The sequence below is a fragment of the Halichoeres trimaculatus genome, unplaced genomic scaffold (genome assembly GCF_033239565.1).
Source record: "Halichoeres trimaculatus isolate MK-OKI-2021-1 unplaced genomic scaffold, fHalTri1.1 fHalTri1_scaffold_17, whole genome shotgun sequence".
In the NCBI taxonomy this organism is placed as follows: Eukaryota; Metazoa; Chordata; class Actinopteri; order Labriformes; family Labridae; genus Halichoeres; species Halichoeres trimaculatus.
In genome coordinates this window covers 18,697,010-18,924,331 of record NW_027437195.1, presented here as the reverse complement: position 1 = coordinate 18,924,331, position 227,322 = coordinate 18,697,010, and the positions used below count along the sequence as shown (strand labels likewise).

Below are 227,322 nucleotides of genomic sequence, written 5' to 3'. Positions count from 1 at the left end.
ATATAAAAGAAATGAAAAGTGTTTGAATCAAAAGAGCTCTGTAAATAAACCCAAATTATATCCAAAACTTCTGATTTAAATTTTAAGTTTCCTCCTGAACTATAACTATTAGTCTATTGGTGAATGACGTGCTCAACTGAAACATTTGCTCTTTTTACAACCACTGTAGACAGCTACGATTTCATCCTCACCTCTCATGTACTGTGGAGTTGGGAAGGTTGTGATTTTCTCTCTTCATGACGTCTCTCTTTGGACAAAAGACAGTAAAGATTGATTCAAGTATCAAATTTTAATGTAAACATATAATAATCATCATATATTTCCCAAACTGCCAGCCGTACCTAACAAGGCCTTGAATATGTCAGAAGAAATTGTTTTAAAGAATTTGTGTTTTCTAGGAAAAATAGGCGTTTAATTCAATCATACCTGGTGAATGAATCTTATAAAACCAAGGAGAGGGTCCAGCTTCTTTTTGGAACCTCAAAGGCACCTCCATCCAGAGTTGTCAAAGTATTCACATTCATTACTCAAGTAGAAGTATAGATACTAGGGTTTAAAAAGGTATAAAGGGGCTTAGGCCGTGCCGTAGAGGTCTATAGTTCATTTAGTTCATTTCCCCTCCTGAGTCTCTGCCACAGCTTCATACTAAGCTGCACGTCTGTTATGGCTTTACTTAAGTGCGGCGTGATTTGTGTCATGTGCAGGTGTGATGGATCACATCCAAACTAATAGGGTGTTGGAAAAGTATTATGTTAATACATCTCGTCCATTCATAACCATATTCACTGTTTCTGGATGATGCGATTTCAGCTATTTTTGGAGAGTTTTTTAGTGTTTTTTTTTGGAGTGTGTCTTTTTGTATGATGACAAGCTGGAATAGAGTAGCAAGGCTGTTTTTAAAATGTGCGGAGTAGAAAGTACAGATATTTACCTGAAAATGTAAAGAGTAGAAGTAAAAAGTTGCCTTAAAATAATTACTCAAGTACAGTATAGATACCATTTTTTTTACTTAATTAAGGTAACAAAGTATTTTTCTTAGTTACTTGACACCTCTGCCTGCATCCCAATTCAAAGTGGTCGCTACCGCCAAAAGCAACCTTTTTTCTTAATATATCGTATGTCAGAAAACTTTCATCAAAAAGGTTTGTGACAGTTATTGTAACCCCTACATAACCTGCAGCATTATAGGTAGTTTTTATCACAGTCTTCTGGGATCCAAAGCTTTTTTGAAGGCCATGAATTGTAATGAATTTCCTCCATTATAAGCTGATTACCACTCATTAGAAACATGGATAACAGAAGTCTGTTCTCTTTGACAGTTAGAGACTGCTGATTGCAAGATATGTCTAAATAAGATGTTTTTAGCTTATACAATATCTTGTTAATGAACTGACTGTTTGTTCAGCCCAGTCAAAGAGTGAAAATCAAGCCTTGTGAATGGAAGTTTAGTAGAATGAACATCACTAGTTAAGCTGTGACATAGTTTGAGGGGTGCTGCGTACATCACATCACCCAGCCACCCAGAGCGCCTTTGTTAATGTTTACATCTGCAAAATTCAACATAATTGTTTTTGTTTTATGTCCAACATACCCTACCCACCCACTCTCCTCACGTTTTCTCCTCTCCCAGAATCCCGTCTTGACATCCCATCTCCCCCCATCGTGTGCATTTGAAGAGATGATTTCTAGTGCTTTGTGATTTACTCCACATCAGTCTGACTGATTGCATCAATCACATTGCATTGACAACAAACATTATTTAGATATGTAAAGACTCCATGATGCCATAACATGATGATTGGATACAAAAGATCTTATTCTCTATTCACTGCCAAGGGCTGGAGGAGGATCATTCACATGTAGATGTGTCCTTGTGGAAGTGCCTTAGCTATACAATTTCCATTTAGATAAGGTGTATACACAAATAAAGGAAGGACATTGGGTTCTTCATTTGATTAACTAATCATAGTCTTTGTAATTCCACTTGGAGACCTTGAAGGGCAGTGCCGGGCTGTGCACCCTGATTAGCCTATGCATGATTGCTGCTGCTGTGGCACAAATCAGTTCAAGTAACTCAACTCCATACACCACACAGTGGCTGTGATTAAACAGACAATTAAAGACATAGAGTTTCTATCCATTTAATCCTTCTAGCCATTGTGGAAGCGAGATAGCCACAGTTTAGTCCCTGATCAACACGGCTGGACTCTGCAGAAACTGAAGAGAGAGGTGATTAGGGTCCTTAGAGCTCCCCTGAGAGTGGATGCAGGTTGTTTGTGATTAGCTAGAATTTAAAGGGATAGTCTACTCTTGTTGCCTCTTGCTGGAGGAGGGAATTCATTATCTAATGCTTGCACTGAGGGAGAAAATAGACACGCATAGCCCCAGGACAGATGTAATATATTAAGGTTAGAATGGCACGAACACGACCGAGCAAGAAAGCTGCCGACTCACAGCATGTTGACAAACAAAACACTCCTCAGCCTCACGACTCTATCCTCCAAGTGCTTTAACCCGCTTCCCACTTCTGTGGTAGCCCTCTTCATGCCTTGTAGTGGTGTCTGTGTATCATCTGAAGGCTGTATAGAAACTCTACAGCCCCTCTCCATGACTGATCTCTTTTGATAGAGCTCATTATGCAAACTGCTCCCAACTCCCACCGCATAATTAGTGCTTAATTAATTTGAGTGAAATCTTTCATCTGTCTGTGTCCGGCCAGCTCCTTCCTTCCATTTACAACATGATATTAATTTCAGAGGGGGGAATGGTAGCCCAGCTGATGAAAAGGCTGATATAATTAATCAAGTACTGTATCTTTTCCTTCATTTTTTTGCAGGAATAATAATACGTGTGATGAGCAGAGTCTGATTAACCCTATTATTCTCCCTAATTAGGGTGATCATTTAATAATCAAGGAAGCAGCACAATTACAAGAGAATGCAAATTATTCTGTCTAATGAGGAATGAGTCGGCTCTGGGAATTCTTAATTTGGAAAATGTAGCATTCCAAGGCCAAAGGTCAACAAAAGGTTCTTCTTTTAATGTACACATGTCAACGATCTACTTAAATACTTGAGCGCTGAATTTTTTTACATTCTCTCCACACCCCTGCAAAGCTCCATAGACTGTAGTCAAGAACATACAAAAAAGGACGCATAGTGAAATGTGCATTACATACATACTGTATGTCTGTATGTATATCTTATTGCCTTTTTTTCCCTTTTTTTTCTATTCTTTTTTTTTTTTAGACCAACTTTAGTACCAACTGTTTGCAGGTAATACATAATATGTTTGTATTTTATATATATATATATATATATATATATATATATATATATATATATATATATATATATATATATATATATATATATATATATATATATATATATATATATATATATATATATATATATATATATATATATATATATATATTACTCAGAGGGATCTATGTGTAAAAATTCATATTGGCCAGGTTATTCTCAAGAGATGTGAAAACATATTGTAATATTCTTTAACCTTTGAATTTTGTTAGGAACATTTTTGGAGTCATAGAAAAATAAACTTATAATTGATTTCTTTAAAAGGCACTGGTGGGGATTGATTTTTAAAGGAAACTAAAAATTTATATAGAAATATATAACATTTCCTTTCATTTAAGAAATAAAACCAGCTCTATCTTTAACATTTCAATTGGAGAGAAAGAGTTACACAAAAATGAGAAATGTTCATTATTTCAGCTCTGGCCCTGTGTGTTTTACAGAATATGCTCTGGGAAGAGGATGCTTCATCTTGAGACTTTAAAGGCATAATTTCAGCACCATGGATAGCAACCACAGAGACAACAGCCAGTGACAAACTCACTCTGATCTTCCACATTTTAAACTATTATTTGTTTTATAACTGTGTTTATATATAATCTAACAAATAACTTGATAGCGTCAACAGAGATTTCCACTTTTGCTCAACCAACGAATAAATGAGATGAGCAGACAACTAGTTGAAGCCAATGAGAGGGATGAAAAATGTGTGTCTCCGTATGTCAATAGATTAAGGATATGGCCCATTAGGTCTGCCAGGGTCCATCCTTCATGCTCCACAATGATACAGCAGCTGTCTACGCGTTCATCAAGATAATGGTGACCTCATATATGGAGTCTATGAGCAATGAGCCTGATTTCTTTTTTTTCTGACATGGAGTTATTGTCAGTATCATTACAATCTTCAGGGAGTCAGTGGGTAACAGAGGATGGACCCTTTTTGTTATCCTCTTGGGTCAGAAATGTATTGACTACTAACCAAAATGCCTGTCAGTAAAATCCTTTATACGCCGCCTTCTCTTGCTACAGCATGTGAGCCTCCTCCACTTCTTTGTGTCTGTGAGATGTGTGCTTGTGTGTGTGTGTGTCTACATGAATGTACCTCAATTTGCTCCTCTTCACCCCCATAGTGCAGCTGTGCCTCAGAGGACTCTTGTGAAGTAATTGAATGAGCTGGGGCAGGGGGAAACCTGTGGCAGCGAATGTGGTGCCCGCTGGCCTTATTATCTGTAATACGGCAGCCGCTCTGCCTGGGTTTTCTCATCCGCTCATGAATACAGAAATGAATGTGGTGGACGTCAGAGGTGAACACAGAGGGGAGAAACAGGCCAGAGCTGTTTTAATCAGCTCCCAGATAGAACAATCACTTTATCCACCTCCACAGCTCAGAGGTGAATTAGTGTTTAACATTCCAGGGCATGCTTTCTGGCAGGGGACTCTACCCCAAACAACCAATGGACTGTGGAGATTATCGAGAGACACTCTGATGTTTTTGATGAGTAAATTAGAGCTAAACATGCCCCTGGGACTTTAGCAACTGATATGCCTGATATGCAGGAAGACCTCTTTTTGATAAGAGGCTCTTTAAAACGAAGAGAAAATCTGCTGTTGCCTCTTTCAAGCCTTTGTTTGTACTTCTCTGCATCCACAGTGGTACATATTATCTTTAAAGGGATCTATAAAGTTACCACCAACCTCTTTAGAAAAAAATCTTTTTATCAGCGACTACCTTTTCCCAAACAAACATCTGCCCTGATTTTCCTGGGCTTATCAGCATCGTTGTCAAAAGAACAGATGTCATCAGGAACATTCCCAGTCAACACCGTGGTCCATTAGGCTTAAGCTCCGAGCCATACCACTTTACAGGCCATTTCAACGTTACCTGCTCTCATGGGCATCCTTCTAAAGTACACTTTAGAGTCTAGACAGTGACCTCTATGTTACTCTCATGGCCAAACAAGCAATTTCCCGGTGGTCTTTTGGAAGATACAGTCTGACTTCTTTTCAGCAATCTCAAACAAACCTGCTCTCTGTACAAGCGCAGCCTCACCAAAGCTTTACTGTCAACTGCTGACTTCACCAAGATTGCCAGGTGTGCTTAAAAAAAAAAAGCATAATCATGGAAATTAGAGGTAAAGGTAGGTTTGCTCTGCGGCAGAGGAGTTGATGGACTCTTAATTAGAGCAACAAAATATGAACTTACAATAAATATCTTGAAATGAAGACAAGTATTTGTTGATATTTCACACACACTTATCAACAGAGGTTCAAGCAGAAGAGTGAGCTCCTCTCCCTCTGAAGAAAAAGGTATTGGACATATTGAACTATACTTAAAAGCCAATCACTTCATTAAACTCTGGCACTTTTGTTCTTTTGCGTCATTGTTCTCTTTTTCGGTGCCTGCCTTCTCTCAGTTCTAGGGACAAAGGCTAAAGCTGAGGCTGTGCTGTGTCTACAGCCAGCCTGATTAAATCTTGGTCCCTCGCTGGCTCTCTCCATGGTGCTGAAAGAGCCCTCTATCAGATTACACCCAGCTAGAATAGGACCTCAGCTAATCCATTACAGTAATTGATTGACAATGCATTGAAGGTGGCCATGTAGTGAGCACCAATTACAGTCATGTCCTATTGCTCTTTCAAATTAGCTTGAGATGGCAAAACACATGGAGACAATCATTCACTGTGGAAGTACAGGAGGTTTCTCTGCATGCACGGTGAGAATAAAGGTAATCTAATCAATGTGAAACAGCCAAACTGCTGCAAAGCTCCAGAGACAGAGACATGAAATGTTTGGAAGAAACAGCCTGATGAAATGCATGAAAAGAAATGTGAAGCATTGCTGTGGACACAAGGTAAACTTGTTCAGCCTGTTCTCAGAATGAATTCATCCTGTAGGTGGTGCAATGACACGTGTAAGAGCTGGACTGTTAGGCCAGAAGCTCAGAAGCCTTTAGTCTTCTACTGAAACCTGTTTAGTTTTGGTAAAACCAGAAACTACTGGACACAAAGTAGCTAACGCCTAACTTTTGAGGGACTGTATGTAAAAAGATAAACATATTTCGGTCTGCAGAAGGTAACCATTATTACAAACAGACAAGAACATTCCTCTAACATTACTCATTTTTATTTTCTCAACTTTAGTATATGTCTCTAATATTCGCAGTTATGCTGTAGTAGAGAAAATGAGCAGTATTTAAAATCCCATGGCATGCATACGGTTTAGGAGGATGTAGCTGAGACTGCCTTAAAGCGGCTGCAGCTGTATGCTAATCAGGCGCCTATGCTTCCCGTCCGCCAGAGCAGCACGCGCCACTGATCAAACATGCGCATGCGTTCTCGGGCCAACACCAGCCACCCGGCCCACGCGCCTCACAGAAATTATCGCTGGGGAAAGAGGAACTCGTTAAAATGCCATCAAAGCTTGTAGTCCCAACAAACCACGACTAATAGATGCAGCCTGAAAGGACAACGAGTTAGGGCGCTGAGGAAGTAAACAAGACATTACTTTAAACAGAAGTTTAATTATTTCTATAGAAACTGCAGCGAGTAAGAGATTTAAGCCGAAGAACAACGAATATGTTGACAAAAAGAAAAAAAATACTCGGGGACCTTGGAGTGATTATTCACGAAACGAATCCTTCAGAATCAAAATTATTCCCCTTAATGGGCCTGATGTAAAATAAACGTTCAAAGTTTGTTACTTAACTTAATGTTGTGTAGTTTGAATATAGCCTTATTCAAACTATATGAGCATTCATAAACATTGATTTTTCCTTAAACAAATCTGTCACCGAGCCCTATCTTACCAAAATAACGGTGTGCATTCAGGCAGGTGAGAAGGCACGGGGACAGAGAGGCCTATTGAAAGGAAGGCGCAGGCCTGCGGCTCAGCTCCGATTGTGTAATTATTTGACTTGGTCATACTGCAGCTTTATGCAAATGAGGGGAACAATGTACGACGATGGAGATTAATTCCTCCCTGGTCTGCCGACTGAAAGGAGAAAGAATGCACTCTCTGCCAAGTGGCGCACTGCAGCCTACATTTCGCCATTAGAACGAAAAAAAAGGACAAAAACACAATAAATGAGGAATGCACAGAAACCGTAGGGGGTGGTAAGGAAAATGGGCCACATTTTGTTGCAAAAACAATCTTTGCTGTGCAGGCAGGATGCTCTAGTGAAACTTAGTTTTTCATTCAAGCAACTGCTTAACTTTTCTCTTAAATAATTCCAACTATATCTTTAATTTAAAGCGTTTTTAAGCACTACGACCCTACCAAACAATAACTTCTTCCTGAAAGTCTACATACTTATTTAACACAAATATGTGCTCGTTGCTGTTGCCGGAATGAGTAGCAGCTTCCTCTGAGCTTTGGTTATGTCTGCAGCAATTTAACAATCTAAGTCTCGACCGCGGCCTTCTTTGTCTGGAGCACTGATTCCGCCCAGCACGCGTCTAACTGTGGGCCAGATTGGCCGTGAGTCCCGTTTCACAGTTAAGAGGTCAATTTGCCTTTCAAACGAAAAAAAAAAGAAAAAAAGACAGGGATATCCAAGCACGGGCAGACGTGGCTATTGTGCACAAAGACCAGAGGGCCTTCTTATTACTTATGTATGCAGCGAGATGTCTGATTTATATGTCGAGTTAAACTACCGAGACAGACACGTGCCCTAAAATAAAGAAAACACACCCTCTGTGGTGTTCATTTAAAACATTATAAAATAAAGGTCTATAAAAACGACTGTATTTGGTTGTGGATAAACCCATCGCTTGTGCGTAAAGGTCGCGCGTAAAAGTGGCTTCAGAAGGAATAGACAGGAGAAAAAAAAAAACTCAAGTGTGAAGGTGAATTTTGAAACCAAGGAACCTGGACCCAACCTTACAGCTTTCTTTTATTATAAGTTATCTCTTTCAACAACATCGCAGCTGAGCTTGAATCTAACAGATATTTCGATTCATATTTAACATACTTGTTTCGTCCCGTCTTAATTCTAAATTGTGACGATTGTGGCAGTGACGGACATTTCCTTTTGGCAGTGTCGGGGCCCCCAGAGGAGAACCACAAAGCCGTGGCACGTGTGCAGTTGTATAGGGGCCCATCAGACCGTAAAAAGAGGAGGGTCCCGGCGTGTGCCTCTGTTGGGGAGGGGCTGAGCGCACACATTAATGTAATAAACCGCCAGTACATCTGCTAAGCTATCTGCACATCCTCCAACGAAATCCACCAAACACAGACCCTAAGCCCTCCCACAATCAAATCCACTGGGATCTTGGTTTCATCCGATTGGTCGGGGATGCTGCAACAGGGGGGGCGAGAACAATAGCATCATTCCGGCATAAAAAGAGTGGAGCTATGCCTTGGAGACGAAAACATTTCAGCAACAGAAGGATCGATATACTGGGGAGATAAAGTCCCATATGCTTCTAGAGTTGCCATATTTTTAACAAACCTGGATACTCGAGACTTCACCCACCCCGAAGTGCCTTTTTGCTGTAACTCGCCAAGATGCCCAAAGGATTCCTGGTAAAAAGAAACAAGAAATCTGCGCATGTTTCCTACAGGACTCGGTTAGACGAAGATGACCTCCAGGAGCATCCCACCCCAGCTGCCTTGCCGTGCCGAACAGACCCCTCCCCACCAATGTCCGTGGCGTCCAGCCCAGACCGCGCTGCAGCATCACCAGGTTTCATAGCAGCCGAGGCGTCGGTGCCACGACTGGAGAAACCGGCGCAGTTCGGCAACCCCGAGGCGGCGTGCCAAGCTCTGTACAGCCCCACCCGGCCCATCAGCAAGGAGCACGAGAGGGGATATTTTGAGCGAAGTTTCAATCTAGGCTCGCCTATTTCTGCCGAGTCATTCCCCACGCCTGCCTCCCTCTCCGGCCTGGATCACCTCCTTTACGCACCGGTCGACCTGAAAATCGGTACCAGCAACAGCAGCCGCAGCGGGACCACCAGCAGCCTCCCTGCACCGAGCAACCGGGTCGTTACCAAAAGACCCGCAGCTGACGGCACAGAGCGTAAGGCTAAACCTGCACCCAAGAAGCCCAAAGCCATCAGAAAACTCAACTTTGAAGACGAGGTAACTACTTCTCCTGTGCTGGGTCTCAAAATCAAAGAGGGACCAGTGGAGATGAAGCCGAGGGCGCAGTCCTCCGCGGGGAACAAGCCCTTAGGGGAGTTTGTGTGTCAGCTGTGCAAGGAGGCGTACGCTGATCCGTTCTCTCTGGCTCAGCACAAGTGCTCCCGCATCGTCAGGGTCGAGTACCGGTGTCCCGAGTGTGACAAGATGTTCAGCTGCCCGGCAAACCTCGCCTCACACCGTCGCTGGCACAAACCCCGGACCACCGGCGCACCGGCGATATCCCCTGCACAAGGCATCAAACCTGAGATGGCCAAAATGCCAGCCCTAAGTGTCAAGTCAGTCTCTGACGAAGCCAAAGACATGAGTGACAGAGACACCCCGAGTCCAGGTCTGTCCGAGTCGGGCTCTGAAGATGGCTCCTATGATTGCCAGTTCTGCGGGAAGAGGTTTAAGCGACAGGCATACCTAAGAAAACACATCATGGGACACCAGGTCCTGCAAAAGAAAGTGCTGGAGGAGCACGGGTTTCAAACCAGCGACAGGGCGGCGGAGCAGCCCCCAGCCCCATCCTCCTTCTCCTCCTCAGCATCATCATCATCCTCAGAGGAAGTCTCGAACCAAAGCCCTCTCAATCTGAGCCCAGTGGACTGCCTGCTGTGCCCGGTGTGCGGGGAGAGTTTCACCAGCAGGGCCGGCCAGGAGAGACACCTGCGCCTCGTGCACTCCTCCCAGATCTACCCGTGCAAGTACTGCCCTGCCACCCTCTACAGCTCGCCGGGGCTCACCAGGCACATAAACAAGTGCCACCCCTCAGAGAACCGACAGGTGATCCTGCTCCAAATGCCGGTGCGCCCCGCCTGCTGAAAACAACACCAAACTTGTGCCTTTAACGGGGAAAGAAAAAAAAAGTGAAACAAAAGAAAAAAATCGCCTTTGGGTTATAAAAATATCCAGAGTTTGCGATGCGCACTGCCATAACTTTAGGCCAATGAAGGCAGGCGGTTTGATGTTTAAGTGGTGTTAATGGGGTGTCTTTTCCATGCCAATCAGTGATTGTTGAATGCTTCTCTCTATATTTGAATTACATATAGGCCTATTTTGAGATTTCCTTTCTCAAATTAGTTTATGAAGAAAAAAAAAGAGTACAAAGCGTTAGTTTGACTGTTAAAGGGTATTTTTCTAGGACAGCACACGTGTTCGATGATAGCTTCTAGACCTAAGAAATGTCTTTAAATTCTCAGAAACCCCCTTCCCTATAAAAGCCTTTTCAATTCACCGACCGTGATTGCTCGATCACTGTAGCTTTACGCTAGTTTGTGAATGACAAAACTGATAGACTTTGTACTGGTGGGGAAAAAAGAGTGAGTGAAGCATTCCCTGTTTAGTAGTACCACAAATGCCTTTAGTATACAATAAGCTTAGTCTGACATAGCCTACATACACATCCAAATCCTGCTGTATAACTGCCTTAAAAAAGTCATCATGGACTGTTTTAATTTGAATGCTGGCACATATTTTATTATTGTTATTGAAGATTGTTGCAATATTTTTCATCATGAGTTTATTTATTTATTTATTCTAATTATTTTATGTAACTTATTGTTGTGTTTGTTGTGATTTTTTTCTGTGAATCGTTCTGGCAGTTTACATGTCGTATAGCCAAAATGTCTGTTTTTTTTTTGGGTGGGGAGGGAGAAGAGGGGGGGTCAAATTTACAATATGAGTTGTGATAAGTGTCGTGGGTCGGGTTTTTGATTTTCAATCTCCACAGCTCTTGTAAAAGAAAGAAAAAAACGTAAAGCTCTTACCTTAGATGCAATCTTTTTTAAGGATAAGTTATTTTCTTAAATGTTGGCTTTTATAGCGCTTTGATTGTATGTGTATATCGTTGTTGTCTATCGAAATAAAATATTTTCAAAACGACACACGGCTCATGCTGGATTTTTTTTTTCTAACTGAAGCAAAGGGAAAGTTTCTATCAGGAGTTTACGTTTAAAAAGTTGAGGTTACTCAGCTTGTTGATTCTTAATTTCTGCTTTTCACACTTTTACATACTAAATTTTCCATTTCAGGTGATTAATTTAGTGATGGTTTTTAACCTAAGTAAATAACATCTTCCCTCGATGACTTAAAGAAACACACAAAATATTTTTTTTTCGATGAAATAAACTTAAGATAGTTGAAAAAGGCCTCAATTAAACCTTACTTCATAACTGAGTTTTCTTTGTGTTTTTAACAGTTTTGTATCCGTTTTTAAATTCACATGACAGCATTTTCCTCTCCACACAGACATATTGAGTTGTAACCTAATCCTGGTTTTTCGGCTGGTCAGGTGGTTCATGGTGAACGCAGGAGCCGTGGGCTTACCGAGGTCACACATAATAAAAATACACATTAATGCTCATTAAAAGTTAGGAAAAGGTCTACAAACAAAAGCCTGGTCACTTCTTTTCTGTACACACTCTCACAACACAATAGCTCGATGATTCGTGGGGCCGACACACAGAAACAGACCGGAGAAGACCCCCACCCCACACACCCCCATCCGAACTTTCTCCTTCGACTCGTCGTTTGTCAGACTGGCTGGCTACAAATCATCTCTACAGTGGCTCAACAGACGCCGTTTGGCTACCATAGACAGCCACTTAAGGCCGTATCATAAATCGCCTCCTTAATACCGAGTCGGGACAGGGCAGGACAAAGAGGTGCTGGATCAGAGCTAACCTCTGGAGCAGTAAAACATCTGTGTGCTTTAAAAGACTCACGCAGTTCGATTTTTGTTAGTTTTCTACTGATTTAGGATACACCAGGGCTGAGTTGCCTTCCCATCTGACCCCAATCACCTGTAAAGCATGAAGTCAGCTGTAATTTAGCGGGGCATCAACACTCACTGTTAGACAGAGCTAACCCCAGCACCACCAGTGTGGTCAAACTGGCTTTATGTCCTACAGGTGAATAACTCACACTCCTACAAGATCCTGAGGGGCCTTTTTGATACTCTGCAACCACACATCTTGAAAAGTAAGTCATCTGAACTTTTTACATGTGACAGACTGACACTGTGTGAAGAGTGACATATGAGAAATAATAAAGTAATAACAGAAAATGTTAGCCTCAGAGGAGCCCGCACACCCAGCTCCAGCCTGTTCTGATGTTCACCATCTGACAATGAGGCTGCATCAGGCTCCTTTCTCACACACAGTTCTTAAAGACTCCAATTACAGTCAAGTGCTTTTCTCGTGCCTTTATGTGACCCAGGCTAGACAGGTCACCTGTAGGTGCTGCAACCATTGCACCTGTGCCTCCTGCCGAGGTTCCATTATGCAGGCCTCCCCCTTTAGCTGGGCTGAGCAGCAGGGGAGACAGATGGGAGGAGGGTCAGGTTACCCCTGCTGGTGCTCACACAGCCAGGCCAGGGTCAGGAAGCCCATGGTAACAGCACCATCAAAAGTGTGCTAACGCAGATAAAACCCACACTCACCACTCCACAAAATCAGAGGTTACACAACACACTCGTGTTCTTAAAGAGAGGGGGAAAAAAAAGACAACGATTCTTAGAATTTCAAATTGATTTAATGAAATGTTTCAATTTTCACATTTCTAATCATAATAGGACTTCGGTCATTAAAAACAGTTTGATATGTTGACAGGTAATGATGAAATCTTCAAGCTTTTTTTCCTCTTCCACTTATACAAAGATTATATTACAGGCATTATTTAATATATTTATATTCAGAGGGCGCTGAAGCCCTCAAATTTGACACAATGTACAAGGATTTCTAAAATGAGAAGAGAAGAAGAAGAAACATACTAAAACTAACACCAGCTAGATTTCCTCACAAATATAAGACACAATCCTTATCTTGGTCCAAACTAACATCTCCAGCAACTAAGCCACCAAATGAGGAGCACGGACCCCTCAACAGACATCATCTATAACCTACAATCTTAAGATCAGCCTCCCGGGAGGTTCCTTCAAGTGGCTTTGGGGAAAATCAAAAACAGCCTGTGATCCAGGCTTGTACTATGTCTATACATTCTTCAAATAAACAACAAAAAAAAGTGTAAGAAAAAAGATTGGTCAATCCTCCCACTGTTTGGATCCCCTGTTTTTTTGCTTAGAGAATGAACAAACAAAAGAAGGCGAGTTGAGCGCTGACGTGTCAGTAGAGCGTGGGGAAAGTAAGGCATAGTAGTGCAACAGATGGGGATAGTGTTGCAGCTTGGGTGGAGCCCTCAGAGGGTGTGTCAGTGTGTGTGTGTGTGTTCGGGGAGAACACCTGGCTACCATGACAACTCAGCAGACAGGTTGGAGAAGGTGGTTGCTTGGACGGTTGTTAAGAGTTCACCTCAGCCTAGCCCCCCCTCCACTATCGCTCCTGGAGGCCTCAGGAGGCAACAGGGAAAAGACAAGGAGTCAGTGCCATTGATTCACAGATAAATGCCGAGCAACACACAGCGCTCACAGTTAGGAATAAACGCTCGTGATTCCAAATCTGTTTGTTTTTGATGCTTCTGTTGTGCGGAGCATGACACAGACCTTCAGAGTGGCAGAGGAGTAACAGCTCTGTTTCAGACTTCTAACAAGGAGATGTGATGCAGAGCGGTCATGGTTATTCTCAGACGATGAAGATAAGCCAAAATTGGATTATGAGGAGTAAAGGTGGTGTGGGACAGCATTTCAAAAAGACAGACGTTACACAGGCACTGAGAGAATGACGCTCCCTTGGGAACTCACACATACATACATAAATGCACACACTCACATTTACACCCACACACACACACACACACACACACACACACACACACACACACACACAAACACCAGTGCATGGAGTTGTGATTCACCTGAGGCTCTGGCGGTATTTTTCCTCTAAATCGCATATGAACACATAAAACGACAGAACACCAGAAATAATTAATCAAATAGTCATTTCTATATACATCAAAATGAGAGAATGAAACTTAAAGCAACTTACATCCAAGAAAAAAAAGAGAAACATTCAATGCAAGTTAAAATAAATGAATGCGAGTGCAAAAATGTCAGTCGGAAACGTTGGAATGTCGATTTCTTAGCTCTAAGGACAGGGAGACTGATCGCAGAGGAAAGAGACAGGAACAACGTATTCAATTACCGGACATGAGCCCATGTTAATGACATCAGAAAACAATTACAAACGCAGTTTTTTCTCATCCCAGCAAGGTTGCATAAATCAAACCATGACACAATCCATCGGAATTCATTTAAAAGGAAAACTAGAGATAATTTAAAAAAAAAACAAGGAAGATAGACATCACCGATTGTCCACTCAGGGTTCAAAGCATTTAAAACAAACCGGCTGCATGTACTACAGGGATTCAACACACAGCAAGTCTGTGTGGTAGTGCAGTGAGTAAAAACTGTTCTGGGGAGGCATTCCCCATGCATGAGTTTCTTCTCTGAAGGCAGATGGTCCATTAACATGGTCCCAACTGGTGCTACTGAGCAGGACATCATCATCATCATCCTGTCACTGAGCGAGCGGGAGCTTTGACACAGAAAAGTTGTGGCAGGTGCAGAAAGAGGTAAAAAGGCAGACAGGATTCTAATGGATACCGATCTCATGTGCAGTTTTTGCATGAAGCCGTTCACAGCTGTGTCATTCAGTGCTTCCTCACATTAAACGTTGAGACAGACGCAGTGTAGAAACAGGGTAAAGCAGACCCCCTTCCCTTATTATTGTCACAACTTCCCTCTCTAGTGCATCAAGCCTGCACTAGAAAATATGAACCAAACTGACGTTTCTTTAAAGACTTCTCAGTCAAGTCTTCCTATGCTGCTGATTCTCAAGCTGTAACCACCAGTAAGAACAAAATAGCTTAGTCACATGTCCATCTTGATTAAGTAGTCAAGCACAACAAATGGAAATGTATCAACAAAATCAAGGATTGCCACTTAAATTAAAAATTGCAATATGCTCCAGTTACAAGTTAATATGACACAAAATCAGACAAAGAAAAACAAGACACTCCAAACAAACAAAACAATTTTTGCAGTCACAGCTGGGTGTGTGAGGTTCTTCAAGAAAGGATTAAAGGCTGCATTAAGGGGAAAGAGGGACGGGTTCAAAAGCTCAGTTGGAGGATTTGCTTATAGCGCTGGCTGAGCGGCGGAGTTTTCCCGAAACTCTGTTCTTTGTGGCCCGAGGCATTGTGGGAGACACCTGGTCAACAGAGTCGTTGGTTCCGGCGGTATTTCCAGCTTCTGTGCTCGCGCTGCCAGAGAAGGAGCCTGGGAGAGAAACAGACGGAGAGCTTGTAGATAAAAGTCAAAGAAAAGCTTTTGTGTGATTGCCGTTTTTATCCCATCATGCTTTGTCATGCACATGAATCTCCCAAAAATCAAGATTCCAAAATCCAAGAGATTTTCCACCAACATTCACAAATCTTGCGACACAAACTGTGAAGTAAGTGTTAGTGTTTGATTTTGAATACTTCTTGAGTTTTCTCATGAGGACATGAGACAGAATATGGTGTGTTTCTGAAACTAAGCGCCGTATTCACATGCTGTAGAAAGGCAAGAGCGTGTTAAAGAGAAACTAACTCTCCCCCAACAGTTTCCCAAATACATACAGGAGAAAAAAAAGAGAGGTAACCTTTGTGACTAAGGACAAAGGAAAAAAGATTCAGTCATCTGTGTGATGGCAGAATGCTCTGAATGAAAATAAAATGACGCATTATGCTCTTGTTGTGAACATGTGGAGCATCTCCATTGTCAAACATTGTGCTTGTTCAGAAAATCTTCACATCCATGATTGCGTGGTGGCAAATAGTAATAAGCTGGAAGGTGGGCATCAAATTCTGGTGGGGGACAATAAAGTATTGGGTAAGACTTCCTCAGTGTCCCCCTCCTCCTTTTTAGCCTGATGCCTCGAGTTTAAACAACTTTTCTGCTTTGTCAGAAAGGTGGCATCTGGTTGCCTATTTTCTTTCCTATCCTTTTATTTCCTGCCATTTTTTCCCGAAGCATCTCAAGTTGCAGTGGCTAAAAGGAATAGCAGATGGCTGGAGTAACAGACACTCAGCAGCAGCAGCAGCACGGTGGACGCAGGCAGCATCCAGGGCTGAAGCTTGCTGGGAGAGGAGGGCTGGGCTATAGATGACACATTTTGTGTGCATTGTGAAGGGCATGGAGGGAGGCGAGAGGGTCTGAACACACATTCTCAATCTGCATATGAATATAGGAGAGGGAAGGCCTAAAACGTGGGCTGGTCTTACGGACAAAGAAGAAGAAATAAACATTCCCTTAATCCTTTACTCATTCCTACAGTAGAGTTTTGCTGTTTTTAGTACCAGAACTGAGTTTGATGAACTCTATGAGATTCAAAGATGGCGGCATCTATTAGAGCGACAATACAAAGACAATGGATGGGTACATTTCACCACCTGCTCAACAGAATCAGCCATTAAAACATGATGTACGCAACAGTTATGACTCCCACTTGATGACCACACATCAGCTTTTTGCTGCATGTCATTTTGCTAGAATCATTTTCACAGGAAGTTACTGGAAAATTAGAGGCTAATGTGTCATTCTTATTACCACTGTGTTCATGCATTTCCTCGCACATTTCAAACCACCTTGTGTCAAGGTTCGTTTAAGTAGGAGGAAGAACGTAAAGCTGGGGAAAGAAAACAAAGAGTCTTTAATGGCCCTGCCATCCCATTGGCCCTCTCTGCAGCAGTTCAAACAAGGCTTAGGATGACAAAGACGTCTTCCAGTGCGGCAGGTGTTAGTCTCAGAGTCTGCCCCAGGCAAACAGGCACACTCCAACAGGAGGAAATGAGAGGGGTGGAGGGATTGGGGAAAAAAAAGCAAAGAAAGAAAAGAGAAAAGTGCTTGCTGGGGGAAAAGATAAAGGCGCGCCACATGCAGAAGCGAGGGCCAGAAGTGTAGCCGTATTGTTCATGCTGCTACTTAGTCAGGTGCTAATTGTCCCCACAGTGCATCACTTTCAATTACCAGCCTGGCCTCAACAGTAGGACACCCCCAAATAAACAGCCTGGTTTCTCTGTCCCCTTCTCTTTGTCAGAGCACTCAGTAAATAAAGCAAGGTTAGTGCTGTATGAAAAAGGAGAGGAGGGGGGGATAGCCAGGATGAGTGAACGAGCGAAGGGTAGGTAGTCCGCTGAACGGAAACAAGCTTCCGGTCTGACTCGGGGCTTACCTTCACCAGAAACAGTATTTGGACCATTATGATATTTTTAATCTAAAAGGGAAAAACACAGTAGAGCATCATTTCAGACAGCAGTAGACACAAACCATACCACACAACAAAAACAACAACACAAAGCTGTTGAAAAATCCAGTCTTTGAGGTTGGAGTGGAAGGATTTTCAAACAGTTTGTGTGGTGTCTTGGTTAGTTGTAACTGAAAGGTTTAAAAAACACACATGGTTAACTGATTTGGTTGGTGAGTTGGATCAACTAGTTGTAGTATCTCTGAAGATGAAAATCTGCCCAGTTCACACACTCCAAAAGTGAAAATCTTTTGACACCAAAGTGTGAATGGTGGGCAGTTTACAACAACAGGCTAAGAAACATTTACCACCAGTGTTACTGTGAAAGAAGGTTAGGCTGAGAGTAAAAGATGCTAGAGCACTCCGGATTCTGGCGGATGGGTTGTTTCATCCATGTGGGAGAAGTATTGGCTTCCTCTAGTCCAGTTACTCGTTTGAAAAAAAAGTTTAAGGGATGAAAACATGAAAAAAAGTAAAACAGAAAAGCAGAGCAGGTGAAACAGACAGGGCATGACACTGTGGAAGGAATCTGTATGACAGATGGAGTAGCTCATGCAGGAAACCACGACTGGCTGACTTGGATAAGAGTGCATTCAGGATCACAGAGGACAAGGCTGAGGATGATACGGAAAAGCTAGAGAGACCTGAGGTGGGATGCTTTACTGCATAAACGTGAAACACTCTGGGAGCTCTACATTCACAAATGTCCATGCAGAATGTGTTTCTGAATTACATATCTCCTTTGCTTTTACTAAATGGAGTGCAAACCCAGAGCTACTTCTATGAAAAAGTGTAAATGTTGGTGGGCAGTGGCTGGGCATCATGCCTAGAGTGGAGAAAGCAGGCAGAGTCTTACAGTCCAGTTTGGCCCAGGGGTACTCCATGTCCCAAACCATCCCTGGCCAACGCCTGCACGCTGTCATGGAGCATGGATGACATGTTAGTGGTAGCAATGGGGGCCAGAGTGGAGTGAATCGGGCACGACATGTGGACTGAAAGACCTGTATATGACTTCCCACCCTCTACCAGCCCAAGCTACCTCACACTCACAGTCATGGAGGTGCAGTGGAGCAATGCAGAAAGGTGAGAAGAGGCAGGACATGTGGTGTTTCCCCTGCCCATCAACCTATTCAAACCCTTTTTATAAGTCTTCTAGTCACACCACATCCTTAATTTAACTTATTTACTTCATTGGACAGATCAGCTGACTGAAGAAAGACAGGGTTATGGCCAGGAGTTTAACCACGAACAGCTGCAATTTAGACTATAGCAACTCTACACTGAGCAAAGGCTTCAACTTCAAGACACACATCATTCACACGCTGATGGCAGATGATGCTATGGTAGTATTCATTCTCACAACACTGATTGTGTCACTCACATATCACTAAGTTGGGTTTTAAGTATCAAGCCTCAAATACTTTGTGTGACGACTGGAGCTGAGTGAGAACCTCTGTACTCAGCCATAGTTGACCTGATGTTAAAACCAATTTCACTATATCAAATATATGAAGGCAACACTTTTGTTTTTCGTCCCATTTTCATGAGCTGAACTCAAAGATTTGAGATTTTTTCTATGTACACAAAAGGCCTTTCTCTCAAATTTTGTTAACAAATTTGTCTAAGTTTTTGTTAGTGAGCACCTCTTCTTTGCTGAGATGATCCATCCCCCTCACAGATTAGACAGCATAATCATGGCACAGGTGTGTCTCAGGCTGGCCACAATAAAAGGTCACCCTAAAATGTGCAGTTTTACTGTATTTGGGGGTTCTGATGGGGTACACACCAATCCAGAGCAACCCAAACATACTCAAAGGGTGACATGTCTGGTGACTATGCTGGCCATGCAAGAACCGGGATGTTTCAGCTTCCAGGATTATCAACGGAACGTACTGTAACGTAATGTGATGGTGGTAGATGAACTTCACAGTAATGGATCTCATCATGGTATCTCTGTGCATCCAAAACACTGTCTACTAGAAAAGCACTCAGAGAGTAGAGACCTCCACCAAGCATATTGTGATTGTCACCAACACTTAAGTCTTACTTTAATGTTATACTCCCTTTCAGCAGACTGTCTGCTACAATTTGGTGTTAGTTGCAGGTTTGTATCATAATTTGTTACCTGACAGTGTTGAAAATTACGATGACCCAGTACATCTTTCATATTCTGGATTTTAGTATCTAGAATATTTCCAGGATCTGGATCATACTTTTACATCTGTCAGAAATTATGGTGAACTTGTCTTGTATTGTTTTACAAAGCAATCCGACCATTTATGGTGGAGTAATATACACATATGGTGAAAACAGCCCTACCTCACAATGATAAAGAATCCTTTACACATGGTCTACGATTGTGAGGCAGGTTGGATGTTCTGCCAAAGTCTCTGAAACGCCCTTGGAAACAGCTTATGAAGAGAAATTAAAATTCAATTCATGGGCAACAGCCCTGGTGGACATTCCTGCAGTCATCATGCCAACTGCACGCTCCCTCAAAACTTTCATTGTGGCCAGCCTGAGGCACACCTGTGCAATAATCATGCTGCCTAACCAGCATCTTGAGACGCCACACCTGTGAGGGGGATAGATTATCTCAGCAAAGAAGAAGTGCTCACTAACACAGATTTAGACAAATTCGTAAACAATATTCATAAACAACAATAGAGAAATTGGCCTTTTGTGAACACAGAAAAAGTCTTCAATCTTTGAGTTCAGCTCAGGAAACATGGGAGCAAAAACAAAAGTGTTGTGTTACTATTTTTGTTTAATGTAATAAATGTGAAAGAGTCTTTGGTATTATTTTCAGGTTGAGGAAAACATTTTCTTTGGAATGTTATGACAGATTCAAAGACAAGCGTAGTTTATGTGTAAACTCCTCGCCCGTTGGTTCTGTGATACAGTAAAGCTCATGAAGATTTGCCAGAACAGGGAAACCAGAGCTTCCTTGCCTTACAGGCTTCATATGTTATGGCTTCTCACATTAGCAACACCCCGTCTCTTAAGCCCTGTTTCCACCAAGCAGTCTGGTTTAGATCAGTACGGTTTGGTACGGGTAGGCTCGGTTAAGCTTGGTCCTGTTTGCGTTTCCACAGCCAACCCTACCCCCTCAGGGTAGGCAGCGTGTAGGGATGGGTACCGAATTAGGATCTTTTATAGGAATTCTGTCAAAAGTACCGGGTACTATTCACGTAAAATCAAAAGGTACCATGTTTAGGTTCCTAAATGTATCCTTATGACTGTGAGGGAGAGGAAGAACAGGTGATTTTTCCATGCTGGACATGAACACAACATTGCAAGGTTATATATTGAAAAATAAAAAAGTTAAATTGTAAAAAATATGTATTTTATTATTAAACAAATTGATATTTTTACCACATAGACACAAAAAAGTAAAAAATTGGTACCATTGAGTACCAGTACCAATTGCCAGGTACCGGGCATCAGTGCCGAATCATTTCAAATATGAAAGATACCCATCTCTAGCGGCGTGTAAGCTGGATGCTGACAGCCGCATCAGCAACATATTAGTGCGACGCCACACCAGCACGACATAGTGTACCCCGCTAATAAATCCAACGAAGAAGAAAAACGCGACACAGTAAACAAAGAGCAACGATGGAAGGCGTCCAGCATTTCGTCCTCTCTGTGATTGGCATGTAGCTCTTTAATACAAAGAGCAATCAAGCTTTGTTTCAGAGAAGACTGTGTGCCACCAAGAGAATACAGCCGCTGTCGCACAGTAAGTGACGATTCTTTTGACCAATCAACGGTCTGCAGTGTTTCAAGATTGGATTGGTTTAGTCTGGCACCCCTACAGAAGTGTGCCAAAAAGTGGGACGGCTATTCTCGGTTATTTGGGGTTCTGTCCCCTGGATTAGTCTGTGGAAAAGCGGTGCCGTGCCGAACTGAATCGCTTGGTGGAAACGGGGCTATAATGTGAAAGCATAGCTTAACAGCGTGGCTAACCTCTCTGTGCTACAGAAAAACTCATGGTTGAAAGAGCAAACAGTTTCAACCCATTTTTTCCCTCACTCCTTTGCTCCCAGCAGCTCCTAAGCCTCCATCTTTCCTCACTCCCTGTCTTTAGGCAGGTTTGGTGCTGAGGAGGAGAGGAGGTGACTAGAGGTCAGACTGGGGAGATTTTACACCTGTGCAAAAGAGATGGGCAAACAGTATGGTAATATGTCTGACCATGTTCTGTCTCCTTTCAACAGCTTGAATATCACACCTGCTGTCTCACAATCCAAAGTCCCATACACACACACGCACACACACATAAGAAAATGCTGACATTTAATTTGCACATGCCATCATACAGAATAAAAATTGTACATACGCTGTACAGCACCTTACAATAAATTAGCACCGACAGATTTGAAAATAACAGGATGGTGTGGTTTTGTGGAGTGCTTTCCTTGTCAAAACAGAATGTGTGTCGAGATCCAATAGAGTGGAAAAGTGCAATCCTGTATTGATTTCAGTGCTGCTGCGGATCGATCAGAGCTGCTACAAGTAGGAAGAACAAGATAAGACACGTTTTCCATTCTGTTCATCATGGGCTGATAAGAGTGCTGTGCTGACATCCGTGAGCTGCTGTTTGTTGGTCAGGTCTCTTAAGTGTTTGTGAATGAGCTCATGGAGACCAGCATGCACGCACGCACGCACACACACACACAGGGACACAAATGCACTTCACAACCACCATTTAACAAGGCTGCTTATATTCATGGCAAAATGATTGTATTGAAAGATGCAGCTTGAAACAAGAAAAGATGAACATAGAAGCCTGAGTGGGGCTCGAGGAAGAGGAGAAAGCAGCATGTTTGAAGTCAGTTGGATAGCGTGAAGAGCCGGGCTCATCGTTTGATATTCATCCGTGAGCGTGGGCGTGGAAGAAGAGGGCCGGGAATGAGGGGGAGAGGAGGCAGAGGGGGCAAACAGGTGTGTAGTTGATGAGGAGGAGCAAGAAAAGAGATGGCCAAGAAGGTTAAAAGAGGTTTTATATTATAAAGCAACAGAGGGATAGGAGAAAGAAATGGGGCAGAGAAGTTGTAATAGGAGGAATATCAAGGGGCTGCAGTGTGGTTCATATCTCACCTGCTCCACTCACTGGGTAGCCAGGGGAAGGGGAAAAGACCTGTGAGGCGAAGTCTTCAAAGGTCATGACCTCCCTGTGGTTCTGGACAATTGCCTCCAAGTAGAGAGCTCGCTCTTCATAGCTGGGGAGTGCTTATTAAGGAACAAAACATAATGTGATGTTGATAAAAAAAGAAACAGTGCAGCACAATTTGTAGGCTTTTTGAGTGATTAGACCCAGTAATGGAGCAATTTGCAACTTAAGTCTGAATAAAACAACAGTTAAAAATCACATGTTTCTAGAGCTGTACTACGTATGGTGAGAGTGAGCTCAGAGAGAGAAGCAGCTCTGGCAGACAGGGCAGCTCAACCATCAGCAAACCAGCCAGAAGCAGAGATGGAACAATCAGCCATGCCACACATCCCCAAATGAGAAAGCAGTCTCCAAAATAATCATAAAAAAAAGAAAGAAAGAATACATGACTACTGGCGTGATGCTCCAAACCTCTCCTGTCCCCCCTCTCAGCCCTCTCTTCTCTCTAATAGAACCCCTGCTGCAGGCGGCATGTCTAGGACCACCCTCCCCGATGTGCTGCCTGCCACTTCTCCGTGCCATCAGGGGGAAAATTGGAGCCATTTGAAATTCAGAGTGACAAGCAGCGACTGGAGCCTGGGCAGCCAGCATGCAGGATGGATGGCCGGATTGGAAATTGGAAAGCTCATGTTAATAAATAAATAAATAAACCTGCAAAATGGCTGTTGGGTGATGGGAGAAAACATTTTGATGGCTATTATCATATTATCTGAAGTATATTGTACAAAGTATGTTGCAGAATGGAGACAAGTGCTGAATGACATGATCGAGGAAACAATCGGAGAAAAAAGGTCTTTGTGATGGCATAATGATACGAAGCTCCTTTGATATTTAACTAAACGTGTTTGTGTTTGACAATGAGCCTCATTTTCCAACAACTATTCTTTGTGGCCATTACTCTTGATAAACCAACAAATTGCTCGACAAATAAGCATTGTCACTCTCGTACTGACAACTCTAGTCTCTGAGCAAAGAGGACCCCTCCCCTTCAGCTCATTATGGCTGCCAGGGTGGAGTGGCACTGGTCTGTTGCTGACGCCAAGGCTGAACCAGGATGAGCTGAGATAGGCTGGACTCTGCCGGGAGGCTCTGGTCTGGGTTAGATAGATAGGACGAGACAGTGACTGGGCAGGGGTCCTGCTGTGGGCACATGCCGCCACAGTGGGGGCCAAGGCAACCATGACCAATGGCTTTGAGGGAACCGTGGCAAAGCTTGGGTGACGGGCACCTGAGCCGGGAAGCTCCAGGGGGTAACATGGCCAAGCTGCTCACAGGGACAGTCAGAGATGGACAGAGCGCATAATGAGACAAAGGAAAAGGTAACAAGAGGAATAAAAGGAGCAGGGTTGTTGCTTCTGGTAGTTTTTGTTCACTACAGGCATGACGAAGCAAGACAATTTCTTAAAATGCAACATGGCAACATAAAGTCACTGACAGCTAAACATAGAAGTATGAGTAGAGATTTTTTAATAGAATATTATATTGGCTGTCCTGGGTTGGAAAAACAAACATAAGCCTGAATATGTGAGCATTAAATACCTGTGAACTACACCAGTTGCTACAGGGCCAGCCTCTCCATGTACAAGACAAGAAAGCTGCATGACCTGAGGCACATATCACCACATCCCTTTCTGATCACGTTATCAGGCGTCCATCATGAGCAGACATGCAACGTCACTGCTTCCTGTCACTTGCTGGAAACAGTTTTGGACAAAGAGAGTGGGCATCCTTGTCTCTGCTGCCATGGTTACTTGGGTCACAGCTCTGTGTGGTGGGTCATATCCAGGCTTTTATGGAGGACAGACAATGAGGAGGCATGTTTGTAAAAGAACAAAATGTGCCCAAATAGGTAATAGGTAAGGGAAAAATTATAGTAGAAGGAAAGACTTAACAAAAAATAAATGGAAGAAGTTAGAAGGATGCTGACAAATGAAAGACAAAGAAGGATAAGGGGCGAGAAGGAGAACCTCGGCACAGCGTGGGTCAACAGAGCCATATGGCTGTCCATTATCAGAGATGCAGATGACTGGAGGCCTGTTATTGAGATTCCTAAAGCAAATATTGACTCCAGCTGGAGCAGACGCTCCCTCTGACTCTGACACACGCCTCTCCTCCACTACTTCCTTCCGCTGCTCTCTATCCAAGTAAGACAAATGGATTAAAGTGGGTGAGAAAAAAAACTCAAAAATAAAATGAAGAGAGATAGTGTAGAATTACTGAGAGCAAGGAAAAATGTACGACAGCCTGCCAGGGAGAAAGCTAGGCAGTGAAGTAGGCAGACTAATAAAAGGTATTTTTGAGATGAGTGAAAGCGAGAGCCATAATCAGCTCACTTAAGTAAATGTACGATGTTATCTGTGGGTAAAAAAAATTGCTGCAGAGATCAGACCTGATGCACAGTGAGGGGTAATCTTGTATTCTCTCCATCTCACACACTCCCTCATCTTTCTGCTTGTCTCTAATTACCAAGCCATGGGCACAGCTTGTTCCCCCTGCATATGCACAGATGCTGCTGCCTCCATGCAGTAACTTAATCAAGGAACACGTCCACACCAGTGACGCAAAGACCATGTCTGTGTCATGGACACCAAACCTGCTGACTCTGACCTACTTTTAGGGAAAAATAAGCAGCTGCTTGTGCTGTTGACGACTGTCTGGCCAAGCTATGCTTTTGGTGTCAAACTTTTCTTCAGAAACAGACTAAATACAAAAAGTCACCTTGCTTAAAAATGAGATATTTGCAGGACATCATTTGGATAAACTTTCTTATGGTATTTCATAAAACATCACTTTACTTGAACTCTAAAAATATTCTCACAAAGCAAGTAATGGAATACATGAAAAGGAAAATGCCAGCAGGTCTGCATTTCCACAGATGGATAGCAACTTAAGTCACCCGTGACATGACTGTCATTTACAACCAACCAGGATGGACAAAAAAAGAGAGGCCAGCATGTCAGAAGAGAGTGCGATGCACCTCTCTGGGAATTTCAGAGGAACCCCCACGTTCCAAGCTGCTGGATTCTTATTAAAGAGAAAGGAGTCAAAGCAATATAATGTCTACGGAGCGTGGCAACCACTGGGAAAGTAGTTAGAAAGGAAATCCAGGTCTGAGTTAATGTAAAACAACTTGAGGTAGCTTGCATTGATTTGTAGAAAAACGGAGGTCATGGATAAAAAGGAGGACAAAAGAGGAGTGTGGGCTAGGAAGAGTAAAGTTCAGATTTACTCTTTCAATTATTAACTTAAAACATTTAGGAATTGTGTTCTGTTTTTGGGAGAGTTTGTTTGTTTGCCTGTGAACAACATAACTCAAAGAGTAACAAACAGATCTTGATGGAATTTTCAAGAAATGTTTAAAATGGGATAAGGGAGAAGTGATGAAATTTTGGAGGTGATCTGGATCCAGGATTTTTTTTAAAGGATTTTTTATCATTGTGAGATAGGGCTGTTTTCACCATATGTGTATATAACTCCACCATAAATGGTTGGATTGCTTTGGAAAACAATACAAGACAAGGTCAACTTAATTTCTGACAGATGTAAAAGTATGATCCAGATCCTTGAGTTATTCTGGATACTAAGATCAGGAATATGAACTATAAACTGGGTCATCATAAATTTCAACACTGTCAGGTAAGAAATTATGGCACAAACCTGCAACTAACACCAAATTGTAGCAGACAGTCTGCTGAAAGGGAGTATAACATTAAAGTAGGACTAAAGTGTTGGTGACAGTCACATTATGCTTGGTGGAGGTTGTGCTTGCTGACTGCTTTTCTAGTTTATTTAAGTAACATCTTTTACAAATAATCCTGAAGAAGTCAAAAACTCATTGTGACAGTGTGTCATCTAAAGGCCGCTGCGTAACCAAAACACTAACATACACATTTAGAGGTCAGACCTACAACTATATGCTGTTTGTGGCAGAACAACATCATATGCACATGAAACTGAATTAAACAGCACTTGAGCATGTGCATATGGGTCAGCCTGTGTGTACATGCATATGTATCTGTGCATGTGTTCACGTATGTATACATATGCATGCCTGCTGACCAGATGGCAGGAGGGGTAACTCTGGGGGAATGGTGGGGGTCAAGCATCTTTATGGATCAAAGCCAAGGTCAGGGCAGCTGCAGTGGCCCATGTTCAAGGTGAATGGAGGCCTCAGATGGCTCTTCATTAACAGGCTGCTCCATCCCTGCTGGACCCAATCGGCCAACCGCCACCAATCCTCCTCATCATCTCTCTCGCTTCTACTTCTCTGTCCACAGGGACCTTTTCTGAAAATGCCTGTCCACTGGGATTCTCTTTAGGCCTGGTGCAACCCCACCCACAATCTAGACACGTACACATGCTCACACACAGGCATTGTGCATAAATAGACACAGCACACAGATCTATAACATTCTACCGACACATAGAAAGCTTCACAAAAGATTCTGTAATGACCTCTGCACTGGTGTCTCTCTGGAGAGCAGCATCCATACCATCCGGCCTCCATCTTTGTGCTCCTCAGTCCCCCTGCTGACAAAAGGCCTAATGCCACCACTGGCCTCTGACAGACACTAGACGTCTTTCAAACACACACAGCTGACAGGGAAAATCATGGCCTCAGTCAATCTTCCTTTACCAAAAAGCCCTTGGGGTCCTATTTTCACTTCTTCTTAACTTCCAACACAAACAGGTGAAAGATACTTTTTCCCATTGTATTAAAGTGTTTGACTTTCAAAATAAGTCAGCAGTGACGACAATACAAATTTTCCTCCTTGAAGCTTTGGAAAACTTTTTCAAATGTAGCAATAACCAATAGTTAATCAAAAGTAAAGCATGAACAATCACCAAGAATACTTCAAAATGATGTTCACACATTAGCTTTGTGCTTGTGATATACTGAAATGAGAAATAAACAAAACTGCATACATCTATAGATGTAGTCTCGAAATATTCATATCCATCTTTTCAGCAGACTTGCTGTCTTTAGCAACAGTGATAAAACGATACTACAATAATTCCCTTTAATCTGTCAAACCCATTTCTCACAGTTTAATTCAAACCCTAAAATTCAAAGAGCTAAATATAAGCTAGATTAGAGTTCAGATGTGGATTCTTATAGAAGACCTCACTAAAACTGTGTCAAAGACTCCATGACCCCTGTGTGACAGGCCATCTGAAGCTTAGCTCATAGAAATTCAAAGATTCTGGGGGCATGATTTCCATCATGCTTCTCTGATAAGGTAAACCAGAAACCTAAAACTGTGAATTGCACGAGTGTGCGTATCCTGTAATATAAATACAAGCAACAGGGACTAGGTGATCATACTCTACACTACAACTTGACTAAACAAAAGTGGAATGTTTAGACAAGACTTGAACTCTGCTTAGTGCATTATTTTATTTTTCAGAGTATATGAAAAGACTGTGATAAATAAATTTTATAGGTAACATTTACATTTGATTTTGTATTTACTGAATGAAGAAAGGAAACAAAAATAAATCTGTTGATAAAGGCCAGAGGGTGACCGTCTACAATAGGCAAAAGTGTTAACAGGGGACATAGCACAAAGTACTATACAGACAATTCACTATGTGAATTCATCCTATGACTAATCTGAAGATGGCTGCACTGAAGGTGCTCGCTGCTTTTCCACAAGCCAAAGATGCTATTACTAACTTCAAAAGCTACAATCTCTCCCCTCAATGACAATGCCAGAAAGCAGGCATGGGAAATAAAATTAATTCATTTAGTGTTTCTCAGTGGGCTTTGATATTTATTATATTTGTCACCCTTAATTTCTTGATGGCAAAAAACTATCAAGATAATTATCCTAGGGAAACCTATAAAACATCTAAAGAGCAAGGATCCTCTTGTACATTATGGGAAACTGTGGGATATACTGGCTTATTTTATGTCATGTGTTTTAGGGACAAAGGGGACATAATAATTGGAAATGACATGATCAGTGTTGAGAATAACGGTGTTGGTGGGTACAAGTTCATGGTAAGCCAATCAGTGCCAGAGTTCAGGTAGTTGGATGTTGTCATAAACCTTAATGTGCAGCCAACAGCCACACAAGAAAACTAGATGCAACAATGTTTAGTCCATAGCAGCGTGTTTAGGATGGAATTACAGGCATTTCTTCAACATCATTGATGTAAAAGCTGTGAACTTATGTATGAAGTGTCCCGGAGAAAAAATTTGATTTCTTTTACATATCTGAAGGTTATTCAAAAAAGTAACACCACAATTACTTTCCCTGGTAACAAATTACATTTCTAAGGGAGTAATTAGGAAAGTAAGTAACTATAACTTATAACTTTTTTGAAGTAATTTTCCCACTGGACATGACTGACCATCATATCACATTATTTTGAAGTTTTTGCTGAGTCATCATTGATGTAAAATATCCAAAGCTACATATCAACTCATTCATGCAAACACACAGATTTTTCTCCACTTGCTGCTCTCTACCTCTCACAGCATGTGCATCATTAGGAAGAAGGTGCTGGTTTCAACTTCCAGGAAAAAGAAAAGTAAACAATTCCCCTCTGAAAAAAAACTACATGCTGATTTTTCCAAACATGAAAATTCATTTTTCACCCAAGGGAAGGAACCAATCCTGTGCTCCTCAGGCCTCTCGGCATCAGCCAAGGTTAATCCTGTTTGTAGAAGCACTGCTGGTAAAGGGGCTCTTGTTGTGAAGAGGGACAGTTAAGAGATGAGGTGGAGGGTACCTCTAGGTGCTTGACCCCCTCCTCTCTTAGCCCCACGTCTGCCCATTAACCTGGGCCAATCAGCTTGACCTTGATGAAGAGAAGAGCTGGGGAGTAGCTCACAGGGCCATTGACTCTGAGCAGTCACATAATTGGCCTGTTCAGAGGAAAAGGATGGCGGGGTGCTTGGTTGTGTTGGGTTGCTGGAGTAAAAGCAAATGCCTTAATTTTCTCATTATTCAGGGGGCATTCCATTTACACACAGACACGCACACACACCGGTGTTGCTGTACACCACAAAAATAGTGTCCATGCATTCAAATATGAGTAATGTGGTTAGGTTTAAGTGTCCTGCATCAGGGGTGTATTAAAGGGAGGGTTTCATTTAAAAAATAAGTGGTTAACATTTGCCTTATAAACTTTTATGTAACTTGCACACAGCCTGTTGGTACCAGTCATTTCATTGGCTAGAAAGGGAGGATATGGGAACACATTGGTGTGCATAATATGGTTAATAAAAATAGGGGATAACAGTGTCATCTGAGGAAGACATCAGTGTAAAAATGACTCAAACTACATCAGGAAAGGCTGTTACTCATCATGGTAAAGGTAGTTGTAGAAAATCTGCATCCGAGCAGCTGGGAAATGAACAGAGCAAAATGAACAACAAAATTTAAGGGATAGAATGATGGAGAACGAGGGTGGGGATGGAAAAGAGGGAGGGGTAAGATGGAATAGAGGATGGGGGGAAAAAAAGAGGAATAAAGCCGAGCAGGTGTTGATTGGAGGGAAGCCAGGCGGTGAGTGCCAGCGGTACCTGTTGTCACAGCGAGGACTGAGGTGTGAAGCTCGTCTCAGCAGAGGCCCTTAGAGGTGTGAGGTGATTATGAGAAAACGGACAGGAAGACTGAGACATTTAGATGGAGAGACAGAGGGAGAGAAAGATATGGACAGAGAGAGTGAATGTGGCAATAAACCTGGCTGCTGGAATAATGACAGTGTGGGAAGGAACAACAGATAGACATGGATAAAGTGAGAGTGTGTGTGACAGGAGCCTGTCAGTGGGGTGATTGCATCATGTTAGTGTGAGCTTATGTCCCATTCCCATTTTATACAGCAGCTACTCAAACCTTGGTGTCTTATTTAACAGCTTTTTTTCTGCGGACACAGTAGCAGAACAGAAAATGCCTGAAAGTGTCACAGATGCATTATGATGAGTGGAGGTGTTTGTGTCCACTTCCTGGAGTGCATACACCTACACAAAATCATATGCTCTAGAGAAATAGCTGCTTTCAGAGAGTCTTAACAAGTAGTCTAATTAGGAGAAGGTCCAAGAAACTGGAGCTCAGGAGCCCCACAGGAGCTGGGTCAAACAGTAAGCCCAGGTTAATGACATCTCCTGGGGGGTGAGTTCCCACTGCAAGAGCTTTCTAAGCTCCAACCTCCACACCTCTCTACCCTCCATCTGGCATTCAGACAGTAGCATGGAAAATTATGGCTCTGACATCACTCCTAACTTGTGACATCATCACTGCCCATCAGTAATTTTGCACAGGTTTGCCGCTGCTGCAGACATCTGATGTCTACAGGTTGGTATGAGCAGGTTATTTATGAGCTGACTGGAGGAAGTAGATACCCATTTGCCTAAGCCTCTGGCAGCCCACCATCCCACTGGGGGCCACTTAAAATCGATCCTCGCTCTACAACAAATCATAAGACATGCACCTACAACAAAGTCAATGTTGACCTCTAAACTTTGTTCGGACCTGCTGATTGTTGGGTCTATAAATGATCTTGCAACAAGTCATCCACACTTAACTGAGAAAGAGGAAAGCCACAAGCTGCCTGGTGACATCATAATTTGTTGTAGCATGTGTCGTTCAACACAACACAACAAAACACAACCATCAAAGCCTGCTGGGTTGTGTATTCAGATGCACTGAGTCTGTAACCAATCTCTTTTTCAAAGGACTCTGGTCTCCATTGATGAGTCCTAACGCAGAAGCCTTAGATGTGAAACACAATGGATCGACATGATTAATCAAACACAGGCCCATTATAGCCAGACAGTCACACAGACCTTCACCGTGCATTAACAGAAAGTCATAATAAGATGAGCAAAAAGCCTCATGGGGAAGAAGATTAACAGATACAGTTCTGTCACTGGGCGAGAGATCTCTGAAGCTTCTCTTTGTCAGTGATGATGGCCAGGAGGGCATGAATGTCTCAGCCTTCTGGAAACATTATTAGGTCAGGACAAAGGTGTGCATCTTATGAGCTATCTGAGGTGAATACATGTCATATTGTTCCTTGAGTTCCTGATATTTGAATCGCTCTGAACCGAGACAGGGAGCAAGAGCATCTATCTGATCTAAATTTGAACTTTTAATAAAAAGTCAAAGATGAAACAGGAAAGAGTACACTGGACCAAGACTTTGATTGAAATCCATCTGATTTCTTGGGAGGTATTTCACCTTTCTTTCTTCAAACTTTCAAGAGGAAATGTGGACTATAATAATTATTAAATCAAGGTTACAGACTCTAACTTTACTTATGCCTACCTGTTCCCATCCTAAAGCAGTAGGGAAGTCCCTCTGCTCTGAGATTCTGTAATCTATCGAAAAAAAAAACTGTGCAATACTCAAAACATGGCAACTCTGGGTTATTCCAAATGGCTTTGATTTTAACCATATGTTAACACTGTTCAACAAGCACTGATGAAATATTAAAACGAAATGAACAGAGGCTTCTGAAATTTTAATGATGTTTGTGGCATGTGCAAAAGAATAACTGTGATGCCTTAACCCCAAGCATCTAAGCCTGCTTCTCCACTGAAACATGCTGCAAATGTAATCTCTTGTTCCTTTATTGCCCCTACTATGAAAGGTTTATTTGGCCAATTAGGCTGCCTGGTCTTCTTCAAAATGCCAGGCATTTAGTGGGAATGATAATGATTAGCACACGGTTACATATGATCACAGAAAGTGATAAATGTGCAGGGCAAAAAGGGTTACTTACTAAGGGCAAGTATGTAATTTGTTTCATACACGCACACAAATACACACACCTATACATATGCACACATGCACTCGTGCATTTACAGATACATACATAAGCATGCCACAAAGACAGACCTACATTCAAAATCTTTGCACAATGAAGAAAATGGACTTCTGTGTCTGCAACAGCTTTTTCCTAATCCTCGCCCCTGGGCTATATTGTGCAGTCAAGCAGGCTATTACATGGCAACAATTAGGGGGGCTGCAGCCCAACACCTGGTCGTCTCCTATTCTGGCCCTTCAGTGGCAGCTGACTGTACAGTCTCACAGCCAGGTGGCCCCCCTTCATTGACATTAGCTAGTTACTCTAGGGTTAATCAGGAGCCTGCCATCATCCATTGGGCATGCACAGAGCTCTATTCAGCCTGGAAGCTTTTATAGTGGAAAAGGAATGATAGAAACAATGTTGTTATAAAAACTTGTCCAACACAAGATCTCAGACAGAGAGCCCAGATAATAAAAATGGCTTGGGGGAGGGATTGGGGCCTCTTAGAATTGTAGTCTAAGTTCGGTGTGCAGCCCTGATTGGCTCAAGCACAGCTAGTGGCACGTCAACTGTGCGTCCTGCAGATTATAATGGACCTTTTCATGGGTGGACAAAAACAGATGGAGGAGCGGGAAGTGTTATACATCAATGCAGGCTGTTGATGATGGGGGGAGGCAAACTGGATTTTGTCAAAGTCGGCTGATACAAAAACAAGTGGGTGTAGCTCGAGCGGCCTGGCAATATCAGGCCGCACAAAGCCTCATCCCAAAGCCCCCTGGCTTGAAGATCTGAGGATAAATAACGCTCAATAGAATAACAAAAGCTATAGATTTGTACCCAAATCAGCCTGAGTCTCATCAATTGTAATTAGAAGCTATACATAACTAATGAAGATGTGTACACTACATTGAACAAAGGTACTGAGGGCTATTGATTATCTAACAGATAGTGTGGGATAAGTGGACGTCTGCAGCACAAAACGTTTCTACGTTGTCAGCACAACAATGGGAAAGAGCAGAATGAATGCAAAAAGCTAATTGTAGTCACATGTTGCATCAGCTCTTATTTTAATGTGCACTTTTCAGTAATTCTGTTTTTAAGGAAAAATAAAAAATCTGTGTTCAGAAAACATCCTGAATACCCTCTCTTTCTCTGACATTAACTTAAATCACGCCATCAGTCTGCTACAGAAAAGAGACATGGGAAGATTTGGCTAATATACTTCAGTACATCTCTTCTCATCACAACACTGAATCCTAGTATTAACACATCAGAGGCTGCTAACTGTGAGAAGAGGAAGACAATAGACAGCGGTGCATACTTCACTGTTTTTTTTTTAGCTCTTTGTTTGAATCACCTTGTTCTCAATGCAGAAAAATTCCATTTAGTGCAAAAATGCAAATGCTGCAGGCAAAAGGACAAGCTTTAAAGCAGAACAATGGACACGGGCTGCAGAAGAGCTGACACTGCCTTTGAACTGTTTAAAGAGGCATTAATGTGCAACTTATAAATAATCAATTCACATCTTCTTTAAAGAGCAGATTAAGTGTGTGTGACATTATAGGAAAGGTAGCTGTATATAAAAAGTAAAAGGGCTATTCTTTTCTCCTGACAAAATGAGAAGAAAAAAAGAGAATTGAAAATAAAATAGCTGTTTAAGGACAAAGAGACCAGTAATGTCAGAAGATGTTCTTACAGGACTTCGAAAAAAACCCAGGCCACATCAGAGACCAAGAGATTCCAGAGGAGAATGATGAGTGACATTTCACTGACATTTCCCAGCAGCATTCAATGCCCGGCTGTCTCAAGACGGCGGCGGAAATATCTGTGGATATGCCTGTATGTGACACTTGCGTTAAGGGATGCAGGTTCTTTCAGGGGACAGCCTCAGCTCTGGGGCTGGTGATGAGGAGCATGGACCCTAGGAGATTGAATGGTAATCACTGGAGCACAGATAATGGATGATTGAAGGCTCTCTCTACGCCGCTGTTGGATTTCAATATCAGAGGGGCCCTAGAATTGGGATTCTTATCAGGGGCAGTGTGTCAAACAAAGGAGAGCTGAGCATGAAATATGGGGCCTAACTCAGGCACACGACCATGGCGATTAGCACAAGGATAAAAAAGGCCGCAGAAACAAAAGAGGGCAGCCCCAGCTGGACAAAGGCCTGTCCACTGCCTTGTAACAAGAGACGCAGAAGGAAGAGGGGACTTAAAAGCAACGGAAGAGTGCTTGATGGTTAAAGGAGCACTGGACACAAGTTTTGCTGAGATGGCTAGAAGATGAAAAGCGAAAGCTGACCGTAAAAGAGTGTATCTCTTTTTCTAAAGAAGGATGATGGAAAAGTAGGGATAAAATGCAGAATACACAGCCTCAAAGCTGTTAATACAAATCCAAACAAACACATATTATCAATGATGTACACACCCATACACACTAACCCACATGATGGTGCAAAGCTTCACATCCCTGCCAAGTCAGTCACAAGAATAAAACATATGAAATAAAAAACAAACAAAAACAATCCCCATTTATTGTTGGATTCCCAGTGGTTTAGCCTGCCAGGAAAGCTCATTAACCCTACCTTTAAAAACCCTGAGACAAAAGATAGGACAACAAAACATAACTAATCAATTGGGTGGGGCTGGGGGGTGGGGTTAGGGGCAAAAAAGTGCATCCATTTGGAAAACCTGAGAGGGCCAACAGCTTTTACTTGGTGTGTGCTAGCTGGCTATGGGGTGGAGAAAGAAAGTTAATTAATTAAACAGGACTGGGGGGAACAGATGGAATGGCTAGCTGGATGGTTATCACTTCAAGCAGACAGACCGGTTTTTACTTGCATGCTAGAAGGAGCAAAACCACACAACAAACACAATGAACAAGTTTCCTCAATAGAAGTGCAGTCAGTACTAGTCCAGTGGCTAATGGACAGAGAATTCCATTAGCAAAAAGCAACTATAGTTGGTACGCTTCCACTTTAAATTTAACAAGGACACTTAGTTTTCAGCTGTCTGTTTTCCAAACCAACAACTGCAGTCACTACTGTACTTAAAAGCATATGTCCAATAATCTGGAAAACCTCTTATTTCTTAAAGTGTATGGGAGATCAAATGACTGTGATTGAAATTGTGCCTTTTAAGTTAATAAACACCAACCGCAGCATGGTGTCAAAAACAGCTCATCTTTGATTTCAAAAGATGTTGTTGAAAAAAGATATGAAGGAAACCTATCACTTAGATGTTAGATTTATTAACCTTATAATGAATACCCATCGCATCTTAAAATGCAGGAAGAGTTGTTTTTTTGTCTCAACACTTACATGCAACTTTTTGTCATGAGAAAAAAAATATAAATTACATGACTTTTTCAAGAAAGAAGATACAGATTTATCATAACAATGATGTTGACCAATCATGTCTTTTTACATGATAATCTGATTCACAGTATCTAGTTGTAAAATAGGAATTAGGGAGATGAAGGGTTGCACCATAAATTAATAAACTGTCTGTCTTGCTTGCTTTCACTTTGCTGCTAATGCTAACAAATACACAGATGTCTGACAAAAATGCACAACAGAAGGAGGGAAGAGGGGAGGGGCTGTGGAGGTGGGGTTCAAGTTGAGAAATTCACTGAGCACAATAGCCGGTGGCTTAGCTATGCAGTTTCTACTTCAGCTACATGAAAATTACATTTTTCATTATCATATGATAAATTGTATTACATATTAAAACCAGATTATTCAGGAAACTAAAATACCAACATAAAAAAATTAGTCAATTAAAGTTATAAACTAGAAACAAAGAGAAGTTAACCAAACAATCCTGAAGTTACACTTTAAAGGAGTAACTAACATATGGTAAACTTATTGAACGAAAAGGGAGGGTTTGTCAAAAAGGTAAAAGAAAAATAGACAGGACTATGATGATGCATTAACACATCCAAAAGGACAAAGCCTGGTGGTTTTGTACAGGAGAAGCACAAAAGAATTGTGCTAGCTTCCATGTACATACAAACAAACACAAATGCACCAACAGGCACAACAGTTTAACACCAGCAGTGCGTTGACGCTTCCCCAGGCAGGGCTCTGAGTCCCTGCTGTTGACCGTCTGGTTCCACGCCTGCTCTACCTGTATTTAAAAAGGGCGGCCCCATGGAGGGTAGACTTCAGAGTGCGGGCTGGGATGGGCTGAGCCCCCGGGGCTTAAAGGGTGTGGGTGCCATGCAGTGGACGTCTTTTGTTGCAGGCTGGGTGGCAAGGAGGAGGAGGAATTGATGTTGGGGAGTGTGGGGGACAGAGGAAAAAAATGAGTAATGCTATGAGTCATTCTGCATGAGCAGCAGGGGAGGGAGACAGGGAGGGTGGGGAAAGGATGGTGGGGGGGGGAATACTTTTGCATGTTGTATGAAGCTAGACGCCATATGCCATCCGAGCTGGGCTGCCTCCTGAGTCAGGGCTCTTGGTTTGACAGGCCTGTGCTTGCCCCCTCCTCACCCCCATAACTAACGCCCTCCTCCCTCTAGGCCTTCCTCAGCTCCAGCAGTGGGAGAGGCAATTGCTTTGGTTGTGCATGGACTGCACTCAGTGTATTCGTATGTGTGTTTTGGGGGTGGGGGATACTCAGTGATCTGAACACATCGGACATTGTAGTGAATCCCGGCAGGAACAGCTGGTCAGCTGAAGAGAGGGGTGGGAGGGGGTAGGGATAAGGAAAGGAAAAAGACGAGAGGCTGTGCGCTACACTGATAATGGGATTAGGTTAAAACATTCAGTGGGGGAGAGACCCCTCCTCTATGTGTAGCCCCTCAACTACTGTGTAAACTCACATTTCTGATGCAAACCTCCACCCAAACTACTCCTGCAACTCCACGAGTGAACACTTGAACTTAGAACTGCCCCCACACTCACCCTCAACCACTTTCCCAACAGCTAACAGATTTAATAAGTAATACAAATACACTTTGAGTCAAATCAAAAGGAGTCTTTAGCCCCCTTTTGTAAACTTTCACTTCATATTAAAGGGGACAGACTTTTAACTCAGCCTTTTTGTTGGTCTGCCATACTTTCCATAAACAGGAAGTTGGCCAGTTACACTCATAGCAGCTCAGACCATTACATGAATCCAACACATAATGACAAGCTTGGCGTCTCACTGTGCCCAGTCAAGCACTGTGCTCCACAGCGGTATAGACTGCTGAGTGTTATCCATGAGACTGCCGACAGTTATGGCACAACAGCTGGCAAATTAGACCTATCAGCAATGCTAAATAATTCATGTGAGACAACACTAACATGGCAGATCGTATTCATGGCATCCCATCATGCATACAGGCGCACTTTCATCTATGCTAGGTGAGAAATCTTACAGTGGACAAAAGAAGTCACTGCTGTTGGACAAAGGCACAGTGAGAGTGGGACAATAAGTTTCTCAGAAGGGGTGTGAGAACGTGTCATTGTCAATGTAGGGGCTGTAATAATTTCAAAGGCATCTGTGTGTGTGTGTGTGTGTGTGTGTGTGTGTGTGTGGGGGGGGGGGGGGGGGGGCACAAAGGAGTACACACAACTTATCAGATGCAGAATATCGTGATTAGATTTTTAGTAGACATCCACCAAAATGATGTTGAATTTTGTTTTGGCGAACGTGGGAGCAAGGGATTGCAGAGATGCTCACATAAGCCTGTGAGGGAACATGACAGACCCCAGCAGCTTCCTGGGTTCCCCAAAAGGATCAAGGCTCCCTCCTTTCTGCTACTCTCTCTCCGACTCATACACACACACAAACACACACACACACACACACACACACACACACACAACCTAAAAGCCTGGCTCGCATGACTGGCGATGGGCAGAAACAGATTATGGTTATTGATCGTTGCTTGGAGATGAATCTGTGTGTGTGTGTCCGTCTGTTTATGTGTGTCAGTACAGCGGATGGGGACTAAGGGCAGTGTGCAAAAACTATTGATTCCATCCAGTAGGGAGGCTGTGTCTCTGAATCAAGGTCAGTTCTGCACTATCTCACCTATTAGAAACTTGCCATCTTTCGGAAAACACTCACACACGCGCACAAACACACACACACGCACAAACACAGACACACACACACAGAGTTTTGCTCCTTAACAAAATTCCCCATCACAAAGAGTGACGGATGCTGCATCAAACTCAAGTGTCTGTGAACACAGATCACTTCGAGGGCCTGGATGAAGACATTGTGCCTCAGTGACATTTTAAAGGACTGTATTCTTACAAAGGTTTCAAGCAGCAAAGACATCCGATGACAGGCAGGGTTTTTTTTTCTACTACATGTGTTTCACACATTAGTGTACATATAAATCCGTAAGTGCATGTAGTGTTTAGTTGCATCAATAGAGAAACAACTGTTCAATTCCCACTTTGTTGTTGCCTTATCAATAATAAGACGGTGGTGGGATAAAATCCTAATTTGTTCTACGCTGAACTGTGTGGTCAAAATTTAAAACGCAGCAGTGAAAAGTGGATGAGTTGCAGACAATGACAATACACTTAGAAGACAAAAAGGCCAGACCAGCTGTGTTTTCCATCAGGCATATAAATAATAGATGATACATTATGAGTTGTCTGTGAAAGGCTTGTGATATGAAGTCCATGAGGCTACGGTTAACTCCTGACAGGAGGAGCTGACGTGAATTCACCCTGACAATGAGGAATGGAGGTTGTATGAAAAAGAACTCAAATTCACAAATTGTAGGAGGAGGAAACAAGAAGGGGTTCGGATTATGTGGCAAGGGAAACCGCAATGCTGGGGGAACACTTGTATAGCCTATTTGTGAGTGTATTTTCTGAAAATGCTCTTGGTGGTCATTTTTTAATATCAAATCCTATTAGCCTGAGAGATCCTGTGAGCGTTGAAGCAGACTGCTGGGGTCCTCTGAAGCATGTGACAGAATGGAAGAGGGAGCCACAGCGCCATACTGTCCTTTTATTAGGACACACAGGGGTCATATAGCTTCTCTTTGAAGAAATATTCAACTAATTACCTTGGAGAGTGGCCTCACAGGCAGAGAGGAGAGCATGGATTGCAAAGGCATTATGGAGAGGCAAACTACAGCTGACTAGTTCCATCAAGCTAAAGAAATATCCCAAAAAAGGGTCATTATTACAATTCATGAGTGAAAAGTAGCTGCATAGCATGAGAAGATAGAAGAGTAGAGCTGGAAAGTAAATAACGACTGAAACAAAAGCAAATCCAATGATAAAATGGAACAGCAGCTCCACTTTCCATGGAAAAACATATTTTGGGTTCTTGCCCTTGGCTGGACTTTATGTCAGGCAAGAAATCCCGCCTTTTACAAATTCTCCTAAATTTTATGCCTGCATCAAACACAGTATTAGCCATGTCAAGGTTTACGCATTACCCCTATCCTCGCAGCTTTTTTACTCTAAGAAGACAAACAGCTGATAAAACAGCCATGCAAATACTAATGTTGGCAGAATGCACTGCCTGGCATATTCATTCACCTCCTCTCTTGGAGTGTGTGAGGCCTGGCAGTCTGTCTGTGCCAGAGCTCCAGAGGCAGCGCTTATCTCCTCTCATAGATCATGCCTTTGTGCTGTCTGCTACTCTGCTAAGGAATGCCAGGTAAGGCTTCTGTGGCCCACCACCGGCCCAGTCTAACCTACCCCCTACCCCCTGAGGGTTTAAAGAGGTGGGTCGGCCTGCGGCTGCACCCCCTCTGGCACTAAGAGTCACGCTGGGCTAATTTACTTGGCATCGGGTAACAGACATCTGTCACTCAGGATGCCCTCTGGGACACACTCACAAGGCCTGATCAAGGTGGGGAGCCAGGGGATGTGATGTACTGTGAAATGCAAACAGGCACATACTTACACACACACAACTGTAAACATCATACACAGCCCCTTTAGCAATAAAATGCTAAAAGCCTCAGTAACAAAACATTTCCATTATGATTGGAAAAAAGTCCCCCAAAAATATCAAATTCAGATACATTTTTTTTAGAAATATATTTTCATCATTACCATAGATACTAGGCTTCCAACCAAATGAAACCTCCTTGGGGGAGGTTTCTATAGTAACCGTCAGTGGGGTAGCGTGGTTCTGGTGAGGCGGTGCTGTACATGCTGTCCGAGGAGGAGTAGGGCGTTGAGAGAGATCAGATTTCTCCCTCCAGGGACCATCCTGACCCCCCCTCCTCTCTGTGCTGCTGGCATTCACATGCTAATTCATCTCCATTGGTGATTACACTCCCTTTAAACCAACTGACAACTACAGCTGGAGTCAGGCCCTTAACGGCCCACTGTTGGATGGATGGGTGGAGGGATCTGTGAGCGTGCTTGTGTTTGTATGCACTTCTATTTGTTGATGGTGCTCTTATTTTGGCTCTCCTTGTGCTCCATAAAACAGCAGTGATAGATGATGACACATTATCAGTGCTCCTGCTCAAACAGCCCCGCATAACCTCCCATGATGCTTCAGGCTGTGAAACAGCCCAGGCCTAATAGCTGTATGTAAATCAGCAAGCCCATAAAGATCAGTGTCAGCACTCAGCTGTGTACGTTGGCTGACATGACAACCACACCACATGTCTCAATGAATTTACGCCACTGAGCCACTGGTGGTGTTGAAAATTCAAGATCAGATGTGTTGAACATTTAATGGCACCAAGCTAAATCAGAGCTCCACATATGCCCACAGCCCAGCGATCTCAGCAGGATGTATTAAAAATGGTTGATATTCAATAAAATCCAGCATTTTTTAAGAGCCAGCTGTGATAGAAAACACAGGATCAAATACAATGCAATGTAAGGATACAAGCTCTGGTAGAGCGTCAGCCGGGACTTGACAGCTCTGCTGGCATTGATACAAGTCGCCCGCACCAAGCTTGGCAGCAGCGTCCCAGTAATGATGGCGCCATCAAACAGAGGCCCGAAGAAAGGAACCTGAGAAAAGTCAGGAAACAGTTAAAAAAAAAACAAAAAAGCAGAAAAAAGGGACACATCAAAACTTCCACTTCGGTCCACAGATATTTTGGGTGAGGTCTATTAGCTATATGCAAGTGGCTGATAAAATACTTTCTGCACTTCATTTTTTCAACTGTCTATCCATCTGTTTGGGGGAAGGGTTCAAGTTGAAATTGGATTTTAACCTAAGTTTGCATGACAACCACACAGATCTAATGCGAATCAATGCTAGGTAAATGAAATTAAAATGACAATCAATACTAAACAATGGAGGAAATACAAAGGGCCAATATGGAATTTAGCAGCAGCCTGTGAGTGTGGTGGGTACATGCGTCTGTTCATGCATATTGGGAGGGGGCCCTTAATCACTAAACCTCAATGGTCGTTGACCTGGAAATTGACGTGAATGTCAAAGTCTTCCCAAAAGCTGCCTTCAACTTGACAGTTTAGCTTGAATGATAACCAGTCAAACCAGGATTTTAATACATACAATAATACAGACCAGAAAATGCCACACACTACAATATGATGTAAAAAAAAACACAAGGTGATAGCTGTACAAGCAGCAACAAGTTTAAAGTGCTGCTTTTTAAAATTTCACGTCCTCTCTAACAGGGTGGGGAGAAAAGAGGTCAGACAGGGTTTCATTATATTCAGTGCCTAAACTTGCACGCAGCAATTCGAGTAAGGTCATACATAGGTTGCAAAGTCACAGCAGGGGATCTAGTGTTGTTGGCGTATACATGCAGAAAAAAGAATCAGACTTCTGGCAGCTTGAGTACGGCACACTTCTGATGGCTAGTGGGAACGTGCCCTTACATCCTATGCGTGTCAATTACATTACATGGTGTTTGTTTGTTGTGTTTAAGTGCAGCAAGCCTATTTATCATTGTCATCTAATTCCTCTTTTGAGTGAAATTTGCTCACACTGATCACAGGTGTAACAAGACTTGCTGAATCCAACCGCAGTCCGTTTGCGAGCTATTCTCTGTCCAATTCTTTACATGCATCTCAATAGTCTTATTTGTGTTGCCTAAGCTCATAGTAGGGATGCACCGATACATTTTTTTTCCAATACCAATATCCAATATCAATATTGCTTTTATTGCTATTACTACCAATATTATCAAATTCAATAATGGTTAAAAATCTGAGATGATGTTGTTCAGAGAGAAAGAGCAGCGCGATCGCAAGAAAAGACGACCATGGAGAGGGTTAAAGGAAAGTGCCTGAGATGACCGCGATGAAAAAAGCACATTTTGTCTGTTTTTTGGATCAAAAACAGGAAAAGACACATAAAATAAGAGGGTCCACACCTCTGAGGTAGTTTTAATGTTTACATAGTCATAGAAAACAATATTATTTAGATCTTGAAAGATCATTCAAGATGCTCTGAAAATGGCCGGCAGCTAATGAGTAAATAGTGGCCCACTTCTACACATCGGCTGATAACATTGGCTGATACTGATATTGATACCGGTATATTGTTTATATTGTGCATCCCTAGCTTATAGTCTGATTTCTAAAGCTTCATGTTAACATACTGGGTGGCAGCCTTTTTAAAATTTGCTGCAGCTGAAGCAAACGTACCTTTTGCAACCACTAGATCTAACATAGAGCACACTTATAATGTATAATTTGCTTAGTTGTATCAATCAGGTGAATAAAATGCTGAAATTAGGATTTAACCTTGCCTTTGCCTTGTGAGCCTCGTTTTACTGACACATCGGCCACAGTGAAGGTGTAGAACCATATAAACACAATTCACAGTGACATGTTTGAAAAATATCTCATGCTGCTTCTCTGGGAGCACATACCCACAGTGTGGGTAAAAATGCTTTGCAATAAGAAAACTGAAAAAATTCACAGAAAGAAGTGCATATTGTTATAGTTTACCTGTGGTTTTTTCATGACCTGGATGAAAAACATGTGATTCTTCATTGGATAAATGACAATCAGCACGTCCCCAAAGTCAGTTGGGATGATTCCACGTCGGTAGTCTCTGGTGTGCTCTGACCACACTATATGCACCTCATCATTTCCCAGGTGACGTAGCTGCCAAACAAACAAAATAAGCTTAATCAAGTGCATAGCAAGTGCACATAATAATCATCCCTGGTAACAATGACTGGAACACAAATTTAGCGAGACTCAGGCATGTCTCTCATCTATAACCTGTCCCCACACCATCTGCAGACGAAACTAAGAATGAAGTAGTTTAAAGAAGGGATAAATAAGACAGTATTTACTGGTAACAGGTAAGTTGCTGTTAAATAAAAAGAGTGCCATAACTGTTTCAGCAGTACATGCAAAGCAGTAGGTGCAAGGGAAGGATAGGTTTGTAATTCAAAACAAAATGACAAGCCCTGTTGAGAAGAGTAGTGTAACTGTGGCTCTAGGACCCAGTTTTGACCATTTTTATAGTCTTTTATTACAAATTCAAATTGCAAACACAAAATGCACAAAATTGAGCTTTCAAAAGCAAATAATTCAAATCCAATTAACTTGACCCATCAGAGATTAAATTGCTTCCAATTTCCACCCTATTCACAAGCACAAATGAACTGGGTAGTACAAGACGGTAAGCATAAATGACAGGAAATTGGCTTATGCTAGTTTAAAATAGGTAAACAGCTCTCCTCTTTCCAAAGTAAAATGAAAGAAAACAGCTTCATTATATTCCCTGTGAAGGTTACTTATTAGCTTGTAGTCCAGTGATGTTTTCTTGGGTATCATGGACACTGAAAAGTGAGCCTCTACTCAGTAGAAAACATCTGCCGATGTACTGCAGGCTTAATGAGCCATTAAGAAGCATGCCCTCGCCACCAAAAATGCAATTAGCACATTCTATTATAAACCCTTAATTATGGTAATATGTTAATCTTAAACAAATCCACGGCATGCTGATTACCGAAGCCTGCCAGTTCAGTCTGTCTTTCCAGGGATCAGCAGGTACCAAACAGGTCAGTCACTGGGACAATTTCAAAGAAAATGTTGAATATGCATTTGCACTAGACAATCTGCACAGGGTGTTAATTTGGGTTAAGATATTTGCATTTGGATGATCTTAATCAAAGTCTAATGAGAATGCTTATGCTCAAGTCAATCACTGTCTACAACTATCTATTTACTCCCTTGTTAATCACATCCAAATGTTTGAGACTTCTTTGATACAATGTGATTCAAGTTGAAGGCTCTTGTCCAATTAGTCCTCTTTGACCCTCCACCCAGCAAATTGGCTTCACATACATGTAGGCAGCAGACCAGAAGACCCCAAAACACAAGAGGGTGCTTATGAAAACAACCTGCAGCAACCCAGTTAAGCGCAGATATCGGCTCAGTATTTGTTAGCCAAGGCAATTGCCTATCTCCTTCCCTCCTCTACAGACACACATACACATTTACGCAGTCAACACAGCCTGACCCCAACCCTGCAGGTCACTTCTGTAACTGAATTACTGAAGCCAGCTGCTACTGCTGCAGCCTGCACTGCCCTAAAACCCACAATTGGATTGAGGAATTCATGGTTTTGTGTCTTTTCTTTTTGGTTTAGCTGTCCCCCCTCCAATGTCGGCTAACAGGCAATCTGCCCAGCGAGAATTGACCCATCCATCGCTCCCCCACAGTATGTCTCTGTGGTTACAGGCTGCAAAGTGGGTGACTGCTGGACTTAAAGTGTTATTTTTAAATTGACAGGGAAACATCCCACTGACAAAGCCAGTTTCACATTCCAATTCTTCATATGACTTTGTCTTCTTTCTGGCCCTCAAATCTTTTCTGAAGCATCCATGCATGCAGTCAGCCTGCCAATTTCTGTGCAGCCAATGGCTGGTGTGTGGATGTGTGCAAGGTGAGCATCAGATATTACAGAAATTCCCTGTGAAAATGAGTGGAAGCAGAGGTACGGCACACTCCTCGCTAGGCTGACAGCCCCTACAACACCTCACTCTGGACAGAAAAAGTCAAAACCTTTAGTCAGCCTCACTAATTTTTTACAGTCTCTACATAGAGGTTGAAGATGGGTTTGGAGGGAGTTAGGGCTTATTTGTGAGATGGAGAGGGGGAGGTCTGTGGAGTATTGGAGGGGGCTGGATGTGATGAGAGCCTGATGAATTTCCCTTCTCAGCAGGGTACTGTATGAGAAGATTGGCAGCACGGGCAGGGGCCTTGCGGCTCATTTCTTTGTGCTAACTACGACTGGTGCACTACAGCTCAGAATCCCACTGCAGAACCCAATCGATTGCTCCTGTGGCGGCAGCAGGAATTGGATAAAAGGATCCTGCCGGCATCCGGCCGGCGCCTGCCCTAGCAGGGAGAGCTAATGGTTGAATCCAGGCCTTGGTCACAGCACACAGGGAGGGGTGCATGGGCTAGCAGAATCACAGTCATTACCCGCACGGCACATGCCCTCTCTTCACTCACGCGCCTGCAACTCTCTACTCCTCAGGCCTGCCTGGCTGGGGTCACTAATCAATGCCCGCACTCTGGAGTCACACCTCCTGATCACAGCTTAACACAAAACTGAAGGCTACAACAACATACTGCTATGGTCAGGCAGGGCTGTGTAGCCATTTCACTGCATCAAACAGGCAATGATTAACGAACAACTATTAACACATAAAAAAGAGTTCACTACAATCAGGAAACAGTGAGCAAATTTATCCTAGCAGAGGTTGTAAAATCATAAATTAAAAAAAAGACTTCTTACCTTTTTGGTGAGGCAATCATCAGAATCAGATGGCATACGAGTGGAGACATGGAAGATGGCTTCCATGGTGGAGGTAGCATAATAAGGAGCTGTTAGGCCTGTGCTGCCATTTCGCTGTAGACCACCCATAAAGCCACAGTGTGTAGCAAGGTCCACCTGAGGAATGCTCGTACATTTTAGCGTGGTCTGAAAGTGTCCCCACATCACTGTGTGCAGCTTCTGCTTTTTATGACTGAATACAGAAAGATTTTTTGAGTAAATGCATGCACATGTTTGTCTTTACCTCCCATCCCAGTCCAGACACAAAGTCTTCATAAGCCTGGCTCCCTGCACTGTTAGACAAGATAGAGCACTTGTCTTCTTGGCCCTCTCCAATGTAGAACACCGCAATCTTGTGTGTCTCTCGACTACAGAACAAAATACAAAGATGCAAGTATTAAAATGGAAGGAGGTCAATTTCCTCAGCACAACAAAATATTGAAAAGCTCCTTATAACTACAGCTAATTAGAAAGAGTGTTTTGAAATAAGAATGCAAAAACTCAACCGCCATAAAAGTAAGTGTGTGTAAAATAGAGCTGATAAATAAAATGAGGAGAGCTGAGTGTGACAAATACAACTTAGTTAATTTTTTTTATAATCTTGTAGCAGCTTTAATGTAATTTAAAAAAAGGTAGCAAAGTCACACCCCCAGCTTTCCTTGTTGCCATGGCAGTTCCAACAGGTTGCTATTGCTCAACCAAGTCAAATTATTTAGGAGAGTGAAGTCCTGGAGAGATCTTAAACACACTTCTGTAATAAGTGATATGTGGAGAACTTGTTGACTGGACTTGTAGGAATATCGAAAGAGGGGGGCGGCAGAAAAAGCATTTTTTGGGGCTTTGATCATAGGAGTAACATAAAAACAGCCTTCCAGAAGAAATGAGGGTAAGAAATGTGAAGTTGTATCGGCCCCTGTGTAGATTTGACTTGTTCAGAGGCACAGGCAGAACACATGATAAACACAAAGGGGATTACCATTGTCTGGAATCCAAGTTCTTCAGTTCCCTTAAGAGTTTAGAGTTTTTCTTCAGCAGATGGAAACTTTTCCTGTCAAAGAAAGTTTTTTTTTTAGATATTACCAATTCTGTCTATAAACCACCATTCAGCAAACTGTCATGATGGCAACAATGAACAGCCATTTGTAAAAGTGGTATAATCTACAAGTAAATTGTCCAGCAAATTTTTGTTTCGGAGTCAAGATTAACAAAGGCAAAATGGGCACAGGTGCAAAAAGCAATCTCCTACTAGCTGTGTGCATGTCGCACTATCACCATTAAGAGGTGTAAGCTTTTAATTTACGGGGAAGCACTGCGAAGATGTGGCTCTGCAAGGAAGACCTTAGTGAAAACAGCTGGGCACTTTTACCCTGTGGAGCGGGGATTAAGAAACTGCAGACTCCAGTGTGCTTTTAACTTCACTCTTTCCCCTTCTGAGGAACAAGCAAACAGCTGCGATACTTTGGAAAGAAGAGTAAGCTGAGTTCAAAAATAAACTTTTGAAGTAGCATCTATGGTTTCACACAGATTTTCAGGCATGACATGAAGAAGTAGTTTCTAAATGACAAAGACAGAATATAAGAGACACAAGCAACATGACGGAGGCGTACCTTCGGTCCCAAGAGTTCATGCCAAGGTCATTGAGCAGCAGCCTGCAGAAGTAAAAAGGGGCTTTGGGTTCCTGGGGAGAGGGTTCCCTCTGACATGCAGCCCGAAAGCTCACATCAGCATCCCACCTCTTCACCTGCTCCTCCTCCTGCTGAGTCTGGCGCAAAATGGCCTCCAGGATTGCACTCTCTTGCTCCAGGTTCATTCCATGGGGTGATGGTGCAGGCTGGTTGAGCCTGAGCTGCGGCTGGGGCAGGCACTCTGGGCTGCTGTGGCCGAGGTCCTCCAAAAGCTTATCCAAAGTATCGACTTCTTCTTCCTCATAGCAGTCTGAGAGGGAGTCTGAAACTGAGCATTTACTCTTGTATGGCCCCTTTGTTGGAGAGTTTGGCTGGTTTCTGCAATGAGTTACTGTCATGTTAGTAGACGGTGAATGATCAACTGAATTGAAAACTCCCATGTCTAAAGAGTCGTCCTGGGTGGTGCAATAAAGTATTGAGCCATCCCATGAGTATTTGCCAGAGATGTCCCGGACTATAACACGCACTTGAGAGGAAGGTTGGGGGGGCTGTCCAACAGTGGGGGTCTCAGAAGGAATCTGCAGGTAGGACACCAGTGTGCTGTCATTGAAGACAAACAGCTGCAGGTTGGGGCTTTTGAAGACCTCTGAGGACAGCTCTGATGACTCCACGTATGGGTTGTCGTGGTTTTCACTCACTAGGCTATGGAGAAGTGCAGGGCCACCGCTGAGTGGATGGTGGCCCAGGTGGTTCACCAGGTGTGTCATGACCATCCGTGCTGTCAGAGGTATTAGTTCCATATTCCGCCGACGTTTTTCTGTTGGAATAATAAGTAAATGAATATAGAAACACGACCAAACGGATGTGGGGAAATGTAACATGATTAATGGTAACAGTAACTAATGGGTTTGTTATGGAAAAAAAAGAACCTGGGCTATTTGTTTAATAAAACGTGTCCATGACAGACTCTACTAACCATGTTTCTAAAGCCTCGCATTTGTTTGTCGACATGCTATCATCTCTGTTAGCTCTTTACACAAAGCTAAATCTCATTTATCATCACTAATAGGGGAACTTTATTCATTTCTCACAATAGCTTGGCAAGCACACTTCCTCATGGCTAGCATATAATCATGAGGGACAACTTTGAAAAGCTTATTGAGTCTTCTTTCAATGGACAAGCATCAGGACTGGCTGAGTGCTAATGAGAACCACCATCTTTACAGGCTGCTTAATAGAGCTCTACCTCGTGAATTGCATTTATGTAAATGCACAGGTTTTTACAACCAAGTGAAAGGCATGCAGTGCTTTATTCTGCGGTGATGTGGGAAAAACAAGAAGATGCACTCTTGCATTGTGACAGTGCTATCAATACCATCATCCCCCATCAAAGTGGAGAAAGCTCTTTAGAAAGCAGGCCAAGCTGCATTAGAGATGTGCTAGCCCTTTGATGTGACTTGATCAATATGAGGTGGGGGCATGAATATAACTAGGCCGGCACTCTTTGGTTTGCCCTTTTGATAGTGTTTTGTTATTTCTACTAAGACTCTGTGCAGCTGGGTATAGAAAAAAACATAAGAGTGGTGAAATTTCCATGCAAACGCAGCTGTTTGAATTTCTAACATTGTTTCAGTAGACATATGCTCTGTATATTTGAATTAAAAAGACATTTCAGAAGTTAAGGACAGGAGAGAGGAATACATTGCCTAATGGAATCACAAGGTCACAAAAAAGAAAAAAAAAATGCATTTTATGAAAACCCTATAATGGGTCTTTGCTCTAGGGCTGAGTACTCATGCGAACATCCCATACCCTGTGATGGCTAATTTCCTTTTTATACTTTTAATAAGATATTGACATTTAATAGGGTTGCCAAATGGATGGGACACTTTGGGTTCGCTTTTTCATTTGATCTTTTTTCCATAGTAAATTTCTGTGGTCCCTCAGAGGTGTAGTATGGAGCCAAAATAATGCTGTGTGTCACAATGTAATCAGATTCAGTTATCTTGATGTGGGCTTTGATTTAATGACTAATAGTAAAGCATGAACTGTGTATAGTAAAATGTGGAGACATGAATGAAAACAACACAGTGAGTGAATCCAGCACCATTTCACCCATCAGCCTGCTGAAACCCTTCACATGAATGAATGGCTGTGAGAATGGGTTCATGTTTTTACCCTCAGCTACAGTAAGCAGGTTGCCGAAGTCCGTGCTGGTTGCCTGGGAAGGTGGTGGCTCGAAGCTCTTTATCTGACCCAACATAAGGTCATAGTCAGTTGACAAGTCTGACAAGCTGAGGAGGTAGTGGCTCTGTTGAGTGTGCAGGTTGGAGCCGGCTACACAGCAGTGTAGCACCTGGGAAAAATGATAAAAAAGGGTACAACTTACTTACGCTGCACATAAAAAGATTCTTGGATAAACTAATTTTTAAAACATGACATTAACATAGTATTGATGACAGATCTTGAGCTATTATGTACAACTCCATCCTGTTAGATATGGTGGTGGTGTCTGTTGAGACGATGAACAGTGACACCCCAGCAGGCCTGTCGCAGATTGACATGATCCAGGAGCAGGGAAGTATACAGTCTATTTAAATCATAAGGCAGTGGAAGAAGGGGGAGAGAAGGGGGGAAAGGGGTCTTTATTGCCACTAATCCATTTCTCCTGTGATGTGTGAGTATATCGATCCACATAACAGATGGCAGAGCATCCGTTGGCAGGGCTAGATAAGACGCAGTGGGGCAGTTGATTACAGCCATTGGACAGGTTTACACTGTTTGATTTAATTAAGACTTTATCCTTGTGCACAGCTTCTACTACAAACATGCAAACAGACAACACACCAACACACCTGTATACTATATAATCTGACTGAAGGTTATATGCAGTGTGTTACTGGGTAAAACATACGCCTAATGTATGCAAATGAGGGGGCCTCTCATTCAGAGTAGAGCAACTTGGGTAAAGCCATGCAAAGGCTAATCCCATTCAGTATTCACATACGCGCACACTTGGCTTAGAGATGCTCTGAGAGGCATGCTGGCCCTGCCATCTGAAACAGTATTGTGTGAGGCAATGTAGACAGTATGTGGATGATTCCACAGAGTAGACCTCTGGGTGCCCGGGGGGAGGGATTGAAAGCTTGATACTGAAAAGACCTGAACCAAACAGCTGCTAGCCAAAGCACCAAAGAGGTTCCTCTGTAGAGAGACCAAAAGGGAGGGGGGAACCCACAGCTGTGCTTGACAACTAAGTGACTACACTTTGCATGGCAACAGTTCCAGGAAGGTAACATACAGTGAAACAAGCATACTGTCCTAAAACCAGCACAGGTTGTATAGATATACGAGAATGCCTTTGTGCACACTTAGATGAAATAATAACAAATGCAAACTGTTTAATGCATGTGGTGGACGCATGCACTAATGTACCTACACTTTCCTCTTGTTATGCACAGTAACACACACGCACACACTCATGCACATAAATGCACAACAGTGGTGCAGCTGGCTGCTAAGGCAGGCGGAGAGAGCAGATGGAGAGGCTTGAACAGAACTCCACTGAACCAATGAGGTCTAGGGTTGTGTTGCTGTGTGTACAATCTGGATGCAGTTGGAAATCAAAACTGCTTTTTACATCACCTCGGGATAGATTGCATTAATATTATACTTTCAGTAGATAGGGAAATGTTTTGTGTTAGTGTTTGATGGCTTAGGAGCAGATGAAAGAGATGAGTAAATATAACATTGTCTTTAAAGAAAAGTTAGGCACAGAATAAAAATAGATGCTCACTGGCCAGTGACCAGAAGAAAAAAAAGATGGCTCTGTCAGTGCAGCTTTTATCTGCATTGTTTAGAAAGTAATCAACAGCCAATGCATCAGTGGAAATGTATAGATTTTCAACTTGATACAGCATTAATTTTGTTACACCTTGTGCTGCCTGGCTCAATACATTGTTCTCAATGAAACCCGGAGGGGCTATGCCTTTTGTGTGCTGATAGACAACCAATCATGACTAATTGTCTTTGCTTTCATAGCAGCTGGAGATGCTCTCATATTAAGACATATTCCATTCAAACCTTCAGGACAAGCATTTATAGCCAGGGCTTATCAAGTGGACAAAGGGTTCAGTTTGAATAATTGGACCATTTCTTATCAGGGGTGACAACCTTACAAAGATCTGCCGTTGACCGCATCTGCCCAGACAGGAGGGAATGAATAATACCTCATTCATTTGTGCCTGCAGCTTGGCCCTCATCCTCAGGGTCAGACCATAAAATAAAGGCTTTTGGAAACACAAATACAGAGAAATGCCTTGAATTCTGAATATTTGGCTTGAACTGAAAAGATGAAGTGGATGCTAGTACAAATCCAACTGTAAGACTTCAGACTTCAAGAATAAGTCAGTTAAGGGTGGCTGCTGCTAAACTGTCATGCCACTATAGTGCTGTATGAGCCATATTCAAGAGGTCACGATGGAGGTGAGTCCAATTAAAGTAGCAAGTCCATTTGAGGGTATTGGATGCAGAGACAAAGGTGGCTGGTAAGAAGTCATTCACCAGGACTTCCAGTGGGGGTACCCACCCTGTAGATGTAATCCAGCAGTGGGGCTCTGTGGGATGTGCAGTTCTCCAGCAAAGGCATGGTGATGGGTTCGAGCAGCAAACTCAGAGGAACTGCCATACACCAGTCCAACAGGCAGAGCAGCAGGGATACCATCATCTATAATGAGCAAGAAGTGGAGACTTCCTTATTCAGTATGAATACTTTCAGTATAAATAAAAATGAAACAAGACATTTAAAATACACAACAATCATACATGAGAGCTGCAAAGATGAATCTAGGCAAAAAAGGATTGAGAAAAAAACACATCAGTAGAAACATTCCTCTGCAAATGCACCATTCCAGCATGATAGATCAAGGGCCTTTAGATGTCAGCTATTTTTATGTCCCCTCCTTTCGAAAATGTACCTTTTTGTCTGCTTCCACTGTTGAGTGCTCTGCGCTCGGCAACAAAAAAGCTATTGTGGCCACAAAGATCTGTGTTGGGACAAAACAAGAGGAAAGATAATTGGATGACACACGCCTATTCACCAGTTGAGTCAGGGCTGTGTGCTAAATGGATGTGATACCACAGGATGTTGGGTATGTATGTATGAGTAACAGGTCATGCAAGACTGGCACTTTAAAGTCAAAGTGACATGATGGAAATTCACTTTCTGCACATGTAGTTTGTTCGCACAGTTTCCCAAATGGGTACTAAAATATTTGGTGTGTGTGTGTGAGTGTGTGAGTGTGTGTGTGTGTGTGTGTGTGTGTGTGTGTGTGTGTGTGTGTGTGTGTGTGTGTGTGTGTGTGTGTGTGTGTGTGTGTGTGTGTGTGTGTGTGTGTGTGCGCGTGTGAGTATGTGCGTATTACCTCGATGATTTTCTTAGGAAGAGAGGACTCCAACCTCTGGAGGTGTTCCCAGTGAGAGATGAGCAGCTGAAACACATCGCAGGCTACCTGAGCCACTGCTTTGTTTCCAAACTGCACAGAAAAAAAACAGGAGCTTCCTTTTACGTTAGGCAACATGGAATTTTCGATGCTGTGTTGATTGTATTATTATCATAATCATTAGCATGGATGAACATTTTGAGGGCTCCAGTAAGCTTTTTTATTCAACTGCCTGCAGTTAGTGAAAACATATTTGTGATAAATTCTGTAGTCACTCTTTGGATATTCTTGTTTGTGAGAGGATGTGTGAGGTATTCTCTATAATAAACATACATCACAGACCTTTAAAGAAATAAATGTTCTGTCAGAAATGTGTACATCATAGAAAAAAAAATTCCTCCAAGTTCCAGGTTGAACTGTTTAGATGCATCTTTTAGAGTTTCTTGTTGGAGATTCTGGGGGATATTTTTCTGTACTTTTCCTTGTTGATTTTGTGTCTTGTGTCATTCAAATACACAAATTCTGGAGAAGGCAAAAGGACAATGCTTGTTGAATGTGTGTAAAGAGAAGTGTAGGCACAGACTGGCTATGAGAGAATTCTGGGTAATTTTACTTAATGTGCATATAATCAGCATAATTTCATTTCCACTTCAAGCCACAGCTCATTTTCTTCACACTCATTGGAAGAAAGATTTGAGCTGTTGACAATTTTCTGTCAAATGTGGATTTCTTCAGTGATTTGAAATTCTTTTTTGAGAAATAGAATTTCCCATTTCTTCCAACTTGAATGCCTCTCAACATGTAACAAGGGCAGACAATGTGGGGAGTGCAGAAATGGCCAAACACAAAAAGGGGCCCTGAGAGTTCAGCACCTGCTTTTAGAAAAGAGACTCTCAGTGCCACTCTTCCCCCTAGATCCCCCTCCCAGCCTATACCCTCTATTTTTGGGCTGGCTGAGTCTGTGTGTCAAGTTGTACAGGGGAGTGATTACTGCTCCATTAGAGAGAAAGGGGTGGGGGGGATTCTCGAGCAGGAAGCTGCTAGATGTAGCTGCTTAAATTGGCCCACATCTACTGCGAGCGAGTAGCCTGGAAATTACGCCATCGCCCAAAACCCCTTTCCATGAAAAAAAAAACGCAGCCTCCTCTGACTCGCTGCATCTCTTCACTCATGGAGAAAAAGTGGGCTCTTTCGAAATTTACCAGTGAGTCACATCACTGGATGGGTTTTACTCTCACGCTGTTCTCTGCTAACATGTTGGAACTGTTTGGCAGTACTTATATGTGATCATCCATCTTTTTGCAAGAGCTAAACACAAAGGGCCTTTAAGGTAAGACAACAGAGAAGGCTGATCAAATTCAGCTCTTTCTGCAAAAAAAACATTTCAAGATGTTGTCAGCAGCAGTGATTGGTGACAGCGTTCAACACAGGATTCAATATAAATGTATGCTTGATAGAAATATAACTTTTATCCATCACGAGATCACAGACCTTTAGTGTTACTCCAAGAACGTTGATGGCATCTTTAACCTGATGGTGGATGTCTTTTTGCATAAGCTCCTCACACACCCACAGACCCAGACTGCATACAGCAATGCACCTGAACAACACGAGTACAATTTATTAACTGTACATTATGTATGTACAAATAAAAATGCAGGTATGTTAAAGAACATTAAGGTCGAACAGAAATACTTGTACTACATTGTGCAGAGCTTCTTTTTGTTGAAATTATGTGGTTATAAAATGCATTGACAAAACTTCAAAAGAAAATATAGAAATCTCAGCTTGATCTCAGCTGAGAAAAATCTGCTATTGCCAACATCAGAATCATACCTGGCCCCTTCACAATGTTCCTTTGTGGCAGTCTCCAGCAGGACCTTGATCAGATAATCCTTGACAGAAAAAAAACTCTTACTCAGAAAATATTGGCAAATAGAAATATGAGCTAGTGACTACACTACTAAAAGTATTTTTTTTTAATATTTTTATTATAGGAAAAAAGACTTTGTTATGGCTCTCTGCTGGATGCTGGATGTGACTGATGACTGGCTTTCATCAAAATAATAGGAGACAAACTTGCATACATATGTCTGGTATGACACATGATGACTATTTACCTTAATATCCTCATTGCCCACAATGATTTCATCAGAGCCAGGCACTCGCTGCAGTATAGGGATCTCAAGGTAAAGGTTGGGAAAACACACTAGGGAGCCGAGGATTGTTTGGGCCTCTATCCTTGGTGCCTAGGGGGAAAATATGCACAAATGCTATCATTATTGAGTTCCCCATGCTAGGTTTACAAAATCAACAACCTTTTGGTACAGTTAAATGTCCCATGTAAAGATACAATTTTCTCTTTACAGGAATCAAACTTGTCTTTTAAGCCAGGAGATGAATTCAGTTGCAAAAAACATTAGAAGTTCAGGCTGCGTGGGAGACTTCCTGCCTCTTAGTTTCCAACCTCCTTATCGGTGCACAGATCTGAGTGGATAAGGAAGGGGTGATTGGCTGCCTGAAAATCGACTAAAAATTGTCCGACACTAGAACTTTTCAGATGTTGCATTTAAAATATTGTAAAACTGTGTGTACTTCTTGTTTTTTATCAACATTTTAACCAACATTTCTCTGCTTGTTAAAAGTTGCAGTGACGTTAATAACAGTCTGTCTCTGGGTGGTACTTTCAAATTCAAACATTATACCTCCCCTCCTCTTGAGTAAATAATTAGCGCTGTGTGATAAACAGAAAGCAACCACTGTTTTCTTTGGTCCTCCAGTCGTGGGTCAGAATATTGACAATTGTGTCATTATCTGTAACCAGCAGCAGAGTAGTAAGTGTATCAGGCTCTAACCTTAGATATTCTGACTGTGAAATACCAAAGCAAAAACAAAAGAGCATCAGATGGAGCAGAGTCACTCAGGGATTTGAAGAGGCTATGATAGGATACCTGTGAAAAAACACTCCTTTTATTAAGTCACCAAAGGAGAAAATTCAGATCTGCTCCTTGAGGCTATGTCTCTGAGTGAGAAGTAAGCATTTTTGTTTTCACATTCCCATAGATACTTGGTTGTAGGATAACAAATGTTTAAATGTAAATGTGGAGAAATGTGTTTTTCAGTCATATGACTTAAAACTTTGTTTAATTTAATTGGGGTGGTAATTTAGCATCAACAGAATTATTTGGAACTTAAAGAGATAAAAGTTAATTGTGCAGTTAGTTCATTTGGATGCTAACAAATGCCTGCACAAAAATAGTTGGAAGTTCCCATTTTGAACATCCTTACACAGTTTTAAATTGGTTACGTAAAGGGAAGGGCTGGGATATATATTTAGGTTTCATTGCAAGCTACACAAGGAAGAGAAGTTTTATTTTTTACTTTGGTTTTTGTCTCAGACTATCCTGAACTGATACTAGAATTCACAGTTACAGTCTGAATCCCAATTTCAAATGCTGCTGAACAAGATGTTACAAGGATGTAGGACTAATTATGAACTCATCAGTCTGGATGATTAAATGAGACCGAGGCAAAAAACTGAGAGATTTACTGAGCAAGAAAGATACAGACAGAGGAATTCTGTGTATTGCTTCCCATTAATCTTTTTTTCTTACTTTGTTCAAGCACACGATGCAGCTACACCCCTGAAATCAAACATAAATCTGTTTGTTAACAGTGTGAGTATACCTCTGAGGAGCCTGAGCTGAGAATACAGGACGCAGCCGTTATGAAATCTCCAACAAGCATGGTGAATCCAGGCAGGCCGAGGAAGAAGAAACGTGGGGAGCAGGAACGGATCATAGTGTTCAAAACATCCTGAAGACAGAAATGTATGCGTAAACACACACACATACACATAAACACATCAGTTGAAGGCACACTATCAATGACGAACGTTTTAATGTCACAGTTATTAGCCATTAGTTGCAGGTTTGACTTGATACATAAATGAATCTAATCTGCTATCACAGCACTGAGCAACAAATGAATATAAGGTGTATAGGAGCATCTCCATTAGGTGGGCGAAGCACTTACAGTAAGTTACAGAGAAAAAGCATTCAATCTACATTTTTACCAAAGGACAAGCAAGAGAGTGGAAAAAGAAAGACAGAAGAGTCGGGAAATGAAAGAGAGACACAGAAAAAGAAAGAGAGGAAGGCAGCAGATGGATTGTTCACAGAGGATAAGAGGCAGAACAAAAGACCCCAACGTTTGAGAGTCACATGTTTATACACACAAGCAAACCTGTAATTAAAGCCAGGGACAAGGTATTGTTTTGCCGAGGTACAGGCGGCTCAGTGGCAGATGGGTGCTCTTTCAACATTGACATATGCTGTACTGCAGAGAGCTCTGCACAAACTGCTCAAGTATGTACAGTGTAATACCATACTAGTGCACAAAAAGCTGTTAAAAGGTTTTCCATGCTACTCTGAGCTGCAGCAGGAGGCGAATTTCTTCACTGTTCAGTGAAAAAAGACGACTTTAAATCTGCCAAAAAAAAAAAAAAAGAGTAGAACAAATATTTACTTTTTTCAACCATTGATGTTTTTAATATCTATACTGGTCAAATATTGCAAATATTGGGATATTGAGAATGCAGCAACCCAATAAAGCAGATGAATTGGCCTGGCTCTTATCTGAGACGTGCGAGTACATTTGTGTACAAAGGCAAGGTCCAAGATGGAAACACCTGCCTTCTTGGTCATAAACTTGTGTAAATCGGACAGTTCAAACATTAGGAAACTCTTTAGCTGAACTAAAAAGAGCCCCACAGAAAAAAAGCACAAAATGTTACCCTCAATCTCTCTTACACTCACACACACACACACACACACACACACACACACACACACACACACACGCAAACACACAGTACATTCATCTATCTGTGACATTAATTGCCTAAAGCTAAGGCGAGCAGGGGATGCAGATGAACAACCGAGGAATAAAATAAACAGGCAGAAGGCAATAAGTAAGAAGTCAACATGATGCACCACATGTGGAAAATTGCAGGGAAGAGCTTTAGGATTGAGGGCCCATTTTACCCTCATTTTGTTGGTAATTGACCTCTGAAACATAATGTGCAGTGCAGTCAGAGGTAATTAGCATGCAACAAACTGTTGCTTGATTGCCTCAAGTGAGCATTTTAGAGAAAACCACAAATGTAGAACACAAAGTGTTTTCCATTGTATGTTTAAGTAGAGGGAACCTGGTTTGAGGTGTGTGTATAGAGATGGGAATTGAGCCCGGCGTGTGGCTCTGTATTGGCAGTAGGAATGGCCCCTGCATCAACAAAAGGTGCATTAACGTAACTCTGAATAGAGGCCTTTTCATTTGGCCTCATCTCCAGGAAAGCACACGCTGTCCACCTGCTTGTCCCTGGGGTGACAGGGTTCAGTTCAGTGTGACAGCACTCGACACAACATGGCTAAATTTTGTCTTGTTTACACATGTTTCCAGTTTAGTATGGGGAAGATTTTCAGTGGCAATTCAACACCACTGTTATCACTGTGAGTATCTGGGGTTTTCCCTTACCCAGCGTGTGTTACGAAGGAACCCACCTGCATAACTATGAAGGAGGAGGTCTAATTAACAACCACATTTGTGACTTAAGGGTCAACTGCCACAACTTCATCTGGCAGTGAATTAATTATACAAGGCGTCTCTTCTACAGTGACAGACGTACAAGACCGTTGTACCAAGCATGTGTTACGTTAACACGTTTAATCGACATAAAAATGCTATGGCACAAGAATGGAAATGAACACGCAGCAGATAAGGTATATGCCCTCTCAAGCCTCTCACGAACAAGTAAGTGCAAAAATGCTTTGTTGGTGTACACTTCCCAATACCTGACAAGACATGTTGTTAACTACTGCAACTCAGACAGTAGACCTATTAGATAGATTACTGCTTTTGTGCAATGACCATGCTTTTGTCAGACCAGTGACCAGGGAACAATCAGCACAATAGCCATGACCTTGGCACCCTGTCAGTTGGAAGGAGAATCCCTTCAAGGGAACTGTCATTTTCTCAAAGCTAAGTTGAATTTAGTGGATAGGTTTACCCTGGGACTTCCCTTGTCGTCTATAAAACCCAATTGGTGAAGGCAGATTTTATGACCCCAGAGACAGGTAAGAAGAAATTGCTTGACAAGAAAGCTGGAATGCTGTGTGTTTGAGTTTAAACTGCACAACAACCTTAAAGTGTAACAATTATTTACATTACTACAATCATAAACAACAACATATAGACGGGCCAGGACACAGTTACTATCTCTTGGGAATAAAAAATAATAATAAGTGAATTTAAAAAAAACATAAACAAAGATATTTATATGACTATGTTTCATGTTATGATAGATTCAGAAAGTGTATGATTTTTTTTTTTTTTTGTTTTGCTAGGTTGGGGGTTTCAAGTAAATGCAGAGAGGAAAGAGGAGGGGGGATGTAAGAGCCACTTTCTTATGTTAAGCAGGCGTGCGGCTGTCCTCTATTGTGTGGCGTGAGGACTCTTTTCTCCGGCCAATTTGAGCATGCTTCAGTGGCCAGCCTGGCTCTGGCCCCCTGACGCATTATACAGAGCCACAACAAAAGCTGGAGAATGTTGCCTCGTCTCTCAATGTGCCCCCCTCATTGCTCTACTCTCCACTACGTTCCCCAGTCCCCCCTCCCGCTCCTTCACACACTTGCATCCACACAGACAGGCAGTCCAGCCTACTCTGGGCCCCTGGCCGACGTGTCAGTCTAACGGAGCGCGACAGACGTCAATCCTTAATTAATCACGTATACGCGGCAGGGGCTCAAAACATTATTTAACGACATGGAAAACATTCTAATAAGCTTGTCGCACTGCCAAAGCGCAATAGAGACCAAGCCAGGAGGGCATTCATACACACACACCCGCACGCACACACAACACCTCCCTACCACACACTTTTATCCCCTTCCTTTGTTTTTGGGGAATCCATTCATCTTTACTCAGCTTCGTCTGGGAGATATGGAGCCCAGCCAGAATTAAACACAAGTAAGGGTGTGGCTGAAGGAGGTGGAAAATGCCAAAACACAGAAGCGTTCTTCATCACCACTAGTTGGAACACAGTTTTTAAAGCCATTTCCTGAGTCAAGTACTCAACACAATAACATTGTAAAGCACCTATTTAAACCTCATTCTACCACCTGTCTGTTACAGCCCTCATGCTGCCTTTAATTATCTGTAGACACAAAAATGGCACTGACGACATTTAGGATTAAATAATATGCCAAGATTATAACCTAACTACATTAAGGGGTGATAGCTGATTAGAAACTGCTCAAGCAAGCCACACGGGGAAAGTAATGGATAAATTTTAAACTTAAGGCCACAGTTGTTCAGTTTTCCACAGTGCTAGTACATGTACATCATAAGAGCATGTCTGGTGCACCATCTAGTGGGGGAAAAAAGATAAACTGACAGCCTTCCTGAAGATGCCCTCAAATGGCCGTACCTGGTCATCACTGGTTATGCCTTTGTGCATGATGTGGTAGAGATGCACCAAGAAATCGGTGTTAGGGAGGACATCCTGGTGCCTGGTCATCATCTCACAGATCAGCTTGTAGGCCTGCAGCTTACCAGCCTTGTATTCAGCGGGCAACATGGTGGCCTGTAGAGGAGAGAAAGAAGCTGGGTCTTAAATGTACCAATTTTTTTAAAGTTTGTATTTGTGTGATCTGTTTTTTGGTCTTTAAATAACACAGAAAGACACTGCTCATTTAGTTGAATGTATAGCTACAGCTTCCATCTATGCTAAAGCCTAGCAGTCACTCCAATTTAATTTATTCTAATTAAATTTCCCCCTGAGCATAGAGGCTTTTCCCAGAGAAACACCTTCCAGATGTCATCTACTCTTGCTAATACAAAATAAAATAGTAACACATAAACTATGATGGGTTAGTATCCAAAGGACACACAGTATAACTGATTCCTGCTTATACTTTCTGAATTTGGGGGGAAAAAGTATTATGTCTTCATGGTGAGCACCAGTTACCACTTTTCAATCTGTTGTACATTTTAAAGTTTGTGCGCTAAATGTTTAACTATTCTGAATGTTGTGTTTTTTGTCTCTTTTTTCAGTACCCTAAAAAGCCAGGAGGCCAGCATTCGAAGAGGAGGGATGAAGGCTGGCTGAGGAGGAGAGGATTGGTTGTCCACACTGATACCAAGATTGTCCCGGATCTGTAAGCACATGTTCACAGATTTCATTAAAATACCCACAATGCATAATGGCAGCATCTATGTAAGAAAGGGCTGAAGATAGGTGTATGAAAGCCTTTGGTTTGACATAACATTTCCATTAACAGACACTGTTGGCTCAAACTAACAGGCACTTGAGTCATTGAAACATAACCCTTTTTATCTTAGAAGTTAGGGTTAATCTATACCTAGATTTTCCTGCAGGTCATAGATAACAGGTTCTGGAAGAATGCATTTTTCTCCATTTAAAATCCTTGATTTAAGACAGTTTCTCCTTTTGTCTTACCTTTGCCAGCTTATGCCAGAGCTCATAAAGACAGGAAAAGACCTTTGCATGGATTTTGGGACATTGGATGTTGTTCACATCTCCGAGGATACCCAAAATCCTCCTCCACAGGACAAAGGCAGAGTCGGCATGCCAACCAGTCAGGGTCCCACCCGCAATGATGCTGACATCATCAGCAAGACACTCACTGCTGTCTGTAAGGTCAGAAACAGGGGTTTATGATTATGAGTCTCGGGGGTCAGAAAAAATACATGTTAACAGCTAAAAAATGGTTGCATCAATTCAACTGCAGTAAACATGATTTCATAGAGGTTTTAGGAATTGGTCAAAGAATGCAGAACTGACACAAAACCATACAATTATGAGATTATCATCTACTATATAAGAGTGTTAACCCATCCTTTTAGTGTATGAGCACTTTTTGACCAATTTCTTTGCTCCCCTGTGCTTTTTGTTTTCCAAAAGTGTCCAAATAAGTTCTCCGCCCAATGAAACTCATCATCATCATCATCACTTTTGGAAATCAGGCACAAGTCACATGCATCAGATCACTCAGGTTGAATTGTGGGAGGACACTGCCATCTAGTGGACAATTGAGGACAAAGCAGGAGTAAAAGAAGCTAAAGCCAAAGAAATAAATTGCACGTGTAGCATATCAGAGGTGAATAAAAAAAGTTTGAAGCCCTTAAGCTTATTTTTTTTACCATGTTAAAAAAACGCAATATATGGCAATGCATGTTTCATTCCAAGTAGACCTAGAAAGACAAATTATCATACTCAAAGCAGTAACTGAACAAGTTTGTCTGGGAAAATGAATGGAAAATGACAGACATGAAATCAAAAGCCATGTAAGCAAAGAAAGCCAAGGTGAGGCTGAAATACAAAAGGCATGTAGAGTCAATGGCAAATGAGTACAATGACACAGATGATGAGTAGCAGCTGGGAAGCAGTACCCAAGTGATGTGGCATGTGTAAGACAGACGGATGCATGTTGTCATCCAGGGGGCAGTCCCGCGGGCACTCTGTGTGCACCAGAAGGGCTGGTGAGGCAGGTGGGTTCTGAGGGTAGTGGTAGTGGTTGTGGTGGTGGTAGGACGGGGGTGCAGAGTGGGGAGGAAGGGGACACTCAGGACCTAAAAAACAACAAGTGGAAAGGGATAAAACCGGCTTTGAGGAAGGGAGCATGGGGAGGAGCGACAACTTCATGATCTTCACAATGTGGTTACATAGATAGCTCACGTAGACGGCTGGGAAGACTACTGTGATGACAGACAGGGAGGGGAGGGAGAACTAAAAAGCTTTATGGTTTCGAGCAGAAATAATTTCCTTTTAGAAACATATTTACTATTAAAGGAATTAAAATTCAACTATAATTTACAAATATTCAGTCACATTAAATAGGAACATGGGCTACTTGCTCTTCCTTACATTGAAAGTGAGAACAAGAACAAGCTCACTTAAACCTCTACAACCCAGCTAAATGACACACTGCTGATTCAAATCTGAAGAGCAGCTGAATTTCTTCAACTCTTTTTTTTGTTCATGCTGATTGTTTAAGAAGATTTACACTTTAACAGGAGTCAAAAAAGAAAAAACATTCCATGCATTCAACTTGTTTTTATCCAATGGAGCTTGATTTTTAACTGTTTGTAAACCTGCAACTACCCAATACCATATCACAACACAACAGACCTGTTTAAAATGATGGACCCTTTATGTATCCTCTAAAGCGCTGGTGCCATTTTTAAAACAGATTTTTGTTGACGGCAACTTTTTCTGTAATGTATTTGGCTGAGAATAAAAATCAGCTCTAAACATCTGAAGTGCATGATTGTGTTCAGATACCTGCAAGAGCCTCGTTGTGGCTGAGAAGTAAACTCCCTTGGCTCTGGGGGTCAGTTGTCACGTCCATGTGAGCCGACTGAGTGGACTGAGTATCAGCCTCCTCATCGAAAGCCTGCCAGGTAACTTCAGCTTCATTGAGATAGCCATTGGATGTCTCACTGCTCAAACTCTCACCTTAAGAGAGTCAGTGGATGACATCAAAGTGTAAGATGTTAGAAAAATACAGTAAAGAGGGTTCTGGAAGTGTGTGGGGAAATATAAATTCATTCAGAAAAACAGCTTTGGATATGACTAACACATTTTCACAGTAAAGACTGGTTTCTCATATAAAAACATATTTAAACCCAGCACACACAGTGATCATGCAGGAAAAAAAAGTAATGACTTACTTTTCTCTCTGAGTTTGGGTCGAGTGTAGTTTATGTGTCCCTCAGAATTACACTCTGTCTCAGCTGGACTGCTGCTCTGCCGGATGAGGATCTGAGAATACGGACACAAACATTAACAAAGAGAAAGGAAATACAAGTGAACAGGACATGCTATAGTATTATTTTAAACTTTAATTAAAGCACAAGATTGTCCTCACCACTGGTGGCTCATTACTCTCCTTCCTCCCATCAGATGTCCTGCTTTCAGACCCACACGAGGAAGGGGAGTACTCTCTTTTCTGGGCTGAGGTGCAACAGGGGATATCATTAAAAAAAGAATTGCATCTGTTTTCAAGCTATCCCATGGCAACTAATAATTAAAGCAACTTTTCCCTCTTGTTTTCTTGTAATCAAAACACATTTATAATATCAAGACATTTTTTTTTGTCTTTGGGGTCATTGGACAAGCAAGCTTCAATTACTGCTCATCATCTGTCTGACATCTGGGCAACAGATTAAATCTGTTGGATTTTTTTTAAACTTCTGTTCAGGAAGCATATTCTTTATTAAATGAACTAATACAACTGATATAACAGTGACTAAAAACATACAACCCAATTCTAATACAAAAACACCCCTAGTACCTGGTTTCCCTTCTGTCTTTAATGGGCACAAAGATATACACCAAGCTGATACTGTCAGAAAAAAAAGATGTGGAGATCTGAAGATGCATTCAATGATTAAAGAACTCTTTCCAAAGTTAAATGAAAACCCAAGAATTTCATTTTTTTCAATAATACTTTGCAGCTGGTTGCTATGATTTGACTAACTTTTGATTTTTGTTGGTAGGAATTAAATTATTAATTATTAAAAAAAACTATCCAATAGTTTTGATCTGGCTGTGATTTGTCAGGGTGCTGCAGCTTTCTTTTCATTCCATTGCAACAAGTTTGCTGTCAGTATGGTAAACAGTATTGTGATTTGGGACACACATCTTCATCATGTATATGTTGCAGGTGCGTTGTATGAGTTTTAAAGTAAAAAAAACTTTCACACAGTAACATAGCATTTGTATAATAGCTTAACACTGATAGTAAAATTAAAAAAAAAGATTGCTAGAGGCAAAAGTATAAATAAATGCTCTTTATTTCTTTGCATCCATACACACTCGCACATGCATACTGACTTATTGAGGATGTCACTAGGAATGCCCAAAGTTCTACCTGGTAAAGTGTCGGACACTTGATGGGTGAGGTCAGATGTGCTGCTACTACGAGGCAGTGGGCTTTCTGCGCTGAGCTCCTCCTCTCCCCCACATTCAGACAGCTGACACTCTTCCACATCTGACAGACAGAAGAATACAAGAAACACTGTTAGGCAGGTCAACAAGACTAATACAAAAAAACGAACAAAAAAAGTTATAAAGAACAAAAAAGATGACATTTTTGTTTAGTGACTTGAAGACACTGTATAAAGAAAATTTGGTATTGTTTTGACATTTTATTTTACATACAGGGGGGAATTATGACATACACGCATGCAGTAATGATGCAGGGAAACTACTGTTACAATCATATTCTCAAATCCAACACAGGGATGCCTAAAAGTTTGTTACACTTTGCAATAAATGAGCACAAGAAGTTGTAATTTCCAGATAAACACCAACCCCTTTCTAAATCCATTAGAGCAGAGAGCTGTGAGTGGTTGAATATAACAGGCAATGACGGATGGATGGAGAAGAGGGGCAGAGATCACAAACACACAAACACACATGCAGCTCTCAGAAAACACTTTACCTGAGAGTCTTTGAGAGCAAGCAGAATTACCAGAAGAGATACCAGGCAAGAAAGAGCTCACAGTGTGGAGCAGCATAGGAACGCTTTTAGTAGTGGGCAAAGCCTCGTATAGATGAACACAGTTGCTGATTGACTGGCTTCGCTTAGCTTCCATCAGGGAAAAAGACAAAAGAGAACAAAAAGAGTGGAAACAGAAAAGAGGTAAAAGGAAGAAGACAGTTACAATAAAGGCAAGGCACAGAGCACAGCAGAGCAGAAAGACTTTGACCATAACAAGGTCAATTCTGCTTTCATTAATTTATGAAAGAGAATAAAAAACTGAAAAAACCCCGCAGAAAATACAATATATGTTTTATCTAATTTGTACCATCCAACCACCCTGACAAGTACATGAGATGCAAGAGTTACCTGACACTGTTGCTTATATTAATGTGTTAGTAGGCCAACAGTAATATGAGGAACTGAAGTTCCTCAACCATCAGGTCCAGAATGTTTTTCTGGTTCAAATTCAGATTAAAAGCTGCAGGGCTGAAGGATTTTTATAGTTTATTGGACACCCATAGTGATCCCACTGTAGCAGAGATAGTAATTTTGCACCCCTTTAAAGAAGAATCCAATGCTTTTTATGTATGACACAGCTCTATGAATAAAACAAATGTTAAAAATTTTAATTTAAACCTCCAGACATGCAGCCAGGATTTTGTAGAATCTAATTTTGATCAAAGAAATGTGTTTTCTTCATCACAAAGATCCCACACAGTTGGTGTAGGTTTTGGCACTGGACACTCTGGAGAGAACAGTCACTGTTCTTGTTAGAAATAGTACAAACCCTTTAATGCCTGACACATAAAAAAAATAGCCATAAAATTCTAATATTTTGGAACCAGTATTTTTATCATCCCTTTTAACAAGATACATAAAAACATCTAGGTATATCATTTTGTTCATGATTTTTTTTTTTACTTTTTTTTTTAGCAAAGCTTTTAGTAAATATGCATTATTTAGATGCAGATAACAATTTTGATGTTTTTTTTTTTTACAGCAACTTCTAAAAAATTTGGAAACATTTTTTTTTTAAATAAAAGTGTGTGGATGATTTCATTAGAGCAGCAATTTTGAAAAGGGCTGAAACACAACTTAAGCTGCCTGTAGTGGAATAATAAGTCTTAAAGGGGTGAAGTAAATGTCAAACAAATTTTGAACAGGTTTTTAAGGAAATTATTTATCATGTTGACAAAATGGTAGGTCTTTGAAACTCGTTTCAGATAGGATACGTTCAGCATGGGGACTTGACTCGAACTCAACTTGGTGAGTTGGACTCAAATTAGACCTGGATACTGTGGACTTTGATCTGGACTTATTGTTTGGTGACTTTAGGACTAAACTGCCACTTGGGGGTTAAAAAAACGTTTAGTTTCAGAGTGTATCAAAATAAAGGGTTTGTCACACAAAATAACAGAAAAAGGACCTCCCTACCCAAAATGCCACTCTGACTCAATTGCCCCCCAAAATATAAGGTATCCCCTGCGTCATAAGCCAGAAAAAAAAACACTCTGCTCACATTTAACTGGTGAAAAGAAACTTTTGCTGAAAATAATATGCACATTATCTAGCTTGACTGATTTAATGATCCAAAAACTGGGGACATAGTTGACTTTATGGGGATTATTTTATCCGGTCTTGAAACTGGGCCAGCACTGACTACTGAGTCCACTTCCATTAACACAAAATACAATGATTAATGTTGAATACATTTTCAAAGGATGTCATGAGAAACAAACTGAATGCTAATCTGATGCATGTGAAAAGAAATAACTGAATACACTTACAAAATTGAGTCTTATTTCCATATAAATAATTTATTATTAATAATAATAATTTATAAGCCAATTACCTTTTAAGCTAGACCTGATAAGCACATGTCTATGGCAAAGTAAGAGCATGTATAAATGGCCCTTTGTAGTTGGAAAACAGTAATGAGTACCATAATGAAATACTTAGCTGCTTTCCTCAGACAAGAGTTTACAACAACATTAGTTTGTATTTGCATGCACAAGTGTGGCCAAGTTTTGACAGTTCTCAATGCAAAGGCATTGCTATTGTACTAAGCTGGCACTTCAGACTTAATCTCAAAGAGTGCAATGAAAGAGGACAGTCCTATTCTGTTTTCAGCACACTTTAATTATGCCTTTCAGAAAGAGAGAGATACATGGTCTCGGCTGCAGCTTGCCACTGCTTCCCATTTATGCATATTAATGAGCATTAATTACACTCTTAATGAAACTATCAAAAACTGCATAGCAATTGATGTGTGGGCTTTTCTTAAGGAGTAGGGAGGAGGGCTGTCGGGCCTTTGAAGATCAATGGAGAAGGAATCCAATTAGGCCAAAGAAAGGGAAGGGAATTTGAAGCGGTAGTGTTTTATGTCCATCTTTGCTTGCATATTACAGATACAAATAAACAGAGTAACAGAGGGTGCATTAACAGGCACATGAGACACATAATGGATGTGTCAGCAAACCCTCACACACAAACACACACCAACCCCTTCTAAGAATTCATCCTCCAGGGACAAACACATCTGCTCCCAGCTCAACAACCTCGTCACTTTAGTATGTTGGTGGTAATTGGAGGGACAGGAGGGCAGGAAATGCTACAGGTTCCTCTGCGTCTTTTATCCTCCACATTAAGATTCTGTCTAGACAAAATTAAGACCAGAAAGACAGGCACTGAAGAAGGCCTTTCAGCTAAACTTATAATTAGCCTGCCACATTCTTATCAGATAAGGAGGGTTTGCAGTGTTTGAATTGAGCCAATGACAATAAGTATCCGAAGCTGGCCTCTGACATGTCATCATGGGGGATTGTGCTGTATGCCTGCAATCGAGCTGACATGGAAACATGTTGACATTGGCTAGTGACATGTTAGGGGAACAATGGAGACCATCTGCTGGCCTCTTTGTCTTTAGCGTTGGGCCTTTCAGAGACACCTGGGCTTGCGTACACACAGACCTGTCTAAAGGCTTACACACACAGTCAATACATCTGATAAACCCTGTGCTTCAGAGGCTTATCAGCAATGTTAAGTTGGCTTTGCACAAAAGCCAACTCAACATTGCATGAGCACAGATAGGACATACGTGCTGACTGTTTCATTAAAGCAATCCATTTGCGTTTTCTTTTCGGCCATATGGGGACATATAGCAACGATGCTTTTATGAAGAATATTCCACAGACTTACCAGAGGCCTTCTGTCGGACATTGTTACGGGCTTTTTCTACACCAGGAGCTCCTGATGTAGTGGCAGAACGAATTCTCATGGGCTCCTGAACTCCTGGCCCAACCTGATCCCCTTGGTTCCTCCAGCTCAATGAGAAAGAACGTGCCACAGCTGCTGCCTTCTGAGAGTCATGGATCACTCCTGCAAACAGAAAACACTCTTTAATCACCAAGGATTTTGCATAGCTTTAAGCATGACAGAGGATACCCAGGATAAAAATGGACAATCAGTCACTATTGTGATGGTATTGTTTGACCCACTCTATGAAATTAACACTCAACACACAGTTTTAAAATCTGTAAGAAATACTGCTGTGCATCAAAAGTGGATATTTTCATGAACTCGCCATCATGTTCCCATTTAAAGATTTTTTTGTGTAGCACTGTGAAGGATCTTTGAGGATTTTTTTTTATTTTTGTGACCACAAGTGGTGGTATCTTTAAGAGTTTGGGCAGACTGAGGAAAACTCAAAGGAATGGTACAGGGGAATTTGGTAAGTTACAGGTTTTTTGATCAGCAGGGAGCCAAAGCTCATCAGATATTCATTCTCAAAGTATCTTCAAAAGCACTCTGAGAAGCAACATCCATACAGAGAAGAGGTAAAAAAGCTTTAATTAATACTTCATAGGGCATACTATGTTATTCCCTGAGAGTTAATTCAACATTTTCATTGTGTTATTGAGCATGCTCTACAAACTAAAATGAAACATCCAAACAGAATCCTACTTCTTTTCCTTTGCCCTGTCCAAAGTTGGCAACAGCGGATCAGCCGATCTTGTTTCTGATTGGATTTCTGAATGTTGATGTGGCACAGTTTTACACCTGATGCCTTTCCCCATTTTTCTGGGCTTGGGACCAGCACCAACGGGAACACTGGCTTGTGTTCATGGGTAGGACCACAGAAAATCGACAGTGGGAGCTATTTTGGGTTGAGTTTGTTGCGCTAGGCAACTTTGGCATGTGACTGGAGGAGCTAGGATCAAACCCTTGACCTTTCAGTACAGAGACGCTGACTACCCCTGAACCACAGCCGCGCTGCCCACACAGAACCCAACTGATGTGAATCAATGGAGGGATGTCAGAGTGAAAATGGCTTGATGGGGATGAGTGCCAACAGCACAGGAGGTTCAGTGAATTGGTCATAAGCTAGCTCAGTTCCCAAATTCAGTCCATACCAGGACTTTAGCCTTAAATTGTCAGCTTTTCCAACCTCTCTGCCAGGAACCGTCAGATTTACAGATTCTCAATCCTGTAATCCATACAATTACTTACTGTTGCTATAACAGGTAATGACAATTGCCATCTTCTAAAAAAGGATTAAACATTAAATTTTTTAAAGGGGCTGCATGGTGGCGCAAAGGTTAGCGCTGCAGCTTCACAGCAAGGAGGTCACCAGTTTGATTCCCAACTTGTCTGTGTGGAGTTTGCATGTTCTCCCCACGCATGCATGGGTTCTCTCTGGGTCCTCTAACTCCCCCCCACAGTCCAAAAACATGCTCATCAGGTTAATTGGTCACTCTAAGTTGTGAGTGTGTGAATGAATGAATGGTTGTCTGTCTGCATCAGCCCTGTGATTGACTGGCGACTAGTCCAGGGTATACCCCGTCTCTCGCCCAATGACAGCTGGGATCCAGCCACCCGCGACCCTGAACAGGATAAGCGGTTCAGAAAATGAACGAATTTCTCTAAAAAAGAGCATATGGTATTACAGTGTAGTTAATGAGTTCATAGTAGGGGGTGCTTCTTGACACTTGTCGTTATGGCGCTGACTGATGGAGCATTTTTGAGATTCGATAAAAAAGACGAGGTGCTTGACGATACTCCAGTCAGCAAAAATGTGGAACAAAACTGACTGGAAAAGGGTAAAAATTGCACAACTAAGGACATGATTGTGAACAATAAGCCAAATTATTGGAGTAGTTGAGTTGTGTTTGGTTTCACATGAGCTCTCTTTCCCTGCAGCAGCTGGTGATTTTGTTTGATTTATGATAATGTGGTCAGATTTTGGGCCTTGTGGATGTTTTGTTCCTGGTTAATCTGGATGCCTTTTCACTATTTGTTATTCTAATAAACATTCATTATTGGTGTACCTATTTTTCTAGAACTTCTCTCATACAATTATGTCTCTCTCTTCACCTGTGCTTATGTTTAGAGTATTTTGCCAAAGGGATGAACAGCAAAGTAAAGACCTGTCTGGCAAATAAAGTGTCTTGATCTTAAACTTCTTTATATCTTGTGGTGAAATTCTGATATTGTGGCAGACCATATTTTAATCATTTTATGTGAAATAAATGGAAAATTAGTCATTTGAAGGCTTGTGTTGTTTCTATTGCTTGACTTCTTTAGATAGAAGCTCTGCCTTAGCCAATATTCCAATACAGTTCCCTTTAAAAGGTATCATATCCCTTAAGCGCTATTCACGTCATTTTAAAACATATCATAGAAAATTTAGCCATTGATCTGTTGTGTTTCGGCTAATTTTAAGCCTTTTTTTTTTTTACTCCAAATCCAAACATCTCAGTTTCTTTTCTTATTTCTCACCACGTCCCCTCTGCTTCTTCTCCTTCTGTTCACTTAGTTTGTCCAGTGGCAGGTTGGCCATGTCCAGGCCATAAACAGAGCGTGCCAGCACAGCCGTCAGCGAGTCCATGATGCTGGACCACTCTGTCACCAGCTCCTCCCAGCAGGTAAGAGAGGACAACACTGCCAGCAGCTCGTCCCATAGCTCCCGGGAGATAAATACGCACAGGTTGGCCCGCACCCATGCCACGATGATGGTCTGCATGCAGGATGAGACAAGGACCAAAGAATTAGCTCTGACAGACAGCATTGCAGGACTAAAAAGCAGACCCTGATAAGATATGAAAGCGCAATTCTCTAGTGACACATCTCAATTTTTGTAACGTCTCTTTGCCTTTGTGTCACAGCCCAGTACACTTTAGACTTTACATACACACACCACTCAGTACATTCCAAACACACAGATACACGTACACACAGGTTCCTGGTTAAGAGAGAGTGGTTACCCATGAAGAATACTGTGCAGTCTATGAACATTTGACTTGGTTTCACCAATGATAAATCCAAAACACCCAGTTACTTGTTGGAAAAAAGGGACATACCCTGAAGAGAATAGAGGCCAAACTTTCAGCAAAGCTGTCTTTTCTTTGGTTTTCCTGTGGCCTTTTCATCACTGCCTCTGTTATTCTGAGCAATACCTGCAGCATCTGCTCCCTGGATGTGACATACAGAAAATGACAGGGTTTCAACCAAGGAAAACAGGTAGTGACTGGGGATGTTTTTTTTTAAAGACGAATCAAATCATGTGGAAAATCAGCACATCGCACTGACCATGTCTGTGTATTCATAGTGTGCTCCATGATCATATGCCTGTAGATGCTGAGAACACCCTTGCACACTTCAACCTGGTTATCAAGTAGTTTTGGAACATCCTGGCATGGCTCCAACAGAAACACATTGGATGAATTGGTCAAGAACACCTGAAACCACAGGTGCATGAATGCACAACACAAATGTAGAAAACAGACGGAAAGACAAAATAAGTAATAAGTAAGTAATAAGTTCACAGAAAACCTCAGGTCACTAGGTGCTATTTTCACAAAAATGCAACTCTTGGAAACAGACCTGTAGTGTGGGCTGGATACCAGTCTTGACGTCTCTGTTTTCCTCCTCAGTGAGAAAGCCTCGGCTGATGGCGCTGCTGAACGAGTAAGTCCTCCCCCAGCTTGAGGAACGCTTGTGGCCGTGACTTTCAATCGTCTGGTAGCAGAAGAGGCTGGTCAGTCAACTGACTTAACACATCACTTAAACGTAGGCAAATAGCTAAGAGAACACACATTACAGTTATAACATGATTATTCTATATTGAGACTATCAAGTAAAACCTGACTTTTAGGCCAGTCTTGTAATCAATTACAACATAATACAGCACTGAGATTGAAATCTAGAGCACATGTTTTGACAAACATTAGCGGTGGGAGAAAAAAAATCAATGAATCCGCATATGGGAAATTTTTTGTTAAACAATTTCAAATTGTGTTTTTTTTTTGTTCAAAAGTCAATTTCTTTTTTCAAATTTAAGTCCTTCATTATAGTCTTTTTTCATAAGCTAGGCTGGAAAAAAGTTGAAATGTCAGATCCCCTGAATAAACCCTAAAAACGGACTCTCATGTTTTGTGCATTTTTGGGGAAAATATTGCCCCTGATATCGTCTGCAGACATAGTTCAACTTTTTCACTTTGTCTGGTAAAAACGGTGAATTTAAAATTGCAAATATTGGAACTATCAAAGGATCGCAATCTAAACCAATTTGGCACTCCAAAAATAATCAAATCAGGAGAAAGGCACATCGTCCCAGCCCTAAAAAATATATAATGACTTTTATTTATAAGTGAGAAAAAAAACAATCGCATTACTATTTCTGATTAAATTCATCTTAAACATGTTTCTTTGCAAACTTGTAAAGGTGTACTGCTGATGTATGTTAATCCTCTTACTAATCATCTGGCTAACAGAACATTTCTATTTGGGAATTATAGGCTTACTTCTTTAACAATCAAATAAGACCCTTATTTTACATAACAACCTCAGAGCTAGACTTTTGAATTTTTTGATCCATTTTGCTAAATGAAAATCCAAAATATGATTAGCCAATACAGAATGTATGACAGAAAAAAAACATTAAATTTGACCGTCTGTCAAGTTGCACCTGAACATGCATGCTGTTGGTTTCTGTGCAAAGTATTTGTCCACGGTTGTCATCCACTTCATCCATCCTGGTATCCCTGTCAGGCTCTGACATGAAGCTGGGCTTCTCCTGCAGAATCCACTTCCTGTACACTTTGATGACCTTCCTGGTTGCTGATGCTTCACAAGAGGGTAGCAGGAAGGCCTAAGGAGCGAGAACATGAACTTACAATCGAACTGATTGCACTATTTTTGATAGTAAAAAGGGGTTATAGTAGTTGGAGGGATTTTTGAGTTATGCTAACAACTTGCCAACAGAGGGCAGCAGAGTATATGCTTTCATTACGACAGCATCCAGTCAATATTTTGATCCTGAGTACATGTACAAAATGCAATTTCCCTGGTTTTTTAAACAAGTAATAAAGATATTGCTTTGTGAGTATACCTGGTGGAAGACCTCATTGACAAAATTCACGTTGTCCCTGGTGGAAAGCAGGATGGCATGCACCATGTCATAAACATAGCGATGCTCTTCTTCAATGCTACACAAACTGGAGTCACTTGGCCGTCTGTCTGACAGTGTGCTGCTGTTGGAGTGGCTCTTCTCAGGCTCCCCTGCTGGCCCACTAGGATCCCCATCGGATGTTTTATCCTTCTCCTGGCTGCTACCGCCTGCAGTGACAGTCTGGGCAACAAGCAGACACAGTCAGAGTCGATAGTGATATGGTATGCGATGAGACTGCCTTCATACTGCAAGATCCAAAGTCTCAAGTCAAAAAGACACAAAATTCCTTTTTCTTTTTTCCAGAAGTGTTTGTGCCAACTCTACAGGAGTGAGGGAATGCATTGGTCTTTAGAGTAAAATACTTGTTTGATCCATTTTGAAATAAGCAGATGGGAAAGATGAAATTTTGTTTTCTCAGAGGTTACAGTGCCTTCTCATGTCAACCCTGCTCTAACACCCTCAACAACAAGAAGAGAAGACCCCACAGTATTATGTTCACCTGGATGAGTTTGGGGATCACCTCAGTGCCATTCTTTGCGCTGTGTGCCACAGCAGCACTGCTGACATACTTCTTCTCCAGGAAGAAAGTGACCAGCCAGGTGATGAAGGCCACTCGGGGTGCAAGGTACTGGTCCCTGGTACAGAAGGTGCTTTCATTGTTCCGCGTCACTGGCACATACAAAGGTTTTGGTCTGTGATGGGGGAGGTCTAGGTGCATGAAAAATTAGACGAAATAGTGAAGGAGAGGAAGGGGAAGAGGATTGAAAAAGAAGAGCAAAGAGGACAAGTTGTGAATGAACACTCAATATTTTGATGCTGAAGTGTTATCGAAAAAGGTTTTATTTACAACAGAACAATAACTGAACATCCATCCATCCATCCATCCATCCATCCATCCATCCATCCATCCATCCATCCATCCATCCATCCATCCATCCATCCATCGACTCAAATCAGAATTGTAATTCTATGCATTTTTTCAATTAATCAGTTGTTTATCTAACCGCTAACTCTTACAAGTTGGTGCAGACAAGAGAATTAACACTACAAAGTGAGGAAATTGTAGAATAAAAGAAATTTATTTAAAAATTCCTGTTAGAGAAATACTACGCACCAAGTGGAAGGTATGATACTCCGAGCTGCTATTCACACAGCAAAAGTTATTTTAGTGTCAGATCTCAGCTTACAAATATGTTTTTGATATACTGTGTTTTCTAAATGATATACACATATAGAGCTTTCACTACAGAAGTAGCTGCTCTTGAGGTCTGAGTATATTGTGCAAAGCTTGATAGAAAGAACCAATAATAAGAAACTCAGTTTGAAAAGCTTTCAACTCAAAGGCAAATATGTACTTATAAAGTGAATGTCAGCCTACCTAGTAAAGGCTTGTAGAGATTTGTATGCTTGGTGAAGGAGGGAAACAGATGTGGAAGGTAGTACTTCTTGAAAAGGCTGAAGAGAAACCTGAAGCCTGTGTCCTGGTTTTCTTTGTTCTTCCACTCTAAACTGGACGCCTGGCAGACAGAGCACAAAGGCAGAGAAGGTCATGCTTCAGAGAGGAGATGGTTAGCATCACTTCCACAGTGGCAGTGCATTGTTGGCCACATAATAGTTCCTCAAGGTTGTGCAAACAAAGAGTACATATAATGCTACATAAGAATTTGACTGAGTAAAATACTTAGAAAAAAATATTGTACAAGAAAATGATGACAAACCACCTGAGCATCCAGTGAAAAACACACAATGTGAACAAAACATATATTGAACAAAGGGAGTATCACTATGTAGCTAATGCACTCCTTACATGACTGCAAGTTTCTGTTACAGTGATATTCCGGGATGGAACAAGTTGGGTCCTATCACAAGGTTTAGGGCAGAAATTACCCCTACAGCAGTGATTTTGTGCAGCAGAAGCCCAGAGCGCTTGCACCAAACACCCCCTCCCTGCTCCTCTGCCGGTTTCCTCTGCACTCAGACGCGGCCATTTTTTACTTGACCAAAACCACTAATAAACGAACTCCCACCGAAAAAATCTGATATCGGTCTGCATTCACGTTTTATTCAGAGAATTTTCAGCGCGTTGCTTTCACACAAAAACACCGCTAAATAAGGCTCTAATTCTCATCGCGTCTCTTTGTCCTGGCAGACTACCTGCCTTTGTTTATATCTGGCACGCTGCGCGCGGACTGATACACTGAGCGGCCAGCGCCTCGTAGCCAGCTGTGGCTCTGCAGCGGAGGTAGCACCGTTGTACGACACGATGAGAACGAGAGCCTTATTTAGTGGTGTTTTTGTGTGAAAGTAACGCGCTGAAAATTCTCTAAGTAAAGCGTGAATGCAGACCGATATCAGATTTTTTCGGTGGGAGTTCGTTTATTAGTGTTTTTGGTCAGGTAAAAAATGGCCCCGTCTGAGTGCAGAGGAAACCAGCAGACGAGCAGGGAGGGGGTCTTTGGTGCGAGCGCTCTGGGCTTCTGCTGCACAAAAACACTGCTGTAGGGGTAATTTCTGCCCTAAACCTTGTGATAGGACACAACTTGTTCCATCCCGGAGTATCACTTTAAGGTTGTACAGTAACCTGGCAACAATAGTTGCCACATGTTGATTTGGGTTGCTAATTTGAGTTTTAAAATGAGATAATAATAATAATAATAAATAGTAACATAAATATAAATATTTAAAAAATCATACATATTTACATATTTTATACCAGGGAGGTCTGAGGAATGAAATGCATGCATTTATTATGCAGAGAAAAAATTGGGACAAAGCAGGTTAAAAATGAAGCTCTTTGAAGCTACTCCAACATAAAAACATAGCAAGAAGAAATGAAGACCATTACGATCCACCTCTACATTTGTCAACTTAACTACTGACCAAAATTGTATCATCATTTTGTGCCTGCACTACTGTGTAACCAGTGCAAATGCAGTCTCAAACTCAGATGGCCTTAGAGTTGGGGAAAACTTAATAAAGCTTTTTTGTGGTAACAGTGTGTGTGTACTCTCTAGCATAATCACTTTTTTTACCTGGATGACCATGTACTTCAGAAGAGTCTCAAGGATGTAACACGTCTGGTCATCTGCAACTTTCTCACCGACGACAGCTGGAACCAGCGGAGTAATCTCTTCAGGCACAACCTTTGCTGTTTTAATGAGAAACAAAAGACGCCCATCACCATCATGTAAAAGAAACAAACATTTTTCCAAGCAAAACATAAACAATCAAATTTCAGTTAAATTAGCCAAAGATGTCAATTTTTTCCTTCTGTACAACTCAGTTCTCTGAAAAAATGTAATTTTAAAGAAGAGCATTAGTATTTACCATCAGGGGGGTTAGAGAAGGGGTTGTAAATGATGGTGTCAAGAGTGCATGGCCCCCTTGAGGAGGGCACGGCAGGGAATCCTGGCACCAGGCAGGCAAAGATAAGGAACTGCTCCTCAGCACAGTTGTCTCTCAGGGCCTGCAGCCACAGCAGGAAGAGACGGATCCCCTCACAGCGGATCTAGACAAGAAGAAATACGAAAAAAACCCAAGCAAAATTTGATTAGTAAAAATCATGTCTTTAAAGGGTAAATATTACTTGGAGTTTTCAAGCGTAATAGAGCATTATGTTGCCTAAAGATGGTGATTTATCCTATCCTGTTTTACGAAAAAAGTACTTACTTTAAAGGAGTTTCCAGTGTGTAAAAGCTTTTTCAGAAGAGAACCTTAGAGAGACAGAACAAGACTTTTTCAACCACATATACATCAGAAGTCTCTTGCACAATAATGCAAGAATCATAAAGCTGACCAGAACAGACTTGCTTGTCATTTCTTTCACAGATAATCAACCTTGACAAAACAGGGGGGTTGAGTGACACGGCGTCACATTCCTAATCAAAATTTGAAAAAGAAAAAAACAAACTTGGCAGTGATGTGCTCCCATGTAGACAACATGTTACACTGTAATCAAATAAGATATTGCTCTAAAAGCTGAACACCTAGACAGGAAGTGATCTACTCATGTGTGGAGTGGGACATTATTGTGACAGCCTGTGGACAGACAGACTCCTTTAATGAAGTCCTTGTTGGCTGGCAGGTTAATATTTATGGGGAATTTATGTTTAGGGATTAAGAATGCTAACACACTGAGAATGCAAGTGTGAGCTCTCCTCTCAGAAAATTAAATCAAATCTGTTATTTCTTGAAAACATAAAGAGTCAGGCTGGACAAAGAGAAGTAGTAGAAGAGCACACACAAAGATGAAACAAGCTCAGCAGTATTTTCTTCAGCATTAAACGGTCGCTGTCAAAAGCCTGCCACTTAACAATAAGTACTTTGATGGACCGACACTGCAGACCATTAATGTCATTCCTGACAAACCCTTGCAACTCAAAGAATTTTGAACAAATCACTTAAATCCTAAAGGAACGCATCTTTGTGGCAAAATTATGGGAATGTGGAAAAAAAACAGTCCACACAAGAATTCAATCAGAGCTCAGGTATGGCAAGAAGCTATCAAGCTCTGTCTCTACAGAGCAGACATACACCATTATGGCACAGTTGTTGTTTTCTTTTCTATACTGAAGCATGTGCTGATTACAGAGAAAAAGTTTATTGGAATTCAGAGTGAGGCCATGTTGGAGCATTGTGCAGTCCAGAGGAGAATTTTTTCCTAGACTAGAAAGAGTCTTGACTAGGGTGTGATGATACACTTGGTTCACAAGGCAAGTCAACATGTGAACAGGTGATTCAGGATTTCTTATTATTACCTCCACCAAGGAGGTTATGTTTTTGGGAGTTTGTCTGTGAACATCACAATTCAAAAAGTTATACTGGCTATTCATGAAATTTTCAGGAAATGTTCAAAATGGGTTAAGGAAGAAGAGAGTAAATTTTGGAGGTGATCTGGATCACTGTCTGGATTCAGGAATTTTTTAAAGGATTCTTTATCATTGTGAGATAGGGCCGTTTTCACCATATGTGTATTTAACTCCACCATAAATGGTCGGATTGATCTAAAAACAATACAAGACAAGGTCACCATAATTTCTGACAGACGTAAAAGTATGATCCAGATCGTGGCAATATTCTGGATACTAAGATCTGGAATATGAAATATGTACTGGGTCATCATAATTTTCAACACTATCAGGTAACAAATTATCGAACAAACCTGCAACTAACACCAAATTCTGATCTGCTGCAGTGACTATTTGAGGAAAGAACACATTTTTTGTTTTCATCCTGTTATGATCAAAACCTGTTTAAACATTTTTGCATGTTAGAGCTTTTTAACCATGCACTGACACACAGTAACCAAGATGTGAGGGTGATACATATTCATTAGATGAATAACTAAATGAACCATATTACACTCCAACAGTGCCAGAGAGAGGGGGAAAGAAGCAGACAGATGGACAAAGTGAATTTGAATATGGACATAAGTTTGGTTGCTGCTATAGCCAATGTGGCCTATCAGTGTATGAGATAAAGATTATAATTAAGAATAAAGCTCTTAAAAAACAGTTTCAGGCTCTGATGAGGCCAGGAGGAGTACTGGAGTTAAGCTTAGACAGATGCCTTGTTTTTCAAAATACAGGAAAATCTTGTTTCTGTTGCTCAAGCAAGACAGCTAATCACCTTGACAAAAATACCAGCACCTTTCATCAGACCCCTGACATACTGCTCAAAATAGAAAATGACACAATATGTTTTGTGACAAAAGATCATTTGCAAGATAACCCTCTAATAATGCGTTCCAACGTCTGATTTACAGAATAATACAAAATGCCCCTCACAGGTCAAGAGCAGGATCAATGTCATTAGAGCCACAAGTGGAATGATAAAGTAGTTATGATAGTAGTGGGGCTTAAATGAGAAGGTAAAACTGTTCAGAAAAACTGATGATGTTTAAATTAATCTGGTTATTTGATTCTTGGGATGCAACAGCTGTACTGCATGATCAAAGAAGTTAATGTATAGCTATAGATAATGTGTCCCACCCCTTGTTTTTACATTCAAAAATATAAGTCTGCAGAGATGGCCAATCAAAAACAACGATCTAGGCCTGAATGGCTGCATCCAACAGCTGACGAAAAACAGTCATAATTGGGGTTATCGCTTCCTGCAAGGGTTTTCCTTTTTGTAAGGGACTAAGATCATGCCGGCATAATTCAATTACTTATTTGCATTTCAAATGAAGTGCTCATTTGCATTTTCCATTTACATCCCCTTCCAGGACTAATTATTTTCTCTTCATTATGGTAGGCTCAGGAATAGTTGTGGTGCCATTTTTTGTCCTAAAGTGTATCTTGGAGGTTACAGAAGCATGAGGAGGAGAGGAACCTTCCCAGTACATGGCTAGGTGTCTGGTGTAACAGTGAGACAAAGCTTAGATACCAAGGAGATGCAAAATGTTATCAGTACGTACCTATACTGTGAAACTGCCAACGGTTGTAGATCTTCTCCGGCAGATGTTGTAAAATTTTCTGGGGGAAAGAAAAAAGCAAAGGTGATTACAATTTTGTTTTTATGACTGATTATGAAGAACATTTTGGTACAGATGAAAACATAGTTGTTGCACAGGAAGGTCTTATTCTTTTTTTTTTTAAACCATTTTTAACCATTTGTAACCATTTTTTCTCTGGATTTCTTTGCTTCACCTCAGCTTTGTCAACTTGAGACTGACCTTAAGAACTTTTTGTTGCACCCTCACCCTCCTTCTCGGTGCCTAAGATCAGCTGATTTGCTGCTTTGAGGTACGTAGATCGAAACTAAAGCTCAGAGGTGACAGAGCTTTTTCTGTAGTCGCTTCGAAAATTGTTGAACCCTCACTGTCCGTTTTTAAAACATGTCTTAAAACCCATTTTTATTCCTTGGCTTTTAACCCAGTTGAGACTCTGCTTTTGTTTTAGTATTGATAGTTTGTTTTTAGTATTTAGTAATTGTTTCATTGTTCTTAAATTGTTTTTAAGACCAATGAACCAGTTATTTTAGTGCCTGCACCTTTGTTTTATTGATTTGTTTTATTTACCTTTACTTCCTGCACCCTCTTTTATGTACTAGAGGTAGACCGATATATCGGGCCGATATTTGGACATTTGTCTCTATCGGCCATCAGCCGTATTTTCTTTTAAAAAGCCGATTTTTGTTCCATTGCATAAAATGACGCAATTTTTGATCAGGCACAAAAAAGATGAGCACCTCAAACTTGTGGAACCACTTGGATACATTACATACTTTTGTTCAAATTATATTAACAAGTTTAAATTTCTTTTTTGACATTTTAAGAAGAGTGTGAATGTTTACTACTGCTTGTTACATTGTGTGTTTACGCAGACAAAATATGTCATTGTTTTGAAAGCTGAATAAATGTTCAGAGGACTGGACACGACTTGTTGTAATAGATTTCTTTTAGTTGCTCAGACATTGCTGCGTTTCACAAAAATGTGATAAATATATATTTATTTAACAATTGGCCTGAATATCAAATTGGAAAAATCGGCTATGCATATAGGCATCAGCTGCCCAAATTTGGAAAGCATCGGCATCGGCCCCCAAAAAACCCATATCGGTCGACCTCTATTATGTACAGCACTTGGTTTCAGCTGTGGTTGTTTTTAAAGTGCTCTAAATAAAGTTGCGTTGAGTTGAGTTGATCTTGTGTTTTAGACAACAAACTAGCTGATTTTTTAAGGAAGTACTAGAGAAACTAAACAATGCTAGATTCAATTGCTGAATATCCTTTGTCTTTATATGACACAGGACTAAAAAAGGAAGGAAACAACAACTGACTTTCTTCTGATGAGCAACACTTATAAAAAAGCAATATAAATTTCCTCCCATTTGGCCTTGCATGTCAGCAGATCCCTTTAATGGGCAAGCACAGGGAAATGTCATCACCTCCCCATAAATTACTTCACAACTCAATTAGAGTGCCCTAACCTTTCAGCAGCCTATCATTATTCCTAAACTCAGGGACAGGCTAACTTGGTCCCTCCAGAGAGATGGAGGAAAAAATGGCTGAGGGCTGGTGGATGTGTGAGTGTGTGTCCATATGGTTGGTTAATAGACAATGCACTGTGAGCAACAGAAGGCCCAATGGCTCTCTTCCCATCAAATCCTAATCATTAACCCAACAAGGCTCCATGATAGAGGCCAAGTTCAACTATTACTACACTACTACACATGTATCTTCATTCTCCAACCAACTAAACAAGACAGCCCAACTCTGGGCAGCGTTATAAAAATATCACCTGACTTGCAGAGTGAGAGAACAGACAGGAGAGAGATAAAGAGCATTACAAAAATGTGCTTGATAGAAGCACAAAGATTTAGTCCTTTAGACATAATACGGCAGAAAATTTAAGACACTGGAGAATAATAGTCTGGTATGAAAGGGAGAAAAACTGCTTCATACCGTCAAGGATTTTCAGATATTGAAGAAGAAAAAAATGTGAGTTTATAAGTATGTGTAAAGTGGAATTGAATGTGATAACTTGTTAATACAAAAACACAATTCAAATGTCAGGGTGCTTATTTCTTAAAATGTATTTCTTCTGCTTTTCTGAGAAAGAAGTTTTCACATGCCTTTTTTTACTTTTATAGATAAGCAATGATGTGTTCATATTAACCTAGAAGAAGAAGTCAGAAAGATTGCTTAAATGACAAATTTTATCATAAAGCATAAGAGAGCTGTTATGTCTAGAAGGCATCTCATGTTTTAAGGGTCTCTCAGTTTGTCAACAACTTCCTTCTTTTCCCGTCATCCTCCATCTTTAACTTTCCATTCTTGTCCTCTGAGAGCAAATCCTTGTTATCCCCAGTGACAGCAGAGATATTGAAAGACATGCATCACTTTAAGGGGGCACTGGATGACTATCACCGTTGTTCAATTCCTCTCTGATCCATAGACGTGATGATTTGCCTGTACAAGCGTTGGCTGCACCTTGCTATTGATCCACATGGGGATTATACCATCTCTGTGCAGGGCTCTGTACTGGCCTCCTACACTCAGTCTCCTTGGGGCAGCAGACACATTTTGTGAGGCGGTAACACAGCAGGGTGGCCTGCTTAAGCCTTTCCCCTTTGTGTGTGTGCGTGCGCGATTTTGTGCGTAAGCAGACACAATAACTGTCTTTCTCTCTCCTTACAGAGCTCCAGGATGGAAGAGTGGGAATGAGATGGAGAAGCTAGCTCAGAAAGACTCCCCGTGGTGCTGGAATGGTGGTTGCAACAATGAGGAATTTACTGGCTGATATGAAGCGAATACATGGACTGAGGGCTAGTGGAGTTACTCTAATCTGCAGCCATACACCAGCATAAAGATGGGGGTATTACTGTGGTACAACTACAGCCTTAACACATTTACATGATCCGCACTTAGGTTTCTAGACGCAAGGCCTGATCATGCCACAGAATACACTTCCCCAAGGGGGTGGTCTGCAAGGGCTTTTTGACGGCAGCAACAGATACGCACTACACCCTGAAAAAAAGGTCATTTAAATATTGTTTATGCTTTGCTAAAACTTGGTGGTGATTATGCCTTTTGTGACGAAACTTTTTGACAGACATGACAACACAAGAGACAAAGCACATATCCACTAAATTACACCATAGTAAACTCCAATACACCAGACGGACAGATGGTAACCAAAAGGTGTGTAAATTACGAAACAAAATTAAATCAGAAAACTTGTACAAGCAGAACTAAGTTAAATAATTTGAACAGTATTAATCACAACAGCCAAAAATAAACCTGAGCAATTTTGGCCAAACATCATGACAACTAATTTTTGCCATTTGTAGCGTCATACACTCACTAGGAAAAGACCACCACCTTTTTTATTATGCATTCGATTTAAACCAAATCTGTTGGTTTGCCTTCATTTTTTTTTTTTATCAAAGATCTCTTCCTACTAGGCTGACAATATTTATCCCACAAACTTGAACACCATTCAAAAAATACCACAAGGTTTTTTCATTCCCTTCCACAGCCAGAAGGTGGCAGTAGCAGAACACATTAAAACTCCTTCATTGCATCCAACTGCAGCTGGGCTCAGCCACCAAGTTTTATCTCACTCCTTTACTGTTTTGGAACCATTTTTATTGTTAGGCATGAAAACTCTAGAATAATTTAAGCTGAATCATTTCCACAAATGTTAAGAAATAAACAGAAATGAAAATGAGTTGTTTTTTTGTCTTTTTTGCAATTTCTTATTCAATCCAAAGGCCAATCATAGCCCTTGATATCAAAACTTGTTTACCCTGCCTGGGCTGGTGGATCTAAGCAAAACTTACTCATTTGCATTTATAGATTCACCAATAGCTCTCTGTTGGAACCTGTCAGTCCTAACAAGCGCCGCATGAAGAGGAGAAAGGCAGGGGAAGAAACCACTTAGCTAAATGGACCAAGGTTGATTTTTTTCTGCATAATGTTAGAAAACAAGCAGAAAACAGTTTCTGGAATGTAGCCTTGGATGTACATTAAGATAAGTAATACCTTTAGTGCATGCAGAACAAGACTGATATTTATCACCCTCCATGTCCCAGCTTTGATGATGCATTTCAGAGTGGCGTTCAAATGAGTGAGTAATGAATCATGTATTTGACATGAACCTGGGCAAACAGATAACATGACACAGTCATCCTTTATTGGTCTTCATTAGTAAGCTATACGTCTACTGGACATAAGTAACAATAAGAATCTATTTCAAAGATTGTGTGTGTGTCCTGTTGTCATTGGCCTTGCATTTTCAACCGATGTGTAAAAGACCCCAACATCAGCCTGACCCCCCCAAAAAATTAAAAATAAAGTCTCCTGTATTAGTCAGATTAAGCTGATTTCAAATAAGTTGAACTACCCGCATGAAGAAACTCATCGGGTAAAGTCTCAGCTATAAGTGGGTTTTATTTACAAAGAGGATGCGAGGGGAAACTCAAAATGCTGACTCAGGTCCAGATGACGGATGGCAGGTCAGCGTGAGGTCACATCCTGGGGAGAAAGTAGCTTTGCACAGACTTCCCTGTGAGCTTTATTAGTCTCAAAGCTCCCTGTAACCTGTCCCACAACCTCAATGGCACCAGGATCAAACTGCTTACAGACACCAAGGGGAAATTTACAGTCAAACAGAAGCATAAACAACCTGGGGTCACCTGAGGTCTGAGAAGCTCGATCTGGTCTTATGACAAACACAAACAAACACACACACCCGCACACAAAACCATTACAGAGAGTGCTCTTATATGGTTTCATTTCTAGAAGCACTCCCTGACATTTATAATGTCTCTCTTTGGAGAAGTTCTATTTTTTATTTTCAACAATGTACTCAGTATTACCTTGCAATTTGTCTGTTTTTCCGCCAGATATGACAACACAAGTCAGTTTCAGCATGTCTTGACTAACACTGTAAACAAGAAAATCTAATACTTTAAATAACAAAAAGGGGCTCATGAGTAATTTGCTAACCCTTGGTTGTAGCTTGAATTAAAGTGCGGCTTTAACTTTTAGACACAAGTTTTCGTTTTTGAGTTTGAACATACAGATGACAACAAAATCAAAAGTTCATGTGCATACAAGCTGGAGTTCACTTACATATATTTGCCTACTAAGAGGTCTCTGTGACTCTCTGCTTTTCACACGCCTGCCATGTTTTGTTGAAGTGTAGCAATCTGATGGCCTAATGCTGTGATCTGTGTATGTCTTTGTGCCACAAATGCTGTTACTACTCATTACTGCCAGTACTCCACAGCTTACTTTACCCCAAGATTGATGATGATTATTATTTTTTAATATTGTTTATTTTTTAATTTTATTTCATTTTCTATTTACTTTTTGTATAAATGTATATCTTAAATCTTAACTTCCACTTTTGTATTTTACAGAGTTTACAACTAGTAGTTCTGTATTATATTTTGTTCACGATATTTTCTTGTTAATTGTTGCACCAACACACCAAGTCAAATCCCTTGTATTTGCAAATGTACTTGGCAATAAAACTTGATTCTAATAAGTTACAAAAAGCATTAAGTTCGGTCTTTTCCACTGAACAGTTATTTCACCTTCAGGAAAACAAAAGGAAGCAGTATCACATGTGACTTGCTCTGTCGGCTCTGCCCTTTCCCCTGTTGTATGCACAGTTTAAATTCCACTAGCTCTCTCAGAGTCGCCTCTTCTTTGCCATTTCCAACATATGGCATCACAGCTTGGTGCTGTTTAAGAGGGTGACCTGTTTATGCATATGTACACCTGTTAAATATACTGTCAACTTCATCTGACTGACCTTCATTCTGTCTTGGGAAAATACAGCATATTCTACACAGTTTCACACCTTTCATATTCTAAGCTTTTGAATTTGTCACCTTGCTATAATAAACTGTTTTTCCCAGGGACTTGACTTTTAATTTGTTTCATAACCATGTATTTAATTTCACCGTCACTTGTCACAACCTGATTACCCACAGGTCCCCATCAAACCTGTTCCCCAACTTCTAAAAACAATTAATGGTGCCACTGAGGATTTAGGTGTGTCATAATAAGGGTGGATAATTTGTTAGGCTGTTTGGTAATTTCACATGTCAAATTTCAAAACAGGAGACAACACCTTGATTTAGTAAAAAAAGAACACAAGACTTTTTCTTTGAGGACACTAGAGGGTAAAAGTGAATAAAAGTAGCAATAAATGTGACTGTTTTAAAAAGATAAGGTCTCTGTTTCGACCAGTTCTGATACACAATCACGTGCTGCCACGGTGAATGCTTTTGTGGCAGCAGACACAAAGAGATCTTAGAAAGGGATGATGATGGCTGCTGGTGGTGGTGGGGGTGGGGTGTTCCAGCTGAGTTTAGGGGGAAGGACAAAAGCTTACCCCCTCTAGATATCCATTACTCAAGCAGGCTAAGCATCAGGGCTCATAGGCCCCCCCAGCTTCCGAGAGAAAAAGGGGTCACATTCCTTATCAAGACAGATGAGTAATCCACGTACAGAATATGCAGAGCAAACAAAAACTGTAGACATGGTCAGCTAGATTTGACTGCTCAGCAACAAGAGTCAGGTGATGGGGACTCAAGGAATAACAGAAGCAATGTTAAGCATTGAGGGTCTTTTAGGCATATCATTATGGATCTAGTGTGCTGTAAGGCCCAAATGTCTTTTGTTCTGGTCACAATCCATCCATATTTTACTGCTACTAGGGCGTCCACTGAGGTTGGCTGCCTTCTTTTACTATACCAGTATGTATACAACAGCATTAAGCATTAACATGGTGAGGAATGAGGTTTATTGGAGAAAAAAAAGTTCAATTTCAGCATGACTGTGTTTGTTTCAGAGAAGGTAATGAGATGGACACACCATCTATATGCCTTCTGTAAGTTTGTCCTTTCCTTTTGTAGTATGATATAACCTCAGGGACACAGTGGTTAATTCTGGCAATACATGTCTGTGGGTATAATGTATTCAGTGATATCATATTCACTACTACATGTGATCCAACATGACTAATCTAATATTGCATAAAGAAATGTCTGCACAGTGTAGCTGTTCACAGGATCAAAGCAACCCTGTATCTGTCCTGTATACAGCACTCAAAGTAAGCTTATCTTCTCAGTGCACTGGAAAGAGCACACAACGTCACCGGCAGGGGCTAAAAGGGGACAAATGAGGGTTAAGCTGCTTTCAATGTTAGTTCTTTTTGAAAAGATGACTCCATAAATATGTAGGAGGCATGAATCCAGGCTTTAGTCACAGGTTAGATGACTGGGTGTGTGCAGATGGACAGGGAAAGTGTCCTGGTGAGGCGTGACGGGAAATCTAGGATTTTTTCAACACTGTAAAAACACGGGGAGAATCAATCTTGGTGAAACTGCATCTAAATGAGTTATTGAAATAAGAAGCAAGCTAGCTTAGGTATAAATTTTCACCTGATTAAATCCAGTTTCAATTCAACAAGAGCTGACCTCACTTTAGGGATGGGTACTGTAGTACTTTAATAGATGCGCACCGAATTCCGCCTGTTGTCCCAAGCACCGAGTCACATAAAATCAAGAGGTGTCATGTTTAGGTACCTAAACGCACCTATGTGACTGTGAGACAGCGGAAGAGTAGGTGATTTTCCATGCTGGATGTAAATGGAGCATGGCAAGGTTATATGTGGAAGAATCAATGTGTTTAATTGTAACACTTTTAGATTTTAGTGGGAAAGGATCAGTCCAAACTTGACACTAAGGCTAAACCATGATGTTGTCTACAAGGTAAAAAAAACTTTACAATCAAACTGTCATTTCTGTAAATTCTGAAGCATTTTTTAACAAAACTGCTGTTAAACATTTAAACACCTATAGTTTAAATATTAACTTTAGTAATTCCATATGTTCTCATTTTGTCTTTTACTCAAAACATTACCAGTCTTATCCCACAGTAAAGCATGCAGGTTATTATTTAACACTAATATTGGATCAGGATCTGGATTGGTCGATACCCAAAGCCCAGGTATTGGTTTCGGTATCAGGACCAGAAAAGCTGGATCGGCGCATCCCTAAAACAAACTAATATTTACTACCACATAAACACACAAAAGTACCATAAACGAGTCCTGTTCAGTTCCGATATTGATTGCGAGGTACTGGGCATTGGTATTGTTTCAAATGTGAATGGTATCCATCCCTACCTGACTTCCATTAGCAGACAAACATAACTTATGCACTGAAATGCATCAATAAAACATTAAGAACAAACAGATGTAATCAGATAATAGAAGAATGAATTCTACATTAAGCTAAAATTTTCTGACAAACAGGAATTTGTTTCAGAGTCTGGCAGAAAGTCTGGTCCATGACAAACACACTTGTCACTTTTTCAGCTCGAGTCAAAAACTCAAACAACAATGACTCATTTAATATTCAAGGGACACTTTCATGCAGTACCATTAGGTGCTCAGAAAATAGGACAAAACATATTGTACAAGGAGACACAGAGACTGCCCCCCCTCTTCTTTTTTGATCTGCTGCCATCCTTGTAGCCCTGCCCTGAGCAAATGTAACTGGAGAGCAGACTGTTTGTATTGGAAACTGGAGCTGTCTATGCAGTCAGGTGGGAAAACAAGGTTAGGGACTTTAACCTGCACATGCAACATTAGAGAGCAGGAAAACAGAGGGAGGGGCAACAAACGCAACGCAACCTTGCACATGCAAAAACAAAACATACTTTGCCTGATTTGCATATACCCCAAGGTTCTAAACACAAGAAATGACCCTGTGCTCTCCCACAACCTGCCACACTTTTACAATATGATGGTGAACAATAATCGTTCACTTAATCTATGAATGATTTTATCAAATAGCAAGAGATGAAAGTAACAAAGAGTTGAAACATGGTAAAATGAAACCAATGATCCAACCCAAGAGCTCAAAAGGAAACAGGTTGAAGCTGAATGTGTTGTTGGGATCAAATATGAAGACAGTAACACAGAGACACACACAGATGACTTACTTCAAAAATAAAGAGGATAGAGTCCAGCTCCTCCCTTTGAGATTTGTTCCCTGAAAGATAACAGGAGTAGTAAGGATTTTAAACATACAACTAAGAGCTGTGCTGCATTAGGCTCATTAATAATGTACATTAATATTGGCCATTTGGAAACTTATGTTACTGTGAGAGCATAGTCCCAGTGGAATTAGTCCCCTGCCCATCAGGTCAGTTTGAGTGCACATTATACTAGACATATCTGAAATTACTTTCCTGTGGGCTAATGCTACCTACACTACAGGGCAGAGGGTAATTAGAGCCCTAAAAGTGACACTTTCCACATAGAGCAGGGAGAAGGTTAATTATTGATCCAGCATTGATTACAGTGGTCAACTAGTGAGCTCTAAAAAAAGAGAGAAAAACTGTTTGTACCCACCTTTCTGTTTTAAGTTGCTCTCCAGTGTAATGAAACTTTCATAGAAGATAAAATAAATCTGGGAACAGTTGCTTTCGAAGAATGCTTTCAGTTCACTCTTGTCAATGAAATCTGTGGGAGAAAAAAAGGAAGTGTTCATTAAAGACATTAACTTAGACTATAAAAAAAAACAGAAATCATCTTAGATTTTTGTCTGGAATTCTTGTTGGAACCCTGGCCTGGCTGGTCTAAAAGCATTTTCCCTTAGATGACATTGCAAAATTACTGATTTTCTACATTCAATAATTTCTGACTTCTTTTACAAATTGGGTCAGTATATCTTAGAGTCAATGACATTTGCGTAGGTCCACATTGATTGGTTTGTCAGTGTTCACAAAGTTGATCAAAACTGCAAAAACAAATCTTTGCCAAAGAGACACAAAGAAAAAAAAGAATGTTGTGTGGCGTGTTTAAGGTTGCTAAATACTGCCTGAGTGCCCATCTTTATTCACACTCAGGTCATACTTACCAAAAAGTAATGAAATGGTGAAAACGAGAGTTTTGTTTGGTTTTTTTTTAATTGAAATGAAACAAAAATAAGGCATTGAAAAAAGGCTATCCTCATGGGGCACGCAATCTTACCAATAGGGATGGTGAAAAAAATTGGTTATTGATCAGTCATGATTATGTTATGGAGTAGTGTGGATTGATTATTACATTTTTAATAGTGCTGTCAGGCAATTAAAAAAAACTAATCTAATTAATAACAGGATTTTTAATTAACTAATCTTATTAGTAGAATTTTAATCTCATATCTTCTTAAATTGATACTCCAGGATGGAACAAGTTGGGTCCTATCACAAGGTTTAGGGCAGAAATTACCCCTACAGCAGTGTTTTTGTGCAGCAGAAGCCCAGAGCGCTCGCATCAAACACCCCCTCCCTGCTCCTCTGCTGGTTTCTTATGCACTCAGACAGGGCCAATTTTTACTTGACCAAAAACACAAATAAACGGACTCCCATCAAAAAAATCTGATATCGGTCTGCATTCACGCTTTATTCAGAGAATTTTCAGCGCGTTGCTTTCACACAAAAACACCGCTAAATAAGGCTCTAGTTCTCATCGTGTCTCTTCGTCCTGGCAGACTACCTGTGTTTGTTTATGTCTGGCACGCCGCGCGCGGACTGATACACTAAGCGGCGAGCGCCTCGTAGCCAGCTGTGGCTCTGCAGTGGAGGTAGCGTTGTTTTACACCACGATGAGAACTAGAGCCTTATTTAGCGGTGTTTTTGTGTGAAAGTAACGCGCTGAAAATTCTCTGAATAAAGCGTGAATGCAGACCGATATCAGATTTTTTCGGTGGGAGTCTGTTTATTTGTGTTTTTGGTCAAGTAAAAACTGGCCCTGTCTGAATGCAGAGGAAACCGGCAGAGGAGTCAAATGATAATTAATAACTACAGGTAATCGAACTGGGACCTCAATAATCTTTGTCGGATCGACATTACATCAGACATTCCTTCCAAAATTGTGAACGTTAAATGCTAAATGGATAACTGTTCATTTGAGGAGGTTGTCAAAGGAAAAGAAGCCATGATGTGACATACTTTCTTAAAAAGATGAATGGTAATCTGGATTGGGGCCATGCTGAAAGATGCTGATGGCCACATGAGAAGCTGCAGCAGTAATAAGGGAATCAGCAGTTCATGTACAAGTGAAACAGACTGGCACTAAGGAAATCCCAAACTCCTTGTGTAATGAGCTCCTATTATTTGACATACTTCTACAACTGTGGTAATGAGATAGGCCTGGCCTGAATAATCAAATATAGGCCAGGAGGAGTCCTGGCTCAATATCAGCAATTAAGGTTCACCTTCTGCTGCCATTTTATTCCTCCACCACATGGCAAATTGGAAAACTCCCAGTAACAGTGGGGCGGATGGAGAGTGTTGGAATGATGTAACTCCTTACTGTTGATGTCCTTATAGAAAGAATTTCTTGTATCATAGAGAATTCTGAAGTTTTTCACCTCCAAGATTTACTGTTCCTCATCAAAAACATTAGATTTCCTCTGTATCTGGCCTGCTGATGACTTCTGGCCATGTACCAGTGAGGTGGTTTTGATAAACAGTGATGAAATTTATCATCGAAGACCAGAACATGGGGCTTCATTTTTAAACTACTGGATCATCCGATTGTTTTCGTGTCTGATTTCCTGTTTGGTACGATCAGCTCTGCAGAAATTGACACATTTCTGCAGCGTACTCAGGCAAAAATAGACTCACAGAGTAACAGCCGCTCACTGCGGTTAGTGTTTGCGGCACCGGCGGACCACAGCATGTGCTGTGTGAATGCACCAATTGACCAGAGTGGTTTCTAAGTACGGCGTACGGTGTCGTGCACAGTGTTGCTTATGCTTAATGTGTGAATTAGGGGTAAGCTTGAAAGATCCTGTGCGGAGAAATGGGACAAAGTTCCAGAAGGACAACTACCCTTCTCTAACTAGACAAAAGCCTCTTCTCAGTGAAAAACACATGAGTTTAGAATTTGCAAAAAGCACCTGAAGGATCTCAGGCTGTAAGAAACTAGATTCTGTGCTCTGATAAAACAAAGATTGAAGAGTTTGGCCTTGCTTGCAATAGTCATTATGTTTTCACTTTGTAAACATTAGGTATTGAGTGTAGATAAACGTAGGAAAAAAGAATTTCGACAGTTGTGGCAACAGACAATAACATAACAAAAGTGGGGAAAGGTGAAGGGGTCTGAAAACTTTCTGAATGTGGTGTGTATGCACAAACACTGAAACACGACTGCTCAGCACATACTGTGGAACTTGAGTGACCAGGGATCGCAGCTTATATATCGCATTTCAATGCATAAGCTGTCTCAGTAAATACAAGGGCTGTGCATATCGTCTGTGTGTGTGGAGGGTCAACAATACTCAATGCTACAGCTAAAGCTAATACAATCCCTGGTTTAAAATGGGGCGTAAAACATGACCCTGTTCCAACTGTTTTGAAAATGATTGGTGGCATGAAATTTAAAGTGAGTTTATCATTTTTATAAAATAATATTTGCAGTTTCAACATGTGACATGTTGTCTTTGCAAAATTTTGGATTAAATCTAAACTTGAATTTTTTTTCAAACCATTAAAATCTAAATTAGGCTTGTCTGAGTCATTTAAGGATCAGTTATAATTATTATGGTGGGAAGATATCAGAATATGTTTGTTAGGCACCATGTACTTTTATTAGCCCTGTTAAATCGGCTGCCACAATTGAGTATTTTTTGCTTGTATTCTTTAATCAAAACTTGAACATGTCTTTCTTACCATAAGAAATTTTGAATTTACACTGATAATTGTGCAAGAGGTGTACCTGTGACAACTAAAAGATGGAGAGAGTAAAGAGAGGATGTATGTATAATGATCATGCAACTCTAAATTGAATACTTTTGGGTGCACAAAGACTTGAAGGAGGTGGCTCAATTTTATTTTTTTTTAATACTGCTCATTCTTCTCACAGGATTATCATTTTTATGCACTCCACTCCTCAGACTCACTGCTCTCCATCTGCTTATTCCTCCCAAACTGACCTGCAGAGCGTGTAGGATAGCGGAGCTCTGGTGGGAATAAAGGAGGAGTTCTGACAGGAAGCAAGAGTCTCAGATCAGCTCCATCGACCTTCTTGAAAAACTTGACAAGACAGTGATAAGGCTTCAAGTAGTACAACTCAGACAAAAGTAGGCGAAATGTAAAGACAAAGATTGATCTGCTTTGAGTGGTTTCTCCTCTGGTTGGATAAACTATGTCCCATACCCATGAAGGCAAAGTGGTGTCTATGATCGTCAGTTCGCCTGTTTCAGATCTCGCTACATTTTCTTTTTGCTTTTTCACAGATTTTGATGATACATGTTGCTGTAAATCATATTATTGAAATTACGATGAGTAAGGATAGAAACAGGACATCAGATGAGATTAAATTTGGCAATGCTCAGCAGACCAACCACAGGGCTTCTGCTCATTTTCTTCTGTATAGAAAAGAAATGTCTTTTAGTTAAGGTTTAGTCAAGAGGATGCAGATGCACAATGCTTGACAGCAAAACTAACCCTGATATCCAGCTAGACCCTCCAGTGGCCTACTTAAGCTCCTCAGGTGACAGCACAAAAGAGACTGAACCTGATCTTCTGGTCGAAAACATCCAAGGGATGACACTAAACTCTCTGAGCATGACAAGATAACTGTGTCCTTTAACTGACACCATGTCTTCTACAAGACCTTCACGCTATAGATAGGAAAACTGAGGCAGGTGAACAGCAGCTGCAGAGAGCAGTGATCACATAAGGCTGTTGAGAAAACCTTGCGCCAAACACTGGTGACTGGGGATGAATGGGCTGATAGCTTTACCTCTCCTGGACTAAAAAATAGAGCCAGCAAAGGGCTGACTTATGTTTGCAAATGACATTGTGTGTGATTTTCCTGTGGTGTGAGGTGTGTTTAGACAGATTTTGTCAGGTCGGAGCCGCTGGGCAGGCCTCCGATTGAGATATCGAAGATAATAATGAACACGTTTAATGTTTGCGACTAGAAATCCTGTAGTGTGTGGGGTTCTCCGAGAGGAGTCAAGTGCACACAGTGTGTTATGTCACGAGTATATTAACCTGAACAAACCACTGTAAACAATCAGCCTCGTTTTCCCTGACAAAAAAAATGCTGACAGCAACAACTTAAAAACTTAGACCAACGACATTCACTTGCAGAAATAAAAAGTCGAGGCCAAACAGACAGACCCTGACAGGTTTGGGTTTGATGATACAATTCTCTATTGTTATATGTTTCCTGGTAACTGTTGGTAAGGGGCAGAAGTTCAAACCTCATGTGACTGGAAAATAATAATGTGCAGCCAGAGCTATGTGCTAAAAGGGCAAAAAACTCTTTGACATGATGGCAGATTTTATAAACTCACCATCAGATCCTCAAGAACTCAACAGAAAATATCCAACACATGTTGGTTAAAGATTGGCTCTTATTTCCTAATCTCTGGGTGAACAGACAACACTCTGACAATTCATATTCCCTGACATTGTTGAGAGCTGATTTGTAGTTTCTAGTGCCAGGGGTGAACAGGTCAAAGAAACTATTGAGCTCCACACACTATTATATAATGCTACCACATGCCCTTGATACATAACACTTTTACATAAGGTAATGACAGAGAGAACAAAACCACCCATCTGAAGGGAGAAGCAGAAGTATTGTAAGCTCCACCTAGGCCTGTCTCGATAACAAATTTTGCTAGACGATAATTTTCCAAAATATTATTGCCGATAAAGAATATTATTGTCGATATTATTTTGATTACTTTTTTTCCATTTTTTCATTGATGTAATTATGATAAAAGGGATAATAAAGTGAGTACACCATATCAAAAGCAAGAAACGAGTATTTAACTGTAATTAAAAGGTCAGGATCTTTTAAATAAAATAAATTAAACAAAAAATATAATAAATTTAACAAACAAGAGAAAAAAAATACAATGAAAATGAAATGGACTCTCTTTTAGAAAAAAATACATGTCAATGAAATTAATTGGTACTAATCAGAAAACAATAAAAGATAGACCCTGTCTCTAAAGAAAAAATGAAACTCCCCAAAAAAAACCAACAATAAAAACTATAGCCTAAATAAAAGGGAGTTTATACAGTTCCTGAATTGTTTGTAACATGTACTTTTTCCCAGTCAATCCGTACTGTCTGTCAAACATTTTTAACAATTCTGGCTTTCAACCATATTGAAGGGCTGCATTTCTTTGGCAATGTAGCTGTCTTTGAGCGCCCACCATTGGGCGCTTTTATTTCTATTTACTTTGCAGACCAAAAGCCTCAATAAGAGCGGACTGTCAAAGAACAAGGCTCCGCTGCACCTCCCCCTCTTCTTCGTCGCCACTATTTTCAAACAAATGCGACATATCAGCTCGTTGGTGTTCATGAGCTCACACTTTGTTCATTCTGATAAAAAACAAAATATTCCCACACTGGGACTGTGGCAGGCGGCTTAAGAACCGTATCTTTCGTGCCATCACTCTTATTAGCGCGTGTTTCCTCCTTACCCCTCAGGACGCTCGCTTCAGCTCTCTCCGTGTGTAAGCGCGAGCAGCCCCGTCTTCACCCCAAAGATCGCATTTTTGACAGATGCTCACTCAGCTATAAATCTGCTGAATCCGCTATAGAACCTATGCACCCCGATGTTAGGAAAGATAGACGTAGTGAGCCATCTTCTCATTCAGCCTCTTTGGTCAAAAGAGAGAAGGAAAACAAACATGCATGCATGAATCAGTTTATCGAGGCTGGCAAACTTACCGAGGACATTTTTTTTATCGTTCGGTTAATAGATTTATTGATTATTGTGACAGGCCTAGCTCCACCTAATTCATGTTGAAGCTTTTCTGTTGCTTGCCATTCTAATGAACTGGTGTTTAAGTTCGTTTGCCCTGCAAAAGAGAGCACACAGCCGTGTGCACATAGGGGTTGTTAGCCAATGGGTGAAGGTCAACAAGTTCAAGCATATGGTGTATTTACACATTCAAACCAAACTTCAGGTTATTCTGCACACAGCTCCCTGTTTGAACTCAATCAGCACACAACACGTCCTGTGAGACCTCACGATCAATGTTTAAAGCTTGTGCTGAACCATGTTTAACTTTAAGGGAACATACAAAGTATGCATTTATATCCCCTGAGGCTGGGTCTTTAATATGCCATCTCATACGAAAAACAGTCAAATCAGGCCTTTGATCAGACCCACACTCATTTGCATTAGACTAAGCTGGCTAATGTTGCAGGTGCACTTGCTCCTTGCCAGTAAGAAGAAGAAGAGAGAAGAGACTGATACGTTTTCTGGCAGTACATTCAAATCAGACACAGAGGACTCTTTAAGGGCCCCAGCAAAGGGATGCCTAGAGGGCACTGTTACATAGTGGAAGAGACACAGGGGTGTTAGCTAATGTGGCAGCTGCTGGATGCACCATATATGTGACGGTACTCTTATGAGATGATGGTGAACAGAATCCAAACGAGAATTTTTGAAAAGAGTACACAAATATAATCATTTTAAAAATCAGAAAGCTGTTCTCAATTTGCATTTTTATCATACTGGAATAAGAATGACAGATTCATTCTTTTAACATTTCAAATAACACAGAAATTACAAGAGACTTTAATATAAGACAATGTTCTGTTAATGATTAAAATCATATCAATCCCTGTTGATTTCAGAGAAAGGAAACAGCACAAACTTACTCCACCTTTTTTCTTCGTGTCTCTGTTCCTAATTTACTAAGAAGCTAAGAAATGACATGACATGAAAAAAACTCAGATAGATGATGCTGTTAATATTTGACCACAGTGCCAGAAAAAAAATCAATCATGAATTTATGGAAATGGTCTGGGGAGGGCAGGTCTGTCACATGATGCCATCAGCACTCAGCAGTATTACTGTGTAACACGTAGCAGGTAGAACAAGCTCTGAGGACATAAAGCTCCTGTGATCTGGGGAAGTCATTTATGACCGAGAACTCTCGAAGCCAAATTGATGTTCTGTATCAGGAGGTCAAATGGGGCCATTTCATTCTTTATCAGTCTTTTTTTTCTGTATTAGTGTGGCTTTATCTTCTCAGGGCTAGTTTAGTTAAGAGCTTATGATGTTCAGATAAACTGTGGAATAACATCAGTCTAAGTTGGCAGTATGTGGATCTGAAGAAAGCATGAAAAACTGACCAGGCCCTGCCATGCATCATCCTCCATGAGCAATGCATTAAGAGGATGATTAACATACTTCCACACTCTAGCAGAGGAGCAAAGCATGCAGCTCTGAGTTGACAGAACAGGCAGTACTGGCAACAGGCTTCTGATGTCTTTGAATGATCACTGTGAAGCTGATGATTTTTAACACAGCTATCAGCAGCACTAAACAAATCAAAGATATGTAAGCATGGTGAGACTTTTCCTGCATCATAACATCATCATGCACATAATTTCATTAGGATGCCACTGTGCCAAATGTTGCATGAATGCCTCTCAACTGGCAGTCAGTGTCTCGCTGTGTAACAGATTGGGGCCTATGGGTCTGTGAAGAGCACAGTGTGAAAGAGTCATGGCAGAACTGGCAGACCTGACCTTAACCCAGGCTGAGCTCACACATGAGAGAGTGGCTTATCTCAGCAGCTTAACACACTGTCGAGCTGTTAAACCGGCAACTTTCACTCTTCCTCTCTCCACTGTGGGGTCCCTAAAGTCTATCATTGCCATTGTGACATGTCTCCCATCCTAAAAAATACAAAACTGCCTTCCTTTATATGGAGTTCAGGTCGTATCCAAAGAAAAAGGCAAATAAAACTGTTTTAACATGCTTTGAACTGATGTCACTGCACTGAAGTCTCTCTCTACACACAACAACTGAGTACAGGCAAACTTTAGCAGTTGTAATTGTATGTGTCTGATGTATTTCCTCTCCATTTTCAAGTATATATCTTTCTGATTAATGCATAATAATTAGGCCTGTCACGATAATCAATAAATCGATCAACCAAACGATAAACAAAAACGTCCTCGGTAAGTTTGCCAGCCTCGATAAACTGGCACGTGCATGCATGTTTGTTTTCCTCCTCTCTTTCCACCAAAGACGCTGAATGAGAAGATGGCTCACTACGTCTATCTTTCCTAACATAGGGGTGCATAGGTTCTATAGCAGATTTAGCAGATTAATAGCGGAGTGAGCATCTGTCAAAAATGCAATCTTTGGCATCTTTTGCGACGGGGCTGCTCGCGCGTGCACACGGAGAGAGCTGAAGCGAGCGTCCTGAGGGGTAAGGAGGAAACACACGCTAATATGAGTTTTGGCACGAAAGATACGGTTCTTAAGCCGCCTGCCACAGTCCCAGTGTGGGAACATTTTGTTTTTTTATCAGAATGAACAAAGTGTGAGCTCATGAACACCAACAAGCTGATATGTCGCATTTGTTTGAAAATAGTGGCGACGAAGAAGAAGAGGGAGGTGCAGCGGGGCCTTGTTCTTTGACAATCCGCTCTTACTGAGGCTTTTGGTCTGCAAAGTAAATAGAAATAAAAGCACCAAATGGTGGGTGCTCAAAACAGCTACATTGCCAAAGAAATGCAGCCCTTCAATACGGTTGAAAGGCAGAAATGTTAAAAATGTTTGATAGACAGTACGGATTGACTGGGAAAAAGTACATGTTACAAACAATTCAGGAACTGTATAAACTCCCTTCTATTTAGGCTATAGTTTTTATTATTTTTGGGGTTTTTTTGAGTTTTGTTTTTTCTTTAAAGACAGGGTCTATGTTTTATTGTTTTTGATTAGTATTTATTATTTTCATTGACATGTATTTTTTTCTAAAAGAGAGTCCATTTCATTTTCATTGTAATTTTTTTCTCTTTCTTGTTTGTTAAATTTATTATATTTTTTGTTTGTTAAATTTATTTTATTTAAAAGATCCTGACCTTTTAATTACAGTTAAATACTCTTAAGAAATTAAAGTTTCTTGCTTTTGATATGGTGTACTAACTTTTTTATCCCACTTATCATAATTACATCAATGAAAAAATGGAAAAAAAAATCAAAATAATATTGACAATAATATTGTTTATCGGCAATAATATTTTGGAAAATTATCTTCTAGCGAAATTTGTTATCGTGACAGGGCTAATAATATAAATCAAAATATGAAGGCAAAGTATGATGTGATTTTTTTTTCTCATGCAGCAGTTCAGAAGATATTAGCATCGTCTAATTGTCCAATCGGAGACTCAGCTCAGCTCATGTGACTGACAGCCACCTACAGCTGTTAGAAGGGAAGCTCAAAGCATGCATCATATCCATTGTGATTGCATCCAATGAACAGGCTTTATTTTACTGTATCAGGAACAGATGGGTGACATCCCAAAGAAAAAAAAACAGCTCCCTTGCACTGAAAAAAACAACAACACAACTTCTGTTTTGACATTTGAATTACAATCTGAAAAATCTGACTACTTTTCCAAGTCAATTTGATTAGGAGTGGGTATCGATTATCAGTTCCTGATAAGATGAGAAGTGGTTTGATCTGCCAACATCATTAGCCTTTATGCTCAACGATTCCCTTCAATTCTTTGTATTACACTGGAGCAGCAAGACCTTATGACGACACCATGTGACTGCCACATGTCAATCACACTCGTCAGTCAGCAGCAGAATTCACAAGACAACTGAGAGTTGAAACTATTGAAAGCTTGAATTGACTTTTCCAAAAAAGACGCCAACAACACAAATTGTAATTTGTGCAACACTATAATATCATGCAAGGGTGGTGACACCTCCAAAATGTTAAAACATTTATCGTCACACAGCATTAAATACTGAGGTGTCATGTCATGTTTATTTACTTATAAACTCAATAATGTGTTGTGGACACAGAAAACCTGTACAGCCTTCTTTTTTCATAGAAAATTAACAGGAGGATTTGATACAGGAATCGATTAAGAATCAGATAAGCAGAATTGATTAAAGCACTGGTATTAATGAGATCTTATTAATGGCCATCTGTAAATTTGATAATTAAGTGGTTCAAAGAGGAGAGCATATTCAGGCAAAAAGTGCTGTCAAAAACAAAGTTTTTTTCAATTATAACTAAACACAGAAATGTTGCCAGCCAGCGCTTAACAAGTGTGCTTCAACTGCAGGCTAAAGCTAAGTATTTATTTCCCAGGGCTTAAAACCTGGAAATCCACAGCAGATTAGCCGAGGATTGGGTATACAAAAAGGAAACATGAAATATCCACTTTGAGATCAGCTTTTGATTAAATAAAGTGGAGAAAAGTGGTGGTGTGACTGTTAACTGTATTACCTGGGCCTGTGCTGGCTATTACACAAGCAGGACAGGTAAACAGTTGAACTGGACAAACTGGTTTTTCACTTGCTGTGTTAAATTACACAGATATCATCCCCAGCAGAACACAGAGCACCAGTGTTTCCTATCTCTGGCTCTGTATCAGGTGAGGAGCTGAAAGAAAAAAGCCTTTCATTCCACATCATGTGATTTATATCAGACAGTATTTAAAATGTGGAAGCTCTCAAACCCTCGGACAGCCAAGCAACAAACTCAAAACAGAAAACACAAGATGCAGTCTTCATTTTTTGCCTATCAAGTGTGAATATTTATAAACATTTTATTTATGTCATATTTTTAAATATTTTATTTAGTAGTATGCAATCAGTTTGTTTATGAAAGTTTCTGATTGATCAAGAACAAAGCTCTAATAAAGTTGATGAAGATTTTGTTTTTTTGACAAAGTTTGCATTTCTATTGGGAAAGGCAAAATGGGGTATTTTTTTCTGCCATTATGCTGCCACCAGTGAAAGGAAAGGCACAAACAATGCATCTCAAAAGTAGAAATAAGATATTTTGTGTCCCATAATAGGTTGGACATAGTTCCTGTATTCTCTGCCTAACTTGTTTGAACTCTTCAACTCAGAATTCCCTGTTAAAGTTCTAGAAGTCACAGCATGTACCTGGGTAAATGCTAAAACAGTAGATTTCAGGCAGATAATGGCAGCCCGATCATAATAAGCAACTGTAAAGACCTTCCTATTCCTATGATTATGCTCAGCTAGGCCTGTCACAATAGCAAATTTTGCTCGACGATAATTTTACAAAATATTATTGCCGATAAACAATATTATTGTCAATATTACTTTTTTTTTCATTTTTTCATTGATGTAATTATCATAAATGGGATAATAAAGTAGACCATATCAAAAGCAAGAAACTTTAATTTCTTAAGAGTATTTAACTGTAATTAAAAGGTCAGGATCTTTTAAATAAAATAAATTAAACAAAAAATATAATAAATTGAACAAACAAGAAAGAGAAAAAAATACAATGAAAATGAAAAGAACTCTCTTTGAGAAAAAATACATGTCAATGAAAATAATTAATACTAATCAAAAACAATAAAACAGACCCTGTCTCTCAAGAAAAAACAAAACTCAAATAAAAAGATAACAACAATCAAAACTAAGGCCTAAATAAAAGGGAGTATATACAGTTCCTGAATTGTTTGTAACATGTACTTTTTCCCAGTCAATCCGTACTGTCTGTCAAACATTTTCAACATTTTCAACATTTCTGGCTTTTCTGGCAACCGTATTGAAGGGCTGCATTTCTTTGGCAATGTAGCTGTCTTTGAGCGCCCACCATTTGGTGCTTTTATTTCTATTTACTTTGCCGACCAAAAGCCTCAGTAAGAGCGGATTGTCAAACAACAAGGCTCCGCTGCACCTCGCCTTCTTCTTCTTTGTCGCCACTATTTTCAAACAAATGCGACATTTCAGCTCGTTGGTGTTCATGAGCTCACACTTTGTTCATTCTGATAAAAAACCAAAATATTCCCACACTGGGACTGTGGCAGTCGGCTTAAGAACCCTATCTTTCGTGCCATCACTCTTATTAGCGTGTGTTTCCTCCTTACCCCTCAGTACGCTCGCTTCAGCTCTCTCCGTGTGTACGCGCGAGCAGCCCCGTCACAAAAGATGCCAAAGGTCACACTTTTGTCAGATGCTTACTCCGCTATAAATCCGCTAAATCTGCTATAGAACTTATGCACCCCGATGTTAGGAAAGATAGACGTAGTGAGCCATCTTCTCATTCAGCCTCTTTGGTCGAAAGAGAGGAGGAAAACAAACATGCATGCACTGTCAGTTTATCGAGGCTGGCAAACTTACTGAGGACATTTTTATTTATCGCTCAGTTAATAGATTTATTGATTATCTTGACAGGCCAAGCTCAGCCTTCAGAAAAAGTATTAACAGTGTCCCTGACATATGTTTAAAAATTATAGTACTTTTAAAGTTTTCTATTTTAATCAGATTATTCCTTTTTTTCTGGTAGATTTAAAAATTATTATAATAATCAAATTATTATTCAATAACTTTCAAAAGGCATCATTAGTCTTTAATTTATATACAGACTAGTATTTTTCTCTGTGGTACAGAAAACTGCACGTAAATGTAAAATGATAACGATGCCTAACTCAGGGATTCAATAAACTCATGGTCTTTAATCTTCACCACAACAATCACAGACTCAGCATCAATCACCTTCAGTGTGTGATAGCCAGTAAAGGAAACTAGAAAACAGAAAGCCCAAAGACCATGAGAAGCTAATAAACCCATTTATGATTGCTTAGTATGGAAGTTAATCTGCACTTCACTTTAGCGCAGATACCATGCCTGCATAGTGTGGGATAAAAGACGATAAGAGCCACAAGTTATTCATAAGTCTAAGCTGAGTGTTTCACAAAGGAGGAGAATCAGAAGTCGAGTGATCTCAGCCTTTACTTTAGCCACACAGAAGACCCTCTCAAGAGCCCTTCCACTTTGGAGCTCATTGTTTCCTTTGGTGCTTCACCTTGTGCTTTCCTCTTGTAACAGCAGCGCTTTCAGTTGACCCTGACTCCAGCAGCACTTGGAGCACTTGGAGTAAAGTTACTGTAATGACACTATATTTCATTTCTTCTGAAGATGAAAATGTTGAGCTTCCTTAAGAAAAGTATCCTATTTAGCTGCTGTGAAAACTCAAATACTACTGCCACATGCACATCTCACTGTGATCATAATCAACAGCTGCACATGTTAGCTGTTTGTCCTTCAGGTCACCATCAGATTTAGAGATAGCTTGGTGATACAAGTCAAGGAGAACAGAAAGGAGGCTAACAACACCTGCTTCAGGTGTAGCTTGTTCTGTTCAGATGATTTTGATATTATTTTCCCTCCAGACAGTAGGCTTAAGCTCTTATTACGGCAAGACAAACTTGAGCTCGACACCAAATCTCTTTTTGTCCAAGCAGGACTAACTCATCTAAAGTAGCCTAACACTTTCTCAACGGAGTGAATAAACCACCCAACAGGTATGCCCCCAGAGAAACCTCCTGCCACTTTATTCTGAGATATTTTCTGCCTATCTAGCATTTTGCTTTTAACTTTAGACTTATTTTTGTATAAGTATCCTCGGTTATACACAACAGTGAACAATGCTGCCTGAAACAGAGGGATCGCTGTGTGTGCCTCCACCGAGAGAAGTGATCAGGTGGTTTGCTGGGCTCCTGTAATTAACAACCTAGCCAAATCCAGCCAGGCATGACCAGCAAATTAACATGCAGCAGCTTTCACACTCTATCCCACAGATCTGCTCAGTGAGCAGAAAACCAATACTGGGCCAGTCTGAAAATAGCCCAGACCACAGTCCTTTCAACTCCAATATCAGCAGTACTACGACTACTACATCAAGGTATATGCTAAAATCCTGGTGTTGATTTCAATACCTTTTTAAGACTTTTTCAAAAACCTTTAAAAAAGTTTTAAGACTTTATTGCAACTTACAGTTGTTGTTGGCATCCACTTTTAACAATTAGTTTACATTTTTACAGAAATGATGGAAGCTAAGGAGGATTAAAGCTTGAAAGAACAAATGAAACTAAAGGCAGGTTTATCGACACTCCCACAACAAGAAACAGCAGTTATTCGAGGCCAACTTGCTGAAGAAAAAGAGAAATTATTTAATCATTTTTAAAATTTAGGACATGTGCCAAAGATAGTGTGATTTGCTTTAATGTTGTATTTTATTTCTCTTTATGAAACTAGAAATGACGTTAATTTATAGCCGTGGTGTTTATACCGCTCACAGTCCTTATTGTTGTATTTTATTGTAACTAGAGTCTTTATGGTTTGTTCGTTATTTTATTCTTTTATATTTTTGTATTTTTATACTGACTCCATCGATTTCTGCTGTTAACACAACATTTTTCCAGTTTGGGATCAATAAAGTAACTCTATTCTTTTCTATTCTATTCAATTCTAGAACTTTATCGGCTGAATGTTTAACATCTCAATCAGGGGACAGTTGCAAGGAGGAAAATAAATGTTTATGGATATTTTTTGGGTCAAAGCTTGAACACCAATAAAACTTAATACTTCATAAAACCACAATTAAGACTTTTTAATACTTTTTAAGGCCCTTAATTTTCCCAAAATTGATTGATCAACTTTTAATACTTTTTAAGACCCCTCAGACACCCTGTACATTCAACAAGCTGGTTTTATACTTTGCCGGTTCTCATGTAGCAAACATACAGAGACAGTGAGATTAAGGTTGCAAACTTTTTGGCAGCAACTTTTAAAAAAGCTAATGACAAGTGAGTTTACACAGGTTTTTGACAAAAGTTCCAGTTTTCAAGAATATTTTGAAAATTCTTAACATTTTCTTTTTAGGGTTAAATGAATTCAGAGTAGCTTTTCAGAGTTAAAGAGAACGTAAATCACTACACGAGAAGACAGCAAACAACACAGCCCTAATGAGCACTTGTTAATTTTTACTGTGACAAATAACCTATTACTCCTTATATTTGAGGAGTGTGTATTGGGTTATTTTGTGGGATCAGCGATAACTGCTTCCTGTAAGTCCGATGAAATGGACTGGTTTACAAACATTCAAGATGCTGACAAAAGTAAAAAGAGGGTCCACAATATTCCCTGCAGTCCCTGTCCTGATCACCACAGCACCTGTCTCTCATCACTTTTTCCTGTCCACACAGGAACTAGCATCACCAGGAGGAAATCCTTCCTTGGCTGAAAGCATGCTGAAATCAGGCTGGTTGGGGGACGTCAACATGTAGGTCCTACTATCAGCTGCTGGAAAAACAGAACGCTCTTATCTCTAGCTGCACATGAGGGAAAGAAAAACAGATAGGACACGTAGAGCTGTGTATTGACCTCCACTTTGGCTGAACTACTCTTGACATTGAAGTTGTGCTGTTTAAGATAAAAAAAGGTCTGACCAAATTCAACAGTTTCCTGGAGCTTTGGAAAGTTTAAACCTGATACTCAATGTTGCAGCAGTACCACTTAGTGAGAAATCAATAAAACAGCAAACACTCTAATATTAAAGTGGTACAAGCAAAAACATGCTTCCGTTTTAGTTATGTATTTATTTTTTATTTGTTTTTTTTATGTGGGGTTGTGTGAGATGCAAGTCAATAGTAATTAGTCACAGGGGCTGCTGGTCAACGCTGCTGCTTTGTTGGGAAATAGACCAGAGGAGCTAGACAATCCACAGATGCAGAAAGGGTCAGCTCAAATATGACAACTTTTAAGAAAATCCAACCTAAATTCTGATGTTGAAGTACATTCATGCTCAATCTGGAGCATTTGGGAACATCTCTACGTTGCTTTTTTGTTTCTGCACCATTTGCCGTTTTCTTTTTGCACCATTTTTGGACACGACTTATACTTGTCCCCTCACTTACAACACACTGTTCAGCTGTTGGGGGCAGTGGGCTTCATAATAGACCAAAATACAACCAAACAAACCCCAAACCAGTTTTAAAAGCAGGTACAGTACCTTGTATTTATCTGTAATCTCCTCCCCTGACACAATTTGTGCTGCAGTTATAGAGTGTACAAAACAAGGACTTCGTCTCTGTGACATCACCTCTTTGTTTCCAAGGCTGAGTTTTGAAGTTTGAAATTGGCAGCTGCCATATTGGACATGCTAACTCAACCTAACTTCAGTTGACCAAAAGATAGGCCTTTTGGGACCTGTAACCAAAATAATTAGATAAGAAGAACAAAAAAAGCACACCTTACACTGTCTATGGATAGAAAATTGAGCTGTTGAGCTGAGAGTTTCTTAAAAACTAGCTAAATTAAATGGTGGAGGTGACTCTGCTTGCAGTGGTTGATAGCTTGCCTTCTACGCTTCCATGTTTACAAGCCAGTATGTCAAAAAGCAAGTGAAGTGACTGGTGTCCACAGCCATGTTAGCCACAGCCATACTAGCCACAGCCATACTTATTGACAAAAATGTTTACAACCCTACTTCAAAAATAAATAAATAATAACCATCCCAGTAACTAATGGTTCAACCTTAAACATACTGCAGGAACTTTGTCCCAAGGGACTGCTTTCACAGACTCCAAGTCCTATTAAGTTAAATGTTAACCAGTGAACCAGTGCAAGACCTCTGTGAGACCTTGGAATCATTCTAATTTGTGATAAACGCCCTTTTTTTAACATAGAATAAATATATATTTCAAAATATTTTAACTTTAATAAAATTTAATGAACCGTAGAGAAAACAACCTCGGTGTTTATCATTAACAGAAACGAACCCACAGGGCAACACAAGAAAAGCAGTCAGTTTAGCTATAACACTAGAACTGCACATCACATAATGCCCTACTGATAAATTTATTTCACTGCAGTAGGTTAATTTCATTCATTATCACTAAATGAAGAAAGAGTTGAAACAACAGCAACACAACACATTTATAACTGTCATAAAAAACTGCCCTTCCCTTTCAAACTTAATGTATCTTACATAACACAAGGCTCCGTTACCGTAATACGCTTACATTTTCGGTGTTTTTTAATGATGTATTTCGGAGTAAGTTTCAGAAGCTTGCTTGCTGCTGAGCCAGGCTACAAGCTAGATGAAAGGGTCACTTTAACTTAAAGTAAATAAACAGTTACTCATGTTTTCCCACGCGTTGATGGTTTAGTGAACTGGCAAAACTATTTACTTCAGAAGAGCCTGGTTGACACAGGACTGGATGACAAATGAATGATAAAGCATCCATCTGCTTCTCGGTGGCTCATGTACTCACCAGGCAGCATCAGTTAGCATCGGCTAACGAGTTAGCCTCGAATGGAGCTAGCTCATATTTGCTAGCATTCATGCCTTTAACAGTCTAACTTGTCTTTTAAAGGGGTATTGGGATGCGGCGGGGAAACGAATGGAAAGGATCCAACACTTTAAATTGCAAGGGGAATTTTATTTACCATTGTGAAAATCATTGTTACCTGTCCGCAAGCTTTTATTAGTCACCGTAGTGACAGCCAGCCAGCTAACCTGACGCGTTGTTTGACGTTAGCCGTTGGCTGTTGCCAGCTAGGCTAGCTCATCTAGCTAATTCTCAGCGATGCAGCATCAAAAGCCCGGTGACATTTCACTCACCTAACAGTGACCGGAGATGTTTTAGTCGGGTCAGTACATCCTTCTTTGGGTCCAAAACTTTCTGTGTAGATTTCTTGACGTCCCCATGCCCCCTTCGAGTGAACATTCCGCTGTAAAATGCAACCGTGGAAGCTGAAATCACCTGCGTTTCACCATACACCGAGCCTCCAGTGTGACTGTCACTTCCCTCACCACTACTCTATGCCTGCTCGGTAAACATTCATCCAACGGCCGCTGGTGTCCTGTTTTCTTTTTTTCAGTGGGTGTGTAAACACGGAAGCACAGACCGACAGAGGGGAACGGCTGAATGACACGAATACGCCTCTTTACTTGTTATATTGCATGTTGCACCTCCTAAGTTTTGTTGATGTATCTGTTTAATCATATCATTTTAGTCAAATTATGCTGCCTCTGTTTCTTTTTCCTTTGTAAAGCAGTTGCATTGTGCAAATGTGAGTTTACGTTTTGTGTGGTATTCTTTTTTCATAAAAGAAAAACAAACTTGAGTGCAATGTCAAACACTTAACCTTTGGCTGAACCGACTCTTGCAAACAATCAAAAACATAATATCCCATGCATCCCATGCTAATTTCCATGCAGTAGGGTTTGGGAAACAGGAGGACTGGACAATACAATAGCTCTCAAGCGCCCTCTGGTGTTTAAAGTTGTTCATAACGTCATCGATCAGCGATGTCTCTAAGGTAATTGTTAATTGACAGTATGTTAAGAAATAATTGAGCAGAAAAACACTTTCAAAGGTGGCTTGAATGGTCGATGAATGGGTAGTTTTTAGTTTTTATTTTTGCAGTTTATGTCATCATTTTTATAAAAATAAAAGAGATCTATTATTATGATATAATATTTAGCATATTTCATATTTAGCTCCCCTTCCACTCCCTGTGCCTCTCAACCAGCCTGGTGAGGACATAACTGAGTAGCAAGTCAAGGAAGGTCCTGATGGAATCGGCTCAAGGCTTCTCAAATCCTGTGCAACAAACTTTGTAGGAGAATTAGGTACATCTTTAACTCTAAAGCTTTTTATTGACACCTTTTGGCTTTTGTGGTGGCCATTAGTGACCATTTTGCAGAATAGGTTTCTACTGGGTTGCTGGTATAGGTGAAACCTTGGTGTATTAAATCTGCCAATGGTGTTGTTTGTATGTTGCATCAGGCTGGATGACGCTTTTGTCTGCCTGCTTCAGAGAGCCTCTCTCACCTGGTAACATCTGGGGCCACTGTGAGAGTCATGTTCTTTGATCTCTCCAGCATCTTAAACACCATCCAGCTTTTGTTTCTCTTCACTCTCAAGAAGTAGATCACCTCCTTACGCCCTAGATTCTGATCTACCTCACCAACTGTCCACAGTGCGCAAGAACTCAGAGGTGCTAGTCCGACACAGTTTTCCACAGCACTGAGTCCCCCAGGGGATGGTTCTGAGTCTATTCCTGCCGTTCACTGTCTACACTGCAGACCTCACCACACAGAAAGCTGCCACCTGCAAGAGTTCTCTGAGAACGCTGCCATTGTTAGCCCCATCACCCATGGGGAGTACAGGGAGTACAGAGAAATGACCCAGGATTTTGTGATTTGGTGCTAAATGAATCACCTCCAGCTCAACACAGGGAAGACCAATGAGATAGTGATGGGCTTCTGAGAATGCAAACTCACTACTCCCATACCAGTGAATATCCAGGGAGCGACACTGAGAATGTAAAATTTTACAAGTATTTGAGTGTTCACATTAACAACAAACTGGACTGGTCTAACAATTCAAATGCTCTTTATAAGAAGGGACAAAGCTATGGGAGGGGCTCTTCTGAAGTCCTTCCTTGACTCTGTAGTAGCATCAGCCATCTTCTTTGGAATAACCTGCTGGGGCAGTGGCATCTCTGCTGCTGACAGTAAGATACTCAACAGACTCGTGAAGAAGGCCATCTCAGTCCTGGGCTGCCCTCTGGACCCGGTGGAGGTGGTGCCTTACCTGCTGGTCTCCCCAAGAGATACCCAAGTCTTTTCTTCTAGTCCTAGTCAGACTGTGTAATCACTAGTAACACTTTTCACTCCTGTGAATGCTTAAGCCCTCTATCTTCTAAATGATCAATAACTTCTTTGTGTTACTGGTGCAATTTAAAAACTGGTGCAGTATTAACATGTGCAATACCTTTCCACTGTGTTATTGTTCTCTTCATAGTTTTTACTTTGCTGTGTTATCTATCTGTGCACATTTCATTCTTGTATTTTGATTTTACATATTTCTTGTATTTGAATTGTTCTATAAGTTATTTGTTTGTTTGTATTTCTGTGAAACTCATTATATTATTTTTATCTTTATATATTCTCATTGTAATTTTGTTAGTGCTATACACTGTCTTTTGCTACTGTAATTCTGTATGTGTTTTCACTGTTGTGGGACAAGTTAAAGGATTATGTTATGTTATGTTATATTGTGTTGTGTTGTGTTGTGTTGTGTTGTGTTGTGTTGTGTTGTGTTGTGTTGTGTTGTGTTGTCTTATCTTATCTTATCTTATCTTATCTTATCTTATCTTATCTTATCTTATCTTATCTTATCTTATCTTATCTTATCTTATCTTATGGGGCTCTTCAAAATTAAGAAAAAGTAACGAACACTCCAATACAGAAATTATACTTCACAGCTAATGAGGCCACCCAAACTTTCTGGCTCCATACTTGCTCTAAAGACTTTAAGTATTATTCACTTTTAGGTCGTGTTCATGGCAGACATTTGGGCATGCCTCGTTGATGACAGCTACATTCCTTAAAAGTCTTGTTTTTTTTTATTTGGTTTAGGGCTCTGGTATGTGTAATTGGTTTACTTCTGCATCATGGGAATAGGATTGTTGTCACTATGTTGTAGATCACACCTGTGCCTTTCCTGATACAAAAAATTTAAACAGATCTACTACTATGTATATGTGTGAAATGATATTTTTGTGAATGTTGTATTATCCTGAAGTACAGCCTCTTTTAATTCACCATACAGTAAAACCTGCTAACTCCTAAAACCTGGTTACATTATAGTCAAAGCCCTCAGTTAAACACTGCCTCCTTTTATATTCTCATAAATTCACTTAATTGTTACAACAGTTATGATGAACCAGGGAACCTAACTTAGATGAAAGAATCTTCTCTTTTTTAATATCCACACTTTGCTACAGTGACACAAAGAGAAAAAAAGTAGAAGACTCTCACTACTCATTCAAGCTGCTGCCACTTGACTCTTTAAACTTCACTCTGTGATGAGTGAACATAAGAATACCAGAGGATTTTGAAAAAGAAGAGCTCCTTTGCTGCTAGAGTAAACTTCAGGTTATGTTAAATTGAACAGAGTTTGGCATCCACATGACTTTAATGGATTTTTAAAATATTTTACAAATATTTTTGCATGGTTGTTCAGACAGCAAATTCCAATACGTACATGAAAAAAACATTATGAAGTGACTCACGATTCAAGAAACTGTTTGCATCAGTTTATCAGGCCCAAAGCACCAACATTCTGTGCAGTCTCGTTCTGTTGTTGTTTTGCTTGAAGATATCTGATTGGAATAATTTAACTGTGAGGTTTAGCTGTGAAAAACATTTTATGTACACATTTAGAGAAATCTGATTGAAGGCAGGGCCTAGACTGTTAAAACAGAGTTCAAGTTCAGCACAGAGCTATCTTTTTATTTTCAGTGGTAGAATAAGCCCACTTGTATAAAATATCTGTAGAATTTTACACAACCATCGGTCCATCTTTGTATCCTTATCAAATAAGTTGTGATTAAGTAGAGCTGATTAAAGATATAACATCATATCTAGACAGCATCACAACAATAGTCTGTGCTGCAACCCAAGGAATCCCATAACAACCCTATCCTATTATTTAAAAACTTTGGATTGGCTGCATAACCTAATACACAGTAATGAATAACACCATAAAACCTGCACCATTGGCAGATTCAATACACCAAGGTTTCATCTATACCAGCAACCCAGTAGATACCTATTTTGCAACATCCTCACTAATGACCACCACAAAAGTCAAAAGGTGACAAACAATAGCTTAAGAGATGTGATGTTTTATTTTTAGCACTCTTCTGGAGTGACCAAATTTACCAGAAGATGGCGCCTGAACCATTCATGGCAGTCAATGACATGCCAATGCAAGCCGCACATCAAGTTTCTGTACATTTTACCAATAAAACCATATGTTATCGAAACATAGTCTGCAAATATAACAACGTAAAAGCATTATTGTATAAAAAGGGAAAAAAAACAATTCATATGGCAAATCTGAAAATAATTAAATAAGATAGTCACACAAACAAAAAGACATTACAAAACAGAAACTCTTGTAGTTTTGTTTTAACAATTTGATTCTAAAAGTAAAGTTTGGGCATTCAGTTTCGTTTACAAGTGCCATCTTTGAAGAATCCTGCAACAGTCAATAAAGAAGACAAGACTGTGTTTTATTTCATCTTCCACCCCCACAAACTGAGCGCTGACAATGTTGTGAGAGTCTGTCTCTCTTTTTCAAGGTTTTGCACAATGGATGTCTTGAATGATAGGAGAGAGAACAGAGGCTAGTGAGAGCTGAGGCCATAGAGGAAGATTAAAAAGAGGAGTAAAATCAGCCTTTGCCCTGCAGTTTGGTATGACACTCATTATCTGAAGTGGGCCATTCTAAGAAAGGAGGAGGTTGCCTGTCACAACAGATGTTGATTACACAAAACAGGGTAGTTTGGGAGGATGCATGAATAAAACACAAGCTCACACACACATACTCCGGGTTACTGTTAGTGCTTTGTCACCAGTCTTAATTGATTGTAATCACCATTCCTTCTTGGCAACCCCCCCATTCTTGAAGTGCAGGTTATAGCTCATTATCTAAGATGGCATGGACCTACAATAATCCATCAACAGTAACAATGAGGCTGGATGTTGTCTTCTCTCTTTAATCCTGCACCTGGAGGTATTTTGGGTCCAGCTTTTTCTCTGAAGTAATATACCATAGGCGAAGGCAATTCAACTTTATAGTCTGCTGTAGTGGGCCACGCTGCTTATTTAGATAGTTCAGTTTCGAATTAGACAATTACGGTACCAACTGTGACATTATTTTTGAATGAGATCATTTATTTCAAAATGGGATTTCCTGAGTCTGAACCATCATAATTGATTCTTTTTCATACAGGCTTCGAATTGCCAATTGCAAGTGTCTGGCAGTGAAATGAGGACCTCATCTTGACCAGATGGTGGCACTGTAGCCCCAGAAATGAGAACATGATTTCTCATGGCCAGGCTGTCGGACTGATTCCAATCCAAGGTTTGAAAAGCACTTGTCTGCTCTAAATTGTTCTTATAAAGAGCTTGGAAATACTTGACTTTTCTCCTTATGTGGTTATGGATTTCCTTTTTGCACAATTAAGTGCCATTAAAAGCTAATGTATCCTGTTAAACCACATTAAGGTGTTGGGGTGGACAGTGGCCCAGTTATCCTCCCTCATATTGTGAATATTTCAGAGCAGTTTTTGAAATCCATCTTTGACCATTCAGAAACTACGGGATGAAAATGATCAAAAGAGTGCGGCCACAGTGGTTGTTGAATTTCCAGGCAGTGAGACCACCCACAGGTGCTCTACATGGATGAGCAATGGGAAAATGAAAACGGGGGACTATGAACCAAATTTTATTTGATTGAACCTGTCTCACACATAAAGCACAATTTAATAAAATCCTCAATCCATTATTTTAAAACATTATTTTTATTTTTATTGTTTGTTTGTTTTTTCTAAATTTGTCAGGGTGAAATTAGGGAATTAAAAAAAATACTGTTTTAATCTATTTAACTCAATTTTATATATAAAATACATTTCTATACAGAACACATCTTAGTTTTTTCTTGTGTAGTATAGAGATAATACATGCATAAAACCAGTGTCATTTGTTAATAGCAGGCTTTTTAGAATCAGACGCAAACATGAGCTTGAATTTTGAGAGCACAGCTCCCACCAGGGGTCGTCATGGTGCCCTGAACTGTCAAGGTTATCTCACAATTGACAAGTTCAGAGCATGATTTTTATGATTCCTACCCTTTTTTAATTTATTTTGAAATGTGAAACCAAAATGAGGAAAATACAGCTCATGGTCTTGGCATAAAATTCTTGTCATGTTTTTTTTTAACACTGCAAATAAGAAGCTTGGTATATGGATATAAGCAATTTCTGAATCTTGTGTTTGTAATGCACACTGTAGTTTGGAGCACATCTTCACAGAGGTTAATGAGGGGGCACTCTGAAGTAATTAAAACAAGAGCATTATAAGGCAGCAGTTTCACATAAAGTACTCATAGCAATATACCCCACACTTAATTAAAACTCTTTGCTGACAGCATTTTGTATCTTCTCAGGTAATCTGCTGTGAAATTAATAAGGAGGGAGAATTAAATGACTAATGTTGGCAAAGAAAGGGTATTTTTTCTCCCCTCAGTATGCATGACAGGGGTCTCTATCTGGAATGTATGATCCTTATTGCACTGAAAATACTTCTTCAGGTTCTCACCGTAATCTGATTTCAATTTCACTTGTGGTGTGACACTGTAGCGACCAGCCAGGGGGACATTTAATTGAAACGTCCATGCTTTTAATTGGATTCTGTTAAGATGTGAAATTACCTCCTGAATTACAGTCTTGTACCTTTAAATGCTGATACAGGATGGTTTCCAGCAGTGATCAGTTAAGGAGCTGAAATAATGCCTTCATTCAGCGGTGCATCACTGTGCAGCCGCAAAAGAACATTCTTAAATTTAAAGAGGGACTGTTAAACCTGGGGCCTTGCACTTCAAAGACAAACAACTATCTCACAAAATGAATTGTTGTTTTTAACAGGATAGTGCTTCAGAGACAATACAATTCTCAAGACTGAACCTGAAGCACAAGAGGAGGGATTCAAGGCATCTCCTAACAATTCTTCTGAAATATCATTAACAAACTCCAACATTGCTTTTACAAAGGAGCTGTATTTAGAACTAACGAGACTCAAATGCTAATAATACAGTGTCTGCTATATCCATTGCAAGGCAAGTGAACCAGGCATTCATGATATCATAGTTAAGCTGAAGGTGTTAGCATTAGAGTCTGACACATTGAGGTAATGTGTGGGTGGTAGACAGCAAAGCTTCCTTCACCTCCTCAAGGGTTGTGCTCTACCAACCTCCTACACCTCGTTTTTGAATTTTCCCATTCTAGGGCCCATGTCACCCTGCTGTGGCTGTGCAAAAACCTCCCTGCCTCCTCCACCTACATCCATGACCCCCTCTGATAAGCTTGGAGTTCATCCCTTTCACTGATTAGTTTGCTGGCAGATTGAATGCCCATGTCTGCAGCCCTGTGTCAGCTCGGCTGGCTCTACCTGTGTGTGGTTAGATCAGCAGGTGGCTGGCACACTGTCCAGCCTGATACTGAAACCATTATTTATACAAAACAGTCCTCTGTGTGCTCAGGAAAGTCCAACATCACAAAGATGTATGGAGGAGAGACTGCATTTTTAGGCATTTGATTTTTCCAGAAAACAGAATATAGCTTCTATTTACGCTAGATGTATAATGTTTTGGAATCGTGTGGAAAAATGTATTGTATGATTCTAGGATTCATATTCTGTGTCAGTGAGGATTCTGAAAACATGAGGTCATTAGTGACTTCTCTGCCAAAACCCCCTCTTTTTAGTACACTGTGTGGTATGTGTGTGGTTTGTGTAGATTCATATGTGTTTGTTTGTTTACTGTGCCACTGCTGGCCCAAGTTGGAGCCACGGGAGTGTGAAATAACAAGCACAAGAGGGATTTCATGCCTTTACAAAGCTGAAAAGGTATATTTTTTTGTCAGACAACTCAGTCCATTTCCATCCCAGACAAACTTTGTTTACTTCCCACTAGTCACTGCCTCTATTTTCTAAAACCCCATGCAATTAAAAGCAGCATTATATATGGGTTCCCACGGGTATAGTATGTCCAGGTTTGCTTATGCGACATCCCGGCTCTCTTTTATCTCCGTTATCAAGCGGACATGGTGCATCATTAGGAAAAGACAAACAACCCAGTTTCTTATTGGGGGGCAGGCATGCTGACAGAAAATCAATGCCTGGTTTCCCATGAGCACCTAATTAGCTGGACACTTGTGCACTGTTGAAACAGGCCAGATCTCTTTGTCTGCTTAGTCGATCAGGTGAAATGCATGAAAGACACCTTTAGAGCTGATCAAGAATCAGAAAGGTGGGGAGTAAACACACAAGTGACACTTATGGTGTAGCATGTCTCCCTCCTACTATATGCTGCAGCAGGCATGATTTGAACTCCATTACCCATGTCAGTGACACATTTCCTTCTTAGGGCAGTGTATCTGTATTAATGAAGCCCTTTGATCTTATGGGTACTGAAAGTACATGTAACCTGTTTTTTTAGAGAGCATATAAGTAATACAGCTGACATTTCATTCAGCAGGCTGTAACAGGGTCAGGAGTGCTGAATATAGAATTTTTAGTGGAGTACCATGCAGAAGTCAGAACTCAATTGGTCTCTCACTGGAAATTCAAAACATTCAATAAAAAAGGGAAGAGGTGGATTTAAAAAAAAACAAAATGTCCAATCTCTTTCTACAACCTGCTAGAGTGACACTTGCGTATTTTTACTGTGGACAAGGTGGCAGTACAAACGCAGATAGACGAAGGGGAATAAAAGGGTCTTCTCATGACAAACTTTCTGGAAATGTCAGCCTTTCATGCTTTTGAGAAGACCTATTTCATATCTATTACAGCAGGCATTCTGTGTCCGATATTTCAGATTTCAGTCCTCCCCGCACTGCAAATCCTCTGCCAATCTTCCGCCCTTAAGAATCTCTGCCAGCCCCGATGCATTATTCCCCCTACCTCCTCTCTCCCCCTTTTGATGTGACAGAACAAACCGCGACCTATTAGGATTAAGGCTTTGAAAAGATCTTTGAAGCCGCTCAAGGTTCCTTTAAACTGGGGAATGACAATATGAGCTGTGTGGCAGCAGATGCTGAATGGAGTGATTGCTAGTCCTCCTCAGCGAGGTCTGCTGTCACACAGACTTACAAACACTCACACATGCTTGTGCTTCTGCGAATGCACCCACAAACACGCACAAAAACAACTTTCAGCAACCACCCTTTACCCGGAGCACTGCAGTTGTCTTTTACACAGCATGTATTGTGCTCACAAATGCAAATTTAGTTCAACACTTTGTCCTTTTTTTTTTTTTTGCTCAGTGTTTTGTCATGAATTGTCGGAGCTGAGCTTGGCTCCAAACCTTTTTCTGTACCTGAACTGCTGCCCAGGATAAAATCAAACAAACATGTCAACACCTTTCCTTCCTGTCTTTAATGATGTGTTTCTCTTTGGGGCACAACCAAGTCAAAGGCTGATGAAATGTGAAGGATGGAGCATCACAGAATGATGTGGAAACTGACATGAGAGGGAAAAACTTGTGAACCACTTGTGTGAGCTAGCTATGACTGTATGAGTGTTGTTTTTTTTGTCTACTTAAACCATAATGACAAGCTGTGGGAGCAGTTTATCTGGCTGAAAATTAAAGGAGTTCAGGGTGTCTCATTTTTAAGTGCGAGGATCCTCCAAAGCACAGAGGAATTTTTATTTTATCTGGTGTAGGATGCCTCAACACTGACAGGGCATCTGATGATGATGCTGCGATGATGGAATGCCGCACTGATGCAGAGGAGAGCAAATTAAGTAGAAATGGCAACCTGAAATGCTACCTTTACACTTAACTTCAGTCACACAGACATGGCAGAGTGCAAATACCATTACTATGCATCTCTTACAATCAAAAAAGAAAGAATTTAGCTTTCCTTTATCTAATCACCGCTCTGAATATCCCTTATCACGACTGCCTTGCCCCCTGAGGTAGCCAAAGACTGATATCATATCCAATATTCATACTGGGTGATCCCTGGAGAGATTTATCATGGCAAATTTCACAGGCGATCCTATTTAGATATTCATCCTGTTTTGCGTCGCGTCTGGGTTTTAACATGCCCCGGCGTGAGATGTCACTGAGAGACAGTCACTGCAGATAGCCGGTTGCTGGAGAAATGAAGCCATGGGACACACAAGGTAAAGGCTTCTCAGTACACAGCCAGAGAGACAAGTTCTCAGGAACCTGCCACTGTAGAGCACATATTGATCTACCATTGCATCTTATCTGTGTGACTCTAGATTAAAATGCTCAACATTGGCTCTCCCGCTCTCCCTCTCTCTGCCAGGCTGAAGGCCTTTCTATATCCCTGAGTGGAGGAGCTCTAATCTCCCAGAGAAGTAGTGGGAGCCTATCACTGGCAGAAAACTCACAGTTCTCACTGCAGAAAAGAAAATCTCAAAATTAACTGGCTTAGCATGCACCCCTCCCTCTAAAGAGAAACTTAAATGGTAATCAGGTTTGATCTGCTCTCTGGTCTTTGATGCTAGAGGTTGTTTTCTTTACAAAGTGTTTTGCCCCCACCTTTTCTACAAGCGCTGTTATCATAATCCAAACAATTGGCTGTTGTAACTGTGTGTATTCCACTTGTGGGAAATGGCTGAGAATCAGATCCTCTCGGGTCTCGTTTCATGTCCTGTCCAAATGAGCAGGGCACAGTAAAAGCTCTGACAAAACCGGGCAGGAATAAAGGGGGGAAAGCCTGGGCAGACAGACGGATGAGCCCCAGGCTCCAGGGCTTTGACTTTGGCCCAACAAACGTTTGTTTTTCAAAGTGTTTTTATAGTAGAATGGATTAAGGCGGATGTGGACCAAAGCCCCCCACCACCCCTGCCCATCCATGGTCTTGTCAAACGATGCATTGAGAGGAGCGGTCGCACCTGTTAGTGCAGCCCAGAGGAGCAGGACCAGGATGATATTGAGCAGGGCTTTGTGGGTATCAGAGTCAAAACAAAGCTGTCAGCCAGGGCTCATTCATCTTTGATGTTCATTGATGAGGAAACTGGTGGGCCTCAACAGGGCATTGTTTCCTCTAAGTGGTGCCCATTGATAGCCAGAAAGCCACGTTTGTTTTTAGTCTCTGACGGGTGGAGCTCATTTTAAAAGGCTTAATGGTGCATTTAACCAGTCCAAAACACTGAGCTTTGGAGCCCTCCTTGCACCATTGGCTCGGGCTTGTCTTCCTGCTTCCTAAATGGCCTATAAACAATAATAAAATGCTAATTATTTGTGAATGGACACCACCGGTGGGCATGCATGTATAGTAAAACCCCAGGCTCTTCTGAATGCCTGCTGTGACAAGTCAAGATCCAGAAAGGAGGGCATTTGACTGCCATCATGTCTGTTTCCTGGCCCACTGTCCACCTCCCCGATCTCTCTCTCATAAAATCCTAGATAGCCTTCACAAAGTGCATTTCTCATGCTATTGTTCAGCTAATCATATCCTCTCCAACAATTTTCAGGATGTGACAAGATAAGATAGGGAATATTAATGCCATATCGTCTCATCTCAAATTATGGAAATGTGCAGCTGGGGGGGAGGGCATCCAGGGAGGAAATAGGACTCAATTTTCTGGAGCTTCCATTTTGTGTATTGCCTTGAAAAGAAAACAGTAATTTTCTGTGTTATCTACCTCCAATCCTATTAGAATCAGGTTAATTTAGTGGCAACAGTTTCAAAACGTTATCACATCGTCCAATCACTCAGTGTCTTTGAGTGGTCTCTGTTTGCAAGGTGTAAATGTTCAAATTTAATATCATGTCAGATAGCGTATCTTACTGATACATGATCTTGAATATCACTCACAGGGTGGTGATTCGGCTCGCCGCATTAATTAGATTCTTAAATGTAGGAAACAAAGTAGTCCTCTTGTAAACAAAGTGATTCTTATTGCACAATCGATGAAGTCCTTCTGTAGACCGTGTCAAAACTCATACTACAGGTGAATACCAACTGTCGAATCTTTAAAACCACCTTGCTTTTTCATCATGCCAACATTTCCTTTATCTGTATCTTTACAACCTGATAAAAAAATCCAATAAATAAAAATTCTTTACCTGTGTGCACTCCAGAAATGAACAAAAACTTGTTCTTTCACTTAGTACATCAATTCCTACTTTTTTATTGAAGGGTTTTTTGCAAGTTTCAGACGTTCCAGCTCTCATCAGGAACAGCAGAGCGTCTTGCTCATAATTCACCTCTATAGATCTTGAATTCATGAATATGAATGTGTATTCCTCAAGAGCTGAACCCCTATTGTTGGGAAAAAAATCAAGGACTCTTGCCTTGTTTCAGTGCAGAGATGTATCAAGAATGCACAGCCACATCTTACCTTAAATAAGGGTCTCTGTTTACACCTTCAAAGCACCAAAAGAAGCAGCTCTCACAGATTCTTTTTCTCTCCCTCCTGATTGTTTGCAAGCTTGATTCGCTTGGATTCTTAAATGATAGGCTCATATAGAGTCCCAGACTTTGTTTACAGGGATGCTTATTTGTTGGCTGCCTCCTTAAGCGTGAGGAGATATGCAAGAGCAATCAAATATTTCTATGGCTTGTATAAATGATGGTGGATGGGAGAAGAAGTTTGAATTTTTCACTCCTCATTTGTGGTTCAATTGCCAGAGTGTGTATTGCCTGTTTTTCCGGAAAGAAAATAGATGGCTTTGTCACTCAGTATGCATAAACTGTTAGTCTGTTTGTTGTATGCTGTCAACAGAAATGATAGCAATTCTATTTGTCTTATGAGAAAGACATTGTTACAAAGTCTGAATAGCAGTTTTCATGAAAGGGATTGTTTGTCCATTCTGAAGTTATTTTCGTCAGACATTATATGACATATCCCCATGAACCCTTTCAAATGCTGAAACCCTGTCACAATGTGATGTGTTAAGAGGAAAGCGGATGAGAAACTTGACATTTTTTGCACACAGATACACTTCTGTTATTGACAGAACATAGTTTGACTTGGGTTCCACTTTTTCCAGACGTGCTGTGCTGAATTTAAAGATTGTATCAGATCACCTTTGAAAAGCGGCACTAATTACGAGCTTCTCATCAAACACTTATCGATCACAAAGACGTTATATGTTTTCTGTCTGTCATGCATGCAGCCTGTCCACGTCTTGCTTGCAGTCTCATATCATTCAGCACTTGAGCCAAACATATATTCTATCAAGGCGCTGGAAAATAGCATCTTCCGTTTGGCGCAGAGGAGGTGTGTCCCCTTCTATCTTCACGAGAGAGAGCAAGCAAGAAGGAGGAGGGGGGGGTACCTCTCTTTTGTTCACTCCCCTCTCTAACTGGTAGTGTTTGACTTCCCCCAGCCAGGAGTGGGTAATTCTGGAGCCCTGTGTGAGGTTGTTAGATCACTGAGGCCCAAGACAGCACCATTCTTTGCAGACCCTTGACAGCAAATATGTGGTAATGATATTGTCTCCTGCTGGGTAATAACACACAATTCAGACTGCCACATACTGCAGTCGCCGGGGAAAAATGGAGGGGAGAGGAAAAAAGAATTACACTGAAGTACTGGAGGAAAATGACCGGAGAAATGTCTTCAACCTGAAGTGCTATATTGAAAAAATTCACTCCTGCAGGACACTGCAGTGTGAACAACTGTTTTATTCGCCACTTCTATGACTGATATAGTACAGAATATGACACCGGCCTTCTGTATTGGGAGCAAGGTGGTCTCATTATTCAGATGTCCATATGAGACAGTTTTCTTTTCAACTTTGTGATGATGGTTTTCTCTCTAAACAGTCTAATAACTAAAAGCTTTCGTTTTCAGGCTTGTCAAACAAAAACCAAGGCTAGGATGAAAGCCCTCTGTGCCCTTCTAACACACTGCCTGGTAAGTTTTCAGTGTAAACAGCTTTTATACTATGGACACCTTTCATTGTTAACTAGACCACACTGGCAGCCTTAACCTTGACCTTTGTGTTGCTCCACTTGGTGCTCGGCTTGTAACTGTCAACACCATCCATCACTGGCCAATCAGAGGGCTGGGGTGGGGGCCAGTCCCCCTGCTGTACTGTGAAATTGTGGCATGTGATCCTTAATGTGCGTGAAGTAGACAAGGCCCTGACACAATGCATCTAGCTTCAGGGGGGCTCCTCTGTGCAAGTCTATTAGCCACCTGCTGTGTGCCTGGATGCCCGGACTTATTCCCAGGGATAAGTTGGAATAATAGCGTTATGTCTGCATGCCTTCAGGACACAAGCAGTAGACTTCCACAGACTCAGGGCTGGCTGCCAATCAAAAACCTTGACCAGTGATACAGGAAGGTAAAAACTGTTGAATAAGACATTTTCCTTACAAATGGATACAGACATGGAGTATGTTTGGGCATTTCAGCTGCAAATAAACCTGATGTCCCTGTTGTGAAAATTGTTTTCCCTAGCTTCCTCTGCTAGTGTCCATGATCTTAGATAGAGTTTCTTTCTCTGTTTGGGATGAGAGTGAAAGAAGGAGTGACACACAGAGAGATTGTCTCCCTCTCCTCATTCATACATTTGACTGCCAGGGCAGCATTGTGCAATGGGCTAAAATAAATGAGAGCACCGTGTAAAAAGGTAGCCTTGATACTGCACGACTGGGTGCAAAAGGGAGGAACATGGAAATGGAAGGATTCATCTTTTCTATCAGCCCCGCCGCTCAGGAGTTGAACCAGGTATTCAAATGGGTTCAATCTCAGCCGCTCAGATTTGCATAACACAGACAGATGAACTCAAGTGATTGAAATGGGCTTGGTGGAGTGAAAAAAAAGAAAGAAAATGAATTTCCAAGCGAATTAGGAAATGATGGAAGCGGCAAAGGGTACATTATTTATTTTTCACACTGAAATAATTACAGAATTAACCTTTTCTTCCAATGTGACAGCCCCCTAAACCCTCTTTATCACAGTGAATTTGATGTACTGGACTCTCTTGGAAAAACTTGACTCTTTCATGAATAAAACGGCATTACCTGTCAACTCCACAGCTGTGTTTTCCTTTCCATGCCACACCTGCATTTATTTTCCATTGGTCTCTGCTGGTCAGGTGATGTAGACCTGTCAGCTAAGCTCCATCCAGATCTCGTTTGTGTTCTATCTGTAACCCTTTCAAGACTGCATCTGAGGTATGAACAGAGGCAAAGAGGAGATCACTGTAAATGAAGGAATATCCACAACACTATAGGGCCGTTTTTCAGACAACAGTTATCGTATGAAACGTAAAAGTATTGTTGCGTTTTGTCCTCTTGTTTACACGGAAACCACTGCAACCACAGTTGCCGTAACCAGCAAGCTGGGTTTTTTTAGTGGAAACACTGATGTTACGCTCTGCTTTGCCTAAGTGCAAACAACAGTACAACAGTACCGTTGTTACGATAATCTCGGACTACCATGTTGTGCTTGTGCTGCTCAATGTATTGAATCTGCTGACTGTCTTTCAACAAAATTTGCATCTGTTGCTCCACTTCTGCATATAGCTTTCACCAATACACCAAATGACTACTTCAACTGCACTTCAGTGGATACCAACCAAAAGCCGCTTTTGGACAAGACAGTTATAGCGCTATTACTGGCCTGGCATGCTTACTTCCATAGACTGTATATAGAGTGGATAGCGTGGCTCCGCCATTTGTCATTGTACGGTTTTAAAGCCAAAATTCCCCCGTCACAGGCACAGCCATTGGCAGCAATTGCAGCCAGAGTCTGCGTAGTAGAGACTGTGAGGGATTCTGGGAGAATATGGGTGTAGCTGGGTGACAAAAATAATACTTTTTTTTTCATTTGAGAGTCTAATCTCTTCTTGACACCTCTCAACATACTTTACAATCCCCCCCAAAAATACACAAGAACGGCAGCTGTCAATCATCGGTAAACATTACTTAAAGCCTCGTTTTTAATCTCATATAACTAATGAAAAGGAAACTTTTAAGAAAAAAGAGGACTTGAATACAAGACAGCCAAACGATATCTTCAAATCACCACGACAAACGGACGCGAGAAACATTTCTACAAGGAGTATTCATTTTTTTAAGTTTGACCACAGCCCATCTGGAATGACTGGGAGGCCAGATTTTTTAACCTATACTGCAGCCAGCCACCAGGGGGAGCAGTTTTTGTGGAGACCTCACTTCGAGCCAAGCATCCATTTTTATTATAGTCTATGCTTACTACTAAGGCTGGGACGATGCGCTATTCATGAGATTCAATTCTATTATTTTGGGGGGCCGACTTAATTTAAACTGCAATTCTTGGATATTTACAGTTTTTGCGATTTTTAGTTTGCTTTTTTAATACCAGACCATGGAAAAAGTGTTAAATGATGATGATAATGTCTACAGGCTATAACAGGAGACATATTTTCCCATAAAATGCACATCATATGGTCAAGGTTATAATAGTTCACTAAAACGAAACTAGAAATGAAAACTAAAATTTAGAATACATTGCAGTTAACTCAAACTAATAAAAACTAGAAAAGAAAACAAAAACGATAAGTAAACTAAAACTGTATCTTGTGTTCACAAAACTAACTGAAACTAACCAAAATGATAGCCAAAATTCCCTTAGTTATAGTTTTTGACAATATTAATAGCCTTTAGGATTTAAATTAATCCAACACATTTTCCAAACCAATTTTACAACAGTTTTAGGCAGTTGTCAGTGCCGCACAGCACCATCATAGCGGCGTATACGGACGAGCTTGTTTACTGCACTGACTGGCTGTGCGCTGTGCTGCAATGAAACGTAGTGGAGCAATGAATTAGAGCATCTGTAATAGTTTAATTGTTACAGAGTCCAAGTTTTTATTGTATTTGAGTCTGCTTTTATTGTTACAGAGTCCAAGTTTTTATTTATTGAAGCTCATATTATATTGTTTTTTTATAATTCATTTTAATATTAGCTTTGTGTAACTTATGTCAACATTATTTGATATAATTTATGCTTATATTTTTTATATTAAGTTTATATTATTTTTTGTGATGAAGGCAGCAGCCAACATTTCAGTATCAGCATTGACTGAGCAGTGAGCACTATGTTGGACTTGAAAATAAACTGTATGACAAAATATTTATTCTGACCTTTCTGAATCCTGCACCTGGTTAATAAGGTATGAAAAAAATAAAACTAAACTAAAACTAAACTAAAACTAAGCCTTGTTGCAAAAATCAAAACTAAATAAAAACTAGAATGCCCGCTCTAAAACTAATTAAAACTAAACTGTAATGGAAATTAAAATGTCAAAACTAACTAAAACTAAACTATAATGACAAATCCAAAACTATTATAACCTTGCACATGGTTCAGTGACAAACATTTCACCCTCTGCTGAAGAAAAGTGGTAACTTTTTTGAATCCAGTTTATAAAGAAAGACTGAAATGAAAGATTTGACTCTGAAAAAAAAACATTTTTTGACATAGAATCCTGCTTTTGACAGAGATTTTCCGTTTTTTCCTTCCACCCCTACTTACTGCGACATTTTCGTGTTAAGGCAATCTTTTTTTCACTGCATTTTTTGCATTATAGTGTGAAACCTTGTTGTGCAAATGGGGCCTATAATGTGACCTGAACATTCTCCCTGGAACACCAATACTATGCAGAGCAGGATCAATGGAATGGTAAAAGTCATGATGACAGTGGAACTTTGTTATATCACTGTTTAGATACAAAATATAAAAAAGGGCTTGTGATGTAACGCCAATGCTTGTGCAACTTCCCCTTGACTGGCAATCACCACTATAGAGTCACAGCACTGCAGGAGGGGAAAAACAATTTCATGGTTCACTCTGTGGCTAATGTGCTGTTGTAATCTTTAGAAAGGCTTTTCTTTTTGTTTAAGTTTGACAGAATAAAGGGTTTAACTATCATTAAATTCAGGCCAATTAATCTCAACACTAGAAAGTGGTAGGAAGCCGTATCTGGGAACAAGCTATGGTGTAAGTGAGAATCTTCTTGTGTGTGCGCTCATGTATTTGTAAAGTGCATTTACTTGAGAACATATGTTCAATTTAAAGGAACTCTTTGTGTTAGTGTTCTCTACCTGGTTGTGCAGCATGTGTTTTTCAGCATTGGAGGGGTGTGTGGGAGGTGTGGGGGGGTTACTTTACAGAGTGTACCTTTGGATGTGTGTTTGCTTGCTGTGCTCACACAGTCAGGTAAGCCCCTCTAATTGCTGCGAGGTGCATTAGCACTCAGCCAGCTCTCTCTGCCTCACTGTGTCTTTGTTTTTCCTCTCAGTGCCAGTCTGCGGGCCAGAAGACAATCAGACCAGAAGGGTCATTTTCTGCAAGAGCACACCTCCCTCCTCCAAGCCTCAACCGCTGACAGGCTCACGCTCGGTAGGAACCCTAAATTAACACTTGACGTCTGCGAGTCTCAGCCCTGATGAGGCCGCAGAGAGACAAAATGTCAGAAAACAAACACTCCATCATTTTTGCTTCATTTCCTCCACCACTGGAGAAACACACTCACCTGGAGGACTTAAGAGGGCACTGACATTCACTCCCCTATCTGTTGCCATGGAACAGCCCTGTTGCCTCTGGCCCTAGGTGAAAGGTTGCAACCATTTAAAAATAGAGGGATGCTGAGTAGCATCTTTATTGAGTAACTGAGTATAAGATGATTATTGATTTTATGGTGTTATTGTTTTTGTTACAGCTCATAAAGACTGCAATTACATTATGACCTGGATGGGAGCGACTGAATTGTTTAAGATAAGTGAAAATGTTAAAACTCAAAAATCAAAGGGGGGAGGGTGTCCAACTGTAATTCTCTGCCATTACGAAGTAAATGATTTGTTCTACCGAGCACACCCCATCATCAACAGCCCTTGTAATTATTCCTCACTGGGGATGTGCACAACACTAGGACTTCACACTGTAGAGTAGTATGATACTATTTGAAGCCTACTTCAAACACTGTGCCCCCAGCGAGTTACGATAGCGCCAGTGTCTATTTTATTATTTGCTTTATCTCTTTGTTGCGTGAGAGTTTATTTGTTTACATGAGAGGGATTGGAGGTTTGGTGATCTGAGCAAATTGCAGCAGAAAGTACTTCAGTTAGGAATGACTGTAATTAGCGTGCTCTTAAATGTGGAATGCTCTCCGAATGTTTTTGTTTACGTGGGGCAGCTGATCTGTGACTCGGTGCGGGGGCGGCCAACAGGCAGGTTAAAATCACTTGTTGTGCCAGAGATCATCATTATGAGCTTACAATTGGTCAGTGTTGAGGGACAATCAATGCAGCGTTGGGTAGACACTCCATAACCAGCCTATGGTGTGAGGTTTGGTCTGTAATTTTGTATTTATGTATTTATAGTTGTGTTTTCCAGAGTGGATAATTTGAAAATTTGAGAGCCTGTATGTGCGTATGTTTGCATGCGGTCAGGCTCATGTTTTGGTTTTTGTATTTCTTTTTTTCTTTCTTAATCTATTTATTCATTTCAGCTTACTAAACTGCCGTCTTTTAATCTCTGCATCTGCAATGAAGCATATGTTCTACGGCACTCCTTGAGAGTCGATTAGAAATTTGCTGATGTGCCCAGCTATTCAGTGAGTGATTATATTTCACTGGAGGATAATATCCAGGTAAATTAAGATTTCGATTTAATTCAGACCCTGGCTGTCACTGCATCTTCATTTCACATCATGGAACAATTGAGATCTTATCATGGATTAAAGTGGGGGATATTACACCTAATTTAAAATATGCACATCTACAACTACACGCACAGCTTAAGGATCCGCCATGATATTGTGGATAAAAAAAATGGAAGAGCGAAACAATTAAGTGCCTTGCACAAAATTCTCAAAAGGCAGCGAGATACAATTCATCACACTCGCAGAGGAATTCAGGGCGGAAACACTGCCTTAAAGAGTTCTTGAGAGAGATGAAGGGAGGCAGCAGAAGAAGGGAGGCGCAAAAGGAGCAAAGAGGAGACAGGAAGCTGGGGAACATTGCAAAGAGGCTGCCATGGTAGTCAGGTGACAGTGTGACAAAGTTGTGCTTGTTTAAAATGGAAATCTTCCCAGACTTCCTCCCTCTTGCCCTTACTCCCAAACCTCTCCCTCCCCCCCTGAAGACCCATTGCAAGAGCTAAGCTCTGGCATCTGAAGTGGAAACACTTGAGATGGTGAAAGTGACAACATCTTAACATAAGCTGAGGGGCCAAAGTGAAAGTCAGTGTGAACCCACAACCAACCTCTCTTTCCACCCACATGCTTCACCCCTGCTCCGTCACCTCCTATACCACCCCTCAGTGAAGCCCAACCCCATGCATCAGGTATACAGTTACCATGTATGAATGCTTTCACATTCAACCTGCACTTTCAGAGGAGAAGCTGTGGATAGAGAGACAGGGAGTAGGAATGGATTTATCCATGATACAAAGAGGAAAAGTAAAAGCCAAAAGTTGAGGAGAAACTCTCTCAACCTCTTCTCCTTCTATGTTTCACTGTCATTGTTGGTCCTTCCTTCCACTCCCAGTCACAGGTGCCTCCAAACAGAACTGGAAGCATGTAATCCGCCCAAATCCAGCCTCTTCCAAGGAGTGTAAAACCAGGAATGTTCTGTGGGGGTCACTGGATTAGACAGAATTCATGGTGGTAGCTTGGCTTGAGAGGCGGAATTAGCCGAGTCGGGGAAAAAGGGAGAGGAGACTGAACTGGTTTTGTATTAAAATGAGCTTACCAGGTGGTCTCCCTCCCAAAAGTGGACACAGTGTGTCAAGTAATCTGAAAAGCCCCCGGGTGTTTGTTGCTCATTGGCCAGAGGCCTGGTAAAAAGAGAGAGCGACGGACTGAGAGAAAGCGGGAGAAAAAGTGGGGGCTAGCTAGGGAGGTGGCACTGATGTGGCCATTGAGGCCTCAGTGAAATGTCTGTCAGGCTTGGTTTACCACAACCACAGCAGTGATTAGGCCTCTTTTGATGACAGGTTTAGTTTTCTGTCCATTGGCAAGAAAGTGAGAATGGACAAGAGGGAGGGGTGGGGGAGCAGGGTCGGGTTGCATTAGACTTTGGGGGTGGGCGTTTACGCACTGTTGCAGGAAAACGGGAGGGGTGGAGATGGAGGGGGTGTATATTAATGTCTTGCACCAGGGAGCTCCTACGTAATTTCCCAGCGGGTCATGGGGTCAGGTTTGTATTTAGTTAGTGGTAATGATCTCGTTAGGGATCTGAATGGACCACCGTCTAAGCCCATTGAGGGCAGCGAGTGTGCCTCCCCATCCCCCACCTCTGCCTGTCTTGTGTGGGCTTACACAGCCCGTGAACTGTGATTAATGGACTTCCAGGGCTTAATAACTTGCAAAACAGTATTAAACAAGGGAGGCCCCAGGACAATTGGAGAGGCTACCCAGGCGGAGTAGGAGGTGGCTGTAAACAGTGCCTGGCAACAATTGCAATGCATGGAATTAATTGAGATGGGCCACTCACAATGCTACAGCTGGCTAGTGGCAGGGAGCCAGGCCTGGGAGAAAGCTTCACTGGTGCTTCCAGGTGGCCCAGACCAGGCCAAGCCTTTTCTGTTTTGTAAGTGTTAAAAAATAGAAGGGGAGAAAGGCTACATTTGTGATGTGGAGACAGTGAGAGGAAGCCATTGAGCAGAGACAAGAAAGAGATTAAAGAGCCAGAGAGTGATAAGCAGATAATAGGGGAACACATTCAATGGAACAAGTAATCCTTGACATGCAAGCACAAATATGAAGCCTTTTGTCTCTTGTGTCTGATTCAACCCAGAATGTGTAAAGTGGCAAAGCAAGAATAGTGATCCACATTAACACAGTATACAGAGACAGATAAAACACACTCATCTGTCCAAGTGTGCACACAAACACAAACACCTCACCGGCTCCCACCCCTCATCGCCCTTCCCACATCTCCCTGGCCACCTTCAATTCTCTTTTTCCCACCCTTGTGCCCTCTTGTGTGGAAACAAATGATCGCAGCATGGAGTCATGAGTACTGACGTGTTAAGACCACCCTCCACTCTGTCATAGCGTCTGTCTTCTCTCCCAAGCATTGGTGTGCATTTTATGCTGGTATTATGGATCTCAAATTTGTAAACAAAAGCAATGGGGATCATTTGTGTGGGGGGAAAGCACTTTTTAATGGACATGGAAACAGCATTGTCCGGCTTTATAGGGCTCCTTTGAATAGATGTCATTTAAATTGACTGGTTTGCCTCCAGATACTGTCCGATATTTGTAAGAAGTTATAGCTGTATATATTTTATATCTAAGGTTTTATTTGGGGGATGTTTTTTGGAAGTATGCTTGAAGGTGAATACCAGAGATAACAGTAATTGCTGTTGTTGAGACAAACATAACGCCAGCACAGTTTTAGTAACCGCAGAAAATAGATACTAGCATGAAGCAGCAAAATTGCTCAGTGTGTGTTCAATTATAGGTAATTATAAAACAATTTGGAAAGGATTTGATTAAAACATGAACAGGTAGTTTCTCACATCATGAGGCAGTATAAATGTTTTCTTATCACAATTTAACCACATTTTATCCCTTAATCCCTTTAAAATACAGTAGATATTATATAATCTAACAGAAAAATAGACTTGTGTTTACAAAGAACTCAACTCAACAAAGGTGGGAAATAATTTATTAAGTTTTTTCCTGCTTTCATGAAAACAAATGTTATTCACATTAACTTATTTACTCACAAATGCTTTTATTTGGTTATGTAAGACGTAAAAAAAAATGAACGGTTTCTTGGGAAGAGCTGCAAACAAAGCGGGTTGTTTCTGCTGTTTGACTTTCTCCTCATGCGATTGGCTTATCCCAACACTGACTCATCTCCAAATGAGTGACACAAGGGTCATCTTAATCTGCTTTCCTAGCAGATCAGAGAAGTGCTGGACAAAAGCTCACTTTTCCCATTCACTCTGTTCTAGAAGTAGATATCCCTTAAGTATTTGCCCAAACCCTTTACTTAATCAGTTGCTGAGAGGTTGTTTAGTCAGATGCTGCCTCCAGATATTTTGTGTGTCTGTGTGAATGTGTGTGCATATTTATGGGTCAGAGAAAGAAGGTTTAGCCGTTACAACAGCAACACAAAATTTTCAGTTATAACAAAAACACTAGTTTGAAGAGTTATTGTGTCTTCAAATGTATTTGAAACCTACCATACGCAGTTACTATGATTGTTACTATGATTGTGGTCATGACATTCAGTTGTTTTACTTGTGTGTTGGAATACATACTTTATCGCTCTATCTCCCTCTGTCATTTCACAGCTGTCGCCAATACTCCCCCGCCCCACTCACCCTCTCTTGCATCAGGGTGTGGGTGCAGCGGGTGCGGAGGGGGCCTTGGCCCTGACAAGGCCGAGGAGGGGATCCACTGCTGTGCTAAGCCTCTGGCTCCCTGCTCCCTCCCCACCTTCTCACATCATGAATAATGGAAGAGAGAAATACATTTATCTTTTAATAGCCTCAGCCCCCTGGCTGAGACCGTTGAGTCTGGCCCACACTGCCGCAGCACAGGGCTGAAGTTTCTGAGCGCTGCCCCGACCCCGCCAACCCCTTCCACCCTTGATTGTCTCTGCTGCTTTTGAAGTTGTGCGCTTCTTAGTGTCCTAGAGATGGGTAATCAGGCTTGATTTCGGTAGGGTCAAGGCATCTTTCAAGGGGCGGTCATCTTCAAGTTCGACTGAGCAAGGAGGTCTGAGTGAGAATTACTGTAATATCATCAGATGTGTTCACTTCTTAGTTTGAATCCAGTGGGGTGAGAAATGCTGATGAAGAGAGCATTTTGATTTTAAAAGTAAAATAAAGCATTGGGTTTGTAATGTGTGAGAAGTTATAGAGCAAATACTTGCTGAAGCTGACAGGGTTCGGAGACTGTCGACCATAAAATGAATGTATCTCGAAAAAAAGTGGGATGAGCAAATTGACATCTATTTAAAGTGTTTTAATTCCTGCCATCAGCATCATTGTTTTATCAACAATTTTCACTAACATAGGCTTTTGTACATTTTAAGAACTCCTACATTTTTTTTTTGAAAAAGGTGTTCTTAAAATGGGAACACTCATTCAAAATAATGACAAACATAAAAAAGCGTTCCTCAAAGTATACATATATACATATGAACAAAAGGCCTTCTCTGCCTCTGTTGTGACATTATTACTGATCAGATCGAACGATTTCAGATCAGCCAGGCCCTTAATGTGCTTTGTATGTGTGCACCATAATGTGGGACTAACACCGTCTGCCTCTGTTTAACTAGGATCAAGAGGATTTCTGTTCAGCCTCCTCGGCTTCACTGCTTACACATCTGTATGTGTGGGCTCCGGGGAAGGCAAGTGTAGCTGGAAACCTTAACCCTCTGTTTGTCTACGCTGATTTAAGGCTCGAACAGCCTTCACGCTGACACCTGCTGTATAACAAACAGGAGGGGGACTGGATCTGCCTGCAGTGGCTTTGGCAGTCATTTGATGCAGGATTTGTTCTACTGAGAAGTTAGAATATCAAGCAATTATTCACACAACAATCTGTTTTTTCCTTTTGTGCAAATTAAGTGATGAACACGAGAATGTACCACGTTATTTTCTCCCATGTTAGGAAAGAAATAAAAAAAATAACGCTTTTTACATTTTCGACTACATTTTAATGAACAGTTTTTTTCAGGACATGTTAAAGTTTTTCACGTTAATGTAAAGGATGATACCCTTCACTAATACTAATGTCACGGTGTTCTGTGGCTTATAAACAAAGCGCTTGATATTTTACAGTAGTTGTACAAACGTGAAATCAAAGCAAATGTATGTGTATATAAGTCTGGAAATATTACACTTTTATTTTATACTTTTATTATATTTTTCTGTTATATTACAAACTTTTTACACACTTTAAATGTAAAAATTCTACTTTTATTTCCCTCAGATTATCACATTAGCTTGTAAGCAAAAAGTACATGGTACAAAACCCACTTGAGGGACAGAGAAGCTGACATTACTTTTTTAGCCAACAATAACAAGTTCAAGCACACACTTCTTCCCACATGCCCCCTCCCCCCTCTTCCAACAGGCACACACACACACACACACACACACACACACACACACACACACACACACACACACACACACACACACACACACACACACACACACACACACACAGAGTGAAACTTAAATCTCCTTCCACCATATCCACACACAAACACACCACCCACTGGGCACCAAACCCTTCTTACCCACCACTCCCCTGAGCCTGAAGCCTCGGAGCAGCCCCAGGCTTGTGTAGTCATGCGTCAGTTGCCCGGGCGTTGATGACAAGGCCTTGCTAGCTGCGGCTGTAGCTGGGTCCTAGCCAGCGACTCCTCAGCTCCCTGCTCCGCTCTATGGAAGGCAGAGAAGCTGAAAGCACCATTTATCATCACTTGTGTGGGCAGCATCACCACGGCAACGCTCGGGCTGGCAAATGCCACTGCTGTGAATACTAATGAGTCTCTTGGCAGGCCTGTGTTGGCGTCAATGGGGCCAGGGTTGTACTCTATGTTTGTGTGTGTGTTTGTGTGTGCATGTGAGTGCGAGTGCTGGGCTCTAGGAGGGCCACAGTAGAGGTAAACAGTCCAAAGGAAATCAATTAAGTGTTTCCACAGTGTTTGGCAAGCGCTCTAATCTTCAGCACCACATTTTAAAATAAGGGCAGAATCTGCCTTTAATACCTCCTCTGCCTTCTGCATGACAATAAACAAGCAAGCAACAATAAACAGGCGAGCACAGCAGAGCTTGACTAAGACCTCCAGTCTGTACTTTGAGAAAACACAAGTGAAGTCATTATTCCAGAGTTCTTTCTTCCCCGTGCAGTTTGCTTGTTCTCACAATTGAACGTTGTCTCTTAAAACCAAATAACAGTAATTATTTACTCAAGGTTCAGTGCGATTCAAAATTAAAAAGAAATACTTACTAATTCAAAAATCTTGTTTTGATGTTTTTAGGCTGTTACCTCCCTGAATTAAAGCTGTCAGGTCGTGTTGTAAATATCTGCCGTGCACTGACATGAATCAGGATACAGCTGACATTCTGTTACAGCACTAACTTTAAGTCTAAGCTGGGCCTTCACATCATCACCTGCCCTAATCATTTTTCTCTTTCTTCCCCTCTTTGTTTCTCTCTGACACTTATGTTGGAGTGATGCTGAGAATAAATTGGGCTGGAGCATGCCTGCTCTGCTCTTTATTGATTCAGGCACTTTGATTGAGCAGGGATCTAATCAATTCTCCAGCAGTAGTGAGACGCAAGAGTAAAATTATTCTTAGGCAAACCCTTCAAACGACTTGCCATTAATTTGCCTCTTTACTGGCACTTGTTTGTGAGGAACAAGATCCCTTTTAGGCTTTCTCTGTCTATTAGTGGGGTTGGGCTCCTGGGATTTTCGTGGGCTCCAAAGCTTAGGGTGAAGAGAGAATATGTGTGTGTTTGTGTTTTGTGTACAAATCTGTTTATGTGTATGTAAATCAGGGGGATGATTGGGCACACTATGCTTGCTCATCCCTTCAGAGTGACTTATTAGTGCTAATTGGGAAGGACAGTTCAAACAAGCACAGAGGAGTGGTTGTCACACAAGCGTGACATGAGTGAAGAGAGGCAGGCAGTGCTGGGTGCTCTCTCCAGCTTATCCTCCCCTTTTCCCAAACCCAGCTCTCCCTGTGTGCTGCCCCCCCTCCCTTCAGCCTGGCCCCACAGAGTGGCCACAGAGTGGGCTCTTTGTCTGGACAGAGCCATTAGCAGTCAGTGGACTTCAGAAATGTGAGCAGGACAAGGCAGTGGACAGAGGTGCAGACAGAAACATGGCTGTCTGAGACACTTAGGAAGTCAACAGCTGACGGAAGGGCCAACACAAAGGAGGAGCTGCTGAAGCATGGGCAGCGTGATCTGCATAGAATATAGACCTCCCATCCTTCCTCTAGCTTCTGCACTCATGGTGAGCACGCATAAACACCTACATACACTTCTGCACACACATTACGGACACATAAACATGCACAGTATGCCAGTGAGGCAGTCAAATACACACACAAGACTGCCAACAGATGTGGATGTGCTGTATCAGTGCCTCCATTAGCTGGTGCAGAAGATGCACTGACACCACAGTATGATTGGAAAGGCATTCACCCTGCCCTGAACCCTCTGGTTAATAATGAATCAACCGGTGGTGCATCGACACTGGGACCCCTTTCTGGAAAATGCTCCGTACTTCTATTTAGCATTTTTTTTTGCTAAAAGATGCTAATTCCAGTGATTATTTGGTGCCATAATAGCTGCAATTATATTGTGCACAAACTGATATAAGGTATAAGCACCAATTAGTAACTGGTCATTATCTTAAGCATTTGGTGCAGGGAGAGTGAAGTAATAGGCAACCAATCAGTGACCCCTGCTCAGAAAAATGACTGCATAGTGCCTCAATAATTATTGAAGCTTATTTGCCTTTAATCTTGAAAGTGGTTTCTATAATCACTAACCTGCAGTACTGCCTATTGCTTTTACTGTGCTGTTTTTAATAGATAGTATGAGGACAATGCAATTGCATTTAATTTTTCTCTTTGGTTATGAGACGAGGGTGCTTGCATTGAAGTAGTCTTTTCATCAGAAATACTAGGCATCGTCACATACCTATGTTTGTAGTTGCTGTGTAATGTGCTTTGAGTTATTTTGGAAATGGAAAAACTAAAAATGGAAGATAACAACAAAGAGCACCAAATAACCCAAATTGTTAAAAAAAAAAAACATGTTTAATGCCTGGAAAAGAGAGGGTAGTTTCATGACAATAATAAAAGGGGGAAAAAACTGGAATATATAAAACGTACTGTGTTCAAATGGTATGTAATGCTGGTGGCCTAGGCTCTGTGCTGTGTGTGTGTGTGTGTGTGTGCTTTCTCAAAGCCTCACTAGCGAGGATCACAAGAGCTATATCAAAGCACTCGGCCACCATGCGAAATGTCTTCTCGCAGCAGGAGGTAGTGGGATTGTTGTCGGCATCCCAACTCTCTTTGAATGTCAGCCTCACTAACAGGGCAGTTGGCCTACACGGCACTGCTGACAACACAGCTACACTTTCAACTTTTATTCTTTAATTTTTCCCCCTTCTTTTTTTTTTTTTTGCCCGGCACAGCGCCTCTCTATGGCAAAGAAGATGACTGTGACATCTTTTTTTAACATATTCACTCCTTCCACATCGTATAAGTGGGTGGACATGTGTTAAGGTGAACATTGGGTCAGTGTGTATTATTTAGAGCAACGTATGCCGTGGGATTTTTTTGTTCACTGTGACACATACAGGACTTGTGGAACATGCAGCCCAATACGCTGCTGAGTATCCCGACAGCTGAACACAACAGCTTTGCACATAAATCAAGCGCACCCCAACACACTGGGTCTGCCTAATAGATGTTTAACTAAACCCCCTCATTTCAAACAGTTTGACCCCAGTCCGCTAAAACACAATGTGAGAACTCCCCGAGGATTAGGCCCTGACCTCATAGGGAATGGAGGGAATGGCCCACACCAGCTATAAAGGAGCCTGCCATTGTGCCGTCCAGGCATGGGGGAGGACAGTGTGAGGGAGATACATGCCAGTGGGTGGAGATAGCCTTGTTGTAACGACATCTTGATGGAGCATCTTTCCCACCCACTGGAGCAGCACCGGCTCTGTATGTATTTTAATGAGGCTTTGTGTCTGCCCACATATAGCCCCTCTACTGACAGGGAACGTGTTAGCAACATGCTCAGCCTTTGTCAAACACCCAATCACATAATCAACTGGTCGGCTAGATTTATTCTCGTGGCTCTACGAGTCTGTGTGTCCATATGCGGAGGGATGTAAATAGTGAGGCTGACCTTTTACAGACGGTGCACTGTGTTGTTGGCATGGTTTGTAAAACCACTGGGCCGATCTAAAAAACCCATGGACCTTTCACGAGTGCCTTTGCAGTCCCCCTGTGCGTAAACTTGAGTGCTCGAGCCTAAATAGAAAACTTCAAACTTTTACAAATCCATAAATTACAAGGGTTACAGTAATGACAGGAGTACTTTACAAATGCTTGTCCTGAAGATGAATTTGCCTTTTATATTGTAAGATTAAAATAATAATTTTTACTTTTGAAGCACAGTCTTTTCATTCCAAAGTGCCCCTATTGAGAACTTAGTGAATGTGTTCATCAGGTTGGGGGGGTTAGGGGTAATTTTATTTTCTTTAGCTGGGATATGGCAGGGCTGGAGGATCCAATTGTGAGCCAGGAAGCAATTCAAATTTTATTTTCTTAGTTACTGACCTTGATCGAGGAACTGCAGGGTCAGAGCCTCTCCAGTCTCTATTGTAGACTCGAATAGAATGTTAATGAATTGGCGCACTGAATATTAAAATGCAGACGTGCTTTCAGCACCCAGTCAGACTGCTGTGGCATGTTGAGTGTTTTGGCGGCTGGACATGCAGTGTCTGTCTCAGAGAGTCTGCTGCTTGCTGGAGAGAGGCTATGTAGGGATACTAACGCCATTTGTAGCAGGGATAGCAGGGATAGCAGGGATAGTCTTTTTTTTTTTTTTAATCCCTGAAGAATAAAGCCAAGTCTCATCCACCAGGTGAGAAAGGGATCAGTGAATGAAAACAAAGTTTGGGTGTGCAGGGAGGCTAAATGTGTGATTTATAGGTATGGAGTGGGTGGGTGTGGAGGAGTTCCAGCTGGCCCACAAATGGGTGCTGTTTGATCCTTAAGGTTTTTCAGCAAGAGCACAATGGTCCATTTAGGGTGTACCCAGATCCCCGGTCCTCCTCACTGGCCCCGGAAGTGCTTCATTTTGTTCTGAGGACAGCTGCACAGCTCTGTTTGTCTCCCCCTGCCTTTTGATTGGCCTGGCATGCTCGAGAGGGGCATGAGTACTGATTGTTTCAAACAGAACCTGGCACACTATCAGCTGGGAGGATTGTTTATTGGGGGGGAGGCAGGACAAAGTCAACAAAGGGAGCCAGGAGCCAACGGTGGCTCTGGAAACGTCCAGGGAGAGTCTTCAAAGGAAACGAGCATCTATACAGCACGTCCAAGCCACCATGAAATATGACAAATAGCAACAGAATACTCATCTCTCTAGTGGCACCTCAATCAATGGCTTTTGTAGTCAAGTATTAACCCCACTGAGCCAGATTGGATTCAGGATGGATCACATGCAGAGAAGTATGAATATTAATTGTTACGTAAGCAGAGGCAGTCAATCAGTGGTCAAGGGCGGCTGCATGACTGTGGTAAGGATTGGGTTCACCATGTTGTCAGTACAGTCTTGAAGCATTTATACACGCTGCCTGTTTTTATTACTAACAGGAATGCCAAAGAGAACACGGCTGAATGATAGTATGTTGCAATAAAAATGAATGTTTTCTGATGCATTATTTATCAAGGACATTTATCAGTATATTTACCTAGAGAAGATAGAAAATCTACATCAGCGAACAAAAGCAAGACAGGTTGAAAAAAAAAGACTGACAAAAAAAAAGCAAGTATGCAAAGAATGGTGAGCTGGAAAACCTTAAAACTCAAAATGTACACACACAAACATGGCTAATTCAACTTAAGCCATGATTTGAATAAATCTAATTACTTGGTGGCCACAACAGTCACTGCAGTATCTTTTTACCTATCAAAGAAAGCGGCATATTTAATACCACCTAACTGACAAGTTGAGCTGAGTTTCACCTTGCATTTGGTATCTAAATGGAAAAAGAGGGGTTACCCTTTTTGAGTCTGGCTGAAAAGAACAGATCCCAGAATTAATTTAGCCATGCCTATTTCTCTTTCACGGCCCTGCAGTGAGTCCCTCTATACAAGGATGAGTGAGTTGTGGCCTTGTGCTAGCCTCCATCTCCCTGAAAGAGGGGAGGGAGAAAAGGCAGCAAATAAACAAAAAAGCGTCTTAGAGTTGCTTTTCCTTGCCTCTCCATCCTCCTCATTTTGAAGCAGCTGTGCAAAGAATGTCAAAAATTCAGAGTGTCTTCTTTTTATATACCTTTCTGTCAAGTATTTCTTTTTTCCCTCAGGTTCAGATGGAAACCAATGTCTGATGACACATCTGAGGTACTCTAAAACGACCCGGAGAGAAAGGGAGAGCTGGAGAAGTAAAAACATTAAAAAAAAGAGAAAGCTAATGGGTGTGTATGTGAGTGAGTGAGTCTGTGAGTTCCCCTCTGTGCGTGTGCCTTACTGTGCATCTGTGCATGTGTTTGAATGCCTGTTTTTGTGTGTGTTTGCTCACACACACACACACACACACACACCGTCTGAGGATGGTGCAGATGTCCACACTGTGGCTGGTCTCACACACTGTTCAACATGCCTCAAAAAGAAGGGATTTTTCCTCTTTGTTTCAAATTTCACAGGCCGTCCAAATGGGCACAGACATGCTTCCAAAATAAATAAATAAACGGATGTATCAGTGGCCAACATCTGCAGATTATGATTAGCATTTGGAAATTGCGTCCTTGAATGAGATTTGGATGTCAGTCTTCTTTTATGCTGGGGACTCCTATTCTGGGGAACTAGAGGGTAGCGCTTTGTCCTTAAATTGGCTACAATTTGGTGGGAGAAAGAAATCCTCTTCTCTCTCTTCCCCTCTGCCCGTTATGATGTGCCGTCTGAACAAGAAAGAGACACTATTAATTGTGTTGAATATGAATAGCCGTATTTGGTTAACCAGTTTCAAAGGAAATTGGCCCAAAGGAACTTCTTTTCCTCTTCTTCCCCCTACTGTCTGTCCCTGCTTTTTCTTCTCTCTTTATCAAGATTTTTTCTTCCCTCTCTAATTTTACAGTGAGCGCGCTGGCTGCTTTAGTGCGGCTGCATTATCTTATGTATTCAGCTTTCAGCTCCTCTCCCTCTCCCGATGAGGCGAGGCTTAATTGGGCTTCGGCTTTAAAGTCTGTAGAGCTCTCAACTCGCTCATAGAAACACATTCAGGGGCTGCTCATTCACTTCGAGTATGTGTTAGATGTACAAATATTATTTACTTTTATACTCCAAATCAAAAGGCACACACTTCCTGCCTCTCTACACACGGTCCGTGCAGGAGAATTCACAGTTCAATTCACTTCAGGATATTTTTTTCCCCCTTCTTCGTCAACTGCATTATAAGGATGTGCTGCTGCTTCACAACAAAAGTATTATTTAAAAGGACTGTTTCATTACAATGTAGTGGTATTGTTGATAAGAAAATATTAACAACCCTTTTAAAGAACAGAAATTATTACACTGCCTTGCAGTGGCAAAAAATGAGAGCAGCTACTGCATTTTAAATGAATAATAAGAAAGTGAAACTAATTTTGCCTCCGCCCAGCTGTTACTATTAAGAGCAATGTATTTGGATGAGACAAAAGGTAAATTTACATTCCTGGAAGCCTTAAATCAAAGCTGGGTAATGTTACCAATTTTTTTGTATTAAAGGAAAGAGTTGTTAAAAAATAATGTGCATCCAAACATTTTTTTTATAAACATATGAACTCATAGGTGTAGATAATTAACAGCTGAGCAGACTCTCAAATCCTTTTAAAATTCTTCATTAAAAAAAAAAAAATTATTCACACACGAGTACAAACAAGGAAAAAAATAAATCAGATGGCAGGAGTGAAAAATTATATTTTCTTCTTGGAGATCAGGCAAAGAGAACAGCTTTGTACACACACTCCTCCACTCCTCACAAACAACCTGAGCAATTAGCTGCACCATTAGAGCCTGGAGAAGGGAAAAGGAGCTGTTAAGAGAAAGATTCTGGAGAGAGGAGGAGACAGAGGAGGTTAGAAAAAGAGGAATAGTGGCTCTTGTTCTTGCGCGAGCCACTGTGCTGTTATGTGGAGAGTCTCGGCGCTGCGCTCTGACGGTTCCGAGGCCATATCAGGCGGGCGCTGATGAACTGCAGATGAACAATTTCTCACTTCCTTTAGACCTGAGCTTACATACAAACTCCTCCTCATTAGTTTTTGTCACTTGCTTGGGTGCCAGCCACAGGAATAAATGAGACCACTATCAGCTGCTGCCTTGATAAGCTGCCTTATCTCATTAGGTTCCACATCAAAGTTAATCAGAGATGGGAATAGTAATTGGCCGACTAGACAATGCCACAGATCATGGGGCTTTTGTAGTGTATGTCATCTCCAAAACATCAGCAGGCTGGGGCTGGAAGATAGGGTGCATCTGTTGGAGAGAGAAGGAAAGAGGAGTGTGTGTGAGGGGGGAGTGGGAGTGAGAGCTGGGAGTGAGTGTGCATGATGAGGAGCAGGGGTGAGACAGAGGGAGAGGGGATGAGAGGGGAAAGGAGTAATGGCAGAGGCATAACAAGCAAGCTGCTCAGAATTAATGAGCTTACTCAATAAGAAAAGAATAACCAATCAGTGTGTGTTGGGCAAATATAATTTGGGAATAATTGCTTGATTGCTTTTCTATAGTAGGCTGATTTGACCACACACAAGAACTGAGAATTAAGATGTCAAGACAAGAATTAATTTGGCAAGCGAGGGCACACAAATGTTCCTCTCGCTCCCCACTCAGGCGGCTTGGGAGGCAGCAGAGCCGTGAGCTGGAGCGCGCTAATGATGAAAACACAGTGGTAGATTGCGTATTCATTTCCCTGTCTCTATTTTACATAAAGAGAGCCATGGCTAATGCCACAGATGTTGGGATATCATACAAAAAAACCCTGTGCGTATGCTAACACATTTAATTGGCATTTTTGCATATTCCACTCCATTGTTGATAGCTAGTTGCAGCTGATTGTTCAGTTTGTGTCTTCATTGATTTCAGCGTGTGCATTTTTTTTGGAGGGGGGAACTGTCTGGGGATAGTAATTGGTGTGTTTTGACGCTTCCCACCCCAAACAGTGCTTATTTCTGAAGTCTTCTCTCCTCTCTCGATTGCCAATTCGTGGAAGCTTAGAGTGTTGTCTTTCATTATTCGCTACCTGCTTTGAGAAATCAGTCTCGACCTCACTCACACACACTTGTGTGAGAGGCAATGAGGAAATGTTTTGTCCTTTAACAAAGTGCCGGTGGTCAGAGTGACACATTAGAGAATAACAAACACAGTTGGGGAAAGAGCAAGAAAACACCCACCTTAGGACCCTAATGGCCAGCTGCACCCTGCTTAATGATACACACACATCCATGCACATGTGTACACACATAAACACACAACCCTAGTGTTCCATTTCTATAACAGGGCAGTGTATAGGGTGGATGCACATGTCTGGAGGTTATTAATAGTAATCATGGGGCAGGATGCAGGATAGAGTCCAACATTAGTGCTACATTTGGAATGGATTCAGCCAACCCCCATTCAATTTAGATTTGAATAAGAAATATATCCCAACCTGACCACATGCATATGAATCACCACATATATTTGCTCCCACATGTGTCTGGTACTTAGTTCCAATTAGACTGAAAACACTGCTGCTGTGACGGAGGCTGCTCACACCGTCTCAGTTATCACTTCTCTGCAGGTTCCACGGCTAAGGCTATTCATTTTCAAATGTGTGCGTGTATGTGTGTGCGTGTATGTGTGTGTGTGTGTGTGTGTTTGAGAGTGTGTGTGTTTGAGAGTGTGTATGTTCTTGTGCACGTGTGCATTGACATTATTTGAGCAGTGAGGTAAGTAAAGGGAATAAATAAGCAGGCAGAGGTCCTGTCATGATGATGTTATTGCCGCCCTGGGTTTGCCTGCGGCATTATGAGGACAGGCACGCTGCCATATCCCTCACTGTCACATGTGCAAACACACAAACACAATCGACACACACACACTCACAGACACACACACACACACACACACGTTACGTGTTGGGGATCTGGGGCACATGCTCTAGGTAAATTTGCTTTGATCTGCATTGCACCTAATTGAGTCACAGGCAATGTCTCTATTCTCACATCAAGGAATTTGAAAATGTTAGATTATTTCGCTTGGGGATTAAACCTAATTTTCGTGTGTTACGCATTAACCTATTAGGTTTCTTCATCTGCATTGCTAATGCCCCGGCACAGACAGCTGTCACTGCCCTGGAAAAAAAAAAAAACATGATCATGCAATCCTTGAATGAGTGATCCCTGCACCGATTAGTGGCAGTGAACTTCGCTGAGCCCAAGTGATAAGGCTGCAAAATTCCCAAGTTGCCAATAGCTCCGAAAATTATCAGACTGTAGGCAAAGGAGAAATTGTGCCTTCCGGCTCAGGGGCTTCAATCCAGGGTTTGCCCAGATTGACATTATTTAAAGCTATGGAAATGGGCTCTGGCTATCTGGAGGATTGCTAGAATAAGAAATTTTCCAGCAACATTTATGAATACGCTGACAGGAGGGGATAGGGGCAAGATATATATAAATATATATTCTGTGTGCAGTCTCAAAAAAGCAATTTTAGGGTAATTTCATGATTTTAAGATCTAATCTAGGTAAATAAATAAACAGATATGTGTGGAGGGAAAACCCATATGGCTGTAATATTCTTAAAGGACCTCAGCTATCTTTACTGAGAAGCTACTTTAACAGGAATCTGGGTGTACTCTATGTGTGGACAGAGTGCATTGTTTTCTAACCTGATGCAGCAGAAACGGAAACAAAATCCCTTCATTCCCACCCTGCCATTAAGTTAGGACATATTGGCAGGGCAACATCTGAGAAATATCTTGAACATAGCCAATACTGTATTGTATGATATTTACTTGTCAGTAAAATGAAATCATGACTATACTAGCTTTAGCTCTGTGTGTATATTATGCGACATTACTACAATGATGCACCTTAGGGGTAAAAAAAATCAGCCCGTTTTAACATGCAAAACCTCTGGTGAATTGTCAATGTAGCAGTTTTGCATAGCTTAACACAAGTGCTTACGCTGAAAAGACAAACACATTTGCCCCTGTGCATAAACACAAAACTTGTATTTATCAGTCTTTGTGCATGCATAAGTGTGTTAGCGTCACATATGAAAATGCGTCCTAAACATAGGGGTGGAACACACTGGCCCTGACCTATTCAACGCAAACACCCATCTCAGGCCTGCCCCTCATGTGTGCAGCCTTGGAGGGTGACACTGTGATAGTCACGCACAAGCAACACCCATGATGCATTTGTAGTGTTTTAATGAGAAGCAGAATATTAATCCTGTCCGGCTGTTGATTGTGCTTTATTTTTTTAATTATTTGTTTTCACTTGCGTTTAAGCGCTATGCAAATGAGGTATATGCATGTGTGTGTATGTGTGAGTCTCAGGGCTGTGTGAATGCGGTGCTGGACACTTCAGCATGCCTAATGGATACAACTTCATTGGATATGGTCATTATCATGGATGTTCAAGAGCGATGTGACCCCACATTATCACAATAGATCCCCTACTATTCTCATTCCCTGTCTAATTATGTATGGGTGCTGGGCACAGTGTGCCATACCCACAATATCTACCTTGCCAAAGCTGAATTAATTTTTTATCATGGCTGGCTGTTTTTGTCTGCTTGTTAATAAATCAGTGTCTTTGGATGAAACATCAGACTAAATAACGTTTTACCAAAGTGAACTTAATTCAGTAATTCTATGAAACAAAATAAGACTTAACCCGAAAATAAGGATTCAGTTTGAAAATTAAAAAAAGGGAACTAACGTTAGTCACTGCCAATCGGCGGCTGCAGCCTGAATCTGGGGAGTCGCAGAGCACAAAGGCTAATCAATGTCAGGGTGGAAGCTGAGAATCCCCTGGCCCACCCTATTTGACTTAACTGCTCCGTTTGTGCTCCTACTGATCCCGTGGTCTTTGTGTACATTGTAATGAGTGCTGACATAATCCTGCGGATTTTCCTAGAGGCCAAACCTTTGCCACCCCCATCAGGCCTGGGGTTTCTCCTCCGATCAGGAGGGCTGCCAGAGGGGGGAAAGACAGAACCACAATGCCCTCAGACCCCCATGAGACACTTACATTTAGGGATGGTTTGAAGCTCTCTGTGATTGAGCTAGTAACCCATTTTAATCCTATTAACACTAGCCAACAAAAGCTAAATCTGCTGCAGGACAGGCAGGGCTGGGCAGGGAGGCTGGGCTGAGGAAAGAAACTGGGGGCTGAGACTAGAGGGAGATATCATGGATGTATAAACACTGTGGTGCAAAGGAAATATAAAGATGCTGAATAGGAAAGCCTTCCCCCTTAGGGTATGTCTTTTTAGAAAAGCAGATGGGGGAATCAGGAAACAAAGAACAACAAGAAAAACACAAGACAGACACAGAGAAATCATGAACAAAAAGCCTCTTTGTGCTGAGTCAGCCTCAAAGACATGAACCACCAGTCGCCTCCGTCAAATATACACAAGGTTAACTCATTCAGCAAACATCCATCTTAGAGATTGAAGGACATGTTTTTGCCGGAACAGGGTAATAAATGTACAGCACAGTTCAGCACAGGAAGTAGGTCCTGTGCCTTGTGGGTGTTGGTACCTCGAGGTCGAGGAACAAAAAGCGGGGAGACTCTCAATGCACTTTTGTTTTGGGTGCATCATGGGGCAAAGGGGCCAAGTATGCTGGTGGTCCTTGCCCTCGCCCCATCAGAAATGGGAAGGGTTTTACACATCTAGTGTGGCAGCTTAAAACCCCCCATTGTGGACAACAAGAGGGGAGTGACAGGGCCCATACAGACAGAAAGTGTTCTTAAGCCAAACAGGGCAGGATATGACTCTTTAAGGAGCGAGGGGTGAATGAACAATAACATGCATGAAGAATGGATCCCTGTGTAAGGAACACTGATACTGCAATTCCTTTCTAGGTGTCTTCAGCCATCCCTCATCGCCGTGCTTGGACATATCCCCCTGCTCATGTCCTCTTTTTTTTCTGTTCCACACCCCAGCTCCTTCTCAAACCGCCACATCTCTCATCACCATATCAATTTGTCATAACAGTGGCCTGATCCGGCAGCAAAAAGCTGTATATATGATTATAATTGTCAGTGTGGGGTCTAAGTGATGAGATATGATATGTCATTTCAGCAATGCAGGGTATTCTTTGACATGGGTCATTAGAGACAGGAGCCCTAACCAAAGAGGCGACAGGCCATGAACCAAAAGTCCAAGGGGAATTGCAGGCACCCCTGTTCATGACTCCAACATCATTATTTAGACACGATGGAGGAGAAAACTCTGCTTCTTCGCCCCTTTCCCTGTGGAGTATCTCCACTGTGGTCGGGAAAGTGTGCATAATCAGTGAAGTGAGGCACGGGATTGGTTGCCGGGTTGAGACAGACAGTGGACTCCTGTGAACCTCCTGTGAGGTCTGCCCTTCTCTCTTCCCAGGGAGAGGTCCTTTAAGTATCCTGAGATCTTTCTCCAAGATGGGCCACACTTGCGCTGGCCTAGTATACATTTATGTATGGGCCTGACCTTTGCTATAATGAGTTCACATCATAACCATTGACCTAAAACCAATTCACAAATGTTCACTGCCGCTGAGACGTGGTTAAAAAAGGGAAGTGTGGGAAAGGGAGCAGGGGAGAAGGAGGAATATAAGCGCTGGGTGTTGTGCTTGTGTACAGTCCTTTTTCAAGTGTGTTAGCTGGGGACTAATGACATGATAGCTCATCTCTTCTCAGCATAATAAAATGGATGTCTGCTGAGATGCTGCCTTTTACTTATGTTTACAGTGTAGAGGTCATAGTCACCTATACTGTATATAATAATATACTGTTTTACATTGTTTATTTTGATACATATCAGAGGAAAAAAATCTTAGTTTTCACCGAAGTTTCAGCTTTTTTATCCCACTGCTTCAAATTCTCAAATGCAAAAGCATGGGTTAAGATATTCACACTCTATGGGAAAAATGACCCTGGTAACTTTACCATTATCAGCCATATCTCTAGATTCTAGCTACTCTTGTAAAATAATGGTTTTACAGTTTTAATGGTTTGATCTTGAGTCAAAAAGAAATCTATTTATCTTAATCTTGCAACTTATCGTGAACCATTTAGCTCTCAAATAACTACAAAAAAAGTTAAAGCACTTAAAAAAGAAAAGGTGGAAAGCAACTCCTGATATACAGATACTTCTCAGCTGTATGATTAGCTGAATTTACAACAAAGCACATTTTAAAAGATCTTTGTATAAGAAGAAAATTCCAAAAGCTTGTTATATAACTGGTGGAATTAACCGTCAGATATAAGTTGGAAAGTAAAATCAGACATTTTTGCTTCATGTTTTTATGGCAAAAAGTTTCAGGTATAGTACAAGTACTCAGACTGGAGCCTCTGAGTAATTGAACTGGGTCAGACGCCACCACTGGAGTATGACACTGTGTGTATCTGTGTGCGCACGCACTTGTTTATTTGAGTTTTATAGCTTTAGGGACATATGGCAAAAAAAAATCTTGTAAGAAAGCAAAAAAAAATTATAACCTAAAATATAAGAACTTTAAATAGATAAATTCATTTGGTAAATTTGGCATCCAGAGTGTGCCGTTAAACCTTTTTTTTTTTTTTTTTTACAATTTATTCTTCTTGAGAAATACAGTTTCTCTATATGACGACGATGTACATACGTACATTTAATAACAATAATGCACATTTATGGTGCAACTACAGTAAAGCAAAAATGAAAAAGTTACAGGTAGCTTATAAGGATGCTTTTAGAATATTTCTTAAAAGACCTCAATGGTCGAGTGCAAGTCACAGTCTTGTTTCTAACAATGTGCCCATATTCTACGCTGCTCTTAGAAGGTACATGTACAAATTCATAGGTTGTTTGGTTGATTTAGACAATGAAATAATAATGTCACTTAATCAGCTCACAATTAGAAACACAAGGTTTACATCCTGTGACTGGAAACATTGGTATAGATGTCTATTTGTGTTTTAATTGCTGGCAATGTATAAACTGTGTTTTTCCCTATTAAATTTCTTTTTTATCCATTATCTGTTGTTTTGCTATCAATACAATTTATATGGACCCAAGGGTCTGGAATAAAGTATAAAGTTAAGTAAGACATTATCTTCATTATGTCTTCATTATGACTTCTAGTCTTTCTTTTACCACTTGTCATGCATGTTTAAGATTATCACCAACAGTTGATAAAATACTGATGATAAGTAAGGGGGACAGACAAGCTGCTCTGGACCAAATCTGAAATCTGACAATGACTCCACAAACTAACATAAAAATGAAATGTTCTCATGATGTGCAGCTGCGTAAGAGTGTGAGTGTGTAAGAGGAAGAGACAGAGAAGGACAGGCAGCTATAAACAGGGAGAGAGCTTCTGTGTGACAGAGTGAATGAGAGCCTCTGAGAGAATACCTCCACAACCCAGTGTGCCCTGTTCACAAAAGAAGGACCACCCCACTGGTTAAGATTGCAAATTCAACCAGGGGAAGTGAGTTGGGAGGAATTGCTCTGCTATATTGGATGTGACCTCCTGGCTACAGGTATATGATAAGCACTTATCTGTTTGCACTAACGGTGAACATGCATTCAGACACTCCCCTCCTTCTTTTTAGAGCATTTCTCCCGTGTACAGTATGCACCCTCCAGTGTTACACATGTGTTTGCCTGTGCGCACACAGGCGAACACACACAAATTCAGCACAAATGTTTACATCCGAGAAATAATATCTTCATACAATGGAGAGAAAGGCAGCAAAATAAGTAGCTGCGCACCCTGCTCGTCACCCCGGCACATCCTTCTCATAATTAGCTCTCTTGTGCCGTTGTGTGCCGCAAACAGCCGCTACAAAACAAGTGCTTCATGGGAGGAGGTATTTATCAACATTTCCATTTTCTGTGTACAAAAAGGACATAAGCAGCACATTCTCCTCAGTTCATGGACAAACTCTTTAATTCAGCGAGGAAGCGAGCAGGTTTTCAGCACAGGCTGCTAGACAAGCGTATCACAAATAGTGCCAGGCAGGCAGATAGGGGCTCATAACAAGAGATCATCAGTAATTTTCAAAAGTACTGAGTTCCGGCACGAACGGCGTTCAGCGGGTCAGAAAGTGTACTTGACAGGAAATATGCATACTGAGTGGATCCTACTCCCCTGCTTTTCATTTGCATTGTGTATTGATTTTTTTGGTCCCATTTAATACAATATTATGTGTGGGTCTACGACGGCTTTTAGGTGTCTCTGGAGTGGACCCGTTCCATTGGAGGCTTAATGATAATTGCAGCTGGTAGAGGCAAGCTCAGGCAGATTTCATTGCAGGGCCATCAGGGCCCTCTCGCCCACCTCTACTTCCATTCCCATACCCCCTCCTTATGTTGCACACACAAACACACAGACACACAATCACACTTCAAATGGTGGAGTGAGAAAGAATGTGGAAAGAGAGGAAAAACAATGTTGCTGATTTAAAAGCAATCACCAGCTCCTTTCAACCATTTGTCATCAATAATCACTTCAATAACATTTAATGGTTGGAGGGAGGTTCTTTTATCCCTCTGGGTTGCCTCTATTTTTCTTACCCTTTCTGACACTGAGTCTATGCATATGAAGATATTAACAGAGAACTGTCAGCTGCTGCAATGCAAATCACCTCTCTGCTGCTCCCGGGAGAACCTGATTAATGCCATTATTGTAATGTGAATTGGTCACTATGTGGCCTCCTTTGAGGAAAATAAAGTCAAATATGTAACTCCCTAATAACATGATACTTATCGCCAGGCTGGCTTATAAAACCGTTTAACCATGACACCAAAACACACAAATCATATTAAGGTCCCGGTCACGCTCTCTTTTACACACGCCCACACTGAGGTCGGAGATTATTAAGCTGTCACAGACAGTGCGAGTGATAAGCGGCTATTTGGTCTACAAATTAGGCATAATTAAGGAGACATGTTGCCAAACAGAGCCGCAGATATCTTCATCTGGCCCAAATATGACAGCACCCAAATCCTATGTCTGGATTTACAGAGAAAAAATGGAGCTGTGGATGAACTCAGGTGTTAGGGAGCAGATAGTAATGCCTGTATGCTTTAAGTCTTTCGGTCGCTATGCATCTCTCTGGCATAAAGGGAGCCGACAAAAGTTGTATAATCAGGAAGGCGGCCGGTGGCATCGATGAAGACTGTCTTTTTTCAGAGGGCTTAATGCTCATCCCTTGTTTATATCTACAGCCACCAACAGACATGCACAAACATTAATGAGATTAAGAGGAAGCGCTGTGCAATATTTATTAGGCTAGACAAACACTTCTGGGCTTTAGTGTGCTGGGAACAGGGCTCTCTCCAGGGGCCGGCACTGGCACAGGCTGCCCAGGCAGAAGAGGCAGATGTCTCAAATTGCTAAGAGGATCTGCCTGCCTGCCACCCTCAAGATTGCTGCTCCACTTCTCCACACAACTTTAAAATACACTTGATGCGCCTGTGTGTACGTGTGTGCTTGCATCTCTATGCGCACCCAATAAAATCCCTCCCGCCTTACAGCTCCTCTTCATTTCCACCAGCCATGGCCTCCCTAATTTTGATTTTCTCTGCGACCGCTCTTATAACTTAAAAATGCAAATGTGTTGCTTGTTGTGATCATTGATGAGGACCTCTTTGTATTGTGTGTTAACCTCCATTAGGCAGGATTACAGGGACAGAGGCACACTGGCATTTGGTCAGTGTCACAGTGACAGCACTTGCTGCTGGAATGCCCGGCTGTCACAGTCAGCTTTATCACTGGGCTTTCTCTCCTCCGAGTGTGAACTAATAAGCCTAGAAATTACAATTGCCTCCCTGCTAAATCCCTGATAGGCGGAAATAATAATATCAGTGCCCTGCTAATCTTCTTGGCTTGCCGCTTGGCATCAGCCTATTGAGGCACCAGTCATACTTACGTCTGATGAGATGAATTTAATCTCTCTGTCCGTAATGACAATAGGGGCCATTTTAATGTTATGGATGATATTTGTCAAGGTTCTGTCTTAGTCTATTTTTCCAGCCCTCCTCCTTTTCTTGCGCGTAGTCTTTTTGAGACATGCTGTCAAGGTGTCAGGACATTAGTTAAAGCAGACAAAGATAATAAGTCTGTTATTTCATAAAAAAGCAAAACAAGATACAACAGCTGTGCAGTTTTTGAACTTCAACAGAAACTACATTGAATATTCTTTAAAGTAATGAAATATTAAAAATACTGACATGGCACAGCAGACTAGACTCCTGCCAAGAAAATATTCAAGTTTCTCTGCTGCCAGCTCTCACCTGGTTGTTCTGGGTCATTTGGTGCTCTACAATGTCCTTCAACTCATTATAATCCCAATTCCATAATGGTCAGCATCCTCACAGCATTAATGCATTTCATTATAAGGGATGTATAGCATCACAAAGAAGTTGGTTTCTTTAGCTGTTTTTAATTTTCTCTGGGGACAAACAGAAGCTCCAAGGAGGGTACTTGAGGGAAAAACAAATTTATATGTACATTTCATATTTGTTAAGGAATTCTCCTACAACAGAGCATCCAAGGTCATCTTTACAAATTATATCAGTCCTTTTTCCCCAGCTGGTATTCCACTACCTGAAGCGACGTACTCACTGTTAGGATATATCAAGGTCAAATGACAGCCAAAGCAGTGACCTGTTAGGCTCAGCAAGAATGTGCCAGTGGGACTCAAAGGATAGTCCATTTTTGAAGGGGGTTGAATGAGGTACTTGTCAGTAGTGCGTGTATTAGACACAAAGGATGACAGCCAGCTTGACCCTTCTGATGAGGAAGCTGCAAGAGAACAGACACAGAAGCTAACCAATCAACTACAGCAGATGGGGTCAACTCTACCATCAAATTTCGCTAATTTCGATGAAACTCCGACCCAAACAGTGATGCTATGTGCACTACGTTTTGAAAAAATGTAGCAGTCTAATTTGTGGGGATGTTTTTCTCCTGCTTTGATTCTTTTATGATTTCTGGGGTGCCAATTTGATTTAAATTGTGATTCTCCAATATATCAGATTTTTTTGCTATTTTTAGTTTGCTTTTGCAACACCAGAGAAAGTGGAAATGTTGAATGATGATGATAATGTCTTCAAACTTCATCAGGGACTTTATTTTCCCTAAAAATTGCACATCACATGTAAGTCAGTTTTTAATATTTATTTAGGGGATCTGACATCTCAACTTTTTTCCAATCCAGCTTATAAAAAAGACTAAAATTAGGGATTTGTATTTAAATAAATAAATGAATAATAAATAAAAATAAATTAAAAAATAAATAAAAATTGAACACCATACAAAATCATTAAACAAAAAATCCCAATACTATGATACATCATTTTTTTTCTCCCACACCAATAATTTGCCTGTTCTTATTAGTGATACAACGTGTCGAATGTTAATCCTACAAAATAAGTTAGACCAAAGAATGCACACAGAAAACTTAGTGGTGGCTGCGTGAACCATGTCTTTAAATAAAACTGTAATGGACAAAGCTTCATGTCACCACAGAGCATCTCTGCCTCTTCTTCCTCAGAGTATTTTACTGTTTTCAACTAACACAGCCAATTTCAAGTGTTTTGTACCCTATCACACACACATACACAAACACACACCCTAGTCTGCAGGAGGATCGATTGTCGTCATAGAAACTCTGTCATTAGATAAATGACTGCTTCCCCGAGCTGTCAGATTAACTTTGACAGAACAATCAACACTATGTTATTTATGCCTGGCTGACAAAGAATCGTTTTGGCTTGGCGAGAACTGAACAATCCCACTGTGTCCCTAGTTGTCCTATTCAGGAAAGTACGCCATTACAAGGGTTGAGTTATGGAACATTGGACTTCCTTTACTGTCTGTTTATAGGCCAACATTTGAATCGTTCTCCTATGTTATGGTAATGAGGCTCTGGGTATTCATTGGCAACTTGTTGAAATGGACTTCCTGTCAAGCTGTGAGCACTGAACTTACAGCTTCAAATTAGCTAAAAGAAGAAAAATCATTTTTATGCCAACCCGTGTTCAAAAGGGAAGCTACTCTCTGTTTCTTTTACCATGTGGTGCCAATTATTTCAGAAGAGAAATCATAACAGATGTACATTAATATACATTGTGTAAACAGTTTGAATTGAAACACAACAGTGGTGGAGAACAATCCTTATGATTTAGTGCATATACAGCATTAATGGTATTTAAGTCCCAAAGATTTCAGACAGTCAAAAAGCTCCCTCTCAGGATTATATTTTTAAAGCTTACCTTTCATCAGTTAGCTATGATCACAAAAATCCTAAAGTTACACCAATAACCATTCAGTCACTTTAAACCACTGCTAGTGTAAACAAATCCTTGTGTGTGGGAAAATAATATCACCACACCCTTTGCTTTGTTTCTATCCTCAGTGTTTTGTCCCCCCCACCCCACCCCACCCCCCCAGACTGATTGCCTCTCTGCTTTATGTTCTAATTTGAAATCTGTTTGTCTTTCCTGGAGAAGAGTATTGTTCTTTCCTGCACTGTGCTGTTAATGAGTATGGTTAAGAACATCATTATTTTTTAAGTATCATTCGGGTTTTCACAGTGGGTGATCTCAACAATAATCTGTTTTCTTGTTTCATATCCAGAGTGACAGCAGTGGGTGCCTCTTTAATACCCAGAAAATCATTAGTGCTGAGAATCTCTGGTATGCTGGCGAGAGAGGGAGAGACAGACATAGAGAAAGAGAGACAGAGAGGGAGAGAAATTGTAATGAAGACGTATTAACTACGGGTAATTTGGTTGTTCTTCAGCTTGAGTTTCCCTCCGCTCTGCTAGTTGGTTTTATTTGCATTGATGTTGCCTCAGAAGTAGTTTGCTTCTTGAACAAAGGGGCTGGCGTATGTTAAGTGCTTTTGAAATCACAAGCGTTCCAGCCACAAGGGCCAGGCTTGATGAAAGGGTGTGAAATACAATGTGGAAATCGATTTTACTATCTTCTCATTTGGCCTTGCCAAAGCACAGTTTTATGTCAAAGCGTCACACACAGGGCTGCATGTGCGTACATTTAACACACTTCACGCGATGAAGAAGTATGAACAGGCAGCCAGGCTTTAAGCCTGATAAACTCATGCAAATTCTTGCTATGCTATGGACAGAATACATTAATATGTTTAGTCTTGATATGAGGCTTAACAATAATAGAAAATGAAAGAGGCAATGGCAGCATGTAAGAGTGCTACTGCACCAACATCCTGAAGGCCACCACAGCACAAGAGAAAGCCACTTGTAAGTTCCAAGGTCAAATACTTGATTTTCATTTCCTCAACAGCGCACACAATCATATAACAGTCACACTAATGTGAATGCTGTCATTCATGAAGAGCAATGTGTGGAAAAAAAGGGCATGCCACAGGAAGTCCGGAGGTCTGCAGATTGTGTATGCATAGCATTATGCTCATCGCAATCTGTCAGTGCTGCACCAAGCTAGCATCATCAATTTCTTTCCATTTGCAGAAAAACTGTGTTCTGTTTTTCCAAATAGCTAAGCTGTTGCCATGACTCTGGTCATCCATCCATTCGACCATCTATCCATCCTCAGTGTATGTGTCTGATGAATGTAAATGACAACTCAATGTCTATACTGTTACAAAAGGGGCCACTGAAAGCGGGGGAGATGGAACAACAGGGTGAAAGCTCCTCTGTGGAGTGCTGGCAGTACCATCTGCGGTGATGGGTAAACAGGAAACACACACAATAAAATTATAAGGCTTTCTCGCTCGTTTTTGTGATTAATGACAGTGATAGCCGTCAAGCCGTTTCACCATATTTAACACTGCCACAGCAGTTTGCAGCTGTTGTATTTTTTCCATACGGAGAGGGAGCACAAGACAGAGAGTGGAGGAGAGAATAGCTTAATCAAAATACAGAATCGTGAGCACCTTTACTCAGGGCACAGTGCTCGAAAGCAAACAACAAATAACAAGGGCATTTAACGTATCGACAACAGCTAAAAACAAAATAAAAAGAAGGGAAAACACACTGATGTAAGCTTTGCCCTGTGAGACGAGGCCTGTTACTGGTTGGGTGGGATCAGTGAGACACAGGTCAGGCAATGAGCTAGGGGAGTCAATTAAAGGAGCTCCTTCCTAATAGGACTGTGATGTGGAGCCATAGCAGTGTTATCTTGGCTCTCGCTGGAGGTGGCCAGATCTCTTTTGTGACATGAGCCAAGTAAATAAATAGCCAAATGAGGGCTCACAAAAGCATCGGCAATATCCCAGGGCACCTATTATGCAAGGGGCAGGGGAAAATTATGCCCTCAACAAATTGCTAATGATGAGCCAGTGATGTCTTGTTAAGCGACATTGTTTTCCCTCAGATCCCTTTGTGTCTGTACCGTGTTCACCATTTAACGAGACACACACACACAGGCACGCTAAACAGCCGAGCGGCTCAGCGATTTTTTTCTCTTTCTTCTCTTGTCTTCTTCTTCTGTTGCTTTTTCCTCCTTACTCCTCCTCTTCGTCTATCCTTTGCAGTTAACTTGTATTTCTGTGCCTCTGTTTTTCTATCCCCTCACATCCGCTGCCACTCAGAGGGCCTGATTTGGCGCATGAGAACATGCTAGAGTGGGCCCGCTCAGCAGGGAAGGGCCTTTTGATGCAGACCCCCCTGGGATCCCTCCACTGAACCAGCAGTACGTATCACAGATGTGACAGCTTTCATCTGACAGTTAACTTTTCCTAATTAAAGTCCCAAGTCTAATTACACACCAGCCTATCTGATATTTGTGAGATGGTCATAGCAGTTCTGGGGGCAGAGCCCATCAAAGATCCAAGCCGTGTGATTGGGAGGGTGGGTGTTTTTTTGGAGGGATTGGAGCGTTGCTTGTGCCCTGTGTGGGCTGTGGGCTCACCTGGGTGTGGGGGGGCCGTACATGCCAAATGGCAAGGCCTCATCTCATTTGCAAAGACACTGCCCCTGAATGTGGATGTGCAATTATGAATCAGGAGGAGAAAAAATGGTTAAAAGAAAAAAAAAACATTCCATAATTAGCAAGGCAACTCCAAGCACAAGCAATGGAAATTAGTCTTGTTGCAATAAATTAGCCTGTGCATATATTACATCAGATGAGCACCCTTGGGGCCCCGTATTAGCAGTTTGGCTGTACACTCCTGTGTATTTCAACAAACCAGTCACTCCTTCATTAAAGGTCCAGTGACAGACATTTCTTTTCAAAACCTTGCATGTTTTGAAACTCATCTCCACTGTGTCATTTGGGTGTGGTTTCTTTGTCTCTATGATACCACATGGGCTATTTCATCCTACAGTGTCAGTTCCCTGCACAGTCTGCCAGCCTTCGCAGATTTGTAATCATTGGATATTTTGTTTTATTTTACATTGATTAGAGCCACCCATTTCTCCCGAGCTATTTTCTCTAGCTCTGATAAACAAACATGAAATTAGAACCAGTCGAGATGAGCTGCAAAAATTTGCATCAAAATAATACAGTGTGCAGCTAACAAACCAAAATCAGATAGCAGCAACAAAAGCTGACAAATTGCAAATTAAAAGGCATGAAGTAAATGGTGTTTTGTCATTAAGCCCCAGCAGCCATTTTGAGGGCAAGGGGGGGGCTGGTTGTGCATGTTTGTGTGTGTTTGTGTGTGTGAACATGAGTGAGAAAGCGTGTGTATCGGCAGGGGTGGTGTGTGTGTGTGTGTGTGTGTGTGTGTGTGTGTGTGTGTGGAGGGGGGGTTCATGCCGGTGGTTATGATGAGTCTTATCCAAAGCGATTATTCATACTTGTCCTTCTGCTTGAATTAAAGCAAGAGTGCTGGAGCCAGTTAAAGCCAAATACTTGAATGGCTAGTGAACTCTCACCTTCACGTGCATCCATTTAGCTCACAAATGAAAAGCCAAGTACAGTCAGTGGAAAGCCATAATGGGTCTTTCTTCTTGCAGAGTGTGGCCATTACATACTAATTTCTTCTGGAGGCTCTTCAGGAATTTAAACACTTGGCTGGAGCTGCTGGGTCTTGTGCTGAGACGAACAGACCCCACAATGCCAACACACAAGGTGTTTGTGCTGGTCACACTCATGTCGACTGACCACAATTGTGCTCATTTGGAGAGCTGCAGCATTCTGTTGTGTTTGGTTAAGAAGCTGGTTCATTTGGGTATTTTTACAGTTTTCAAATGGATTCTTGATTTTAGATGTAAATCTGAATCTTTCTTTGCTCAAGTGGCGATACCCTGAAACCCAAACTTTCATTAACATTAGAAAAGCCTTCAGAGAGCGCAGACCCCCGCCAAGCATATAGTCTAATTGTCACCAACACTTAAGTCCTACTTTAATGTTATACTCCCTTTCAGCAGACTGTCTGCTACAATTTGGTGTTAGTTGCAGGTTTGTACAATCATTTGTTTCCTGACAGTGTTGAAAATGATGATGACCCAGTACATATTTCATATTCTGGATCTTAGTATCCAGAATATTGCCAGGATCTGGATCGTACTTTTACATCTATCAGAAATTATGTTGACCTTGTCTTGTACTGTTTTGCAAAGCAATCCAACCATTTATGGTGGAATTATATACACATATGGTGAAAACAGCCCTATCTCACAATGATAAAGAATCCTTCAAAAAAATCCTGGATCCAGACAGTAATCCAGATCACCTCCAAAATTTAATCTTCTCTTCATTATCTCATTTTGAACATTTCCTGAAAATTTCACCAAGAAACATTCCTTACTTTTTGAGTTATGCTGTTCACAGACAGACTCTCTCAAAAACATAACCTCCTTGGAGGAGGCAAAAACTGGTAGCACATTTGAAGGTACAAGCATTATCTATTTCTCCACTACAGTTGTACTAAAATGTACTGTGACACAACTGACCATTGTCTTTTGTGTATTTATCGAGGAAGTTTTCCTCAGTGTGTAGCTGAGGTCTTAGCCATCCATTACCATTGTCAACCAACCCACACTGTAGATGAGCGCTATTTTTGCACCAGATTACCCACTGCACATCAGTAGCACCCAGGAGGCAGTGATTTAATTATGCAATTAGTGTGGTGGATGATTAAATTGCTTAATTAATAGAAGAAGATTGAGAATTTGGCGAGTGAAGACAATATTTCGCCAGCTCACTGGTATGTGTGGATCTTCCAATAATTAGTCTTTAGCTCTTTTGTTCAGTGTAATGTATTGGTATGATGAATGTGATGATGGCAAGACAGCTACAGAAAGACTCCAGTACCCAACAATAGTTGCATTAATTTGGCCATTATGAATTTCAAGTGATGTTCTTTACACGTAGCTTTTCAATACAATAGCTAATATTTCCGCTAGCAACTTATTAACTAGCAAATGACTCCACTCAGTGAATCCATAAATATGATAATCTATCACTGCAACGATTTTTACTAGCTCTGTGTCACATGCAGGCTCAGCTGTTACTTGGAAAAGCAGGATTTCACACTTCATGCCTGCTTTGGAGTCATTAGATTTCTGTGTTCCCAGCTTTCCTCCTGTGGTTTGAAACTTGATCTTCAGAGAGGATTTTTTTCAGGTTGGGCTTTTGTTGTATTTACTGGATTAGTTCAGCTCTGAGCTCTCTAACACAGCATAGTGTATACTTGTCCATTTGATTGACAGCCTCTGGGGACCAAGTGAGCGACTTATTTACTGCTTGTTTGTTTGCTCTCCCACTGAGATATACAGAGATACCAGATTGTGAGGTGAAGTCGATGGTGAGTTACACAAGCCTTTGTCAATCACAACTAGTTGTGGCAAAGGCACAATCACTGGAGCCTGTCGTCTCCTGAGTCGAGCAGTGCTTGCTGTGAGTGCATATTGTCTGTGGCACTTCATACTAGAATAGGAAGCCTCACGTTCTCATGTCAAGTTCGCTGGCCCTCAGAAGTGAGACGTCGTCTTGTGTGCAGAGAGACGATCCTGCCGACTAGGATGCTACTCAACATAATTGCCACCAGTGTATAGCAATTTGTTTTATTTCTTCTTTGACTCAGTGGCAGGAGTTTCACTAAAGCTAGTGTTTTTTCCTGCTGTCTGGAGTGGTGCTTTAATGCTTCCTATTCGCACAATCTGAAAAGAAACACAGTAGTAGAAGTCAATGGTTGTCTAGTTTCACCCCTGTCGTGCTGTAGAGGCTATGTGCAGTTTGAACTTTTAGTTTCCTGGGTTGAATCCTTTTTATGGACCAATGAAGCAAATGAAACATTTAATTAATTCACTGCAGTTTGTGGTATTGTGTGTGGCCAGTCAAACTATCACTGCAGTTGCACAGTTGTCAGATATTTGATTGTCTTGTTCAGAGCATGAATTAAATATAGTAGATGTAATTACACAATTTTAATCACACATACTCAACAGTAAAATCAAATGGACAGATTACTTGATGTGCAATTTTCTATTTGTTCACAGAGTATTGCTCTAATAGAGGCTTTAAAGCAGGATATAATTATTGGCTTCATTTTACATGGTTGCATTATCTCTATTTTGAGCCTTCTCTACATGGAACGGTAGCTCGGCGTGGGGAATCACCCTTTCCATATTAGATGAAACAAAGCCTCTCACTTGTGGTCAGGGTGTGGTAACTGCTTTTAATCAACAATACAATTTCTTTTAGTCAAATCTACATTGAACATTATGCTTCTTCTTTTAAAAGTTTCATAGAAGGGACATTCAAGCTCTATTGCCTACCTTATTTTGGAAAAGTAGCCCTATTTTATCCATCCGTCAGTAGTTTCTTTCTATTATGTAACTTTTTGAATTATTGTTTATATTTGTTTTAAACTTACATGTAGTTAAGTTTAAACTGATTGACTACTGAAACTGAACTCTACTGCAAAAGAAACTTTAAAAGAAATCTTGAAAATCCTGTGATTATGTGAAATCATTTGCAACAAATATAAAGAAATTAAACAAAAGTCATTCATCTGTGTGGTATGACATTACGCACAAGAAATTAGCAAAGTTCATTTGAGTTTTGTAATGTTAAGATAATCCACAGAACTATTTCCATACACTCGGATAACGAAATTTACAGGAGTGTAAGGATTGAAATATTGTGAAAGAAAACTGTTTTGTACACATAATTGAAGTGTTTTTTAAAAGACTTCTACAATACATATATATATATATATATATATATATATATATAAAGAAAACTCATTTGTACACTTTCACCATTTAAGTGGTTTTATATATATATATATGTGTGTGAGTTTTTATATATGTCTATGTTGAACCTTTGTATGGCCTGAATGCTGCTTCTTGTGTCAGCTGCCTGTCTGTCAGTGTGCCATGCTGTGATTGAGACGTCAACGTAATCCATGTTTACACTGTCCTGCACGTGTCACGGCTAGCCGTTAACCACACAGAATTAGGCCATGTTTGACACCTCCTGCATCCTGCCACTTGAACCCATCATTGACTTCAGGTTCGAAGAGCAGTTCCAGTGCTCTGTAAGCAGTAACTGCATTGTCGAGGGCCGAAAAGGCAAAAATAAAGCGGTAGGCTATAAGGGGATCTAGGGGGGAGGTGAGTGGTGGTGGTGGAAGGAGAAACGATGGATGGCTGTGGGTAAGTGCCACTCCTTGAATATCCTCTCCGGCTCCTTTCCCACTCTGCCTCTCTCCCCGTCCTTCATTCTCCTCATGTCTCTCCTCCTCCCATCTCCCTTCCTCATTCTCTCTATCTTCCTCTGCTTCCCTCTCTCTGTTGCTTACTCAGAGAAGCCGCCAGTGTTTGCTTCTCCTTATCCAGGTTTCTAATCCGCCGCCAGTGAAAGAGGGGGAGAGGGACCGGCAGAACCATTAGAGGGGAGTTTATCAGACTCGCTCAATCTGTTATCACTCCTGTCCCTCTGTCCCTCCTGCTAGCCACCACCTCCCTCCCTTGTCACAGAGCTACTGATTGTAGCCCCTACCGGTCCACACACACAGACACACACACGCACACACACACACACACATAGCCCACCTCTGCTTATTTGCGCCTGTCTGTTCAACAGCTTTGTGCTGTTCCTTGCCATAAGTGAGAGCATATGTTACTGTGTACTCTCATCAGTGCCTGAAACACCTGAAAATGGCTGCATTTCAGAATAAATAAAATCCCCCCACACTTTTCATCGAGTGTACTCTCAGTTGACTTCCTATACCTGATCACAAAGGGCCTAAGAAAAAGCACCAAATGTAGAGTATTTCACTAGAAACCGAAGAGGAGGCTCTGAGCATCCCTGAGGGCACTTTGATGTGTGAAGCGGGTGCTCTAAAATATGCCTGAGCTGTTTTGTTGGCATTGGTGCCACTGGGAAAAAGAGGGGAGGGCTAGAGTTTACCTAAAGGATAAATGTCAGGGGATCAGCTAAATTAGATCCTGCCTGTATTAAGACATCAACTGTAGCTGAACTGTGCATGTGTGTGTACTCCATGTGTGTTTGCTCTGGAGTATGGACCCTTGCTCTCAGCGAGACTGCAGTCCTTGCTAATACAGAGCTCAAAATGGAAGTAGTGGAATAAGCCATTTCCTAGAGTTCCTTGTAGTGCTGAACAAACCAGTGAAGAGGGTTGGTACTTTTCTCTTATGTCACACTGGGCTACCCCTGTTTTGGCCAAATGTGGTGCACTATCAATCACACTGCTTCAACAAAAGGAAGTTAACACTTAGGTTACTTTCTTAATGTTTCTGGAACTATTTCTGGGGTTTCAGGGAGGAGGTATACACATAGTCAGAACCTAATGGGCAGAAAACATTTAATCTCATGTCAGCTGGTTATAAGACTCTTCAGTCCTGTGATAAAAAGTGCAACAGAGCTCCTTGACCACTATAGCTGCAGGCTTCCCGAGACTATCTTTGATTATGATTAGGGTTATACAGGTGGACGGGGCATAAGTAGAGTTGTGGCCCTATACTGTGAGACGGGGTACAGTTTTTTTCCTTCAACCTAAGGTAAAGTGTAGTGTACTGGCTTCAGTCAATGGGAGAATAGCTGCAGGGCTTCAACACCCATCACTCTTACAGCCATATTTGTTCCTCCCCAAGCATACTGAGGCTACCCAGAGCGCAGCCTGAGAAACATGCTGGCTATCAATTTTATGTGAAAATACAGACGGGAAATGACTGCATTTGGATACTTTCTGTGGGTAATTTGCTGTGAAAACATTACTGCCGGTTTTATTAGAATTTGTGTTTTTCAAATTTCATATCTCCATCTTGGTTTATAGGGCGAGCAAAGCACAGTACAGCAAAGCAAAGCAACAACAGGAAAATGGCTGGTGCAGAGTGACATTTTCTGCCACTTCGTCCATGTTCCGTCATTTAGAAGTAATGGCCGTGACCACTGCCACCATGTTTACATAGCAGTGGGCTCCCAGCACCCAGCCTGTGACAAATTATAAAAGCTGGGCCTCTAAAGCCTGGCTGCATTTCATTAAACTTTAACTTCCCTTATCTGCAGTGACAGGGGATGGAATAATAAAGGCTGACAGGTATCTAAAGATGTATGTTTGGACTAGGGGACAGGAACAGCACGAGAGCCTTACACAGCTTTGTCACAAAGAAGGGACATATGTTGAGAGCCATAAAAACTGAAGGCAGATGTTAGTGTTTTACTAAAGCTGGGAAAGGCTGTAGACGCTGATGGTGCTTCGCACATATGTCCAGCATGAAAAGCTGTCTGTTGTTTCACTAACTGCACTCTTCCTGCTGCACGTGACAAAAAATGGAAAAATAACAATAAAAAAGAAACTTTTTTCTTTTCTTGTAATGTGAACTCAAGAACCAACTTTTTCTTTGGTTAAACTTGAGATTTAACAATACTTTTTCCAACCCAATATATACAAACATGATGAAGTTTGTCTATATATATATATATATATATATATATATATATATATATATATATATATATATATATATATATATATATATGGTTATGTCTGTATTGCAAAATACTTATTCATAAATGGTTAGTGAAGCATCTTGTTAGTAAAATAAGGAATATATTATAATAGATGGAGGCATAAATTCTTCACAACAGCTACTGACTCAGACAGAAAAAATATTATTTTAGTTTAAGTTGTAACTGAGTGATTTAGTGGTATTTTTTTTGACTGAGGTGAATGAATGAGTCAGAGAAAATACTTGAGGTATGCTGTCATTCATTATTAGTGAGAACAATATGCCGCAGCCTTGCTTGTCTCTCTCTGGTTGTGTTTTTGCCCACACTGAGGCCTCTCTGAAATCCACTCTACACAAAAAGACCCCTCAGAAAAGAAACTTGGATCTCAGGCGTAAGTTGGATGAGGTTTATATCTCAAAAGGACAATGTGGCAAGGCCAACATTAAACCATGTTAAGATCTTCTAAGAGACGCAGTTGATTGATTCCATAGACCTTGTTCATCAAGGCCACCAGGTTTGAACCAAAGATATTTGAAATGTGAGGAAGAAAGAGGTAGTTACTGCAACAAAAAGCCGCTGAAGCGGCCTTTGTAAGAATCTGAAAGGACCTATCTACAGCTAGCTAGGCTCTCCCATTGAGCAGACGAAAGACTACCATGTAAATAAAAGCCAAGGGTGAGCTCACAACTTTGCCTGCATGAATAAAAATGCCCACAATAACATTACAGATGCATACACAAATAAAGCCAGCCATTCATTTCCTTGTAATACTCAGCAGGCACGTTCTTTTTTATTCAGTGTTGCAAAAGTATATGAATTTCGTGTGCGGTTTCATTCAAAGTACAAAATAAGATGCTGTCCGGATTACTGTTCATGTGGAATGCAAATAGTGGCTTTGAGAACATCGTCTAATATCATTTCTTAAAGTGGAAGGTCTGGTACAAATTTAAGATGGGAGAGTGCTGACAGTTTTGTGAATTTTAGCACTCTGCAAAAAAGGTTGTTTTCTGTGGGTCCATCAGTGTGTGTTGCAGCAGACATCTGTGCACATGCAGAGATAAGGTCAGACATGGCCTTCCCCGTGGGTGGTGGTGATGCGGTGGTGGAGGGGATTGGCCAGCCTGAGGAGTGGACGAGGTGGCTGAGATAGCCTCCTCCTGCAGGCGAGTAGGTCTGGAGTGCTGTGCTGCTCTCTCCCCCCAGCAGCCATGTCCTGTTGGAGTGAGCCCCTTCACCAGAGCTTTGTCTGAGAAGAGAGTAGCCGAAAGGGCCCTCTGACACACTGTACAAGACCCTTCAATATACAAGCGCCACCTCTACAGCCTCATAACCAACACCAACCACACGCAAACACACATGTGCACACATTCTGCATATGCGCATGTGTGGCACCACAAGAGTGCTGATGTTGTTTTATCTGTCTTTTGTGTGATTTTGGAGCTAAGCTCAAACACAAACATTGGAAGCTGGAGGCGAGAGCAGAGCGCCATCTGCCCCGTTCACGGCCTATCAAGCTTTCACTGTCCATTTCCTACATGAAAACCTCTGCATTCATTGCAAGCCAGGGGAAAGAAAAGAAGCAAGATAGAGTTATACACTGGCTGAATAAGTTTTTAAATAGTTCTTTATCTACACTTTTTTGACTGTCTCAAGAAAGAGAAACAGAGATGTAATCAATAATGAACAACCTTGAAAATAGCTGTAAACAGATGGCCCAATGAAAACATTCTTCTACCTTCTGTATCTCCCCCATGTTTGTGTTTTCTAGTTTACAATCAAAAGAACTTTCTCCTTTGCTAACAGCATCTGTTCCCGAAAAAAAAAGATTGCTAATCTCCCCGTCAATACCAGCACACAATTGTGTTTCATGTTATCATAAGTAATAACCCACCTTTGCTTGTCTCTCAGCAGACATTTCCCTAGTCTCTGCAGATAACTCACACCATGTGTCACAAGGCATGACAAAGCCCGCAGTGTGACATATCTAGACCACCAGGAGAACTGTAAGATGGTGAGGAAAGAAAGGAGAATAGAGAGGAGAGTGGTGGGGGTAGGAGTGTTAAAGAGGAATGCAGTATGATGTATAGTGTTTTTGTCCAGGTAACTGTTGGCTGTAATGCTGCTGTGACACATTTGAAATTGGCCCTGGCCGGCCACAAAGACAGACAGAGGCGCTGCAAGCACTAGCCAATCCATACTCTCCAGACGCCCGCTCCGCTTGGAGAATCCTCAGATATTGACCTTCAATTCAGTCAGCATTCAGAGTTGATGAAAAGAGATAAGCACTCTAATCTGTCCGTCGTCTTCACGCTTCCATTTATTGACTAACTGACATAGACTTATTTTAGCTCTGGCTGCTGCTGTCGCCACACACCAATATGATACATAAACCGTAATAGATGTTTATTTGAAAGAGGCTAATATGAAAATTACTGTTAAAGACACATGAATCAATTTTCTAAAGCAGATACAATTGGACATCCCAGGACACTTATTAAATGTGAATTGGTGTGGGCTTTCTTGTCTGTCAGAGATGCTGCTTTTCTCCCTCTCTTTGCTATGTTTTCTTGTGTGACATGTTATTATGCTCCATTTCCCTCTGTCAGTCGTAGCTATTTTACAGATTGCTTGCCATGGAAAAAAAATACTTTAAAATCTCCATGAAGCAGGATTTTAAAATGAAAAATTTGTGCACACTTTTACACCACGTTATACATGGGTAGGTCCTGTTGGAATTCCTGCAGCTGCCGTCCTACATTTCACATGATGTTTGTAGGCTGGATCTTAGAGGCACTTGACGGTGAGTAGGGGAGTAGGAGGAAGTGCTTACTGTGAGCCTCTGTAGAGGAAAGAGTTGCCCACAAACTGTCTGTGTCACTAACCTGCCATGAGGGTGACCATGAGGATGGATACACACAAATCTAATAAAGTGTGCACAAAAATGAAGATCATTGAAAAGATTCACACACACACACCCTACCACACAACGTCATGAAACCCGTATCAGAGAGCCATCCGGCCATTTTCATATTCATATTTACATGTATATGAGAGTCAGCGCATCCCAGGAATACAGATCCATTTAAATTCAGACAGAATCCGTAAATATCCACCTCCAGAGATCCATGAGAGGGGGAGAGATGGAGGAAGAGGCCAGTATATTTATTTGAGTGACATTGTCTAAATTGAAGTTTGACACTCTTCACCACTCTAACCTTTATGCAAATGTGAAAACATCTATATGTGATGGACAGAATTCAATTAACTGAGATGACAGAAAATAATCTAGTGAACTGAATACATCATGCAGTTGAAAGTAACATAATCATCCTGGTAGGAAAGGGTTGGGGGGGGGGGGGGGGGGGGGGGTCAGTGGGAGAGAGACAGATAGAGAAAGAGAAAGAGAGAGGGAGAGAGAAGAGGGGGTGGAGGAACGAAAGGGAGGGCACAAAGGAAGTAGAAGATAGAGCCCATTTCTTCGCCGCCTTATCGAATGGCACAAGCTCTATTTCTCCAAAGCGGAGTCTTCAGTCCACTAAACTCTTGATCTCAAATGAGAGACCCTGGAACACTGTTGCTAAGCAATTAGGGGGGTTATTGAGCAGCTGATTCCCGCCGCTCAGTGTCCATCATTACAATTTTTTTCCTCACCTCATAGACTTCCATGCTGATGAACAGCAGCCAGCGCCCAGTGACCACGCACAAGAAAATGGGATCCTCTGGCTAGGCTGCAAATTACACCCCTGCACACTGGCACCCTTATTTCAACCAATGCAGAGAGACTTCTCAAGGCAACTTTTGCTGAACGAACCCTGGGGTGCATGTGCACAACAGAGAAAAATAGAGAGAAAGTTGGAAATAAAACCTTGTTATTATTAGTATTATTATAGCAAAAAGTCTCCCAGAACTCCTGAGTGCTTTCTTTCCTCTTAAAGTGCCCAATTCAAACACTGTCATTCAAAAAACTATTTAAGTAGCACAATGACAAACTGAAATAATAAAAGGTAGTTTATACACAACAGTGACAAACTTACGGTAAGTCTTGATAATAGGAACCTGTGAAGAGGATGGAAAGTGGGACAGAGGAGGAACCAAAGGAGCAACTGAACTGCTTGCTACAACCTGAGAACACAAGTGAGCTGTTGGCCAGATGGGGGCACCCTTAACCAAGCTATGAGAAACTGTGATGGAACAGCTCTCCACAATAAAACCAGTGTACAGGACAACTTGTGTTTTTCACGACGGTTAAAACTATTCAAAACTTGGAGTACTTAGCGCAAAAAGTACTTGAAAAACACAAATGCTAACTATTTCTTTAGATCATGTGGATTCTTCATGGTGTGTTCATGATGTTCAAGTATGTTGAGGGATCAAGCAGAAAGAGAATTTCCTTTACAATAATTGACAATGGGGCTTTAAGATTCACCTTTTTCACATTTTGCTGGATGGTTAAATGATAATATTGTGTAGTATGAGATTTGAAAGAGTCCACTGTGTGCTTAGAGCTAACACTAGATGGCTCTGTGGTCTGTGGTCTGTGGTGCTGAAGAACCACTTAGTCTGCACTGGTCTTGTGTTTACATTCTGTATTTTGGACAATAACCTGTCTTCTCTGACCGTGGATTCTTTTAACTTCTTTTGATTCTTTCTGACAAAATTTGCCCTAAAAAATATATAATTTTAATACTTTGGTATTTTGGTCTTACAGACCACTAAATGTATTGTAGACAGTCTACAATGTTCTGTTAGATTACATTATAACAAGACGAGAACAGAAAGGTCATTGTTAACATCACTAGTTAGCACGTCTCTCACTTCATACATCTCGTATCTTTATCTAAATTGTGTTGCAATGCTGATTTAATTCCTGTCATTTACATGTGTGTTTGGTACAGCGCTGCACAACTGAAACCTCAGTTGTAATGGATGGTTAAGTGACTCCTCACCAGATCTCTTACATATAATATAAGTTCCATTAGCCCTGAAATGGCTACTGTATGGCATATAATTAAATATAGCCTTTCAAAGAAACCCACGGCAAGCCATTTAGAGTGTTACATTTGAAGCTTGTGTGAGGTTACTAGTGCTTTTAACTACAGCACCCACTGAGTAGCGTGTTAATTAACATATTTAGAATGAAGTAGATTTGCCATGCACTAATCACTCTCTAATTCACTAAGAACTGCAGCCTTTTAAACACTGGACAATAATCAACATGCCAGGCCTTAACATTACATAATCTGTAATTATGTTTCACTGAAGGAAATAAATAATTAATGTGGTAAATAAATTACACCGACTGATGTGATTGGCCGGTGGATGCCTTTACGTGTTGTAAATGCTAGGCCTATTTGCCTTCCATACACTGAAGCACACTTTGTGACCTACAACAGACACACTCACCAGGATGTTAGAGAGCGAACGATGCGTCTTAATTGCTCTCAATATGTTAAAATACAAGAGAAGAAATGTGTTCCCTGCTCTGTGGGATTATTTCTCCGACTCAAACAAAGTTTTATGTCAATATGCTTAATAGTAACCATTTTTCCTTTTCAGAATTACAAAAGAAGGTCCACCCCACCCTGTATGGGGCATGGGGGTGGGCTTGTCCCAGAGGCCCCAGTGCACCATGGGTATTGTTTTTACTCCTCAGGTATAATGAGGGAGCTATGGCTCGGCTGCTGAGAGGGAGAGTGGCAGCACTCCAGCTCTGACCCCCTCATAATCCTAGAAAACCCATCCTGGGTCGACTCCCGCCTTACTCACAGCTTTGAGTTGAGAGAAGCAGACTGACTACAGCTGCTCAGTCTCACAGAGGACCAAGAGAATCAGAGTATCTGCGCCCATCATCAGGATAAACATTGCATCGCTCAACTGCTCTTTTCTTGCAGCGGTATCCTTCCATTGAGCCAAGAGGATCACCTGTTTCTCCATTAGATATGACTGGGTACTGAGACAGAAGTACCAGGGTGTAAGAGGGATCTTTGACAAATGTTACACAAGGGATGTTCGTGTCATGACATAAATTAAAACACAAGGCTGTTTAAAGACAAAAAAAAAGAATATTTATCCACAACTTTTTTTTTCCTCACACAGCATTAGTATAGTTTAGTCTCACACACATTAGAAGAAGATCACACAGCAGGCAGGCAGGCCTCTGCTGTACTGGCTGTTGTCAGGTGACCCTCTCTTCAGCCTCAATGGCGTCAGTTCCCAGCAGGAGACGTTGCTGATTGCTGACCACGCACACAACAATGTCGCCTGTGAACCCATCGCTTTATGGCTGCACTGGCTTTGATGCAACATCTAATTGGCCGAGATGAACTGTTGCTGTGGCAGCTTGGGGCCCAGCTCCACTGTAAGCCAGTCCACACAGCCAAAGTCTGCATTTAATTAGGTCCCCTCTGCCTCTTGTGTGTGTGTGTGTGTGGACTGTGTGTGTGTGTGTGCACAGAATATCGATACGGCGACTGACTCCTATTTATCTGGTCACATTTTTATATACATGTTTAGAATTTAGAATAAGAACTCCTTATGGGCTCTTCTGAAAAATATGCAGAAAAGTGAAATAATGATGTCACTGTGAGAAAGGAGGGTGGGGTGTAACCGCTTCATAGGTTGGATGTGATATGAAAGGTGCACCGTAGAATTAAGATGGAGAGGATTGGTGGTTTGTCACCTGAGGGGTTTGTTTTCTCAGTTCTTAACGTTCTCTGAGATAGCACTGATTGGCTCGGATGGTGACAGGGTGCGTTTGAGTAGAAGAAGGATCGAAGGGTGTCATAGTGGTTTGTTTTCACAGGTCCTTCACTTCACTGCGTTTGGCGATTGGACTGGAGTCTGTTGTCGCCACGTAGGGGCTATGTGTGAGTGCCGCTTTGTTTAACTTCCTCTCAGTGCTGCAGAAACCAGCAGGGCCTGGTAATGATTCTGCAAACAGGACTCACGAGGAAGACAACCGTGTTTCTTCTTACTAATTGCAGAGAGGGCCTGCATTGCATTTAATTGTATTTGGCAAAATGTTTGGTTCGAATGGATAGTGCGAATCACAACTGGCCATTTGGTACAAGACAAACGTCATGACAAAAGAAAAACAGACTTTTTAAAGTAGATTTTGAATCATTTTTACCCAACAGCTACATGGAAGTTATGTTACAAGTTACATTCCAGCAGATTTTTTTCCCTGTCACAAATGAAAGGCAATTTTAGAAACTGCACTGCTTTGTTTATTTGCATGAAATTGAAGAAATACCACAATGTATCACATCTCAGCTTGTGCTGAACTCACCAGAGCACAATGACTGATTATAGCAAATTACTATCCCTGTACAAGCTGCCGAGAATCCGCTCACTGGCTGTACACAGCCCTGAAGCAGGGGAAGAGAAATTGTTCCGCCCAAGTACCATAAAAACAGATTGGAAGCTCAGCACTGTGAATTAGCTGCACAGGAAGCCCCCTAAACCCCTTGTTTTATTCATGAGCATGAAGGCTATCGTAGTCTAAGAAACCCCTGTGGTCTTGCCCGCTACATCAAGGTTGCATGCCGCGTCCATGGAAGGTTGCATTATTTTTACATGCTACATTGATGTCACATTAAAAAGCATCAGAGATTAACTGCTGCTGCTATTTCAGACTATGCACAAGTAACTTAGTATGAAAAGAATCTCTACTCTAATGCAAAAAACATGATGAAAGATATTAATATGGAAACAATCGTTCAACTCCAGGAAGCCTTCGAAAAATGCCTACAAGTAATATTTCAGGGTTCAGGGCTTTGATTGGGCAGCTTGGGTTGGTAAGGGGGAGAAGTGGAGGAACTTTCACAGCTGATGTTTTTTTTTTTGTTGCAAACCAAAAAAGAAAGGTAGCAGTTTCCAAAAGAGGATAATAAAGCGGGAAAATACACAGAAGTGCTAAAGTAGACAAATGCAGAGCCTAGAAAAATGGTGGTGGATCATGTTCAATTGAGAAGAAGGAGTGTACAAGAGAAGATGAGTTACCCAAGTCTTGTACAGTCTGTCAACTTGTACATTGCTTTTCCTATATTCCCCGAGCATGGAGTAAGATATTCTGAAATTCCCTCCCTATTTAAAGGAAGATGCTCAGCTTTTAAACCTATAACCTTTAACAAAGTTTGTAAACCATAAATAAAACGTAGATGGGACAATGTCCATGGAAGCTGAATCCCCCCAAAAGTATATTTTGATCAAAATCATAGAAAATTAAAACTCCAAAAATTGTCAAACACAGGCATTTAATCCGTGTGATTCCCTTTTTAAAGCACTGATAATGATAAAACGGAAATATGTCTATTTCCACTTAGTTCCAAAGAAGTAACTACTGTGACAATATTATCCAGCAGGAGGCAATTTTGGGGCTTTAAACCGCCCTTCAAAACTATTAGTTGTACGTCACAACATAAAGCTAGTATGTGTGAAATTTAGAGGCATGTGTCCTTGTTTACTTGGTTTGTCAGGGTGCCAATGTTTCCTAATTGTCCTCTTTGAATTTAGCAACTTGGTCTCTCATCATTATGGTGGCACTGAAGTCCTAATGAGTGGAATTGTTATCTGAAAGATGGCCCCCTTTTTTTCCCTGCTGCGAAAGCACATTAGATCCAGACAGCTCATTTCCATTCCCCCTGTCATCTCTCTAGAAATGACGTGCAGTGCTTGAAACTGTTTATTTCCAAATTCAGACCTCCTCCGCGGCAGCCATCGGCTTCAATTACCAGTTTTTCCTGAGCGGAGCCATCAGGCAGCCTGACACTGAGGTCCAACCTAATTCCCACCTTCTCCAAAGTCAAGAGCATAATGTGCAGATAAAAAAGGTGGAAAATAGCCTGCCACTCATTAGCATGCAGCGCCTGCCTGTTCATTTGCTTGCTGCGAATGAAAGTTCTGACACTCAGCGCCTTGTGCAATACGAGAATAGTCCTCTTCAGACTGCCTCGTGTCCTTACTGCCACGGAAAGGTCATCGGCAGAGGTGTGCGATCACCAACCCGGCTTGCTGTTCTCCACTGGACCACCTGGGAAAGGGGTTAGCTGGGGGTATTGATTCAGGGAGGACCTCATTACCTGCTGAATCAACATATTATTGCCATGTTTCACCCGGCTGAATTGTTTACAAGTGTCTTTAGCGCGGGCAAAGGCTTGTTCTGCTGGGCCACGACCGCATTCATTAGTCCCTGACCCCGGTGATTATGTGTTATCTGATATGCTGCTATCTGGCTTGGCCGCATGACCAGGGCCACTGGCCTGCATCGGCCGGGGCCCATTACAACCCCTCTCTTTTCCTCTCTCTCTGTTTTTCTCTCTCTGCCCCTCAATCCCTCGTTCCCTCTGTCTGTGCTCCCTATGAATGTATCCATTAGCCTGCTGATGTGTAAATTGTTTTCACCTGCACTGCGGGCAGATGGGGAGCAGTGTCTCTGTCGTGATTTCCTATGCATGAGCTTTCTAATCAGTCAGAGAGTAACATGATTCCCTTGCTTCTTGCCAGAAAAAGGTGAGCTTGTGCGAGCATGTACACTTACATTACACAAATGCACGCACATGCACACATGTTCTTGCACTCACAATCTGCAATCAATATGCGTGGCGTGTTGTGGGGATATTGGTGCAGTGGTAGCGGTGACAGGGTTCATTATGTGAGCTTGCCTTACAACACTGACGGCTTAATACAGCAGTGAAAACAGGGGCCTGAGTTGATCCCTGTACTGCTATACCCAATTTCCGTTCCAACCAAAGGATAATCTGACCAGATAGACTGCACCTACATGAGCATGGTGACTTTCAGTAGCAGTGTTGACTGAGTGTAACCAACGGTGGAAACCAGGGGGAATGCCCACCATGCAGACAAATAAAGCACTCCCTAATGCCTTCATGTGGATCTGACATATGCCCTGTGGGCCCCTCCTGGAGAAGGAGGTCAAATGGAGAGCTGTTTATATGATGATCTGCCTTTCACTCACTGCTGACCTATTCTGGCTTAAAAATTATTAAGATTTTGGTATCATTATCTTGGAAAAGATACTATCTTAAAACTTACCATTACCTCTACACTTTTCTTGAGTTTTTATGCATCTGCAATAATTTTACATTCTTATTTCAAGTATTTTATACCAAGCAGCAACCTTCTGTCTGAAAATATAAGACAATACAGAAGTGTTCAAATCTGCAGTTTGTCCGTCGAGTGTCCACTTGAGGCTGGCTCCAGAAGTTCCAGAAACCACATACACACCAAGCCCCCCAAAAAACTTTTCACAGCAGAAATAAACAGCCTGGTACAAAAAAATGTCTCTCAACTCCCAATAGTTCATTTTGTTAGGTAGGAGGGGTGAATTTTTTCTAACTTGACAGTTAAAAAGTTATCTAGAGCGTGAGTTTGCTCAATCAGAGGAGCAGCTTCGCTCACATGACTATGCCCATTTATTATACAGTCTATGCGTTATACAGAAACTTTAAAATATTTATTCAGGGGTTGCATTTTTGTGATGTATTCCAAATGTGGGCACATGTTATAAGAAAATAAAGTACAGTGAAACATTCCACTCTGGCCTGGAACAATAGCCAATGAATCAATTAGCCGTACGATAAATGAAATATACTTGATAATTTTGCCAGACTCAATATATCGCCATGCATGCGTGCCTGTTTGTTTTCCTAAACTCTTGCCTCCAAACAGGCTGGGTGTCAAGAGGGTTCACTTTGTTCATCACTCTCAGCACCTGGGCACCTTTGTTCCGTAGCAGAATGAACAGAGTGAACCCTCTTGTCAGTTATCCAAAATCTTTGTCACCTGGGGGACGTGGAGGCATTAGCATCAGGCTAGTACAAACACACAGAGTGCAGCTAGTGAGTCTCGTGAGCTCATCAGGGGCAATGCAGGTTAACGTAGTGGAAATTCGGAGTAAAAAAGTTTCCTGCAAAGTGAAACGCTGTAGCCTCAAAGTAGAATTATTTTGGCTTTAAACCAAATAAGCGAGGTGGGCCCATCAACACAGATGAGCCAGTGTGCAGCAACAAAAATAGGCAACACAACAAACTCGCATGCCCTAAAACACAACACCTGACCCAATTACTATAGTAAAAAAAATTCATGAGAAATAAAGGTTTATTACATTTGAAAGGGTGTACTGCATTATTATGATATATTGTTTTATATTGGTGGTTAATTTGGTCTTAAAATAATATCGTCAATAATTGTGGGACAATATATCATCCAGCAAAATTTTTTATCCACCCAGGTCTATTCCACTCCATGGTATCTCCTCAGTAATATTCTCACAAATTCCAAATTCACTCACTGCAAAACAAACTTCTAGAGAGCAAAAGCTGGTAAACATACAAGTAGGTGAATGGACATGGTCTTAACAAGACCAGAGAGCAGTGAAACCACCAAGCCCACCACATGAGCAGAAATCAAGCCCTCGCTGTCAGTAATCTGACCCAAACATCCCATCCCACATGAATCTCTTCTGACAACAGCACACACAGCCTTTATTTGCTGCCATGTCCCACACAGTCCCTCGTTGTCAGTAAAATCCTCAGCTCACAGACTCCTGTCACCGTGAAAGATGACTCTGCCCTCTGTACCTCTCACTCACTGACAGATGGACTACAAGCATGTAAAAATATTGGAAAAATTCTGGATGCAACCTGTAATTGATGCTAGAATAAAAACAACAACAAAATAGAAAGGGAAAAGAGAATGAATCTACTCAAAAAACTACATCACAAGACGCACACGCTCTAACAACAGGCCACTGTCATTAGACCTGCAAGTCTTTGTTCGAAACTACACTGACGCATTGTGCTCTCAGACAGCACTCGAGACTGCCCTGATGTTTATTCAAATAAACAACAAGTGCAGCATCACAGTGAATCTGATCTCCTCACTCATTCTTAATGACAAAGATAACTATGAAGTGAAAACTAACCAAAAAATAAGCAGAGTATAACTCAACAGAGCTTCTCACAGCCTCTTGGTGTTCAATTTCTGTGGAAGTCACAAATAAAAATGAAAACATTGAAAACTCATTCCTCTCTATCCCATTCTATTTTGTCAGCTTACTTTTCTGTGAAATTATAAAGGGGATTTGTTGCAGCTTTTCATCCACTTGATAGCACTTAACTAATTGCAGTCCTCTCATCGACAAAATCGTACTCACAAAACATCGACACAAATAAACTAAATGCAGGGATGTGGGCATGTTAGCCTGCACACAAACACATCAAGATTAGACTGTTATAATTTGTATCCTTTTTAAAACTTTATGAGACCTTTTTTTGAACAGATACTACTAATATCATTATCTGGACACATTTAATCTTTTTAATATAACTTTGTGAAAATCAAACTACACCTGTGCCAACTACGAGTGCCTGCTTTTTGAAACGATTATAAAAGCCCGGTCAAATCTCTTTTGCTAGAGGTATCAGCCAATTATAGAAACAAGTGACCATTGAATTAACACATGGAACTTGAAAGCTTTTGCACTCTGATGTAGAATGCTCCCCTGGAAAATATGTCAGACCTTAATTTGCAGCTTCATAAGGAGTCACCTGAGTTCTGGGCAAACAATGGGCTTTAACTCAATGGAAGCACAATGGCATTGTAAATGTTAAAATGTGTTGTTAAATGTCACAATTCTACTTCACCGTTTTTAAATGCTATCCAGCCAAAAGTCTGAGCGAATAACAAACGTTCAAACCAAGTTCATTTCAAACTTGCCACAATAGGCGACTCCTACGCCTTTTTCTTCATAGATGAGAATTGAGGATTTGCATTAACCCCAAACACTGCTTCAGTATCTAAGTGATAGTGAAAAGAGTGAAGGGAGGGCCATGAAAACCAGAGCTGTGGAAGAAAAACCACAAAAGACAGATAAACCCAACACCACAGAGAGGTGAGCCAACTGTTCCAAGTCTCTCACAAGGGGAGAAAGAAAAAGGGTGGAGGCGGAGGAGATAATTTAGCATTTGTGTAAGCTGTTTATCAAATTATTAACTGCACAGATGTTTCTGACTAGCTAGGGGCTGAACATGGGCTCTGCCAGGCAGGGGAACAAAGGTCTGACGAATTCTACGGAGATGTGCACTGAATATCAATTTAATTTACTAGCTGTTAATTCTTATGCAAATTGTGACCTCTGTTAGGGCATATCAATGACTATACACATTGTATGTCTTCAGAGAAGCAGAAACAGTGAAAAAACATAGTATAAAACTATCAGTAAAGAAAATAATATTTTCAGCATGGCTTTTTATGTTTTCAGATTTGAAAAATGAATGCAAGGCACCTTTTGTTTTGAATGATAAACACTTGTAAAGACTCTACTTATTCTCTCATTCAAACTCTGTTTATGTTCCACTATTTGGGGTGTATACATTGTTATAAAAAGGAAGGGAATATACTGTAGATAATTTACTGTAGCGTTAGAATAAATGCTTTTTGGATATAGCTTGATAGAAACAAAATGTAAAGGAGGGTAATAGTTTTTGGACCCCATAGTTTTTTAAGGAGTTGAGCATGTACAGCTAGTGAGAACATACCCAATGTGATGTGTGTGCAGGCACAGGTTTAGGGCAGGGCTTCAGCCTTGGGTGTATCCTTGGATGAAATCTCATCCAGTAGTTTTCTGCCTGCAAACAAAGTACATGGGTGCAAAACAAACATATATCAAACAGAGGCTCTGAGTGCATTGGGAATAATTTTCTGCCTTAAATTATTATGATCCATTTACTATGGAGTAGCTTGACATCAAACAGAGGTTGCTCATTGGCATCAACCCCAGCTGAGCTCAATTGGAACACCAAAGCTACAAGTCCTAATTTTCTTCATCACCTCCAATGTGCCGCCTTTCAGCTCTCCACATAACAAACAAAACCTGGGCAACAATATCAATTATACATGCAGGAGGCAAACAAGGGGATTTAGTTCAAAACAAATAGCCTCATGGAAAGATGCTGAATAGGGCATATTAGCATTAGAAAAGGACAACCAAACTCCCCGCTTCAACGGCAAAAGAGCAATCTCCACTGGAATTGGGAGAATTGCTTGATTAGGATATGATTTGGAGGGGCTGTCAAGTTCCAAGCCTTGCTGGGATATTATAGGCAGAAATGTTTTCATTTTAACAAAATGGCATTCTGCTACAGTCAAAACATGACATTACCAGAACTGTCAGTGGTGAACTTTGATAATGCTTGACAAGATCAGCTCAAGATGCAACAGTTATCTGAGCAAATGAGACATCAATCTGTCTGGTAAAGCGGTAGAGGCTTATCTAATAAAGACAAAATAGAGCCAATTTGATGCCTGGTATTTTGTACATTTACAATAGAAAAATCTTTATAAGAAAATAGGAAAGAACAACAGATTTTATGGTTCATAGCTATATCAAAGTAAATCCTAAAACAACAAATGTCATATGAGCACCGGTAGAGCAATGGTTTCCACTTTTCCGTATGAAAATAGAAATGGGGTTGAATAAGCTTCATTAAGAACGTCAATTTGTGTCCTACCCCTTATTCAGAGACAGCAAGAAGATGTAATCTTGGTAAAATAGCTTACTTCTGTGTACAGTCGGAGGAGCCCGCGCCTGAACAGCACCACGTGCTCACTTTGTTTATTAGCAAGGCTTTCTGGGAAGCGGTACTCATGGTAACCAACGTAAACAGCAGTCCTCTTCCTCTTCTATCTCATTTCGGTTTTACCAAGCACAAAAACCTGCAAAAATGGCAACAATGGATCGCAGCGAGGACCAGTATTATGAGAAGATAAAAGCGATTCAACAAAGCATGCACGAAAGGTGAGGTTTCTCTCTTTTTTTGTGAACAGGCACACGGCCTAGTTAATCCTCGGATTCAAGTGGCGCTGTTTCCCATATCGCAGTCTCCTCTGGCGGCTAACAGTCTGTGGGCTAACCACAGGGAGATGACTGGCTAGCCTGTGTATGGATCAGGGAGATACGGCACTTGGAGGCGAGCAGGATTATTAGCCCAAGACGCTACCTTGTGTTAACATGACAGCTAACCGATAAAGCTATGAAACGAATGCGAACGGTGTATTTTATTGTATTTGCAACGTTGAATCTGAACCTTAAGCACATTTACGTGTCAACATTACCACACGATACCGTTTGTTTGTTGGTGTTATTGCATACACACTTACAGTTGCAGACATGGGGGATATGTGTGGGTGATGAGTCCTACGACTTCTGTGTGCAGGGAAAAACGGAGGCTGGAGCTGGAGAGGGAACTGTTTGCTTACTCGAGATCTGATCAAAGAATGTAAGTTATACTTGTGATTTCATAACAAGAACAATTTCGTCTGATCGCGTTCTTATCCCTTTGCTTTTACATTGAGCTTAAACTTAAATGTATCAAGAATTACCCAGAGAAAGTCGGAATTTAAACTGAATTAATAAAATTGCAAGTTAGAAAATGTATGATCATTGCATGGTTTACCCAACATTTATAGATCTGTTGTTAATCAGTCATATTTTATACATACAAACACGAATAATGTTTGTTTTATGAAGTATGCACCTTTTAATGTAGCAGTAAAGCCTGTTTAGCATGTAAATCAGTTGTCATAGATACAGCTTGCAAGGTCAAAGCAGGAAAGCTGAAGTTGATATGAGAGTTTGGAGTACAATCTAAATTTAAAATACATTGTGCACAACCTTTTCTTGTGTAAAGTCTAGCACTTATTCTTTTGACAATGGTCTTAGATAGTATTTCTTTGGAATAATAGTTCTCCACCGCCTTCAGCTCACAGATAAAGTGTTCCAAACTGCGCAGTTATCTCAAGGAAATCTGTGACAGGGAGGCACGAGCGAAAATGAGAAACCTTGAGCTTCTGAGAGATACGGAGAGCATAGAAATTAGCATGAAGGAATATACTCCAGACCATGGCCCCCTGCAACAACAAAAGGTACTACAAACACACAGGCACACACACACACTAACTCCTTCTATCTTTCTCTCTCCCTCTCACACACACACAAACACACAAAATTTACACAATTGTTCAGTGGTGTTGGTATTCTCATTGTTCAGTTTTATTAAAGTAATTCTGAACCAACACACCGCCCACCAGAGTTGATCTAGGTTGAGATGGTTTCACATTTTCAAATTATTTAAGCAAAGTTAATCATTTATTATCATTTCTAATTCTTTTTTATTTAGAAAAAAAACATTTTAACAGGTTACTAATTGTACTGTGAACATTTGAGGGAATGTATATCTATTGAAGCATTGTTATAATCACTTGCCTTGATGTCGAAAGTAATTTTAACACTGAGGAGAAATATTTGCAACTGCTTGATGTGACAATAGTAAACACTCAAAATGTGCAATTTATCACTACAAGCAAATGAACAAGCGAGAGAACAATGAGCCAGTCAGATTATCACTTAAAACTCAACGACAGTGCTTGACAGCTTAATATCAAATTAACAAAATTGGCTAATTATGACTCGCTGAGTTAATTGCCCAATACAGAGACTCTGAAGTGCTCCAGAGGTTTAGTCATTCTGTACCCTCAAGCAGTTGGTTTATTTTGTCTTTACACTTTTTAAGTCCTGTGTGTTTGTTGTTATTTTATTTGTCCTGTTTCCTTTGTTTCCCTTCTCCGCTTTAACTCTGACATTTTGCGACATTGAAAATATTACTGTTAAATAGACAAGTACAGCAAATTTCCATTAGCAGGTACTGAGGTGCAAACACTCACAGCAATGTATGAGTATTATTTGTTTACTAAAGCCAAAATAGTCTAGTTAAAGAGTGGATGAATGAAAAATTATAAACGCAGCCTCTTTAACAGGTTTGTCTCCATAAACGTTCATTATTTTGATGAATAGGTGTGGTATTTTTGAGCCAGTCCAAGAGTCTTAAAGAGGCCATTTGGCCTTTTTAATTGGAGTTTGGATTAAGGCATTTAAGCCTGGCCAGTGAGATAAATGCTAGAGGGTGTCAGCAGCAACACAGAGGGCACTCACTTGGGAAAACCTTTTGTGGCTGACTGTGATCGACTTGTGCTTAACATGTCAGTCTTGCTTAAATACAGTGTGCTTTCACGCCACATGCAGAAAATACTCAGAGGTTTTATCAAAGCACTGAAACAAGCAATTCCTCCTGTTGCATCCATCATTTCATAACCATCTAATTGTTTATTATTATTATTATTAGGCCAGTATACTCAGCAGCTCTTTTTATTGTTTAATATTTGTCTCTATCAACTTTTGTCTCGATATCTTTTTAAACAGGCAGAATATTTCAAAAAGATCTCCAAAATTATGGAAGCAAGACAGAAAATGCAGCAAGAGTCTGATGGTAAAAAGGTAAATATGCACGCAAAAAATAATGTATTCCTGTACAACAGTGACACATCAAGTATTTAATATGTGACAAAACTACTTTGTGTTGTGTGAGCTCTGTGTGTTTTTGAAACGTTTGAAAAAAAAGGCACTTGTTCGTTTTTATGCCTGATCCATCTTTTTTGAAATGTTTACAAGGTTTATGCAAATCTCTGTTCTATCAAGCTGTGTTTTCAGGTTTAGAGTAACAAAGAAAAGTAGACATTATGCTCGGTAAATCTGTAGAGGAGTCTACATTTAAACTGTGTATCTGTAATAACACAGGTGTCTAATCCTAGCTGGTGCATCTGTACAAGCGATGTAGTTCAAGCCCATGGCTGCTTTCTCCCTTCACTTAAAGCAGTTAAAGCTCTTTTAGATGAAATGTCTAAGACATCTCATAATAACTTGGAGCATGCTGTCTAGAGCAGTCACTTGTAACTGTGTGCAAAACCCCCGTCAGCCTGTCGATATTGTAATGAGCAAAATGGTACCGTCACTCCATTATGCATACAAGCCATTGGCTGGCAGTGTGCATGTCCCTCAGGCTGCAGCATTCATTAAGGGAAGCTTACCGGGCTGAAAGCTGGAGACAGATGATAACGGGATATGATTTTCATATTTAATACATTCCTTGGAAGAGCACACGCGTGCCGCAGATTGATAGAAGAATCAATTGCTACTTTAGTGAAACACTTTCTACTTTGCCCTGCAGCTACCGATGGAATCACTCAGCCAAGAAATTAACTTTTCCTCTTTTTTTACCTACTTTGTGGATCTGCTGGGCAGGCTGCATGGTTTACACTGAATGTTATTAAGCAGCTAACTGTTTGGTATTTAAGACGCTTATCAGAAAAGAAACAGAAGCCATGCTTTTTGTTATTATGTTTGGAGGGAGGCTTTTTGCTCCACTCTCTCCCCCCCTTGGTGACATTGCAGACATGAATCAGAACTTGTCTAAAGGATTTCTAATAAGATGAAAAGTTAAAACATTGATCCTGAGACATACTTCTGAAAGATGTTGGTAAAAGTATTCCGACCTTGTCCAAGATTAACCATTTTTTTAAACCATAAAGTGTTTTCATATAATTATGTTTATCCAAAACAAGGAAAGATAAAATGTCTTATGATTCTTCATGCCTTGAAAAATATCTTTTTTTTTAACATCCTTGAAAGTTTTGCTTTTAGAAAAGAGTTTACCAATTGATCATATCCTTTTTTCTGCAGAATGAGGCTCAGCGTCAACAGGACAGCCCCCTTTTTCCCTCGTCTAAGGATTTTGCGCAACCTTCAAAAGTCATTTTTATGGGCCACCAGACCTTCAGAGGGTATGATGCTGAAGCTGGCACCACAAGTGTACACTCACACCAAGCATTGCATCGTTCACCCAATCGCAGCATGCACTCCCCTGAACGTCTACCAAGTGGCCTTTTGAAGGACTTCAGAGTTGGAGGAGAGGAAGGCGCCAGCAACCGAGCACATTTATCAGATGACATTTCAGGCTCAAACGCTTCCCTTGACAGCTGTAATTTGAGTGACAAACATGAAAGAACGGCGCTGGTGCTCCCATCTGTTCGTGCTTTAACAGGTGCAGCTGGCAGTGTGCCTTTTGGAAATGATGATGAACAAAAACCATCACCTTTGATGACCTTAAGTGAAAAGAATCCCTCTCCCAGGAGCAGTAGCCCCATGGATCTGTCTGCTGAACACACCGAGTCCAGAGAGGTGGCTCATCAGATGACCATAATGGAACATGGAGAGCAAAGTCATGGCCGTTTGATACCTCAGGCCACTTTTGGAAAAGAAGCTCAAGATGCACCAGGTTTGAAATATTATTCCTTGCTTTTTCTGTGTATTATTGCATTGTTTTGACTGAAACCATTGGTTAAGACCAGTATGTTGTGTATCACTGGAGCTTGATATATGCCAAGGAATATGCTGCCCTGTGTTTACATCCAGGTAGGAGTGAGTGTGTCAGCACACCAAGCTCTGATGTTCAATTGTCAGAGAGTAGTGAGAGTGACCTGTCCATCTCTCTGACACAATCTGAGCTGGAAGAGGATCCAGCAGAGGGTGTGGCATCTGACACCAAGAACACTTCTGGAGGGAATGATGATGACAATCAGCGCAGCCCTCTATCACACCTGCAGTCTGACGGACCCAAGCACACAGAACAGTCCACGTTTGGATCCTCAGCTTTATTGCCGACCTTGGAGAGGTACATTTTTTTCTGTTGTACTTTTTTGGTCTTCAACAAAATGGGAAACAATACCATTTTGATTGCTTTAGCACAGTCCCTCTTGTTGAAATACCCACTTTGCCGTCAAAATTAAGCTGAGAAAACGGAGAAAGGAGAATTTTCTGTAAAGCCATGCTGAACTCCAGTGGGCTGATAATAATAGCACTGACTGTGGACTCCAAATTGTCCTTGCCACCGTTACATCAGACAGCTGACAGAGAGGATTGTGGGAGTCATGGTCCATGCCACCGTGCTCCCTGTAGCTCAGCGGCAGCTGCGTTTGTGGCAGTGATGCATCTTATAGGGAGAGCTCAGGACCTGTCACCAACAATATTGCCTTAATCCAAGATAATGTTGTAACAGAGCAATTTTCTGCTTGAGAGACCTCAGGAAGTCCCCAATGGAGGAGGAAATTTGTGGCACCATAGAGTGTTCTGGAGGGTGGGCATGTGGACAGCACTTACAGCCACAAATCCTTAGCGTGTTGATGGCCTCTGAGTTGAAGGATCATTTTGGATGGGGATAGAGCCACAGAAAATGTGAACGTTTTCTCCCAGAGCCTCAGCATTTTCCTACTGTATATTCTGTTTAATGAACTGGGCCCCTTGTGCTCTAAAAAAAGATACCTTCAGTTTGTGCCTTTGTTACTTTTACCTTTGGACAGTGCTTGTCAAATGAGTTGTGCCCTTTAGTTACACATGTTAAACTTTTTTCATATTCACATAATTTATTGTATTGAGTACCCATTGCACCAACATGCTCAAAATTATGTTTTTGTATCCAGTAGGTCAAGACTACAAGGACTTTTCTAAAAATCATGAAGGTCAAAGATTTAAATCTACAATATGTGATATGTTCAAACTAAAGGAATATGACAGATTTTATTTTCCCTCAGAAATTGTAGCATGTTTTGTTTGAGCTTGACTGTGTTTCTGTGTGGTCTACTATACTGTTTATTGCATGACCTCAAGAGGAACTGCAGTTAGCCTGTGCTGGGAGACGATGGTGGGGGCTACAGCTTTCATTGTTAACACGGAGGGCTTCTGTGTATGAGGAGAAAACCAGAGGCTTTGATGTACAGCTCAGAGAGCATCCAGTCTCTATCCTCTCCCTCTCTTTCTCTCCCTCTCTTAAGGTTAGAGTTTATATCGCTCCCTCCATTCAGCTCACAGTCAGGAAAAACAAGCCCAGGCAATTCATTATATTATCCCATTATATTTCTCCTCCAGCATGGCTGGGGCCAGTGAGAGTATACGCCTGAAATATCCTCCAGTTTTTTTTTCTTCAAAATTCAACATAATGGCCTCACTGTGTCCTGCTCTCAAACATGTCGTCCCTGAACTGCATGATGGCCCATCCCAATTGGAGACAGCCTGTCATACAATTTAAGTTCTTTAAAACTCAATACAAGACTTCGGGGAGGATGTTAAAGGAGTGGGTTTTAAAATAATGTACATGTTTTGCAATTCTACACAAGCTTCATGCCTCTTTACAAACATTTCCTGGTTGTTGTCTGGTTTTGAGTTCTAGGTTAAGGGGCCGTTCACACGACAACGGTTTTAGGCCCCGTTTGCACAACGGGACTGAAAACGCTGTAGTAAGCATGCCAAGCCTATAGTCGACGCTATAACGGTCTTGCCCAGAAGAAGCTTCTGGGAGACCTCCACCGAAGTAGAGTTGAGCCAATCATCAGTGTATTGAGGAATACTAAGTGCAAAGTGGAGCAACAGATGCACATTTTGTTGAAAGACAGTCACCAGATTCAGCAGCACAAGCCCAACACGGTAGTCTGCGACGATCGTAACAACGGTACTGTTGTATGCGGAGTGTGACGTCAGCGTTTCAGAAAAATCCCACTCATTCGAAAGTATGCATTTTTGGTTGGCTCAATCGCCGTTTCTGTGTAAACGCGGGGCTGAAATGCAACAAAACTTTTGCGTTTCACCCTTAAACCGTTGTTGTGTAAACTGCCCCTAAGTTAAGTTATTGTCCATTCTTCCCCAGTACTTGTGATAAAGTGCGAGGGATCATTCCCCTCATTTGTTCAGGTTGTGTCCACACAAAGTGTGTTGTTATTTCCTTTGGTAAAAAAAATTTCCCATACTTTTGTGTTTTATTTTTTGCCATCCGTGCCAGCTGGGGGAGATTCTTTTGACACCAATCACTCCACACTGAGGCTTTTCCATGTGGAATCACCCCAGAGTCACTACTGTACACTGTAGAGCAATATCGCTGCAGAGAGGCTGACCCCTTCCCCCTAGCTAACAATGTGCTCCTGATGATGTTGACATACGGACAACAGCAGCATCTAAAGTGAGGTTGGAGACCTTGACATGAAAGCCGGCAAAAATACAATGAGAGGGAGGTGGAGGGAGAGAGATAGTGAGGCAGAAAGGGAGAAGGGTTTGCAGAAAAACAACTAATTCGCTCTCTAAAGGTCTCTGTTTTGAAGAGCATTGACAAATAAAGTGGAAAGAAAAAGATGACTATTTCAAGGCCCACACTGACGATAAGGGAAGAGAGAAAAAAAAGATAGTGCTTTTGCCTATGCTACTTCAGCCACGCTGAAGAGGACTTAGCACAGACAGATTGCACACTACAGAATGTCATGGATATAATTCAAGCTGCAGGCTTAATCAGGATGTTACCAGGAAACAACCTGCAAAAAAGAGGGAGCAATTGTTTGCTGACCCCTAACCCAGGAGCCCATTACAGATTGTCATAAATTCTTTTTGGCCTCTTTTATGTCGGGGGCTCAGGATCTCTCGGCTTGGGGTTTCTTGGAGAATTCAATGAAGGCCACCCAGAGCTTAATTCTCAAGAAAGAGATGGATTCCCAATATCCACATGCATTAAGCATCCATTTCTCATTTTGCAGCTGCACACAGGACCAGATTAAAGTGTAAATCTCACACCAAAAGTGTAAATCTCACACCAAAAGGAATCATCTTGAGGCCCCTTTTTTCACAAGCCTTTTTCTTCCAGTTTTTATTGCCAGATCCTGGTAATGTTATTGAGCTGTTAATGTTGATTTTTTTCTGATGATATTTGGAGGAATGATATTTGCTGTTTAAGTGTACTGTATCTTTCTCTCATGAAATTTTATATGAAAGTAGGCAGCTAAGCGTTCCAACTGGTGTTGAATGACAACTTTCAGAAGCTCTCTGTGCAACCTGTCATTATCCGTGGCACCGTCATCAGACTGACTTTGAATTCTCTAAGTTGTGTATTATATTGCAGGAGCAATGTAACTATCAGATTCCTCCAGAAGTCCTTGAGTATCCCAGGGGAATTGCCAAGAAAAATGTGTCATAGATTTTTAGATGAAATGGCATCTTCTTTTTACAAAAAGCAGGCCTATCGATCACTTGGCCTCCCCTGTTTTATTTCCTTTTACCTCATTCATGGAAATGTTTCTTTTAGTCTCTCCCTGGAAGGACTTTTTAATCTACTAGACAACATTGAAGGACGACTCCATGGTGAACAGACCAGTGTGTATAGGGATTCTTCAATTGATGCAAGACAACTCAATAGAATTATCAGGTATGCCCTTCTTGTCTTTCTACAAACTTTACAATGTCACCTCTCCCCGTCTAAACCAACTGTTGTGTATATTTATTTAACGGCCATGGAGCAGTCAGTGCTGATGAGGAAAACATATTATCCTTCTGCTGAGGGCTCTCACTTTAGATGAAGTGTCATCATCAACATGCACACGTCTTTATTTCTGAGGGGTTTTCAAACACACAAAATTGTTATAGTAACCATCCTGTTGAATTGTTATCGGGAGTCAGGGAGATGGAGGATGGAGAATGTGTCTCATTAGTCTAGGCTTATTTTTCATAAGCCTTTTGTATTTCAAAGCACGATTAATTTACCATAATTGGACCTTGTGGTGTAAAGTATGAGTGAATTTATAACAAAAGAATGTGCTTTTAGTCTTGAGCTCTGTTTATTCTTCCCATTTGTGGAAACATGAGCGCTCTTAAGGAAGTCAACAACATCACCAAAGAATGGTCATCTTATGTCTTGACCCCAAGTATCTTGTGAAGTTTTGTGAGGGTATCGCAGCAGTCGTGATGCATTATAATCTACTGTAGGCTCGTAGGTCTGTGTGAAGTGTTGGGAGTAGCTTGATGTACTTGATGTGCTCCTGACCCACGGGCTGAGCACAGGGCTCCATGGCAATAGCTGACAGCTCTCTGTATATTGGACAGCCTTTGTAACAGTGGAGCAGACTTGAATGACGAGGGCCTTGAAGCATGTGGAGCAGTCATCCTTCATGAGCTCCAGAGGTTGTCATGGAGCACAGCAAAAGGCTGCGTGCTTCCTCAGAATCTAGTGAGTGCTCACCAGTCGTGCACTGAGCCTAATGAAATAAGGTAAGGCTTGTTGTTTCTTTAAATACAGCTCTGAACCGTTTAAACATTTTATCATGTTGTGCTTTTATTTTTTTACCCAATGTAATGAAAATAAATAATTGTGAATTGTGCATGATAAATAAATGTGACAAAGTGCATTTTTTTTAAACTGCAGATAAAAACAGCAACAATGTGAGTTACTATTTAGAAAATTTCCTTAAAACCAAAAATATCTTCTGAGTTTTCAGTAGATAATGACGTATGTAACACTTGGGCAGATGCTGTTGAAATTGAGTAACTCAACACACAAATAGCAATGCTCTGAAAGCTTTAAAGTTCAATAGACTCTTCTTTTCTTTTCATGGATACAGTAAACAGACTTGCAATAAAGGTTAATTCCACTCTGGAGACAAAGAATGGCTAGCTGTCTGTGCAATTTTACCTTTTTTTCCGGGCAGTGGGGGCAGGGGCATGCACTTCCAACGGTTGCTGAGATATTGCACGTTACCATTCGATACAGTCTCACTCGTCCACAAATGTAAAGGTCATCTTCAGTGTCACCTCGTGCGGTAACACTGCACGGGTGAATGTCATGAGTAAATTAAAATGCCCTATCTGTGACTTCCAGTCCTTCGGATAATGAGTAGTTATACTCTGAGCCAAATCCATGCTGTGCTTCACTACTCTATTGATTTCACCGAGGCCCCTGCTGCTATACTCACTCCAAAGAAACACATCTAGCAGTGATCTTCTTTTTCCTGGAGAGATGCCTCTGACCCTTTATTTAGTTCATCGGTAAGAGCAATTTAGCTTTTTGTGTTTGCTTAGTGTTAATTAGAACTCATAGTTGATTATTATCATCTGAAATGTGTGAGGATGGACCAGGAAAAAGCCTTTTGAAAAGAACAGTGTGATAAGCACATTACCTCTTTAAGCCACATACATTATTTTAAAAGGAAAACATCTCTGATCTCTAAGAATAATAACAGACTTATTTGCAGATGTCCTCCTTTGTGTTAAAAAAAGAAAGCCTCTGATTCTCTCCCAACATCCCTGTCCCCATCCTCGCCACAGCGCCAGCCTCCCTCCTGATGCCGCTCAGCTGTGGGATCGCTGGTTCAAGCACGCCCTCCTGCTCAAGGAGCGCCGTGTCCTCAGCACTGAGGGCTTAGTCCAGCTGTTCACACCGCTGCTGCTGGAGCGCCATGCCACATACAGCCACCAGGTAGCGTTGGAGGCACACAAACTGCCACGACATACACAAATGAGGAGGTCACAGACACCATGTCCCTGAAGGAGGCCGGTATTACTAGACCCAAAAATACAGATGTGAAATGACTCCTTTTATTTTGTTCTTTACACAGAGCTGCATGTTTTTTTTAAGTTTGTTTCCTGTTCATTCTTTGTGTCAGGATTTTGATCCATGATGTGGCCGCCTTCTCATCACACTGTTTCACTAATTAACCTAAATAGAAGGGAAACCCTTACCCATGTGCAATCTTGAATTACAATCTTTACTTTTGTCCTAAATGAGTTATATTCATCTCAAATGCTCTGGTAGCAGATCCATTAAGAGCTAAAAATACAGCTAAGTCCTAAAGTCTAGGGGAGCCAATTATGCTTTTGCCACTAATGACAGAATTATCTAAAATTCATTTGTCTTACAGATCATTCCCAATTTAATAAATAACATTCTGAAAAAGTTTGAAGGATTTAACACAGTTTCAGAGTAATTCACACTTTCTCACTGTGTTTCATTCACTCTACAATTTTTTTTCAATATACATGCAGATTTTTGTTTCTGTGTATTGTCAAATTATCTTATTGGTGTTGTGGTGGCTTTGAGATCCTGCTCCAGTGTCTCCAGCAAAATGAGGGAGGCAAAGAGGACAATTGTAGAGCCTCTTGAAGATATGAACTGACAAAAGGAAGAGAGTCACTGCTATCTACATCATTGCGTCCAAGTGCATCAGGAAAAGCCTGAGTAAAAATGTTCCCCTCCCTTTATCTGCCTCACTCCATCTACTCCATCTATTTCTTTTCTCCCCTCTGCTTCTCCTCTGCTCCCTGTATTCTCCCTCTCTTTCCTCCCCGTCCACTCATACCACAGCTTACTCTCTGCACACAAGAGCAAACAGAAATTTCCATTCACGCAATGCCACACAGCCTGGCTACCCAGACAAATGGGAGCATGCAGCTCGCATGCACACACTCAAAGAGGCCCTTTGAATATTCAAGTGCTAACAGTTGCATTCATTGATATTTAAAATGCAGTGGGTCTGCGAGAGCCCTCAACTTGGGTTACATTTGACTAAATCTAAAAAAAAAAAAGAACAAAGAAAGATATCAGGGAGAAGGATCAAGACAGTTTTTATTGTGCCACGCCATCAAATACCAAGTGGTAAGCTTAGATTGGCATGTGTTTGCCTCTATTCCCCTCTCAGGAAATGAAAGCATGCGCATTGTCAATGTTCACTGCGACCTTCTGATAACAATGTACAATGTACTTAAAGTTTGTCACCGTCAAAATCCTCCTGATCATCCCCTCCATATTAGTGCTCATTAAAAGTAGCAAATGGCCATCTGAGGCTGAGAGGCAGTCTTTGATCACAAAAGAGAGATGATGATGGCAGGATTTGATATGGGGGAGGGAAAAAGGACAGAAAGAAATCGGTGTGTGGCATCTCCCTGCTCCTCATCTCCCGGAACAGCTCCTCTTAATTGTGTATCCTCATCTCTCCAGAGATAAAAAATGAGCTGGAGAGGGAGGAAGAGAGCAGTTTGTCTCAATTCTCTCAGCCAAGAGGGGCGATATCTGGAATGTGTTGCACATTAACGCTAGGGTGATTGCATTCTTTAGGCGCTTCTCTAATCTCATGGATGAGAAGAGAGGGAGTGGAGGAAAAAAAAAGTGTGATTGAGAGGGAGTGCGAAAGTGTGCGAAATAATCTTTTTTTAGTTAAACGAGTGAGAGAATTTGAAGTTATTTTCTCTTGGCGTTTGAACACACACTACAGCTGCACCTCTGTGCGAGCAGCCGTGGCCAAAGTAAATGACTTGCCTAATCGGCGAGAGTTCAATTTAACACTTCCTTCACAAAATGGGAACAATTAAGAGTGTGGTTTTAATTTGTGCTGCTTGCAGGCCAAAGTGCTGCTGAGGACACTTGTGTCCCGGTCCAGTGAGGAGTGCCCCTCAGCAGAGGACGAGAGCGACTTGTCTTCTTCGTGTGGTCCTCCTTCTCTTCTGGCTGACGGATGTGCGAAGCCTGCCAGGCCTGTACAGAAGCAACAGATCCAAGGTCGCTGAAGATTGTTATTATAACAGTAGAAGAAGAATAAGCATAAACAATTGTGGTTAGACAAAAACTTTGAAATGCACTACAAATTTGAGCACTTTGTTTATTATTTAGGAATGAACAACTACTTTTTTTCTTATAATCAAACGTCTTCCATCTCCCTGTTTTTTACAGAAGCTGGCAGATTGCTAGCAAAGTCTGAAACATCTCAAAAAAAAATAACACTGTCTTAGCACAGTAACACGTAGCAAGACCATTAATGGGACAAATGTACCTTTTTTAAACCACCTCAGCAAAGAACTAAAACTTCCCTTTTATGAGAGAAATCAATTTCACTATAGAGCTTTTTTTATAAATCCCTCACAGCCCAGTTTTCATACAGCCTTCTATTCAGAGCAAAAGAAAGACCCCCCATTCCCATTTCTATCCCTAAACTCCCTTCCTCCCTGCCACTGCTTCTAACTATGCGCTTCCCTTTCTTACAGAACTACAAAGTACTGAAGAGGACAGCCAGGACGAAAGCCCTGTGGAAAGTGTTCCTATTAGAGGTAAAAAGGCATTGCCGGTGCCCCAGCATTCACACTGTCCTTATGTTGTGGTTTGTTTTCTTCCCTCTGCAGTGAATAATGGGCTCTTTTACGAGATGGCTGAGACAGGATGATCAAGGTGAATCCAGGGTCAAAGTCCCACCTGAAGAGCTGTGCTAGTTCCCTCTAATTATCTCCGAGAAAACACCAGCTATGTTTTCAGCCTTGTCTGTGGCATTGTGGCTAAATTGATAATTCTCTGGCCCCGGCATAATGTGGCTGCTTTAATTGTCAGGGCGCCAGGGTGGGAAGCGCAAGAGATCTGTCATCGCTTCTCATTATCTTCTAAACAATGCTCCGGCAAGGCTGGACTTAAAAAAATACTAGATATGAAGGCATCCTGGAAGCAGTTGGTGTGCCCGTCCCTGAGCTGCACCTCTGAAATGTAAAGCAATGCTATATTACCCTTGGCTATCTGATTTCCTACAGGGCCTTTCATGTGTCTGCATCCCTGACGTGCACAGCCAGCAAAATGAGTCCAGTTTGCAATCGCTACACTTAATCAAAAGAGCCATGACCATTTTTTTCCTTAAAAAGGGAAAAAAGACATGACTAAAGGTTTTTTCTAGGAAAAGATTTTGCTGTGGTGAGCTACATCAGCATCACAAACAAATACCATGACCTTGGAACTGGTAGTAATTGCCAGAACATGCAGGTCAGTGTATCTAATGTGGGTTTGGATGTTAGGCAATGGATGCATAAAGTGCAGAGGATTTAACACCACTGGATGTAATGTTGTAATAAAAATGTCAAACAGTTTTTTTTAAAGATGAACAGTGACACTGATTGACTCAAGTTAAAAATGTGAGGACTTCATCATGGAAGGTCTCAATTTTGCTGTGTTCTCTAAATGCAGTGTGTTTTTAGCAGTATCACTGAGACAGCAGCCCATTTATTATGCACTTCTGTTGTGTTGATTTTTGCAAGCACAGCCTCTGTGCTCTCTTCAAATATGATACCTACTTTAGTGTGCCGGAAAGTAATTATGAGTGTTTTCTAAACAGAAAATCACTCATTGCCTTCCTGGTAGGGGACGCTGAGATAATGTGAGATGCTGATTTCCGTCTCATGGAAACTGTTGCTTCATAATGTAAGCTTGAATCAACAGCTCAGCTGATTGAGCACAGTGTTTTCACCCACTCCGCTCAGATGTTACACCGACTCAGCTACTGAAGCGTGTTGTCTCATCAAACACAGAAAACCTCTTAAAGTTGGAAACCTGGGTTTTAAGCAAATATTTGACAGTGACTTTGTGTGTCTGTGTTTCTGTGTGTGTGTATCTTCCCTGACAGAAACAAAAGCATATCAGTTGCTTAAACAATCAGCCATGCAGGAACGGCTGCAGAGTTCTGAAGAGGAGGAGGAGGAGGAGGAGGAGGAAGAGGAGGATGGTCTTTCTGGTAAGAAAGGTGGTCCACACTCTAAAGTAGTTTCTCACTGAAGCCTAACTATTGGTCAAAATTGGACATGTGCTCTGTCGACGTTTAATGACATCCTGGAATGAAGACATTTGCTTTGTGAAGAGCTTCGTGGGTCAAAAATCAAAACCCTTTGTTTCATACATTTCTGGCTCAGTTTTAGCTCTCAAAATAATCAAAATCTCAGCCATTGAACTTTGTTTTGGGGTGGAAGTTCTCGTAGTTTATGAACAAACTAAGGAAAAGACTACACAGGCACATGATTTAATACACTACAGCATAGACAGTCTTTCTTGTAAAATCCTCACTGTAAGTTTCTCTGATAACATCATTGTTGATTAGCGTCCAATGAGATGGTTTTATCAGGCCCTGTTTGCTCTTTTAAGGAATAAATCATGGCCATGAAGAGGACCTGGGGAGGGCCAAACGCTCCTCACATCAAGACCCTTACCCCCGGTAAGAACATTGTTATTATTCATCGGGCCACAGGAAATGGGCCACCAGACACCAAAGTGGTTGATGTACATTTGCATGGCTGCTCTAATAATTCCCTGTTCATTTCCATAAGATCAAGGGGGCACCACCCATTAACTCGCCTACAAAGACAAAAGGCCCCCAAAGCCCCTCTCACTCCCTGTTTGTTGGGTTCAGCCAGGTTTTAAAAATCAAAAGCATAACAGTCACCACAAAAATAAATTGGAGTCATAGTCTCTCTGTCTTCAGGCTTGTTTTCAGAATGCAAACAGATCATGTCAAGAAGAGAATCAGAGACAACTGTTATGGAGGGAGGGGATTCAAGTGTTGACAAGGACAAATGTCCTTTCATTTTTCACCCTTGAAACACATTTAGGCTGCTCAAATCAGAAGCCTAAGTGGACTAGAAAAGAAGATGTAATGATAAATAGCTTGGTGGAAACTAACACCATCACGGTTACATTTGAATATCAACACGACTTCATCAAATCTGCAATTGCATGTCAGGTCCTCAGAGCACCTCTTCACTGCAAACCCATTTGGGCTGTAGTAATGGCTGGGTAAACGTTATGAGGAATAATCTTCTCTGATTTCATGTGATTACTGGGCACCACGCTGACACGAGGGCTGAAGTCTGTATCTCTCTGGCCTGGCAAACAGGCGCTCCCAGTCTGCCTATTAGCCCAAGGAAAGGCCTAATGGGCTGGCTCTATTGTGGTCCTCATAGCTGCTGATGTCTACCACTGCCAGCCCCAGTGACCACCCTCTTTAATAAACATGAGCCAATTTCAAGCCTGCACCCTTTCAGATGGTGCCTGTCCCCTCACTGTTAATGTTCATGGGAAATCAGCGGTACATGTGATTAAACAGAATTTGAAAAGTAAAAATTAGACCAAAACGCAGCGAAAAGAGATGACGCAAGTAGTGCACATGAGTTAAACTGGACAAATAGGTTGTTTTCCAAGTCTGACAACTTCATATTTAGAAAGGACAGTGGCAAGCATTTCAAGTAACCCTGACCATTATTCTTTTATTCTTTTTTTGGTGGTACAATGATTCCCCCTGTCTTTTCTTTCCCTTCTCCTGGACGCTTAGGTTTAAGCATTCCACTTACCACAGTCAGGTCTTGCGCTTTATTGCATCCACAAGTGGTCTGGAAGCCCTGCACTTAAGCAGAAGCATATAACACTGCAGCATGCTCTCCCCCTTCTTCCCTCCCTTCTCTCTGTGTCTTACTCTCTCGTTTCCTTGCCCTTTCCTCCATCTCTTTGCCCCTCTTTTTCTCTGTCTTCCCATCCACCCCCTCTCCTCTCCATCCTACTTGTTAATTATTTGCTTTATTTTGTCAGCGAGCTGATGAGTGACATCAAAAGAAGGATGGAGCTGGACTCAAAATACAAAAATGGCTTCCTCTCTGTTGTCTTAGACAATAATTATGATTTGCCAGTTAAGCCTAGACTACAGCAGAGGGATTGTAGTTTAAAGCAGAGGCTTTGGTGCAAAAAATGCATTTATAGCCCTTTGTGAGGCTCCTCATTATGTGTGGGCCCGATTCATTAAGTAATTGGTTTGCAGTTGTTTACATGAGTATTAAGGCCTTCTATTCAGGGCCTTTGAGAGATACATTGTGCAAATGTTGCATGTTATGAATGCAGAATGAGAGGCGGGGGGCCAGTCCTATTGGCCAAACACTGCACTCGGCTGAAAAGCAAGAGAAAAGCACTGGGTGCTGCTTTGCATAGCAATGACTAGGGCCTTAATAAGCTTTACAGATTAAATACATGCAGTCTATACAAGATGCAAAGAGATACTCTTAACACATTTATATGTGCTCATTTCACTATTATGGCGTTTGAGAGAATCAGGCTCTTTCATATTCTCTTTTTTTTTTTTCACGATCCCTTCCTTGCTCTCTCCCACACAGTGTTTTTCGGTCAGATACTTTTATAGAATACGCTGTTTATTGTATTATAACTCGTGGGGAAGCGACTGATTTGTCCATTAGAAATCTTTTGCTGTCTTTGTGAGTGGCAAAGTAAAATCACTTTGTGGTTGAGTGGGGATGAAAGGAATAATGCACGAAGGAGTGAGTCTTAATAAGCAGCTGCACTCCATGTAAAGACCACTTGTTCCCCTTTGTATGCGAGTGCATGCCACTGCTTCCTCTCGTGCAAAGAATCATTGTGCCTCTTTCTACAGTAGGCATTTCAGATGCCACTCCTTTCTTATTTTTATTTTGGGTTTTCTAATACCTTTTTATTCCTCCCTGTTTTTGATCCCAATAAATGCTTGAAAACATGTGGGCAGATACAAGGCAGCAGACATACTCACACATACACAAAATCCTCCAGCTATCAGCTGGTGTGATGATTGTTGTGCCTAGTGCCTGCTTGACAAAAACCTTGACTCAACAATTAGTGGTTTACAGCTTTGCCTTGGACAACAGGATGTGCTCAAGCATTCGACCTCAAATCACTCAGAGTGTCAAAATCAGAAGCTCTCACTCTCTCATGTGGGGAGGCGATGTGTGTGGATCTCTGACAGCTTGCAGGGAAGAGGAATGGCGGGGTGAGAGGGGCATGGGCTGAGAGAAAGGACTGGAGGGGAGGGGAAGTAGAAAGCAAGAGCTGGAGATAGAGGGAGACAGAGAGGCAGAATCAGACAAAGAGGTTGTAAAAGATGGAGGAATGCTGTTCAAAACCCCCAACGTTGGGGAGAGAAACATATGCAGCGATTTAATGAACAATAGTATCATTTGAAGTGCAGATGTAAAATGAGGCACATGGCAGCAGTCTGTTCTCCTGTGACAACAAATCAAACTTGGTTCTGCTTTATTTGGAAAAGTATTCATTAATATCTTTACTACAGCCTGAAAAATGAGAGTACAGCTTGAAAAATGAGAGTACAGCTTAAATGAATACGACAACAATAAAGTAAGACAGCACTGAGAGTCTATCCTTCATAAGCTAACAGGGAAAAGTAAAGATTAATTTCAACTATGAAGTATTGAAAATAATATCCAACCATTTCTACTTATATTTGTTTCAGTTTCATTTGCGAAATTTGGGTTTTTGTTTCATTTCCAGGTTAGGGCAAAGTTGACAACAACAGCCACTGAAATAAAACTTATCTAAAATAAACTTTATGTAATTGCTTTAACCCCTTCTTGGGTGATCTTAGTGAAAATGTTAAAATGTTGAATTTTGGATACTTTGGTAATCTCTGGTGTAATTTCATTGATTTATGTTAAAACAAAGTTATATTGTTCTTCCTGCATTCTGTCCCTGTAATTGGTTTAGATAAGCAAACAAATGGGTGTTACCCAACACAAGCAAACATTTGTGACATTAGATGAAAGATTTTCCTCCAACCATCCCCTGCTCCAGCCTTCTACACTAGCCTGTCAGCAGTCAGGGGGGAGTGCGGGTTGTGTTAAAATTATTGGCCAAAAGCCTCCTCTGAGCTGCAGTTCCTGCTTGTTGCCAGCAGAGAGCACTCACACGTTAGAGAGATCCCACTAACAGTGCACTCACAATTCCCTCTCACTGTTTGCCCCCACTGAAGGCTATATCCTGCTACCATTCAGGCCTGTTAGAGTACATCTAAACTGAGCCTAAACAATGTTTCTCTGGGGTCATAGCTGGGATGGGAGTAGGAGTTGATGGGAATGGTGAGGTGATGGGTCTCCCTTTACCTTTAGACAAGCACCGCAGCGCTAAAGTGCTATTGTGCTATTAGCATTTGTGTGTGGGTGGCAGGAGCTTAAAAAAAGCCAGGGTAAATAAAAGCAGTTTTCTATCTGTCAATGTTTGCAAAGCATTATTTAATGCTTGGTAAGCATTATTTTCTATGACAGTCCCCACACTCCCTAATATGACTGAAGGGTTTTCATTTAAATCTGTAGTCAAGAAACAGCTCAAGCATTTCCTTTCTTTTAAACTTAACCAGGTGAAATATTAAACATTGGTTCAAAACTAGACGTATTCCCATAGAATGGACTTAAACCAAGTTGAAATTTTCAACTTCCATTTGTGTTGCAAAATTTCTAAGCTCCTTCAGAACATGACAAGGTGAAGCCCATTTAGAGCAAAATTGACTACTGTAATCCCAACTATTACACACTCTACTTGTAAGAAATTTGAAGTAGCTGCAGCAGTTTTTGTGTATTTGTTCTCCAAAGGAGTACCTAAAGGTAAAATGAAAAAGCAGAGAGAATGCCGCTCAGACTGAAGCAAAACACAACACAGAAGTGAAATGAAGAGTACATAGATCCCACAATGAATTAAATGGTCTAAAAAGACCTTCAACTTCAATCCAAATACTTATGATTTTAGTTTGATTGATTCACTCTTGTGCTCCGCAGTTTAACAAAATGTTTCACTTTTTCGTGTTTTCTGACCAATGGTTTCATCCTTTTTTTAACAATGAAAGCTCCTATATAAAAAACACAATTTCTACTGTGCTTCCAGACAATAAGCTGCATTCCCTTTCCCTGCAACCTCACGGACTGTAATGTTAATAAACCTTATCATACAATTTTAAGGGTAAATGTAGACTCAGATGTGCACAGCACACACAAAAACTGTTCAGGAGACAAACAACAATATAAAACAATTGCAAAGCACAAAGAAAAAGAATGAGAGAAGCAGTGCCAAAAGAGCACATAACAATAGCTGTAATTTGCATCATTTTACACATTACATTCACCTATGCCTAGCAGAGCCTGTATTACACTGGCCAACCCAGTCTTACATATTCAGATCATTGCCACAATTAAGGGAAACTCAGCGGAAGATGAACTGGCATAAATGTTTATGGAAACAGAATATTAGATTGGTGGGGTCAGATCCAGACTGGGCTCTCTATGGTAATAGCCCTGTCTTGAAATCAGTCCAGTCCCTAACTGAAGTGGAACAGCTGATAGACCATTCCCATCCTGGGGGGAGATCAAGAAAAGAAAAGCCTAATTGACTCCCTGTTACAACTATTACTGTAGCATAGGAGAGGGAGTCATCCTGTAGAGTAATGCAGTATTTTGGCTACTGCAAGCTCCACCAGAGCAGTTTCAAATGGATACAATGGCTTAACTGTGCTTTGTGGTGAGCAGCTTTTTTCTGATGTTTCAAGAACTTAACCTGGAAAACAGCTAGATTTTTGATCTGCATTGCGATTAATATTTCTCACACCAAAATCTGAAAAACCTAGTTGTGATGGTTTTGGCCCAGTATTTACTTTTACTGCTTATTATAAACTAATAGCAGTGTTATTTCCTTTTAAATCATCTTGTAGATATCTTTACTGCTAGTTAGGGATGGGTACCCGTCACATTTGAAATTATGTGGTACCGATGCCCGGTACCTGGCAATGGGTATCCATACTCAGTGGTACCAATTTTCGGTACTTTTTTGTGTTTTTGTGGTAAAAAATATCAATTTGTTTATTAATAAAATATATGTTTTTTTAATTTAACATATTTATTCTTCAATATATGACCTTGCAATGCTGTGTTCATGTCCAGTATGGAAAATCACCTACTCTTCCACTTCCTCACAGTCACAAGGATGCACCTAGGTACCTAAACATGGTACCTTTTGATTTTACGTGAATTGGTACCTAATTCGGTACTTATCCCTTCAGCTAGCATAGTCATTTAGTGATTTGACAAAAAAAATTGTTTATCTGTTTCTCACTACTGTTTCTCACTATAAACCAAAAGGCATCCTAAATTTCACTTTAAATAGTAATCTTAAAGATATATATCAGCTGTTTTCCTCTCCATTTACCAAAATATAAAAGGATTTGATTGCAAATGTGCTAAATTATGCTGTATTTCAACAAAACACATTATCCACACTAATGATTTTCTATTTGCGGGATTCGTACAGAAATCCTCAAATGTTCCATAGGACTTCCTACCCACACACCCATATAAAGTTTATATTCTGATTATTATACTGGCTGTCTGGTAAAGTGCGTTTCACACAAAGCAATCTGTTCACAGTTAGGAATGGGAGCGGCATCCCTATTCTCTCATTCTGCCTTGAGTGGTGCAGAGCAGCAATATATAGTTTGGAAGATAGCAATTGGAACTCAGCCAGAGTAATTTGGGCCTTATACTCAATGTACAGTCACATGTGCCAAGATTTAGCTGAGCGCGAGATGAGGAGATGAGGGTGATTGAGAGGATGACAATCAAAGAGGTCATGGGTTTGAATTGATGCAGATGGAGGGGACACACCACACAACAGTTTTTGCAAGAGCTCATCTGCTTGAAACTCTGCATCTTTTTTCTCTCTGGTTTCTAAGAGAAGCATCAACACAGCACGGACAAATAGGGTCCAAACAACCAAGCCATATGGATATGTATGCTAACCTGGGAGATGATGAGGCTATATTGTGGTGTTTTGAATAGGCTCTGTGATGATGTAAATTAAAGAGGAGGCCTTTAAAAGTGGAACGGGAGGCCTTATTGCATATGCATTGGAGTAGATCAAAGCCTTTTCGGAGGTCACACATTTACATAGCGATATCACTAGAGCTATGGGAACCTGGCAACCCTGTCTCAGGACTATTTTTGTGTTAAGACGGCCTTGTGGAAGTCTTTTTTGCACAACTAGAGCTGGAGTCAAGGCAGTTGTCTCAGAACTGACTGCCTGCTTTTTTCATTACAACCTGTTTTGGTTGAGAAATGGTGACTTTTTTTTTTTTTTTTTTGAGGAAGTCTGAGATATTAACTTTACAAGGCTAATAACTGCTTTTTTGTGTGTTTCCAGAAAGGAGAAGACTAACTCAAAGGCTCTTTCTGCTCTACAGTCCAAAGGTGAGAATAGACAGAGTCATTTCAATTGCATGCAAAGAAGCAATGTCAAAAAGGTTAATTACACCAAACAGATCAACATAAAGAGCTTTATGTGATAACATTAATAAAATTTATTCCAAATGTTTGACTTTACAAGAAAACTGTTTGATTAAATTTCTCTGCAAATACAGCTCCCCCTTTGAGGATGAGTAAATAAAAAATAAATGAATGAACAAAAAAAAGGAAATAATAATAGTAACAAAACCTCATGATCAATCTCAGGTTACTAAAAACTTATAGATTAAAGCTGGCAGCAACAAACAAATTCATTCTTTTTTTTTTTTACATCATACTTATCTTGAGGGACTAATGTGCATTTTTTGGGAGATATAACCTTTAACAAAAGCCACAGAAAGATTGGGCAATATGAGTGATAATCTGTTGGGTTGACTCTCCATGGAAACAGCAAGACCTGTGCTGTTTAAATTTACATCAATGATTATTTAGAAACACTAAAAACTATCAAAAGGGGAGCTTTTTTTCTCTGAAGACAAATTGTTTTTAAATGGCAAAGAGTTAAAACAGTGAATAATAGTTTCAAATAGGGTCAAGTTGTATGTCAGTACAGATGACATTAAGAGCCTGTTTGTGTGGACCAGTAAAAACAGACACCACAGCTGTTTCTACATTTTCAAGCTGCCAAAAGACTCAACTAATCTCTGTATGTGCCCAAAACAGTCACTATTGATTAACCTACTTTTGGGTTGCCCTATTTTATTCTCATTTTGACCTTTGCAGTTGCAGCTGGGTCACCAGGAGGTCATTTTAGCTGCATTAATAAGAGATATAACACATATGTACTCAATAACAAATAGCGTGCTAACACATTTTTGAAATCCAACTCAAGGTGAATTCAGCTGAAGTGCAGTAAATCATCAACTGCATATGGAAGGAGTGATCCAACTGATTAGTAAAGACTGTGTAGATAATCTAAAAGGGATCACTTCAGTGAACAAAGGGAGGGATGCACATTCCTCTGTGAAAGTGTTATCTTTTTTCTCTCTTTCTCTTTTTTTCTTATAGCCTTCTGGGGGGAATCAGATGACAGCAACTCTGAGATTGAAGCAGCTCTGTGTCCTCGACCCTTCAACACAAACAACAATGACACTGACGACTTCTATGACTGAGATTCTCCTGCAGATAATTTTTAAATGCACTACATTATATCACTGCACAATTCAAGGCAGTTTGGCTCAGAGTAATTCACCTCCTGACCATCATTTTAGTGGTCTGCAATGTAAATCGTATGCACAGTGTATCGTAAAAACAAATAATAAAGTTGACAGCTCTCACACTGGGTAAAGTACATGAAGAGTTGTCCAACACTCTAATGTTAACCCTGCTTCAGTCTCTTTATCTGAACAACTCTCCCAGCTCATAATAACAGCTCGAAATAGATTAAACTGATCTTTTAAAGCGATTTGTTTGCACTAGGCTGGAAATCATGCATTTTGAATGCCGCAAGCATCTCAGAGTGCTCTACCTCCAGCATGCTCGAGTGTAATAATGTGAGTCACCTGTGAAATGACAAAGCACAATGGCCACTCTGAACGCTGCTGCGCGACCTGTGAACCAGCTGAAGAGGCCCATCTCCCAGGGCACAAAGTGTTGTAGCACTAACAAACTCTGAATATTTAGATCTACCAACAAATGCCCTGCATATATTTCTTACAGCCACATCTTTAATAACTGTTGAAACTGCAGAAACACAAAGATTCATGTCTGAGTCCATATCTATCTTGACAAAATGAGTCCAGAGTTGCAGAATTTTTGCTGAAAGCATAAAATAGTCTCCTGCAATTTATCATTTTGCAGCACTTTGAATGGTCTGTATCTATTAATAACTCAGAGCTACTGTGTGGGAGGCTACATTCCCAAGTTTACATTTATAGTTCATTATGTCTGTAGTGTAAATTTCCAAAACTGCCATTCCAGGATGTGGTAAAAGCCCCTGGCATCCAGTGTCAGCAGGATTCCATTAGTCAGCTGTAGGTGACTTTACATGCCTGAACCTTTTAAAGTAGGACTCCACATTCATTACCAATAATGGCTTCAGACAGCCCTGACCCACCACAGAAAAGGGACTGTGGCAGAATAATTTGGAGTTAGCTAAAAGGCTCCCTAACATAATATCCATGTTAAGGAGCATGTCAACAGATACTTGTGTGCGACAGATGGCCCACAGTGGAAGTGGAGTTATATTGTGTTAATGTGTACTAACACAATAACATTTTTAAAAAGAACTTCTCTGATACCATGTCAGAGAGATGATGAGGATTATATTCAGCTCAATCTTTTAAGAGCATGTGTAGTCACGCTGCCATCAGAGGACATGAGGTTTTTTCTTGTGGTTTAAGGGTGTATATGGTGAGTGACTCAGAATAAAAAATGTTGCCACATTATTTGATCTATCACATTCAGGTTATCGTGAGACAAAGCTCTCTGCCTTTAGAAAAAAGTTTCAGACAGAGAGCAAGACAGAACAATAGACCACAAGTGATCAGTACATGAATCAATAAATTGGCAGCATTCAGCAGCAAAACGAACCAATTAGACGATTCTTAATACTAGATTTGAAATAAACCATTAAAAATATCCAGTTTTAGATGCCTTTGTAGCTCAGACTAAGATGAAGGAGCAAAAACACAGAAAGCACTTTGACCAAAGATAGAGCAAGTCCGAGGAACAACAAACAGAAACACCAGGAGCTTAAATAACACAGATCATTCAGTATGGCCTTACAAAGAAAGATATGCCAATGCTTTAATTGGTTTAAATCTTGCCTGAGGGGAAGACACTGTTTTGTGTCTATAGGTAACTGTACATCTGAGCAGACAAAAATAACATGTGGAGTCCCTCAAGGATCCATCCTGGGGCCTCTTCTGTTTAACATTTATACGCTCCCACAGGCTCAGATTATAGAAAACAACAAAGTCAGTCACCATAATTATGCTGACAACATAAAGTTATTATGATGTCGCCAGGTGATCATGGCTGCATTCAGAATGTGAGTAAATGCATTGAACAAATCAGTGAGTGAATGAGTCTAAATTTCCTTCAGCTTAACAAAGATAAAACTGAGGTTTTTGTTATTGGAGCCAGATCAGAGATGCAAAGTCAGGAAGCAGCTCCAGATGTTTGGGCTAAAAACAAGTGACCATGTCAAAAAACTTGTGTGGGATCATGGACTCAGACCTGAATTTTAACAAACACATTAAGACGGTTACAATTCAACACTCACTAAGACCAAGAAAGTGGATCACATCAGTCCAGTTCTGAGGTCTTTAGACTGGCTACCTTTTTGTCAGAGGAGAGACTTTAAAACACTTCTGTTAGTTTACAAAGCTCTGAATGGAATAGGGCCAAAATATATCAAAGATCTTCTAATCCAGTATGAACCATCAAGACCACTCAGGTCATCTGGATCAGGTTTGCTTTCAATCCCCAGAGTCAGAACCAAACATGGAGAAGCAGCATTCAGCTTCTATGCTCCAAATATCTGGAACAAACTGCCGGTAAATATCAGGTCTGCTGAAACTCTGAGCTCCTTTAAATCCAGGATGAAGATCCATGTTTTTACAGCCATCCTGTATTCAGAAATTTTAACAAATCTTTTTAATATTTTTTTCTTTAACCGCACAACTCTGCCACTCTGCACTGTGACTTTTATGCTTATATCTTAAAATCTGTTTTAACCTTCTTTCTTTTTCTTCTTTAGATTTTATTTCATTTTGTTTTATTGTATCTCATTTTTATATGCTTTTTAATTGAATTTTAACTTTGAAAATGTTTTCTCTGTAAAGTATTCTGAATTGCCTTGCTGAAATGTGCTATATAAATAAACTTGGCTTGCTTTCATACTTCTGTCATGTGTGGAAGGCAAACCTACCTACCCTTTTTTCAAGCAAAAAAAAACAGTCTTCGTTTATGTAAAAGACACCCAACTTTACCCTCAGCTTTTTAGTTAGGCTCTGAAAGTGATGATGATGATGATGATGATGATGATGATGATGATGATGATGATGATGATGATGAGGATGATGATGATGATGATGATGATGATGATGATGATGATGATGACGATGATGATGATGATGATGATGATGATGATGATGATGATGATGATGAAAGAATCCAGGGTTATAACATCCAGGAGAAAGCCCTGCTGTTCAGAAGCCGAGACACATTCAATCACCTCATTAGTTAAAGTAAAAAAAAAATGACACTCATCTCTCACTGTCCTCTCAGACCTGGAGAAGTACCTCACTTGAGTTTGGTTTGAATTTAGATCCAGCTTTAGTTCACAAATGTTTCTTTGACTAGCATTAAAAGCAACTTGCACGTAATCATCTGAACTCAATAGGGAGGATGATGAAGCGTACAGAATGGTCTCATCCTCATAGAAATGAAACTTTTGACACTCATACAAGTTATTGATATAGATAAAAAGATTATGGCCCAATATGGATACTTGGGGGACACCATTTTTATATTAGGATGATTTTTTAAATATATATCAACCTTGACAGATTGCTTCCTACTGCTCAGGTAGCTTTTAAACCACCGAAACGTTTTTAGAAAAGACTCCTATGTTAGATAAACTCTTTAAAAGAACTGAGTGATCCACTGTGTTGAAGGCCTCAGATAGATCTGAGAGGACAGCAACAGTGTTATCTACAGTGATGTCATTTAACACCTTAGATTTTTGTAGTGAAGCTATGGTATTAATACCACAATACCTTCACTTAATTTGTTGAATAAATTAAACTAAGTAAGCTGTATTGAGACTATGTATTTGCACTGTCTCCGCGCCAAAGTATGATCTATAAATGTACTTAAGAATGATGTGGGAAATCGATTTAAAAAAGAAAAAATAATCATGATACAGTAGAGAAATATTGGATGACCCAGATACAAGGAGGGGTAAAAGAACATGGTCCAAATTGGTGCCAGACAAGTGTGGTCCACTGATTCTCAGATGACCTCTGCATTTGGCTGTGTTGAATGAATCTCATTCTATTCTCAGAGTGCATTGAGGTTCTTTTATACCTGTTCTCAAGGCTGTCCACTTGTGGTCGAATCACACATAACCCATAAGATATTGATGCCAAATGTAAAAAAGGTCTCTATTAAAAACCCTTAGCAGCCATGCTACCTGTTTTAGGTGAACCTGGTTGGGATGAGTCCACCTGTAAAAGAACGTTTTTGTGGAACTGATCAACTGAAATTACTCACAAGAACTGTTGGATTTTTCCTGTGTGGTACCTGACATTTCTTTCGGACACTAAATCGATGCAATTGTTTCACAGCCTACATGTTAACTGACTGGTGTTGCAGAGCTGAACTCTCCTGTAATAGTGAAGAAATAGAATGAATCTTACAATATTTTGGAGGGTGGATGTGAAATCTTAAATCTCATGGGTTCGAGGCTCTATGTCTTTATCTGGTCTCACAGAAACTGGTCTACAGTGGTCTTGATCACAATGCCAGCATTTTAGCTTAAGTGTCACACTCTAAGATTTCCGCCGATTCAATGCAAACACAAAGGGCAGTGAGACTGTTAGCAGAGAGAACATATCCTTTTCAATTGAAAATGAGCACAATAGTCAAAATGAGCACAATAGTCAAAACGCAATACACAACATCCAAAGCAAAGTGTTTCAATCCACCTTCTCTGTCCTTGAGAAGCTATTTTGTGATAAATTTCTTTGGAAGTGACTGCACATTAGAAGCAACACATGTCTGGGGGGGGGGGGGGGGGGGGTTCCTTCATGATATTCTTTAGACTGACAGTGCACCAGCGAAAGCTTGTTGCTGCATTTGACTGTTTAACATAGTGTTCTGTAACTCATTTAGCTTTTGCCATCAGTTCTGAATGCCACCTGTATAAACATATGCATATCTCTCATGATTTCAATATGACGAAACCTTATATGTGCTTCTGAAACATTATTTAATGTGGTCTAGATGATGTGACAACAGAGTTATTTGAACAGCTGTGTATATGAAACTACTTCCACTAGGGCTGCACGATTTTGGAAAAAACTGGCATTGCGATTTTTGGGGGGGTTGCGATATATTGCGATATATATATATATATATATATATATATATATATATATATATATATATATATATATATATATATATATATATATATATATATATATATATAAATATATATATATATATATATATATATATATATATATATATTGCGATATATATTGCGAAATATATATATATATATATATATATATATATATATATATATATATATATATATATATATATATATATATATATATATATATATATATTGCGATATTTAAAAAAATAATATTTTTCACCCGCTGACTTGAATAGCTCTGTTTGGGAAGAATTTGGTTGACTCACAATGACACCATTGTATTCTTATAATACCGTTAAATCCAGGCTAAGGGGGTTTATCTGTGAATGATGAAGATTGCTGTATATGAAAGGGATCCAGGAGGCCATGTCTCTGTACAAAACAGAATAGGTTTCAACCTCAGTTGCTTTTTTCCATTTCTCCAATAAATGGGGGAAATGCGATAGTCGCATCACATGCGCGATGTGACTATTGGGCATGGGCATATTGCGATGGGGATGTTCAAACGATATATTGTGCAGGCCTAGCTTCCAATACGAGAACATCTTACTTCCTCCAATGATAGTGTGGTTGTCAGCACTTGAGGACCAAGAGAAGTAGCAGTTTTATTAAACTGAAAAGAGTAATATATTGTATATTTTAGTTACTTTTTAGAGAAGCAACATATGACTTTACTAAGTTTTTACAAGTCAAACTACATTTGCAAACATAACATTACCTTGTATGTGTCCTGCTCTAAGCCCATTAACCTCCACTATTATACACAACTGCTGTTGGCAGCTCAGATCTGATGTGTGGAGTGGTGTATGACATTACTGCAACATCTCAACAGTAACTCACATACTGTGGCTGTGCGAAGCAAAGTATACTAAGCATTATTTATCAACAGGCCAGGGTGTCATTTTACAGGGTGCACTGAAGTCATGAGTCAGTAGATACTAACAGGATAAGGTTAAATATTGCACAAAAAAACTAAATATATTTCAGATGTGTGCTTGCTAGGACTACATTTTTCTGGGTATAGAACCTGTTCCTCGTACTCTGGCATGCTATCAAGTGCTGAGTTTTAGAGCTATTCATGTTCAACCTGCAACAATTCAGCCTTTTTTTTTTTTTTCCTGACCAGTTCCACTCACAAGTGTCTGGAAAGTTGAGAGGAGGGTCTTGCTCCCTCATGAGCCAGATTGACCTGCTTTTTGTTCAGACAACTTTGAATGAGAAAGGGTCACTTTTCTTTCATTGGTGTCTTGAAATGCAGTTTCATGTATGGGTCTATTTTGCTCCCAAGAGGAGTTTCAGTTATTGAAAAAAGAGGATCCTGTCAGGAATTATGCATCTAATATACCTTGTGTAGATATAGTCAATGATCCTGAAGGTGTTTAATCTAGAGTTATTAATGTAACACAACCCAATAGATGTACAAATCTAAGGAACCATTCAACTTATCAGCAGAGGTGTAAGATACAAAGTAACGGGTGCAGATATAGGTTTATATCAGAAAAAGGGAGTTAAGCATGTTTGTTATAAGGTCTGAAAGAGGCAGGTGAGAAAAACCTTCTGAATATTCCTTTATTACAGTGCACCGCTGCTCAGTGTCTTACATTGCAATAAATGAGTAAAAATGATCTCCTCTTGGAAGTTTGTTAACCCTTCCACTATATGTCTGCTTTCAAATTATCAACTATTGGTTTTGAACAAAAAGAGTTGAGCGTTATCTGATGGTAAATTGATTGGCAGACTCTAGATGAAAGTGAGTGTCAAAGTTAAACACATTCATCCACAGCACCATGGTTTTGCGCTTAGATGTTTGTGTAATATATTCCTGCTTGCTGGACAAACCAAGGCTCTTGAGTGTATGCTTTCCATTCTCCACTAGCCTACTTTTATTTTTATCATTGAATAATCATTCAGAGCAAGGTCATTTTGATCTTCTGCCTCAATAGGCCTCAATTAAATATTCATTCATTCTGATGTGGCCTCCTCGGCAGCTTCTTTGGTATGTGTGCTGAAGAGACAAAAGACTGTGCTTTTGATTACACAAGCTTGGGCTTTTTCAAAGAGATCGGGCACCATTATGTAGAGTTAAACAATCTTTTCCACTAATCAACAGAGTTGTTGGTAAAGTGTTTACTTTGGCCAGGATTAGTGATTTTGTCCTTGAATGTTAAAACAAAAACCATTCAGTTATTCAGTTTGTAAAGCTTAATCGAGCAGTTTCTCAAAGGCTTGTGCTCTGTGTGCTGAACATCTACGACATGAATTTAAGCAATTTATCTGTGATTATGTCCCATTTGGTTCCTAATTGCTAAGAATGTAGAAAATGTGTATTTGATCAGAGGTATAAAAAAATCTTCCATTTGAATCAAAAACAATTATTTAATTGGCCTGGTTACAGTGTAAAACGGGTTTAGATACCTCTATGTTTTATTCAGTGTTGTTGCAATATTACCATATTTATGGGGTGAGGACTCACAGTCTTCTCATAATGTCGCACTTTTGTGAACAAAATTAATGGATCACATTGATTTTTCCGTCTCATGTGTGTAAGGCCAACAGCAGAGGAGGAAAAAGAAAGGACAAGGTTCCAAGATCTGTCACTTTACAGAAAACACTTTTTTAATGTACATAGCAATGTGTACTTTATGCAGAACAAATTTTGCACATTTGCACACATGGTGATAAGTCAGTTAAAGATAGGGTCTGTTGGAATTTCCCCAAAAAGTAAAATGTCAATTTTTACAGGAATAAACCTACTTAATCGTCTCCTATGGGCCTCTATACATGTGTGCCAGTGTCTTTAGCTGTGTCCCAGTTCAGGGGCTGCAGCCCACACAGGCTGAATTTGAAGACCATTTCTATCACAGCGGTGCATCAAGGCTGTCTCATTTTATAGACTGTATAAAACATGGACGTAGTATCCACGACGTCACCCGTCTGTTCCTGAAAATGAAGCCAATCTGCGGACTCAGCCACATTAGATATGATGCCAGCTTTAAGCATCCTGTCTAACAGCTATAGGGCGCCTATCGGTTATGTAAGCTGAGCTGTGTCTCTAACTGGACAGATGATCCTAATATCTTCTAAACCAGGGAGTAAGAAAAACATTCACCCCCGTGCAGTGTAACCCGACAGCAAAGTTAGTGTTTCAGACCCAAACTGTTTTTTGAACCAGGCCATAAATACGATTTTTAATGCCGTAAAAGTCAGTTTTGTTTTTCTTTTGGCCTGGTGTTTAAGTGAATTCTGGTCTTTCTGCAGACAGCCTCAAGCGGATCCTAGATGAACAGCAACTTTTAGCACTTCCACATAGGCTCCATTTTTCAATACTGGGTGTTGACCCTTGTCATATTTCAATGGCTCCTCCACAATGCAGTCGATGAATCTGGCTACCCTTCAGGTGCTGCAAAGTACAGATTCTGTGAATCCATCTTAGCCTCAAATAACCCAGCATTCATTGCGCATGAATGTCGAAGATGATGGACACAGCTGAACTCAAGAAGAATAGTCCTGCTTTATCCAGTTGTGAAGGATTTCTGGCAATAACAATGTGATTGTATTTCTGAAACATGAGTGAAGATTTTGTTTTACTGTGGAAAAATATGTTGTTAATCTTCTCATTATGGAAAAATCTCCATAAATGCAAGTTCTCTGGAAAAAAAAACCCTTCCTTGATGTTTTTTTAATTTTATTTTTAATTTTATTTATTTTTATTTTTTTGCATATATATATATATATATATATATATATATATATATATATATATATATATATATATATATATATATATATATATATATGGTGAATTGAAATACATGTAATCAATTAAGTACTCTAAAAAAGCAATTAAAAATTTAAAAAAGGTTGCCTTTTTTGAGATATTATATCCTCTCTAAAGCTTGTTTCAATGTTGAAAATGTATGTTCTTACATGTACATAGAGGTTCCATACTTTATCAAAAAAAATAATATTAAAGTAAAATATTTAAAACAGTTAAAGTAAAAAAATAATAAAAAAATAAAAAAAAAATCGTCATGTTTTTAATGTAAGGTTTTGGTTTACGTGTTTTTTAACATTGATGTAATTAATGGGCGGAAATTCCGACTTCCGAATACATCCGAACGCACCAAGCTGACAGGTGAGGGCGGCGCTGCGTGACGTCAAAAGTGTCAAACAGGAAATGATCCGTAGACCAGACCGTCTCGATTCAGTTCGGCTTTTGTGGTCTACGCAGACTACGAAAGCCAGGTCCTTTCAAGGCTTAAGTTTTGATGTGCTGCAGACCTTGAATTGGGGCACAGATACAGCTTATGTCTGCCTCGAATCCTCTCCTCTATCTCTATGATGATGTTTTGGAAGTTTCAGACGTTTCTGCGCGGAGAGTACGCGTGTTTACGTCAACCAATCACAGAGCGCCCAGTGCGCAGGTGAGTTTTGTGTGGATTAATGAGTGGAAGACGCTACCCTGAGCAGAGACCATAGTGGACCTAACATGGAGAAAGAAAAAGGAAGCCAAAGTGAAACAAAACGTCAAACAGATAAAGCTGTTTTCTGTCAAGCTTATTTCGACTTTTCCTCGCTTTCGGGAACTTGGAGAGCAGCTTGGGACAAAGAGTGACACCAGTTGGCTGTCTGAGGTATGTGTCAAATACCTGTGATAAGCTTATGCTAACATGCCAAGTCAGGTGAATGGCTCTCGGATCTTTCCCAAGTAGAATGGTAGAAACGCGATGCTACAGGTGGTTGTTGGGTTAGTGAGTGTGTTAACATAGCTTTGGTCTGAGGCAGTGGATATGTGCTACTGCTGGCACTGAGCCAAGGAGGAGCCCAGTTTTAATGTTGTGTTTACTGACAAGCAACAAAAAATCCGGTAGACCCTACCTATAAGGAAAAGCACCGTTTCTAATGTACAAAACTGGTCCTTTTGGCTGTGTCTTAAATCCTCCCTATTTACCATTTAGTGCATTAAATCCTCTGCCATTATATGTATCTGAATTGAGTGAATTTCCCCTTTATATTTTCCAATAAGACACAAAGAGGTAGCAACATGTTGTTTTTTTTAAAGCTCAACAGTAGCAGCCATGCCACACAACATACAATGATGAGCATGAAATCTCAGTTTTGTGGTTGTAAAGATGGCTTTTTGCTTTTGAGTACATAGAGGTATTGAACAAATGAACACTGAAGGCTGCAGCAGAAGTAGCTAAATAGGATGTAGCCATGTTTGTTTTCATAAACTCGAGTAGAGCAGTTGTTTTTGCAGTCTGAAATAGGGATGGGTACAAATCATAGACTGTATATAGAATGAATAGCATGGTTCTGCCATTTACCATTATACGGTTCAAAGCTGAAATACCTCTGTCACAGGCGCTGCCACTGGCAGCCAGAGTCTGCACAGTAGAGGCTATGAGGGGCTCAGAGAGACTCTTCTAATTAATAAAAACTAACACAAAAAAGAGCATTTGAATACAAGGCAGCCAAATAATATCCCAAAATCACAACAATCGGATGTGAGAAACATTTCTATGAGGTGAAAGGATTTTTTAAAGTTTGACCACAGTCCATCTAGACTGGCTTGGGAAACCAGATTTTTTTTACCCATACTAGATCCAGCCACCAGGGGGAGCAGTTTTTATGGCGACCTCACTTTGAGCCTAGCAAGATGTTGTCCTTTTTTTTTTCTTTTACGGTCCACAAATATTCTCGTTGACCCCATTATTCAAATAACCTTTTGTTACTCACACACCTGTGCTACAAAGCTTGAACTCATCCAGCGTTACATGTGTGACCTAGCTTTTAGTCTTTGTCTAAATGAACATACTAGGTAAGAAAGTAATGAATGAGATACAAAGATATTATGACACTGAAAGAAAAGGCTCAACAAATAGAGCACTGTCCGTTACACCCCTGACATCTCAGTCATGAAAAGTGATGTCTGGAATTACTTCAACAAAAGTGATGAAGCAGAAAACAGGAAGTCCTGCATTATGTCATTTGCTAGCCGTATTAGCACAAATAGATGTAATAAAACAAGAGTGGGGAAATTTAGCACAACTGCTAATAACCAAATTGGTATCCAGTGATGTGCTCCCGTTAAGTTTTGTGGAAGGTGAAGGCTTCAGAGAGCTTGTGGTGTTTTTCGAGCAGGTGTACAAGCCACTGTCACGAAGAAAAAACAGCTACGACATTAGAAAAGAGGTATACTTTTTCAGGTACCTACAAATTAGACGTTTCATCGTCTCCAACATGGACTCCTTCCCATCTTCTCCCTCCCCATTGCTTCTGGACGATATCTTCAAGCTCAAACCCACAGTCAGGCACCTGATAAGTGTTATCTATGGGTTGTTAAATAAGTATAAGATGTCTACACTGCAGACACTTAAATATAGATGGGAGGAAGATCTGAGTGTACAGATTTCAGATGAGACCTGGAAAAATATTATTGACAGAATTTTTTCTTCATCCATTTGTCTCAGGCATACAATAATACAATTTAAAGTTGTACATCGACTTCATTGGTCAAAAACTAGATTGAGTAAGATCAGAGACGACTTTGACCCTACATGTGACCGCTGCAGACAAGAACCAGCCTCGTTATTACATATGTTCTGGACCTGTTCTAAATTGCAGAATTTTTGGAAAAATATTTTTGATACTTTTTCTAAAATATGTGGTTTTGCCCTAAGTCCTTGCCCGTTCATTGCAATATTTGGAGTGACTTTGGATAATCGCTTATCAAAAGCACAAGGTAGTTTAATTTCTTTTAGTGCACTTTTGGCTCGTAGGAGAATTTCGTTGAATTGGAAGGATGTATGCCCACCTGTGTATGGGCTTTGGGTCAGAGATGTTATGTATTACATTCAGTTAGAAAAGATAAGACACACACTAAAAGGTTCTGTCCAAAAATTTTATGATATTTGGAAACCTTTTCTTACCTATTTTGAAGGTGTGGAGGCAAAAGACATTGCAGTATAATTGTTTATATTATTATTATTACTTTGTCTGGCTGGCTGGGGTTAAGGGTGGGTTTTGGGTTTGAACAAAAAAAAATATATGTTCAATGATTGTTTTTTCACATTGTGATGATCCTTTTTTTTCTTAATAAACAGACCTTGATTTAAAAAAAAAGAAAAAAGAAAAGAGGTATTACGGACCAAGTGTTCCATGCTGGACCCTTTCTTTTTGTTTATGGTTAAAAAATATATATATATATATAATCTGTGAGCACTTGTGCACTTAATAATAATAATGATAATAATAATAATAATAATAATAATAATAATAATAAATCAGATTCATATAGGGCTTTTCAGATACTCAAAGATGCTTTCCAAACACATATAAGTACATAACAGATTTAAGAAAATCTGAGAAAATAGAGATTTTTTTGGTAGACGTCAGGTCTTGAACGCAGTCTTAAAAAGACTGGTTTTGAGTTGACTTTTGAAAGAGAGTTCAGACTTGTTCATTAGGTATTTCGAGTAATCTAGTACAGGGATTACTGTAAATTCCTGTTCTGGATAATGATGCATGTGTTTGCCTCACCATTAGTAGTAGATTAAGTTATCAATAACTTTGAAAACATTCAAATGCTGCATTTTGCATTTGGAGGACAGGGATTAAACCATTCAGAGCATTAAATACACCAACAACAAACACAAGGGAGTTTGAAACCAGATATTGTGGCATCATGAAACCATTTCTAAGGACCACTTTTTTCCTTTTCAACAGAATGATGCAGGTCCAAAAGAGAACTGTATTAACTTAACATGATCCACAAGTTTATTCACACAAGAGGACAAAAAAAAAAGTGGTTTCACAATGTGAACATTTCTGGTTTGCAGCAGTATAGTAGAGCTGGTTTTCCCCTTTTGTAAAAAAAATGTGAATGCTTCAATAAATCTTCTTTTTCACTATATGACACATATCCACAGCCCTGCCATCACATTTATCAGTTGATTCAGCAAGTATCTGAAAGTGCAGCGTGTGAACACTTGGTCCAAGGATGATTTGCACATGAATGACGTGTGTGAATGAGAGTGGGTTACAGAGGAAGGCTGTCTCTCCATAGCTGGGGCAGGGAGGTTTGCTCCCCTCTGCCCCCACTCCAAAGACCAGGTGAGATTCTCTGACACAAAGTGCCCAGAGAAATCTGTTCAGCATGGACGCCTTAAACCCTTATTATGTTGAGGCTCTATGGAGGATTTCACTGGACATAAATAAAATGGCTGGTTTGCCCCCTCCATAGCTGGATACTGAGTCTTTATGGATTGTTCATACATGCTCATGAGGCTTTGATCTTTTGATACAACACTCAGTGTTTTTTTTTTTTTTTAACTTTATGTTTAACAGTGAATTTCAGTGTACTGTATTGTTGGGACAGAAGCCAACTAGATGAGATCTACTTCGGCATGAAGAAAGAATCCTGGATAGCTTATTCTTTACATCCAGCCATTCAAATGAAAGAGAAAAATAATCTACTATTTGAAATGTGGCGGAGTGCTTCAAACATTTAATTCAGGTGTTTACCCCTGTCAATGTAAGAGCTTGTTACTGTGTAATTGAGCACAAATTTTCCAGTAACTATTGTAAGTGATTTGTACACCTGAACATGAAAATCACTAGAATAGTTTTTTACAAACTGCACTATAATATTTAGTTTAAAAAAGCAGTCCCAAAGTAACCCAGCTGCAAGTTAACCCTTACATACTGTTACCTTCACAGCATGGCTTTCCGTGACAGTGTTGAGGCCCCCCTTGAGCTCTGTGTGTAATTTTTGTGTGACAGTGGTGACAAACATGGACTGTACTGCTTTGAGATACCCCAAAATAACCATTTACTTTGACCCATGCTGGCAGATCTGAAAATTTGTTGGGTCACATTTGAGCTGAAACAGTTTGTAAGGGTTAGGTTCAGGCACTTACAATTTTACTTTGAGGGGGGAAGTAGTAAGAGCAAAAACACAGTTTACGGTAATACCCCATTAGAAAAAACAACAACAACATAGAAAAGCACTCAGAGAGCACAGACCTCCACCAAGCATATTGTGATTGTCACCAACATTTTAGTCCTACTTTAATGTTATACTCCCTTTCAGCAGACTGTCTGCTACAATTTGGTGTTAGTTGCTGGTTTGTATGATAATTTGTTTCCTGACAGTGTTGAAAATGATGATGACCCAGTACATATTTCATATTCAAGATCTCAGTATCCAAAATATTGCCAGGATCTGGATCGTACTTTTACATCTGTCAGAAATTATGGTGACCTTGTCTTGAATTGTTTTGCAAATCAATCCGACCATTTATGGTGGAGTTATATACACATATGGTGAAAACAGCCCTACAGCCCTAAAGAATCCTTTAACAAATCCTGGATCCAGACGGTGATCCAGATCACCACCAAAATTTAATCACTTCTTCCTTATTTTATGAAGATCTGTTCGTTACTTTTGAGTTATGTTGTTCACAGAAAAACAGACTAACTCTCCAAAATACATAACCTCCTTGGTGGAGGTAATAAAGAAAATTGAAGGTAAAATTTTTCCAGGTATTGGCGTCATATTGAGTCGTGAAAGGAAATAGGACCAAGTTCAGAAGTCAGACTGATTTGCTTTAAACATATCGGGGAGAAAACATGACCCATGTGCCTCAGTTTTAGCCCTGCCGGCCGGTCTACTCCTGTGATTCCTACTCTGGGGGGACAAGGTCCGTCTTCACTGGGCCATAATGAAGAGACCTAAACTGGAGCTGTGGTCAGAGAGCTCCTAATCTAGATTGGCAGATTCCTGCTCGAGATGCTTCAAATCACATTATAATTAACCGCATTTAGGATGGAGAGCAGAGAGTCCCCGCTTAGAGCTATTCCCATGATATTCTCTCTCTGTCTATCTGCCTCATACATTCTTCCCTGTCACTCTCTTCCTCCGTCCCCATCTCTTACCGTCCCCATTTTCAGTTGGGGTAATTAATATGGAAAGATGGAAAGGCATCATATTCTACAAATTCCTATGAGATTGGCTTGCAAAAGCTGTTAAAGCCAAGTAGGCGAATTAGTATTCATGCAGGTTTTCCTGTTGCAAGTCATCTTCCCCTGTGGGACCAAGTAGTAGATTGGGTAGACAGGCAGTGCTCATCCTTGATTATGTGAGCAGAATGCCACCACAGAGCTGGAGCCCAGTAGGAAAAAAAAACATTCCTTAGGCAGTAAATCAATTTCTGTGACCTGCTAAATGTAATTGACTACACTCTAATTCTTTAACCCTGTGGATGAGGGTGAAAACACATCCTGAGGTAGAATGATTACCAGCTATTATAAAATCCATGGTCTCTGTATCAGTTAATAACCATTTACTGCAAAATTATACATAGTGACAGTAAACAATTGCTTTAATGCACTAGTCATGTCTTTGTTTAGACATTCAGCTGGATCTCAGAAAACCACCTATTATTCAAAATAGGAAAATGGTTTGGTAAAGACTTTTAGCTTTTAGATGCATGCACATTTGTATGTAAATTGAGATGTTAATATTTCAGCTTGTACTGAATACTGGATCTGGCCTCTGATGTTATGGTTCATATGCCATAGGGTTCTCAGGGAATATTTGAAGCTGTTACGCTACATAAAATGGTTTAGTGCTTATGGATCAGTGTTTTTGAGGTTTTGCACAGCATGATGCGGGTTATAAATGCTTGATTACACAAAAGACACTACCAAAACGTATCACAGATTTTTGCTGTTGTTGATACTTTCAACTTTTATTTACTCAGATGAACACCTTTCTTTCAACCCTTTAACATGTAATTTCCTGAATTAGTTTGTGCTTTAAATATTTTTTTTAAACTTTCTTCAACAGTGTACATCTCTCGCCAAAACTTGACCAGTTGTCAGCAGTCCAGGACATGAGCTTTGACTTCTGTCAGATTAATTAGCAGTCTATCCTCACCAGTCTGTTCCTGCATTCCTATTAGACCAAGCTCAGCAATGTGGTGGAAGGTAATTTGGTGCTCCATGCACACGGGGCGCAGCATTGACACCTTATGCTTCATGATTGAAGGCAATCTCCTGGGGACAGTGCTAAATTTATTCATGGTGCGCTCTCCCACAGCCACTAGAGACGTGTCTGTGCCTGTCTGCCACACATCCACAGATTTCCTGCTCTGCATCTTTCCCCGAATGCACAAATAATACTAAATGATCCGAGGGAGATGTTACAGTGTCTTATATTCCTATCTATGCAGGGACCTCTGGTGATCAGTTGCTGAGTGACATTCCCGTGCTGAACACATGGGTTTCTGAAATGAAGACAGTCCATACTGTCAGACCAGTGAATGTTACCACATTTAAAAGCTTCACCCCAAACCTCTCCCATTCTCTGTTTCTCCTGAGGGAGCCCACATAGAGACAAAGTTACGCTCACACGTCTGGTCAGGGTGCAGCTTGGTCACAGGAAGTGGCATTAGTGTAATTCCTTGTTGATGGCTGAAATCTGGTGATAATGGAGATGTTAGCAAAGGTGATCAAAGGAGATTAGCCTGAGACACAGCAGGGGGATTGGTTGGGGTCCCTGTCATTAACACCAGCTGTTATCTTGGAGTTGGCATGCGCACTAGTCCTCATTAGGGGAATCTAGGGTCAGCCATTAACATGGAGGAGAAATGCTAACTCTCAAGCTAAATCAACAGAGCTTTGACTGCCAGCCACCATTTTTGAATTACTACTGAAGTCTCAAAGCCATCATTACCAAGCCCCACAAAGATGTGAATTTGGCCTCAGCGAGGGGTTTTTGGCCAGCTGCTTCAGGCTCACAAGGTCATGAGTGACATAACCAAAGAATGGCCTCAAACAGATTTGAGTCTAGATCATATCAGAAATTAATTTAAGTTTAGCCTTAAGCATCAAAAACATTAGAAGCTGCAAGTGGTTACACCAAGGTAAAAAAATACACATTTAGCCGACAGTAGTATCTCTAAGAGCATCATACATCCCCTTGTCTCTCACTGTGATAAAAGGAAGTACGTGGCATCACTCCTGAGGATGCAAACTTGTTTGGAGTTATTGAATCATCAGAGCAGAAGAGGAAAATAAGTGCCCTCAAGTCTTGCAGTGCTTGAGCTGGAAGAGGTATTTTGACAATTAGCCCTATGAATTTGTTTCCCTCGACATCAAAACATGAGTGCTATCAATATTTGTCACACAATACAGGCGCACGCTGTTCCACAGGCTGAGGTGATTCCTTTGGTAAATAAAATATTGTACTGCAGGGCAGGTTTGAAAGAGATCTTGGCTTTTTTATGTAGAAAAGGCACAATGTACAAGTGTCATATTATTCCACTTAAGTCCTTTCACTGTTTTAAGTAGTTGTCGTAATCATTTTGTTGTCTGGGGAACAGCTTTTGCTCTATATTTAGATGGAGACTGGAGAATAATACGTCTGATCAACACTTAACATGTGGGAAAAAAGATAGTACAGATAAAGAGGATTACATGCTCCAATAATCAAGTCAAGTTTAGTCTTAAAAGAATTTGAAAACCAGAGAAACTATGTAGAAACACATGATCAATGAAAAACAAAGAATTAAACTTTGTCGTTTTCTGTACAGCAACTTTGTTTTTCAGATGTTTAGATTGGAGATCGAGAATGTAACCACAAAACATCAATATCAGCGCAGTCCTGTTAGCAGACATCTGCCCATCCATAAACAGTATACCGTGCAATCATTCAGTAGCTGATGATCACTTTTTTTTTTCTTTTTTGGTCCAGTAACCATTACACCAGATCCAGTTCCAGTAAGCTAGCTACATGGGTGACTGTGATCTTTTAAGACTGAAAGTTGTCGGTCCATTACTTCTGATGTTGCTCGGGTCGATAGCTAGTGCAAGTTAGTAATAATGCACTACCTGATAATTGAGAGACAAAAGTAGCAGAACAGGCCAACAGAAAGAACCTGCACACTACTATCAGATAGGGGTGAGTATTGGCAAGAACCTAACGATACGATACACATCACAGTACTTGGGTCACAACATGATCATATCACAATATCACACTGTTGTGATATATTGCGATATTTTACACAGTTGTCTATTTGGTTGAAAACTCTAAATTATTATTTTTTAAACACTGAAAGTTAGATGCAGTGTTTCATACATACACTTAACTAAAAACCATAAGGTGTGTCAGGTTTGTCACTTAAACTACTGTGACATTAAACTAATGTTGCAAAAAAATGATTGAGTGAGAGATGTGGTCAGTTGGTAAAACTAATTAGTGTCACTCAGCATAACCAATGTTACATATAAAAAATCAACAGAACATGACTATGATTATTATTTTATCATTCTACTACACTGAGAAAATTAAACTTAAAATGATTTTTAACAAACTGATCCAAAAATAGAGCGAAAACATTGATGTTTACGGCATCAAAACCCACATCATCAAGTTTAGGAACAAGATATTTTGAAGATTTCTAAGATTATATTAATTATAACGTTTACAGGCAGCACACAGTGGAGTAGCTCTTCGGCGCCATCTACTGCAGTGGAGTTGCAGAAGATGTACATGAGTTTAAATCTCAGTATTCTATCACAGGTCAAAGTATTGCTGTATTGCCTCATCGATATTTTTAACACCTGTACTATCAGTGTGATCATTTTATTTCTCAGAAAACTACAAAGTTGCTAGTAAAAACTATTTAAAGTACAGGATTTGATTGTTGTTGCAGGGGGAAGCCATCTTGGTTTAAGATAAGGGTTGCTGCAGTTTCTTCACCTTTTGAAGAAGAAATTGTGATTTAAATGGGGTGGTCCAGGCGTTTTACATTTCATGTGAACAACTTGGAATCATCAGCTTCCTTTAAAAGATGTGCCACAACCGAACAACGCACTAGTAAATCGAAAACCATAAAAGTGATAAAAATCTGGAAAAAAAGTTATTTTACATTAGCGTTGGCTCTGCTTGTTTACATTTAGGGGAATGTACAGTCTGAACAATTTGTTGTCAGATTTACTATCCTTACAAACTGTACTCATTTTTTATTAAAATCTGGCAGATGTTTGGGATGCAAAATCCAAAAAAGACAAATTTCACCAGAAGAAATATCACTGATTTGGGGAAACTTTCTGTCTTTTTGCAAAAATTCAATTCACTTGGTGTTGTAGAGGAGGCAGGGTTCAATAGCCCACTGGAAAAAAAGGCAAGAGGTAGGTTTTGACTTTAAAGTTTAGATTTGCAGAATATAAATATTTTCTATTCATGCTGTACTTGTAACCAGGTTCAGGTAACTATGAGTGACGCTTAGGTCTCTGTGCTGAGGGATTAATTTTAAAACCTCTTTTGTGACAACCTCTACGCAGACAGGCAAATTTTGTTTGCTCTGCCACACATTGAGAGACATAATTGCTGCTCTTTGTATGCAAACATTGACATGTGCACAGCAATGTATGCCATTCATTTAGACTCTTTTCAAAAGCCCCATACTCTGGGGAGGAAGGCCAAGCTGTAGGCCTATTCATTAACCCCCTGCTTTGATATGTGTTTGCTCAGCACTGTACTGTATAGGGATAATTCTTCTGATATGACAAAAAAATAATCCAAGGGCAAACGTGTCTCACTTTTTATTCCATCCTTCTATATGGGAATAAAAAGAAAATCAGATCTGGTCAGTGACAAACTGTTTACAGCTCTTTAAAAACACAACAAATACAAAGTCTTTCAATTGCTCACATGCAGCACCTGTGGTACCTGATACTATGAAGCTATTGTCTTTTGTTTTTGTTGTTGTTGATGATGATGATCATGATTCTTACAGAGTTAAGCATTTGTTATCTATAAATTTTATAGAATTTGATCTGAAGACTATCCATTGTGATAAGTTTGCATTTATTCGGCTTTGAATCAAAATATTTTAAGATATTAATGTGAATATGCAAAATATTTGGATGTAAACTGTACAGGGCTACTTGAGCAGAAATCTGAGTTATGAAATTTGAATAATCCCCCCCTTTTTCAATTTTTTAATTTTTGCATTAGATGCTTTTACATAAAATTATTTAAGCTCTCAACAATCACAATTGCAATACATTCCACCAGCCAGCTGTGACAATATGAAGCAGCATAGCTGTGATCCATACCAAGGACTGCTACATCAGATGACCTTAAGTGATGTGACACAAGAATAGAATATTCATCCTCCAATCTTTCACTGAATTCAGTTATTAGTCCAGTGGCTGTATGCAATGCAGAAGGACGGCATGGATTTGCCGTCTTTAGAAAATATGGTGCTGCATACTTTTTCATCTCCATGGAATTAGACCAAATGGAAGCCAGGATGAAATGAGGCAGCTTGTGAATCTGTTGGATTTCACTGGTTTGAGTTATGCTGCTGTGATGACACATCCTGTTAGTACATGAAAAGTAAGTTTCCTTCAGTATTTTCAACAGTATTTTTTAATATGCCTGAGTTTTAGATGCTTTGATAGATGCTGTAGGGACCACCTTTCATCAAGGTGTGATTGCTCCAAAAGGTCCTGCTCTTCTCTGTAAAAGCCGTAGATACAGTATGCAACACACCTTCAGGCTTTCCAGGGGATTGCAGTCTCCTTCAGAGGACTGAAGCCCACTGCCAAGCTATAATGTACCATACAAGTGTGTTTGCAGTCCATCATTAAATGTGTCACATATTTGTGGTATCCAGGGATGGGAATCAAAAACCGTTTCCTGTTCCTGTTAACGATTCCCTTTTCAATTCTTAACATTGTGCCAGAGCTGCCGGGCCTTGCGTTGACTAGTCTGCTGCAGCTATCTTAGCTTGGCAGTTAGATAACATTTCCCAAGAAAACTCTGATTCAGGATTTTCAGCTTGAAGTTTTATTGAAGAACTGACTTCATAAAGAAATGTACTTTACTTTCTCTCTCAGGAGTTTCATATTCAGCACATTCGAAATGGTATAAATCACCTTATTTACCAAAACAACCAAATAGCGCAAGCCTGATGCTAACGTATATGGGAAACTGCATTGATATGCTAGCAGTTAGCATACATCAGTATAACTTTAGCTTCAGAATAGAATTTCAACTTTCATCACAGAAACTTGTCACATCAACTCTGTAAAAAAGTACTGAGAATTTCTAATGTCAAAAGCTAACAGGCAATCGAAAGGCTCATGGCTGACTTCACAACTACGGAAAGCTTCCAAACAACTTAAACCATTGCTATAACCACTTTGAGACACTAGATGGCCTACTTGAATTATTACTGTATTACAACACAGTACATCAATGTCAGATTGTGTACAATTTTTACCTGTTTCTGCATAATTGTGCCCAGAAATATCCAGACTCAGGGACCAATTACATTTTATTCACTTACAGTATAAACTCGATTAATGTTGTTGACACAGAAAACCTGTTAATCTACTTTTTGTACCGAGAAAATTAACAACAGGAATTGATAGGGAAATCGATAAAGAATCAGATCGATAAGCAGAATCAATAAGGGTATCGGTATGGACAAAATCTTATCAATTCCCATCCATAGTGATATCTTGTGTTAAAATATATCAAATACAGCTAGAGGTTGTACAGAAAAATAAGTCTTATAGGTAATGTCACCAAATACAGTAGATGATAAAAATGTTGAGTTTAGAGAATTATGCAAAAGAACTTTCACAGATAAGACTTAGGAAGATAAAACAACATTCCCCTTTGCTACAGAATACTGTTTACACCCCTGATCAAACCCTTAAGAGCAGTTGAAACATTTTAAGGAAGCATTTATTCCAAACAACAATTGAACTGAATGAAAAGGCTGTTCATCAGCTGATCAAAAGTTTAAGAAAATAGCTCAAAAACACCCTGACACTACCTAAAATAAAAGCTTAACTTCTCGATAATGAGGAGCACCACCTTTCCTTTAAGAGTTGGTTTGGGCATGCTTGATGTGAGTGCTTCCAGGGGGCTAGGGGAACATTGCTTCAAGTGGTGAAGATGGCTTCATGAAGGGCATCCACTGTCTGGAACTGAACTCTGTTTTTGTAACTTCCTCTCCATCTATCCCCAAATATTCTCAGTGTGATTTAGATCAGGGGAACATGCAGCATCGTTCCAAAAGAATGAGGTTATTCCTCTGGAAGAAGTCTTTTGTCAGACAGGCACTGTGAACTGCAGCGTTGTCCTCATGACAGTGAAATTTTTGGGGCCTGCCACTTGACTTTTTTGTTCCATAACCCTCAGGATCATTTAAGAAATTCAAAATGTCTGTCTTGCTGAATACAACCTCAGTAGCGATGCGGTGTTGCACATCTTGAGAGGCCTTGGTTATGCAGCTCAACAATCTGACCATCTTCAAAAAGAGAAAGCTTTTTTGCCTTTGCCATCAGGAGGTCAGGACCATGTGAATACCTGATACAAAATGACACTGAATCCACATTTTTGCACAGATTTTGGATTTTAAAGGCTTTGGTCTTCAATATTTTGATCAGCTGGTGAACAGTCTATTACAGTTTGATTGTAGTTTTGAAAAAATTGCTTACCCTTTTAATTCATTTATTTATAAACTCCTATTTCTTCTTTTTGCATTTTAAAGCTCTACTTAGAATCCTCATAAGTTCCAGCAGAGCTAAATGTAAATTTGTGAAACTTTTCAACGGGTCTTGAATCTTGTATCAGGCGTGTAACACATTTTTCAAGAGAATCATCGAAGAAATGAATATATGGTTTGAGCTATACTTCTAAAATAATCATTCAAGATGCATGTCCAACAGAAATACACCCTAAACACTCAAATTTCCATTTTGTACTTTCTTATACCTTTTAATTTCATATTTTGTACTTTCTTATGTCTTATATTTGAACTTTTTGTTTTTAACACTTCTGGAGGGACTGACTGTAACTCAAAAGCAATTTCCCCTCGGGATCAATAAAGTATCTCTGATTCTGATTATTGCTGGTTAGACTTTATGAACGCGCTTCGGTAACCGACGGGTGATGCCAAAGTGAACAAACAGATTTCATGTTATCTGCCGGATTCATCCTGTACTCCTGCACTTTAAACAAGTCAGCTCTTATAAAAGTCTATCTGATAGATGTATTGACTTGTACCTCTGATGACCATGTAATTAGTTGCATGAAGGTAGAATAATGAAAAAAAGAGTTATTTTGTCTTAACAGATTAAAATGATTCCATCGCTAAATTAATTTTGTATAAAGGGATATCGTTTCTTTTTATTGTCAGTTTATTTAAAACAAGCTGTTAAAGCTACTTTGTTGACCTTGCAAGCTGTGCCCCATGGCTTAAGTGAGCAATGCTTTAAATAAAAGAGAAAAAAAAACCTGTACGAACATTTCTCAATAATATAACCAGCTGCATCCCTGGTACCACTTCTATCAGAATAAGGGTGTCTGAAACTCACATTTCAATTACCTTTTAAATAGCTTCACAGCCTTGTAACATTCTTAACTTTGTCTGGACACAACCACCAAGGTCAACAAGCTGCTTTGACAGGGGCAAAGAAATTCAAAAGCTTCTTAAATGGACTGATAAAGATTTTTTTTTTCCGAATTTAGAAATTGTCAGGTGAAAAATACAATCACTTGTATGACTTGGAAAATAATTAACCTAAAAGTCAAAAAATAAATTCTGGGGTCAACTATTGAGGATAATAAGTCTACTTTCTGCACTTGAACACTTTGCGTTTTAAACAAAAACCTCTGTACCTCTTGTCTTGGCAGGGTCTCAAACTTTGCTTAAATGCTGCTCAGAGTAGTAGTAATAATAATAAAAAGTGTTTTCTGATAGCAACTCTTTACAACTTGAGCAGAAATGGTGTCTAAGTGGCTATTGTTACCAATTGACCTGGATACTTCTGAAGAAGCTTCTGCATCTATATCTATCTACATCGATCTATCTATCTATATATATCTTTATATATAAACATAGATATATATATATAGATATATATGATGTGTGTGTTTTTTTGAACAGTAAATTTGAAAATTTAAGGCAACCAACAATAATTGTGTTTAGCAATGAATACATTATTTTTGTTTAAGGGCTTATACATACTGTTTGTTAACCGTTACAGAAACATTAAATAATAATAATAATTTCAACAGCAATATTCAGTTGATTCGGGACAGGAGAGGTAAACACCATACACTGTGTGGTTGTCTATTTTGCTAATTGCTGTTCATCCTTTGAAGTATATAACATTGAGCCCACATACTTTACACTGTGAAAGCATAGAACTCTTAGACAGATCTCAGCAGCAGTCCAAGCTAAAGTAAGACTTAAAAGAAAAATAAGAGTAACATTAACTCAGCCTCAATGTTACCCATTGGTTTCTGAAGTGAACTTTTAAACCCAACAGTTGGTGGAAACCATGACAGAATTGCTGACTCATCCTAACCTGACCCACCCACTGACCCAACAGCAGGCAAAGAGGTAGACTTGAGGATGACATTCAGCTTTTTAAATAACAGCTACAATAGCCGCATTTCCACCAAGCAGACTGGTTCGGTTAGTCTCAGTACGGCGCGCATTTTGTGGAGTTTCCACTGACTTATCTCGGGACAGATCCCCAAAAATCTGAGACGAGCCGGCCTACTTTTTTGGAACCCTTTTGTATGGGTGCCAGACTGAACCAATCTAGGGCTGCAACTAACGATTATTTTTAGTGTCGACTAATCTATCAATTATTTTTTCGATTAGTCGATTAATCACGATTATTTTGAGTTTCAACCTAATTTGGCCTTTAAAAGGTGCAGACCTTTATAATTCAACCTGTGTTTTGCATTTTTACTGCATTTACCCAGAGTTAGGTTCTCATCTCTGATTGGTCAGCCCTGTGTCACGTTTGTTTGTTTGTTTGTCTTTATTTCATTCATGATGACGTGAAAAAATATAAGTACTTGGCTATACAAAAAATAAATAGGCTAAATCTCAAACTGAATGAAGCAGGTAACAGGGAAATTAAGTTGTTGTACGCAGTGTTGGACAGACCGCTTATTAGTGACTTTGGGCTCGTTTTCTAATGTTCATTTGCTCATTGGGGCTTTGCTCTCTGTATGATCCCGTCTGACTCTCCCCCAACTCTCCATGACAACGCGTTAAGTTTCGTTTCTCTACATGCGCTACTTCCACTTCGCTCATGCACACTCCGCCCCTCCTCCTCCCCGCTGAGTGTTACCGCTGCAGTGTGAGCTTGAGAGTGATAAATTTCCTCTCTTTTCAAAAGTTAGGGGAATTTTTTTACACTAGTTTGTCGCTTAGATCCTGAAAAAATGTTGGTAACAGAGAGTGAAGGAGACTCTCTAGATCACGTTATCAGACGCTAAACTCCGGGAGCTGTCAGGCTGTCCAAGCCGGAGATGCAGAGCCTTTGTCAGCGCACAGCGCTCTGTGGGAGTGGAGATTTTTCCTCATCAATTTTCCGCACGTATGAACTTAGTGATCTTTTCCCATAAAAGTATCCAATAACACAGCACCTCATGCTGTGAACTGAAGTTACAGATGAGTATTACCCCCTGGTATTTGATTTCACCATGTGACAACAACAATAAAAACAATAATACGACGCGTCGACTATTAAAATTTGCGTCGATGAATTTTTTTCGTCGACGTAGTCCATTATGTCGACTAATCGTTGCAGCCCTAAACCAATCCACTCTCGGAAGGTGGAGCAACACACTGCAGACTGTTGATTGGTCAAAAGAATCGTCACTTACCCCGTGACAGCAGCTGCATTTCTCCTGGCGGCACACAGACTTCTCTGAAACAAAGCTTGATTGCACTTTGTAACAAAGAGCTACATGCCAACCACAGAGAAGATGAAATGCTGAATGTCTTCCATTTGTGCTCTTTGTTTACTGTGTCGCGTTTTTCTTCTTTGTTGGATTTATTAGCGGGGTAAGCTGCTACGGTATCACGCTATTGTTTAACAGCTTGGGCTTGCGGCATCTGGCTTACACACAACCTACCACAAGAGGGCACAGTTTGCTGTGGAAACGCAAACGGGATCAGGCTTAACTGTACCAAACCGTCCCAGACCGTATTGAACCAACCCCGACTGCTTGGTGGAAACGCGGCTAATGCATCCTCTAATCCCATCCAAAAATATCTTAATAACCTTAAATCTACAAAGTTGTTATAAAATTTACAGTGTATCTGGTCAGAGAAATAATCTTAGCAGGCCAAAATCATTTTTCTTACTTTTGTAACACTGTAAACATGTTTGCAATAAAGATTGTGGTCCCTGAATGGGTGTGTATGTGGTTTCTGGTACTTTTGGAACCAGCCTCGTGTGGACACTTGAGGATCTGCAGTTTTAAGCTCTTATGCATTTGCTTATATAGAAAGTAACTTTTATTATTAAAAAAGACAAACAAAAAAACAGGTTGAAAGATAAACTAGGTGTGTT

The 227,322-nt window shown here is 40.7% G+C and overlaps 3 protein-coding genes and 1 long non-coding RNA gene across 11 annotated transcripts; 2 read left to right on the top strand and 2 right to left on the bottom strand.

Annotated features, from left to right (window-relative positions):
• The first annotated feature begins 8,612 nt into the window (after nucleotides 1-8,612).
• insm1b (insulinoma-associated 1b) lies at nucleotides 8,613-11,093 on the top strand. The gene has a single exon (XM_074692219.1). The coding sequence runs from the start codon at nucleotides 8,829-8,831 to the stop codon at nucleotides 10,269-10,271; it is 1,443 nt and encodes a 480-aa protein (XP_074548320.1). The 5' UTR covers nucleotides 8,613-8,828; the 3' UTR covers nucleotides 10,272-11,093.
• Nucleotides 11,094-13,024: 1,931 nt separating this feature from the next.
• Nucleotides 13,025-108,634, bottom strand: ralgapa2 (Ral GTPase activating protein catalytic subunit alpha 2). Of its 7 annotated transcripts, XM_074691362.1 has the most exons (43): nucleotides 108,345-108,634; nucleotides 90,305-90,415; nucleotides 89,893-89,942; nucleotides 80,839-80,896; nucleotides 78,090-78,133; nucleotides 77,748-77,928; nucleotides 77,453-77,568; nucleotides 75,803-75,937; nucleotides 74,920-75,132; nucleotides 74,361-74,600; nucleotides 73,938-74,120; nucleotides 72,854-72,988; nucleotides 72,560-72,708; nucleotides 72,331-72,442; nucleotides 71,750-71,987; nucleotides 69,170-69,349; nucleotides 65,930-66,076; nucleotides 65,357-65,476; nucleotides 64,352-64,437; nucleotides 64,155-64,245; nucleotides 63,766-63,939; nucleotides 62,874-63,053; nucleotides 61,921-62,114; nucleotides 61,518-61,616; nucleotides 60,889-61,044; nucleotides 57,090-57,218; nucleotides 55,523-55,651; nucleotides 55,239-55,297; nucleotides 54,894-55,002; nucleotides 53,385-53,495; nucleotides 52,938-53,006; nucleotides 52,550-52,687; nucleotides 50,140-50,317; nucleotides 47,944-48,778; nucleotides 47,313-47,384; nucleotides 46,581-46,704; nucleotides 46,298-46,453; nucleotides 43,486-43,644; nucleotides 41,441-41,568; nucleotides 22,790-22,911; nucleotides 18,546-18,605; nucleotides 17,618-17,659; nucleotides 15,548-15,681 (listed from the first exon to the last, which is right to left on the bottom strand). In XM_074691362.1, exons 1-42 carry the CDS (start codon nucleotides 108,448-108,450, stop codon nucleotides 17,655-17,657), a joined length of 6,081 nt encoding a protein of 2,026 aa, XP_074547463.1. In that variant the 5' UTR covers nucleotides 108,451-108,634; the 3' UTR covers nucleotides 15,548-15,681; nucleotides 17,618-17,654. The 7 variants fall into 7 exon arrangements, 3 of the variants coding, with proteins under 3 accessions (XP_074547462.1, XP_074547463.1, XP_074547464.1); XR_012599764.1 differs by having other exon boundaries at nucleotides 17,618-18,605; XR_012599765.1 differs by having other exon boundaries at nucleotides 17,618-18,605; nucleotides 74,941-75,132.
• Nucleotides 108,635-151,942: 43,308 nt separating this feature from the next.
• Nucleotides 151,943-177,796, bottom strand: LOC141806451 (uncharacterized). The gene is made up of 3 exons (XR_012599778.1): nucleotides 177,752-177,796; nucleotides 176,731-176,820; nucleotides 151,943-152,048 (listed from the first exon to the last, which is right to left on the bottom strand). It is a non-coding gene; the product is annotated as an uncharacterized LOC141806451 (long non-coding RNA).
• Nucleotides 177,797-177,799: 3 nt separating this feature from the next.
• On the top strand, nucleotides 177,800-203,623 carry kiz (kizuna centrosomal protein). Of its 2 annotated transcripts, XM_074691994.1 has the most exons (15): nucleotides 177,800-177,989; nucleotides 178,408-178,470; nucleotides 178,954-179,116; nucleotides 180,450-180,524; nucleotides 181,767-182,361; nucleotides 182,499-182,757; nucleotides 186,202-186,321; nucleotides 186,996-187,160; nucleotides 188,214-188,364; nucleotides 190,284-190,440; nucleotides 190,923-190,985; nucleotides 192,317-192,424; nucleotides 192,829-192,898; nucleotides 199,690-199,736; nucleotides 200,799-203,623. In XM_074691994.1, exons 1-15 carry the CDS (start codon nucleotides 177,916-177,918, stop codon nucleotides 200,900-200,902), a joined length of 2,214 nt encoding a protein of 737 aa, XP_074548095.1. In that variant the 5' UTR covers nucleotides 177,800-177,915; the 3' UTR covers nucleotides 200,903-203,623. The 2 variants fall into 2 exon arrangements, with proteins under 2 accessions (XP_074548095.1, XP_074548096.1); XM_074691995.1 differs by lacking the exons at nucleotides 178,408-178,470; nucleotides 178,954-179,116 and having other exon boundaries at nucleotides 177,829-177,989.
• Nucleotides 203,624-227,322: the final 23,699 nt, after the last annotated feature.

Bases quoted from the DNA above. Each gene is read 5' to 3' on its own strand.
- insm1b (XM_074692219.1), top strand. From the start codon at position 8,829: ATGCCCAAAGGATTCCTGGTAAAAAGAAACAAGAAATCTGCGCATGTT.
- ralgapa2 (XM_074691361.1), bottom strand. From the start codon at position 108,450: ATGTTCACTCGAAGGGGGCATGGGGACGTCAAGAAATCTACACAGAAA. The intron at 53,496-54,893 runs GTCTGTGATCTC...TTTTCTGTGCAG, and splicing joins TTCTTGGAGTAACACTAAAG to TTTGGAAACAAAGCAGTGGC. The intron at 52,688-52,937 runs GTACATTTTCGA...TGCTCATTATAG, and splicing joins CAGTGGAAGCAGACAAAAAG to ATGATGGTATCCCTGCTGCT.
- kiz (XM_074691994.1), top strand. From the start codon at position 177,916: ATGGCAACAATGGATCGCAGCGAGGACCAGTATTATGAGAAGATAAAA. The intron at 179,117-180,449 runs GTACTACAAACA...CTTTTTAAACAG, and splicing joins GCCCCCTGCAACAACAAAAG to GCAGAATATTTCAAAAAGAT. The intron at 192,899-199,689 runs GTAAGAACATTG...GTGTGTTTCCAG, and splicing joins CATCAAGACCCTTACCCCCG to AAAGGAGAAGACTAACTCAA.